A 265,598-nucleotide genomic window follows, 5' to 3' on the forward strand; every position below is an offset into this window, starting at 1 on the left:
GCGCTCCGACGAAATAAGACTAAAAAGCAAAAAGTCAAAGTTGTATCAAATCAAACCGTAATTACTCAGTGAACCAAACTCTAAGTGCGATAAGTCAGTAGACCAAAAAAGTTATTCTCGAAAAATTATCAATTAAAAGAGCAACCATTTTCAGTTCCAGCTCAAATTTAAGCATAACTTTGAAAGATTTGGGACACAGATCATTGTGAGATACCACTACTTTTTTTTTTTTACAGAGAAAATTTCAATGCTAAGTCATTGTATCTAACGAGAAATGTAAAGTTTCAAAAAAATATGAATCATGAAAAGTATGAACAAATATGCATCTACACTCAACAAGTCTCACATAACCAAATATATGATTATATCAATTATAACATCGAACATTTGCGACTCTACAAAAATTTATGTTAATGGTATCGATGAAATTAAAAAAAATTTAGATTATATACAGTAATCAAAGTATCACAAATTAATCGTTCTGGTATGATTATAGAGGCAAGTGTTGCTCTCGATAATAAAAATAATAACACTCACAGTCTTTAAAAAAATTAGAAATAATTATATTTAATATCATATTTATATAAACTATAATACGATAAAAAAATTGAAATTGAAAAAATATACCTTGACTATTTGCTGTGACTTGAAAATTAAGAATTTAATGTGATCATATTAATCCAAGTCAGTGCATGTCTTCTTTAAGAAACAAATTCAACTCAATATTAACAAGAAAATGATATATGTATAATGAAGATTATGAATAAGCTACAAAAATGTATTTAAAACGACAAAATTATCCTTGTATTTTATTCGAAAAACTCTTTCAAAAATACATTTAGGATGGTTTTGTCGTTTCAAATGAACTGTGTAACTCAATATATAACTCTCATCGTAACGTTGCATAGGAAATGACGACAACTTTTAACAAAAAATTCAATCAGATTAAATGTATTAGCATACATGACAATATTAAATTGAGTTCTTGAAAAGGTATTCAGCCATGGCCAACAGCCCACTTGCACCAGTGGTCAAATGCATACATACACACACACACACACACACACATATATATATATATATATATATATATATATATATATATATAAATGATCATTCGAATCAAATCATTTTTTCTCGAGTCGTACGAGGAGAAAACTTCCTATACGGTTCTTGTGGGTATTGTTCATCTACATCTATCTATCCCAATGAGCCGTCTATCGAATCGTTGCAATTAGTGTTCGATCCCGAAGATAGGGATTCCAATTTCGCGTCTTAAATGATTTATACCTATTGTTCTTGTGATACGGAGCGTTTTTATCTTTATAGATTGCTCATCCCAGAAGCGTAGGGACAGTATGGGCTGTGTGGGCTCAAGCTCAGCCAAGATTTTGGATTTTTATATATGTATATATAGCCATAAGATACAAAATAAAATAAAAGGAAAAAAAAGAAGACAAAATAAAAAGCTTCTCTCACAGCTTGCGCGTGGAAATTGAATTCATCTTTCAATTCTCCCAAGTCCCACCTTCGGTCACATCCCTCTTTGACCTTTATTCTCTTTTTTTCACAATTTTCTCCTTCTTTTCTATAATCTTTTTATCGATCACTTTATTCTATATACTTGTCAGGTATCTCTCAATAATTTAATTAATCTTTTTTAAGCATAATCTTTCTTGATTATTGTTAGGTTTCAAGTTTAGAATATTTGGGGTTGATTGGTTTATGTTTTCCCCAAAATTCTTGTAATTTCTAGTGTTTTTGAATCTAGATTTGGTCTATTCTAGGTTCAAGATTAAAAACTTGTAATAAATTAATTATATTCTTTTATGGAATCCTATCACAATGAATTATCTATTTAGTCTTTGATGATGTTGGGAAGCAACCAAAATCCCACATTAGAAGATCTAGAAAGATCATGTGTTAATAAAGATGGAATGATATCTCCATTGAGACGAGGCTTTTTGGGCGGTTTCAAAAGCAAAATCATGAGAGTTAAAACCTAAAGTGGACAATATCATACCATTGTGGAGATATCTGGATTCCACTGGTCCTAACAAGTGGTATCAGAGCCATGGTCTAGATCGAGCCGTGTGGGTAGAATCCTCGATACCTAAACGAAGGAGGTGAGGGCTCCCGGTAAAAATCCTTGATTAAACTCTCGAGGTGGTTTATGCTCCCAGAATTAATGTAAGATGGAATGATATTTCCATTGGGACGAGGCCTTTTAGGTAGTTCTAAAAGCAAAACCATGAGGGTTAAAACCCAAAGTGGACAATATCATACCAGTGTGGAGATATCCGGATTCCATTGATCCTAACAGATGATTATATTGTGAAAATCGTGGTTTGCACTTAATTTTTATTTCATGTGGAAATGTTGTATTGATTTCTAGATTAATTTTTTTTTTTACTTTCTAGCCCCCCATATTTTGAAATTCTGGCTACGCCCCTGGCTCATCCAAAGATTTTATTTTTATTTCTAAGTAATGAGAAAGGAGAGAAAGAACAAAATGATCGAAGAAGTCGGTGTGTAAATTTTACCGACCGACCAATCCTTCCGATCTCGCGAGTCAATATGATTGATTATAGGACGGCATGGCACTTCACGTAGAACACGATGAAATCAACATTAATATATTTCTTTAAAAATATACCAGCTACTTTATAAATTGAATTTTAATTATATTTTAAATAATAACGTAATAGATTATATATTATATACGCCACTCATGCAAATAACATATATAAAAATATGATATCTGATATAATTATGAACTCAATAATCTTACTTGCTGGCAGTGGCGGAATCAGAAATATAGCTCCGTCCGAGCTGGAATTTTAAACTTTAAAATATTTTAATATTTTAAATTGATCTATGACCGAAAAATTCGGTTGGGATTATTTCTAGCAAGTGGACTAGGTCGAGTTATAGTAAATGGACGAACAGTCCAAGTATCGATCTCATAGAGACTATTATTTAATTACTAAGATTCAATTATCTTATTTAATCTAGACAAACAATAACGAGCGATTTGATTATTATTTCAACTAAGTGAATTTTTAAACTAATTTATGCTAATTTAATGACTAAATCAAATATCAGAGATGTAATGCCTGAAGTAAATATCACAAGTTGTTGATTTAATAATGTGAGATTACTAAATAATTAATGAATTTTAAAGAATGAAATATGACATATCTTGATCATATGAAGTCCAAATGATTTGAAATTTGGATATACCGTATAAAACTCAAAGATATAGAAGTTTCATGTTTTGAGTTTTGATAAATTTGATCGTTTGACTGGTCCAAAGGTATATATCGGTATTAAATATGTTAAATATATTATATTATATTTTATATTATATTATTTTATTAATAATTAATATAATATAATATAATAATAATATTAAAAAAAACAAGATAAATGTGAAAATTTTGTACGGTGATGAATCTCATTTCACAGAGAGGAACAGAAACGTGTGGGGAGAAAGAGAAATAGAGTTTCGATTTTTCTTTTCGATCGTGCGACTCGGTTTATTCAATCGACGAATCGACTTCATTTCTGAAATCGTTGACACGAGGTCTTCGATTTGAGGTATAAATTTTATAGTTTTGATGATGTTTGAAATTCGTCGATATCTGTAATAAATCCGATAAATTGTTAAATCATACTGAAATTGAAGATTGTTGAATAGTGTATGATCTTAACGAAGTAGAGAAGATTATTGTGATGTTTTGAATTATTCCTAATTTATTATAATTAGGGATTTTTAATCCTTGAATTGAAATTGGTGAGTTGTTTATCAGTTGTTATTAATTCTGATTATATATTCGGAGTCTACGAAGTATAGGCTACACGTTGATATAAAGTTTTCGTAATTTGACGGATGTTGTAAAATAGCCTATTATTTGAAGTTAATTAATTATGGTGTATTTGATAGTAGTATTGTGAATTAAATACACCAGAATATTAAAATGTTGAGCGATAAGAATTTATAATCGAGTTTTATATTTTGTTGAATTAATTGTTGTTGGGCTATTTGATGTTGTATATTGAGGCTGTTATGATTGTGTTGATACGGTGACAATTATCTGATAATTGTTGTTGAATTATTTAGATACGTCACAAGCCTCGGGATCAAAGAAATAGCCAGATTTTATATATACTCGATTTTCAGGTACGTGTTGACGTACGAGCATATGTTGTTATTGTTTAGTATTGATGAATACTATTGCATTGAACGATGATAAATCGCCGGAATTGGGTGATTTGATATTATATTTGTTGTTGTTTATTATTGTTGATATTGTTGATTATCGTTGTTGGGAGACGTCTCGTTGATGTTGTCACGTTGATGTTGTTCGTTCAACGATATTGCTGTCGTCGGTGTTGGGGTGCGACGTATCGTTGATGTTGTTCGTTCAACGATATTGTTGTCGCCGGTGTTGGGGTGCGACGTATTGTTGATGTTGTTATTCGTTCGACGATATTGCTGTCGCCGGTGTTGGGGTGCGACGTATCGTCGATGTTGTTGTTCGTTCGACGATATTGCTGTCGTCGGTGTTGGGGTGCGACGTATCGTCGATGTTGTTGCATTGTGATGTTGTTGAGGTTGTTGGCTGATTGTCCAGAAACGGCAAAGGGGGTATTTCTATTATGATTTCAGTTATATTTTATGTTGTTAATATAACTGTTATGTATTACGATAATGATTGTTGTATATGCTCACCCTTTGAGGGCTGTTTCTGTTGGGCAGGTTACAGGACTATGCGTGAGACATGATAGTGGTGAAGGACTAGGTGTGTCTAGTCAAACAGTCTTGTAGTTGATAGTAGATAGAGACAGTATAGCTTATTGTCTTATTTGAGTTGTATGCGTGTATTTATTATACTGTTTCTGTTACACTGACATAGATAGTGTGGTGATTGCACTATTTTGTCGTATATGCATTATATTATTACGTCGTCGAAAAGAAATTTTTTATGCATATGACGTCACATGTTGTATGATTACGTGGCGAGGTTTGAGGCGCCACAAGAGAAGCGTTGGAACTTGGAGATTTTCAAATTCAAATAAAATGACCGGGAACACACGTTGGGAACAAACTCTGATTAAAATCATGCACTGGAATTAAATAATCACAGACTATTCGAAGTCACGATGCAATTCTCCAATTTAATTATAAATCTATTTCTAGAATTTATAATCCTATTTTCATTTAACAAACCCAGTTATTTCTAATTGAATTTAATTACACAAAAACGCATGTATCAACGATAGAATTACAGTTGTCGCCTAAAATCGCACACTGAAACCGAATACTATTTCTAGTCGGTTTAACTATGTGTTGATTAATATTTTTGAAGCTAATTCCAATCTATTCCCTTTCGAGTCAAGATCGAACAACAAACATGCAATTAATTGGCCAAATCAAAAGCATGAAATTTACACAAACATTAATCAATAACAAGAAATAATTTCATAGATCAAACAATCCAACGAATAACCAAAAATCAATTGTTTGTCCCTATCGTGGTCCCGATCACAAAAGAAACTACTCCATAAATTCAAAAGTCAAATCAGATTTAATGTTTGAATTCATGTCTGAAAAATATGAAATAAAAGAGAAGAGAAATTCTCAGTGATGGTGTGCGATTCTTGCGTGAGAAGTGTACGAATTTCTCGCGTTTTTCCCTTTGTCGTCCGTGTAAGGGTCTGTGTTTGGACTTCATGTTTTCTTCCTATTTTTTCGGGTATTTCTGACGTGGCATTGCGGAGTTTGACTTTTCTTTCATTTCTTTGGCTTTTCTCCTCTTTTGGTCAAACCTACAATTTGCCATAATAGTACGAATTAAGCGCAAAACTCGGAATAAAACATGCCGGATAAGCACGAATACGACAAAATAAGATCCCTAAAATGCTATATAATTCGTGCTTATCAATCTACCCGGGCTAATATCATATTATTCCAAAATTATACAAAATTTACATATATATTTAAAAAAAATTGGGCCACCCGAGCTTAAACAACCATGTGGATCCGCCTCTGACTACGGGTCATCTCCCTTTACCAGAACAAGTTAATCAAATAAGAATAATTGTAAATTTACTATTTTTCAGGCAAACAAACAGGAATAGACACATTTGTAGGCAATGAGCTTCAAAATTTTCTCATAATTTCAAGATTTTCCTATTCTAAGAATAGTAGGTCTCTTGTAAGACGGTCTCACGTGAAACATGTCAACTCTACCGATATTCACAATAAAAAATAATGTTCTTAGCATAAAAAGTAATATTTTTTCATTGATGATCCAAATAAGATATATGTATCACAAAATACGACCCGTGAGACCGTCTGACACAAGTTTTTGCCTTCTAAGAAACATGTTTTCCTCAGAAAATCCGAATTTCAGTCGGAACTTATATCGAAAAACATTGAAATCGAGTTCGAGATACAATTACAAACATGCGAGGGCCGGCATACCTATATTAGGAGTTGTGTTTAAGTGTTTAACATATGTTAAATAAGTAATATATTTAATCTAATAATAAGTCAACACATATAATATGGCTCATCATGTTCTACTTTGAATTCCATGTACAAACAAAGTTGAATACACGCAGGCCAGACTTCTAATGTTTGACATTTAGATTTATTTCCCCTTGCGACAGTTTTCGAAATGGTGGACATCATATTTTATATCAGCTAGCACTGTGTAATAATAGAATCGGGTCTTTTTTAAATATATATATATTATTGTATGGACATATGAAGTGCGACATTAATATGATATATAAGGGAAAATTAAGATTTTGATTATATAAGTTGTCTGTTTTAGAGTTTGATCTTGTAACTAGCTAGTCGAAATTTTGTTTTTATCTAGTAACTTGGACTTATTTTGTTTAAATCATTTTCTCGCCAAAGCAAGACGATTCTCTCTTACATAGTAGCTCATGTGGTGAAAATAAAGCTCATACTACACACATCAAAATCTATCTAAACAAACATGGAAGAAAAATATAAATCAGAACGTCACTCAATATTTTAAAATTGAAGGGAAAAAGCTTTTCATTTTGCTCGGGTAAATTTCAATATATGTAATATAGATTTTATTATCACCAAACTTCGACAAATTACAGAACTAAAATTCAAAACAGAACATCTTATCAAACCTTAATTTTCACACATACATATGCACATATGTGTGTGTGCTGTATTAGATCACCTCACTAAAAAAAATTCATATATGTACACATGTTTGACCAAGTAACTATTTTAAGAATGAAAATATCTATTTCTAGAAAAGACTAAAATTGATCATGTTATAAAATTATAATTGATTCAAAAATATAGAGCCCATGTGAAATTGAAATTTTTCCTTAAATAAGAATTGGCCGTGTATTTTAGATACGACACACATAGGTTTTCATTCATTTTTCACGTGTGTGGTAAATCCATTTTGAAAGGCATATCTTTAGTGCCTATAAATACCATAAAGACCGCGAGACAAAACACCACTCGAGCCAACAAAAATCATCAAAAAGATCCCCCTTCACTGACCAAGCTTCAAATGGCCACTTTCAGGCCTTTTTCTTCTGCAACTTACCTTGGAATAACCAGAGCTAGCATTCATACTCATCAAAGGCAACAAGAAACCGACATTTCGATATCTCATTACTCGAACAAAGATCAACCTTTTGTTGGTTTCGACAAACAAAAGAATCAAACACTCACGATCAAAACTAACCCTGAAAGAAAAGAATGTAGCCGTCCCAATTCAAGTTTGGTCGAAGAAATGTATGCGATTATGGATATCGTAGCAGATAGAGTTGAAATGCACAGAAACATTGGAGAACAAAGAAATAACTGGAACCATCTCCTGCTGACTTCGGTTAATAGTATGACTGCAACTGCTGCAATTATGGCTGGAATAGCAGCAGGGACAGCAGCTGGATCAGCTCTTCTTCCCCTTAAGTTGTCTTCTGCATTACTCTACCTAGGCGCGACTGGAATATTGATAATTATGAACAAGATTCAACCATCTCAGCTAGCCGAAGAACAGAGGAATGCTTCAAGGCTGTTCAAGCAGCTCCATGCAGAAATCGGTTCTAATATAGCTTTGAAAAGGACTAGTTCTAACGATGTTGAAAGAATAACGGACAAGGTATTGGCTTTAGATAAAGCATACCCCCTTGCTCTACTCGGAGTAATGCTCGATAAGTTTCCTGAACGTGTGGAACCAGCTGTATGGTGGCCACAGCACATGGATCAGTCTCACAACTCAGGGACTACAGTGACGGGAGCCGAGAATGGATGGAGCCAACGGCTTGAAGAAGAGATGAGGGAGATTTTATCGGTCCTGAGGAGGAAGGATGATGCGGAGTATATCAAACTAGGAAATACTGTTCTAAAAATTAACAAGATTCTAGCTGTCTGTGGACCTATGCTGACGGGTTTAGCTGCGACTGGTGTTGGATTCATTGGATCACCATTTCTTGGATCGATGCCTTCGTTATTCGGGGTTGTACTAGGAGCACTGGCAACAATCGTGAACACGATTGAACATGGGGGTCAAATGGGTATGGTGTTTGAGATGTACAGAAGCTCAGCCGGATTCTTTAAGCTCATGGAAGAAAACATCGAAACAACCTTGGAACAAAGGCAAGAGAGTAGAGAGAATGGGCAAGTGTTCGAAGAGAAAGTAGCTCTTGAACTGGGCAGAAATCTGTCGGAACTCAGAGATCTTGCAAGCGCTTCTTGTTCAAGAACTCCAAATTCACAAGAGTTCGCCAGCAAGCTATTCTGATGAAGTTATACCAGGACATTCGTTATGGGTCAGAGGACCATAGACAATAATCACTCAACCAACTTAATTTTACATGATTTCCATGTGAGAGAGGAGCATCAATTTGGTTTCCATTCAAAACGACCCTTTGGCAAGAACGTTCAATTTCAGTTGTCAAAGGAGATCCACTGATAACACACTTCCATGTAAGAGATATAATCGTCACAGAACACATATATTAAATTTTATCTTCTTTATTATTATGTTAATCAAAACTTCTAAAAAACAAGTGCAGCAAAGACGATAGTAACACACTTGCAAATATACAACAAAGTAAACCTTCCAAAAGATGTTCATTGAGCTTATTCTAACTTATAGAAAAACATATGCATATGAACAGGCTGAAATTTTCTGAGATAGGAAGCATACAGAGAAAAGATATATATTACAAGAGTTGCCTCAGATACAAATTAAATCAAAGTTTTTTGTCTATTGAAATGACACAACCTTAGGTCATCTAGCCTTCCTAAGGCCAAGCTAATCATATTCGAAATTCAATTCCAGAATTTAGCCAGTGAACTTTCACTGATGGAACAGAAACCTGCAATTCGTAGAAGGTGGAGAAATCAAACCGATACTTAAGTCAAAAGTTGATGTGAGTAGAAAGCTCACTGATTTCAGTTTGTTATTTCTAACTATAACAATGCTACAAAATTGGTTGCTTTTGCCTTCATAAATTATGCGGTGCATAGACCGATGTCGATGTCTTATAGAAAAATAAGTTAGAAGTGCATCCAATATCACGAATAAAAAATCAAACTATCGAAGAGGATGAGCCAACCAGTGCTTTAAATAGATACTGAATCATTTTGTTACCTCCTTTCGATGGAAAATACCAGCAGCTAGCGCAGCTGATGCATTTGTTCTGGAGGAAAACTTCTGAGAAGTGTTCAGGCGCACCAGCACCACTACTTGCGATTACAGGGATACTTACAGCGTAAGTTTTATTAAATCTATATCAAATCAATTCCCTTGACCTGAAAAGATATAATAAACCAAAAGATTAATTAGCTCCTAGCACATTGGATGAACATGGAAGAATTGTTCTTGCCAAGAAATTGGGATTCATCAAACCGTCAGCACTGGGCATGGACCCTGAAAGAAGCATGTTTGCAGGAGCGGAGGTGGTGGAGGCCATGGCCATGGCGGCTGGAGGTAGCGGGTGGTTGTGTGTTCCTTCATAGGTCGGGATCAAGATTGTTCGATCCTCGGCATATATCAAGTATTTTATCAAACACTTTATATGAAACATTTTGGTATTCTAAAGACATAATGTTTTGACATATAAAATGTTTCGACTTAAAACTTAAACATTCTCCGACAGAAACTCCTAGCACATTCTTTTCTTGTAGACCGCAACCTCACAATTCACATAACTTTTAGTGTATCTTATGCCAATACTATAAACATAATATTTCATGTATTTGTGTAAAGATTATCAATCTACTTAACTTTGAAGCTCAAATCTCATATTTATATGTGAGTGATTGTGTCTGAAGATTTAATTCATTACATTGTGTTTATCTCTCAATCGTATAATCACACTTTGAGTTTACTCTCATTCTAGCTATATTTCTTCAATTAAGTTGCTTATGCTTTGAATCCCTGTCAAAACCTCTGGTTTGATTTTCAAGGTATTGTATTTATAGCTTCCGATAATGATGTCAAGAATATGGCAATTTGAAAAAGTTATGTATTAAATATGACATTGAAATGGTCATATTTAATCATTCCATTCGATAATCGAGCTAAACATTATGGCCGAACTACCAAAATTGCTCATATCAAGTTGATTCGTGCTTTGAAAACTTTCAGCTTAATCTAGCAATCACCAGCTTACTTAGATAACATATCGTCAAAACAATTTAGCTCGCCAGATTTTTCAATTTGACTAAATTTGAGTTCTCATTTTCAATTTGAGCTACCAACTACACAATTGAGTGAATATGTTAGAAATATAATAATAAATTTTGTTTTCATCGAAATCAAGATTGCTAATGTTTCGACAACTCAACAAATAGGAACAAGTATTACTTAAAAATAAATAATAACAGAAAAAAATAAAATTCATTTGATTTATTGGTATGTTAACGAAATTACTATTGAAAAAGATTCAACAAAATTATTATGAAGCATCATAAAAAAAATTGCAACTATTATCCTTCTTAAATAATTATTTCACCCTTATTTTTTAACATTTTAATAGAATTTTCATATTTTACATAAAAATTGCATAAAATAAAATAGAAACGTATACATAAAAAAATAATTTTTAGTCATACTGAACAATGAAAAAAATATCCGTAAGCCAGAAATCAGCTTATTCAACAAATGCTGAGGCATAATTAAATAATAGAAACTGAATCGAACAAATAAATCAAAAATCAAACTAAACCGATGATCCGACATGGTTTTTAGTTAATCTCGATTTGGATCGGTTCGGTTCAAAATAAATAATAAAAAATCCGAAGCAAACCGATTTTGTAAATATGAACTTTGTTTAAAAATTTATTTTCTATGATTTTATTATCTTAAAAACGTAATTTTTTGTTCATAAATTTAAAATAGTAAATTATTCTAATTTAATAATCATTTAAATTAAAAATCTTGTAAAATCCACCCTTAAATATTGTTTATACAAAAAGTATTGTATATCTAGAAAACAATTTTCTGTATAAGATCGCTAATATTTATGGGCTCATGAACTCCATTGTACATTTCAAGATAGAGTGGGTCTCTTGTGAGATACTTTCACGAATTTTTATCTATAATACAGGTTAACTCTACCGATATTTTCAATAAAAAAATAATGCTCTTAGTATAAAAAGTAATAATTTTTCATAGATGACCCAAATAAATGATCTGTCTCACAAAATGAGCAAAAACTTGTGTAATACAGTCTCACATATCATATTTTGTGATACAGATCTTTTATTTGGGTCATCCATTAAAAATATTATTTTTATGTTAAGAGTATTATTTTTTATTGTGAATATCGGTAAAGTTGACTCGTCTTACATATAAAGATTCGTGAGACCGTCTCACAAGAGACCTACTCCACAAAATATGACTTGTGAGATCGTCTCACACAAGTTTTTGCCTTCAAGATAATATCTCTCTCTTCGCGCGCACACACACACACACACACACACACACACATATATATATATATATATATATATATATATATATACATATATATATATATATATATATGTGTGTGTGTGTGTGTGTGTGTGTGTGTGATGCACATAGATGACTAATAATGAAAAAAATAATCACGAGAATTAGATAATGTTTAAAGTCGTTTGAATAACATCATGTTTATAAATATTTATCAATCTAAAAAAATCAAAACACAATACATAAAAATACATCATGACAATAAATCATATATATTCACTTATTTATATGACATTTTTCAATACGCGACATAATACAGCTCTCTTAAATGATAAATCAGCAAAAATATTTTTCATTCCAATATCATTCAAAATGAAAAAAAAAACAATAAAAATAAAATTAACATAATAGTAAATTTTACCAAAATCAAACTAAAATTTACTTAACTAGAGTACACATAGACAAACGTCAAATAAAATTCTCTTAATTTACTAAATTATCATAATAATGTTAAGTAAATATCACTTTTAATTTTGCTAACTTTTAACACATTGCGGATTTTATTTAATTTCTATGTTTTTTTTAGAATGCATATTATAGATAATTAATTTTATATTAGAATCAATCATTTATAAATTAATATCGATGATTAATAATTTAAGAGAAATAAAATTTTAACATAATATCATTCAAATAAATATATATAGTACAAAACATATATAAATAAAATAAATTTAATACTCAGTAAAAAAATTTTACATGTAAAATTGTAATATATAAGAAATGATAATAAACTATCAATATATTCATATTTATTATAAGGATTATATTGATTAAATTTTTTTTAAAGATTATATCATAAATTTAGTTTACAATTTAGAAGAAAAAAAAAAGAAAAATGTGTATTAATGCCCAAATATATCTAAGATGGACAATGAATCACAAAAATTGACTAAGAAATACAAATAAATAAAGTTTTTACATAAAATTTAGAAAATAAAGAAGAATGTTAATTAATGTTCAAATCTATCTAAGATGAACAATAAATCAAAAAAAAAAACTCTTAAAAAGACATATTAATTTAATTTGCTAACTTAAATGAACAAGGAAATGTAAAAAAATAAAAATTTTGGAATAAAATTTAAGAAATAAAAAGGAATGTGTATTAGTGTCCAAATTAATTTAAGATGGACAATGAATTTTATATCAGAATCAATCATTTATAAATTAATATCGGTGATTAATAATTTAAGAGAAATAAAATTTTAACATAATATCATTCAAATAAATATATATAGTACAAAACATATATAAATAAAATAAATTTAATACTCAGTTAAAAAATTTTATATGTAAAATTGATAATAAACTATCAATATTCATATTTATTATAAGGATTATATTGATTAAATTTTTTTTAAAGATTATATCATAAATTTGTTTACAATTTAGAAGAAAAAAAAAAGAAAAATGTGTATTAATGTCCAAATATATCTAAGATGGACAATGAATCGCAAAAATTGACTAGGAAATGCAAATAAATAAAGTTTTTACATAAAATTTAGAAAATAAAGAAGAATGTTAATTAATGTTCAAATCTATCTAAGATGGACAATAAATCACAAAAAAAAACCCTTAAAAAGACATATTAATTTAATTTGCTAACTTAAATGAACAAGGAAATGTAAAAAAATAAAATTTTGGAATAAAATTTAAGAAATAAAAATGAATGTGTATTAATGTCCAAATTCATTTAAGATGGACAATGAATTTAAAAAAAAAAAAAAAAAAAACCTTACTACCAATATATTCATATTTATTATAAGGATTATATTGATTAAATTTTTTTCAAAGATTATATCATAAATTTAGTTTACAATTTAGAAGAAAAAAAAAAAGAAAAATGTGTATTAATGCCCAAATATATCTAAGATGGACAATGAATCACAAAAATTGACTAAGAAATACAAATAAATAAAGTTTTTACATAAAATTTAGAAAATAAAGAAGAATGTTAATTAATGTTCAAATCTATCTAAGATGAACAATAAATCAAAAAAAAAACTCTTAAAAAGACATATTAATTTAATTTGCTAACTTAAATGAACAAGGAAATGTAAAAAAATAAAAATTTTGGAATAAAATTTAAGAAATAAAAAGGAATGTGTATTAGTGTCCAAATTAATTTAAGATGGACAATGAATTTTATATCAGAATCAATCATTTATAAATTAATATCGGTGATTAATAATTTAAGAGAAATAAAATTTTAACATAATATCATTCAAATAAATATATATAGTACAAAATATATATAAATAAAATAAATTTAATACTCAGTTAAAAAATTTTATATGTAAAATTGATAATAAACTATCAATATTCATATTTATTATAAGGATTATATTGATTAAATTTTTTTTAAAGATTATATCATAAATTTGTTTACAATTTAGAAGAAAAAAAAAAGAAAAATGTGTATTAATGTCCAAATATATCTAAGATGGACAATGAATCGCAAAAATTGACTAAGAAATGCAAATAAATAAAGTTTTTACATAAAATTTAGAAAATAAAGAAGAATGTTAATTAATGTTCAAATCTATCTAAGATGGACAATAAATCACAAAAAAAAAACCCTTAAAAAGACATATTAATTTAATTTGCTAACTTAAATGAACAAGGAAATGTAAAAAAATAAAATTTTGGAATAAAATTTAAGAAATAAAAATGAATGTGTATTAATGTCCAAATTCATTTAAGATGGACAATGAATTAAAAAAAAAAACCCTTAAGATAACCTAATAATTTAATTGGCCAACTTAAATGAATAAGGATATATAAGGAAATTCACAATTGAAGTGGTATATATATATATAATTGAATCTTATTTTTTATTGTTTGTAAAAAATGGGTAAATAAATAAATAAATAAAATATACAATGTATAATCTCAATAAATTAATTAATTAAATAAGGGAAGTAAGCCTTAATTTTGGGATGAGATGGTTTATGTTGACTTAATTATTGGCCACACACGTCCAAAATACTAGGTCAACGTCCGAATTGCGATATTTTATGAATTCCCAGTAAAATTAGTGATTATTTATTTTATTTTATTTTATTTTGAATAATTGTATTTTATATTTTATAGTTAGAAAATATATTTTTTTACATTGATGCGGAAGAAAACGAAGCGAAAGTGTCAATATTTTTTTAAAAAAATAATAACCAAATATTAGCATAATATTAAAGTTAAAATACTTTTTAAAATGATTTTTGTTAGATATATTTTATGTGCTGTTTATTTTCGATTTAGACCTATAATTTATTGGATTCCAATAATTTTAAGAGGAGGTCTCTTATGAGACAGTCTTTATCTGTGAGACGGATCAACCTTACCAATATTCACAATAAAAAGTAATATTTTTAGCATAAAAATAATATTTTTTCAGAGATGACCCAAATAAGAGATCTGTCTTACAAAAACGACTCGTGAGACCGTCTCACATAAGTTTTTGTCTAATTTTAATTGGTGTCAGAAAGAAACTTTATAAATCTGATGCCGATGTGAGAAAGACTTCAAGACTTTTAAAGTATGAAAAATAAATCTTAATCAAGATTTCATGTAATCTACGATATATAATGCAATAGCTCTCTATATTAACTATATAAACTTATTTTGTAATTTTGAATTTTTTAAAACAACGTTTATCTTATCAAATTAATTACGTAGTTTTATTATATTATAATACTATTTTTAAATATTTTTATTTATCTCTTACTATTTCAATTTTAAAAATTTATAACTTTTATTTTATATTTAAGAAAATATATCGTCTCAAACTTACGAAACTTTTAAATTTGATGGAATTTAAGACATCGATAATTAATAAATTGGGAAAATAAAGTTTTGGTAAGATGGAGCTTTTGATGTATTGGCACAAAACAAGCGGGCAACTACTTTTGTCTTCTAAAATTGCGATATTGCCGTCGTTTAGGACAATAATTCGATATATATAATACTTAATTTTTTTATTTTTTTATAGCATATTAATTTTTAAATGCTATTTAAGGCAGAAAATTCGAATAATAATACAATAACTTGAGGTTTCTTGAATTAAAAACCAATCTGAAAACACGAGCCATCTAATGTATACTTATGTTAGATCAATGGTTTTGATTATCATTTTGAACCAAATAAATCTAAATGTCAATAAATAAATTCCTACTGGATAAAACTTATCATTTAAAGATCCGAGAAGGTGTCCGAGTTGGTGGAATAAGTGAACATTTGACCATCAATCGTGAGTTCGATTCCTCTTACTAACAGATTTCCAGGTCATGAGTATGTTGCATATGAATTATTGCTCAATGCAGTTGACTTGGTTAGCTTGATTTGCAAGCTACTTTACTGCATTAACTCGAGTATTTACTCAATGTTCATTGAATGATAACGGTTATAGTTTCTCACATCATAAATATATATATATATATATATATATATATATATAGATATATATATATATATATATAATTTGAATTAACCAAAATTTCTTATATGAATGAAAATCTTTTAATTCAAATTTCAGCTTATGCCTATCTCATAATTATTTTCACTCTCTTCAATTCACCAACAAGTTACTAGTCAATTTTTTTTTCATGTCCCATTATTTTCTTACTCTAGATCTGATATCTCTTATTAAGTCATTGACTCAACGCAATTTTTTTCATCACTGTTATATTATTTGTATTAGATATTATCGCGAAAGTTTAAGCGACACATGCAATTCTTTAATGTTTCTTCGATCATCTGGAAATCAAAATTTTCTTTGACGATGATTTATAATCCATATGATATCAACGTTCTACATTTTGGATAAAATCTTGAGTTTGTGATAATCCTATTATGCCTCTCAATTTTGAATTTGATATGTCCTTTTTTTCCACAAAATTTGTAAGTCTATTAGTCCTACCTAGAAGAAAAGCTACAAATGGTAATTGCAATTTGTTCATTTATTTATTTTTGCTTTTATCATTAGCGACAATTGAAAGACTAAAAAGGGAAAAAGTATACCAATATATTTATTTATAAAGTCAAGTTGGCGTGGTGTCCTTTCCACGATCGATAAATAAAACAAATAAATTATTGTAATTAAATTAATCACTAACCTTTGGCTTTTTAGGCTTCCACGTGCAATGTGATGTATTAATCCTAGCTAATCAGGTATCTAATTCCTCTCACCCTCTTCGCTAAATACAAGATTTTTTTTACATAGTTATATTTATTGGGAAAATTTCTCCATAAATTGTTATATTTGAATTTCTATCTCATATTTTTATAATATTAAATAAATTACAAAAGTTGACTGAAATATGGGACTGACCCACCTCGTTTTTTTGTGTGAAACGAGTCAATTTTATTCATAAATACGATAATAAGTAATATTTTTTATATATAAAATAATATTTTTTCATAAATAACTTTAATAAATATTAAAGTCACATCAGTTTTTGTGAAATTTTTTGAATGGTATATCCCTTGCTTGATAGTTTCATTTTGTCTTGAAGAAAAAGGAAAGACAAAAAATAAAAAGAAAGAAAAAAAGAATGTGATTAACCCACACCTCTGGATTTAGTGATTTACATACATTTTACGAATAAAATATTTTATATTGAACAAAGAAAAAAAATTATCATGAAACTAAATATAATAATTATTCTAAACAAACTTACAATTCATCATATCCCAATGTATGTGCACAAAGCCACGCATTTGTCTGAAATAAATTTCTTTATAGTAAGAAACTTAAAATCGATAAAATAAAAAAATAAAAAAATTTATATTTTGCTCACCGAAGATTTCGTAAAATCCTGGTTGATGTTCATCTTCTCACATCCAAATCAGTAACAAGACTAAATGCTTCGACAAGTGTCTGTTTAAACCTCGCAAGATCCAGCCTGACGTTCTGCATATCAAGATACACACTTCTTGCTGCCCTGTACCCACCTTTCCTAAACAAAGATGCCTGATCGGTGAACACCTCGTCGTCCCGGCTGTATACTCTCGCTAACGAGCTCTCTTCCGGCTCGATCTTGTAGCGTAAATAATGCACGCCCATTGCACGTGCTGTGTCGCCGTAGTATGTATTCGACGCCCACTCCGTGCCTAATAGTTCAACCTGAATCATCACTGCCCCGGTGGGCAAGAAAATCTCATTGGTCAAACCTGCACCATGTGCCCCAACCAGAACACTGCAAGAGTTTATCGTCTGAACGAATTGATTCATATTCGACACGGTTTTCGATCTTTTAACCAAGATCAGCTCGAATCCCAGTTCTTTAATCAGTTGGATCATTTCACCTTCATTCAAGAACCGCCTTGTATTGGTACGCGACAGTAGCATTAGTCTTGGTTTTGGTATCTGATCTACATGGCTGAATTTCAAACTGTAAGATTTTCTCAGGAAATCCCTGAAACTAGTCATTGAATACCCCCCTGGAATTTCGCTGGAGTTCAAAGCAAGATTGTCGTGGTATCGTAACCCGATCACGGAGCCTGGAAAACAATGCAAACTGCCGTTTATAGCCGGATTCAGCACCTGGTACCTCGTTAAACCTGACAAGACTTTACCATATTTACTCATGAATTTCGGATTATAATCCTCGAGTACTAGAACCACCCGAGATTCAAACTGTTTCGCTGTAATGAACAGAGGGATGATGATTTCATTCATCTCATGGAACACATTTCCGATGCCTCCGGAAGAAAAAATCACAGCAGGGGAATCGTGGACGAATTCGCAAACCGGTGGTGTGGAGTTGCCAATTTGAAGAACATGAACTGGTGTGATTCCTGGTGGGATACTTTCTTGTCTTGCATGCGGATGGATTACAGTTTCTTGAATCCGATTTGTGGCCGATTGTGTGTAGACAGTCATGTTTCTTGTGTCGATTTTTACGGGCTGATTCACTACACAGACTACAGAGTGATATGTTCTGTCACATGCAAAGCCTGTGGATTCAAGATTTCTTCTATCCTCACCTGCATCAATACATCGAGTGCTCTTTTTCAGCAAATCCCAGATCAAGAAAATCTGGTTTCTTTCAAAAATAAAAAATAAAAAAATGGAAAGAAGAAGAATCAGGGACCTCTTACTAGTCTTGATAAATGAAACCTCGTGAATTCTTGATCTTCAGCTGTTTCGTTGACAATCTTATTGCTGACGGAGCTTTGTTCTACACCAGAAAAGTATCGCATCCCTGATAGAATTTGTAAAAATTTCATCAAGTCGATAATGTTTTCAGACTTCAAGAATAAAAATAGAACCAAATTCAACGCAGAATTTTTGGCTTACACCGATCAAAAGGGATATTATTTCCCCAAAAGAAATCAATCCCAACACAAATTAGAGGAAGAGCAAGCAAAAAAATAATCGGAGTGGCACCAAAAATCATTCTTTTTGGCTCCTTCTCCATCTCTCGATGGGTTTGAAACCAGCTCCAAGATTTTATTTTCTGTTTTCTGTTCAAGGCAAGGTATTATCGGAACTAAGCAAACAATTATTGGTAAAGTTTTGCCTTAATCTAAAGGTTATTTTCATACTTTTTAATTAGGCCTAGCATCATTTTCCACTCCAATATTAAATATTCTATTGAATTATTCTACGTAGACTTTGAATCGTGGGAAAGCATCTCTTTGCTAGGATGATTTTCTGAAGATGGAAATTAATATATAAATTAGCAACATTGGTTTCTTAGCGTATTCTCTTTATTCTTTCTAGAATATATTTTATCTAACTAAAAACGTGTAACATTGGGTTAGAATAATTGCGCGCACACACACAAACATGAGCATCCACTATTCACATAGACAAAAACTTGTATAAGACAGTCTTACGAGTCGTATTTCATGTGACAGATCTTTTATTTGGGTTATCCATGAAAAAATACTATTTTTTATGCTAAGAGTATGACTTTTTATCGTGAATATCGATAGAGTCGACTCATCTCACAGATAAAAATTCGTGAGATAATCTCACAAGAGAACTACACATCCACAGAAACAGAGTCGATAGAAAATATTTATTTTTTATTTAATAAAAAATATTATACTATATCTCATCAACATTAATCCAATTTTTTTAAAAAATTACTAAGATAGTTTTATCGATATTTGGATTTTCAAATGATTATATCAATCATAATATTAAAATTATTATAAAAATTCATAAATTTTAAAAATAACAAAATTTTATCATATTATAATTATTACTTATTAAAAAATCTAACGAAAAATAATTTCTAACAGTTTTAATTTATTATAATATCTAGATTTCTTACATCGATATTATACTTAGCACAATTTTTTTTTTAAATATATATAAACGTATCACATGCAAATGTTACTATTTATTATTAAATAAGAGAAGTCTATAGTTATTATGGGTTTTTTAACCAACTGAAATTACTTTTTTTTTTTTGAGAAAACTATTTCCTTAACATCCTCATTTTCGCAATAAAACATAACATAAAAAAATGTAAAAACAAGATTTTAGACAGAAACTTTTTTTCCATAAAATTATATGAGTAGGTCTCTTATAAAGCAGTCTCACGAATCTTTATCTCTGATATGGGTCAACTCTATCGATATTCACAATAAAAATAATATACTTAGCATAAAAAATAATATTTTTTTATGGATAACCCAAATAAGAGATCCGTCTCACAAAATATGATCCGTGAGACCGTCTCACATAAGTTTTTGCCAAATTATATTTTCTATTAAATTTAATATATATTTATACATAATATGCCAAGTGCAATTAAATTGTAACTACTCTTTTTATCTTTGATATGACTCTTTGTTTACTATTTCAAAAAACTTCTATGAGATTGTTTTATAATTCAATTTTGTGAAATGAATCTATTATCCGACCGGATTCACAAAAAGTATTATTTTTTATGCATGAAGTATTATTTTTCACTATATTATGGACATGATCAATCTATTTCACTAATATAGATAAACTCTCTCATATAAAACTTACTCTTGCTTTATAGTATATAGTCCTCACTATGTTATGTTAACGCATTGATATCAATATAACAACATGAGCTGAACTAATAATTTCTCTCAACTAAGAATTTGATTTAAAAAATAATACTCAAATTTTAAATTGAGGGAAACAAGTATTACTGACAAAATTGGAATACAAAAGTAATAAAATGGAGATTTTAAAATTAATATCCAACTTGAGTGTAATATAAAATAACTCTTTTATATTATTATGATTTAGATATAATTTATTTTGAGAAAATTGTATTTTGATCTTATACAATTACGATTTTGATCTTTTATGTTCTCAAATATAAATTTCAGATCATTATCTTTGTTTTTTTTGGGCAACGTTAGCTTCTTTTTTTTACGTGATGTTAATGTAACAGATATGCATAGCTCATGTAAATTCGACGTGTGTATTGTCATATTAACACTTTTAATAAAAAAATGACTAAAATTGCCGAAAACTAATAAATACAAGATTAAAACTAGAATTTGATAATATAAGACATCAGAATATAAAGTGACAAACGTACAAAATCAAAATGCAATTTTCGTTTTTATTTTACATGACATGAAAAATATAGTATCATAAGTTGTTAGCTCAATTAATACTTGTTGATCAATTAAGTCCCAAACACTAATTTTCCGGTCCAAAAACTAGGCAAAAATTTGTATGAGACGGTCTCACGGGTCGTATTTTGTAAGACGGATCTCTTATTTGGGTCATCCATGAAAAAATATTACTTTTTATGCTAAGATTATTACTTTTTTATTGTGAATATTGATTCTTCTCACAGATAAAGATTCGTGAGACCGTCAAGAAACTTGCTCATCATAAAAATATTTTAACTTGACAGTTGACAATGGGAATTTTATTTACACATAAATAACTTCAAAGGTAAATAAATAACTAATTTTAAATAGTTGAAATATCGCGATCAAATTTCAGGGAAAAAAAACAAATTAGGGCACGATTGGCGTTATTCATGTCAACATTCACATGCTTCCTATATTAATTAATTCCCAAATTAGTTAATTACTTCTTTTTAAAGTATATCATGAAGTCGTTACAGCTGTAAGATTCCAGGTTCAAAGAGACTTTCATTAATTAAAATTAAATCAAACTAAATTATATATATGCCCGAAATTTAGGAATACTGTGATCCTTGTACTTATTGTGAACTTTAAGTAATTGTATTCTTACCATTCTTGGTCTAAATTAGTTGAATAATATTTTATTTCAATCGAGTAAACGTTGTGTTTACAAATACTTAAAAAAATTATTATAAAGTTTCCGCAAACATTACCTAATAAACTAAATATTAAATGGACCCAAGTCCATTTTTCTAAGAAGATTTGTTGGCTGCAATAATTGTTCATATTGGATGGAGCAATCGAAACGTGACGTTTGAACTATTGTACAGCTTAAAATATTTGAGTTGCTTCGTTATCACAAGCTATAACTTTTGATAAAATGACAATCGATCGGTCCTGTAATTGGTATCAAAACTAAACTCAAGAGTTCAATTCTCATTGATTACAAATAGTGCAATTATTGATAGTAAGATTGGTTGGTGTAATAATCGTCCTTGTTGGGTAGATCAATCGAAACGTGGTGATTGAGATGTTGTACGGTTTAAAACATTTGAATTGCACCGTTACCACCAGCTATAACTTCTGGTAAAACAACAAACGCTCTGTCTTACGTTATGATTCATTATTAAGCAGTAAAGATTCATTAAAAAAGTGATATTTCCTCACATTGTATACAAACTCGTCATCGATGCTTCTTCACACTTACTCATCATGTATCCCACTTGATTAAACTTTCAATGTCCATATTGTATCATATATAAAGATGAAAACGATTTTCATAAGCGTAATCGTGGAATAGTTTAAAGCATAATAAATAAAGATAATTATGAAATTCATGGAAGCTTAGCAAATAGAATTGAGTAGGTTTTTTGTGAGACGGTCTCACGAATCTTTATCTGTGAGACGGGTCAACCCTACTGATATTCACAATAAAAAGTAATACTCTTAGCATAAAAAATAATATTTTTTCATGGATGACCAAATAAGAGAATCGTCTCACAAATACAACTCGTGAGATCGTCTCACACAAGTTTTTGTCAATAGGATTTGCCGCGCTCAACATTTGAAATACTCCGAACAAGTTTGATATAAATATTTTGTTGGGGTGCAACCAAAGCCCCACATTGAAAGATCTAGAGAAATATAATAGGTTAATAAAGATGGAATGATATCTCCACTGGTATGAGGCCTTTTGGATTGTTCCAAAAGCAAAACCATGAGGGTTAAAACCCAAAGTGGACAATATCATACAAGTGTAGAGATATCCGGATTCCATTAGTCCTAACATATTTTATAATTTAAATTATAATATAATCTAAATATAATTACTAAGAAAAAAAACGTGAATATGCTTAAAATATCATATCTTTATTGTGGCTCGTGTCTGCCCGATTATCACTATGTTTTAAAATTTTATTACATCAATGGGGTGGTACAAGGGATTTCTTTTGTTTTCAGGTGGATTCAACTCATATAAAAGAAAAACTATAAAACTTATTTTGTTAATGAAATTTCGAACAAAAAAATTTAAATTAATATCGATTTACTCCTGACCACTCAATTATCTGTACCAATAATTTAATGAACTCAATTGACACGAATATTAATATATTATATATTCTACAACCAAAACGATACAAATAAAGAAAAACTAAAGAACACTGCCTTAAATATTATTCAATTTCAACTCATCCATAAAAACAATCTATATATTAATAGATTCATTTTACCCACTATATCACATAAAATTAATTCTTGGAATTTTACGAGAGATATAAGATATTATTTTTTACTATAAGAATAGACGATGTCGATCTTTCTGGTCTCATTAGAGACATACTATAAATATATATATATATATATATACTAGTATACCGACGCACGCGTTGCGTGCTTGTATAATATTTTTTATAATTCATTTTATTTATATTTAAATGAGGATCAAAATATAATTATAAGAAATAGTGAGGGACTACACTGTAATTTTGATATATAAAGTAAAAAATAAATTGAAAAATAATAAAAAATAAAAAAATTACCTCAGTAAGGATTGAACCCATGACCTAAACACCAAGTGACAATTATTCTATCCATTGAACTACATATAATTTACATTAAAATTTTAACATTTTATTTATATATATAATTAATAAAACAGACCATGACACCAAAGTTAGTTACTCTAAGTGCCTCAAACTTAATAAAGTAGTATAGATATATATATATATATATATATATATATATATATATATATATATATGTTATATTTGAGCCATAATATAGACAAAATAATATATTTGTGTAAATTTTATAATCCCTAAAATACCCATATTTCTTTTCTTAGCCCCCCTGCTTTAATTTTTTGCATGAAAAATTAAATTTATGTAGAAATTCTTAAAAATTTATTATAAATTATAAAATTTTAAATTTAGTTTTTTTAGAAAAATAAGATCACTTTCAAAAAAAATGTCTTGGATGTACCTATCTTTATTTTTTTAATCCTTATTTATTATTATTTTTTGCATGAAAAATCAAATTTATGTAAAAATAGCTAAAAATTTATTAAAAATCAGAAAATTTTAAATTTTATATTTTAACAAGAGTGCTTACATATTAAAAAAAAATCAACTGTAAATGCACGTAATTTTATAATGTATGTATGTAATCGCTCTCACCCTGTATGTATGTATGTATGTATTCCCTCTCACTCGTCGGCTCTCGTGGGCTTCGAACGTTATCATCTTTCTGGAGACCATTGTTCGGGCCTGCATGTGATCGAGGCAATTGGGTACGATCGTTGCATAAAAAATGTAAGCCCAATAATTACATAATTCCCTAATAAAGCTAAAATAATTCAACTTATTTCTAAAATTACCAAAATTAAATTTATTTGCTAAAAATCCAACTTAACAATTAATTGTCAAAACTTTGTCTCCATATTCTCAATAATTCGCCGATATGCATTTTAAATTTTTACAATACCCAAATCGTGAGGTAAATAAAAAATTCAACTGAAAATATCGAGTTATCCAATAAATCTTTTAAATTACGAACTTTCAAACAACACGAATTTATTCAACTAATTGTCACTCCAATAAATAACAACAACTCCAATAATTAATGTAATAACCACAATTCTCAAATAATTACAAAATTTAATACGATACGAATGTCTTAGATCAAAAGTTTATACCTCACAAGCATCCAACACTTGAACTTAATAACATAAACTCGATATATAAGTTAATATAACACAATTTAGTCGAAGAAAACAATTTAAATCGACTCGAATAAAAACACATACTCCGGCAGCTTACGTGCTCGACCTAAAACTGGAAATCAGACCCGGAAACCACAAAATCGAAGTTTAAACTAGTCGTTAGCGGTCCCGAAGTGGTGTGATTCACCGATGTACACTAGAGCTCGTTGGAAATAGATTGAACGTGGCTGAAAAATGCTGAAAAACGAGTTGACAACATATTAAGATTTAAATCCTCACCAAATGACCACTAATCAACCATGAAATCAAAGCGAATCGCTCGAGGAAAAAGATGGACAATCGAGCATAAAACAACTCACGAACAGAGCTCTGGGAGGGCTGACACAAACATCAAAAAATCGATTCATGTCTCAAATCGAAGCTACGGATGTGAGGAACAAAACCCTTCAAGAATTTTTGTGTTTCGACATCGGACGAAGAAGTTATGCCTATTCTTCGATCGCTGCTACAGTTGTGATGGGAAAAAGAGTCGAGGATGAGTTTTCTTCTTTCTTTAATTGGAATAAGAAATAGGAGTATATAAATGTGCGTTATATTTAGTTACTAATAATAGTAATGCGTATCAATTTATCCCATTTTATATTTATTTTATTATCGTATATTATTTTAATTCAATATATATTTTATATCATTAAATCTCTTAAATTCAAAAAATATATTTCTACCGTATTTATTGACATAAATAAAAATATTAATTAATCAACTCAATAATTATTATAATTATATCAAATTATCCAATAATTAATTACATATCTTACAAAATAGAAATAGATGATAGCGTGCCACCATTTTTTATACTATCTGTCGATGTGTATAATGATATGAGTAAGTCTTTTGTGAGATGAGACGGGTCAACTATATCGAAATTCACAATAAAAAGTAATATTCTTAGCATAAAAATTAATACTTTTTCATGGATGATCCAAATAAGAAATCTGTCTCATAAAATATGACACACAAATTTTTACCTATATATATATATATTTTTTTCTAATTACAATGTAAAGAATAATTGTTAATGTTCTCAATCTTCTTACATTATTCTTAATAAACACTCAGTGGAAGGGGCCCAAAGGGGACATTAAGCTTTACCGTAGACGGCAGGTACAAGAAACAGGCGGCGGATGCGAAATTAAAATAAAAAATTTCATAGTTGCCTGAAAATCACGGTGGTGAGCAGAAAAGAAAATAAATATGAGAGTGGATTTTATTATTAATTTTTTTTAAGAAAAACTGCTGTTTTGGGATTCTTTCAGTCAGAATATACGGCCTTAGCTTGATATTTTGAGTCTTTTTTAATGTGAAAAATCATGCAATACTGGGTGCCCATGTTCATGTAAACCATTGATTCATTGTGATACTCTTATCTCACGTTTATTAAAATTGAAAGTTAAAGAATGATTTAAAGTTTATATAATTGAGTTTTATAATAACTTGTGTTAACTATTTTCGTAAAACAGAGACGAATATGAAGTAGTTGATATAGAAGTTCATTGTGCGGTCGCGCAAGAGCGAGCCTGAGCTCGGACCGTGACATAATTATATTAGATTTGGTCGCCAACAGCAACAAACAACGTGAAATAAATGTTATACAGCAGGAATCTAGAGCTCTGGCCCTTTAGATTCATGATAGATTGAGGGGTTAAGCCTCGACAAAGACGCCGTGCTTTGAATGAGAGGTGATTGTGATACATTTGTTCCATATTGATTATAATGAAAGTTAAGAATGTTTTATAATGGCTTATAAAGAATTCATATCCTAACTTGAGTCGATTATTTTTATAAATCGAGAGTGAATATAAAGTAGATATCATAAAAATTCATTATACGGTCGAACAGACATGTGTTAGAGTAGATGCCCTGCAAGCCAACGGTTGGCTAGGGAATTTATTGACTCAAGTGTAATAAACAGTCTTTATTTTAATATAATTTATCTTTTAATGGTTTCGTAATACTTTATCTGTATACCCATGCAACCAGCATAGATAAAGTCCTTGATTATGCTTTAATACAAATGAATCGTAATTCGATGTTGAAACTCATTTGTAAACACTGCATATTCTAAATTCGTTCCTAGTCGATTCAGCCGCCTAAAACATGGATAAAGGTCGCTTGAGCTCGAGACTAGCATCTGTGATGTTGTGTACTGCGTTTCTTGGTAAGGGCATAGAGATGTCCAAACATACAGATGGGTAGTCATATGATGATTATACCGAACAACCCTCCCTCGGACTTTCCAAGTGGTTATCATTCATCGAGAGGATAAGTCTGTGGTTATGATTGTACACATTAGTCCTTACGACCCGGGACAACACTGAGGCTCTATATGCTAGGGCTGTGCTTTGACTCGTTTACCGGCTCCAGGAGAGTCATCAGGTGGCGAGGTTGGGTACAGTTGCGACACATATAGGAGCCAGTGCTTTGTAGTTGGGGATTCACCGCTCACCTACGGGTGTGGATATCCTGTGTGATCTAATGAAATAATAGTGCATGGAATCTCTGGCCAGAGTATGAGATGTACGTTAGAGAAGGAGTTCTCAAATAGTACACGCGATGCCACTATTATAGTTATCACATAGTTATCGAATTAATATGCAACCCTCGATGAACCAATGGTTGCAGATTCGATCGAGATATATGAGATGAAGGGACCGTACTGTACGTTAATCATAATCGACTGGTTCTTGCAGGCACTGATAGGACTCGTTTTTACGTGTTTTTAGTGTTGGTTTCGAGTCGCATTCATACATCATATTAGCTTGTTCTAGTTTATTCTTGCATTTTGTTTGCATTATTTAGCATATGACTGATGTCCTTGAACTGTGATAGGACTCGTTTTTACGTGTTTTTAGTGTTGGTTTCGAGTCGCATTCATACATCATATTAGCTTGTTCTAGTTTATTCTTGCATTTTGTTTGCATTATTTAGCATATGACTGATTTCGTGTGTTTTGTGGTATTTTGTAGGAATGGAACCAAATATAGCAGAAAATGGGCACAACAACGAAGAAGCCTCGCTAGGACGGTCAAAACTGACCGCCCCAGCGAGCATTCTAGTCTTACCGAGGATATCGAACAGAAGACCTCTCGCTAGGGCGGTTAAAACTGACCGCCCCAGCGAGACTGCTAGCCTGGACAAGAGAATTTAACAGAAGATCTCTCGCTCGGGCGGTCAAAAGTGGCCGCCCCAGCGAGACTAGAGAGAAGGCTCAAAGTTTTTATTCGAGAGTCACTCGCCCCAGCGGTCAAAACCTACCGCCCTAGCGAGTTACGCGATCCAGCAAGATTCTGCGAGATTTGTTTCTATTTTCATGGACTCTATCCAAGACCACTAACCTAATACACGAGATTGGGCGCCGTTTTTCAGACTTACACATCATATTTTCATCATTTTTTCTGGGAGAGAAGGCTAGGAGTAAGGAAGACTTTCGAAGAACTCGAGAATTCCAAGCGTCGCAGCCATCTTCCATCGTCATATTTAGTATTTTATTATTCAGTATTTTATTCTCTTGCATAGATTGTTGATTTTTAGTATGAATTTGGTTGGCTAAACTCTAAATTTGTTGGGATTTGAGGGGATCCTACCCATACTCGTTGTTTAACATTATTTCTTGACATTTTTACAAGTGATTTGTTTATGCTATTGTTATTTCTTGTTTCAAGCGAAGCCTAGCTATCTTCCTTTGATTATTGCATGTTGTTAACGATTTCGACTAGGGGTGGGAAAAATACCGAAATTACCGAAAAATAATCATACCGTACCGACATTTTTTTAGGTATACCACATTTTTTCGGTATATCGAATTTTTTTTCGGTATCATTATGGTATTGGTGTGAATTTTTTCCATAGTAAAATTTCGGAATTTCGGTATCGGTACCGGTATGAATTTTTTGATATCGATATTTTTGCCACGGTATACCGAAAATCCACCCCTAATTTCGACAGACTAATTAACAATAGGATCGCATAGTATAAACCACGGACTTACAATTTTAGTAGACATACGGAATTGGGTACGTGTCGATAGTAATAGTTCACCCGGATGAAAGCTAGTGGATTCCATAGAACGTAATGCAATCGTGAACTGTTAAATAATTGAGGACACTTGATTACTGCATGTTTATGATTAGTATTAATATAGCTCGAGTGGTAGGTGAACTGATAATTCCCAACAAATTCGTTTCTCATTTGATTTTCATCCAATTTAATCATTGATTTCTTGATTATTTGTTCTTGCATTTTAATCATTTTAGTATTAAATTCACTTTAGTTTAATCACCAACTCCATCTATCGTTGCTAGAGAAATTTAAGTGAAAATAAGAATATTGTAACGCAGTCCTTGTGGATCGATACTCGTATTCACGTACGTTTATTATAACTTGACTATCGTGCACTTGCGATATTTTTAAATCGAGCTTTCATTTATAAAACAAATTTTGGGACTATTCACTGTGCAAGTTTTGCTCGATCAAGTTTTTGGCGCCGTTGCCGGGGACTGTTGATTCACAATTTTTTTATTTTTCATTTAAATTCTTTAGTATTATTTATTTTATTGTTAGTTGATACTCCTATTCTGTTGCAGATTTTTCTTGTGGTGCATGCGAAGATCACTCGACGTGGAGCTTGAATTTGACCCTGAAATCGAAAGAACTTTCCGCAGACGAAGACAGCAACAAAGACTCAAAGAACAGATGGAAAGACACGAGCAAGAACGTGGAGAGGAACAGCGTGACAATAGACAAGTTGAGATACCACGTCGCATTCCGATGATGGATTATGCACAACCGTCTCTTGAGGGAGCACGTCCAAGCATCGTGAGACCAGTCATCCGAGCTAACCAGTTTGAGATCAAGCCAGCTATCATTCAGATGATTCAAAACACTGTTCAATTTGGGGGAAGTGCACTTGACGACCCTAATTCTCATATAGCTGATTTTCTTGAAATTTGCGATACTTTTAAGTTTAATGCTGTGTCTGATGATGCTGTTCGTTTGCGTTTATTTCCATTTTCACTAAGAGATAAAGCTAAGGCGTGGTTAAACTGTTTGCCTGTAGGGTCTATCACTACATGGGAGGATATGGCGAAGGCATTCCTGACCAAGTACTTTCCTCCGTCGAAGACTATGAAGCTGAGAGCCGACATTACTACTTTTGCTCAATATGAGCTTGAGTCACTTTACGAGGCGTGGGAGCGATACAAGGATTTATTGAGGAGATGTCCACACCATGAGCTACCTCTTGGGTTAGTTGTTCAAACTTTTTACTACGGTCTGCTTACTTCTAACCGTACCATGATAGATGCTGCTGCCTGTGGTAACTTGCTGAGAAAAACGGCTGAGGAAGGATATGAATTATTGGAGGAGATGGCTGCTAGCAGCTATCATCCTCATTCTGATAGGCAGAAACGAGGTGCGGGGGTTAATCAAGTTACTGATTTGTCTGCGGTGTCAGCACAGTTGGAGGCTTTGAACAGAAAGATTGATGGGATGAGTGCGAGTGGATCGGTTATGCGTCTGCAAGAGATTTTCTGTGATAAGTGTGGAGGTGAGCATGACGTGCAGGATTGCCAAGATGGCAATCCATTCTATGTGCCTGAGGGAGCAAAACACGTGGGATTCCAGAACCGTCCTAGAAATGACCCTTATTCAAACTCCTATAATCCGGGATGGAGGAATCACCCAAACTTTTCGTGGGGAGGTCAAAACAACCAAAACCGCCAACAAAGAGGGCCACCACATGGGATGCACCAAGGATTCAAGCCAGAACCGCCTAGGGAGGAGAAGTCAAATTTAGAGCAAATGATGACTAAATTTATTTCTGCAACCGAGACGAGATTTCAGAATCAGGATGCATCCATAAAAGGGTTAGAGAATCAAATTGGACAATTGGCTAAGTTAATTGCTAATAGGGAGCAAGGAACTTTGCCAAGCAACACGGAGACTAACCCGAGAGAGCATGTGAAAGCTGTGGAATTGCGCAGTGGAAAGGCACTTGAGTCTAAGGAGGAAAAGAACAAGCAAGGTGAGGATGAGGTGGAACAGCAAGGAGGTAAGTCTTCTAACTCTACTTTTACACCTATTGCACCGAGTAAAATTGTTATCCCCCCACCTTTTCCTGCAGCACTGAAAAAAGCTAAGTTAGATGCACAATTTGGTAAATTTCTTGAGATATTCAAAAAACTGCATATTAACATTCCTTTTGCTGATGCTTTACTGAATATGCCAAGTTATGCAAAATTCTTGAAAGATATCTTAGCAAACAAGCGGAAGCTAGAAGATCATATGACTGTGAACTTGACTGAAAATTGCTCCGCTTTAGTTCAAAACAGGATGCCTCCTAAGCAAAAAGATCCAGGGAGTTTCTCTATACCTTGCATTATTGGTGATATTAATTTTCATAAAGCTCTATGTGATCTTGGTGCGAGTATTAATTTGATGCCGTATTCTGTGTTTAGGAGACTGGGATTGGGTGAACCCAAGCCAACTAGGATGTCATTGCAGCTGGCTGACAGATCTGTCAAGTATCCACGTGGGATTATCGAAGATGTCTTGGTGAAAGTGGATAAGTTTATTTTTCCTGCAGATTTTGTAGTACTTGATATGGAGGAAGATTTGGAGATGCCTTTAATCCTAGGGAGACCATTTCTGGCTACAGGGAAAGCACTGATCGATGTTGACGAGGGAAATTTGAGACTGAGAGTTGGAGAAGAAGAAATTATTTTTGATGTCTTTAATACTCTCAAGCACACAATGCACGATGATAGTTGTTTTCGCGTTGATGTCTTAGATTCTCTTGTTTGTGATTTTGTGCAGGATGGATTGCAAGAGCCATTGGAGGCTACTCTCACTACTGAAAAACAGGAGGACGAGCTGGACAAGGAAAGGATGGAGATGGTAGCTCATTTGAATGCCATTCCACCTTGGAGAAAGCAAGTGAGGCTTCGACTAGAGGAATTGGGGGATAGAAAAGATTTAGTGCCTCAAAAGTCAAGCCTAGAGGAGCCACCCACTTTGGAGCTCAAACCACTACCTCCACATCTCAAGTACGTATATTTAGGAGAAAATAATAAACTGCCTGTTATTATTTCCTCTTCTTTGACAGACGATATGGAGAGTAAGCTCTTGGGAGTCCTTAAGGAGCATAGAGGAGCATTCGCTTGGAAAGTTTCGGACATCAAGGGGATAAGTCCTTCGATCTGCATGCACAAAATCCTAATGGAAGATAAGTACTCACCTCTAGCACAACCACAAAGGAGACTCAATCCAAAGATGCAAGAGGTAGTAAAAGCTGAAACGATCAAACTTCTGGACGCAGGTATTATCTATCCTATCTCTGATAGTGCGTGGGTAAGTCCTGTACAATGTGTGCCTAAAAAGGGTGGGATTACTGTTATTACCAATGAAAAAAATGAGTTGATTCCCACTAGAATCGTTACGGGTTGGCGTGTGTGCATGGATTATAGGAAATTAAATGATGCAACCCGTAAAGATCACTTCCCCTTGCCATTTATTGATCAAATGATTGAACGATTAGCCGGTCATGAATTTTACTGTTTTTTGGATGGATATTCGGGATACAACCAAATCACAATTGCACCCGAGGACCAAGAGAAAACTACTTTCACTTGCCCTTATGGTACTTTTGCGTTTAGGCGTATGCCCTTTGGTCTATGCAATGCACATGCTACATTTCAAAGATGCATGACCGCTATTTTTCATGACATGATTGAGAATTTTCTTGAAGTTTTTATGGATGATTTCTCTATTTTTGGCTCTTCATTTGATGAATGTTTAAAAAATTTGAATTTGGTGCTCATTAGATGTGAAGAGAGCAATTTGGTGTTAAATTGGGAGAAATGTCACTTCATGGTGCAAGAGGGGATTGTGTTAGGACACAAAGTATCGGAGAATGGAATCGAGGTCGACAAGGCCAAGGTGGAAGTGATCAAAAATCTACCACCACCTTCATCGATAAAGGGAGTTCGAAGTTTCCTAGGCCATGCGGGTTTTTATAGGCGTTTTATTAAGGATTTTTCTAAAATTGCTAAACCTTTATCCTCTTTGTTGATGAAAGATGTTGAGTTTAATTTTGATTCTACTTGTCTGCAGGCATTCGAAGTACTCAAGAAGAGCTTGGTGACAGCACCTGTGCTGACTGCCCCTGATTGGGAGTTACCGTTTGAGGTAATGTGCGATGCTAGTGATACAGCTGTTGGTGCGGTGCTGGGTCAAAGGAAGAACAAGGTATTTCATACCATCTACTATGCAAGTAAGACCTTAAATGATGCTCAATTGAATTATGCTACTACTGAAAAGGAACTACTTGCTATAGTATTTGCTTTTGAGAAATTTCATTCATACCTTGTTCTGTCTAAAGTGATTGTGTATACAGATCATTCTGCCCTAAAATACTTGCTTGCTAAGAAAGATGCGAAACCTAGGTTAATTAGGTGGATTTTACTATTGCAAGAATTTGATCTCGAGATTCGAGATAAAAAGGGTGTAGAAAATGTGGTTGCTGATCATCTGTCTAGGCTTGAGGATGTTAGAATTAATGGCTTTAACACTGATATAGATGACTGGTTCCCTGATGAGCAATTGTTTGAGGTAAATGCGTGCCCTTGGTATGCCAATTTCGCAAATTTTCTTGTCACTGGCACACCTCCCCCAAATTTATCGTTTCACCAAAGAAAGAAATTCTTTTCTGACGTGAAATATTATTTTTGGGAGGAACCGTTTTTGTTTAAAATCTGTGCAGATGCCATGATAAGGAGATGTGTAGCGGAGGAGGAAACCAGTCAAATTCTGAACCACTGCCATGACCGTGAGGTAGGTGGTCACTTTGGACCCATACGGACGGCATCTAAGGTACTCGAATGTGGCTTCTATTGGCCAACTCTTTTTAAGGATGCTCGTTTGTATGTTCTCAATTGTGATAGATGCCAACGCACAGGTAATATTTCTAACCGTCATGAGATGCCTTTGAATAACATTATTGAGTGTGAAATATTTGATGTGTGGGGGATTGATTTTATGGGTCCTTTTCCTGCGTCTTTTACAAAGAAATTTATTTTGGTGGCAGTAGAGTATGTATCTAAATGGGTGGAGGCGGAGGCTTGTGCCACGAATGATGCACAAGTGGTGTTAAAATTTTTGAAAAAACACATTTTTAATCGATTCGGTACACCACGTGCAATCATAAGTGATGGTGGCACCCATTTTTGCAACAAAATTTTTGATAAACTGATGGGCAAATATGGTGTCACCCACAAAGTTTCCACTCCATACCACCCTCAGACTAGTGGACAAGTTGAAGTGTCCAATCGAGAGATTAAGAGGATTTTAGAAAAGACGGTTAATGTGAATTGAAAGGACTGGTCCATTCGGTTAGATGATGCTTTGTGGGCTTATCGTACTGCGTTCAAAACACCTATAGGCACTACACCATATAGGTTACTTTTTGGTAAAGCATGTCATCTACCCGTAGAATTAGAGCATAGAGCATATTGGGCGACCAAGGCACTGAACTTTGATTTTGCTCTTGCAGGTGAAAAACGACTGTTGCAGTTGAGTCAGTTGGATGAGTTCCGAGGTACAGCGTATGATCTTGCCCTATCTTACAAGGAACGCACCAAAATAGCCCATGATAAACACATTGTAAGAAGAGAATTCAAAGTGGGTGAAGCGGTGTTGTTATACAACTCTCGCTTACGACTCTTTCCGGGCAAGCTGAAGTCAAGATGGTCAGGACCATTCGTTATAGCCGAGGTGTTCCCATCAGGTGCAGTGGTGTTGCATGACGGCAAGGAAGGGACGTTTACTGTGAACGCCCAAAGATTAAAGCACTATATTGGTGGCACGATTGAGCCACAAATTGGAGTCACTCGGCTCCAAGACAGTCGTTAAGGACATGGGTGAAAAGTCGAGCTCTAGACGATAAATTGAGAACTACTTCTACTCCTTATTTTATTCTTTTCGTTAGTTAATTAATTGCATCATTTGCATTTAGATAATTGCATGGCATTTGCATTAAATTTTTTTTTCAAAATGATTTCGAAAATACCTCGCTAGGGCGGTTCATTTTAACCGCCCCAGCGAGAGGTTGTAATTTGTAATGGATTTTTGGCCGAGCATGCATCGCTAGGGCGGACACTTTTGTCCGCCCCAGCGAGGAATCGAAATTTTCAAAAACATTTTTTCCCGAAAATCCCTCGCTAGGGCGGTCAAACTTGACCGCCCCCGCGAGTGTTACAACTTTTCAAAATAATTTTAGTCGAGGATGTCTCGCTCGGGCGGTCTAAACTGACCGCCCTAACGAACACTCGCGTCTTTTTAAAATTTTTAAAACCGAGGTTCTCCCGCTAGGGCGGACACTTTTGTCCGCCCCAGCGAGCACTCGTAATTTTCGGGCAGACAGACTCTCGCTAGGGCGGACACTTTTGACCGCCCTAGCGAGTCGCGAATGTTTAAAAGCTGCGCCCTCCCTTCTCTCTTCTCCCACTCGCAAAACCTACACTTTTCTCTCAAATTTTCGCCCCTCCACTCCAGATCTGAAGCGATTGACGTGGTTTCTTGCCAATTTACAGGTATATTTGTGAATCTCCATTGTTGCAAAGCCCAAGACGCGATTTTCCCGGCCAAATCTACACTCTCCGACCACCACCCACGCCGCCGCCTCTTCACGTTCCGGCGAGCTTCCAAATTTTTCGGCGACTTCATATTACTTGTGCACTCTACTCTTACCATGGCTTCCAAACGCTCGAAGGTTGCAGGACGAGGGTGGACGAATTTTTTAGCACAACCGAATGCGGCTGTGGTGCCGGTTGTACGTGAGTTTTACGCTAACGCCCCGGAAGGGACTGAAAATAAGGCTAGGGTGAGGGGACGTCAAGTCCCATATGATCCTAAAACGATAAATGATTTGTTGGGTTTACCGGCAGTGGATGATTCGGTATTCCAGGCTTGGGTGCTGAATCCGGATTACGATCTGATCATTCACACATTGTGTTATTCGGGCACTACGTGGAAGCAGCCGGGAACGTATACGGTGTTTCTTGAGAAATTTTTGAAGGTGGAGGCGGCACTTTGGTATGCCTTTCTATCGAAGAGATTGATGCCGGTAGGGCATACGAGTGATGTACAGCGGGATAGGGCGGTGGTTCTTTATGCGATCTATACCGGGATGCCTATTGATGTGGGCAAACTCATATTCGGGCAGCTGACTATCTGTATCAATTGCAACAATTTAGCCTTTTATTTCCCCACTATCGTGACTGAGCTATGTGCCCGCGCGGGTGTGATTTTCGCGCACGATGATGAGTGGCTACCGCCACTGAGAGCCATCGATGAGGCTCTGCATACCTCCAAGTACGCGAAGAGACGGGATGAGCTGCCCGCTGATGTATTTTACGGTCACGTGCAAGCCGCTCCACCACCGCCGGTCGTCGGACATCCACCACCACCGCAGCCACGCCGCCGTGCCATTCGAGACCGAGTCGACGAGTTGGGCGCTTGGGCCACCTACCAGACTCATTATCAGGCCATCGACCAAGCCCACACTCTGAACATCGAGTACTTGGTGCAGGGCATCTCGACTCACTTGGGCTTAGACACTTCCGGCCGGCCGCCTGTTCCAGCATACCCGCCACCTTTCCACTTCCAGTACACGTATCCTATGCCGCCTGCAGCTGACGAGGGCAGTCCACCACCTGAGCATGATGAGGAGGAGGAGTTTTGATCAGGGGAGTTCACTGTTTCCCCTTTCTTTTTCTTTTGCATTTTCTATTGTTGCATTTGAATTCATAAGTTGTTATTGTTTTTCGTGTCTGTTTCGTTTTGTGCGATGAGGGCATTGCACAACTCTAGTATGAGGGGGTCGGGTAGTTTGTTTTGTTTGTTTGTTCAGTTATTTAGTTTGTTAGTTGGGTTTTTAAGTCGGTGTATTTTCGTTGTTAGATTGTGAGTCGTTTATGGTGAGTTGACATGATTTATGAGCCGATGATGATGTTGCTTTGAGAAATATTGATTGGGTCAATGCATGAATGATACTCTGGATTGTTGAAACATGAGTTTTGGTGCAAATTTTGAACTTTTTGAGCACATATGTGTGGGGCCTAGAATTTTGTAGGAATAATGGTGAAATTTGAAATTCTTGTTGGTTAACTTGAAAGACATCACGTATGAATTGATTTAGCATGAAAACCCGTGGAAATAAGTCACTAATTGAGATCGTGCATGATAGCATTTGACTGACCTTGAACCGTACATATGCCCCCTTGTCAATACCCTGAATTCAAATACAGTACTCCTAACCAGCTGTAATCCAAAAAGATATATTCTTAGCCTAGGAAGTACATGTGTGAAAATTGTGCATCAAAATGTTGAAATAACAAAGTTCTTGTAAAAAGAACTTTGTGAAAAAAGGAGATGTAAGGTGAGGGGGAGCCGAAAATAAAAGGAATGAAATTCTATTCCTAGGCTAAAAGTTGGAGATGTAAGGAGTCGAGGAAGTCTGACACACAGTCTTGACAATTGCATAATGAAAATGATCGATGTACTCCCAACTTTTCGCCACTTGAGCTTATTTTCTTTCCTTTCGACACCCTTCTATGCACTAAAAAATTGACTAAAGTTCAAAATGATGGTTAGTGATGAATGGACACGGGGATGCATGCTAGTGAGATTTGTATTGAAGTGTTAATTGAGTGACTTGCATAACTTGACGATTGATCTATTTGACGTACGAATGACTAGACCCACCATGACACACACACGTTCGAATTAGTGCCAAGACTTATTTGTAGATGAAAAAGAGTATTTATTTGTGAAATGACTTGATTATGATGTGAAAAAATTTACTGAGGCACGAACATAAAATTGTTAACTCACCATTAACTTTTTCTGGTGTTGGTTATTTCGTTTTTTTTTATTTATTTTGTCTGTTTAGAATCTCGTGCTTTAACCTATTTTACTCGAGGGCGAGCAAAAGGTTAGTATGAGGGGGTTGATAGGACTCGTTTTTACGTGTTTTTAGTGTTGGTTTCGAGTCGCATTCATACATCATATTAGCTTGTTCTAGTTTATTCTTGCATTTTGTTTGCATTATTTAGCATATGACTGATTTCGTGTGTTTTGTGGTATTTTGTAGGAATGGAACCAAATATAGCAGAAAATGGGCACAACAACGAAGAAGCCTCGCTAGGGCGGTCAAAACTGACCGCCCCAGCGAGCATTCTAGTCTTACCGAGGATATCGAACAGAAGACCTCTCGCTAGGGCGGTTAAAACTGACCGCCCCAGCGAGACTGCTAGCCTGGACAAGAGAATTTAACAGAAGATCTCTCGCTCGGGCGGTCAAAAGTGGCCGCCCCAGCGAGACTAGAGAGAAGGCTCAAAGTTTTTATTCGAGAGTCACTCGCCCCAGCGGTCAAAACCTACCGCCCTAGCGAGTTACGCGATCCAGCAAGATTCTGCGAGATTTGTTTCTATTTTCATGGACTCTATCCAAGACCACTAACCTAATACACGAGATTGGGCGCCGTTTTTCAGACTTACACATCATATTTTCATCATTTTTTCTGGGAGAGAAGGCTAGGAGTAAGGAAGACTTTCGAAGAACTCGAGAATTCCAAGCGTCGCAGCCATCTTCCATCGTCATATTTAGTATTTTATTATTCAGTATTTTATTCTCTTGCATAGATTGTTGATTTTTAGTATGAATTTGGTTGGCTAAACTCTAAATTTGTTGGGATTTGAGGGGATCCTACCCATACTCGTTGTTTAACATTATTTCTTGACATTTTTACAAGTGATTTGTTTATGCTATTGTTATTTCTTGTTTCAAGCGAAGCCTAGCTATCTTCCTTTGATTATTGCATGTTGTTAACGATTTCGACTAGGGGTGGGAAAAATACCGAAATTACCGAAAAATAATCATACCGTACCGACATTTTTTTAGGTATACCACATTTTTTCGGTATATCGAATTTTTTTTCGGTATCATTATGGTATTGGTGTGAATTTTTTCCATAGTAAAATTTCGGAATTTCGGTATCGGTACCGGTATGAATTTTTTGATATCGATATTTTTGCCACGGTATACCGAAAATCCACCCCTAATTTCGACAGACTAATTAACAATAGGATCGCATAGTATAAACCACGGACTTACAATTTTAGTAGACATACGGAATTGGGTACGTGTCGATAGTAATAGTTCACCCGGATGAAAGCTAGTGGATTCCATAGAACGTAATGCAATCGTGAACTGTTAAATAATTGAGGACACTTGATTACTGCATGTTTATGATTAGTATTAATATAGCTCGACAGAGTATATTGATTAGTCTAGGGAATTCCGTCGAATGCACGAGTAAAAGTCGAGTCTAATTATCTGAACACGAGTGGTAGGTGAACTGATAATTCCCAACAAATTCGTTTCTCATTTGATTTTCATCCAATTTAATCATTGATTTCTTGATTATTTGTTCTTGCATTTTAATCATTTTAGTATTAAATTCACTTTAGTTTAATCACCAACTCCATCTATCGTTGCTAGAGAAATTTAAGTGAAAATAAGAATATTGTAACGCAGTCCTTGTGGATCGATACTCGTATTCACGTACGTTTATTATAACTTGACTATCGTGCACTTGCGATATTTTAAATCGAGCTTTCATTTATAAAACAAATTTTGGGACTATTCACTGTGCAAGTTTTGCTCGATCAGGCACTATCAGTGATACCTAGGGGATCATGGGACGATGCTACTAGACGCTCTTACCATGATCCGATGGGTGCTATCAGAAATGAGTTCTGACATTCTTGATCAAGGTGTTGATAGAAAGAATGGGGCTAACTAGGGTAAGCCCGAATAAAGGATTTTGTCCTAAATCACAAAGAGTTGTGAACCCACGGCTAGCTGTATTCCTGAACCATTGAGGGTCACACAAGCACTGGATCGTTTGTTCCCGTTGAGATAATAAATTCAAAGAGTTGAATTTATATTATGATATAGTAAATTCAAGGAGTTGAATTTATGATAGTAAAATTTTGAGAAAATAATTTCAAGGAGTTGAATTTATGAGATAGTAAATTCAAGAAGTTGAATTTATGAAATTTGGAGAGAATGAATTCAATGAGTTGAATTTATAAAATTTGATAATTTAATTTATTAAACTCAAAAGTTGGGTTTATTAAATATTAAATTTTGGAGGTGATAAATTCAAAGAGTTGAATTTATAATTTAAATAATAAATTCAAATGTTGAATTTATAATTAATTTAATTTATTAAGCTCAAACGTTGAGTTTATTAAATACTAAATTAAATATAATGAGAATTATGTTTAATGGGCTTGTAGGAGTACAAGTTCAACATACTAAATGATTAAAGTTTTTAATGGACTTTGATTAATAAATTAAACTAGTTGGACTAGCTCAATTAATTAATCAAGTTCATTAATGTTAATTATGTGTATTAGCTCATCACTTGATTAATATATGTAGTAGATGAGCTAAACCCTAGCCTCAATGAGACCACAAGTTTTCGAAACAATTTTGGTGATTTGGAAAAGAAAAGATTTGGTATGCAATAAGAATATTTCATTGACTTAATTAATTGAATTAATTAAGTAAATGAATTATTAGTATTAAAATAAGGATTTACCTATCCTTAAAACATGGCATACAATCGTGGGTTTTGATTTTTTAAAATCAACAATGATGCCACCCGGGTCGAACAGTGGAGTCGGGTCGGTAACTCTACCAGGTAAGCTATCAAGAATACGGGAAGAAATATGAGCTAAGACGGCGGACTGGGAAGAAGATTCTTCGTTGACCTTTGAAAGATCTGCCAATAAGAAAAACAACCACGTGAATGGGCGCCGGAGGGGGTCCCCGGCGTGGCCACTCCGATGCTTAAGTCAGCAGGGTACTCAAACAAGAAACCAATGTAGCCAAGTGATGGCTGTGATATTGGTGTGCAATAAATGAGTGTGTTAAATGTTCATTAATATCTGAATGAAGGAATAAATGCAAAACCTGGTATTTATAGTGGAGGAAATAATAATGACCTCGTTTTTTGGGACGTGCGCATTAAATATACTAGGGCGGCTGATTATACCCTATTGTTCTGACATGTCAAATCATGTATTGGTCATATCCCATCTGTCCAGTCACTCATTAATGTTAATAGGTCGGCCGCGTGTATTTCAACATCATTAAATGCCTCCCTCGCTTCGAGATGTCAGAAGAGAAGTCATACCAGAACTCTGGTGCTATGTCCTGAATCAACCACTCGAGAGATGGGCTGTCCTGACCCGGGCATCGCTCATGGGCCTGACCCATGACCCTAGCATTCCCGGGATCAACTGCCCGGGACATATTGGGGTATCATCACTCCTTCCTTAAATAGTCGGGCTAGAGTCTACTCGCTGTCCCGATTAGTCCCTTGTGCCCGGTCAGGAAAGCCATTTTGATACACCTTCTGGACTGAGCATAGCTACACAGACGTCGGTGTATGGTGAAGACTCGCGATGTACATCAATCAATCATACCTCCCACGTTTTTATGTTTTCGAGGATGATTTATCGCAATATTTCGATAGGCGTGTACGTCTTTTCAACTTTCTGGTGCAATTCCCAATGTCCGTCCTGACCGTCTATGTATGCAAAGATTCGACGGTTGTGATTAGCCCCTTGCTATTATAAATATAGCAACATCTTTTTTATTTTTTCCAAGTTACCATTAAATAGTTGGTCACAAGAGTCAAATGGCGAGCTCCAGTAATCCGTCGAATTCAGATATGGAAGAAGTCTCGTGGCGATTAGTTGAGAAGAAGAAAACCGAGATAGAAGATGAAGTGTTCCATAAGATTGTTCGTTACTGGGAGAAACTTCAGAAATTACAACTTCTCCACGAGACCGGAGAAGCTAATGCTTCTAGACTGGTGGTAAAGATGGAGAAGTATCGGGAACGTCTGAACGTGACTGAAGAGGTGAACATCTTCGAGGGTGATTACATCTACCAGCTGATGTTGCTTAAGGAGATGAAAATCCTCTCGGGCATTACAAGCACCGAGGGCTTCCTCAAGTCTTCCCCAAATGAGCTAAGGAAATGGAAAACCATGTGGATACTCTTTGTAGAAGAAGAATACTCCGCTGTAATTAGTAGAAATGCTAGCAAGTGAATAAAGTTATTCTTCTGTTTCATCCTTGCTTTGTATTTTTAAGATTTGGCATGAGTCTTTATTACTGAATACCTGCTGAACAAACCAAACAAAAGTATCCCCACGGTAATGGTTGATCACCGGCTTTGCTTTGAAACATTACGTTGGGCCCTGACAATCTCTTAGAGAGGATACGAAGCTCCAAGGTTTGTGATATCCGGGTATTCATAATGATGCATGCATTATCATTGAACATTATCTCGGGAAACCTTTCGTATTCGGGGTCGTTTTGATAACTGCATCCGCCTTTTGGTCTACCCCACGTAATTTTCGAGGCCCTTAATAATCGCCCACGTGCACTGGTCTTAACGGCTATGATACATTCTCCTTCCCAATAAATGACGGCATGCTTTAATTAACCTTAGGCTCTTCACATTCCCTCATCCCAAACGTATTTTCCTCCCTTTCCTATAAATAAATTGGTGGATAAGATGCACCCATACCAATCAGAACAATGTCGAGCTCCAGCGACTCCAGCACTTGCAGCAGTGCCATCTCTTCTGTTGGTGTGCAAAGTCAAATCCCAGCGGAGTTACGTCCCTATGTAGAGCTTTTCAAAAAGAATGTCGATGAGTACATTCTGGCCAAAGTCGTATGTACCTGGCATAAGCTTCAATTCATCGGCCTTCTTTATTTGAACGGCACAGTCCTCACTCGTTCTCAAAGGATGGTGATGAGGAAATACAGGCGGGAACTAGGGGTATCCCGCATTGAAGAGTTGCTGACTGACCAAAACCTGCTGCATGCCATGTTGTGGAAGGAATGGCGGCATCTAAATAAGGTCTCGAGCACTGATTCCTTTGTCAATCTTGGCATTCAAGAAGTTACGGACTGGATGGATGAGTGGAAAGGTCGAGTGGCCACTGAAATTTCTGTAATAAGACGCCGACCATTCCCTTAATGCAAATTTAGACAATTAATTCCTGCGTCTTCTTTTAATTCCTTGCAAATGTTTTAACACCAGCTAAACTAATCATCAATCCGAAAACCGAAAAAGGTAGGCCTAAACATATCCGAACGTCGGGTCCCATGCTGTCCGGGCCTTTTAGCCGGGTGATGGGATCCTCTGCTCCCGAGTTACCTCGTAAGAGGCCGGGACTTGGCATGTTTTCTTTCTTGATTGTGATAAAAGGATTCTATCGGGGCGTATTACCTCTTTACCTTTTTTACGCATGGATATAAAAGAATAGTCATATGATAAATCGGTAAGTCCCAATCTGAGTATAGTGGGTATTCCTTCGATAACTTTAGTTCTTCCGGGATCTGAATAAGGCCGAGATATGGCATTATCCCAATCCCTCTCTTCGCTTTTTCAGTCAATCATTGCGCAGTCATAATGATAGAATTCTGATGACGTGTTGTCAGAGCCCGTACGTATTCTCAGCTACCATGGCGCCTCGATTTGAGCAACTGTCTTTTCAATTTTCCCGCCGAATGATGCCGCTCAACTTCCAAGGCTAATCTAGCCCGTCCAATCTATGCTAGATCAACGGCATAAATTCCATCTCTCCCTTATATATAGCGATCCATCGCTTTTTCTAAAAATCACTTGCAAATTTATTCTTCGGCGAAGCCCTGCTTGTTTTCTTCCTCGGTCTTCTCTGTAGATTTCTCCGGCGATCTCTCCGACTATCAACCATCACCCTCAATTCCTCTCAGTAAGTCTCTCTTTTCTGTGTCTTATTTGCTTCTTTTCCATCATGTCCAATTCCACTTCTTCTACCTCTGGCAAAAATGCTAGGGGCCTATCGGAGGACAATTCTCCCACCCCTTCTGACCAGTCTGTTCAGATTCCGAGGGGTATTCCTACTATTCCCTCTCGATCTTTGTCCAAGAAGACTGCTAAAGCGTCTTCTTCCCGACCCCTGGGCTCCCCGAGTAGAGGGAAGGGTAAAATAACAGGGCCCTTCTGGTTTTCTACGGTGTCTTCCACTCTCCGTCCGGGTAGTTTAGGAGACATTCGGTCCCTGGGGGCTATTCCTTCTACTTATGACATTAGGATTCCCGGACCTACTGACCATCCTGATACTCCTCCCCTCGGATACCACGCTTTCTTCCTTGAGCAGCTTAGGAGCGGTCTCCGTTTCCCGGTTCATCATTTCTTTGAAGGAGTTGCTCGATTTTTTAACCTTCCTCTTAATCATCTTCATCCCAATGCTTTTCGTATTATGGCAGCTACTTTTGTTTTGTTCCGCATGAAACTTATTCCCATTAACTCCTCCGTCTTTCACTATTTTTATTCCTGTCGATTTAATGACGGGGTTTTTTCTTTTATGGCCCGGATGCACTATCGGTTTTTAACCGACATCCCTTCTTCTTTGAAGGGATGGAAAACAAAATTTTTCTTTCTTAAATTTCCGACTCTCCCCACCTGTGCTTTGGGGTTTCTTCCTTCCATGCCTAAACAACCTGAGCTTCCCCGAGATTTCAAACTTCTTCCTCCTTTTACCGATGCCTGGGATGCTTTAGGAAAGCAATCCTTCTTATCTTCAGTGCTGATTGGGTCGAACAATCTGGCCTATTACGGGATCGGGTCCCGGCCTGAAGACCCTGTAGATCAGATCATCGACGAGTTTGATCAACTCGGGTCGCAGGCGGGTAAATCGCTTTTCTTGGCTTTTTTTTTTTTTTTTTTTTTTCGCAACTTTACCTTGCTGACCCACTGTGTTCTTGATGTAGCCGAAGAAGACATGATCAAAGCAAGCTTTCTAGAGGCTGCTGCTCAGAGGAAAGCGGAGCAAAAGAGGATTAGAGCGGAGAAAAGGGCGAAGGAAGCCCAGGAACAGGAGGAGCGCCGGGCCAGGGAGGCGGCCGAAGCTGGTGAATTGGAAGCACGCCGTGCTAGGGAGGCAGCTGAAGCTCAAGAAACAGAAGAACACAGAGCCAGCGAGGCAGATTTGGCCCGGGAAGCAGAGAGTAATGCCCAAGCAGGGGCCAGTTCTCCCAGGGTGGGGCCTATCTCTTCGGGAGGGGAGGAAGACTCAACTTCCCTGAACCGTCGCAAGAGGAGAGCCACCACGGAGCCACGGGTGGAGACGGTAGTGGTGGAAGATGAGCCCGAGGGGATGACCCCTTCCCCTGCTTTGGCTGATCCTTCTACAGGCACTTCGGCGACGAGGCCTCTGGTTCTACCCAATATTTTTGGGGATACCATCAGTTCAGATCTACTAGGAGTGATCGGGAGCTTCCTCCGACCTGACGAGGTGGCACATCTTCAGGGAATGCACCCTAATATGCTCCTAAGCGAAGGAGCGGCCCGGACCTTCTCGGTAAGTTCATTTTTTTGGGTTCCCTCTCTCTTGCTTCTTCCTTTCTCCTGCAAATTTTCCTGACCTTTTCATTACCAGGGTTTACAAATGTTACTTCATGGGCATGAACGAGTGGCGAAGATAGCCAAGAGAGCTAATGCCCAAACCAAGGCCGCTCAGGGAGCGCATGGTCAGCTCCAAGAGGAAGTAAACCGGATCAGGGAAATTCATGAGAATGTCCTGGCCCGGGAGAAGGCCATTTGGCAACAGCAGATGGATCTGCTTCAGGCAAACTTATCTGTTGTTCGGGCGGAGGCGCAGTCGGCCAGGGCAGAAGCAGAATCCTCCCGGGCTCGTGCCGAGGATTTCGAGGCGATGGCTGCTGAGGCTAGAGAAGGGATGCTGGCTGCCAGAGAAGATGCAGAATACCACCGGGTCCGGGCTGAGGACTTTCAGGCGGCAGTGGCCCTTTTGAGGAAGACCCAGACAGAGCAGATGTCACACTTCCTGAAGTCTTCGGATTTTAAACGAATGCTGGCCAGAAAAGCTTTCCCGTACTTTGAACAAGGCTTTAACAAGTGTTTGGAGCAATTCGAGGAAGCTGGTCTGGTTCCAGCGGATATGGAAGATTTCCCAGATTTGGAGAAGGCTGTTGCATCTCTCCCAGATGATGACAAGGAAGATATGGATAAGCGGGACCCTCCTGCGGAATAAACAACTCTCTTTTTTTTTTTTTTTTTTTTTTTTGTAACCTCTTTCCTCTGATCTATGTATGCATGTTTCTTTTTTTCGATTTTGCTCCCTTTAGAAAAATTTCGTAATTTCGATTGCTAAATGGGATACGGTTTACCCGGGTTGGGTATAAGTCCTAAAAGATAATCCGGGGTACGGGTCCATCCGGCCAGGGTACGGGTCCCTGGGCTTAAAAGATTATCCGGGGTACGGGTCCACCGGGCCAGGGTACGGGTCCCTGGACTTAAAAGATTATCCGGGGTACGGGTCCACCGGGCCAGGGTACGGGTCCCTGGGCTTAAAAGATTATCCGGGGTACGGGTCCACCGGGCCAGGGTACGGGTCCCTGAACTTAAAAGATTATCCGGGGTACGGGTCCACCGGGCCAGGGTACGGGTCCCTGGACTTAAAAGATTATCCGGGGTACGGGTCCACCGGGCCAGGGTACGGGTCCCTGGACTTAAAAGAATTCTTTCGAGTAATTTCCTTCATTCAGTGTAGAAATAATAGATACAAATGTTTCTTAAGCATAATACTTCTTTAAATGAAAAGCATTCCATGGTCTTTTAAGAACACGTCCTTGAGGATCTTCGAGATAATAGGCCGTACCAGAACTGACTTTTCTGATTACTTTGAAAGGCCCTTCCCATTTGGCTTCTAGCTTCCCCACATCACCCACCGGTTTAACTTTTTTCATAACCAGATCTCCCACGTGAAAATCACTTCTTCGGACGTGCTTGTTATAGGATTTTATGATCCTGCTGCGATAAGCTTCCATCCGGATGACCGCCCGATCTCTTTTTTCTTCCACAAGGTCGAGCTCCAGGGCTCGAGATAAGTCATTGTTGCTCGAATAGGATTCCACTCGAGTGGAAGATTGCCCGATTTCTACTGGCAAGACTGCTTCAGATCCATAAACCAGACCATATGGGGTTTCCCGAGTAGATGTCCGAGGAGTAGTCCGATAAGCCCATAAGACGCTGGGTAATTCTTCTACCCAATCTTTTCCTTTCCCCTGCAACCGGGCTTTCAAAGCTTGCACGATGATCCTGTTGGTTACCTCTGTCTGGCCATTGGCTTGAGGGTAGGCTACTGAGGTAAAAGATTGCATAATCTTCATTTCCTGACACCAAGAGGTAATCTTTTTTCCTTGGAATTGTCTGCCATTGTCTGAAATCAATTTCCTGGGGATGCCATATCGGCAGACAATGTTTTTCCATAAGAATTTCATGATTTCATCCTCGGTGATTCTTGCCAACGGCTCGGCTTCTACCCATTTAGAAAAATAATCCACAGCTACCAGGAGGAACTTCTTCTGGGCGCGAACTGGCGGAAAGGGACCCACGATGTCCAATCCCCATTGGTCAAAAGGGCATGATGCGGAGATCGGTTGCATGTTAGCAGTTGGGCGGTGGGGGAAATTAGAGTGATGTTGACAACCTTGGCATTTCTGGACGAGCCGGGCAGCATCTTGGTTTACTTGGGGCCACCAAAATCCTGCTAAAATAACCTTCCGCGATAGAGCCGTTCCCCCGAGATGTTCCCCACAACATCCCTCATGTATTTCCCGAAGGACATACTCTGTCTCTTCCCCCGATAGGCACTTGAGTAAGGGGCCCTGAAAGGATCGCCTATATAAAACATCATTTAAAAGGGCAAATCGGGGTACCTGCTTCCTGATCTTTACAGCTTGGGTCCGGTCTTCTGGAAGTTTTCCCTCCTTTATATATTCTATGAGAGGAGTCACCCAAGAGTCTTCTCTCAGCGGGGGTGTTTCTTCTTCAAGCGAGGATACGAGCTTCGAACAATAGAGAATCTCCCGGGTGCTTACTTCTGTCAAGGAAGCCGCCAATTTAGCCAATGTGTCGGCTTCGGTGTTTTCTTCCCGGGGAATCTGTTCGATACTCCAGTCTGTGAAGGATGACGCTTGAGAAGTGATAAGATTCAAGTACTTGAGCATCTTTTCATTCTTAACTTCGTAAGCTCCCTTAATTTGTTGAGTAATCAGCTGGGAGTCGGAATAAATGATGATTCGGGATGCCCCAATCTCTCGGGCAGCACGCAACCCTGCCAAGACAGCTTCGTATTCTGCTTCATTATTCGTGACCCTAAAGTCAATCCTTAAAGCCAATTTAATCCTTTCTTCGAGTGGGGAGATCAAGACGACCCCCACTCCGCATCCTGCTATGTTTGAAGCGCCATCAACAAATACCCTCCACACTTTTTCTTCCTCGGGCTGGATCATTTCTGTTAAGAAATCTGATAGCGCTTGTGCTTTTATTGCAGCCCGGGGTTTATACTCAATATCGTATTCCCCGAGTTCTACAGTCCATTTGATCATCCTCCCCGAGACCTCTGCATGAGTCATAATTCTGCCGAGAGGAGAATTAGTGAGGACCACAATGGGATGTGATAGGAAATACGGTCTCAACTTTCGAGCAGTCATTACCAAAGCTAGAGCAATCTTTTCTAATTCACTGTATCTCATTTCGGCTCCGCGAAGGGCGTGACTGACATAGTAGACAGGCTTCTGATCGGTCCCTTCTTCCTTGACGAGCACGGAACTAACAGCAATTTCGGTGGCTGAGAGATAGACCCACAATTTTTCTCCGGGCTCGGGTTTTGCTAAGACAGGCAATTCAGCCAAGTGTTTTTTCAAATTTTGAAAGGCCTGCTCGCAGTTATCATCCCAGCCGAATTTCTGTGCTTTCCTCAGAACTTGAAAGAAAGGATAGCTACGGTGTGCAGATCGGGAAATGAAGCGTGATAAGGCTGCAATTTTCCCTGTCAGTTTTTGCACATCTCGAACCGACTGAGGAGAGGGCATATCCATGATGGCCCTGATTTTTTCTGGGTTGACTTCGATTCCTCGATCCGTGACCATGAACCCCAAGAATTTGCCACTCTTAACCCCAAACACACATTTGGCCGGGTTAAGTTTTATCCTATACTGCTTCAAAGTGGCGAAGGTTTCGATCAGATCATCGATGAAATGGGCGACTTCTCGGGTTTTAATCAAAATGTCATCCACATATACTTCAATATTTCGGCCTATCTGTTTTTGAAAGACAAGATTCATCAGTCGTTGATATGTAGCCCCTGTATTTTTTAGTCCAAAAGGCATTACAACATAGCAGAAAGTTCCCCCAGACGTGACGAAACTAGCTTTGTCTTGATCTTCTGTAGCTAAAGGGATCTGATGATATCCCTGATATGCATCCAAAAAACTCAAGATTTCACACCCAGAAGTGGAATCGACTAGCTGATCAATCCGAGGGAGGGGGTAACAATCCTTCGGGCAAGCTTTATTCAGATCTCTGAAATCTACGCACATTCTCCATTTCCCAGCAGACTTTGGGACGAGAACTACATTCGATAGCCAAGAAGGGAAATGGAATTCCCTAATTTGTCCAGCCCTCAGCAATGCTTCGACCTGTTTTTCAATTATTTTATCTTTCTCCGGGCCGAAATGTCGCTTTTTTTGCTTAATTGGCCGGGACCCTGGGAGGATATTTAGTCTATGCTCGGCCACTTGGGGCGAGATCCCGGTCAGTTCCTGCTGAGACCAAGCAAAGATATCGGCATTAGTTTTTAAACATTGCAAGAGTTTTACCCGGGTGGTGGCGCAGATGTCCCGAGCTATCCGGATAGTCTTTCCCGACTCGATCTCCACCGATTCTTGCTCTTCTTCCGTCACAAAGTGTACTTCCCCTTCTCGGGCTTCTTCCTGGTGTTCTTTCCCCTTCCCTTCCCTTCTTGCCTTCTTCTGATCAATTCGGACTGTTTCTCCATAACATCTTCGAGAAGAGGGCTGGTCGCCCTTGACTTCTCCGACCTGTCCTTTCACTGGGAATTTGATCTTTTGGTGGTACGTCGAGGCCACTGCTCTCATTTCATTCATGGCTGGTCTCCCTATGATGACATTATATGAAGATGGGGCGTCCACCACTGTGAAAGTAGTTATGACAGTTTTTCTCAAGTCTCCAGTGCCCAGAGTCAGGGGTAGAGCAATTTCCCCTTCTGGATACACGGCGTGCCCAGCGAACCCGAACAGGGCGGTTTCTACAGTTTCCAGCTGGTATTCATGCAGATCCATTTGGATGAGGGCATCTTTGAAAATAACATTGACAGAGCTCCCATTATCCACGAAAATTCTTAACACGTCATAGTTGGCGATGCGGGCCTGAATGACCAGCGCATCATTGTGAGGTAAACTCACTCCTTGGAGATCTTCTGGTCCAAAGCTTATAATCGGCTCGTCTCTTCTTTTATTATCAACTTCTAGACACTCCCTCCTACCCCTTGCCTTCCTTGCCCGATTAGAGTCGCCATCAGTAGCTCCCCCTGAAATCATTTTGATTACTCCTCGACTCGGAGAAGGATCCTCTCCTCCCACTGGCTTGATTCTCTCTTCCCGGGTACTCGTTTCTCCTCCTCGTCTTCCACTTGAAGTGCTCATCGTTCTTTGGGGAATATTCAGCGATGAACGTCTGGACAACCAGGGTGGTTGTTTAGATCGTTCTCGTGGTGGGTGAGGCGCGGACATGGGACGTCTATTAGCATTTCTTCCTAGGACTCGGCACTGATTAGTGTCGTGAGCACAATTTTTATGAAGGGTACAGTACCTTTTTTGTTCTGGCTTGGAGATTCTGACCTCTGAACGAGGAGGAAGGACTTCATTTGACCTGCACTCTTGAATCTCTCTGTCCCGAGCCATCTTTAAAGGCACATGGGGGAAATGACCCCCACCACTTTTCTTAGGAGCTCTTTCTTCAGTTTTGTAAGTCCGATCTCCTCTTGCTCTTTTCAAGGCCTCTCTTTTCTGGTTTTGCGCTTCTTCCATATTGATGTATTTCTCCGCTCGTGACAGGAGATCCTCAAAATTTTCAGGCAGTTTTTTGGTTAAGGATCGGAAGAAATCCCCTTCCCATAACCCTTGCATAAATGCGGTGGTTTTTGTCTCAGGTGCACAGGTCGGCACATCAAGGGCCACCCGATTGAATCTTTTGAGATAAGCCCTCAGGGTTTCATCTTGCCTTTGCTTTACTTCGAATAAACTGAAGGCGGTCTTTTTGTACTTTTTACTGCTGCTAAATTGATGCAAGAACACTTTTTGAAAATCTTCAAAGCAACAGATGCTTTGTGGCGCCAACCCTTCAAACCATCTCTGTGCAGAATCGACCAGAGTGGTAAGAAATACTTTACATTTGATTGGGTCTTCATAGCAGTGCAACATGGCCATATTTTCGAAACGCGCCAGGTGTTCCTCAGGGTCAGAGCTTCCATCATAATCTTTGATTTTTGCCGACTTGAAATGCCCGGGAAGTGGTTCTCGGACGATGATGTCAGAGAATGGGCAGCCTTTGATTACGAAAATACCGCCCTTGGAGACAGCCTGCCCTTCCAATGCTTTCACTTTTTTTCTTAATTCTTCCAATTCTCCAGCGATAGTGGGGGATTTAGAACCTGCGCTTTCCCTTTCTTCTTCCCTTCTCTCTTCCTCTTGTGCTTGCTTACGCTGCTGTTCATGCTGACTGGCCTGGTGAGAAGCAGCCTTTTTGGCGTTAGCCATGTTGACAGCATCGGTTATGATTTTCTTCAATTCTTCGGGAGTCAAATGAATGGTGGGTTGAGGATCATTAGGGGGGGGACCACCTGCGCCAGAGAGACGTGTATTGTTTTCCTCTGGGGCTCGAGAGGCGTCTTGGTTTGCCTTCCTAGTAGGAGCCATATCCACGTCTTAGGACTCAGATTTCCCACAGACGGCGCCAATGATGCCACCCGGGTCGAACAGTGGAGTCGGGTCGGTAACTCTACCAGGTAAGCTATCAAGAATACGGGAAGAAATATGAGCTAAGACGGCGGACTGGGAAGAAGATTCTTCGTTGACCTTTGAAAGATCTGCCAATAAGAAAAACAACCACGTGAATGGGCGCCGGAGGGGGTCCCCGGCGTGGCCACTCCGATGCTTAAGTCAGCAGGGTACTCAAACAAGAAACCAATGTAGCCAAGTGATGGCTGTGATATTGGTGTGCAATAAATGAGTGTGTTAAATGTTCATTAATATCTGAATGAAGGAATAAATGCAAAACCTGGTATTTATAGTGGAGGAAATAATAATGACCTCGTTTTTTGGGACGTGCGCATTAAATATACTAGGGCGGCTGATTATACCCTATTGTTCTGACATGTCAAATCATGTATTGGTCATATCCCATCTGTCCAGTCACTCATTAATGTTAATAGGTCGGCCGCGTGTATTTCAACATCATTAAATGCCTCCCTCGCTTCGAGATGTCAGAAGAGAAGTCATACCAGAACTCTGGTGCTATGTCCTGAATCAACCACTCGAGAGATGGGCTGTCCTGACCCGGGCATCGCTCATGGGCCTGACCCATGACCCTAGCATTCCCGGGATCAACTGCCCGGGACATATTGGGGTATCATCAAACAATAAAAGGTCTTTAGGCTATTCCCAAACTCTCTCAAGTGCTGCTCTCGATTTCACCCTCCTTTTGCAAGAAAAATTTGGCTTAATTTTTTAGTCGAATTTTTCGTGTTATATCTCTACGCAAAAGTTCTTCTAAATTTCTAGTGCAATTTGGAAGAGAAACAAATCTTCTAGTCGTGGACCTGATTCGGAGATCGAAGAACGTTCGTAGAGATTTACAACAAGAACTACGTCCGCTAATACCGGAGTAGTTGGAGTCAAGTGATTTATTCACCAAAGGTATAATTTTCTAAACATCCTATGAATGTTTTTTGTTAAAATCATACGAGCGTCCAAACACATCTTGAATGTCAAGATCTAAAATTTTTAAAACTTCCGCTGCGTTTGGACACGTAGAAAACCGAGATCCAACAACATGGACCTAAGCCCATCCATGGTCATCCTCATACTAGAGACCATGAGTAGCCTTGAAGCTATGCCCTCGAATACGGTTCTATCCACGCAAGTGCGCGTACATGTATATTTGCCAATACACAAGCCCAAACCGCATAAAATAACGTGAATAAGCAAGTATATTTAATCAATTTACTTGCTACAAAAATTGGGACGAGGGTAACATACAAATATAGTTAATAATTTATTAACATATATAAGTTAAATGGCTTTTGCTGGAAACCAAGATTTTTATTTTTATTACAACACATGTGGGGAGGAGAGATCGAACTTGGAGATGAAAGCTAGCTAATCTGACGAGGTAACAAGCCCAATCTCGTTGGGAACCAAGATTTTGAGACCTTTTTTTTATGAGAAAATAGTAGAATACATTCAAAAAAATATTAGTATATTATGAAAATTTCCTTAAGTGTTATTTTTCACCAAAAAATAAGTCAAAACTTTGTGTTAAACGGTCTTACGGATCGTATTTTGTGAGACGTATCTCTTATTTGGACAATCTATGAAAAAAGTATTACTTGTTAGCTAAAAGTATAATTTTTTATTGTGAATATTGGTAAGATTGACTCTTCTCACATATAAATATTTGATATACGCTAAAAAAATAATGGCGTCAAAAGATACCAAAATGAAAATGAAAACGAAAACGAAAACGTAGCTATCTAAGTGCGTGGATGAAATAAAAAGTTGGGAAATCCATCGATGCGAGTGCCAATGTAGACTTCTACGAGATGCAGCAATGGTGGGAAATTAAATTAAAATCAAATATAAAAATAATTCCTTTCCCCTTTCACACACGGTGGAGCGCGCGAATAAATTAGCTGATTATTATTGCAATCAGATCTCTCTTGTTTCTTTATGAGCTCTGTTTGATCTGTAGAAATCGATCATTTTTGTGGGTTTCCTTTCGTTTTGAGCCATGCCGAGAGGGAGGGTTGCTGCGAGGCAGGCGGCGGCGGATGGTGGACAAGCTAACGGATCTGGAGGATCTAAGGAGATCAGATTCCGTGGTGTTAGAAAGAGGCCTTGGGGAAGGTTTGCGGCGGAGATCAGGGACCCTTGGAAGAAGACCCGCGTGTGGCTTGGAACCTTTGATTCTGCAGAGGATGCCGCGCGGGCTTACGACGCCGCCGCGCTTTCTCTCCGCGGGGCGAAGGCGAGGACGAACTTCGGCCTGCCAGATAACGGCAATGGTTACCCTGATTTCAATCCTCAAAACCCTATTCTAGCTCGAATCGATGCGAACCCTAACGTTCCTTTCTCGAATTCGCGGTTCTACCCTCGGGAGCACCAGATAATTGCGCAGCAGAGGCCCACCTCCAGCGGGATGAGCAGCACCGTGGAGTCGTTCAGTGGGCCCCGCCAGCTGCCCCCGCCGCCGCCTCGGTTTGTACAGCGGAGAAGGAATCCTTCATTGCCGCCGATGGCTCCAGATGATTGTCATAGCGATTGTGATTCCTCGTCCTCGGTTGTTGATGACGCCGGATGTGACATAGTTTCCTCTTGTAAAAAGCCCCTGCCTTTCGACCTTAACATGCCGCCGCCCGTGGATGCCTCCGCAGCAGACCTCGACGAGGTCTATTGCACAGCTCTCCGGCTCTGAGCTATACCCGGCAACGAAGATCTTGTCTTGTGGAAGAAACCCATTGGGTTTAAATTAAATTACCGAATTTTCTTTTATTTTTTTCCTTTTTTTACTTGGGAAAAAACGAAAAAAGAAAGAGAAAATATGAGAGAAGAATGCTTGTAGAAAAGTGGTGAAGATCAAGATGTTACATTCTTTAGGTTTCGTCTTCTATGAGTATCTGTTGTTTGAAGTGAATTACATGTTTTAATCCTATAAACTTCAATTTTATGATCCATATGCATAGAAGATAGTACGGTGTGTTTTCATTGTTGTTCAATGATATTGTCAATTTTTTATGCTGTCTTATATATGGATAAAAATCCTTTGTATTTGAAGTTCAATTTTGTGAGCATATGACTCCGTGAAGAATCGAGTTTGATCTGTTCTCGTGCGGGCCTTGTGTCGTTTTTTTATATATTGGTGTAACAAGACTAGTTACCTATTTGTGAGGTAAAACTCCAGTCTATGCGGACACACATATCTGTCTAATCTGGTTTCATGTTGGATGTAATCGGGGTTCTAGAGTTTGCGTAATCATCTACATGTATGTGTCATATGCTCTGACTTTGCGATGGTGAGTTGAAATTTAGGTTATACAACCTTGCAAGCTCATTATCATTGTTCAAATCATCAATCTGCATTATTCATCTTGTTGTCTAGAACCTTATACGTTCCTTGAGACTATCTCAATCCAGTTTCAAGCGCAAGGATTGACGGCGATGAGTTGCATTTTTTTCCTTGCTTTTTATGCATCACACTTATGTTCTGATCACATCTTTTATTAGAATTGCAACGCCTTTTACGTTGTGTTTGTATCTATGTTAGCAAAGTATAACAAAAGAGGTTCCAACAGAATTGGTGCATCTATGTTCACTTGGTTTTTGTATCACTTTAACCGGCTGCTTTTTTTTTTTTTTGGGTCAATTATTATTCATCAATATGCTGTGACAACCTTATATTTGTTCATTAGATCTAGTGAACTACATGTGTGTATTAGGTGTCGCCTGAGATTAAATCGATCGATATAGTGACATTTTTGTAAATGATCGGCTATTGACGTCTTGCCATTGGTTTCTCATTTGTCGATAGTGGATCGGAAATCTAAATCAATGCATTTACCTTAAGTTCCCTTATGTTTACTTTTTCTTTCTTTCAAGGCATCAAATGGACTGTGAATCCATTTAATCAATGTGTTGGTTGCCGGAATGTCGGTTGTGAGGATGACAATTCCTTTAAGAAGAGAGAAGAAGATAGCTTACACTTTTTAAGTTTTGTGGCATGCTTAACTATTCATGGCGTTCTCTGATTCTTTCTAGTATTCGTGGGTACCACAGCACTCCCAAAACTACGCCAGTTGAGGGGGGGTTGGGTTGTGCAGAATGCTTGTTGCTGCAAGGCATATTGTACTTCACTTTAGTGTTTTCTATTTGTCAACAGCTTGCTCTTGATCTATGCTCCAAACAGCAAACCAAGACTTCCAAGATCTCACCTTGGCACGCGAAAACGATCGAGCTCATTTGTAAAGAACGATAGTCTCGTTAACTATCAGCTCTGTTTCCAGGTTTGTGGATCTTGTTTCTTCATGCAAGTTTGATACTTAAATCGGTTTAGCCGTTTCTCAACTGGTACAAATTGGCTTTGTTCTTATGCGTATACAATCGTTCTGGATCCATTTTTTCCGACAACTCGTTCCAATTTCGGTTTGTTATATAACCAAAAAAATAATCTTTGTTACGTCCTTACATGTTTCCAATCGATGAAAATTTTTATTTATTGTTTCCGACAATCCAATTTTTTTTTTATCACAAGCCTTACAAGAGTTCATTAACCTCGAGAAATGTTTTTCTGGTATTTGACGAATTTTTCAAATTTGAAGAAGTATCTATTCAAAAACATATGCTATATTTGACGTGGTCAGAGTTTGTTGCAAATGAGTTTCATTTCATATCTCGTCTTAAATTTGAGATTTTGGTGTCAACGAATTATAAGTTATTGATGGCCGATTACGATATTTTAATCAAATCTAATACGACAAGTCCATGTCTCTAAGTATGATATAGTATAATTAATACAAGGGTAATCCTAAAAAAATTTCAAAGTTCGAATTCTATTAATTTATTTACTGATTCAATAAGTGAGACAATTAAAAGATTTAATTTTGCAAATTGTATATGACTTTTATTATGTATTAAAGCTACACAATTGAATGACGATTCAGGGTTCTGAGAATTTGAATTATTTGCATTTCATTGGATCTTCGTATATTATAATTATAAAATATATAATTTAATTATCAAAGTGATACTACGGAGAACTCCGGCCTTGTAAAACTCGAGTGGCAAAGCAAACTCGTTCGTCAATAAAATCGAGCCAACTGTAAAATCTATTTGAGGGAAAAAAAGGTTAAAATTCGTCGAATGTCAAGATCAAATCAAGGAACGTCCAACAATTAGAGTAAGAGAGTGAGCGATTGTTTAAAAGTTTATGATTTCATATTCATATTAATTTTTTTTCCAATGAATGAGTAGTAGAAAGTTACTTAATGATTTAACTAACTTAGGGGTGTCAATTCAGGTGGTCGGGTCGGGTCGAACAATAGTATTATTCAAATATTGCTCAACCCGATCTTGAACCAACTCGAAAACTCTCAACCCGAACCTGAACCTAAATCAACCCGATCAACTCGTGTAACTTGATTTCGATTTTTTTTAATTTTTAAAAGAAAATTAAATAAAATTCAAAAAAAATTAATTTAAACACATAATAACAAGACAAAAACTTGTGTGAGACGGTCTTACGGGTCGTATTTGGGAGACGGATCTATTATTTGGGTCACCCATGAAAAAGTATTACTTTTTATGCTAAGAGTATTACTTTTTATTGTGAATATGGATAAGGTTGACCCGTCTCACAGATTATGATTCGTGAGACGGTCTCACGTGAGACACGCTCTAATAACAAATATATCTCCCATATATATGATTTAAATTTGAAGTCTAATTGTAAAAAGATAAAATATATTTACTAAATCAAATAAATAATTATTTAAAAAATAAAAAATATTCAAAATAAATACTAAATTATGAAAATTTATGATATAAAATATACAATAAATATTTTTCAGTAATACAATATATAAAAATGTAGCAATATTTATTAATTATTTTTTTAAAAAAAATTTAAATTTTCTAGTCAATCCGGGTTGACCCGAACCCAACACTACCCAACCCGATCGTGTTTTTCAGGTCAGCTATCGGGTCCAACCCGATCTGACCCGAATTCGAAAACCATAAACCTGATTTTTCCGGGTTGAATTATATCGAATTGGTAGGTCGTGTCTAATTTTGACATCTCTAAACTAGCTAGTGTAAGTTATAAACACGGTTTGAATATTTATTACTATAAAAAAAAAAGCTGTTACAGATTTCATTGTCATAAAAAAATCATTAATACTTGTAAGTCTTAATAATTAATAATAATAATTTGGAAATATATATGTATAAATATATATGTATGTATATAATGTTGAAATTTGCATAAATAATAGGTAATAATAATTTTGATTGAAAATAATAATAATAGAGCATATAGCTGGCTGGATGATAGGAGGACAAGGACATATGATTCTTGCCCCCGCGCTTCACTTTATATCTTGTTACCTCGGTCATCTGGTGTCAGTCTTCAACTCATTCCTTCCACTGGGACAAAAATAAAGTAAGCATACTCAGATCTCACTCGAAATCCGCATAAAGCCGACCCTTGTAGTACAATCCGGTAAGCATTGGTCTTCCTCGTTGTTTTTCCTTGAGTTTTAGCGGAGAAGTTGAGTAATGACGTGTGCTATTCAGGGTGCGATTTACTTTGATTTGAAAATCTCTTTTATTTCGTCAGAAATGGTTTATTATGGAGATCTGTGTGTTTTGAAGTTTCCCGTGACTTATTATTTTTTGTGGTGGAATGTAGATTGCGGTGTTTCTGAATTTATGCTTTTTTTTTTTGTCAACGTGGGGTTTTTGTGGTGTTGCTTGATCGAGAGTGGGTTTTTGTTTTAGTGTTTTTTTTGCTGAAATGTCGTTCCAAGTTGGATTGAATTGTGTTTAAGGCATTAATTTGGTTTCCTTCTATTTGTAGCTTTATCTCGATGAAGTAAAGATCAAATCACGTTTCTTGAGTTTTATGTTAAGTTGTGGGTTGAGTTGGAGCTTGAGTTTCTCTGGATTTCATTTCAGTGCGAGAATTATTTTTGTTCATATCGGGCGTGAGGCATTTCTTTTTATTATGGCTGTATTGTTCTTGTGTGTGTGCGATGAATCTTTTATGCAAAACAATGAGACTGATGATGCAGTATAATTCTTTATAATGTTTTCTTTTAGCCATAGTATAATGGCAGCAGTCGAAGCTGAAAATTACCTGCATGGACAAATTACTTGTGGATCTTTACTACAACAGTTGCAGGTAATGTATCTTCAAATTCTTGATAATGCAGTGTTAGTACTCTGTTTTCAGCAGTTTCTTACATCACTGAAATTGTCACCATGCTTACGGATACAGTACGTGTTTTTAATGTAGCAAATATGGGATGAAGTTGGTGAAGGCGATGAGGAACGAGACCAAATTCTCCTTCAGATAGATCAAGAGTGTTTGGATGTATACAAGAAAAAGGTAGATCAAGCCGTGAAATCTAGGGCACAACTTCTGCATTCGTTGGCAAATGCAAGAGTTGAACTCACTAACCTCCTATCAGCACTTGGAGAGGAAACTACTTACATTGGAATAGTAAGTATTTGCCGTTCAATTTTCGTGCATTCTAGAAGTGATAATTATGCAAAAACAGCTTGAATTCTTCATCGAAGCAGCATATAGGTATTGTGTACAGGCATCTTATCAGTTATTATTATAAAGGTTTTTAAATTTATTTCCTTCAAAGACATCAGTTATTATAATAATGCTTTTTATTTTTATTTTTTTGCAGCCTGAGAAGACATCAGGAAATATAAAAGAACAGCTTGCAGCTATACACCCTGCACTGGAAAAACTATTGAAACAGAAGGATGAGAGAAGAAAAGAGTTTGCTGATGTTCATTCTCAGATACAAAAGATATGTGCAGAAATTGATGGATCTGGTGACCAGGCGGAGAGTCCAGCAGTTGAAGAATCTGATCTTTCTGTGAAGAAACTAAATGAATTTCAAGTTCAGCTTCAAGATCTTCAGAAAGAAAAGGTGAAGTTATGAATTTTGGCAGATTATTTGTTAAGTATTTTTTTTGATTTAGCAATTCAAAGATTTCTTTTTGTTTAATCTTGCAGAGCGAGAGGTTACACAAGGTTCTTGAATTCGTGAGCACTATACATGATCTCTGTGTTGTCCTTGGCATGGACTTCCTTAGCACCGTCACTGAAGTTCACCCAAGCCTAAACGATGCTACAGGTGTGCAGTCAAAGAGCATAAGCAATGACACATTATCTAGGTTGGCCAAGACTGTCTTAGCACTGAAGGAAGATAAGAAGCAGAGATTAAAGAAGGTAATCAATCACAAGAGCTCCCAGCTGATTGCTGCGAGATAAATCCATACAAATGCTGGCTTTTCCAACACTGTTAGTTATATCTAATTGTGTTCAATTTCGCAAAGAATGGCACTGACTTGGAGGAGTTTTGAGGATTGCACTTACTGAGACCTGAAGAACTTGGAATTTTTCCAGGTTTTGTGTATAATATAACTAAAATAAAGTAAAATTAAATGAATAAAACATCATACAGAGTACATTATGATGCACACTAGAATGCAAACATCGGTAAGTTAAATCATATTTTCAATTTTCGCATACATTTTACTCTCTGAGTTGCATGCTTCTACTTCAAAAGGTGTTGCTCTATTGTGATATTTTGTTCCAGAGCAAAGAGCTAAACAATTTTTATTATAAGAATAATCTATATGCTACGTTATTTAACTCTGCCTGTCTTTTCACTTGCCCATCATTACAGCTTCAAGAATTAGCATCTCAACTAGTTGATCTTTGGAATTTGATGGACACAAACCAAGAAGAACGTGGCCTATTTGATCATGTTACTTACAATATTTCAGCATCAGTGGATGAAGTTACTATTCCTGGTGCTCTTGCTGTGGACCTCATTGATCAGGTACCTCGAGTATCCTGTGAAAAATTAATCTACATCATCTGGAAAAACTATTTTGTAATTTACTGATGTGGCTTTTATACTTTTAAAGGCTGAAGTGGAAGTTGAGAGGCTTGATCAGCTGAAAGCTAGCAGAATGAAGGAAATCGCATTCAAGAGGCAGGCCGAACTTGAGGATATCTTTTCTGGTGCTCATATAGAAATTGATGCTGAGGCTGCCCGTGATAAAATATTGGCACTCATTGAAGGTAACATCGAACCTGTCGAGTTATTGGCTGAGATGGATAATCAGATTGTTATAGCAAAAGAAGAAGCTCTGAGCAGAAAGGATATACTGGAAAAGGTTGAGAAATGGATGTCTTCTTGTGAAGAAGAAAGCTGGCTCGAAGATTACTATCGGGTAACTAGATTTATGTCTTTCCATCAAGAACTCGTGATGCTTGCGGCAATGTTTCACTAAGGTGTCTCTCAGGATCATTACATTGAGACAACACACACGTTACATATTTTGCAAATTTCCAATCACAAGTTTTCCTAATTCATTTTTCCAGATTATAAATTTTCTGAGCAACTTGTTTCTCCTCTTTTGCCAATTTTCAATCTCAATTTCTTTTTCTTTTTAATTTATTTGTGACTTTGAAGTGCTTCTATTTTCATGGTTGCACTTCGATTAATGGAAATCCATGATTTCAAATCCCTTGGACTTGTTTGGGTGCACATAATTAAAGTGAATTTAAGTTAAGCTACTTCAATAGTAGTTGTGGTGGATTTCAAATATATGTTGGGTGTGAATGTGTGATTTGAAATTCATTCTTCAAATCCTTCCCCAAATCAAATCCTTTTTTCCAAATCAGATTCATCAATCCAACTGCAACCTAGTTGAATTCTGTTTATTCAATTAATTGAATTCTGCATGCTGTGAAAATTCTGATAGAGATATTACCTCTTGTTTACTTGTGATTACAAGGGGACTAGTGTTCTAATGAACCACTGATATTGGTGAAACAGGATGAAAACAGATATAATTCCAGCAGAGGTTCACACTTAAATCTGAAAAGGGCTGAAAAGGCACGGATCTTGGTCAATAAAATTCCAGGTATATGCCTGAGTATGCACATGTGACTGGTGCATCATTTAACATTGTGATCCTTATTTTTAAAATTGATTCTCCATGAGGTTTCTGTCTATATTTATTTCTAGTAAAACGAGAATATAAAACCAGGTTACTGACTGTGGAGCGTGTCGAAATTATAGATTTCAGTAATATTGAACTTAAAATATCAATCCTGATGTCTAAGAAATAGAAACAAGTACCCCAGTCAGATAAAACATTTTACGATGTGGCATGGAGCAATAAAAACCTATCCCCACGGGCATATAAAAATACCTCGAGTGCCTTTATTCCATTGTTTGGCATGAGATTTTATTTCGCTATGTTGATCTTTCCCAGGAAGTTTTCAACTCTCTGTTTCAGATTGTTTAGAATTTGTAATTTAGTTGTGCAAAAAATAAATTTGTGAAGAATTATAACCATCTCATGGAATGTGGCGCACATACGCTACAAGCCACTTAATTCAAGAGATGAGACGTTATATAGGGCAGGGAATCTGGATTTCCTATTTAGATCAAGCAGGAAAAAGTGGGAGGAAACAACTATGTCAATGATACACATATTCCCAACTTCTCAATAGATCTAAAGCTGAGACGTTCTTAAAGTCATGATGATTGCCAATCCACAACGCAATATTAAGCTTAATTATGAGAGTGGTGTAATCTTAAGAGAATAAAAATCGTATATTTTATTGATCACCAACACTAAGCATTTATAGTACATTTGAGAATAGATAGAAACTAAAAACTAGCACAAAACTAGGAACAACCTCAACAACTAACAACCTCCTAACAATCATGGAGGAAATCAAGGAAACTAAAGATAATAAAATGATAAGATAGGGAGAGAAGATAAGGTAAGGAAACACAAGCAAAAAATCTAATAAGCTGCCTATCCTAACACTCCCCCTCAAGTTGGAGCATAAATGTCTATCATGCCCAACTTGCTTATACAATTTTCAAACATTGGTTTAAATAATCCCTTGGTGAAGATATCAGCAGCTTGCTCGGTTGATAGGACATATGGAGTACAAAACAGCCCATTATCTAACTTTTGTTTTATGAAGTGTCGATCCACTTCAATGTGTTTAGTCCGATCGTGCTGAACTGGATTATGAGCTATGCTAATTGCTGCCTTATTGTCACAATACAGTCTAATTGGAAGAGTAGTCTCAATTCTCAGGTCCTTTAACACTCTTTGAACCCAAATAGCCTCACATATCCCATTAGCCATAGCTCTAAACTCGGCCTCGGCACTGCTACGCGCTACAACATTCTGTTTCTTACTTCTCCATGTGACAAGGTTCCCCCACAGGAAAGTACAGTAGCCCGAAGTTGATTTTCTGTCAGAAATGGACCCAGCCCAATCAGCATCTGTATAGACTTCCAACTTCTTGCTCTCATTCTTCTTGAAACATAAGCCCTTTCCTGGACACCCCTTTAGGTACCTTAGGATTCTGTTAACGGCTTCAAGATGGTCTCTAGAGGGAGCGTGCATAAATTGACTCACTAGGCTCACAGCGAATGCTATGTCTGGTCGAGTGTGAGATAGGTAAATCAATTTACCTACGAGTCTCTGATACTGATGCACATCTGTGGCATTCTGAGTTGTGGTCTCCCCGAGTTTTTTATTTGCATCTATTGGAGTCTCAGCAGGTTTACAGTCACTCATGCCTGTCTCTTTTAGCAAATCCATTATGTATTTGCGCTGAGAAACAGCCAGCCCCTTGCTTGACCGAGCAAACTCCATAGCTAGAAAATACCGAAGCCCACCTAGATCTTTGATCTCGAATTCCCTTGATAGTTTTTCCTTCAACGAGCTCATCTCCTCAACATCATCACCTGTGAGAATAATGTCATCCACATAGACAATCAAAACCGAGACTTTTGATCCCGAGAACTTTGTGAACATAGTATGATCGGATTGCCCCTGCACATAACCTTGTTTCAACACAAATTGGGTAAATCTTCCAAACCAGGCTCTTGGAGACTGCTTGAGACCGTATAGGGCCTTCTTCAACCTACAAACTTTCTTACCACATGTATCTTCAAATCCGGGAGGAGGATCCATGAATACTTCTTCCTCTAACACTCCATTTAGGAAGGCGTTTTTCACGTCGAGCTGTTGAAGAGGCCAGTCCAAGTTTACCGCAATGGACAGCAGCACTTGGACAGTGTTCATCATCGCAACAGGCGCAAAGGTCTCTGAATAATCGATGCCGTATGTTTGAGTGAAGCCCTTGGCCACAAGGCGTGCCTTGTATCTTTCAAGTATCCCCTCTGCATTAAATTTCGGTGTAAACACCCATTTACACCCAACAGTAGACTTCCCCACAGGTAGCTTCTCAAGAACCCAAGTCTGATTTTTCTCAAGGGCACCACTAGTCCACTATGTAATCCTTCTTATCATATTATTAATAAAATATGTTTCTTATAAAAAAAAAATTTGTAAGTAAACTGGATGTCATTTTGTAGAAAGCGGTTATATTTTTTGCTTTATTCATTTTGAAATAACTTCCAGAAAAGTTTTAATACTATTCAGTAGTGACTTGTTTTGGTACTTGTCCAGCTCTCGTTGACAGCTTAGTTGCTAAAACTCGTGCATGGGAACAAGATCGCGGCATAACCTTTAATTACGATGGTGTTCCTCTCCTTGCGATGCTAGATGAGTATGTGTTGCTCAGACATGACAGAGAAGAGGAGAAGAAGAGGTTGAGGGTGAGTCCGTCTTCCATCCTTAGTACAATAATCCTTACACATGCCATTTTTTGAACAGTTTGAACTATCAGTGTTTATTCACATTCATACAGGATCAGAAAAAGTTCGGCAAACAACCTAACACGGAACAAGAAACTGTATTGGGTTCAACACCAACCCCAGCTCGACAGCTTACTACGAAGAAAGTTGTTGCTCCCCGAGTCAATGGTGCAACTGGCAGAAGGCTTTCTCTCAACACAAACCAAAATGGGTCACAATCTGTGAATAGAGATGGGAAGAGAGACACCAGGCCAATCGCACCTGTGAACTATGTCGCCATATCAAAAGAGGATGTTCCTGGAACCGAACACATACCCAGCACACCATAAGTGCCGAGGACGCAACATCCCATTAATCTGGGACACCAAACACCTTCCTAGCACTTGGAAAGTGTTCGAAACTCAAAGAATTGTTCATCCATGTATCTGTTGTGCAATACCTTGTTGTTCACTTGCTAGAGTAATGAAAAGTAGAGGATTCTTGTTGAATGAAGACTTTTGAGTGATGTGTCAAAGGTAGAGATCGGAAAAGATGTTACCCTTTTCATTGGAAATGTGTCTTTATCATCTTTTACAAATTTATTTTAAAAATATATATGTATTTTTTATATATTTATTTTCTTTGTATATGCATTTAAATTCGTTTAAATTATTTTAATATAATAAACATACCAATTTAACGTACTATTTGTTTTTTAAAAAAATTCTAATTTGATTTTCTAGGCTCATAAAAGGTAATAGATTTTTGGGATAATCCATAATTATATCTCAATATTTGCTCTTATTCTCAATTCTGTCTTTCAAATTTTGCGTGTACAAATTATATCACTTGAAGTTTTAGATCGTATATCGAATTCTTCCAACAATTAGTTCAACGTTAACAGTTGATGACTAAAAAAGTGAGTTTAATTTATGAGTGAAATTAGTAATTATGGATGTTGGTCATTAATTTGGGAGAAAATAATGAAGTTACGTGATCCTCATGTGCGATAACCAAACTTTAACATTGAGCTTCCTTGCAAAAACTCGTGTGAGATGATCTCACATGTCGTATTTTGTGAGACATATTTCTTATTTGAGTCATCAATGAAAAAATATTATTTTTTTATGCTAAGAGTATTATTTTTTATTGTGAATATCTGTAAGATTGACCTGTCTCACAGATAAAGTTCGTGAGACCGTTTCACAAAAGACCACTCTTTTAACAATCCATTTTGAATCATGATCTTTAGCAGTTATATTTGCTCTTATTACCTTTGGATTTTAGCTACGATCTGCATGAAGTTTGATATGTAAATAATTTGATCTCTCTGGAGATTCAAATCACCGGAGTTGATACTAATTTTCTTCACTACTTTTCCCCGAATGAATTCTGTAATTTACCACCTTAAAAACGATAGAGGACTGTCTCTTGTACAGTTATACCCTATTTCTCCAAAATTTGATAAATTTATTTTTTATATTTAATTATATAAATATAATCTCTAATTTACAATTTCGATTATTTTTTCTCGAAAAAATGCTGATAGAACATCGAACATGTCAACACATTAGCAGTGGTAGGTGTTATGCTAGAGTAAGTCACTCACTTCTCCCATAGGAAAATAGACAAATTATATAAATAGTATTGTTTGGTTCGTGACGTGAGACAAATAATATGAATATAAATACAATTTTTTAATAATAAAATATATAAAATTGATAGTTAATATAATGTTTGATTTGATTGATTAATTTAATTAAATTTGAGATAATATGATATTATCGTTTTGATTTTTTGAAAATATTAATAAAATATTTATAATATTATTTATTAAAAGTAATATTGTAATTTCAATGATTTGATTGATTTGAGATAAATGATTGATGATTTGATATATGAATGTTGAGTGTGTCTCATGTGAGACCGTCTCACGGATCATAATCTGTGAGACGGGTCAACCCTACCCATATTCACAATAAAAAGTAATATTCTTAGCATAAAAAGTAATACTTTTTCATGGGTGACCCAAATAAGATACCCGTCTCACAACTACGACCCGTGAGACCGTCTCACACAAGTTTTTGCCATGAATGTTTATAAAAAACTCTTGTGCGGGTGGTCCACTTTTTCAGATATATATTCTATTTTAGTCATTCATAAAATAATATTTTTTATGTATTAAAAAGGTTCGATAAATATAATTGACAATATCTTAATAAAATTATTTGATCATTATGTTATAAAAAATGTTTTTTAATGAGAAAATTACATTGATGATATTTCAATGAACTTTCACTCAATAGTTTATAAACCAGCAAATTCCATAAGAAATTTTGGATTCCTGAATTTCTCTCCCCAACTCAATAAAAAAAGTTCATAAACTAGTTTCTGAGATTTTTTATGGTGTATCTAATGAAATTTTTGGGAAGTAATGATATACTCTGTAATTCTTATTATGATGAAACCAGAAATTTGGCGTGGACAGGTGATTTAGCACTCTGAAAGATTAAATTTATTTATTAGTCAAAAAACTTAAATTTAAAATTTTAAAAAGATTTCATGTATGAATCTCGCTGAAGTGAAATCATACTAAAAGTAAAAAAAAAAAATTGTTTACGATACTCGTTATTTGTTAATGGATGTGCAAAAATGTTATTTCAGACGATGAAAATCTATTCTAAATGTCTACATAATCACAGAAACTACTGAAAGCCTTACAAATAAACACGGCCAATGCAATCTATTCTTCTAGCCAGCCAGCAGAATTCTGTGGAGGAAAGGGGAGACAAGGGCCTGAAGCAAAGCCTAATGGACGGACTCGAATTTGAGGCTTCGGTTCTTTAGAGCCATTTGTTAAGGATGCTTTCGACGGGATACTATCACTGCTCCTCGCGATTTTCCCATTTGGTGAAGAAGGGTCAGATATAGAATGACTGCTAGAGGAATTTGAACGATTCTCATCCGAGACCATATTACTTGGTGGTGTTTTCCTTTTCACTCCACTAAACATATTTGGATTCTCCCTCAGTAGATCATTCTCGCAGGCCAAGGCTCGGTTCTTCTCCCCAACACTGCCGCTGCTGTAGCTGATGCCATCTTCCTTTGTAGTCAACATGGTCTCTTGTTCCAGGGTTTGTTGTATATTATCTACGAAATTAACTTCACCAAAGTTCACAAGTGAATCATCAACATGCGCCAAGTCTTGCTTTTCGTTTGACTCTGGATTCGTTTGAGTTTCAGACAAGTGCCCATGCTGTTTAGCAATAGCTTTGTGTTTTTGGGTCCAATCCGGACTACTCCAAAGATGAAGTATAGGTGCATTCACATTCAAATCCTCAAGTTGTTCTCCACTCACATCGACAGATCCAGGTATATAAAATGACTGAAACACAAAGGCAAAGCACATCATGGATCGCCAGAGATGAAGTCTAGAGTGGGGTGCAGTGGAACTTCAAAACAAAGAAAAGAAGCACTTACATTGCCCATAAACATTTTATCATCCTCCCAAATCAAATCGTACGGAAAGTCCTTATTATCTAACCTAAAAGATGGAAAGGAAACAAAATTGGTCTTTGGTTAGTACTTCATTCTTTATTTGGTTTTTTGAAGAAACAGTGCAAATTTCAAAACGTACCGCTGTGTCCCCCGAGGAGCAATAAGGATCAGAAGCTTGGGCTTAAACTCGAGAGCTTTCTTAATAAATTTATCATCAAGGTCTCCATCAGTTCCAGAAGGCGGATGCAACCCCATGATCTATTGAAACAACAGAATCAGAAGTAAATAATTCGATCGAGACGTGAAATTGGTTGATGCAGAAAGAGAAGTTCTTACCAACCGTGACCCTTCTAGTATCACATCTGGTCTTACTTCCACCCAATCCTTTCTTTCAAAGTTGAAATCATTCTGTAAAACCAGGGAGAGAAACGGAAACATATCTCAATATCCTTTAATTGTATTCTGAAAGTAGTTTTCGATATCGTTTATAAAACAAGTATTATGAACTAGAAACCTGCAAAAAAAATTCATTTCCATTGGCTAGAGATACCTAAGACTACGAGTAATGAACTATGCAAGAAATCTAATAGTAAAAGCACTATGAAATCAATTCATTGGACTATATGTGCAGCATGTGAAGAAAGCGATCTCTGGATGATATTTAGTATTTGGCATTGTATATAGTGACGAAATATATATGTTTTGTTGACGTGTTGTATATAATGGATGTCCTACTATAGTTAATCAAAATGCCTTTGGGGCAAGGTGGTTTTCTTAGAAAGAAATAATGTTGTTCAAAAGAAAAAATCAACTAGTGATAGCAAGTTTTGGTCCTGAAGATAAGCAAGCACAATATTTATGACAAAAAGTTTTGCATCAAACACGCCAAATAGGCATATTCTGGGTCTTATTAACCAGATAAAGAAAAAGAGACACCCAGAAATTGTTTCTATGACTACACTTCTATTCTACAGTCGATTTAAAATACCAAAGAAATGGGATAGAGGTATTGACCTTAGCTTGTAAAATGTCATAGTTTTTAAATGAGCAGCTCTTTCCCACTTCATTCAGCTTCTTCTTCATAAAGCAGCTAAAGTCGTTTGACCCACAACAAAAATCAACAACCTAATCACATGAATAAAATAATTCAGCTGACGTACAACTTTTGAGAGTCTGAGACATTTGGTGGTATATAATCACATTTCCGTCTAAGAAAGTGTTTGACTAATCTTTTTTAAAATAGTTTATAAACTCTTACATCTTATAAGTTGTTTTAGGAGCTTATAAGTTGTAAAGTCTTATTTTATTTATAAATAAGTTGTTAAAATGTTTGGATAAACATATTTTAAACAATTGTTTGTATTTGATATTATAGGATCTTTTTATTATCGAAATTACAAAAAAAGATATAATACTATGAGTTAATGTAAGTAGTTATATACATATAGTTATGTATATATGAAAATAGTTTTATATTTAATATTTTAAAAAACAAATCTATTTTATCTTTATTATTAGAAAAATTCATGTTCTCCGTAGAAAATAAACTGATAAAACAAACAGAAGTTCAAATGACAACTTTTCACATAAAATATATCATGGTTCTAAAAACTCAAAACTCTAATCCAACCTGTGGCTGAAGGTTTAAGTCATGCTAAGCCGACCAAGAAAAGAACAAATAAAGAAATAACACGAATAAAGGATAGTGGAAGAAATAGAACAAGGAAACAAAAATAAATCCACCTAATGGCACAAGGTATAAATAATGATTTAGGTTTTTACCATGTCACCATCTTGAACATACCAATGAAGCTTATTAACTATCTGCAGGTTAAGCTCAGACCGTCAATATGTAGTAAAGAAACCAAAATAGGATGATCACAAATATTGTGCAATAAAAAATACATTAACACATCAGCTAACAAAAGCATAACATTAACCTATCCGTCATGGTGATCAGGTTGCAGGTGGATAAGACAGGGTAAAATGTTTAATACATAATAATGTCTTCTAGCCCCAAAAATCATATAAAAAAAAAATATCGCCCTGAAAGGCATACTCAAACTTTTGTCATGTTGAAATTATAGTTTTACTGAGAAAAAATAATGACGCTCAACTTTATATTGCATAACACGCAAGAATAAAACGTGGGTTGCCAAGAATAAGAGCAGAGAAACTACTAGCCTAAAAGCATGTAATCTCTAGAATGCTGAGAGTTATAGTACCCAGTACTAAGCTGAGTGCTACTACGAATACAATCAAGTGAGTTTTAATTATAAGTGCAAGGGAAGTATCTGAAAGAAGAAAGAATTATAGCTAGGCCATAAGAACTATTCCTATCACCACAAATTTATCTTCTCAAAATGGCTAAGGAAGATGGACTGACTTCTTTCAATTTTTCCATTTTGGTTAAATGGCGACCAAAGGATGTGTAGTTCATGCCATCTAGAAATGGAGCAAGATATATTTTCATCTTGTTCTGCAGAAAGAAAGTAGCTAAATCAGTAAAACACGAGGCCTATAGTACATAATCCGGTGTTCCCAGAATTAGACATGCCACTTCTATAACATGTGCCAGAAACTTTTGGCTGAGATAATTAGCATCAATGATATTTAGCCATCCAAGTCACAGCGTGATTTCGAAAATTGTCTGCCTTCTTTGATCTTTGGAAAGTATGGGCCCAAATGACAGAACATGCATTTATTGGCTATAAAGCTTAAGCAACCAAACAGTTGGATGATTTAAGTCCGGTAACAAATAGGTCAGCAATATTAGACCCTAAAAATTGTCCTGGCCACCATCATAAAATCTATTGGTTAGATCTCTTAACTGCATGTTATGTTGCCAGCAACTTGCTTTCTATTGCATCATTAATTCCAGTCATAGTAAATTGGAAATGTGGCAGGCGAGGGCCTTTCGTAAGAAACATGGTAATTGTTTGCACTCTAGATACCTTAACTATTTCATAAGAATGTTATTAACATAAGAAACCATATTCTGTCCTAATGGTGTGTTTGGTTGGGTGGATTAAATAAGGATAGATTAATAGTCCAATATTTATCGTTAAAATTTTAAGTTGTTTTAATAATCATTTTGACCCGGTTTAAGATCTAATTTTATGGATAACTATTTGATTAATAAAATTGGATCTTAAACCGGGTCAAAATGATTATTAAAACAGCTTAAAATTTTAACGATAAATATTGGACTATTAATCTATCCTTATTTAATCCACCCAACCAAACACACCCTAAGTAAACTGCATCTCAGCAGGGTTTGAGTCATAGTAGCATTTCTGTTTGCATGTGCAAATATTTATTCTCTATCGCACACAATCTCACAGATATTTAGTAGCCACAATTTTACCAACCTTTACCTACAAGCTAAACTTTATAAACCTTCACAAAAGCACAAGACTTTTTTCTTTCAAATTCAGGTATGGCTGAAAAGGAAAACAACATCCATCCACAAACTAGCCAAAAAAAAAAATATCCAAATTTTCCCGTCCAAGGATTCACATGCTCTCCAGGAATGAAGCAGTAATAAGACCCAATTCCCATGAATTTATATCTTTATTACTAGCACATCGATGGCTCAAATATTTTTCTCTCCATAATTTGGTTGATTAAGTATTTCACATCTTGGCAAGATACTCTCATCAGTAGGCTCTGGAAAAATCCAAAAGTGAGTAGCCACCCCCCCACCCCCCAAACACACACACACACACACACACCCCCCCACACCACCACCACCAAAAAACCCCAAGCTACCTCAATCTTCATCAAAGAAGCTAATACAAGTTTTAATTAATCAGAAACTGGAACTTTTCCTGAAATAAACGTTCCTGCCCTCTTTCCATTGCAAAAAAACAGCTTACTGAGTTTCCCTGAGTATAGCTTCTACTATTTTACATATCATCCAAATACACTGCAACTTCCTTGAATGATATCCTAATTCTACAAACACAGAGATTCATAATGTCAATCAAACATGACCCATTTTCAGAAAGTCCTATAGGAATTGGGGCAGCCCAGGAGTGAGAGCACAATAGTGGTTTGATTCATTAACTTAACATAAATCCACCAGATACAATCATACAAACAAGAGCATAAAGAAAACATGAAAAGGAAAGATCAAAGCAACAAGCTAGAAGCCTAAAACCGTAAAACAAATTACCTTCCAGTTCATAACTTGGAATAGAATATCAGTACCACAAAAAGTTTTGGCATCATGAACACTGCCTCCTCCCTCCAATTTTTGCAGCGCAGCACGTACAGCCTGCCAAGACATGAGTGTTCAACTTTAAATGAAATTGGAAAAAACAGAGGCTACCCAAAGAACTTGAGCACATACCTCAACAGAACACTCCACCTTCCCCGAGGTGAAGTCCACGGAAAATGGTGAGGATTGTGCTTTATGTTTTTCTATTAATTTTTCAAGTGTTGCTGAGGATGAAGCATTTTTCATCACAGTCAATATTCTGCATTAAGAGGGAAAAAGAACACTTTATGATATTGTGCACGAGAGTGATGCTGAATATTTGAAAACCCATGGGTGCTTCTGTATTTGAATCCCAAACTAAAGGAGCTATGGGAATGGGATGGTTTGTGAGAGAGGGAGAGAGGTAACCACAGGAAAGAAAAAGCACATCACCTTTTCTTTTTATCAGCATAGAGATTCAATGAATTGTCTGCCATCTTCACAATGGGCTCAAGCTCAACATTTCGAGTATTCTCCAATTCATCACCAATACTTTGTCCCCTTGCAGACTCCACTGGTTCAGATACTGGGAATTTTATGTGGTTTCTGACCGGTGTGGATGTTTTTAAGTCTATATCATGTTTTCTGATGGGAAGACACAATTTTTCGGAATAAAAAATCTTTCTATTAAAGCACATTAACTCAGCTAAGGCTTAGGGTACTCACAAACAGTAAATTAGTATTCGATTGTTAGGAATAAGCCCCTCCCAAGCCCTTTGAACAATGCCTTTGCTCAAATCCACATCCTTTTCAAACACAATTTTTCTAGTTGATGCATAAGAAACTTGAGCAATCAAACCATGATAACAGGATAAAAAATAATATCAACGAATTTGCTAAGAGAATAGGAGCACCTTGGCAAACATTTTCTGTGGTATGAGCGAGGGCAACGGCGACAAATGGCAAACCGCAAATCATCAACTGCACTCACTTCTAATTCCTTACACCTGTCACATATGTGTCGAGGGCATGCAAACTGTTTGCCCTCAGCTATCTTTTTCCTGTGCTCTTCTGCGGCAGCCTCATCTCCGGGATGAAGAAGTTTTGCAACACAATGTGGATGGTAAAAGTGACCACAAGCTCCATTAACACAACGAAAGACCTGTAAATGTCCAGCAAAACATCTAACTTATTTACTGATGCCAATCTATGGCAACAGGTGATAATCTAAGGTATAAAACAAACTTAGGGTGTGTTGGGATAGTAGGACAGAGAATTGCAAGTCATTATAAATTGATTGCACTTGTTTTGATATTATTGAGTTACCATTTTGAGCTTTTGTGAAGATAATTATAATGGATTATTAATTCACCGACACTGGAGTCCTCGCTATTTTGAGCTTTTGTGAAGATAATTATAATGGATTATTATATTCATCTAACTTCAATGTTGACAACTAAGGGTGTATCATTTGTAAGATTCCGATAAAGAGTCCAAGACTTATTTCCAAAAGGAGTCGGGCAGATATAAAATTGAGAAAGCCGCGAAGTAAGTTAGTCTCTAACTACACAAGTCACTAAAGTAAGATAGAGTTAACGGTGTTGGACAGGTACAGTTAATCAGAAGGTGTTCATCAAGCTTCATCAAAGTCCAAATACAGGCTATTTCCAAAACTCATAATTTGCTCTGTGCATATACTAAAAATATCCATTTTCACATAACCATAACAAATAACAAGATGCATCTTGTGAAAACCTGAAGCTCTATCAGTATAAAAGGAACACGAACCTCAGCTCCAGATAATTCATCGGAAGATCCCAAATTCCCACAGCCGAAGCACTGATGTTGCTTAAGCTCGCAATTTTTACAATAAAATTCAACTTTTTCAATCGCCTAAATAGAAAATACAGAGCTTTAAGACACACCAAAAAAAATTAAGGTAAATAAAAACTTAGAGAAGGAGCGGAAGGAGGTGGGAAACAAACAAGCAGAAATCGTACTTCATATTCTGCCTCAGAGTAACCTAGAGATGGACACGATGAATCAGCACCATCTTCCACAGTTGGATGGAATGACCTAAGGCACTTCCCTTCACAACTGATTAAAAAAAATAGAGAACAAGAAAGATTAAAAACAAGATAAAACAAATAGATTTCTAAAACAAAAAAAGAAGTAAAACACGGTGATAGTACAAAGGTCACGAGTAATAACATTTAACGAATAAAAGCCAATTAAAATGCAATCTAGGAGTGATTTCATCTTTATTTCATGTTATAAGAAGAAAATGATGAAAATAATTTGCTGAACGAGAAACATTTCTAATAAAAAAACTCTCTTTCCAGATAAACAACAGTTGGCAATATGCTGATGGGTGCATGCACACGATCCCCTCAAAAACTACCCAATTCAATCTCTAAGGTTAGCAGAAAATTTTACATTTTGCAGAAGGATTAACATTTTGCTGATGGTTTGTACATTTTATCATCTCAAAAACTAAAATAATAGTATACATTTCAATAATCAAACTCAAATAACTGGAAAAACCCATACAAAATGAGTGCATGTAATATTAAAAGTGCAAACCATGGCTACAGTAGTAAAATGTTACTACTTGTGAAAACAAAATATTAAAATAAAATACAAATTAAATTCGTCAATACATGCACATGTCCAGGAAGTCACCCCCACTCAGGATTTCATCTTGGGATCCACGGCAATAATGCATTCACATGCTATCATAATATCATTTACTTGCAATTAGCATTAAATGATTTTTCAAAAAAGGGGAAAGATGTATTCTTCCTGTAAATTACAGGCCCCACCCAGAAAGTCTTTCTTTCAGTTTGGTTTCTGAAAGTAATACTACTTGTTCAGAATTTCAGTTGGGGAGAAAGAGAATCCAAAACTATTTGGCCACCTTTTTTATGAAGTATAGACTAAAGAGTATTGCCATGTTATTTTTTTATTTAATCCCATTGGCCATCGCATATTTTCCGCTTTCCCATAAACCTGTTTCTCAAACAAACTATGCAGTTCTAGCTCTCCTCCATTTATGGCAGTATAAATAACTTAGATCACTAGATACAGACAAGTGTATAACAATGTCTGTAGCACAATGATGTCAGACCGAAGGCATACATGAGCAGTCTTCCACCATTATCACAAATTGCACAAACATCATCTTCCCCTGACTCATTGTCATCATTTTTAACAACCTCATCTTTAACAAGGCAAGCACGCTTTGGAGGAATGTGGGAACGCTGGAAAGCAAAGAATTTCTAGAAGTCAATAATTTTTATAAATCAAGTTGCGATTGGCATAGAGACAAGATGATAAGCAAAAGCACAACCTTTATAGAAGGTTTCATCTTCCTGGGCTTCTCCTTGAGAAATGCAACTAAATGCTGTTTGATTAAAACATTTACAATGGAAAAGGATTAGACCAGAAATGGAAAGTCAGTTTATCAACAAACAAACAATTCTGAACATCTTTACAGCAATCTTCCAGAACCAAAAAGATAGTGAATTGCCAATTTTAATTCCCAGTTTCACACACACACACACACACACACACACACACATATATATATATATAGAAAAATCCTAACATGAAGTCCACGAGATTGAGGAGATTAAGGGAGTAACTTTAACCTCAAAAACCTTCAAGATGACCACTAACTTACTCTCAACCCCATGCCACGATTAAATTTTTTTAAATTCTTGAAAAAAATGGGAACTTTAAATGATAACACAAGCCTTGGGTGATAATGCAACAGATTGGATCACTGAATATTTGCTTTCTATGATAAAGTCTAACCAGAGAACAAACCTCGCATTTTGCCAATGTTTCATCCCTCTTCACAGTTTCTGTAATTAAAGAGAAGTGATCTACCAGATCATCCACAGAAGGCTGACACATGGATATGCTAACATCGAATGAAAAGGTGAGAAAAGAGTTGAAAGGTACAAAGACATCAAACATGCAGCAATTTCCATGTTAAAAACCTGAGCACGTTTGATAAATGATCCCACAACGCCCTCCAAGATTTTTTTGGATTCCATTTCATAAAGTGCAGGGTATGCACAGTGATCAAGATTTTCCTGACGTACTTTGCATATGACTTCCTAGGTTTCAAAAGCTTGATCCAGCAACCTTGTTTAGAAAACACAGAGATCGTGGGTTTCTCAAATGAAATATCAAACCTCCAAGCTATAACCTGCTTATTGTAGATGTTTCGATTTCGACGATCAGTGGTCCCACGTAAAAAAAAATTCTTTTGGTTTCTGCTGGGAGTCTCAACATCATTCCAATAGAGAGGTAACTTATCAAATGAAATGGGAGCATCCTTATCAACAACAAATTCATAGTCTGACACACTGCATGGCACTGTTTTATCCGCTTCATCTGGAGGTGCCATCTACTTCTTCAAAATGCCCAAAAAAATCAATTTTTTAGACAACCCCAGTATATTTCCATGATAACATAGTAAAAACAACAAAAAACGACAATTAATTCTGAGCAGCCCAAAGGGATTAATAACTGTCGAGTCAATTTTGCAATGCCAGTAACTTCAGATATTGAATTGCTCGTAATTTTTTTCCCGAATGAATTCTTCATCTGGTGCTATCAGAATGTATTTTTTCCAGTTCTTTCAAACACCCCCTCCCCAAAGGACTAAAAAAAAAGCAGAACAAAAAAAACAAGAAGAAAACAGATTACTGATATAACGTATCCGCACATCTTTCTTCAACCTATCTATTCTTTAATTTCTCCATTCGAACCAAATAAAAAAATAGAAACCAGAGATTATTATCAAAAACCCACTCAAATTTTTTTAACCAATATCTGGTAGAATGTAACAGTCCCTTCAAGATTCCATCTTCACCAAATTTCCACGCAATTCACTGGAAAAATCACTGCGCCACACCCAGTTTGACGAACAATAAATCTAAACACAGAACATCGAATTATTACCGTATAAAGTAAACGATCACCAAAAATCGTCCAGGATATTAGGCAATTAAAGGAACCCAGTTTCTCCACAATCTGGCACTGTTTAAATACAAGCTTCCGAGACATAAATCTTGCAGGATTCTTCCAAGGGGAACATTGAGTTCGGTTCGTAAAGTTTAACTTTATTCGATCATCAATTTTTTATTATATTATAAAATAATTTTTTTATTTTATACCAAAATATCTAAATTATCTTTTTTATTCATATATTTTCCAAATTTATATCGATATGGCTAATTTGATTTTCAAAAAATTTACTTTGTGCTTTCGAACAAATAAGGTTGTTTCGATTCTATATGTGGGACATGTGGACACGGTCTTACATGGTTTGGATTGACAAAATTCATATATATATGTGATTTTAAAAAAATTAGTAGACCTCGTATATATGTGGTTAAATTTGAGTCTTTGATTCTATCATAAAGTAATGTCCTTACATATAAGATGAAATCGACCATATGAAATTGATTTTCCATAAATAATCAATGGTTTGATAAATATAAAATTAATAATATTATTTGATTTAATTGATAAATAATAGTTCGTTTGATTATTGATTAAATTTTAAATTATCATTTTGTTGAAGATTATATTTTATTTAAAATAGTGTAAAATTAATAATATTATTTGATTTAATTGATAAATAATATTTTAAATTATCATTTTGTTTTAATAATTTGATTATTGTGAGATAAATAATTAGTAGATATATAAATAATAGGACAAAATAAACATGACACACCGACTTATATATAAACCCTCAATCCGTTGCCAGATCGGCAACGCCGTGCCTTCATGGATTCTCCCCGGCTCATGAACGCTATCGAAAACCTAATCCTCTGCGGTAGAACTTTCAATCGGCAAATGTTGTAGATATCCGTTCGTTGGTTGAATCATTGTCGCCACCGTTGGATTGGATGCATCCCTGTGATGGATGCGGAGGTAATGAAACGTGCTAAGTACAAGTCTTCTGTCAAGGACCCCGGTGTTCCTGGCGTTCTCAAATTGGTGATGAACCCTTACTTTAATTTTCCATGTTTTATCTGATGCCTGGTTATAATAGTACTCGTATTTGATTTTGAGTTCTGCTGTTTTATCAAATCAATGGTCTGCATGTAATGGGTGACGAGTGACACGAACGACAGTTTCTCGCCACATTTCACGAAGCTTTCTTTCTTACCATTTGTTGCGAGTTACACGATGAAGATCAAGTAAATGCATTTGGTAGAATGAGTATACTTGGTTGGTATCGCGTGTTTAAACTATTGATATTCTTCTAAATGGGAGAAATTGATAGGCCCAACATTCGTCCTAAAATTAGTCCTTTCTTCATCATTATATCCCTTCTTTCAAATCTTCTTGAGGCTTTGTCTCCTCAAACTGTTGTGGCTTTTAATTCAAATTCTGACTTTAAATTTCCGGTCTCAACATATTAATTGGTAATAATCGGTGCTCACTGAGGAATTCACCAAATTAAATCTATAAGTTGGGCAAAAATTTCTTCAAAAAATTTAGTGAAATGAGCTAAATCAACAATTTGGATATGCTATCAGAAATTTGCAAATTGGGGAAAAATATTTGATGGAGGTTATTGATGTTCTATCTATTTTACTGTCTATGATTGCAATTAAACTCTTGGAAAAATTATGGTAACCAAACCAGATTCTATCCCGAAGTTTTCTAGAAACTATGGATGCTCATAACTATTCGAAAGTGGAACTTTCTAATGAAAGAGCGCAAATTGAAACTAAATGTTTTCTGCATTGTATTGCATCACCCAGCTTGCGCCACGCAGACTCATTAATTGGTCAAGTGCTATTTTAAGTTACATTTCAAGGTGAAACCATCACGTATAGCACTGTAGCTCTAGCACATCATAGAGGCCACAGTCAAGACCCCATCATAGCAAATTGGTGCAATCGTAGAATCCATGGAGGCAAAAACAACACTTTATGGTTGTGTTTGGTCAATTGTTGTCTGGATAGACAGATAGATAGATAGATAGATAGAGATAGACATAGAGAGATAGGGAGTGGTAGAGAGGGGGAGAGAGTGCACATGTGATGATAAATATCTTATTAAACAAAGCAGGAAATATTCTGAAACTTTGTCATCACTTATATAGCGAAAGAATTGTACCATCTCCTTCCGACCTTCAAGGTCGTTTTCAAGGGAGAAAAGATTGTCATTACGCAAAACTAAGATTTAACATAGGGAGAAAATTTCCCCAAATGTGGCTTGTATATTTGTGTTTCCCTTGTTCATGGCTTCCAAAGGCATCAAAAGTGCCTAAACATTTATTACAAATTCTTCAATTACTAAATTTGCAGTTGCAACACAATGGGTACTAACCTGTTCAAAACTACTTTTTATTCCCAATGGCTTTTATATAGCTATTGTCATATTTGAGCAGTTTTGATAATGCATCAAATTTTGAATCCTTATATAGTTCTTATGTCTTATGGTGTCAATATTCTTATTTTCTGTTTTTGTTTCCAGACTATGGAAAGGTTTATGTTTATGCCCAGTGATCCAAAATCATCTGTAAGGCTGAATGTGGAATTTGGAATGATTAAAGGTTCTTATATCTTATCAATTTCCTTTTCTGTTTGGACCCCGAGATAGTTTCTTCTGAATTATGGTTTTGAGTTTTGTTATAATGCTCTGGTAAACCATCCTCATGTAGTGGAAAAAATAATGAAGAATGAATAATCAAAGATCCTTATGTTTGGTTGAAAGATTTCTTATAGATTTGAGTTATTTGTTCCAGTCCATGGTATTGAAAATTTCAAATCTACAGATCGCGTTCCGTCCTTTTAAAAGAAAAACGCGAATCATCTTTAAACCATGTTAAAAAAACTAAAAAGTACAAATGGATTGAAAATCCGTTCTCTCCAACTTAATTGTGCATCCATTGTCTCGTTTTCCATTATTGAAGTGCAACAATGCCGCCTTTAATTATCTCCATTTGCAAGTTGCAGGACACAAATTTACCAAGGAGGGTGCTAAGCAGGCCCTACTGAATCTTACTCAGGACCAGGTTTGTTATAATTTAAATATCCGATTCAATTTGAGAATACTATTTAGTACCTTGGCAGACTGAATATTACCATCGACCTTGGTTTTTATCTAATTTACAAGCACACCATTTGTGTTGTTTCAGGGTGGAAATTATATTCTCGAGTTCGATAATTTTCCGGATCGTGATGTATGTCGGGACTTTGTCGGTGAGTTACAATCGTGGTTGAATATGTTAAAGGGACTTACATCTGAATTACTCTGTTAAGGAGTATGGGATTCATATATCCGATGATTGTCAAGCAAGCCTATGAACCTGACACATTGGTAACTGCTTACTTATATGCAGCCACTGCCATTGCATTTCACAGTGAAGCTGGAGGAGTGACCTCTGATAAGTCCACGGCATCAGTTGGTACTGAACAACTTAGCACATCAGAAATGGAGTGTCGAATTAAGCTACTTCAGGAAAACAGGTGACCACATTTTTAGAAAATTTAATTTAATAAGATCATTGGCATTGACATTATCTGACAAGAAAAACATTTTGGTTTATTTGGTTCTTAACATATATATCTTTGAGATCAAGCATGATTTCGTTTATATCCACTTATCTAAAAAAACCACCCATGGATGACTTGGCATCTAAAAGATATGATTGATTGAACTTTCAATTGGTTCCTCTGGGCAATATACTATAACTTTATCTCCTCTTCATACCAACAGAACTGATGAAGGTATAATGCTAATGAATTAAAGTGAATAGTCATATAGTAATAGTGCAGGGGGGTGGTTGACTGCATTCATTCAGATATATAGAGTCTGTTTTATTTGGTACATTTTGCCCCTGCACTGCTTTCTACCTGATTTTTTGTTTCATTCTTTTATACCTGAGTTGTATAAATATGATGTTGTATTTAGCTGGATGATTATAGTCTAAATAAAGACTTGTCTAAATACCTTCTTTTTTCACTTTGGAAACAGCTTTTTGCCCTTGTATATGGGAAGTTGTGGGCTTATAGATGCTTGCCCAATAAATAGTTGATTTATATTTCATTCCATCATATTCAAAATGTTAGCTTTGATGCTCATGAACCATTTGAAAATAATAACAGATATATTGTTTTTTGCAATTTTACAGCCATTTCATCATAATGTTTTCATATTTAAAGTAAATCTTAGGTTGGCATATTTGTGGTTATGATTTAACATAGGTTATTAGAGGTATCCTACAATTTTGGCCACACCTATTTATCATACAATGCGAACAAAAGAGGGTTGTTATCCTTGTTTATGACTTTTGCTGTTTATATTTGATAGTATGACCGGACCTATTTAATTTAAAACACTAACAAGTGTGAGTGGCAGCGAATTACAGAGACTTCACAAACAATTTGTTATTGGAGGTATCTTGACGGAAGCTGAATTCTGGGCGACGAGGAAGGTTCGCTACTGGAATTTGAAGTCATTTTTAATATTTATGAGAAATAAATAGAGATGAAAAGGAAAGGTGTAATTTTCCTTTGTTTTTATTTTCTTGTTGCCTGTTCTCAAAATCGCAAGGTGGTCAGACTTTTTTTCCCATTCTAAATTGGTTTTATGGAAGGTCACTTGTATTCTCTTGAAATAAGTTTGGTGGAAGTGATATTTAGCTGGTTTCGAGGAGCTATTGGTGGAACATCTATAATCAATATTTATTGTTTACCTGTTGAGAACAGAAATTGCTTGAGCAGAATGACAATAGACGGCCAAAGCAGTGGGTTGCTTTAAAAAATGAAATGTGGACTGTAAAACCATTATCTGATGGTCAGGTACTCTAGCTCCTTCACCACTCTTATGCTTATGTGCATGTTTGAGTATGCATTTTTATGCGTAAATAGGGTTGTCCATATCATGATGTACTTGTTTTATGTAATCAAAAGTGGATTTGCTGAGTCCAATTGAATCTTGTCATCCAAATGTTGGCCCTTAATATGATTGGATTGTGGGTTGTGCTGGTTGGTTCACACTCGATATTGTGGCCTTTTCAGCTCAACATGCATAAGCCATTTTAATGCTTTATCAATTATCACAGAGGATTGAGGTGACATGACCCATTCACATTTTTAAGCTTTTTTTATTTTTATTTTTAACGTTTTAGATTCATTCACACCCATATCCTTTCCCAGACAGAACCATCTTACTCCCTGAAAACCAGAAAAAATAAATGGAAAAAGAAAGGGATTTTGGCTGAAACTATAGAGCTATAGTTATGCATTTTACATTCTCAGGCCAATCATTTCTTCTTCCGGCATTGTTTGGTCTTCTTGATGGGCATTAGATGCTAATGTTAATGGAACATTGACATGGGAAGATTTGGTGGTCCATCATTTTCATGAGTAGAAAAGTGCTGGTGCTGGATGGCTGTGGGTGCTGGGGATATTGGTGAAATTGGAAGTTGAAAGTTGAAACTTTATTTGCTACGTATATGATATCACCCCATCGTGACAATTAATATTTGCTTTGATGGATCTGAGTTATTATAAGATAGAGTTGTTTTTGGATGATCAGTGACGGTATTTGTTTTGTTTTTGTCTGCAAAAATAAATATTGATGCAGCATATGAATTTGCGTGCGTGCGTGTGTATATATATTTTTTAAAGCTTGTTAGAACAGGCACAAGCTAATGGCTACTCAGTCTTTTTGAACCTAGGTTTTACTGCATGTGTTAAGCCATGTTCACAAGTTTCTGTAGTATTCCATTATTTCGATATGGAACTGTCAGTCTCAATTTTAATTGTTGTGTTTTCAGTCAAACAGAGTTACATTTAACCTGACACCAGAAATCATCCATCAGGTATGTTTCCTTCTTTCTTCCAGTTATTTTTTGGTTCGTTTAGCAGCAGTAAGTGAAAATATGCCTCATCCAGATTGTGTGCTCCAAGTTAAGTTCCTATACCATAGGCAACAACTGTAGTACCTTAATTCAACTCACTTGCTAGTGTTGAAATTTTTGAAGGAAAGACAATCTTAAATGGGCTATGATTGATATGGCCTTGTGTGATGCCATTATACTAAGGACAGGACTCAGGAGCGTAACTGAATGATAAAATCATGAAAACGATATCCTTTAAGAATCTTTATAATGAACATCAAGTGATAACTTTGTTTTTAAGTTTACGCCGCTCAGAAAATTCTTTCAATATTCAAATTTAAGCAACATTTTTCAGAAGAGACATGTCTAAGATATTGAATTTATATCGATCGTTTTTCTTTGGGATGATGATGATATGATTCAACAATTAGTTCATAAAATCTGACAAATCTATGAGGTTTACAGGATGCATACCCTTTCGGTTTTCTCATTTAATAAGCTTACTAATTCAGTAACCACCTTGTGTTGTCAACTCTACTTCGGTAATATAAAACTTTGGATTTTGAGTGAAATAGATGAAACAAGTCACTGACTGATGTGTAACAGGAGAAGACAAAAGTTGAAAATGTAGTTTTCTTTTATTTGCCTCTTTCTTTGTTTTGTTGTTTGTCACAAGTAAATTATAACTATGTTGAATGCTTGACATACTTTTCGCATACGCATCTGTGCTCTTTTTTAACATATGAATTCTGAATTTTTATTCAGATATTCGCCGAGAAACCAGCTGTTCGCCAAGCATATTTGAATTTTGTCCCGAGCAAGGTTAGAATACCTTGAAACTTCTGAAGATGTTTCTGTTTGCTAAATATTTTCTTGCGGTTCTTCTTAACTGACTTCTTCCTTGCACTTGTTGGTACACTAGTAAACTTTATGTTTGATGTGACGTTCTTTGCATGCCCTGTTGTAATTTTCAGTGGGTTTCCTGAACTTTTGTGCTTCATTCATGGTTCTTTTACCTGGATCTAGATGCCTTAAAATCCCATTCAACATTGTCATACGTTTTTTCAAAATCAATTTTCAAAACCCACCTTTTTTTATTTTTCTTCCTCCCATCTTCCACCAACTCATTTGCAATCAAACAACAATCCAATATATGTTTTCCCTCGGTAAATGCATTTTGAGTTTCTGACAATGTATGTGACAACACTTTTTTCATTCTTGTAGCCAACACTTTTGCTATTATTTTGTATAAGCTCGTTGTGAGGCTAATGGGAAAATGGTTGTGGAGGTTCAACGTTGAAAGTGATACGCTGTGGAAAAGAGTAATAAAGAGTAAGTATGGGTTACAATACAATGGATGGGATGCGGGGTTGGCTAAGAATGTGACTTTTAGATGTCCGTGGAAGTTCATTTCTACATCGTACCCGACTTATCACCGACTACTGAGACTAGTGGCTCAAGGGGGGACTAAAATCAGGTTTTGGGAGGATATTTGGTTGGGGGAATCATCTTTCCGGGATTTGTTCCCTTCTTTGTTTCAGCTATCTTTGGTTCGTAATTTGGCTATCTCCTATTTTGCTTCTTTTGATTCTTCGTCACATAACTTCTCTTGGGACTTGCATTTCCGTAGATCTCTCCATGAGGAGGAGATTAATCAGTTAAATTGGTCGAAGGGGTTGATGATTTTCGACAGTGGGAGGAGTATCCGTCCGGTAGGTTCACTGTCAAATCTTTTTTCAACTCATTCTTCACGAATAGTAATGGTCCACAAGATTTCAAATTTTTCAATATCATTTGGAAAATACCTATTCTGTCAAAGATTCAAATTTTTTCATGGACAGCAATCCTTGCAAAATTACTGACATCCGAGGTGATGCAAAAGAGATATCTTAATTGTTCTCTTTGTCCGAATTGGTGTGTGTTGTGTCGTAAGCATGGGGAAACACAAGATCATTTGTTTATTCATTGCAAGTTCACTCATGCGTTGTGGGCCAGGGCTTTGAAAGAGATGAGACTGGTTTGGGTTGTGCCGAAGACAACCCAAGATTTGTTTACTACGGATCTGGGATATATGCTTGGCAAAAGAGGTAAAAAATTTTGGAAAGTAGTGATCCATGGAATTAGTTGGGCGGTTTGGTTGGAGAGAAATGGAAGAATTTTTTAAGAATTAGAAAAAACAGCAGAAGAATGTTGGGGAAAAATCAAGTTCACAAAAGCGATAAAAACTTTCAGGGATTGTCTACATCAGATATTTTGAGAGATTGGTCATATGTGTATTGTTAAAAACTATTTAGTTTATGGCAGTGGATCACTAGTCCACTTCTTGTATTGTAAAATTCTCATATTAATAATATTATTATGTTTCTTATAAAAAAAAAGAAATATTTTGGACCCGGGTTTTATTTGTGTCTGTTCATACCAATAAACCGATTGTTTTCTTCATAGGGGAGCTGTCGGCCGGTACCAATTCGGTATCCTCTTGGGATATTAGATTTAGAAGAAACTTGAGTGAGTTGGAAATTGGGGAATTTATAGATCTTATGGGTATTCTTCAGTCAGTTAGAATTCAGCGAGGTGTTGGGGATTATAGGAGGTGGGTGGGGGAGTCTTCGGGTTTGTTTTCTGTTTGCTCTTTCTATAACTCTTTCTTCACACTTGCGAGGCCTTTGCCCTTTTCTTTTACTCGATATATCTGGGAAGTACCTGTTCCTTCAAAGGTACAAGTGTTTTCGTGGATAGTGGCGCTGGAAAAACTGCAAACTTGCGACTCGATGCAACGTAGATGGCCTGGCTGCTACCTGCGGCCGAATTGGTGCTGTCTTTGTAGGGATAATGAAGAGGAACAGGACCACCTACTTCTACACTGCTCATTCTCCCACAGTATATGGCTGCTTGTGATCAATGAACTGGGTTTCATGTGGTCATTTCCGCAGAAGGCAAAAGATATGTTCTACTACGAACCGGGTTGGAGTGCTGGGAGAAAACATTTGAATTCTGGTACATGATTGTTCATTGCGTTTTTTGGACAATTTGGAAGGAAAGAAACTCAAGAATTTTTGAAGAAAAATCGGAACAAATTCCTCAAGTGTGGGAAAAGATAAAATTCTCGGTTGCTACTTGGACGACTGTGCTCAAAGATTATAAAGACCTCCGAATAGCGGATTTGGTTAGGGATTGGAATTATGTATTGATGTCATAATTTTAAGTTTTGCTCTACTTTATTTAAGCTTGCGGATTGCTTATCCGTTATGTAATTTTTATTAAATTTTCAATAAAATTTTGTTTTCTCTCAAAAAAAAAAAGATTGTGATCTCTCTAGCTTTTTGACTTTAACGATCTTTATATTTCGTAGAACCTATAGAAAGAGGATTGAGCATCTACTGAGTTCAGGTTATTAAATAGTAATAATATTTAACATGTGCAATATCTGTTAATGCTTCAAAGTAATTTCATTTTTGGGTTGTGCTATTTAAGGTTCTTTCCAAAGAATCAGTTAATGACTTTGTGATATTTTATCTAGTTATATGGCATATGGACAGAAACTAAAAATTGTCATTGTTCTGAAAGTAATTTATGCGTCTGATATTTCGTGGTTAAAACACTACTATCCTCTTCAAAATGCTGCCTAGGGAAATGATAAGTGGTTTGAATAGTAAGAATCTATACTTTTCCTTTGGCAAAAGCCTTGAAGATATAATGTGGTTCAAGTGTTTGTATGTATTGCTATAACCACGAAAGTCACTAGAAAATGAATTTTACTATTTTATTCTAGATGACTGAGAAAGAGTTCTGGACCAAATATTCAAGAGCAGAATATTTTCACAGCACAAGAAATGTGGTTGCTGCTGCAGCAGAGGCTGCTTTAGATGAGGAGCTTGCTGTTTTTCTGAAGCAAGACAAGATGTTGGCCGATGAAGCTCGTAGAAAGGTCATTTTAATGAGTTAGTTTATTTTTTATTGTGCTTTAATAGACATTCTCATGCAGCATCTTGTTTCTTCGGTGATTATCTTTCGCTTATTTTGGTGACAATTTTACTCAATTTTCAGATCAGGCGTGTCGATCCAACTGTGGACATGGAAGCTGATAAAGGCGATGATTACATACATATCCCGGTACATTTGTGGCACCGATAATCTGCAATCTTATTCTTATTTCTTGAACTTGTCCATGGACATTTTTTCAAATAAAGGCTTTCTTTGACCCACTTTGCATTTAATATGTTGTTTCTGCTCTCAAGTTTATGAACAATATCTGATAACCAAAAAGATCAATACTTTTAAGAATAAGTTGTTTGTGTTATCGACATCAGGCATTTCCTTGATATTTAGTTTCCCTGTGTGTTTATTATTCTCTCTAAGCATTTTTTCCTGTGTAACTGCATGTTGGTATTCATGGCATGTTACAGTTTGATCGATGAATTCCTTATGCTCAATAAACGTACTCCATAAAAGTGTAGGATCGTGGTTTACTTAATGATGACACCAAGGATGTTTTTGATGCTCAATATGAGCCATATCGAAGATCTTTCTCACAAAATCTCAACCAACATGCAGCTGTTGTTCTTCAAGGAAGAGTTGTAGGTTGGTTTTCCAGAGCCTTCTAATGCTTATTTATCAATAAGTAAGGCTTTCGGCTTTGTGGAAGTGAAGATATTCGATGCAACTTGAAATTCTTAAATAATTTTCTGGTCCGTGAGAGTATGGCCTTATTTGTTGCTTTTGATACCTGTTAGGAGCTGAGGTTATTATTTTCAGCAGTCCGGAAATTTTAGAGAGTCTAGAGACATCATGACATGTTTTGTTTGTGCAGATCCCGTAGGTGTTGAACCTAATGCTTTAATAAGGGCTAGCTATATTTTATGAGATGTGGATGTTGTTTGTTGATGGCAAGACTATTGTTATTTATCCAAGTCTTACCCTTGGAGAATCTAGAGCTTTTTTGGTAGTGTTGGTGAATGGTGAGTGAATGTGTTTGTGTATACGGGAGCATGTGCTTGTGTTAGTCTGCTTTGCAGCATCTCATTGTCTGCTATAACTTATTTAATATGGTGCTTATTCATATAATTTAATCAAATTTTGTTTTATATCCATTAACAACTTCAGGCTTGGTTTTGTTGCAAATTCTGCTACTCATCTGTTGTTCATTCATTTTATATTGCAGCCACCGATATAAGAAGCCAAAGCAGTTTGTTTATTATCCAATAAAATTACTTCATCGTGTTTAGATCTTACTTTGTACCATTGCTGAAATATAGGACAGCCTGACTTTTTTCTTTTTTTTTTTGTTTGAACAATCTGATAATAGATGTTGGTCTAGGAGACGCAAGGTCTGTTGCTGAAGCCCTCATCAGGACAAAACAAGGTTGCTATTGCCAGGGTTTCTTGGTTTCCATTTTTATATGCGACAAGTATGTTTGTTGACTTGTAACTGTATTTGCAGTTGAATTGGCTAATGACTTATCTGATAGCAATTTGGATCGAGAACGCTCAGACAGGATTTCTCGAATGACTGAGATTGAGGATCTTTGGGGGCCTCAAGACCCTTCAGTTGCACCCCTATGCATAAAGGTTTGACCTTTTTTGGGATTTGCATTAGAAACTAATTATTTTCTAATTTCTTGATTTCTTTATGCAGGATCCTCGGGATTACTTTGAATTTCAACATGCTAATGCTCTAGAACCATTGGGAGATGCAAGTTCAGGTGCATATACAGTATTACGTAGTGTCCGGTCCAGTGAAGCCTATGATTCCTTAAGGGAACTCGTATCTAATGTTAGAGAGAGAGGTCTAAAAGAACCATTAATGAATCCAGAAGTCTCTTTCAAGGTATTTTTGTGCATGAACACTTTTTGACGTGGTTCATGAAGAGAGAGAGGCTTGCATACTTCACCGATGGCTGATGCTACAAAATTTTACTGCTCTGCGTTGTTGTTTATAGGTCCTTAATGTGTTGACCCAGAACATCTCTAGCACCAAGTTTAATATTGGAAAGAACCCTCATGAAAGTGTTTTGGATGGCTTGCCAAAAGTTCTTAAAGACGAACTTTTACATGTAAGCCCTGACCCAAACTTATACTTAAAAATTAAATGATTACATGCAAAATGTTTCAATTATGACATTAGTATATATATTTTTATATCAATTGAACAAAAACTTATTTTGTGGCAATTGGTGTATATCAATCCTTGGTGATGTCCGAGTAAAAGAATTTTTTTTTCAGCACTGGACGTCTATCCAGGAATTATTGAAGCACTTTTGATCGTCATACCCAGTAACAACGAAGTACCTTTATGTGAAGGTTAGTTCTCACGTTTGAAACCCTTGTATGTGCCGTTATTGAATTCTTTATAGCTAGTCTAACAAAGTATTGCAACATGTCCTGACACGAAAAATTTGTTATCGTAGCTACGATGAGCTTCTCCTTCTCTTTTCATCAGCTGGCTACCACATAATCAGCATAATGTTTTAGGCGAATAAGTTAGTGGTGCTAGGAACTTTTGGCTGAGGGAGTAGTATTTTGCCTGGGAAGAGGGGAGGGATTTCCCCTGGTTTTGTATGCTCCTGACTGTTGAAACCAAAAGAGAGTTATGACAGGTTGAGCCTCGGCGTGACTTTGAACCTCATGAAACTAAGGGTGTGCAATTAGGGATGTAAATGATCCAAACCAAACCAAACCAACAGTAGTAGGTTTGATCTTGGCTTGTTAAGATTATTCGAGCTCGATTCGAGCTTCTATTTTCAGGCTCGAGCTCGGTTTGTATTGAAATTACTAAGCTCGAGAAGAGCTCGGCTCGTTAAAAGTTTGTTTACCATGTTAATCAAACCTGACTCGATCTTGATTCATTAATAGCTCGTTTGTCATGTTTAACAAGCCCGACTTGTTTTCGAGCTTGTAAAGCATAGAATTGAGCTCGAGTTTGAGCTTTATTCGAGCTTGTTAAAAATTAAATCTATCTATGAACTAATTAAATCAGAAATAAAATATAAATTCATTCATAAATAACCAAAACGACAAAAATAACAACTAAAAAAACATAAACTCATTATATTATTGATCAATATAAATTCATTATATTCAATTTAATATAATATTTAGGATAATAATTTGTAAAGGTACTCAACGTGTATATGACTTGGTGATGTGAATTTTTTGGGGAAAAAAGAATAAGTTGGTGTATTTCTGTTAATTTATTATGTTTTAAAGAACATTTTAGTATAATGATATGCAAGATAAAAAAATGTAATTGTGACTGTGGTGTACATTCATCTTTTTTACAACTATGTTTTGTGTTTAATTCCTTCCATTGACATTAGTACTAATATTTTTATTTGTCAACTCAACAAATGAGCCAAGTTCGAGCTTTCGAGCCACATAAACAAGCCGAGCTCGTGCTCGAGAGCCTATTATCGAACATGTTTGCGAGCCTATTATCGAACGTGTTTGCGAGCTCACAAGTCGAATATCCTTAGGCTTGAGTATGGTTTGATTAAATTTTCGAGCTCGAAATCGAGCTTGAGCTTGGCTTTGTATGATTAACAAACGAACTTAAACAAGCTTTTTATCGAGCCGAGCTTCGAATAGCTCGCAAACGGTTTTGTTCATTTACATCTCTATGTGCAATATAGTTTTACAGTTGTTTCTTTGATCTCATTCCTTCAATTTAGATTTTGATGAAATTGTAGTGAAAAACGATGTTTGTTATTCCATTGTCATTCCTTCGTCAGGTAGCTAGATTGAAAGATGCAATGTCACAAGTGTATCCAAAGCTGCAGGTACCTTCAGTTATTTTAGATGTGTTGACTTTCCGATGCATTCTGCATTGCCTTTATGACTGCTAAAATTTCATCTGGTAGCAGGAAATTAAGGTATCTGTTCAATCGGATTTCAGGCATCAAGTTTCACTTCTCGTTCAGCCAATGCAACAGGTATAGTACTATCTCCCCAATGAGGTTTCATTAAGATTTTCGTGCATAGAGTACAACTTTTGCAAGAGTAGTGAGCTAATTGAAATAAGATGTACTGGGGGAACCAATCTCCAACTCCATTCTCTTTTATTTTTTGTATTCTGTGGTTGGATGTGGATAGATGAAGATCTGAGAATCTGGTTTAAAAACATGACATATCTGATGAACTTATAACTTGAGGATGCTATGAGCAGTTGATAAATGGGAAGAAGCCCTCCGATGTGTTTGTCACAGCAAAACTCAAACAAATTTAAAAACCACTAGTTATAAAGGAACTTGCAATAGGATTGTAACTTTTTTTCACTACATCTGGAGTAACCTTTATACCTTCATCTTTTCCCTCCTACTCAGATGATGATATATATATCTACGTGCTCAGTACTCTAGTTTAGAATCAGTAAATGCCATCATTTTTTCATTCAAGTTGTGACTATGAGTTCCATGCTATTATCCCTTGCATTAAAAACACTTGATACATGATAAGAGAGAAGATGAAAAACACATCCAAGGCTCTGTGTATCTGCTTCACTTGCAATTTCTGAAATGTCGTCCTAAGCATTTAATGCCTGCATTGCTGTGTCTCTCGGTTGAGTGCAATTTATGTGCAACTTGTTGGTTCAGGCTCTAGATGCTGCCTTGACACATTATGAAGCTGATGTTCAGAAGAGACTTGCTAGGAGCGGAGAAAGACCTAACGGGATCGTGTAGTAGCAATTTTAATCTGCCATTATCAGCATTGAGATTGCATACGTAAATTGTACATTCTACAAAATTTTGTTAACCGTGTTCCTGACCAGGAAGAGAGTATCTCCATCTTTTTTTCCCAATTTCTTCGGTATGCAAACGTTGGACATAAGTTTTTTTAAAGGTTGAACACCATATGTATTTATACATGTTTCCCTGCGTTGAATTGGGAAATATCAATTATCTGTGATGTAGTGTACTCTCTCCAGATTAAAGAAAGGACATCTTGGAGAACAAATGTTAGAAAAAAAATCATGAAATTTACTGTCATTGCACGGGTAATTTTCATTTTCCTACTCTGAAATAGGAAAAAAAAAAGCTTCAACTTTAAATTGAGGATCCATTTCGTATAAAATAATGTCACGGACTATATCTTAAACCAAGAGTTTTTTTGTAATAATTCTTACTTATTCATGAACATCACATCAATGATTAAAATATTTATAACTTCTACATAAATAAAAAGCTGTGCTGCAGCTACAATATAGAATAAAGATATAATGATAAGTAAATTTACCTTCAACTATTTTAAATTGTCCAAAATGTCTTCTTAATTGTAATCGTTGCGTCATAAAATTTAATTTACTTTGGCATTTTTCGAAAAATATACTTCTAATCTAACGTTAATGCTACTTAACTGTCGATATAGGAATACTATATAAATACATTTTCATTTGTATAATTTAAATTAAAAAAATTGGAAGCCAACAATATTTATTTAATTGAAGAACGCTTGTTTGCACTTACAAGTTTCGAATAACTAAAATATCAAAAAGGCATTTCTTAATGATAAATTTTTGTATAAAATTTACAATTTAACTATTCGATATTCACATACTTTATTTCGGTCCAAAACTTTCTGATTGTGTTATAATTTAAAAGAAAAAAGAAAAAATATCTCTGACAAATTTAGATTTGGTGTCTCAATAGTTTTGTTTTTACTTCTTTTGTGTTGGGGGGGGGGAGGGGAGGGGAGGGGAGGGGAGGGAAATTACGGCAAAAATTGTATGAGATGATTTCACGGGTTATATTTGTGAGACGAATCTCTTATTTGGGTCATCCATGAAAAATTAGTATTTTTTATGCTAATAGTATTACTTCTTATTATGAATATGAGTAGAGTTGACTCGTCTCACAGATTAAAATCCGTGAGACAGTCTCACATGAGACTTACTCAAAAAATAAAATCTTTGAAATACGAAAAGTCATTTTAATTAATCCTTTTTTTCCGGAATAGTAGTTATTCATCCTTATTTTAATGTACTCTACTAGGAAAATCTTCGAAATTTTCATAAAAATACATGAGACATTTTTTTCCTCTCAACGAACATCAAAAGAAAGACCCAAATTCACTCTTTTCCGACTTCTGAAAAAAATTTCGACGATTTGAAACTTCTGCATCTAAACTTGAACCTGAGAATCTGCCAAAACAACTTTTAACGCACAAAAGACTATTTTTGAAGGAATATACATAAAATTTATTATTATTATGGTACTCTACACATTCCTCGCTCGCAGTTTCTGGATGATGTACATTGGAAGATTCAAGCGCGTGTTCTTAGACTTTTGAAGTTTAGGAAGATTCAAGTGTGGGTTCTTAAACTTTAGAAATAATATGAATCTCCTGAGAATGCACGGTGAACTTGTACGGCGTTTTATATAGTGATAAAACACATTTACATATCCAAAAAATATTATAATATCACATACTAATTTAATTTTAATCGGGAAAAGGTTTAATCCAATATACTATTGAGGCTCGATACCATAAAAAGAAAGAAATGTACGACTCTATCACTAAACATAAATTACAGCTAATACAAATCAAAGGTAACCAAACACATTGCTACTCAGAACCATGACCAATGTCTATTTCTAGTGAAGAAACGAAGCAGCTGAAGGGGGATTGGGTTTTAGTTCACACCAGTTTTTCAGCCTTCACACTTCGGGTAGACGCCTTCTTCTCATCCTTCCCAGCATCACCACCTTCATCATCTTCTTCATCTTCCGGATCAGCTAGATTAGTAAGTTCCTCCTGAATCATGAGCTTTATTGATGATTTTCTTGGTGCCAGATCCTCACTGAATCTTTTGGCTGAAATGAACAGGAATTTATTAAGCAAAAAACTAGCTGAAGGTAAGGGAACCTAGTGAGACTTAAAAGCTAGATATGAAACATTACCAAGTAGCTTCAGAACATCGGTGAAAGTAGCCTGAAAAAATATACATATTCAATATCAAGTCAGTTGAAACAAAACAAAAAACAAAAAAAGAACACGACTCAGAAATACAAGTGTAAGAAGAACGAATTTTTTTGATATTTCACTATCTTGACCATGAATGAAGAGAAAAGCAAAGGCAAGACAAGATTAATTTTCTTTTAAAGAACTTCCGAGCCATCAACAGACATGGCACAAATATCATTCTTACCAAACATAATTTGGTACTTGATTAAAGTACAATTAGACGCAACAATTTCGACAAAAGGACTACAGAGGAAATAAGACCATGTCTCCAGCTACAACAGCATTAAACAAGCAGACACAAATCAAAAGTATGAAAATGTTCAATTTGTGTCGTTCCTCCCATCATCTACCATCGTACGAACCCAAAAACATTAGAGAAAAGGACTTCTAGTACTCACAGTATTGAAGTCAACCTCTTTTAGGAGTTCACAAATAGCATTCCTAAGCTCATCGTCACTTGGTGTCACTTTAGCTTCCTTGGGTTTCTCTTTACCTTTAAGAACTTTTTTCCCTTATTTAAACATAAGCAAACAAAATCAGAATAACAATCCAGTAGAAAGAGAGAAAGTTTTCATACAATAAATAAAACAAGAACTTGAATTTTTTATCTGCAAACAATTGATCATGCATTTCTTACCCATGCTCACGCTTGATGGAGACTTCTTTGGAGTTGATGTTTTCTCCTTGACTATTTCATCTTTCTTTTTACCAGAAGTACTCTTTGCACTCGTACCTTTATTGCTTTTAGAGCGACTGTGTGGTGATTTTATAGGTTCTCTCTCAGGCGGAGGATCGGCCTTCTTAGATATAGTAACTTTCTTGGTTTTGGCTTTTCCAGTGGACCCCTTCTTCACAGAAGACTTGGCAGATCCTTGCTTCTGCTTTACTTCGTCCTCATCAGCTTTTTCAGATTCACTATCTTTCTCTTTACTTTCAGCTCGTTCAGACATCTCATCCTCTGACTTCTCTAGAATGCCATTTACATCTTCATCTTCACGGGCTTCATCATTCTTGTCCTCTGATTCATCTTCTGAATAAGGTCTGCCCTCCTTTGTCTCCTTCCCCTTTCTAGATGTACTCTCAGTTTTCTTTGCACTCTGGATATAACAAAGATGAAAAGGGTTTAAATATAATCAGCAAGGATTTTTTTCATATGGCTTGAGACATCAAGTTAGTAACTTAGTATGATACTACTATTTTAGTTCATTCTAATTTCAGAGCCAAGCTTCCAATTATGGGGGGAAATCAATGGAACGCACATGCTCTCCCAGTAAGCTTCTTTATTTTTATTTTATTTGCTTTGATTAAGGAGTAAAGGAGTCTAATAGGAATTAAACTAACAGTTAAATATACTTTATCCTCAGATTCAGGTGTCAAATGTCATCCTCAACATCACCACACAGACTGCATTTCATAAGATCGAGAAGATCATAGAATGGCGGACATTTTTAGTGATAATATGATTGATTAAGAAATGATACAATAAGTCGTGTGAAAACAGAGAAAACAGTAAAATACATAGAGAAAAGAGAGAGACTACAGACACATCATCATTATATTATATGAATAAAAAGCTTATGTTCAACATGATAACAATTCTTAAATATGGTGACAGTTCAATTATTGAATAAAATGAAATCTTCAAACTTTGGTCTGAATTGACCCTTTGTTAATGCATCAGCAATATTTTGTTCAGAGGTGACAAATGACATACAGATGACTCTGGTGTCCAGCTTCTCTTAAATAAAATGTCTATCAACTTCAATATGCTTTGTTCAATCATGTTGTACGGGGTTATTCGCAATGCTGATTGCAGATTTATTATCACAGAACAGTTTCGTTGGAGTTTCAAAGTCCATCTTCAGCTCCTCAAGCACTAACTTGGGCCATAATATCTCACATACTCCGTCAGCCATAGCCCTAAGTTCAGCTTCAGCACTACTTAGGGCTACCACATTATGTTTCATGCTCCTCCAAGTGACCAGATTAGCCCAAAGAAAGGTGCAATATCCAGTAGTGGATCTCCGATCTACGAGTGAACCTACCCAATCTGGTCAGTAAAAGCTTCAATGTTTCTTCAATTGCCTTTTAGAATAAAAGACCTCTTCCCGAGGTATTTAAATATCGTAGAATCTCGTAAACGGCCTCCATGTGATCCTCGTAAGGTGAGTGCATGGCTTACTACACTCGAGGCAAAAGCAATATTGGGACTTGTATGTGAAAGATACATGGGTTTACTTATAAATACAAATATATAAAAATTTTAGGGACTTTATTTTGTTGTATTTGTTACTTATCTAATATTTTTATTCCGTATGTTGCGCTTATCTGGATTAATTAATATTATTGTCGATTTGACCAAATGCGGAAATAAAATTAATTTTGGTGATAAGATCAAATAATTCGATATCAAGTATGAAAGACCCCAAGAAATATGGAAGGAGAAAACACTGCAAAGAATCTCGATAATTAAGAAAATAATTGATGGAGAGTTTTGAACCATTTTCCAATGTGATTTTACAGTACTCCAAGGACAACAAAATAGCACAAGAAAGGAAATAATATAAAGTAAAGAATATCTTTAATTATTTCCTTAGGCCGTGAATGTGACACTTGAAATTTTGGAGGAATTTTGCAAACCTTGTCACATCCTCGTAGAGTCCACCTCACCTTGTGAGATAAAGGAGTTTTGGAATGGGCAAATCTCTTAGATATTCACGTGGAGGCTTCAAAAAAGAGTTTTGGACTTTTAAAATTGGCCAATTGATGAAAGGTAAAAAAAGGCACTTCCCGTACAAAAGAGAGGGGAGCAAGGGAAGCACTTCACGTACATGAACAGAGGAGAAAGTAGAAGATGGAACTTGGAGGACATATGGCAATCTTCTCGGGGAACTTGGAGGAGGAAGGAACTTTTTTTTTTTTTTTTTGATAGGAAACAATATTTTATTAATAATGATAAATCCATATTACATTAAGCGGACTAGAGGTCCACTAATCGTAACCTCTAAAACTTCTAACAATACACATAATACCAATCTCTCAAAATATCAGAAATAGACCATCCATGAAAATTTTTATCTAGTCTAATCCAATTTGCTGTATTGAATTTTATTTTCCCCCAACATTCTTCTGAAGTTTCGTCAAGATCTTGGAAAATTCTCCTGTTTCTCTCCAACCACACATGCCAAGTAATTCCATGAATCACCATTTTCCAGAAAATTTTCCCTTTTTTGCCAAGCATTCGGCCCAAATCAGTCTGAAACAAGTCTTGTGTTATCTTTGGTACAACCCAAACCAAATTCAATTCTTTTAAAGCCCTTGCCCACAAAGCATAAGTGAATTTGCAATGAACGAACAAATGATCTTGTGTTTCCTCATGATTACGGCACAACACACACCAGTTTGGTGAAAGTGACCAAGTAGTTAATCTCTTTTGCATTACCTCGGCTGTCGGTAACTTCGAAAGGATAGCTGTCCAAGAGAAAATCTGAATTTTTGAGGGAATACATGTTTTCCAAATGATATTGTAGAAATTGAAACGATCTGAGATAGTAGTATGTTTGAAAAAAGAATTGTAGAAAGATTTGACAGTGAAAATCCCAGAATTATCCCCTTCCCACTTTTTAAAATCATCAACTCCTACCACCAATCTCACACCCTCCAAAATGCCCAATAGCGAAGTTAATTGATTAATCTCGTCTTCGCGGAGAGATCTTCGAAAGTGAAAATCCCAAGATATTGAATTTGAAGAAGAATCAATTAAAGCAAAATGAGAGACTGATTAATTATGGCACAAAGATAACTGAAATAAAGAATGAAACAAAACTTTGAGAGATGACACCCCCAACCAAATATCCTCCCAAAACCTTATTCTATTCCCCCCTCGAACCACTAGTTTAGTAAGTCGGTGATAAGTCGGGTATGACGCTGAAATAAACTTCCACGGGCATCTAAAAGTCACATTCTTAGCCATCCCCGCATCCCACCCATTTTCTTGTAACCCATACTTACTCTTTATTATTTTTTTCCATAGCGTATCATTTTCCACATTGAATCTCCACCACCATTTCCCCATTAAAGACATGTTCCGCAAGCACAAATTCCCAATGCCCAATCCTCCTTTTTCCTTCGGTCGGCATACTCTTTCCCATCTCACCATATGACAATGTGAATCTCCCTCATTTCCATCCCACAAAAAATTTCTCATGACTTTCTCCATCTCCCCCGCCACTCCTTTGGGTATCTTAAAAAGAGACAACTAATATATCGGCAAAGCTGTCAAAACCGAAGCAATAAGAGTCAATCTACCTCCTTTTGACAAGAACGCCTTTTTCCAAGTAGACAATTTCCTAGAAACCTTAATCATAATAGGCTCCCAGAATGAAGACTTCATTGGATTACCCCCTAGAGGGACTCCCAAATATTTTATCGGCCAATTTTCCCTTCGGCACCCAATTTCAGTGGCTATATTTTCCTCATCCACAACCTCTTGGTTTAAACCCAATAAAGCACTCTTGTCCCAATTAATCCTCAAACCTGACATATCACAAAAAACTTTCAAAATCCTTACCAGAAACCTTAAGTGTTCCTCCGTCTTCACAAAGAACAAAGTATCATCCGCAAACTGTATGTGTGAGACCTCAACCTTCTCTCGGCCCACTTCATATCCTCTTATCAAGTTTCCTTCCTTTGCTTTGTCAACCAATCTTCCCAAAACATCGACAACCATGTTAAACAAAAAAGGTGATAACGGATCTCCCTATCTAAGTCCACGGTACGCTATAGCAATAAAGACGTCAACACACAGTAAAATTGACTAGGAATAGATTCGATGTCAATGTACGGTATTAGGTGAAAATTATTCCACAAGATTTAATTCATTTAGATCTAATTAAATTCAATTAAAAACTGGATGGTTAGATTTAAATATGTTTATTAACTCGATGAATCGTTTAATAAATAAGTTGGAGATATCATCGTGATTGTGCAAGATTTAAATAATTAATTGGATTTTAACACGTGTCAACATAATAAAGTTTGGTGTTGTTGTGTGTCTTAGTCTTTTATTTGATTTGAACTTCTCCTTGATCATTGAATCCGTCGTATTTAATTGAAATTGTGTTATTTAGTTAGTTTAGATCAATAATTTATCTCTCTATCATTTTATTTATTTTGTCCATCTTAAGTTAAATAATAAAAATTCTAGTAATTAAATATTAGTCTATGTGAGATCGTTCCTCGGACTCATTACCATTTACTATTACTTGACCTAATCCACTTGCTAAAATTTATTCTCTCCCGAAATTGTCGGTCACTTACAAACTACACATTGGTATCTCCTTTCGATGTTACATCCAGTTTTTGGTTTGGTTTCATGGGAGTATCACTTGGTCTACGGCCAGTCATCCTTGTTTCCTCGAGAAGATCCAAGTACTTCCTTTGTGAGAGAGATTTTTTTCCTTGTTTGGGTAAATCCATTCCCAAAAAATAACTTAAACGACCTAGATATTTAATTTAAAATTCTGATGCAAGACAACGTTTTAATCTAGACATTTCAACATCATCACTTTCAATAAAAATTATATCATCTACATAAATTAAAAGTATGTTTTACAAACATAGTTATCTCAAGATAGTTATCTCACCATAACCATAACCAATCAAGATAGTTATCTCACCATTTCCAGTATGTTTCACAAACATTGTATAATATGTCTGTCCTTTAGTATAACCCTTCTTCTTAACAAAACGAATTAAAAGTTTCTGTCTTTAAGTATAACCCTTCTTCATAAATCAATGGGACACAGAGAAGGTCTCATTTAAAACTGTCGAGGTTGTTTTAAAATTTAAAACTCTTGATGGCATCCTATTAACCAAATAGGTAGCGGTGAGAATTGCTTCTGCCCATAAGTATTTAAGCACTTGAGCAGTAAACATCAAAGACCTAAGTACTTCAAGGAGATGTCGATTTTTTATCTCAGTCACCCTGTTTTGTTGAGGAGTATCGGTACAAGAACTCTCATGTGTTATACCTTTTGTTGAAAAAATGATCCCAAACATTTATTAAAGTACACATTCCCATCATCACCACTAAATACTTGAACTTAACTTTAAATTGTGTTTGAACCAAATTACAAAAGTGTAATTTTTTTTAAAATGTTGGTGTTTTAAATGGCCCCCACACGACTATGAACAAGTGAAAACGGTTTTAACGCCCTATATCGGATAGCATGAAATGTAGCGCGATGATGTTTTGCAAATTGACAAATATCATCTCAGAACACGGATGTATCCTTTTTTCTAAACAATGTTGGAAACAAATGCCGCAAATATTGGGAACTAGGATGACCTAATCTGCGGTGCCATAACATTACTTCATCATCGCTAGAAGTGAAAGAGGAGATACGTTAATAGTCTTTTGAGCTTGTCCACACAAGTCGTTACCATTTTCAAAGTAACAAAGACCACAAATCTACTTAGAATTTCCAATCACCTTCCCCAAAGAAAGATCCTGAAACACACAAGAGTTTGAAGAGAAGTTCCCACAACACTTCAAATCTTGACTCAACTTGCTAACCGAAAGTAAATTACACGAGAGACTAGGGAGATTTTTTGAGATAGCAATTGACCCTTTACTAGCAATACATACAAAGAACCATAACCAAGTTTAATTTTTTGGTATGTTGCACATGGATGGTAAGAAAAAAACAATCTAGAAAACCCTGTTATATGGCCAGTTGCACCAGAGTCTATTATCCAAAGGTAGGAAGGGTAGGTCGACACGTTAAAGGCTGCATATTGTAAGAAACTACCTTTTTGGGCAAGGAACAAAATGAGGATGATAACTAGGAAAATTGTACAAATTGGAACAACTTATACAGGTGATCTAATTTCTCCTTGCAGAAAGACGACGTCCCTGGTATGACATCGTTATTTTCCAGCTCCTCGGCTCTAGAATGATACACCTCTGAGCCACTTTTGTTCTGCTTGAACAGTTTCCGTGTTCTAATTTCTCCTTGCAGAAAGACGACGTCCCTAGTATGACATTGGTATTTTCCAGCTCCTCTGCTCTAGAATGTGATACATCTCAGCCACTATTGTTCTGCTCGAACAGTTTCTGCTTCCCCCCAGGGCTTTTGTTGAACAACAATGGCCTTATTGTTGATGTTGAATGATGTTGATTTCATTCGAGGAAATCCATCTTTCTTCCGAAGATTCAATTTTCCAAGTAATCTTGAAGATTCATCCATGTCTGCTGGTTGCAAGCAGTAAAAAAGCCCAACATCTGGGTCACAACCTTCAAATCCAACCGTTTGTATGTGGGCTTGATTTTTTTTTCCAAGTTTTTTTCCTTTGTTAGGCCAGCCCCTTTTCTTCTGGACCAGCGTTAAAAGCTTTAATGGTAAATTGGGGTGGTCAATTTCTCTCTCGCTAGGGTTTTTCAGCGACACAACGAGATTTTCAGAGCCATGGCTGTGATATCATGAAAACAAAGAAAACAACAAAATATATAGAAGAAAAAGAGAGACTACAGACGCAACACCATTATATTATATTATATTATATTATATTATATTAATAAAAAGCATATGTACAAAGGCCTATATTTATACATTAGCAATTCTTAAATATGGTAAATGTTCAATTATTATTCCCTGATTTTTTTAGGAATAAAGTACTCTTGATTATATGAATTAAAATCTTTCTATATCTCTACAGCATTTTTTTGGTTGAGCGAATCAATTTAGATAATAGTTATTAAAGTTGTTTAAACGATTAATTAAAATTAAAAACTTTTAAACAACAAAATGTGTAAAACAATTAAAATTTGAATTTTAAAAACTAATTAAAGTAAACAGGTGTATTTGAGGTATTTGAAAAATCATACCACCACACATGAGTTTTGTCTAATTATGCCAAAGTTTTATAATATAGTATAGATAATTAAGATTTTTGAAGAATAAAGTATATATAGCATCAAACAGAGAATCTATAATCTACCAAATATCAACATTAGACAACTATTAATTGGTGCAAAAGCAAATAAGAATAACCGCTGCATTTGTATTAACAATGCCATTATTAAGGCGTTCACGTCGGTCACTGGAGAGTGATGTCTGCGCATGTAGGTTCTTTGCTCGCCATAACCCATATTAAGGAGGATATGGACAAGGAATAATTTCAATTTCAAATGCAACAGTCATTCACAACTATAAGTTTAAATAAATTTTAGGGTTCTCTTCTTTCCTCCATTGTATCCAATCAACACCCACTCAGTTACCAAATAGTCCTCCACTTGACACTTCCATTTCATTCCTGCATCATGACTGGCCCCACCCCCTTTCTCCACTTTTTTCTTTACCCAATTTCCTTCCATCTTCCTTGTTTCGATTGTTCCAAAGGCAAAACCACGAGATGTCATACTTCAAAACCATAAACAAAAATGTAGCAACCAAAATACTCTCCTTCCCTCAAGCTACTACAATGGAAATTTCGAAAAAGGTTTATTACCCAAAACTAAATTAAGTAATGCTTAACCCATCACCTCTGCGCTGCTACCAAAAAACTTCTTGTTCATGCCCCATATCCAACAATGGCAGCAGCTAGTGCAGTTGCTGCTGTCACCAACACTACAACCAGCGAGTTCCAAAGGCCACTACCACCTTTTACCTTTACTTCTCTCATGTTTCCTTTTTGTTTTTCTCTCATTTCTCTACGAACACCTTTGAGACACTTCTGCGGTGCCATTAGCTTGGTTGTGCAGTAACCCAGTTTGGAATTAAGATTCGGTTTTGGGATGAAAGTCATCGTCAGTAGTTTTTTAAATGGCGTTCTAGTCCAATGCCCAAAACTTTGGGAAACTTTGAAGATAATACCTAGGTTTATCTCTTCATTTTCAGATTCTATGGCCTTACGGTAAATTTAGGCTTCTTATGATGGAAAACACATTTCCCGGCAAGGACAAATCTGTCAACCAAATATGTAAACAATATGGCCTAATGCCAAGCTTAAGGATCACAAGATGTAAACCAAATGCATGATAAAAGCTTGATTATTATAAAAACCCGTAATTAACCCGAGACTACAATCAGCCATAGTAGATAAAAGACATTATAAAAATGACAATCAGATTTATGGTTTATATACTGTCCCCAAGTCATCAGTTAATAGTTACACGTAGTTTCCCAATCTTGAATACATAAAAAAGCAAGTAAGAATCTCAACCTAGTTCAATTTTAATCAAGAAAACTTACCTTGGCCGAGCCTTTTGAAGGAGTGCTACTCTCCAACGCTGACTTGCTGGCCCGCTTTCTCTTTTTGCCCTTGCTTGACTGGCCAACATTCATGACACTTAAAAAATGATTGAACCAAGTGGAGAAAAACTTAAAATTGAAGCAAAATTAAAAATATATAAACTTATTCACTTAAAATATGGAGGAAAAACCAAGAAAAATAAGCAGAGTGTCAAACCTGTTCTTTATCCACAAGCAATTCAGCAGTGGTTGCATGAGGGGCCATCAAAAACTCAATCAACTTTGAGATTATATCTTCCTGAATATGAGAGAGTGAAATTAATGATACACTTTGATAGGAAGTAAAACCTCAGATAAATAGTGAACTTGCTCTTGAAGTAGGAAGAATATCACAAACCTTTCTCGTATTAGCCTTGGAAACTGGTATATCAAAAAGATCACAGAACTCCACGAGCTTCTCTTTGACAATCTTGTCAAGTTTTTCTTTTATTTTTATGGTTTGCTTTTCCTGAGACAATGTTCATAAAGAAAAATTAAAGTCAAAACATTATAAAGAGCCATATAGATCATATACAATGGATTAGTAAGTTATTCTTCACCTCATCGTCATGCCAAACAAACCCAGAGAATCTTGACATGTTGTTCTTAAATTCAGCAGCCTGGAGTCACAAGCACAAGAAGTTTAACCAACTACAGACTACCAGTAACATATCAATGGTGGCAGATGGAGACACCAAGTTAATGTTCAGCTTCATACACTTTACGTGGAGGAAAACCAAGAAACCTACCAAAGGTTAGTTCAAGTGTGTAATATTTATGTAGTTGAGAGTGAAATATAGATCAAAGACACAAAACAGTTAATATCCCATGATGACCAAACCAAGGAGTTCAAAACGCACCACTGAAGATCGTTTTAGAGAATAATCATGCTCCCTTTAAACAATATGATATGATGCTTGACCTAAAATTTCCAAGATATTAAAAGCATTACCTTTCCTCTCCTGCCAAAAAGAATATTATGCAGCAATCTAAAGGTATCATCATTCTTCTTTCTTGACAACTTGTATGCCACTGTAACAAATAAGCGGTTGAAAACTACATGAGATTCATTCATACAACACATATTTGTAATAAATTTCATGAGCAGCAATTGCAAGAAGAATTACAAGTATTGTCACAGCTAAACCATAGAAAGATACGCAAGTTTTACACCCCACTGAATGAACATAATGATATGAATTTTACCAATCACAAACTTTTGTGTACAAATGTGCCTGCATGTGTTTGTTGGAAAAAGAAAATATTCCAGCATTTCGGTAAACAACATTCTTTTCTTTTTCCGAAAGATAAAAATAGCAACTCACATTCTGCATAACTGTGTACAGACCACAGTTAAAGAGATAGATGAGATGAAGCACTTTACTGAAAAATGTATAAGAAGTCGTATTTTACACTGCTAGCAAAACCTTATCAAAGTAAAGGAAATACACATTTTACTTCGGTAGTAAAAATTGAAAGATTTTAGCAAGACATAATTCCAATGATTTTAATTGATATACTGAACCTAATGCAAAGTAATATAAGTATATAACAACATGAAATCCCTGAATTGCTTATAGTAGCCTGAAGATATGGAATTTATGACATTCCTTATGTTTAATTATATACATGGCTTTCAAATGATAACTATAAATCCCAAATAAAAAGTAGAAATATGTTAATGCATTGTATGTGATCATGTGATCGAAAGTTTATCAAATCATCACTTGACAATATATAAGCAATATGATTGTAATGCTTATCATTTCATATTGGAAGTGTAATAAGAAGAGGCAATCCCAATCAACTTGAGACAAAAGGTCTGAATCGATGGAAAAGAGCATAGTAACACTTTTCCTTGTTAGCAAGACACTACCCATGGTTTCTTAACTCACAAACAAGAATTCAGCGATCAGTGGATAATATGTTTTTAAATTTTAACGTCATTATAAACTCTTGTGTTTTACGTTTAAAGAATAGAAATATAGTAATCAGTCATGTAGTACCATCACATAAAATATTTTTCAGTAAATAAACTCCTGCCCATGCCGATCCCACACCCCAGGAACAAAACAAAAGAAAGACAAGTAAACAAAACCAAGTTCCCACAATCCTAGGTATATTTTTTTTTTTGATTAGAAACATTATTTTATTTAATTATCAAAGTTCAAGTACAGTAGGAGCGGATGAGTGATCCGCAATCACAAAAGCATAGATTACAAAGACTACAAGCAGTACCGAGGCTATTTTGTCTTCTCCATATTCATATAAAGAAATTGTAAAGGAAAATCTTTGCTCCTTGAAACTGTACGAAGGAAAAGGTAACTTAATGTTTACATAATTTAATAAGCTAATACATATGGGATCTGCTCATGGCACTCCCTTGCCAAAAAAATAGTGACAATATATTGTTCCCGCCTATGTTGCATGGAAACGGGTACGAGTGTCGCATCGAATACGATACAGATATGGCAATACTGCAAATTTTGAAAATATAAAACACGATATGACTATTATACGACAATTATTAGAATATCTATAAATAATGTACAACTTCAGAAAAGTGATTTAATAATTTTTAAAAAAAAATCCATTTTTTTCGAATGTATCCAGAAATGTATCCCCGCTGTATCTATGGCGTATACTAACCGAGTCCAAGACGTATCTGGGTGGTCAAACCTACAAAAAGTCAACAACGCGGATTTTGCCATATCCAACACGAGACACGGATACTTCATGAAAAAAATTTAGGAGTATTCGTGCTTACATAGGTTCCAGCTTAGTTAGAGGTGATTAGAGTCTCCTGATTATGTTAGGAATATAGTCTAATATATTTCCTTATAAATCTAGGTATTTAATCGCATATAAGATAGCATCATTTATTATTTAAATGAGCATTCTACGTATATGCGACGAGTGCACAAACAAATAGCATATTCAACCAGCTAGTTAAAAGCAATTAAAGCTTTACATGACAAATTTTAGATTCTAGTCAAACAAATAGTGGTAGGGGCCAGGGGGGCTTATCAGAAAAAGTTCCCAGTAATTTCCAATTATCAACCTCACATAACAGCATCATTCCCAAATTTTTACGGTCAATTATATATTTTGTCTGTCGTCAAATTCTCGTTTTCAGAGTGGGCACCCTAACTAAAAAGGAGGAAGTAGAGCCGTCTCTACTTTGTTGGAGCATGCAAGAATGCTGGGAGTTGAGTGACTGGGGGTTTGGCTGTTAGAGAGCTCCCCAAATAGTATCCCTAGCTGGTATATTAAACGCAAAGATGACAAATCAAGATCTCCCATTTTACTATCTCCCAAAATCACAGCATCGCTGTTGAATAAGATATGGAAGGAATATGGTTTTCATCAAGTGCGGCCAAAAAAGTAACATACTCAAAAGGGAAAATTGTTAAATGTTTGAAACCTGCGGTTATATTTCCTTTTCTGATTCTAACGAAAGATGGAACCAGAAGCAAAACTGTTTGAATTGGTCCGACTGCTGCAGTTTCGGTTACAGTTTCGTTACAGTTTGAGTTTGAACCAATTCAAATTGATAACTATCCTTAAAAAGTTGAAGTCAAGAAAATAATACCAATACAACTCACATGGTAATCAAACTAATAAATGTTCATTATTTAGCATTTATATTACAAAATATTGTGAGGATTTAATTGTTTATTAAATTAAAATTAAATAAAAATAGGGATTAAATTTAATTCATATAAATTAAGTAGTTTAATCATGTAACTAAATTATCCATGTGTACCAGAAGATCATAAAACTTAATATTAATGAATGGTTTCGGCTATGGTTACACATAATTCTGGTTCAGTTTCTTATTTTTATGAACTTAAGATTGATTTACGGTTTCATCTACGGCTACACATGGTTCTAGTTTCAGTTTTTTATTTTTAAGAACCGTAACTGAAACTTAGGTCCTTGGTTCAGATTCTAGACTGCGGATTAATTGCTAATGAGCTGTTAGAAGAAGGGAGGAAAAAGAGGAAAAAAGGATGGGTGTTGAAATTGGATTTTGAGAAGGCATATGACAATGTGAGTTGGGAATTCTTGGACTTCGTTTTGCTGAAAAAAGGATTTGGAAGAAGATGGAGATCATGGATACAAGGCTGTATTTCGAATGTAACATTCTCGATCATGATTAATGGGCGGCCGAGAGGAAAAATAAGGGCTTCCAAGGGCATACGTCAAGGAGATCCTCTATCTCCTTTTCTTTTCAATTTGGTCGTCGATGTGTTAGCAAGGCTGATTGACAAAGCCAGAGAGTGTAATCTTGTAAGGGGAATAGAGGTTGGTACCGAAAGGATCGAGATCTCACACATCCAATTTGCTGATGACACACTATTCTTCGGAAAGGAAGATGATCACATAGAGTTCATGGTTCAAGTGGTTAATTCTTTTTGTGAAATGTCCGGACTAAAAATCAATTGGGAGAAAAGTGCGTTGTTAGGAATCAATCGTGACCAAAGAGAAGTTGAAAGATTGGCACAACACCTAGGGTGCAGTGAGGAAAATTGGCCAATTATTTACCTGGGAGTACCGTTGGGTGGAAATCCGTTGAGAGCATCGTTTTGGGAACCCGTTGTTGCTAAGATGAAAAACAAATTGAGTTCGTGGAAGAAAGCTTTTCTGTCAAAAGGGGGAAGATTGACATTGATTTTTGTCGGTTTTGAATTCCATTCCGATATACTATATGTCTTTATTTAAGATCCCCAAAAGTATAGCCGATTCAATGGATAAGATCTCGAGGAATTTTCTTTGGGATGGAGCGGATGGAGATGATCACATGCATTTAGTTTCATGGGAACAGGTCTGCCGACCGAAGGAGAAAGGGGGTTTGGGAGTGGGCAAAATTGGTTTAAAAAATAAGGCCTTGCTTGGGAAATGGTGGTGGAGATTTGTCCATGAAGAAGGAGCATTGTGGAGGAGAGTAATTGTTAGCAGATATGGGTTACAAGAGAATGGTTGGGATGCGGGGTTAGCAAGAAATGTGACTTTTAGATGCCCGTGGAAGTTTATTTCCAGATTATACCCGACTTTTAAACAGAAGGTCTCTATTAGAGTTAGAGGAGGGAATAAGGTGAGATTCTGGGAGGATAGATGGTGGGGGGATTCCTCGTTTAAAGATTGTTTTCCTGCTTTGTTTCAGCTTTCACAGATACACAATTTGCCAATTTCATATTTTACCATTTTCGATCCAATCTCATTAAATCATTCTTGGGATTTCCAGTTTAGAAGAGGGTTGAGAGATGTAGAGATTGATCAGATGTCGGAGCTATTAGGTATCTTAGAATCGGTGAGGTTAGTGGAAGGGGTAGATGATTCGATTGAGTGGTCTGGGGATTCTTCGGGTATTTTCTCTGTCAGTTCATTTTACGATTCTTTCTTTCCTCATACCTTATTTCCTACTTTCTCCCTGTATGATTCTATCTGGAAAACACCGGTCCCAATCAAGATTAAAATATTCTCTTGGACAGCTTCTTTGGGTAAGCTTCCGACCTCGGAGATGATTCAAAAAAGATGCCCAGGCATTGCACTTTGCCCCAGCCGCTGTGCCTTATGCAGAAATGAAGTAGAAACTCAAGACCACATCTTCATCCACTGCTCATTCACGACAAATTTATGGGCTCGAGCGTTACAAGAACTTCAATTGGTTTGGGTTATACCGAGGTCAACGAAGGATTTATTACAAATGGATTTGGGACGGCTTACTGGGACTAGAGGTAGAACTTTTTGGCAAGTCGCGGTTCTTTGTGTTTGCTGGACTGTTTGGTTGGAAAGAAACAGAAGAATCTTTGAAGACATTGAGGACAAGACCGACAGTTGTTGGGAGAAGATCAAGATTAACGTTGCCATGTGGATTGGAAACCATAAAGATTTCTCGAATGTATCAGCTTTAGATTTGATAAGACATTGGGAATATGTGTATCACTGAACTAGTTTACCATTTGTTGCAACTCTAAGACAGTGAACTTCTAGTCCACTGATGTACTGTTCAGCAAGTTATATTAAATAAAATAATATCGTTTCCTATAAAAAAAAAGATATATCTAGGTTGAAGAAGTTCACAGTCAATAAGAGTTTGGAGCTCAATGTATTACATGCATGGTGTTTGCATCTCTTTTCAAGTATTCATATAAGATTTTTAAAGCTGGTTTATATTCTTTGATTTGATAGTGAGAAAAAGAAATTTCAGTATTGTCGGCAAACTAATTATCCCATTGTAGTTAAATTTAATTTTACACTGCTATTTTTTAGATCTTAAATTGATTTATTTGCTTATGAATTGTTTGAAAATCAATTATTTACATTTACTAATTCCCACGTAAAAAGCAAAAAATAAAGAATTTACCGAGCATGGAAAGAATTTATTGCAAGTAAAAATGCTAATCCAACTAATTCATTTCTCTAAAACCCACAAAACTCCATAAATTCCAAAAAGCAGAAATATAAGAGACTCCAAGTAATTGCAAGCAGCAAATTTAACAAGGTCATGAGAGACTCGTGAGTCCAAGAATTTCATTATATTCGGACACAATAATGAGCGAGCTCACATAATCACAGCTAAAATTGCCGGAAAATAAACAACAATATAGAGTGAAGGTGCATATTCAGTTCTCTTCGCTGCATAGTCGCACACAACCAATACACATTTAAGGCCCACAACCAATACACATTTTAAGGCCCATAACCATTTGCATTGCTAATAAATGCTCTCAAATGATGATGCTCACGAAACTTTTGTCAGCTAATGTAGCGATCAACTAAAGAAGGAAGTACAGAAACAGGACAATAATCCAGTTGACACATGTATCAAGCTTGGTTTGCATAGGTGTATTTAAAAGAGTTAACAAAATTAGAAAAAAGTATACCGTTAGGAATATCTTTTAGTGCAGTTCCACGACCCTGCCACATATAGCAATACACAAAGGAGTAAATTTCAATTCAATGATAAGATATTGGCATTTCATAGATTGAAGGATTAGATTATTGCAGGGTCATGGAAAAACAACGAGCAAACAAAAGGTAAACCTTTTCGACATGGAATTCCTTGGCGGCATCCTTCTCAATGGTGGCCACCAACCTTTCCACAGATTTCCGTTCACGTACAGGCCGGTCAGTTGTGTAAGTCACTGGAGTTTTTGGGTCCTCCTTTTTCTCTGTTGATGTTTCATGTTCTTCGACCTTTTTTTCATTTGATGTTTTAGGCTTCTGCTTCTTGTCTACAGGTTCCTTTTTCTTAATCTTTTCCTTTTTGCCAGCATCATTCTTTGTTCTCGGACGCTTCTTCGTCAGACCTTTCTTTGGTTTAGGCTCTTCAGACCTTTCCTCATCTTCCACTCCAACTTCCTCCTCAACCTTATCTCCAGTTTCCTGGGTTTTCTCCATTACCTCATCCTTGGCTTCCACCTTCCCTTCTGCAACAATTGCTTGCTCATCTTCTTCTTTATTTTCTTCCTCTCCTTCATTATTCTTCCCTTCCTTCACTACCTCTCCATTTTTTACTGTTTCTTCAATTTCCTCGGTTTTATTTATCTCTTCATCCACATCCATATCATTAGCCTCGACCTTCCCATCATCCTTTTTATCTTCTTCCATTGCATTCATTTCGCCTTGATGCTCCTCTTTGTTATCCATCACAGCCCCCGGCTCTTCCTCCAACTCAGTATTCCCATTTTCCAGGGACTCAGGCTTATCAGGTACCATATCTCCCTCACCCATAACAATTCCCAGTACAAGTATTTGACCTCACCAAAACACGCTTTTGAGATTCAAAATAAACCGCACACATTCAAACACAGTATCCTAACTAATCAAAGTAACAACTAAATCAGAAGAAAAGAAAGATCTTGAAAAGGAAAAGGAAAAGGAAAAGGAATGATATCTCTACAAACTGAATGAAATAAGAAAAACCTACTCAGTAAACGCACAGTTGATGCAAATCCAAATGACAATTAGCTTAAACCTACACACAGGAAAATATCGCATGCAAAATTTAATTAGATATCCACACCGCAAACACATTACAAACAACTACACGCAAAATCCACAATTACACACGGAGATCTTACAATCACGAACAATTCACAGCCAACAATCGTCATATCATAAAGAAAGTTAAAACAAAGCTTCAGCTTCAGCCAAAAAAGTAGCAAAAAGCCAAATTTTTTTAAAAAAAAAAAAAAACCCTAACCCGAAGAGATACAAATTTGAAATCAAATCAACACAAAAAGACCAAAAATCAAACCCAAGTAGAAATACAGATATTTAAAGAAATCAACACATTAAATGAAGCTAAAATGATCAAAACAGCGCGTATTCGGAAGCTTACTCTCAAAATATTCGAAGCTCAGTGTCCGACTGTGGTGATTTTGTAATTATCATCCTCCTCGCTCGCCGAGTTCCCCGCATCTGCTATTTATAACTCGGACTTGAAACCCGGATTTTAAATCCAGTTTAATGCCATGTCAGATCGTAGGATATACACTAAACTAACGGCTAGCACATCTACCTCCAGTAATGGACGGTCCGGATTGCAAGTTCGTTAGACAGTCCTTTTGTTGCTGGACTTTAGCACATTTAAATGGGCCGCACGTCTTCAGCTTAGTTCCGTTAGTGGGCCTAATGGATTGACATGGGCCTTTTTACCCAGTTTTTAAGATTAGGTCTGAACATGGTTTTCTCATAGCTAATCACACAACGCAAATCATTTTAGTACACATGATAGGATAAATATGTGATATATAATATAAGGATAAGTTAAAGATAAATAAGATGTATGTGATATATAATATAAAGATAAGTTAACGATAAATAAGATGTATGATATTATATTTAATGTTTGGTATGATTTTAATAAGAGTGATTAAATTTATATATTAAATTGTAATGACAAAAATTAATCTTATCATAACAAATTTTATAATTTTAAAATTGTTGCTTGAGCTCATATTTACTTAATTTTATATATTATATAAATATAATAATTGAGCCCTTGATTTTGTGAGTCAAGTCAAATCTCAATTTTTAAAGTTAATCGAATGATACTAATAATTTTATTGAGATTTATAAAAATCATTTATATAATTATCTCGAGTTCATTTATATAATTATCATATTATATAATATATAAAAGTAAAAAAAATATATTTTTTTTATTTTAATTTTATATTAAGGTCGAAAAGTAAGGGCTTTTTACAAGAGGAAACTTTAAATATTTATAAAAATCGTTTATATAATTATTTGAGTTCAAAACACCATTATTTTGATAATATATAAAAATAAATAAAAATATTTGATATAGTTTAAGATTTTATATATTGAGGGCAATTAAATCATATGTGGTGTTTTTTATCATTAAATTAAAATTATCACATCTTATAAAAGGAGTATTTTATCCTTGTATAAAATTATTTATCATGGACAATATCACGAGCTTTCTAAAAAAATACCAAACGATTTATCAATCACTGACTTATTCAGTGTGCCAAACTATACCTCGTAAACTTCGTTCCTCGCTTCTTTTTTTTCAAGGAATCCCTCATATTTAGGTTATAAATTTTAATACCCAAGGCAAAAGATCCAAAATTATCATACGGAATATTCATCTGATTAATTGTGAAATGAACATTTTTATTTTCTAAAAATTAACAAGGCATTGTAAATTAAATTAAAATGATAAGAATTATAGTAAAAGAGTTAAAGTAATATCTCTAATAAACATATAAAAAAAGGAAATGAATATTAATCGCGTAAATATAAAATTAATTTTGATAACTCTATATCATTAATTAAAAAAAAATTAATTATTATAATGAAAAACGAAAATACTTTAGCTATAAGATAAAATCTTGAGAAAACGCCATATGAAACACGACCAAAATGGAAAAGCAAATAAATATCTACTCGATTAATTAGAAAAGCATAACCGATCATTTACTGAGAGCCTCAAAACCTATTCAAAAAAATCTCCATTCTCGTGTAAAAACCATCTCCCACAAAATAACAGTTTGCTCTTCATAGGAAGCAAGAAACGCAGAAAGGAGTTCTCTACAGAGTGAAAAGAAAAACAATTGTTAGCTACTCATCTTCCAATATTCTATATTTACCTTATACAGCAAAAATGAAACAAAAATAAAGACAACAAGCTCGTCGAGAACATTACAAATTTCTTTTGCCATATTAAGATCACCGCAATGGGGTAACAGAAATAGCTTTTGTTCAAAGTAGAACATGACTATACAACGGCTTTCATTTTCAGAATCCACCTGTTTCTTCAGGGGAACTTGGCTCCTTGATATCCATCTAACGTCTCCAGAAATTACTCTGCTGCTTTTGCTCTTGCATCCTCCTGAACATGAGGCAAATATACGTCGAAATATTTGCAGCAGTTCAATAGTCGTAAATATAACAAAGGTATGCAACAAAGATTTACCGCTGAGAAATAATTTTACAGTGTATACCAAATCTTTTACTCATTCGGACAAAAGAATTTTAGATCTCCCAGACATTCATAAAGAAAACATTTTTAAAAAAGGAGAGAATGTATGAATAATACGGAAAGCGAATAAGATCAAATAATTGAACAAGGCAACATTCTCCTCCTCACGAGTACCAAAAAAACAAACCTTTGATGCTCTTTGGAACGCTCCATGAACTCTTTGGCAATATCACGGCCTTCATATGAGGCTAGAACAGTTCGAATATCAACTGGTCTGTGTTTAGCAACATCTGCACTCAAACAATGCTCCCTGTTTATTTAAAGCAACGATTGGAACAAAACTCCCCAAAGATCATGTCAGTTTCGCTGTGAGAGGAATTCTTACATTCAAGGAATGGAATAAGATGTAAAAGGACAGTGTCGTCTGCTTCTCCTTCCCACTGTTTTATCGGAACACAGTTTTCACGCTGAAGACAACTCTCTAGGGCCTGACCACTAATATATAGAACTTTTGCAGGATCCCTGTTAAGCATTGAAAGATCCTGCAGCCCGAATTGCTTATAATTTTCAAAAAGAACAAAAATATAGCAAAGAAAAAGAAGCAAAAGTTTGAAAACAGAAACCAAAAACAATGGATAACAATATTCCCTAAATTCAAAGCGAATGTATCTACCCTAAAGTGTTTTCCATCTGTGTATCTCGTTGCATCCCTTGAAAGCCTATAACGAATACAGTGCTTTGGATCCAATCTTTCAACAACAGGATCAACATACTGAAATGACCAGATAGAAATATTAAAAATTTAGAGATACCAAGAAAATGACAAACAAAATGAGGAAAATGTTTCCATATCCAACATATCTTAAACATTAACGCTTACCATACTTAGCTCGTCAGAATATACTACAATTTCATAAAATTGAGCTAAATGCTCCAAAAAAGCATCTACTCCAGGTCTTTTGAATGTTCTCCACCCCCGGTCACGCTTCAGATGGAAAAAAGACAACACATCACAATGTCAACTTAATTACATCTAAACTTGAACAACGAAAAAGACAAAACTCATGAAATCAACCTTCATAGGAAGAGAAACCAAATGAGAGGGAAAATGCAGACTGCTAAGACTGAGTGTGAGGGCAGAAATCAAACATATTAAACACAAAAGAAAGACGCAAAAATAACACACCTTCCAATCAGAACAAATTAGTGTTTTATTCAGATCAAGAACAAGGGTAAAAACATGTTGCTCCAAAGGATGCAAATCTGGCAGGAGCTTGTCAGATGTTGGTTCAGTAAAACCCTGTAATGAAGCAATAAAAGGTGTTCCAAGGAGGAATAAATTATAAAAAGAACTGCCTTTTTTAAAATTGTGAAAATGCTATTAGTTGTTTACCCGAACGTGTTCTTCGGTTAACCGTCTGAGGTCCAGGTATGTGTCAACTAACTTGGCAGGCACTGCAACATGTAAACACAAATGAAGCGTCATGAAAAACAGACAAGATCATTAAAGCTCAATACAGAGATGAACTTGTACAGAAAACAAATAGCAACAAACAAATTTAATTTTTTTTCTTACCTGTCACTGCAGCGGCTCGTACATAAGATTGAAATTTCTGCACGAACCATTTGTAATTTGTTAACTGTAATTCTCTAGTGATTATAATTTCAAATACTACATCTGCAACACAAGTATAAGCCTCGAAAGATGAAACATATTAAGAAGGCTCACACAAGTAGACATATAGGTCAACTATCTTTTAGTAAAAGACAGCTCCTCACATCAATAAATATCTTTCCAACAAAAAAACTATTTCAAAATTAATCAGAAATAATAGGTAGCAATATAAACTTTTCTACATCATGGGAATGGAGTCAATGGACAGAAGCATAGAGTATAAGAGTACTGTTACACGCACGTCATAAGTAGATGCATCTTCCCCGACAATAATTGCCGAGTCACGAAAGGCCTTTGTCTTCTGATCAACCTCATCCAATGAGTATGCTGCATACAATGTCAACTTATATTTGACCAATAACTTAAACCAAAGTCAAACAAAGATATTCTATGACATAGCCCAGCAGTTCAAAAAAATTTCAAAAGCACTTGCCACTCCAAACCAAGACCATAATCGACACGTTTATGAAAATCCAATAACCAGACAAGGTGGTAACGAGCTTGACTAACAGTTTGCTTTTCATTTTATTATTTGTGATTCATAGGCAAACGTTAGGGAAAAAGGAAGGAAAGACAAGACAAGCTAGTAGCTTCATAGATGCAAAGAGGCAGTTAACCCAGGCATCTATTCTAACTTCATTTTGTCATTATTATGTATGAACCAAGAATATAACATAAGCAGCACATCTCAAAAAAAAAAAAAATTTGCGAGAAAATAATGCCAATTAATATTATGAGATGCACCAACAGAGCAGGAGCCAAAAAGATGTAAAATAATATAAATGAAAATACATATATATAAGCATCATATTGCACAACTATGCAATATATAAAAAAATATGAAAAACACAGTTGAAAGAAATAAAATTTAGGGTCGCAGCACCGTGAGTCAGTAAATTCAGAACAGGGCAGCGGGCCTATGCAACAGCCATCTGAATACTTCATAATTTTTATTCTCTAATTTACCAAAAATAAATGAATCAATTGAGAAATTCGGGATAATGCCCATTTTCGTCCTTTTCGTTAACCGCTTTTCCCGTTTCAGTCCCTCGTGATTTTTGACTGCTTAATTAATCCTTCATGTTTTCAAAATATTCCCGAATTGGTCCCTACCGTTATCCTGACGTTAAGGTTAACGTTGACTTGTGAAAAACGGTAAACATTAGCGACGGTTTTTCAAAAGCCGTCGCTAATTAGCGTCGCTACTATTTCCATAAAATAAATTTTAAGTTTTTTTTAAAAAAATTATTAAAATTAATTTTTTTTATTTTATGAAAATATTAAACCGTCGCTAATTAGCGACGGCGTTTTAAACACCGTCGCTATTAGCGACGGTCTGTTAAACACCGTCGCTAAATAGCGACGCTGTTTTAACGCAATTAGCGACGGTTTAATATTTCCATAAAATAAAAAAATTTAATTTTAATAATTTTTTAAAAAAACTTAGAATCGGACTATGCTAACAATATTAATGATCTTAACTAACACTTAAAAATTTACAAAAAATTAAAGCAAAAAAGTTTACCTTTTCAAATTAAACAATTTAACTTTTAAATAAGTAAATTTATAAACCCACATATATATACATGTAAGGATTAAATAATTTAACTTTTAAATAAGTAAATTTATTTATTAATATAAATATTAAAAATAATTTCAAATTGAATATGTTATATATGTCAATTAATTATTGGTTCAAAGAAATTAATAAAAAATCACATGTTATAGTTAAGTACAAAATTTATAAAATTCTATTAAAAAAAATCTACAAAAGTCTATAAAAGTCTTGCAAAAAAATCTACATAAATCCACATAAATCTGTTTATAAATCTGTGAGATTCCATAAAAGTCAATAAAAATTTATCAAATCCATAAAAGTCTATCATTTAAAAAAGTCATTAAAAGTCATCAAAACTCTGAATTGAATACACCCCACTTAAAATTTTTCTCTCTTACACGATTTTAGTTTCGACTTAGGTTAAACTTTTTCGCTTTAATTTTTTGTAAATTTTTAAGTGTTAGTTAAGATCATTAATATTGTTAGCATAGTCCGATTCTAAGTTTTTTTTTTTACATTATTAAATTTTTTTTTTATTTTATGAAAATATAAACCGTCGCTAATTAGCGACGAAGTTTTGAAAACCCATCGCCAATTAGCGACGGTTTTATAAAACCGTCGCTAATGTCAAGTCAAACCGTCGCTAATGTCAAGTCAACGTTAGCCTTAACGACAGGATAACGGTAGGGACCAATTCGAGAATATTTTGAAGACATGAAGGATTAATTAATCAGTCAAAAATCATGAGGGACTGAAATGGGAAAAGCGGTTAACGAAAAGGACGAAAATGGGTATTATCCCGAGAAATTCATTCATAGAGTGCACGAAAAAAAGGCACCATTTATCCACTTAAAAAGGTTTGATATCCGCACCCCCTATCCATCAAAACACGTGTGGATTCTAAATGAAATACGTAAGGGAGACACAAAGCCAACATATAGGCGAGTGTATATCCACTTAAAAACACGGATGAAAAATTCTAATGGTTCACATTCTCGATCTCAAGACGATATCATATCCACTTAAAAACACAGACGGAAAAAATGCTAATTGTTAACATGCTGAGGGAGTCATAAAGATTAAAAAAAAAGTGACGCTATCCATTTCTAATTTCCGCATTACCGACAAAAACAGTTTTCAAACATGCAGCAATGACACATTACAAATTTGAAATCACAACATTCCCATCCCAAATCGCGGGAAATCATAGTAGCACTATTAAAAAACATGATAATCACATTAATGTCAAAATAAAGCCTATAAGTGATTTCCTGAAAGAAACTAACCATAGGTGGCATAGCTAGCAGTGGCAACGCCACCAGTAACAGCGGCGATGAGGCCGTACTTGAGAAAGCTCCAAGAATTCTTCTTATCACCGGATACCGCAGGTAAAGTCGGGGCATCACTCGGCGGCGGAGGAGGCTGATTGCCAATAATCGAGGATGCGATTATTGGATCTTTGGGAGGTTCTGTGAAAACGGCCGAGGGTAATCGGCTATACTTCCTGGAAATGATCGTGGAGATACGCGATCGGTAAGGGTAGACGGCGTACATTATTGAAATTTATTGTAATCTAAATTAGTGTGTAAGAATGCAGAGACGTGTTTTAGGGTTTTGTGCCGGTTTTTTTGAGTTTATTTCATTTTATTCACGTGAGCATTGTCTTCATGATAACATAGATGATCAAGATTTGCTCATATATATATATAAGATTAATTTTTTAAAAAAAAATTGTATGTTGAAATAAAGTGAAAATAGTATCCATATAAATAGGATCTCATATGTGGTTTTTGAGACCGAAAGAAATAGGACTGGGGCGGGTGAGGGATTTTTGTGAGACGAACGTGCCCATGGGTGGTTTTACTTAGTTTTAGTATTTATTATTAATATAATTTATAAATAGAATATTTCAGATATAGTTTGAGTCGGGATATTTTTGTTAAATCAATTATAATTTTGTAACTATGTTTTGTGATCAGCTTTATTTATATATATAGTATCGCTTCTTTTCCTTCTTCATTCGAGATGTATTTTTGTTATAGGTTCGAGTTTTCAACCGTGAAATATGAATTTTGGGTTTATCTTGTGAGTTTTGTGATTCAAAATATTTATTACAATTTGGTATATGATAGCTTGAAACACTTTGGATGGTTTTGTAAATTATGTACTCCGGAAAATGAAAGTATGTGAAGCGTGGAGATATCTATACTATTTTATTAAATTTGAGACATTTAGAATAACTAATTTTGGTGTCATGGTCTGTTTTAATAATTATATATATTAATAAAATGTTAAATTTTAATGCAAGTTATATGTAGTTCACTAGATAGAATCATTATTTTTTGGGTTTAGGATATAGATTCAATTCTTACTGAAATCGATTTTTTATTCTTTTATTTTGCAATTTGTTTTTTATTTTATATATCAAAATTATAGTGTAGTCTCTCACTATTTCTTATAATAATATTTTGATCCTCATTTAAATATAAACCAAATGAATTATAAAAAAAATTATACAAGCACGCAACGTGTGCATCGGTATATTAGTTCTTATGATCAATCGGTAGCTGCTTCAGCTCCCAATCTCGGCACTCGAGGGCAAATTAAACTTCCCTGATTTTTGTTGTAGCATGTTTTTAATTCAAGCTTTGAAATGTTCTCTGTAAAGGCATTGTTTGGTACATGGGATAAAGGTGAGATTGATAAATAATCCCCCTTATCCCATGTTTGGTACCTTTTTAAAAAGCTCATGATATTGATAAATAAATTTTGAGAAAGATAAAATATCCTTTGTAAGAGGTGTGATAATTTTAATATAATGATAAAATACATTACAAATGACTTAATTACCCTCAATTTAAATGCATTTAAGTTAATGTTAAATATTTATTAAATACATACATATATACAAATATATAGATACATATATATATATATATATAGTTAATTTTATCCTTACAATTCAATATATAAATTTAATCATTCTTATTAAAATCATACCAAAAATTCAACATATTATCTTATCATTATATTTATCCTTGATTTATTCTTATTTTATATATAACTTACTTGTCATATCCTATATACCAAACTGCACTTTTACGAAGACATTTTACTTTAGTGGACTCAACGAACTAAAAGGTTGCTTCAAAACCCTTGATTTGTTTTCTCGTAGTATTTTTTTTTTCTGCTCAGCATCCAAATTATACCGATAGTTTCACATCATATGAAGTCATTGCATGTAGTACCTGCTCCTTAATTACGAGACACTACTTTATTTATCTTCTTTACTATAGGAACGGATCCAGACATATAGAGTGGCCGAGGCAGATAAACTGGGAATGAGGCATCCAGGTCGCCCAACTGTCAGGCCCGTGTATCATTGTAATCATAGGAGACTTACCTTCAAGATTGGAGATCCAGTAGATGGCTGGTGGAGTGATGGGTGGTGGAAGGGGCTCATATCCAATTTTTATGGAGTAGGTCTCTTGTGAGATGGTCTCACGAATCTTTATCTGTGAGACATGTCAACTCTACCGATATTCACAATAACAAGTAATACTCTTAGCATAAAAAATAATATTTTTTCATGGATGATTCAAATAAAAGATACTTTCACAAAATATGACCCGAGTCTCACACAAGTTTTTTTTTCACTCTTATGATAGTAAAAATGGGTGTTACCAAATGTACATTCCAGGTTTGTACACCCACCCACCCCTTTTTTTTTATGGATTCAGAATTTATTTATATCTTATGCATTTACAATAGAAACCCAGTCTGACATCAGGTGAAAGGTTGTATCTGAGCTTTGAGTTGAAAGACCTTAGAGTTTGAAGAGATTGGGTCGGTGGACGATGGGTCTATGTCAAGCCAAATCCTAACACTTTCAGCGTCATATCTTCAACCATTATGGACACCAAGCTTTCGAAATCGTCAGCTGTTTCTAAAGAAGCCAAATCCGACCATTATCCAACTTTCTGTTATGAAATTGTCACTGATCACAAACTCAGTGCCACTGAAGAGGAAATTCATGACTTTAGCAGACGTGAAATTGACAAATCTCCCTCTAAAAGACGTCACTGCAACAACGAGCAGCAGCAGCATGTACATGAAGTATTTGAAGCTGAAGAAAACGAGAAGTACACTGACCATGCCCATGAATAAGATTTGAAGAAAAACATGGATTATGCCTTGATTGATGCAGAAGTTCATGATAAAGAAAGTCCGCTGAATGTAACAGTAGAGATGATGCTAACGGTGGAATGAAAGACAATTTGGTGAAACTTGAAACTACTGAGCTTAAAAACGAGGGAGAAACGGTGATAATTCCGAATCCATTGCCCACATAAATCACCTCTTGTTCATTTTAATCGATATTATATGTTCCCATTGAGTTTTCCTTCGTAGTTAAATTAGTTGTACATGATAATAGATCATTCGAGGCATTTTAAAGTAGAGTATCAAACCGCACGGAAACAAGTCTAGAGTCATCTTTAAGTTTCGGTGCATCAAACCGCACAGGATATTCTTACAACACATCGAACTCTTCCTCTTTGTCCAAGAGAAAGTAGTGAGAGATTGACATCAATGAACACAAACAACCAGCAAAATCTCTAGTCACGGTTGACATCCATGTGATCAACACTCGATGGATGCTGCAAGATTTGAACCAGATGTTTCGACTTTCATCCCGAGAAAATAAGTTATGGGTAAGAGACCACATATGAAACAGAAATAATGCAAAATTATCCATCTATTTTCACATACAAATTCTGATTGAGACATAAATCCTTTCAGCAAAGTTATTTTCTGTCCCAACAAAATTTATTAGTTCTAATTCTCGGTTCCCATACCAGACACAGGATGTGGTATCTGATTTAAACATGCACAGAAACAAAATTAACAAAGATCGGGTTCTGAAGGGATATCACACACACTCGTCTGCTCCGAAGATGTGGCCCAACTTTCGTCAGAATCACCCATTTCTAGTACTCTATGACTCATATTCTGAAACAAAGGGCTTTCAGAAATACAGGATATCTGCTCTCCAAGTGAAGGGTCTGCTGAGAAATTAACAAGCGCCTCGACAGCATTGTCTATGAGCTCATTGGGCTCATCCTCTAACAATATATTGAGGAGAATCGGTATCACTCCAGAATTTGCAAGGGCAACTCGGTCAGCCTTGTTGCAGCTCAATTGTGCAATGGCTCCAGAAACTCTCTCTTTAACATTGGAGTTCTCGTCCTTCAAAAGCTCGACGAGAATTGGTATTGCACCAGCGTTTTCCACAACAGACATTGAGTGCTTGTAATTTGACATGTCCTGGATCACATCAACAGCACCAGGCTTCGCTCCATCTTTTTCTCCTCTGAGGAGTTCCACCAGATGGCCAGCAATTGTAATTGCGTTCTCTTCATTAACAGCTAAGATGCATAATACATCCACAGCGATTTCCTGACCAATGGGGTCGGAGCCTTGAAGTAGCTCGACATACAAAGGAATGACTCCAGCTTGAGCAACAAGATTAATATGATCGATGTGTGATGCGATAACACCTAGTGCATTACCAGCCACCAATTTCATGGAGGGATCCCCATGCTTAAGTAACTGTACAAGAACAGGTATAGCACCTGCATCCACAAGCGTAGGCCTTGCACTTTTAATCAATCCAAGTAAGCCGATTGCTTGAGCAGCTCTGGTTCTAGAGATCAAGCGGCCACAATTGGCTGCCTCAACGAGATGATATACATTCCTTGAATTCAGTATATGCCTTCTAACCTCTCGTGTTAGAGCCAATGCACTCAATATTTCATAAAGAATATCCTTTACATCAGAACTGGAATTTAACATACCAAGAACAATCTCCAGGCCATGGTTGCTAGCTACCGTTCTGCTATTTGAGTCCCAAAATGTTACAAGATTTCTCAAGCACTTTAACAAAGAAATTTGCAATCTACCTTCAGTGTTGGGCAGCATGTTTAGAAGAATAGGAATCGCGTCAGATTGACCGATAAGGTGGGCTAATCTGCCGTCCCCTTGTGAAGCAAGGCATTTCAAGCAGTAAGCAGATGCTTCAAGAATTGATGGATTCACTGGACTTTCAAGAAGACCAACGATCAATGGCACAGTAAGTGCCAAAATATTTTCTGGAGCATGTCTGGACATCTTAGCCAGCTTGATTGTGGCCTCAACTTTCAGAGCATCGTTCCCGCACGTAATAGCATTAGAGTATAGTTGGAATGCCTCATTCCAGTTCCTGCTATTGCTACTCTCTGCCAGTTTGCTCTCTGAACATTCAATTAACATCGGGGAAGGAAATGGGGAAGCCATCTTTGCGCTAATTAGCAAGATCCAACAACGTCAAGTACTTGTCATTTGTCCACAGAAAAACCATTTAGCAAGCTTTGGTCTTCACCTGATGGTATCATAAGCAGAAAAGCGAACGCTAAAACAAGTTAAACCAATGATATTATGCCAACCCTTAATTCCTTCAACTTCATATCGTCGCATGAACACAAAATTTACATACCCAAGTTTCTAAAATAAGAAATAAAAAAATCAAGCCTAATCTTTCGTTCAATATTCAAATGATAGAAAAAAGATCGATCGTGTAACATATCAATACCTGTGGAGGAATCGATGGAAGAAGAGAAATGGTAATATTTCTTTATGACTTTTCCAGAATCCCTTAACAACTGTATCGTTGATTGAGACATAAAATCCGTCCACTTATTTGGTATTTAGGATCCGGATTAACGCTCGGTTTGCCGGTTCAACCAGATAAAAGGCCACATATACATGATCAAAGACAAAATTGTCACGCAATTCCGAAACCCGTTGCAACAATAATAAAAAATCAGAATTAATTCGAAGAGAAGCAGAGGTAGGAGAAACGATCGAATTACCTCATCGGAAGAAGTTTTTAATTTTCCATTTCCAAGAAACTGAACAGGTTCCAGAATCTTTATACGAGGAACAAGTTTCAGTCAACGGGGCTTCGCTCTTCGGTCCAATGCAGAGTCGTTGTAAAATAATTACAAAATTTTGATTTAATTATATTTTTAACAAAATTCGGATTGAATTGTTGTTTTTTACATCTCATAAACTATAATAATAATGGATAAATGAACTAAAAAGTGACTTGTCAAGATATTATGAAATTACTAAAAAGTCTACAGAAAGCAATATATATCGACATAACCTAATGTTATTCTATGCTAAATAAATATTTTAATTTTTTTAAATAATAATAAAATCTACCATCGTTAATCTTCTATCTTAGTCAAACACTTATCTATTCTATCAACTTCAATACTCTTTCATATACGTAAATTTTCTATTCTTTGTTTTATTAAATCTAACTAATTTAATATTAAATCTATTTTTCACAAGATTTACAATGAGATTATCTCATAACTTCTATATTTTTTTATTTTATATTATATATTTGAGTTGCATCGTCACGCGACTCAAAACAAAACAGATTTTTCAATAGAAACCAATATGTTTTCATGTAATAGAAGGTAACTTGATTTAGGATAACTGGATAAGGTTGGTCCGACACGCTTGAACATTTTATTGTCATCTATTTTATCATATACTCTTTTATGTGTTTTTTTTTTTTGTATTTAATACACACATATATTTATATAATAATGGTACGTAGGATTTTAATATAAAAACATATATAAAATTTACTGACACAAAATGTATGTTTATTATTTTATTATTCATTAACAATTATCATCTAAAGTGATTGTTTTATCAAATCACTCAAAGCTAAAATACAGTATTTTTAAAATTATACTATCGTAATTATATGTTATAAAAAATTAGTATATCTAATTAGATTAAAATAAAATTTAATATATATTCACGAAACAAGAGAATATAATATATAAAGTATAATAAAACAACAAAAGAATTATAAAAATAAAAAAATTAATGATACAATAAATACTATTCGTCGACATGAGTAATAAATCAGAGTACGTCTCTTGTGAGACGGTTTCACGAATCTTTATCTGCGAGACATATCAACTCTACCGATATTCATAATAAAAAATAATACTCTTAGAATAAAAAGTAATATTTTTTCATAGATGACTTAAATAAGAGATTCGTCTCACAAAATACGACTTGTGAGACCATCTTACACAAATTTTTACCAATAAATTAATGATTTTAAATTTTAGATCGCAATATAGGCAAAATTTGTGTGAGACGATCTCACGGGTGGTATTTTGTGAGGCAGATCTTTATTTGGGTAATCCATTAAAAAGTATTACTTTTTATGCTAAAATTAATACTTTTTATTGTGAATATGGATAGAGTTGATCCGTCTCACAGATTGAGATCCGTGACACGGTCTCATATGATACCTACTCCGCAATATATTATCCATAACTAAAAATAATCATTTACCTGAAAAAGTATAAAATTGTGTTTGATGTAACGAAGTCAAGAATTGGAAATATAAGATCATGTTCTAAAATAATTATCATAAGCAACGCGTGTAGATAGACATTAATATGCAATAAAACAACATAATTTTTTAAAAAACTAAGAATGTGATGATAAAATATTATTCGTATTAATAAATTAAAGTTTTAAAATTTTAAAAGATAATATTTTATCCACAAGTGATAATTACAAGGCTTCCTCGTATCTGCATACTTATATATTTAAAAACCATTTTCCCCTCCTAATTGTCAAAAAGCCAACAATAAAAAATAAAATACTTTTTTTAATAATATTGAAAAAAAAAACTGCTTTTCCTCTATTTTCGTTGACATTATATATCCCCATTAGCTTGCCTTTTGAAACGGTCCTTTACCACCTGGATTTTCCCAAATTGCCCATTCTTTATTTTAAAATATTTAATTATTGATTAATTTAATTTAATATTCCTAATCAGTCGATTTATTTGAGTAGTCATTTCTCATTTGTTGGGACGGAAAATTGACATAACCCATTGTCTAGTTTTTCGGAATTGACATTGACACGATAAATTGGATATATTATATTATATTACATTTAAAATATATAATATATCTTTTATTTAGATCAATATTCCAGTTATCTAATCAACTTATCATACAAATTGCATTTCTTTTTAATTTCAGTTATCCATTTTGAACATAAAAATTCATGTTAGAGGATTTCACATGTCAATTTTGATATATATATATATATATATATATATATATTATGACAAAAACTTGTGTGAGACGGTTTCACTGGTCGAATTTGTGAGACGGATCTCTTATTTGAGTTATACATGAAAAAGTATAATTTTTTATGCTAAGAGTATTACTTTTTATTGTGAATATGAGTAGGGTTGACTCATCTCACAGATTAGTATCCGTGAGACATGAAATCCACTCATATTCTATTTAAATAGTTAATGAAAAAATTATTTTTTTATGTTAAAAGATTGATTCGTTTCATGAATAAATATATTGTGAGATATTTATTCTATGGAATTGCCACTAAATGATATTTTATGCATCCTAATCATCGATCTTATCATTTCCTAGTGTCAAACTTGTTTTATATTTTTTTAAGAATCTAAATCATAAATTATATATAATATCATATAAAATAATCTTGATGTATTGCCAACCATCAGATTGAATCACGAAAACAATCCAACGGCTGATAGCGATCTAAAGGAGGCAGAAGCGGACACAGTCGCCGCGAGTACACGTAGGTTGTACTTTGGCGACATTTGTGCTGCAACTTCCGCACATTGGAATTTCCGAAATTTGGAACTGTTTGATATAACAAAAAATGGTAAATTTGTGAACTCGACGAGGGTACTTTCGTAACACAAAATCAAGCTGTCATCAACCCACGTCGTAAATCTAGGAATTTCTTTTGTTTATTGATGTGATATATAAGATTTCAAATCATTTCCCTGCTGTACATGAAATGATAAGCATTCCCCGAATCTCTCTTCTTTTTTTTTTTCCAAGAAATACAAAATTTTGGAAATTCCAGTAGAATATAAGAAGTAATTTCACAGGCGAGAGCTTGTCAAAAACTCTAAAGCTCCTCTGTTCGTATACAGATAAATAGTGATGATGTATTTTTCTTTTCTGATCAGTTGAATAATAACTGAAGGTAAGGTTTCATCATCCATTCTTGTTTTGGAAATGTTTCGTATTTCCGAGAAAAGTTTGATTTTTGATTTGAAACTTGGTTCACTTGTTTGTTTCCTTGAAACTGTAAAATTCTGGGTTTTCTTTAAATTTGTCTATATATGTCTGTGTCTGTGTGTATAAGGCGCGTTTTGGGTTGATTGTTAAAAACATTTTACTATGTGGTTTCATGTGTTCTTTTCCATGTCCGGGTGATTTTATTTGCAAGATCTCTTTTTGGGTGCATGGGGCATTGTTGGCAACTTAATATTCGATTTATTACTGGTTTTGAATACTGTTTCGTTTCGGTGTTCTGTCACAATTCCAGCCTTTTTCAGCGCTGTTACGGATTATGTTTTTTTTAAAACTTTATAGTTATCCTTTCGACTTCTAGAATTGGGAAATTTTACGTGGGGAAATTTTTTTGGGAAGATTTTCAATTAGTTCATCTAATCCCCTACCGTGTTTAATTTATGTTATTCAGTTGAATTCCTTTGTTCATTTGTCTGCTTTTTTACTTGTTATGTTTTGGAATTGTGTTTAGAAGTTAACTTATGGTGTGTTTCCAGTGAATAGATGAAAAATGGATTCATTCCAAGCTGCTAAGGTTGTTCATGATAGAATCTTAAAATTGGAACCCGAACTCATTGGTCGGAAGATCGCAGGGTATGTCTTCTTAAAAGGTCTTCCTGATCAAGAAATGATTCGGTTGGCTATGGCGCCGGATACTGTAATCCACAACTTGATTCAAAATACCAAAGCTGCTCTTCATTTAGCCTCACCACCAGTCATTTCTCCCCCAATTTCGCCAAACTTGAATCCAAGCCCGTTATCGGGTCCTTCTATCCAGTTTCCACACTTTTCGCCATCTTCACCGCGCACCTTGTCGAGCCCGTTTCAAAGGGTGCCAATGCCTTATTGGAACTCTAAGCCTATGCTTAATAAGCCGATGACTTATTCTGATCCCATACCTGAAGAGTACGGTTTACATACTCAATTTAGTTTTGATGACCCGTTGGAGACGATGAGTTTAGGCCCAAATGATTACTATAGTCACGAAGCAGCATTTGACAATTTTGTCATTAGGGGTTGCCGGAATTCTCCCAACTTCATGGATTTTCCGGTTAAGACGTGTCACTATTTCAGTAGGGGGTTCTGTAAGCATGGCAGTAATTGTAGGTTTTTGCATGGGGAATCTTTTCCCGATGTCTATACCAATGATTTTGGTCCAAATTCATTTGAAGTTTGTGCCGATGATCAAGCCTTTTCACCAGGGTCCCTCGAGAAACTTGGGCAAGATATTGCAGAGTTAATAAAATCTCGAGGTGGTAGCCCGGTTTCAATTGCTTCTCTTCCTATGATATACTATGAGAGATACGGAAGAACTCTACAAGCAGAAGGGTACTTGACTGAAAGCCAGAGACATGGGAAAGCCGGTTACAGCTTGACGAGACTTCTTGAACGCCTTAAAAACAGCATTAAGCTAATTAGCAGGTGTGATTGATTCGGACCCTTTTTTTTTATTGGTTTTATCGGTTTATTCGAAGTGAAACTGAATCTTAAGTTGGTTCAATATGTGTGATTTAGGCCTCATGGACAGCATGCTGTGGTGCTGGTGGAAGATGCTTCAAAATATGTGGCAGATGTTCACAGTGACATAAACGACCCTGGTCCAGTCGTCAGTGGTTCACGTCAGATATATTTGACGTTCCCCGCAGAGAGTACCTTTACCGAGGAAGATGTTTCCAATCACTTTAGGTAACTTAATTTGATATTATTTCCCATTGCAAGTTACATGGTTTTTAAATTAATTTTGAAGGTGATTCATTTTTTTATGGTATTGTTTATAGTTCTTTCGGTCATGTTCAAGACGTAAGGATCCCATGCCAGCAGAAAAGGATGTTTGGTTTCGTAACCTTTGCAAGTGCGGACACTGTGAGGTTGATTCTGTCGAAGGGAAATCCGCATTATGTTTGTGGTGCACGCGTTCTTGTTAAACCTTACCGTGAAAAATCAAAGCTCATTGATAGGTATACTTCCGGCTTTACCTCTACCGCGACCTTAAGACTTGAATATGAGTCCATCAGTAATTCTGTGTATTTTTATGTAATTGTTATTCTTGCCATGTTTTTCTTCCTGTGTATCTGATGACTTCATTTTTTCTCGTCCTTCTATCTTGGTAATGGTCACGGTTTCTGAACAATTGAAGGGTGTTTTCTTTCCAATGCAGGAAGTATCAAGAACCGTACTACTATCACTCGCACCCAGTGGATTACGATACCGAGCTTCAAGCCAGTAAGACCCTTATTCATAAGTCCTGTCTCATGCTCTCCAATCATGGACCACAATCTTTTGCGGCAAATTATTTGTCCGAGCTTGTATACATTGATGCACGTATACAATTAAGAAATCCCAAGTCTTTTCCATCGACTCATTCTTTTTGTTGCAGCAGGATTGGAATCCTCTCGGCTGTTTCGACGGCAGCTAATGGAAGATCAAGAACGTGCCCTTAATCTCGAGGCAATGCGTCTCTCACAACTCCAATTATCTGGCAAAACTCTACCTACTCAGTCTTGCTTGGGCTATTCCGTGGATGATTTAAAATTCCCCAAAGGTCGTTTCAGGTTTTCTTGATTTTTACTGCATATATCCTTAAACCAGTTTGGTTTGAATTCTTCTGTCGGCCAACACTTTATTAAAGGTTTTGCGGACTACAACTTTCGCAGGTCGCATCAAATTCCCATCGAGCTACAACTATTTCCTCGATGTCATGAATACTGGCTCTACTAGTGACAAGCACACCACTAACAATTGCAGTGATCAGGAGAGGTTGGCAAAACTTATAGTATTCAAAATTTATAAATAAAATTTGAAATATTTTTCCACCACTGTATATTTCTCGCCTTCAAATACTTCGTGCAAGATTCAATTCATTCCTAAACTTTGGTACTTCTCTTTTTCAGTGCTCAAGGACTTAATCTACCCGACAGCCCATTCACCGTTGGTAGCAGCATTTCTGCAGTCATATAGGTTCCGCAGCCCTTCCAAAGGGAGACAAAGGATTTATTGAGTTAATAAAGTAGACGTTTTACAAGCGAATATCAATAGTTTGAACGTGACAGTTTGTTTTCTGCTATAACTTTTACTCATCTTGGTAACTAGCAGAAGCACACAAGGATTACATAGGATCGATAGAAACACATAGTCCTTGTTACTCGGTTAGCGACTTCTTGTTTCTTGGTTTTGCGTTGAAGGTTAGCGATTGAAAGCTGATAGAGATCTTAGGTTCTTGAAAAAGAATGATACATAGAAGTTAGGACTTAGTCGATAAAGCACAGTATGCTAAATAGTGTATCTACATACAGAGATTTCTGTTTTCTTAAGAAACTGACCAAAGGTGATATATGTCGACGGATGATAGTTTGAAGAACTTATTTCAAGACCGATTTCAGTGCTATCCTTTTACCTTTAAAGAACATCATTAACTCATTGTCTAGCCTAAAAATAGATATCTTATATTTAAGAACAATTTTTAGTTTTCTATGTTAGCTAAATTTCAGTTTCAACACATTATCTATGTGCCTAAAATTAAAAGTTTCCTTGCAATTTATTTGTACATTTTCTGTAAAGATATCCGATGATGTGTTATATTTCATTCCTAACAAATGAAGGCTGTCAGTGATGAACAAATAGCAAAGAATGTGGAAGGCAATGATTAATCAACTGAAAGCACTTAGCCATGGTGGTGAATATGAAGATACTAATGATACTCATACACTAATGAAAATACAGTTTACTTTACACACATTATCTTTATTTCAATTAATAAAATATTAATTTTTGTAAACATTATCTCTATACCCATTAATTAAAAAAATTGGCACCAAAACAGAGAGGATTTTAAGCTAAAATGTTTGACAAATTTTTATAAAAACATGTAAATTTAAATGACCTGGCCCCACCACTGATTCTGAACGTATTCCACTGTTGGCTTCTTGTGCAGTGAACAAGCACACTAGAATGGGAAGAATACAAGGGGAAAAATGAAACGAATATAGTGGACTATTATTAGACTACAGAAACTTGAAGCCCACTATTGCCTTTTATATTTCTTAGCAAAATATTTGAGCAGTGATCTCAGGCGAAAATCTAGATATTCATCTAAGCTAGTCCCTGCCCAGTGCTGGCAAAAGTATTCATCAGTTGGAACAAGTGAACTAAAAGGAAATGGCCCTTTCGGAGCTTTCTTCAACGAGACCAAAAATCGATGGCGGGGTCCGATTCTTTGGTCCAAAGACAAGCTAAGATACGTTGGATATTTGATCAGAGATTGGACCCTCATTTCGAAGTTCATTCATCGATTACATATATTCATGTTTCAGATTTCCTTCCAATGACAAAGAGAACACCTGTTCGAATAAAGAAGTATGTTAAAGCAATCCACTCGTGAGAAATTTATGAAACTAACTTATAGAAAAGTACATACCTGTGTAAGACTAGTTAACCCTTTCAAAATGTCTGAATTGTGCAGACCAATACTTCTCAAGAAATTGATTCTGGGGAATAAACCATCTTTAATGCGTGGTGAAGGATTTGAGGAAGTTTAGTGACCATCTTGACTATACTCAGTCTGGGTGCTTCCAACTCCTCCATTAGAAAACTGAGACGGGTATTCCAAGAAACATCTATCCGCTGAACCTGGATTTGAGGACTTATCCTCTAGCAAGTACTTCACTCTCGGTTTCAAGGAATTTTCTACTCTGTAAGATAACAGTGATGGTGACGCGATGAACTTGTGGGGGTGAAGGGCTGAGCCTTTTCGTACCAGTTTGTGTAGTCCTTTGTATGATCAGAGCAGTTTTCTTGGATGTGTTTGAGGAGAAATACAAAATGTCATCACTTCTACTATTAGAAGTGGCAGAATATTGTATGTTTGTCATTTAATTATCATGGTTGAATGTGTGAGTTCATTGTCATTATTACAATTTGTGCTGTTTGATTGTATTTTGTGTGTCCTAGAAACAGATTATTGTTATTTTTATTGTATTTAGATCATTTTAATTGGGGTCGTACCTGTTTTAAAATATTCCCAAAACAAAATTAAGATCCTTTATTTTAATTTATTGTTTTTACAAGTTAAATTATTCTCTAAAGGCTGCGTTTGGTTTGAAGGATAAAATAAACTAATGATTAGTAAGTAAATGATAAAAAAAATGATTGTTGTAGGAATGTAATATATGGTGTTATGTTTGGTAAGATTTTTAAGTGTAGGATAATTTTAAATTTTTTGATGAAAAGACAAAATTGCCCTTCCCCTTCTCGACGACGGCGGCGGTGGCGGCGGCCGGCCGGCCGAAAATGGTCGGCCGGAAACGGCCAGCGGGGGGCGGGCGGCGGCCGGAAATTTCTGCCGGCGGTCAGCCGGCGCCGGCCGGGGGGCGGCCGGAAATTTCTGCCGGCGGTCGGCCGGCGGCGGCCGGAATTTCTGCCGGCGACGGTCGTGGCGGCGGCGGCGGTTGGTGGCGGGAAGTGGTGGTGAGTTTGAATTTAGGAGAAGGGTAAAATTGGAAAAATAGGATGGATTAAGAGTAGGATAAATAATCCTAGGGGATGGGGAGGTATTATTTTAACCTACCTAATATAACCTAATCATTTATAGGAATGATTGACTTGGTTAAATAATCATTCGTACCAAACGCCGGATAAAGTGAGATAAAATAATCTATCCCACTTTATCATTCAAACCAAACGGACCCTAAATGATCAAAAATATCATTGTTTTTATAATTGGGCCAAATCTATGTTTGGGAAGTATTACCAATGGATTTTACTAATTCACTCTAAATATTTCAAAGAAAATTAGATAATCTATTTAAAGATTATTCAAAGTTAAGCTTTTTTATTATACACCTGATTGTGTTAAGTATTGTTGAAAGAGATCTACTTCATCAATCATCCATTGCGATCGTGTGGTTAAGTTGTGATGAACAGTCTGTAAAACACGACGGATACAATCCAATGTGATAGGTAATGTTCCTATTTAATTTTTGGTGATAGTCCAATTAGTATTTATATTAGTTGGCCCATTCAATGTTAAAGCCCAAATTGCTTGTAAAAGCCCAAGCCCACTAGGCACTCTCGAAATTCCTATAAATAGAGGATGTCTCTCATTATTCAAGGTATGCTCTCATTTTTCCTCTAAAGCTCTTAAATTCTCTGAGTTTTCTCTGAATTGTTTACTGACTTGAGCGTCGGAGTGCCTACGCCGGGAATCCTCCCGGCGCTTCCTGACGAGTGTTCGTGACGCAGGTGACACCCAGCAATTAACCGTGTATTGTCTACGTGGATCCGTTTACCAGCCAGGCGAGCTCGTTTACGGGCCAAGTGGGCAAGTTTATTTTAGCTACATCACAATGATATTCCGATCAAAGAGGTAAAAAGTTTAATTTATTATACATAAGCATGATACAATCCAATGACATTCCGAACAAAAGGTAAAAAGTTTAATTTATTATATGGATGCATGATGGACTATACACACATATATATAAAAACATATTTGGACAGACTCGATAGATATAACAATGTCACGTACCAAAAAAGAGTTCAACGATGATTTTGTAAAATCTTAAATAGAGTGAAGAGTTTAAACTAACTTTTGATAGATGATTGAGTAAATTATAATTTTAATTAGAAATTAGAGATTTATATTTATCTTAACTTGAAGAATTTTTTTTAAAAAAAAAAATAATATGGTGCAAACTAAGGTGAGTTCTTGGAAGACGTCGGCACCGCGTGAAACTTCACCCGGGACCCGTCAAACATATTAAAGTATCATCATCTCTCTCTTCTTGTTTCAATAATTAAACGAAGACTTGGGAAATTCACTTGATGTTCATGGTTAAGTCGATGCTATTTAAATAAGCACTGTCTCTACATGATTTGGATGCATAAGATTCACATACATATATGATTTTAAAAAAATTAATGGACCTCATCCCGTGTATATGTGACTATTGATTCTATCATGTGGGTAATGTCCCTACATGTAGGATGAAATCAACCGAAAATTTGAGTACCTTGGAGTCGCACCGTTGAAATTTAAAATATGAAACTTTTCGTAATTTAGTTAAGTTTTGTGGGGAAAAAAACTTAAAACTAAGCTTTTAGTGAGACGATAACACCGATAGATTTCTACAAAACGAGTAAATCCAATCCATATTTAGAATGAAAAGTAATTATTTAGAATATTTTTTTAATGTCATATCAGATATAAGATTTACCTCACATTCTGCATACACTTGCAGCTATTACTATTATTAAGAATATCTATGAGAGAGACAAATAAAAAATGATGTCTTGATCTGTTTTTTTATCTTCTAATTTTGTTCTTTGTTATATTAATATTACACTTTTGTTTTTATTTTTATTTTTAATTTCAACAAACATTTTTGTTTTTTTTTAATTACAACAATTAAAACAGAACTTTAGTCCTTCGATAATTTGTTAAATTTTAATTTAATCTCTCGATAATTATAAAAAAAATTATACACGCATGTGCAAAAGAGCTGATCCTCATTATTCAAGCTCCACTATCTCGAGCCATTACAAGAAACACTTCTCCTTTAATTGACTAAAAACCTTACAATTTACATCGAAATCAAATTCAAAAGTCGAAAAACAATAATTTCATAATACATCAAAATCAAATACAAAGGTCGTAAAAACAATAATAGAGCTACAAAATCATATCAATGTTAAATAAATTAATGACACAAATCAAAGTTGATCATCTACAACATAAAAATGGCAAAAATAATGGAAATAACCGTGAGTGAAAATCTAGCCCAGCGCCAGCCCCGATCCGGTGCACGGGACGTCAGCTTAATCCCTTCCCCTTTCTTGTTCACTTTCTGCCCTCCGCCGCCGACCGCTATATCTGCCGACACCGCCAGACGGTACCATTTAGTATACCAAAACATAATCTTGAACTTCACTCTGGTAGCCAACTGGACGCCGAAGTTCACCGTCGACACATTATTCGAAACCGCTGCGATCGCCTCCGACCACGGCACCCCAGTAGTCTGCACCAACTCTGCGCGGTGAGCTTTCTTCTTGTGACCCTGGTAGAACCCCTTCACCGTGTAATTAGCTATATTAATGGAACTCGGGCCCTTCCCTTCGTACAAGAACGTCAGGGTAATGTTGTTGTAGCGCACGCCTTTGTCTTTCATCCGATTAGCGAGCCGGAGGTCGAAGAAAATGGTGTGGTTGTCGGTGGAATTATCGAGGGCAGGGACGTAAAATTGCTCGATGGAGCAGGTGGGGTAGGAGGTGCGTAGGCTGAGCCACATGAAGAGAGCAGTGAGGCCGGAGGTGACTACGAAGCTGCAGCAGCACCGGCAACATCCGCCGGGGTCGTTCTTCGCCATGCCGGAGGTATGTTTGATTCGGGGGGAGGTGGAGAATTTGGCGCGGCGCTTCCTCTTTTTTTAAAGAAGATAATTGGGTGATTGATTGTTTTTATCTTTTATTTGTATCGTGAGGCAATGACATGATTGAACGAAATTGCTTTATTTAACTTTGTCGTGCGAACACAGATATAAATTATTCGACTATGATCTAAAAATTATTGGAAAAAATTTGTATGAGATAGTCTCATGGGTTGTATTTTGTGAGATGGGTCTCTAATCTGGGACATCTATGAAAAATATTTTTTTTTATGCTAAGAGTATTACTTTTTATTGTGAATATCTGTAGGATTGACTCGTCTCACATATAAATATTATGAGATCGTCTCACAAGATACCTAATCAAAATTAATTGATCTGTATTCGAAATTTTCGAATTAAAATTAAACTCAAATATTTTTGAACTGAACTCGAGTTTAAATTATTTAGTTAGATAATTCACGAACCGTTCGTGAGTTTTAATATTTTATTAATATAATAAATAACAAAATTTATATCATTTCGAGTACTTATTTTCGAGTAATAGTTCGAAATGTTCGTGAACATGTTTAAATCTTTCGAGTCAAATTTGAACTTAAGCTTTAATTTGAATCAAATTAGAGCCATATTTTTAAAATTTTCGAACTTCAAGTCGATCTCGAACTCGAATAAAACCAATTCGAGCGTTCAAATTTTCAACATATTCGATTCGTTTACACCTAGTATAATATATATCCCTTGCTTTTATTTTATTATTTTAAAAATTTATCAACGACGATAAACCCCTATATGAGTAAGAGGCCTCTTGATCCATGTGAGATGAAAAATCGAGGGATGTATACGAATATGTAAGGACCGAAAGAGAGTATAATAAACACCGATCCCTAGAGCTTAACTCATAATATTTCAGTGACAATATACTCTACACGATAATCAATCATGCGACGCCAAGAAATATTAGTTCATGTCAGCCTAAGTCTTACAAACTCGTCTACCTATGCCCTTAAGGTGTAGTATATATCACTTTGTTGTATTTTACTTGTGTTGTATAATTCCATCTAAATCTATTTTGAATATGAATAAAAAGGAGTTGAGTTATTCGTTACTGTGTATCAAGTGATCTGATCAAAATTCGACTCAGTTCCAATCGATTTTGAGTAGCTCGACTCTTCACTCAAGTCAAAATCGTGTTCTAATTATTTCTACTACATTACGAGCTACTCGAGTAAAAATATATATTATTATTAATTTAAAAAGATATATAATCTAAAGGGCATTTATATCCATACAAACACACAATTTATATTCTAAAATTATACTACAAATATTTTATAGCATAAGATCGAGTAAATTGTTATTTTTACGAGTCGAGCTCAAACTTGAAATTGTAGACTCGATTATGCTCGAGTCTATCTCGAGCTTACAAAATTTGAATAAAGTCGAGCTCGTGTGCACTCTTAAGCTTGACTCAAACCCGACTCATTGTTCCATTTAGAGAAAGAATGATTGCATATATTTTGAAATCAAGACATGGTCGAAATGTTGGCTGAGCGTAGACTAGAGAAAACATAAGTAAACGGGCCTCCGCTTGAGCCTCCAAAGATAAAGGTACATTAACACCCATTTGATCCCCATCAAAATCTGCATTGAATCCCTTACAAACTAATGGATGTGATAAGTATATCTACCATCATGATATAAGTATGCAGTTATTATTGTATCGGCCCCAAACCTCGCTAATTGATCTTTACGGTGCTTCCTCTACCAATTAAATCCTTTTTTTATCCATAGAAAAAAGAACTAGACATATCTATTTCTTCATATTTCGACTTCTATGAAGTTTCTTTCTTTGCACGCGGTTCCAAGTTAATACCAGATAAAAAAAATGAAAAATAACTAAATAAGAATCTATTTGAATTGATATATTTAATAGAAGAATGTTGTGAAATTTCTAAAGTTTTTTCAATATCGGGAGTCTATATGTCTTAATTTATGTGTTCAAGATATGTTAGAAATTCGAGAATCTCTGGTTGAACCCATTGGGAATTAACTTCTTACTTATGGTTAACTTACAATATCCCAATCCCCAATTTATGAAATAATTATGTGATCAAAATAAACGGTAACGTAGACTATCTCGAAAATATTGATTAATTACTCCTACTTTGGAAACTATGTTAAACTCGATATTTTACAAGAAATCTTGCTAATGTTTTATTGTGGGGTCTCGATCCTTTTCTATATTATTACGCCATCTAATAGCAAATATATTTCTTCCAAATATTCGTGATATCCCGTAATCCACATCATCAATCAAATATTTCAATGCTCAAATATACCACATTTCACAATAAGTAGTTATCTGTGAGACGGTATCACGAATCTTTATCTGTGAGAAGGATCAACCATAACGATATTCACAATAAAAAATAATATTAACATAAAAAGTAAAAAAATTTCATGGATGATCAAAATAAGAGAGACGTCTCACAAAATACAACTCGTGAGATCGTCTCACACAACTTTTTGCCTTTCACAATCAAATATCACATCAACCAAATATTTATTGATCACATGTCACTTTAATTAACAGTTTATTTTAAATAAAATAACTTACAATTTTATAAAAAAATCATTTAATCACTTTAATTAATTTCATCTATTATTTAGTATTTATTTTTTATTCAAATATAAAATTAGAAAATATATAACGATTATTTTTGAATAACTGATTTGTAAAAAATAAAAATTGGAAGATGTTAGACATTCGGACGAACTCGAGAATTTTCTCTACTTAAACTTTCGTCGATATTTGCAGAGTTTAAAAGATTCCTAAAAAAATTATTAGAATGTAATATTTTTTTGTGAAAGAAATATTTACGCAGGATGTTAGAAATACGAACTTTAATTTCTGAAGAACTAATGTATTTAGAGACAGTAGTGGGTGCCTTTGGTATTTATTTACCTTGTCCAAAATGCTGTAGCCAAGTATGTGGCAATGTCATACTGGTTAGATTTCTAATTGGTCAAAATTAATGGTCTAATATATAATTTACGAGAAATTGGTCTTCAATTCCAACCTTCGATTTTTTTTGTGTTCAGTCTCTAGATACTTTTTAAGTATCACATTTCCACATGAAATATACCACATTTTGTATGACATAATACCACAATTTTGTGGGTAGGGACTAGGGAGTGAATCCAAAAAAATATTTTAATTGGGGATTTTTCGGATAATATAATTAGTTTAAATATTTTCTTCAGTTTTTTTAAAAAAAATGAATTAAAGTTGAAATTTTCCTAGTCGTTGCCGTGTAGGTTCGGTGCACCACAGCTCACAATAGACACGCGTCGATATATAATTGGACACCTCTTCCCACTCCTCGCTATAAATACGGCCCTCTCCTTTCCCCATTTCTCATATCTGAGGCAAAGGCTCTCTTCGATACTCTCTATCTCGATTCTCGACCAATTGTTTAGCTTTCAATTTTAAGGTATTGCTTTAGTTTTTGTGATCGTCGTGTTTTTTTAATTGATGATTTTAGATATATCTGTTCTATGATATAATCTGTGTTGATTTGAAGGATGACATCTAGGGTTAGGCGGCGTTGAATATGTTTAAATTTGAGGTTTTATTGATTTTACCCGGTTGTGTTCTTGAACGGATCAAGATTTCTAATTTAATTTGTATCAATATTCGATTTTCTGTATCTGTCACACAATTAAGTCTTCTTTTCGTTGCAAATTACAAATGATTTACCTTTTATGATAATTCGATTGAGGTTTAAATCATGACGTTTCGGTAATTTTTCTCCTGATTTTAAGCCATTTTTTTAAAAAAATTATTTACAGATGCAGATCTTTGTGAAAACCCTCACCGGCAAGACAATCACCCTTGAGGTGGAAAGTTCCGACACCATCGACAACGTCAAAGCCAAGATCCAGGACAAGGAAGGAATCCCCCCAGACCAGCAAAGGTTGATCTTCGCTGGAAAACAGCTCGAGGATGGACGCACCCTCGCCGACTATAACATCCAGAAAGAGTCCACCCTTCACTTGGTGCTCCGACTCCGTGGTGGCATGCAAATCTTTGTCAAGACCCTCACCGGCAAGACCATAACTCTTGAGGTTGAGAGCTCCGACACCATTGACAATGTCAAAGCTAAAATTCAGGACAAGGAGGGAATCCCCCCAGATCAACAGAGGCTCATCTTCGCTGGAAAGCAGCTGGAGGACGGCCGAACATTGGCTGACTATAACATTCAGAAGGAATCTACCCTTCACTTGGTTCTAAGGCTTCGCGGTGGCATGCAGATTTTTGTAAAGACACTTACCGGGAAGACCATCACACTTGAGGTCGAGAGCTCCGACACCATCGACAATGTGAAGGCAAAAATTCAGGACAAAGAGGGGATCCCACCAGACCAGCAGAGGCTGATCTTCGCTGGTAAGCAGCTGGAAGATGGCCGTACTCTGGCAGATTACAACATCCAGAAGGAATCAACTTTGCACTTGGTTCTTAGGTTGAGGGGAGGGATGCAAATCTTTGTGAAGACTTTGACTGGAAAAACCATTACTTTGGAGGTGGAGAGCTCAGACACAATCGATAATGTGAAGGCGAAAATTCAAGACAAGGAGGGTATTCCACCAGACCAGCAAAGGTTGATTTTTGCTGGGAAGCAACTTGAGGATGGAAGGACTCTTGCCGACTACAACATTCAGAAGGAGTCCACCCTTCATCTTGTCCTCCGTCTCCGTGGTGGTTGCTAAGTGTTCCTACTTTATTGTTGTACTGATTCTGGAAAACATTGTATCCTGGGTTTTCGTTTTATTTTAAGAAGCTGTCTCCTATTGTGTTTGATGAACAATAATGTTTTTCATATGTTTCTGGCGTTTTGCTGAATGTTGAAACAATCACTTGGACTCGTTCCATTAATCAGTAAAACGTTGTGATTTTAGTGTCGGCATATGATGTTCCAACCCTTTTGTAACCTTGTGATGTTGATTTCCTGTGCTGATATGTTGAGTAATCGTGGGATTTTTGATACGTTATTCCCCTTCCTGAAAAGCACATCCATTGTGGGAAAAGGTTTGGAGCTTAATTAAGCAGGACCTTTGAGGGGGGTCTAGCGTACTTTCTTCTCTGTTGAGTTTTGAGCCATTTCTTATGAGCCTAAGCTGTAGGAATTTATCTAGATTAGATCACCGAATTTTAGCATCATATGACTGGTTAAAAAAGAACGATCGTTCAGTATTTGAATCTGAACTAGTTAAAAAAGAACGAGCGTTCAGTATAATTTGTTATACTTGTCAACGATGGTATGACTGGCTAAAGCCATTTCTCAACATGAATGGGGTAGAGTCCAAAGATGAGGGCAAGTTAATTCTGTAAATCTTACAGAAGTTAAAACATGGGCTCTGATGATTTGCCGCTCGAGGGGGTTGCAGCAGATCCCATCATCTTAGCCTGCAGGATGACATTACCAGCCGCTGGGGGTGGGGGTGAACAAGTAGAGGAACCATATCTTGCTCCGACCACGTTGATTGTATCATAGAAAGGTCCTGGATTTCCTTAAAATTGTTTTAAACAGAAGAAGTCCTGCGTACACAAGAGGGGGGCTGAATTGGAACACCCAGCCGAGCATGCTCTGCAAATATCAAAAGCCTACAACCCTTACCGTTTCCTGAAAACTTTGAAAATATAGAGGAAAAAATGGAAGAGAGCATGTAATCGTATTTTTCGTTGCCTAAACATGGTACTAGAGGCTTCCAATATTTTGTCAACAAGTTAACCATCGTTTGGTTGGTGAGATGAGACGATAAATGATTTGTAATTCAAGAATAACAAATTATATCCATCTAACTTGCTTTTCAACACATGTTATCGTTTACTATTTGAATCTGATAAAAGAACCTGGATCATTTTTGAATATATTTTTGTTATTTAGATAAGTGATACTATAAGCTTTAAATTCACCACTTATGTGGTTATATAATATTTCATGTTAAGCAAAAACTTGTGTGAAAACGGTCTCACGGGTTGTATTTTGTGAGACGAGTCTCTTATTTGGGTCTTCAATGAAAAATATTACTTTTTATGCCAAAAGTATTACTTTTTGTTATGAATATCGGTAGGGTTGATCCGTCTCACAGATAAAGATTCGTGAGACCGTCTCACAAAAGACCTACTCTTCACGTTAATTCTGATAAATTATAAATTCAACCAATAATAGTTGAGATTTGAATTCATTTTCTTTGTATTGTAAAAAATGAACCCGTATATTGAGATTTGAATTCATTTTCTTTGTATTGTAAAAAATTAATCCGTGGATTTAAATTTTGATTTATCTCATTATAAACAATAAAAATATAATTGAAATATAAAGATTTTAAATTCATCTCCGCTCCACACTAACATCCTTAAAATAATGAAAGTTGATATCCAATTATTTTTTTATCCATTAGCAGTCGAAATATATATGTTGCGTACAAAATTCTAACGATAAATTGGAAATATAAGATCCGTGGTTATTTTTTTTTTTGGAGATAATATAGTGAATACATTTTATATTTTAAAACTTTTTCCAAGTCGCAGTGTAAATCTAACCCGAAAATCGTGTCAAATAATTTGGAAAATGGCGTTAGCACAAAACGCTTTTTAATGATTTTGGTTTTTCATATTGTTTGTAAATAATAATTACCGCGGAAGCACTTACTTTTGTTCGTCGCTTCCATTCAGACTCGTCCGAATTCGAGGGTTCCGTGCTCAGCTGTCGATCATTAATCGAACCCTAGTTCTCGGATCGGGTACGATTTTTCGTTTCAATTTTGTTTCCAATCCAAGATATCGCATCAGATCTGTTCAAATCATCGTAATTCTTTGGTGATCCTTTTTTTTAAAATTTTATTTCCTCCACGTTTGTTTTTATCGAATTGATCAAACTGTTTTGTCTTATTGGATCTGTTGATTTGTTAAATACTTAAATACTCGTTCATATGAATTTGATTCGTTGTCTTGAGTTCTGTTGACATCTTTTGGTTCTCGAATTTTTTTCTTCTTCCCCGGTTGTTGCTTTCTTTTATTTTTGCACTTTTCTTTCATTGTATTGTAATTTATAATCTTGGCTGCTATTGGAATGTAGGATTTCTGATTCTTGATCATTATTGTTGGCTTGTGATGAATTGGGATCACTCTGTCTCTATGACTTAATTTTTTGCATTGATTGTCTAATTTTCCTTTTTCTACGAATAATAAATTTTTCACGTTTCCAACTTTTTGGTACATATGTTTTTTTTTTTTTGGCATTTTATACCAATCTAAAGTAATAGTTTAAAAGTGTTGTTAGTGGATCTGTGGCAACGCTGGATCGTTCTTTGAAGTCTGGAATCATATTAATCTCCAGGGCATGGTCTATTTCCAATTTTCGTGGTGTTCTTTTTATAAGAATTTCATGATATTGCCTGCTTTTGGTTTTTAACCTTCATAATTTAGTTAATGAACTAAGCGCCACATGTATACTGACAGAAAACCACTAATTGTTATCTTTTATTCTACATTTCTATGTTTTCCAGTCTACCAAGATTGTTCAAATTAACAAAGTTGTGCACCATCATAATTTCTAAACCCATATAAATTGGAATTTGGACGTGTTCTCACGTATTCAAACTCTTTTTTTTTTTTGGTTTACGGCAAACTAATCATTTTCTCAGAAGTTTAATTGTTTCCTCTTTGATTCCTATAGTCCTAGACATAATAAAATCTTGTGTTGTCATTTGGTTATATCTTCTTGTGGCTAATTTTATATTTTCTATGTTATTTAATCAGGTCTGAACACATAATTTTAGTCCAGGATTGTTTCATTTGTCACGTCAACCAAGTTCATGTCTGATCTTGACATCCAGATACCTACAACCTTCGGTATGTTGTTCGTTGCACATGTTTTTTGTGAAAACTGTTCTGTATTTTGTTGTTTAATCTTGCTTTCAAATGAACATGGAGAGCTAAATAAAATAGTTTATGTTGGGAATTGACTAAGGGGGCCGCTTTACTTGAATTCATTGACCTAATCTGTAGATGCTTTTGCTGATGCAAATGCTGAGAATTCTGGCGCTGGATCAAAGGACTACGTTCATATTCGTATACAACAACGTAATGGTCGTAAAAGCCTGACAACTGTTCAAGGATTGAAGAAAGAGTTCAGCTATAACAAAATCCTCAAGGATCTTAAGAAGGAGTTTTGCTGCAATGGAACTGTTGTTCAGGACCCTGAGCTAGGCCAGGTTTACACTTTAATCAAATTGGATGTAATCTTAATTTTTCCATTCCTTCGATTCTGAGTTGCCATCACGACTTTTTTTGTGAAGGTTATTCAGCTTCAAGGTGATCAACGGAAAAACGTTTCTTCCTTTCTTGTTCAGGTGATTGATTTCTCAGCTCTTTCCCTTACATCTCATTCATGGAACCAAAGTAACTTAACATAAACAAGCTTAATTTAAAGAATGACTGAAAATCTGCCTCATTTTGGTCCATTTATCGGAAACAGGCTGGAATTGTGAAGAAAGAGCACATCAAGATTCATGGTTTCTGAGCTGCTTCATCCATCTTTATATCCTGGGCCCTTGGCTGTTTGCTACCGTGTCTGTGCTGTAATACTATCTTCAGTCGCACATATTTCTCTTCTACATGTCGTGTGATGTTAACAAGATGCATTTGGTTGCAGTGGATTTGGAAAATAGTTACGCTTCTTATTCAAAGGTTTTTCTGCATTCCGTTTTACTACCTTTGTTTCCATGTCTTGTTATGTCCTTAGAACATAATTGGATGATCATGAAATTAAGGGCTGAGTAGGATATTTGCTCTCTGGTTTAGAATTTTAAAAACTATAATATTTAAATTTTTAAATTGAGTCAATATCAAAATTATCCAAAATTAACTTAAAAAATTTTCCAAAATTTTTTTGGCCCGTAATAGCCTGAGCTTGGAATTATCGTGAATGATTGATTTCGATGGCAACTTGATTTGGTGGTGAGTAAATGGCTGTTATCGATATCTGCCATATGTATGAGTATAAACTAATTTAATCGAGTCGAATTTGACAATTTTGAATGCTCGAATTAGTTCTATATATTCGAGTTTGAGCGAGCTCGAAGTTCAAAATGTTAAAAATTTTGGTTGGCATTCGGTTTGAATTAAAGCTTGAGTTCGTCCCAAATATTCGAATATGTTCGTGAACTATTTGAATTATTGTTTGAAAATTAAGTACTTGAACGGTTTGAAATTTATTGTTTAATATGTAATTATATTATAATACAATATTAAGGTTCACGAACTATCGAATAAAATAATTTGAGTTCGAATTCGTTCGAGTTCAGTTCGAACATATTCAAGTCAATAAGTTTGAATACAAAATCAAATATTTTTTTAGATAGCTACTCGGTTTGTTTGAACTCTATGGTTTCGTTTGGTAAATGTGATAGGATAAGTAAATGATTAATAATTATAGTGATTAAAAAATTAGATATATGAATTAATAGTATGGTGGGATAAATAACATAGTGTTTGGTATGATTTTAAAATGACGGATAAATTTTGTAAATTTTATTGTAATGATCAAAATGCATCAAATGCTAATTAAATATATATTCTTAAAATAATTGAATAGATAATTAAACATTTATAATTATAATTTATATTTATTAAAATTAATTTAAATTTATTTATTAGAAATAAGTTTGTAAATATGCATTTACTTTATTAATTTAAATAACAATAATATTTTAAATGTTAATGTTAAATAAAGTTTTAGTAATAATTAGATATTATTGTTTTTTCTTTAAAATAATTATAAATATTCTTAAAATAATTGGATAGATAATTAAATATTTATAATTAATAATTAAAATAGTAATAAAATTTTAAATATTAATTTTAATATTAAATAAAGTTTAGTAATATAATAATATTATTGTTTTTTTAAATAATTATAAATATTTTTAAAATAAATAAATAGATAATTAAATATTTATAATTATAATTTATGTTTATTAAAATTAATTTAAATATATTTGAAAATATTACGGTAATCATTAAACATAATAAATTAGAATTTGATAAATATTTATTTTCATAAGAGATAAGAGGATAAACATGTAATTTGTGTTATGTTGATAACTTATCCAACTTAATTTGTTAGATTAATAATAAAAAAAATTAGGTCTTAAACCGGGTTAAAATGATTATTAATATATCTTAAAATTTCAACCAGACAAAGTTTAGACAAAGTTTGTGATTATTCGTATATCTTTATTTAATCACATCAACCAAACACAACTTATGTGTATAGATTAATATTTCTCGTCAAACTTATTTGAACACATGCGGCATCATGTGACTTGACTGCGATCCAATTGTGCGCAACATTAAGTGACTTCTCTGCGATCTAAATGGTAAAAATCCCGCAACTTCAACTAGAAAAGTTGTTAGGCGCAGACTTGATTCCCTTTGGTGACTCATTTTAGAGATGTGGATCCAGTAATCTTGTGATGCTATCCATTCCAGATGGAGAATTTATATTATAAAAATAAAGTAGGTATCTCGTAAGACGGATCGATTCGATTTATGAAAAGTAATATTTTTGATATAAAAAAATATAATATTTGATAGATCAGATAGAGTCGGAGATCTATTTTACCAAATTAACTCGTGAGACAGTCTTATAAAGCTACACCACTTTTTGTGTTAAGAATATGTATATAATTTGAAGAATGTTCGTTGGACTCGTTCTCACATTCCGAAGAATTTTGAAGTGTTGATCAACCGAAATCGGCATAATTTTTTTCAAGAACTAATAGACCACCTACTTGAATTTGGTTTGAAAATTAGAAATCAAGTTGAAAACTAAGAAATTATTGTGGGCAGGGATGCCAATTTCTTCCGAATTCGTTGAAGGATTCAATGCCTAACGCAAATGAAAGAATGTATGAAGTGATTTTTTTGGACCCAATTATAATCGAGTATGATGATTTTCGGGTTCAGGATGAAGTCGGATCTAGTAGCATCATATTCATACACATATCTGACTCAAATACCATATTAAATTATAATATACATGTATATGCATAATTAATTTTTTTTATGTACATATTGATTTATTAATTCTATGTTTGTCAACGATGGTAGTTGAATTAAATAAAGAAAATTATTGATATAAAGATTATACTATTTTTGTAAGATAAACATATTGAGATAGTTTGTTTTCCTAATATTTTGTTATTTCTTTAATCTTATTCAGTTTGTTAATTTTACAAAATTTGAAAAAAATGCAATTATAGATGATAATAAGATATTTAGATAAAATATTGATACTCGATCCTCCAAATGTGTGAACGAGGATGAAAATTAAATTAATCAATATGAATGATAATATATATGATAAATGAGAATGAAAATGAAAGATATATAACGTTACCTGAATCCTACTCATTATGACATCGTCCTATTTACCTGGTACCAAAATTATGGTTATTGTTTGGTACGTGGTGTAACGATAGAAAATTATCGATAACTACAATTTTGAATTTTCTCTTTTTTAAATCTGAAAATTTTATGTATTTAACTTTAAATTTTATTAAATCTATATATTCTTGAAATAATTAAAATTATACTAAAAACTATTTTATTTTATGGAACATTGGTGAAAAATCCCCGATCAAAATATTTCATTGGATTCACTCTTTATCCACAAAATTGTGATACTATGTCATACACAATGTGGTACACTTCATGTGGAGATGTGATACTAAAAAAAGTACTCAGAGACTGAACACAAAAAAAATCGATGAATGGGGACCGAAGACCAATTTACTTATAAGAACTAATGCTTCGTTTCAACGATTTGACATCCTTTGCTGCCAAACCAAGTTCTCCCTTGATTCCACATCCACCAACCAACCCACGTCGAAAATCCCGGAAAAAAGTCGATTTTCTTTTGTTCGAAAGCATCGTTTCCCACGAGGATTCAATTTGACACACACACACACACACACACACACACACACACACACACACTCTCTCTCTCTATCTATATATAAAACCCTGCGCATATGATTTCTGGGTACTTGCAAAGTCCTATGTAAACTTTTGTACTATTCCATAACTAATCGGTGACATTCTTTTCCAAAGCAAAAACAACTAGGCGGTTGTATGTTTTGTTTGTTTTCTGGGGTTTTAGGCGCTACCCAAGTTTCAAAAGTTCTTGAAGTTTTCGCCTTCTGTTCCATTCTACCTAAATATTAACGAAACGGGAGTGCAGTAAGTTTCTTTGAAATCATCGAGTTTTTCCCGGGTCAAACCTGCCGTGATTTTCGCCGGGAGTTTCATACATTGTTTTTGTGATATTCTTCTGCATATATCACTATGATCTCTTCTTTCAAGCAGCCAACTTTATCGATTCATGGGTTAAATTTGGTCCAACATAGGACAAAATTTCTCGCCCGAAGGTCGCCGGGTTTCGCTTCTCCGCTGACGGAAACTACTCGCCGGAGCTTAAATATTTCTCTTTCTAAGCCGCTATACGTCTCAGAGTTTGATTCATTTTCTGTTCGTGACAAGAAGGAGAGATCTCTCATCAGGTGCGAGGCATATGAAGCCGATCGGTCGGAGTCCATGAGCAAATCTCCGGCGGAGGCGGCTAAGAAAGTGAAGATCGGAGTGTACTTCGCGACGTGGTGGGGTTTGAATGTGATCTTCAATATATATAACAAGAAAGTGTTGAATGCGTATCCTTTTCCATGGTTAACTTCAACGCTGTCCTTGGCCGCTGGCTCACTCATCATGCTCATCACTTGGGCTCTGAGGATTGCTGAGGCCCCAAAGACAGATCTTGAGTTTTGGAAGACCCTTTTCCCCGTGAGAATTCTGAGAACTTTTGCTTTGTTTTTCTATTCGAGTGTATTCTTGGATTTGGTGGTTTTTTGTGATTTCTGTTTGATATTATGAGTGCTTTGATTTCTGGGATGTTCTTGTTTTTTTAGTATTGTTTTCATATTGGATTTTTGTGCTTAGGTTGCTCTTGCACATACAATTGGACATGTGGCTGCGACTGTAAGTATGTCAAAGGTTGCAGTTTCATTCACTCACATAATAAAGAGTGGTGAGCCTGCTTTCAGCGTTTTGGTCTCAAGGTTTCTCTTGGGAGAAACATTCCCACCAGCCGTTTATTTCTCCCTTCTTCCCATCATCGGCGGCTGCTGCCTCTCCGCCCTCACCGAGCTCAACTTCAACATGACTGGTAATTTCTACAACTTGAATGAGCCTAACAAATTGAGCTTTTTGCCCAATTAGTCCTGTAAAAATGTCAAAGGTGAAGGTAGGAGTGTGTCACTGTCATTTTAACAAATATCATCTAACTTTAAGCGGTTAATGACTATTTCTTCCCAGAATCACGTGATTATTGCCCAGGTAGGTGGCTACAGAGCGAACTTGGTTATTAGAGGCATGCATATTGACATATAGTAGGTATCAGGCCCAACGCTCAAAGTAAATCACGTGCTTTATGGAAGTGAAGGGGACTAAGGCATAATATTCAAGAATTTAGATACTCCAAAAAAAAAGAAAAAGGAATTCCCTAATCATCTTCTATGAATTTCACAAACTATTGACCAACAACAAATGAATATTAATTAGTTTATACACATAAATCAATAGCTATTTTTGTAGCGTTTCACTTTGGATTCGTTGTTCATATGTTTTAAGTGTGCTTCCTTTAAAGCACACCAATACGTGTTCTTCACAGCCAAATCAAGTGTTTTTATAACCTTTCAAAAACCATGGAACAAAAAGTCCTTGTATTTCAGAACTTTACGCTGAATCACGAGTTTCTTGGATGTGAATTGACAGTATTTGCTTGTTTGCTGTCAAAATCAGGTTTTATGGGTGCCATGATATCGAATTTGGCGTTTGTCTTCCGGAATATATTTTCCAAAAGAGGCATGAAGGGCAAGTCTGTAAGCGGGATGAACTATTACGCCTGCTTATCGATGATGTCACTCTTGATACTTACCCCGTTTGCAATTGCTGTTGAGGGACCACAGTTGTGGGCTGCTGGATTTAAAGAATCCATGTCTCAAATTGGACCACAGATCATATGGTAATCACTTGATCATTTCATTTGTTTTCTTGTACACTAGTTAGTGCAGGGTGATGACCGGTTTCTCCTATGTTTAGTTTCGTATTCTAGCTCATAACAGATTCTGATAAATGGTTAGTAACAACCAACAAGAACTAGATTACATATGGATTGATTGTGTCTCTGATCCAACCTTGTGGCGCATCAGTTTCTAAGCTTAGTCTTTACGAGTACTTCATTAATCATTTTTTGGTTGTACATATGTAGGTGGATGGCGGCTCAGAGCATATTCTACCACCTCTACAATCAAGTATCATACATGTCACTGGATGAGATATCTCCATTGACGTTTAGTGTCGGAAACACGATGAAACGTATTTCTGTCATTGTTTCCTCTATCATTATCTTCCAAACGCCTATACGACCAGTCAATGCTCTCGGAGCTGCAATTGCTATTCTTGGAACCTTTATATACTCACAGGTACGTAGTTTGCCTATTCTTTCCTCATATTACATTGTGCAACGTTTTAGGATTAAGTTCAGATTCTTGTGTTTGTTGGCTGTTCGTTTGCGTCTTTTTTTCTTTCTACTTCTTTCAGTTGCTTTGTAATTACTGGCTAAGAACTGAGCAAATTGTATTAAAGAAAAGATTATTTATGTTTCTGGTCTGTCTGTACGTAACACTGAATTCCACTTATTACACAGTTCATTTTCATTGCTTTGGGTCATTTTTTGGCTTTTCCTTTTTTCTGCAGGCTAAGCAATGAAGGCATTCAAATTGGGAATCCAGTAATATTAACCAAAAACCAGAGAAGAGGGAAGTTGGCACAATGATTTTTGAGAATAAATTACCCAATCAACGAAGGACTTGCTCAACTTTTTACAAGGAAATAAGATTTGATTATTATTACTTTTTCAAAATATATTGTTAGTTTTATACAAGTTCAAAATAGACATATTCTCTCGGTTTTGATTCGTGTTTTTGAGGTAGAGAACGATCGATGAACTTGGAATTTTGTAAGGATTGAGATTTAAAATCATAGATTTCCAAGTTATGATTTGAAGCTATTTTACTCGTCTGGATGATGATGAATTTCACTTCCTCCAATCTATAAGCTTTGTATTAGAATTACACCCAAAATCAGTGATATTTATAAAAGTCGGAAATTTTGTTTCTTCCAATCCTAGCTCAGCTGGTACCAACATTTAGGAATATAGGTACTTAAGCCTGGAGGTCCCGAGTTTAAGTGTTAGGGAAGGTGAAAGGAACTATTTCCAAGAGTGGGATATTCTATGAGTGACGGTGCACCCATGCTGGACCATCCTAACGACCCATGACCAGTAGTGGTGCGTGGGTATGGGCCGAGGCCTTTGTTGATTCAGCTTAATGGCCCATGATCGTTACAAGTGCAACCTGAATTGTGTACATGATAATGAAGATATTCGACAAACAGCCAAATCTATTTTATTTGAAGTGCGCTGAATACCATATAAAGGAAAATACAAAAAAAAAGAAAAGAAAAGAAAAAGAAAAATATCACACTGTAATCTAAAGGCCATTTACAATTTTACCGAGACCATCGGCTTATACCATATACCAGAGAACTTCCTCCTTATTATGCTTATGTATATCAATCTAATATATGATGAACCTCACTTCCAACACTGTGATACATTATGTTAACTTTCGAAGCGGCGTATCAGGAGCAAACTACCACGCCAAACACGACAAGAGGACCTTATCTATGTTGCGAGGCTGCTTTTGCATTTTATTTATCATATGTTTGTTTCATTTTGAGAAAGGTACCTTCAAATATCTAAATGTTTAATGGCTGTGTGAACGTCCTTGTCTCCTCTGCCACTGCAGTTGAGCACAACCTTAGTTCCGTCTGGAAGTTCTGGGCAAAGCTTCTCTAAATAAGCCAGTGCATGTGACGTCTCCAGTGCTGGGATAATGCCTTCTAGCTTAGATAGTCTCTTAAATGCTGCATATATGGCTGGAACAAGTAAGACATACCAGAAATTGAATGTACACAAGGCTACACAAGCACAGACGCAAAACACTACCTTAAACTACAGACCTAATAAATAAAAGCAGCAACATGATATATTACCTTCTAAAGCTTCCTCGTCAGTGATGCTATAGTACTCTGCCCGCCCAACATCTTTCAGAAAGCTGTGCTCTGGTCCAACTCCAGGGTAATCCAGGCTATAAAAGCCAATACAAGATATATCTCAGCCATGAAAGTAGTTTTAGCTAAGTTGCCATTAAAAACTATACATAGATATGCTTTTACCCAGCACTTATAGAATGTGGCTCTAGTATTTGCCCGTCATCATCCTGCAACAAGTAGCTCATAGCTCCATGTAGAACTCCAATGTCTCCCTTTGTCAAAGTTGCAGCATGCTTACCAGTATCTAAACCAAAACCGGCAGCCTCCACGCCGATCAACCTTACATCTTCATCATCGACAAATTCATGAAAAAGCCCAATAGCATTTGAACCTCCACCAACACATGCGACAAGAACATCAGGTTTGCCACCCCATTTTTCCATTGATTGTTTCCTTGTTTCTTTACCAATCACAGCATGAAATTCTCTAACCATCATAGGATATGGATGTGGCCCAGCAACGGATCCAAGTATGTAATGGGTCGATTCCACATTAGTCACCCAGTCTCGTATAGCTTCGGATGTAGCATCCTTCAGCGTTGCTGTCCCAGAATTAACTGCTCTAACCTACAGGTTAAGTAACTTTGAACTCGAATGTGGAAAATACAAGAACAACTTAATGAGACGGATTGCCCATAAGATTCATAGATAGCAACTGCTATGGAAATGAGAAAGTTTGAACCAAAACAATACTATATTTTTTTCATTAGCAAGTGTAAGTTAGTAAACAAACAGACCAACAGGGAAAACTTTTCATCCCGCTTGCAACTCTTGAGCTTACTCTATTACCGAGTCGTCAATTTGACCATTGATTTCACGTGATACAAGCATCAAAGCCAACACGGTAAACAATGTCCGAGGGGCTTATTGCCACACAGAAACAAATTGAGTTGCTGATGAAAAGATGCCAAACAACTTCAAGCCAGTCACTCGATTTGATTGAATCATAATAATAAACAAACTCAGGTTACTCCATAATTACACGAAGATACCTAAAAGTGATTAGTCAACAGAAGAACAACAGGTTGGACATTCTAACTAAGACAGGTTGAATATTCAAAAGAGCATGGAAAACAGACTAGACATACTGACCTCAGCACCTAGAAGCCTCATTCTGAAGACATTGAGCGCTTGTCTCTCCATATCCTGAGCGCCCATATAAATAATACACTGCAAACCGAACCTAGCACAAACAGTAGCTGTTGCAACACCGTGCTGGCCAGCTCCAGTTTCAGCAATAATGCGAGTCTTTCCTAGGCGCTTGGCAAGCAAAGCTTGTGCAACGGCATTGTTGATTTTGTGGGCGCCAGTGTGATTAAGGTCTTCCCTTTTGAGATATATATGAGGCCCTTTTCCATCAGCACGATTGTAATGCTCACTAAGTCGTTCTGCAAAGTATAGTGGGCTTTCTCGTCCAACATAGTCCCTCAATATCCCATTTAGCCCTTTCTGAAAGGAATCCAAAAGACCAAAACATAATGAAAAATGTTAATATGGAATCAGAAGTAGAAATTTCATCAATACATAAAGTATATGCGGTGATGCTGGGAATGGCAGGAGGGACTACTTGCCATCGATATCCATCTCCAACCTACATCAACGATCCCTTGAATTTATACCACCACTACCCCACCCCCAAGATAGAAACGCACCAATCCGTTTTGACAAATGATTCTCCGAACATCAAACGTACAAAAAAATTAAACAAGATTCAATTATTCCTCGAAAGGATAAGTCATTTTGGCGAAAAAAAAATCAGAACCTGAAAATCATCGTCGGTGGCTAGGGACTTGAATGCGGCCTCGAGCTCCGTGAGGGCGTGCATCAAAGTCTCCGGCACGTACTTCCCGCCAAATTTTCCAAACCGGCCGAAGGAGTCTGGTCGCTGCCAAACCACCGGATCGACGGTCACCGCCGCTGATTGGTCTTTGGTACAAGTAAACGCTATGGAACAGCGACGACGTGGGTAAGGAAGCGAAATTTCATTGAATTTGAGTGGCAAATACGAATGCGAACCAGCAGCAAGGCAAACTGTGGCGGTGAATGAAGAAGAAGAAGACAAGGCCATGTTTGGTCGTAAGGACTGATTCTTTGTTTTTATTTATATTAGTATTTAACTCGTGCATCATGACATGATTAAAAATTAATTATTATAAAAAAATGAATATAAATTTAAATTACAAAAAATAATTTATTTATATTATATTTCATGGCCGATTTAGGACAATGAAATATGATTTTTAAAACTGTTAAAATATAATAAAAAAGGACACATAATCAGTAATTTACACGTGTCTTTTTATCTACAATTTGAATATTGATACGATCTGAATATTGATTGATTCGATCGTCGAAAAATAACAAAAAGACAAAAAAAAAATATTTGAAAACTATATATTTTAATTATAATTTTATTTTTATTTTTATTGTTAATGAAATTTATAATCATTAACATGAAACACTGGTATAAACGTACAAAAAGTTAATTCTACCTTCATTGTTTTGCTTAATCAAGCTACAAAAAATACATTCGAAATTTACTTACGATTTCGGTTGAGAATAAATATAGCAAACAGAATATGTCAAGTTATAATAAATGGATGATGAGTCTAAGTATTGATCTCACATAGACTGATATTTAATTACTAAATTTTTTATCACTTAACTTAAACTAGACAAAATAAATAAAAAGACGATATGTGAATTATTGATCCAAACTATTAAATAAAATAATTACAACTAAAAACAACGAATTCAACTATCAATACGGGATTTAAATTCAAATAAAGAGCTAAGACACACGACGGTACCAAACTCTAATATGTTGACACGTATTGAAATTCAATTAATTATTTAATTTTTGACCATCACGGTGAAATCTCAAAATTTATTTATTAAACGATTCTTTGAGTTAATAAACCTATTTAAATATAACAGTCCAATTATTTTTAATTGAATTTATTTAGAGCTAAAACATTAAATCTTCGTGAAATTTAAGTTTTCACCTAACACCGCACATTGAAAGCCAATACTATTTCTAGTCAGTTTAACCATGTGTTGATGACGTCTTTGTTGCTATAATTAACCAATCATCTTTTGATTCGTGATTAATCAACAGACACGTAAATAGTTGATCAGCTATTAACAAGAAATATTAAACTACCATCAATCGATAATTAAAATAAAGAAAAATAATATATTGAAAATAAATCAAATATCAAACAAACTTTGGCCCTATCGTGGTCTTAGCTTAAAGAAATTTATTTCATAAATTCAAAACAAAAGAGAAAAATCATATTTAATTTCATAGAAGAAAACAAAATAAAGAAGGAATAAAAAGAATTCTCAGTTTTTTTTTGTGTGTGTTGAGAAATTATTCATGCTTCTGCCTTCTGTCTTCCTCCCTTCAATTCTGCACTCCGGTCTTCTCTTCCTTCCTCTGCTTTCGCTTATGATACCCTCATTTCTTTACGTGACTATCTTCTGCATCATCTCTTCCTTTCTCTCATGTCTCTTCTGCCCTTCTCCTTACGTCTCTGTCTTCTTCTCTCTATGTTCTTCTCTCCTCCTTCCCCCTTCTGTGCTGGTTTTTTCTCTTTTTTGCACCACTTTTTGTAAGTTTCTTTCACGTCTCTTTTTATCTCTACTTCATTGACCTAATCCTCCAACTCCTTGAAGCCAATGTCAATCTATATATATATATATATATATAAATATACAGATTGAATTGTGAATTTACTTTATTGTCCTTATCTTTATTATTATCTATTAATTACAATTATGCATTTACTCTTTTGTCCTTATCCTTATTATTTATTTACTAATTACTAAACTTTTAAATTCAATCCTTATTATTAATTATTAATTACAATTATGCATTTACTCTTTTGTCTTTATCCTTATTATTTATTTACTAATTAATAAACTTTTAATCATTATCTTTATTATTTATTTACTAATTACTAAACTTTTAAATTCAATAGCCGAGATTAAAATTTGTTTTGTGAAAAAACCTTACAAATAATCTATATCTATCTATATCTATCTATACTAATCTATACTAATATAAATATATAAATGTGACCTTCATTTAATAATAATCATTAATATATATTTTTTTAAATCAATTTTCAATATATGATGCTAAATACATATTACTAAATGATATATTATCTATTATTAATCTATTAAGTATATGACTTTCATTTGTTAGCTTACTATGATATTATTTTTTTGTTTTACAATTTGTCATATTAATGATGTTATTTAATTCATTTTTTTTCTTAGTTTAATAAGATCATTAATAGTGTATTTAACTCAATCAAACTAATTATTATTTTAATTTACTTTAAATTTAATTTTAGTTACTTAAATTTATACATTGTCATTAAATAATAACAGGAAGACAAAGGGAAATGATTCGGATTGAATAAAAATAAATTATTTATAAATATTAATGCCATACAAAATTTCTTTCTCCCATTTAGAATAAAAATATTTTCAGACTCTTTAAGTGTCAATAAAGATATGTGATTGAGAGAAATATTTGTCTTTAAGTGATTTCAAACATTGTTTTTAAGTTATTTAGTTAATTTTTTTTATAAATTCTGCTAAATAAATATTACTAAATAATATGCTCAATTTGATCATTTTGTGTTCTTGCAATGAGAGGAGTTTTTTTTTACCCTAGCGTTAACATGTTTGATTGTTATATGTCTTTTGTATTGATCATGTAATTGTGTTTGCATTGTTTATGTGATTTGTTTGTTTGCACAAAGAAAAGAGAAAACAAAATCAAATATCCAACAAAAACGGTTATTTTTCAATTTTTTATTGTTGAGATATTTTGTTAATTTTTAAACACATAATGCATGTTTTCTGTTTGATTAGATTACTTAGTTTGAAGTGACTTAGAAAATAATAAAAAGATTGAAATATTTATTCGTTTTTACCTTATGTCTCATAATATCAAGAGATAACATTTTTTATTTATTGGGGCAAATGTATTTTCAAACTTCTGTCTATAAATCAATATTTAAATTTTTTACGACATTATTATATTCTCTAATCAATTTTTTTTACTTAAATTGATAGAAGGCATTTTAATTTGAGTTTTTATGTTCTTGCTTATATTATTTTTGTAATATTATTTATCATGAAAATAATAGGTGAACTATAAAATTTGGTAGGTCTAAGAGTCCTCTGGTGAACGACAAATATGGATAAATTATTAAAATATATAATATCTAGTAGATTTTTGACATGCGATTTTGCTCTAATTCAATGATTATGCATTATTATAAATTTTAATTATATCACAAGTTAACGCATGTTTTGTTGTTGCTAAATATATTTAGTCAATAGTCTAATATGTTTCTATGGTTTAAGAAAAATTGTGTGACTTTGTATTATATTATTACGGCTACTTTTCTAAATGGTTTTATTATGATTTCAAGGCACCATTTTTCACGTGTTTTTTTAAAGAAGTGAAATGAATATCTATAAAACGATGACATTAATAAGGCTTCTTCTCTTTATTTGAAAAAAATATTGGAAAATTTATACAAATTGTGAATAATATGAGTTAATATTTAATTTGAGAGTGATTTATGATTTTTATTGCTCGTATATACTTCATTTTTTTGTTATTGTACTAAATAAATTATTTTTAACCTTTGAGTTATAATTTTTTTTCTTATCGAGGTTGTTTGTGTTATGATTTTTTTATTCGTTTTGGTTAGTATTGTTGGCGGTAATTGATTTTTCTGATATTATATCATGTGTCTTGTTGTTTATATAAAAATAAATATGAGAGTGCATCAATCAAAGCCACGTATTTTGAGTCTTCTGTTCTACGAAGAGAATAGTAAATGGTTTCTGTGAATTATATAATTTCTTGGTTTTTCATACATATAATCTATGAAATGCGTCAAATTTTGAACAAAAAAGTTTTGACAAACATAGTTGATGAAAAAAAAGACATGTTAAATAAAAAAATAATGTTGTGTATTACTATGTTGGGTGCGATAATTGTCCCTGCTTGGTAGAGCGGTCGAACCGTGGTGCTTGAGCTGTTGTGCGGTTTAAAAGATTTGAGTTGCACAATTACTACTAGCTATAGTTTTTGGTAAAACGACAAGCGATCGGTCTTACAATTGGTATCAGAGGCAAGGTCACGGGTTCGATTCCCATTGATTGCAAGGAGTGCAATTATTGGGAGGAAGATTGTTGGATGCAATAATTGTCCCTGCTTGCTTGAGCGGCCGAACTGTGGTGCTTGAGCTGCTGCGCGATTTAAAAGATTTGAGTTGCACCATTACTACTAGCTATAGCTTTTGGTAAAGCGGCAAGCGTTCGGTCCTACGTACTATGTCCTAATTTCTGTATGATATAATTCAAGCACATTTTTTTATAGATATTTGAAATTAGGTCTAATTAAGTAACATGAAACATATACATATATATTAAATCATATTTAAAGCAAAATGTTAAGATCAAGAATGATTCAGATTTAAATTTCAACGAAACATAATGAATAAGGAATTGAAGAATTGTATGTGTACGTTAAGTGTTATATAATGATTATGTTGCTACTTCATGGTTGTGCGACATATGAATGTCATATAAAATGTCAATATTTCTCAATAAAATAGTTTTTTTCAAAAAGAAAAAAATTATTCATTTAGAAAAAGAAATACATGAAAAATAAATTGTGCATAATTCTCATTCTATTTATAATGGTATGAGAACAATTCTAAAACTTTGTTGACACAATATAACAGATCAATTCTGTGCATTTTATTGAGACATTGAGTTAGTTTCACTTTATTTTCTCCAATATTATCTCGATATATTTCGAGGTGATACGAGATTGTTTTTGTCTCTTTTTTTAGTCAAAGTGTCTAACTAGCTAATTTATAACATATATGATGGTAGCATAGAAAAATCCTCGTCAAATAAAACATGCTTCTGCCTTCTGTCTTCTTCCCTTCAATTCTGCACTCCGATCTTCTCTTCCTTCCTCTGCTTTCGCTTATGATACCCTCATTTCTTTACGTGACTATCTTCTGCATCATCTCTTCCTTTCTCTCATGTCTCTTCTGCCCTTCTCCTTACGTCTCTGTCTTCTTCTCTCTATGTTCTTCTCTCCTCCTTCCCCCTTCTGTGCTGGTTTTTTCTCTTTTTTGCACCACTTTTTGTAAGTTTCTTTCACGTCTCTTTTTATCTCTACTTCATGGACCTAATCCTCCAACTCCTTGAAGCCAATGTCAATTTCAAAAAATTGTAGAGATTTTATTTATCAAAATCTGCACAGATTTTCTTCCAAATTAGTTTTTTTTTCTATTTTTTATTCAAATCTACAAATATTATAAAATAATTTTGATAAACACATACTAGATATAATAATTACAGATAAACACAAATATTATAAAATAAAATCTCTATGAAATTTAGACTTTATCATTCATCAATCCAAATATTATCGAAAAGTATTTAAAAATATAATATCCAAATACATCCACATTCAAGACATGAAATATGTGTTGGATGCGACTTTTTAAGATATTTTTAGGGTGATTTTTTTTTTTTTTTTTGCTTGATGTCAGTCATAATTTTTTTTAAAAAAATATCGTTTGAAAGTTAGACATCCTATATTATCCTAGAACAGGACAAGACATCAATAAAAACACAATGTAAATGAGGTTAGAAGACCCATTTTCTCTCATAATATTTACAAAAGTCACTAATTTTTGTTACTATTTAATAGTCGATAATGGGTTCGCCGATTGTCAAATTCCTCTCAATGGTCCATGGCAAGTTAAAGAGCTTGGCCATGACGAACTTGAAGATCTTGTTGACGTTGATGTTATGTGTCGAGCTCGAAAAGAAAAGAGTCGCTTTTATCGCTTTCGCGTATGCTCTTGCCTGCATTCATCCATCAAAACTCGTTAATTAGCTGCCTCGAATTCGACCCTCGATCGATAAAGTTATTTTGCGAACTATCCGTTACCTGTCTAACGACTGTCCATTGAATATCCGGTGGCATTTGGACAAAATCATCAAATTTGGTTCCTATTAATATTGGAATTGCGGTCTGCAAATAAAAAATGTGAAGAAGAAAATATTAAATCCAAATCCATCTCCTTATAAGCAGGATACATCATCGTATCTTATCTTGTTTATAAAAATTTATTTCAAAGAAAATAAACTTTAAATTACATCTATAATTTATATATATATATATATATATATATATATATATATATATATATATATATAATTTCACGTCGATATCAATTCATATGACAACAATATTAATTTTTCTCTAATGTGAAATTTTCACAATATGCAAACATATTTTAATTCGAAATTATGGAATTTACTTTAATTTCCGACAGTTAACAGTGGGAAAAAAAAAGCAATAAAATGTCATCGAAGCTTCAACTTTATATATAGAAAAGTAACTTAAACTTAAAGTAATGTAATTCGGTACCTGATTCCATCTTCTTGCCTCACTGTACCATCCAATAATACTGCATCCAACCTCATATTATTATCAATATAATTAACTCAAAATAATAGTGAAAAGTTACTACATGCATACTACCAAATGTACGACATACTCGACTAAAAAAATGTTGATAAGAGAACTGAAGTCATGACTATCATATTAAACGTTCGTCTACTCTACTTGCTCGGACATATTTGAGTTTGACAAAAACTTGTGTGAGACGATCTTACAGGTCGTATTTTGTGAGACAGATATCTTATTTGGGTCATTCATGAAAAAGTACTACTTTTTATGTTAAGAGTATTGCTTTTTATTGTAAATATCAGTATAGTTGACATGTCTCACAGATAAAGATTCGTGAGAATATCTCACAAGAGACCTTCTTTTTGAGTTTTTTTGACGTATATATATATACCTGTTCAATGTGCACCGATTAGTAAGATCAAACATAAACAAAATGGCCACAGCATCTTTACAGGCAATTGGGACTTGATCCAACGATCTTTTATCACCTGCACAAATATATTTTCTTCACCAATTTTAAATACATTTATTAAAATTAAATAAATTAGGAATTATATTCCATGCAAAATAGACACGCCACCTAAAAATTGACCCATCAACACTAACTTTCGAATTAATGACTTCCTATTTTAGTATATAACTTTGCTTTTATTACAAGCCATGTAGATATTATGTGATTCACTCCAAGTGCCAATTGTAGGACTTGAATTTAGACCCCAAAAAAGGATATCAATAATGAGCATATGGATTGGCTGAAATTATTATCTACCAAAATGATAAAAATCTTGATAAATACTGATAAAATCCAAGAAGAAAATAAAATTGAAAAATTGAAGGATTCATAAAATAGCCAACAAGAAAGGTGAATTCAAATAATTATTAGTCTTTCGATTATATTAGCCAACATATTTCAACTGATTTGATACTACTCTGACTTGTTTGTTAGTATTTTTCGAGTCATTGTGATCAAGAAAATCATAAACCAAGAATCCTCATAGATTTTCAGACTCATAAGTTAGCCATCCACCACATATCATTGCCTAACCACACATATATAAGACAAGGCAAAAATTTGTTTATGACAAGAATCTCTTATTTGGGTTATCTATAAAAAAATATTATTTTTTATGCTAAAAGTATTACTTTTGATTGTGAATATCGGTAAAATTGACCCGTCTCACAGATAAAGATTCGTGAGACCGTCTCACAAAAAACTTACTCATAAAACAAATAAAAAACAGCAGTTCGCGACAAGCGTTGCCAATTTAGGGAATGTGTAAGACGGAGAAAATAGATATATAGTGTATATATATATATATATATATATACCTCCGACATCCCATATTTTGCAGGCGATCCTAGCTCCTCCAATGTCAAATGTCTTGTCCATCAAATTTAGACCTTTCATTTGCAGACTTTTCTGTTCTTGTAAATCTCCTACGTACCTTATCTGACAAAAAATGAAAGATCGGTATTTTTTTAAATCACATGCAAACCAAGAAATTTTACATATATTTATTTATTACGGTTGGTGAAGGAATTTAAAAAGGTACCAACAAGAATTATACTTTTTTTTAAAATTAATAAATAATTTAATTAATAATATTAAAAATCTTTACCGCAAAGCTTGTTTTTCCAATCCGACAATCGCCCAGCAGGCTGATCTTCAGGCAAACTAAGTCGGAATCACCGCCGCTACACGACGCCGTGCTGGGATCGCAACCGGGATACTCCAACGCAGCCACTGATGACGGGGAAGAGTTTCTTCTGGAAGACAACCTCGTGTAACGAGGAGAAGCAGGCGGCCTTGTCGAGCAGGAGAGGATTCTGTGCCATATGAACTTGAAGAAACGCCGGAAAACTGTCACCTTATCCGCTAGGCTCCATCGAAGGTTGACCTGCACTATTTTGCGGCAGAGCTGCGTCATCTTCCCGGTGGCCGGCTGGTGTTTCTGGGTAGCCCAGTCGTTGATTTTAAGGGCCGGGAGCTCTGTGGTGGATGGATCGATAAGGGGGAAGAGGCCAAGTTGCCGGCTTTCTTGAAATTTACCAAACTGCGTGGGAAAATTTTATACAAGAGTCAAGAGCTAGCTGAAAACCAGAGAATGAAATTCTACAATAAATATAAATAAATAATATATATATATATATATATATATATATATATATATATATTATATATATATCGTAGAAAAATAATAAGTATGGAGACTTGTCCAACTCTGGTATGGTCAATTTACTCGTCTTACAAGTCAGAAATGATTTTGTTTTTTTGTTTTTATCTCTTGTCTGTCACTAGGTGTGCTGTAATTGTCTTGTTGGGTACAACAAATGGAAAATATGTGTGTGAGTTGTCGAATTTAGCAAAATTACCATTGACAAGCGTCTCTCATCGTCTTGAAGGCCACCTCCTTAGGTTTTATTGAGGTCTATATTAGGGAGGTAAACAAACTAAATCGTTCGCGAGTTATTCGGAATTCGGTTCGATAAAAAGTTTGTTTGAGTTCGTTTGTTAATCATATCAAACCAAGCTCAAGCTCGATTTTAAGCTCGAGAACTTAATCAAACCAAACTCAAGCCTAAGCGTATTCGGCTCGTGAGCTCGCAAACATGTTCGTTAATAGGCTCGCGAGCTCGAACTCGGCTCGTTTAGGTGGCTTGTAAGCTCGAGTTTGACTCATTTGTTGAGTTGACAAATAAAAATATTAGTACTAATAAAAGTTAAACTTTTATGTCTAATATAAAATTAGTTAATAGATATATTTAATTTTAACAAGCTCGAATCAAGCTCAAGTTCGAGCTCAATTGTATGTTTTACGAGATCGAAAACGAGCCGAGCTCAAGGCAGGCTTGTTAAATATGATAAACGATCTATTAATAAACCAAGCTCGAGCCCGGATTGATTAACATGATAAACGAACTTTTAACGAGTCAAACTCGAGCTTTTCACAAGCTTAGTAATTTCAAGACAAGTCGAATTCTAGCCTGATGATAAAAGCTCGAATAAAGCTCGAGCTGGAGCTGGAGCTGGAGCTCTATCAATCTTAAACGAGCCAAACTCAAGGCAGATGATAAAAGCTCGAATCAAGCTCGAGCTCGAGCTTGCATTAATCTTAAACGAGCCAAGCTCCAGCCTGATACTGTTCGGCTTGGTTTGGATCATTTACATCTCTAGTCTACATACCCCAAAGGCAATTTAGCTGAATTGATGGTAGTCAAGGAGTGTGTTTTGACCGCTAAAGATCATGATTCAAAACGGATTGTTAAAATAGACGTCGTATCAGTGATTAAATCCATTAATGCTTGTTTGTTGTAGAAGGAAAATCAGCATCACACCTATTTTTGTATTTCAATGAAATTAAGCAGAAGTTAACAGCATAATTCAGATTTAAAAAACACACAAAATGATATTTTTTTTAATTTTAAAAGTCAGTAATCATTTTTAAGTAACCGTAAGTATTAGTTAAGCATTAATGACTCAGAAGATGAATTCTAGTTGTTATGTTGATATGTTTTATCTCATAATTTTGTAAGCTCTTGAAATCTTTAATATTGGTTGCAAACAATATCACTTTCGACTATTGAACTTTTATATTTATTTTATTAAATTAAATAAAAAAAAATTGTAACACATAGCAAAATAGATGATAAAATAATAAAGACAAACACTTGTGTGAGACGATCTCATGGATCGTATTTTTTGAGACATATCTTTTATTGGAGTTATACATGAAAAATATTATTTTTTATGCTAAGAGTATTAATTTTTAGAGTGGGTCTCATGTGAGACCGTCCCACGGATCTTAATCTGTGAGACGGTCTCATGGATAACCCAAATAAGAGATCCGTCTCACAAATACGACCCGTGAGACCATCTCACATAAGTTTTTGTCTAATTTTTATTGTGAACATCGATAGGATTGACCCATCTCACAGATAAAGATCCATGAGATCGTCTCACAAGATACCTACCTACTAAATAATAAAATATTATGAACCATTTACTGAATAAATGTTTTCAAAAACATGATTCATAAAGAATTATCATAAAGAAAAAGATGGAAATATCTTATTATTTTTCAATTTTTTTTATTAAATCCACTGAAATAAATATCATATTTTATCGACCCAAGTTTAATAATTAGATCAGATTTTTGGATTTCAGATGACTGCTATTCTCCCACCAAATCCCATTTGCAGTCGTTGAATGGTGCAGGTAGAAGGCAAAAAAGAAAAGAGGGGGTTTTAGGCCCCAACTCTTGAAAGTACTCAACTTCTCTCACCAAATCACAAATGAAACAAAAATCCAATCCAACTTTATCTAAAATATAATATAATATAAATGGGTTTTTTAGAATATGGAAAAATAATTTTGTTAGAAAATTTATGAAAACAAAAGTGATATTTCATGGAAAAGATTGGAGCTATGATTCTTTCATATTTTGAAGAATGAAAATATATTTCAAAAACATTAGCACATTTTGCCCCAATTTCCTTCCCTTGCATATTCATGCGGCACACTGCAACCAAAATAGGTCAGCTATGTGAATTGTGATGTGGAAGCAGTAGCATCGTAACATTTTCATAATTCCCCATAATAACCACCTACCAAAACTTAAGAGCAAGAGATATATAAAATAAAAAATAATAATAATTAAAAAATAAAAAGAAAAAGTGAATGCATTAGATGGGAGAAGACAAACAATTTAAATGGTTTTAAGTGAATGCACATGAATCCAGTGACCACATCACAACCAATGAAATTTCAAGACTACTTTTGATCAAGAATATAAGGTTAAGATTTGAACGAAACTGAAAAGAAACAAGATCTTCCAAATATGTCTCGAACTCCAAGCAAATCTACGAAAAATGCCTCTATTCAATCACCGGCATCCGCATTCCCCTTTAACATGCAGAAGAAAGAGTGTACATCTGACGGTGATGGCTCAAGGGTTACAAAGAAAATGGCTGCAACATCGAATGCAGCAGCTGTTGGGACCAGAGGTACGGTTGCATCCCTGATCATGCAAGAAATTAAGTACTTTACTCAGTTTGAGTTAGATGGTCCGAGCAGCTCCAACAAGACATCATCAGGTAAACTTGTGAACTTGGCATCCATATGTGAAGTCGCGGGACTCAATATAGGATCAGATGTCAATACATCAACTAAGAAAAAGAAAGGAAACAAATGGAACATGCCGAGGATGTGTTCTACAGCAGAAGTGGCGTATAGAAACCAGCTGAGTGGGTTGTCACGATTCACTTACCGGAATCTGAAAGCTGATCTTAAAAAGTCAGCAGCTTTAGACGACATTATCAGATAATTTTGAGAAGCCAAGTTTCTTAAGACGATTTGTAATAGGATTCACCCATGTCCTGTCGGAATTCCCACATTTCAAGTCCACTATTTCAACCATGTTCGATCCTTTCTTGATGGGTATTTTTCTTATAGGGGTTCCATCTATCGAAATATCACAAGATGTGAGCATTGGGATATGATGTGTACCTCCAGAGTTGAGCTTTGACCTCCTTACATTTTCAGGGCATTTACGATTTTTAGCAATGTTTGGGCCACTGCTACTTGCTTCATCTTTTGATGTTTTAGATTTTGGTTCTCTTGGAGTCGACTCCCCAGTCGGAGCAGAGACAGAAGCGCATGAATCCGACACCTTCGTAGCATATTTTGCAGAGTCTAATTCTCGGGACATAAGGGCACCAATCGTCCCAGTGGTTCCTATTTTAATGGATCCTCCCCCACCCCTGATAGCTTCTAATGTCTGTACCATAATGTTGCCACTAGTGCACAAAATTGATACAAAATTTATATTATAGAAGATGGTATTTTTCAGTTCGTTCTACTAGATATTGAATCAATCAATTGAAGATCCTGCATCAAAGCATATTTTTCAGTTATTTCTAGTAGATATTGAAACAATAAATTTAAGATCCTACATCAAAGCAGCGGGTCATACAACAACGGTTCCTAAACAATATCAACATTTCTCTAAATGCTATTGAAACAGCATAGGCGATTCTAAACTAAATACAGTTGCATAACACAAAACAACCTTGAACATAAGAACTCCAATTGTGATTATAAGTATGATGGTCCACATACATGATATTTCCATTGTTTCTTTAGAATAACTTCTACTATTTTCAACATTAACGAGAACATTTGACTCAACAAGCATTATCTTGATATTTAAAAAATAAACCTTTAGATCTAATCAGGGGCACACACAATTGGAGTCAGAGGGGGCGCACAAAAGAACAATACCCCGGTTCAATTACATAAACCATATTGAAATTTGATGATTCGTAAAATAAGAACCAAAATAAGTGATGAAAAAAAATTAAATCCCTTCATCGCCGAAAAAGGACTAGGTGAAAGCAGGATGATTAGCATCTGAGAAGCTTACTATAAAAAAGTTCGAATTTTCTTGCATTGGCACATAATGGTGGGATAATCATCTTTCATAAGTGACCTACTTAACAAAAATAGATGCTTCACTGCTTAAAATTCTAGGATAGGCCGGACTCACTAAGTCAGTGGCCAAATCAAAAGGCTAACTGTTCAAGCATTTGAGCTCCATTAAGACCCATAAATGAGCGGTCTTGGTTGCAGACTAATAAGTATTAACCAAAGGCCAAAACCAACCACCCCCAACTCTCAATCCAACACAATAAACACAGTCATTGAAGCAAGGAATAAGATGAAAGATTCATTTTTCGCATGGAAGAGGAGTCAGTGACAGATCCAACACCTTGTGTTAGAGCTTCAAGTTCATTTGCAGATATGTATAATTTAGGTCTATCATCATCCGGAAATGGCACGAGACACTTGCCACAAAATTAAGATCTTCCTTCTTTTCTAGAGGCATTGGCTCCTCGAAGTTGCCCAAATTCTTCACAATTTAATTCTTAACACTTTGCTAATCATACAACCGAAGCATCAACACCACCCAATCCAGGTATCACCAGAAACTGGGATGGGTGGCGATTAAAATAAAATAAAAAATTCAAATTTCAACTCTGGTTTCTCTAAAAAAATACGACTAATCAAATAACAAATGAACCAAGAACAATTTCAAAAATGAAGAAATCGATAACGATGAAGAATGGAAGTTTACCAACAAACTCAGTAATCAAGAACTTCCGAAGGACGATTGATGGGTTCGTATGAAATGAGTTTGGTTTATTAAATTATGCATAAAGCCGGAATCTTGGAGAGAAACAGCGACGTGGGTTGTACTATCTCCATTTAGAAATCAATCAACTCTTACCACAGTGGATGAGTTTGGAGAACTTTTATTCTTTCAAATTCAAGAAAGTGGAAACAAGATCCAACATGGTTTCTTGCGTTTCCAACACCTCTTGCTTAAGGGCCCACTTTTGGGTTTGCCTGTATTTCACACTCAAATTTCTAAATTCTTTTAGCTACAAAAATTTATCACTAAGAGGGTGTATTCAATCTAAACTTTTAATGACTTTAATGGAATTTTAAAATCTAGAGGTATTCAATCTAAACTTTTAATGACTCTATATATGTTTAGTAGTATTCAACATGGATTTTGGTAGAGTTTTAAAAAGTCATGTGTTATTCAAACTTGACTTTTTAAAACTCTACAAAAGTCAAGAGGTATCCAAAAATCCATAGATTTTCAAGGATTCTTATTTTATTATTCATGTACCAACCTTGAAGCCTTATGTACAGTTGCAGAAAATCTAAAATATTCTTCCACATATACCAAAGATTTTGATGGACTTTCTTTTTTGAAAAATACGCTATCTCTCTTCTATCTCAAGTCATCTCTAGGGTTCTTCTCTCTCTCAAAAAAATTTCTTCTATTCAAAGGTATGATTGATCAATCTTGAATTTATTATATTGCCAATATTTATGTGTAAAAATAGATGAATTGTTGTTTTTTTCTTGAATCATTATGATTATTGTATTTCATAAATTGTTCATTTTAATAAAATTTTATTATGAACTTATAAAAATATTGTTCATTAATATGTTGAATTGACATAAAGAATTGAAATTTTGATTTCAATAAATTGGATAGTTCATTTTTCGTTTTTCATAAATTAAATTTATTTAACTTTTAAATAAGTAAAATTTATTTACATTTTCATGAAATAAAAAAATTTAAAATTTAATAGGTTATACATGTCCAATAATTATTTAAAAAAATTAATAAAAAAATAAATCACAATTATAAAAGTTTACAAAAGTTTACAAAAGTCTACAAAAATCTTGAAAAAAAGTCTATAAAAGTCTATGAAATATGTTTTACAATTCCATGAGATTCTATAAAAGTCAATCTAAATCCATCAACTCCACAAAAGTCCACATTTTAAAAAAAGTCATTAAAAGTCATTAAAAGTTTAGATTGAATACACAAATATATCCTCCATCTACTGATAATTTTAAGTGAATTTCCAAATGATTTTGTTTATATCACATTGTGAGTAACACTTCTAGTGTAATATACACAAATTTATTTATCTGAATATCTGAAACGAAAACAGAAAAATGACGATGAACCCCACATAATTTGTTTCTGCGTGAGTTGTTGTAAAACTACGCAGAGAATATCACTCTCGAGACACATAGAAAAAATAGACAAGACTATATTGTAATAAAAGTATCAACTGACACTAAGGTCACATTTATTATCATCAATTGCGTCCATGGAAATCAAGTGAAAATACAAACAAAGTTTTAGGCGTTGTAATCTCTGGGGGTGGGCATAAAATCCAAAAACCGAAAAAATCGACCGAACAATAATTCGGTTTAAATGGTTCGGCTTTATTGGTTTTCGGTCGATTATGGTTTTAAAATTTATGAAATTCGATTTTTCGGTTCGTTCGGTTCGGTTCGGTTCGGTTCGTTTTTTGGTTTTAATCTCCAAAAAACCGAATAACCGAACCGACCATATTATTGTTAAGTATATGGTTTTTATGTATATTGGACCATATTATTTAAGTATAAGACTTTTTATGTATAATGAGCCTATTATGATTTAAGAACTTAGTATCATTGACCCTCAATTTTCAATTCGATCGTTTTTTTTTCTTTCTCACTACTCACGGGTCAACGTTTTCTTTTCTTTTCTGTATATATTTCTTTAATTTTTTCGTAAGATGATTGGTGTTCCATTCGAGCTGGTTGACACCTTGTTATCATTCCTATTACTAAATATTCCATTGGATTCATGTATTATTCGTGTTTACATGGTTAATTAGTTATATATTGTTATTATATTCATATGACATGTTTGTACACAACACAGTTTACACACATATATATTTGTATATATATAAAAGATTAAGTCCCATAAATTAAATGTTTGAAAAATACTATGGTTTAGATTTTAACTGCATAAAGTGACGTATAATTTTATTTCTTAACAAATTTTAGCTAACCGTATATAACCGGACGTATAAACCGAACCGAACAGTAATAAAATAGTTTGGTTTTGGACTAGAGATATTCAAAACCGAAAATCGAACCGTTGTAGAGTAAAACCGGACCAAACCGACCGTTGTCCACCCTAGTAATATCTCATTTTATTCTATTTATTAGATTTAAACTTCTTGATTACAAGATAAAAAATACATATAATAGACATTAAATGATATTAGTGACCAAAGTATATTTACCTAGTTACTAAGATTTTGACTTCCAATTCAACTCTCATTTTTTATTATCCATAGACTATGTCTAATAAAACCACAACAGAGATCACATCATAAAAAATCTAGATGGATCACACATCCTAACTAATTTGCTCATTAATTTCAGACAATTTTGGAAGAGTTGAACAACCAAGAACTAACCAAGAGTAATTACCAAATAATATGATCGAGATTTGATATATTGTTATAATTCAAGAAATATAAACTTGGATTCGTCCCCTTGAAAGGCATTTGGCAAACCAAAAGATTCATTTAATCTCATGTTTCATAGCAGCAAATAATTAAGGACGAATTTGCCCATTCATGCTTCTATGAAGATTAAAGAGTCGAGCAACATCCTATCTGTATACTCCGTGAACACCAAAAAAATCTTTTAAAATAAAATAAAAATTAACATGGTTCAAATACACAACCATGATTTGGTGTCGCACTCCCAATAGCATAAATTTAAGAAAACAAACGAAACGTTAATAACAATATAACAAGTAGTTTGAATTTGAGGTTGTGTGCACATTATCGCCGTTGGATCATGTGAATCTCACGTCTATGCTCTTCATAGCAAAGGATCCAAACTCTATAATAAGACACCTTGATCCAAATATTACATGACAACAAGAGTTGAAAAACAAAGTACCTTCGACGTTGGAAGGCGAACTCTTAACCCTTTTATTTATTTAATGAAATGAATGCTAAAATTTACTATCTTTTCATCATGTATAAATTAGAGTGTAATAGTGTTGGATCGATTTTATTATACGAGTTTATATGTGAATTATTATGTGTTATGATTTGTCTATTAGGTTAAACTCAAATTTAAAGTGAACGATTAAAGTTTTGATTATTAGACTTTAATATATCTGATTGGTCGTTGGTTTTTAATGTCTAAAAACAAAAATGTACTTTATGTTTTTACGATGAACAAAAACAGAAATATTAGAAGATGATGACATACATTATCTATATATTGGTCATAGTCCTTGGATCGTGCGTTATCGTGTTCTCTATTCTCTACTCTTATTATATAAAAAAGATTCGAAGAGAAAACAAATGACTCTCGCCACTCGTTCTCAAGGCATAAAGGATTATAACTTCAAATGCACTTCAGCTAAGGTTTTCGGCCTAATTATTTTAGCACTTCTTAGGTAAATCCAAAGAGGCAGCGTAGGTGTTTGCCATACCCTATCATACCCACTATTCCTTGGGGCCATTTCGACTAGGTTATTGTTTATACTCAAGTAAGACAAATTTGACACACTTTCTATATTTAATATTAATTTTCCGACCTCTTTTACCAATCTAAAAAAAATTGAGATTTTCTTGATTTTACATTAAACTTCTTCACTGGTAAACATACCTCAGGAGTTAGGAGTGGCAAGGTTCACCTCCAGAGGAATTATTACTTCAGTTGGTGTCAGCTTTGTTGGCATCATTTAGGAAATAGCGTTGCACATATAACTCCACATATATTATATATTCTCCTGGTTTAACTTTACAGAATAATGTACATTTAAATGCATCTCTACACTGTTTATCGGAGATCATTTATTTTCTTCTTCTGTTATTTCTGCTGGATTTTTGCCTGCTGAAAGATATTCTAGTGCAGTTACGACGTCGCTGATCAATGGTCGAATCGAGGCTTCTTCTTGGAGACACATTGCTGCGATTGCAAGAGCTTGGTGCAACCCCTTCTCGGGGTATGCCCCTTCAAGCAACGGATCTACCATCAAATGGAACTTTTTCTTGTCTCTGAACAAAGGTCGTGCCTGCAAAGATTTATGTTTACAAGATAATGTTGTGAATCGATATACAAATTGTAGCGGAATATAAAACGTGTCTGGATTTGGACAACAAGTGAAACTTTTACGTACCCAATCTATTAGATTTTGCTCCACGGTTGGTCTTGTAGTGTCGATGACTCTCCTGCCCGTGATTATCTCGAGAAACACGACACCGAAGCTGTATACATCCGACTTTGTAGTCAACTGGCCCGTGGATGCATACTCTGGTGCACAATAGCCGTAAGTTCCCATCACTCTGGTGGAAATATGGGTGTGCCCCCCGACCGGACCAAGCTTCGCGAGGCCGAAATCCGAGAGTTTTGGATTGAAGTTCTCATCTAAAAGAATGTTTGATGCCTTGAAATCTCGATAGATAACAGGTGGATTGGCGGTTTCATGCAAGTATTCGAGTCCCCTTGCTGCTCCTGCTGCAATCTTCATCCTTGCATGCCAGTCAAGAGGCTCTTCCCCTGGTCCTACATCTTCACACAACAATACATACAGTTGGCATATTTAATTTTCAAATTATATCATTTCAAAAACATTATACTAATTTAAATATTAATATATACGATAAACAAATAATATAGAAGAATAAATCAAACATACCGAGAAGGTGATCCTCCAAAGAACCATTGTGCATGTACTCATAAACCAAAATCCTCTGTTTACCATCAGCACAATATCCAACTAAATTAACAAGATTGGGATGGTGAAGCAGACTCAATATCAATACTTCCACAAGAAACTCTCTGTTCCCTTGGAATCCATTTCTATCAAGTTGCTTCACTGCAACATCCTGAGGGGGTACAAACAAGAAAACGAAACGAAATCAATTCGAATGACTCAAAAAACATGCTGCGATGGTTACAAAGGTGTGAAGGACAGCAGGATTACAATATTTTTGCTCTCGATGTGGCCTTTGTATACCCTCCCGAAACCGCCTTCTCCGATCAAAGTGTCGGGCTTGAAGTTACGAGTAGCAGCACAAAGGTCACGGAATGTGAAAATATCAGCAGATATATTACCCTTCCCTAGCTTTTCTATTTCTTCCGCTATATACCGTCTTCTGCTAGCATCTGCACATCATTGTTACAGATATAATAATTTTACTCAAATGAGCATCATATTTAATGTAGGAAACAAGAACGGATATGTACTCGCTGGCTATTCTTGATACATTTAGCCACAAAATCGTCATATATTTCTAAAAACTTCACGCAGAATTCGAATTTGTTTAAAATTCAAATGCCATTCTCATCATGCATTATCATTTTCACCAATATCCGAAAGCTTCATTTCGATATATAAGCTACCCCACCCTTGGTTACGTCTTCCTGGAAATGAAAGAAAGGGAAAAAAAGGCAATGGGATGAAGCATGAATAACTTTGTGTGTGAGTTACCAGATTTGAAGGATATATTATCAAAAGAGGCAAAATAATCTGCCTTCTTGTATCCTGGAGCGCCATTTTTAGATGACCTTTTCTGGGTTTTCTCTCCAGATAAGCAACAATGAGAAACGTCCCAACATTTTCTCTACGATCCTTCGCGTTTATTTCAACTCAAATTCACCATTCTACACAAAAACACAATCAATCCATTAATCCCACAAATATAGAATCGAGATAGGCAGGCTAGCTACAGAATGTTTTGTAAAATTCTTAAAAAAATCGATCTTTTTTTTTTTTGGCATATCAAGAAACCAACATAGGATTGTTTAGAGTCGTTTCCTCTCCCATATAAAACGATCCACGTGTTTTCCTACTTGTATTTGGCATCGTCGTCATCTTTTTCCCCTTCCAGATTTAGCAAATGGGATGGTGGCCACCAATTATGAATCAAAACTAAACTACAAAAATAAATAATATGTAAAGATATCCCAATACTCGAGTTAGCTCAACTAGCGATTTTGGAATTTGAGTTCGATCTGTAAGATTTTTTTTACTCGTTCGAGTTTCTTGAGCATCAATTGCGCTTCGTTTGTGAATTGGCAAATAAAGTTTCGTTCTGTTTTTTTTAATACTAATTGGTAAAACATATGGTTAATTTATAAAAATTAAGAATAATATATTAATTAAATCATATTTTAAATATCACAAAATTTTTGTTAGTCTGTCGAGTCAATTTTATGAGAAGGATTTCTTATTTGAATCACTTACAAAAAAATTAAATATTACTTATTATTGTAAATATGAATAGAATAAGAGACCGATTAAACAAATATTAAGATAATATATAAGATTAACTCAAAATAGTTAAAATGAAGGATCTTATATATTCCACGTCGTGGCAAGACCCTTCATCTGTAATTTCTTTGGGGTTTTTTTTTATGATGACCACCATTATTATTTGGTTCGGTAGGACTAACGTAATAATTTACAAATGATCAGGTAAATTACATTAGACAGACTCGCCTGAGAAAGAATCTTTTTTTTTCTAAATGACCTTGTTATACATTTTTATATAGAGAGAGACATAATTTGTAAAGTTCATAAATAAATTATCCCACATTCATTTTCAAAAACGAAATCAATTTCCCCAAAATAGGACTAAATTTAACCTATTGGTGTTTCAAATCAAACAATCATATTACTGGTTTTAAGCTACTAGTCTTACTTGCAGTTTCAGCAAAAGAAATCAGCTTTAGCATGTTTGATTTACTTTAGCTCATCCATCCCAAAATATTATTTTCGTCTGATATTTCATTTTTCAGAGTAAATGGCATATGAAATTAGTATATAAAAATAATGGTCGTACAAGTACAATACATCTCATCAATTTTTCATTGTCCAATGCAAAAATTCTAACATGTCTGTGTGGATGCAGCATACAGCATGAAATTGTATGGGACTAACTTAGCAGTAGAATTAGTCAGATTTCGAAGGGATGTGGTTGCCACCATTTGCAATCTTGTACAGATAAAATCCAGTCATGAGAAAACTGCAAATAAGAAACCAATGGTTAACAATTCTGCTAGTCTAGGTAAATCGAAATGTTATCTATTGTATACTAGTGGCAGATACATTGCAAAGCCAAACGGGAGATGGGAGGATTGACCCATCCTGCAGAATTAACGAGAAAACGTTGCAAATGGTATCGAGTGGAGGCGATACTTTAGCACAACATTCTAAAGGAACTGAGAGTAGGTTGTATTCCAAAAAGGTTTGAGAATTGAGTAGGGTCTAGTCCCAACAGTTCGGAAAAAGAAATTTCAATCCATAGTAATCGAGCAACTGTGCACTGTAAGTCGACAGGCAGCCACGACGGAAGAACTTGGCTGATATAACTTAGGAAACTTTTTAATGACGTGAGAACTTGGCTGATATAACTCGCAGCCTCTTCGAGCATGCTCATATATGAACTAGCTCAGATAAATCGTAGACGCTGTTTTATGAAACTCAATCACACAAACACAATGCACAAACATTTTCAAATCGATACAAGTTGCAAGTGCACGTTCGAGTTTACTTTACCTGATCCCAGCAACCATACCGGCTGGCATTATCTTTGAAGTCTGCAGATACCTCTGGGTCATAACCCAGGTTAGCAAGGCAGCAATAGCTGTTTCAAGAAACGCAGCACGAATGACTCGATAACATGTAATGCAAAACCAAAAGTACAATGATACAAAGATTGAACAGAAAAAAATGACAAAGATCAATTTGTATGCTTAATATATGAAGATATAAGTACAGTCATTTTAAAATGTGAACCGTTGCTTTATCATCAGATTTGGTAGAACAATGGAAAATGACTTTAGTTTATAGTCCACAAGTATTTTTCTCAATTTGAAATTAAAATCTGATAAATACATACCATAGTTAATTATCGGATTGGGATATATATATATATGGTTTATTATGATTTTGGTGCATAAAAGTACAATTATCAAATCGGTACATAAATAATTGAAATAGTAGAATAGATACATATATTAAATTTAATTTCATAGTGATATCTCGTTTTACAAATATGATACAGACATTTAAATTTTATTTACATGAATTTAAAACTAATCAAAGAGAATAAAATTTACTTAGTTTTAGTTCTTTTTATTAGAGTAGGTCTATTGATGTTGACCTAAATTTTTATCTGTGTGTACGAATAAACCACCGATATTTACAATAATAAATAATACCCTTAACATAATAAAAGTAATTTTTTTAATCGATCACCCAAATAAGAGATCCAGTCTCATAAAATACGACTGGTAAGACCGTCTTACACAAGTTTTTGTCTTCGAATCTACAATGAATCGTGATATTTTCCTAAAATATATTCATGGATTTCATCATAGATTCATCTCATGAAATTGAGTTTTTATCTACAACGTGTTAGTCTATACTGAGGTTTCTATTTTTATTCCAATTTTAATGAATATCATTAGACCAAGAGCGTTCTCATATTTTTTTTGGAACTTGGCAAGGGAAGAAATATTTCAGACCTTTCAATATTTCACTTAAATTCAATTCATATACTAATTTTATTTTGATCTCAAATTTAGAAAAATAAGCGTCGATTAAAAAGAAGCATACCAGTCTCCAGAATCAAGGCAAAGTAGGAATTTGTGCGCTTGTTGTAGGCTTGGAGGCTAAGATATCCGGCGAGGACGAGCAGCAACCCGGTGACGGCGCCACCAGCCAGCGACGCCGTGCTGCCTTTCCTCGAGTAGTCCAATTACGCCCCCCACCACCAAAAGCAGCCCATACGGGATCGTGAAGTAGAAATCCAGCATATTTTTGAACTGGGTTTTCTGAGAAATCTAGTTTTCAAATTTTGGGATCAAATTTAAAGGAGGAAGGAAATGAGAGAAGATTTTGGAAGTCAGTGGTGATGGCTTGTTCATTGAATCGGCCAATTTGTTCATGCTGCTGCCAACTCCGTTGACCGTGATACTTCATCTAGAAGGTTGATCCAAGGTAATAAGAGTAATTTTTTATATTTTTTATGTTCCTCTTGTGAGATTTTTTTATTTGAGTTTTTGTATATTAATAATATATATAAATTTATTTATTTATTTAATATTATATAATAATATTAAAGATCGATATCTACAATAAAAATTAATATTTTCGACATAAAAAATATATATTTAATGAAAATTAATATTTTCGACATAAAAATTAATATGTTTAATGAATCTAATCGGACATCCAACTTACAAAATTGATATATGATATGATATCATAAAAGTTTTTGGCAAAAACTTGCGTGAGACGGTCTCACGAGTCATATTTGGGAGACGGATCTCTTATTTGGGTTATCCATAAAAAAATATTATTTTTTATGTTAAGAGTATTACTTTTTATCGTGAATATTATCGTGAATATGAGTAGAGTTGACTCATCTCACAGATTAAGATCCGTGAGACAGTCTCACATGAGACCCACTCAAAGTTTTTTTTTATGCTTAGCATTTCATGTTAATTAGTTTGGTGGATCAATATGAACTATCGTATAATACTTGTTAAGTAACTTTAATTGTATGAGTTTATTAATAATTTTCTTGTCTGTCTTTTATTTTTTCTCTGGCTTTTTCCCTTTTATCTTGAAATTGAAATGTTTTACCGTACATGATAATGTGTAAAGAATCATAGAAGATAATAAATATTAGTTACATGAGAAAAAATGTGGCATGAAATATGACAAACTCATTAAAAAAAATATTATCATGCATACACATACAGCCTACAGTCAATTGCAAAAGAAATATATTCCGGTTTGGTCTAATATCCAAACCCTATTGCATAACGAACCAAACAAACAAATTATCAAACACAATCGAGTGAGGCGATCCGACACAATAATTCAGCGAGATGTTCAGCAAAAGTAGAGGGGCAAGCTAGAAATTTAATTACAAAATATTTTTAAAAAACAAAACAAAACAAAATTTATATTTTAAAGAATTAAACATAAACTTTGAATTTTTGAATTTTTTTTACTCAGCGTTCAAATGAATCTGCATGAGTGCTTGAGTGACAGAACAATCACAAAGCAAAGACATGCAACAAGAATATCAAGAAATGAAGCATGCCAAACAAGAAAACCGAAATGAGGAGAATCCAAAAACTGAATAATATTAAGACCCGGGTTTCAAGAAGGCAGTTTTTGTGCACCTATAATGGAAGTAAACATTAAATTACTTTTGACTCTAAATAAACAGAGCATGCTCCCAAACTCCTTCGCTAGAGAGAAGGCTTCCCACATGCTCGCCGATTGCCACTGCACTTGTTCAAACACATGTATGTTGCTGTACGATCAGAAAGATTTCTAATCATGGAATGATGCTTCGTTTTCCAAATTTGTTTCAGCCGCATAAGTTTCTGGAAACTCAACCTCGGGTACGGGAGTTGATTCTTCTGTGATGTGCACCTCATTCTCTTTCTTATTTTCCTGTACAGCCTAGAGCAAGTTATGTAATCAAAGAAAGACACAAGAAATCATGGCTTGGATTCTCTAAAACGAAGATATTTGCACTTTTGCATAAGTTGAGGCTTCTTCTTACCTTTAAAAGATCGGTCATTTTCCCAGTTCCATAATCGAAAAAAGATTCTGTGCCAGACTCAGATTGTAAGGGCTTGGATGAAAAGGGATCAATGGTATTTCCAAATTCTTGTGTTGAAATGCCTCCTAAATCTTCTGATAGGGATTTCAATGCTTCCTTGCTATTCTCCGTCTGAGTATCTGATGTTTGTGAAGAGCCTGATGTATCGGTATCTATTGATTTCATTGAGTGGTCACCTTTTTCCAGTCCACTGTCACAGGGACCTTCTTGAACAGAACTGGTGTTAACCTGCTCACTAACTACAGAAACTTGGTGGCTGTGATGGGGCTGTGTGGCCACAAACATCTGGCTAACTGGTATAGATCGATCAGGTGGAAACATGGCTAAAGGTTCAACCATATGCACATCATCGTCTCCGAATTCCAACACGTGACCAGAATGGGGTGCGCTTAAAGGTATTTGGTTCGAAGGCGATATCTCATTCAAAAAACTGCCAGGTTGAAGTACCATAGGAGCCACAGTGTCTGTCACATTGACGGGAGGAACAGAAGGAGCTATTTTTGGCGATGAATATTTGTGTTTTAAAGGAACTATAGCACCTGGTTGAATTGGAAGTTTCTCGCCACGTGACCAACCTCGTTTTTCTGTGGGCATGTGGACTTCATTTCTTCTAATCATTTTCATATGTGGGGCAACATCGTTAGCTGCTGTGACTGGAATAAAATGTCCGGGTTTGAAAACAACACCCCTTAAATTTGTATCTGAGTTACCAATTCGAACAGTAAGCAAATAACCAGCGTCAAATGTAGCCTCAACAACGCCAGTCACTGGCTGGCCAACCATTACATCGATTCCATTGTTTTGATCAGCTCTCTGAGAAAGGTATTCTTTCGTTCCTAAAAAACCAGGGGGTGTGCGAGCAGCTTTAGCATGCTTTAGGCTGGGATCTTTACGTGGACGACCACGTCTACGCTTCGCAGGAAGGAGCGAAGGGCCACCAGTGCTCTCCCCTTGATCAAGTTGATTCATTTTGAGAAATAGCTGCAAAGTTTATTTATTCCATAGTCAATTCGAATAAAAGAAAAATCTATAACTAATAACGATAGGTCAGAGTCCCCAAATGTATAGGACACTTGTTTGTAAGTAAGAAAATAAGAAACCCTGAATTCTTTCATGATTAATGATATGATAACAAGCAGCGATCATAACATAAATAATGGAAGAATATATTCATATGAACGGTGCTTAGGCACTTTGGGATCATGAAATTCATCAGTTAATCAATTATTGCGCAACTTCTTCAAGACATGAAAATTCTTATGCTCACTTTAAAGACTCGATGATGTGTAAACAAGGATTTCATCTCAATCTTTCTTCCACATATAATGGACCTAAAAACTTATTTTCAGTATGTTCTCTCTCGGCATTAATTTCATCCCAATTTTCTCTTCCTCTATAAAAGAAGGTCCTACAAACTCATTTTGGTCGGCTTTCTTTCCACTTTCATCCGTGTTGGAGAGAACAAAAATACTTCAGACAATTTGGATCTTTCAGCAGATTTCTAAATCAGAAATACTAATACCAAACAATGCGTACAAGGAGACTGTAGATACCAAACACATAAATCCCAATATCAGCTTGGTGAAAGTGATGGTGATCAAGAGTTGGTCCTATTAATAACTGCAATTACATGCACCCATGCGAACTAGTTTGTTTAATCTTCTTTTGTATGGGGGTTGACTTTACATGCTGGTTTTGGAGTAAACATTGAGATGAATAAGTTAATTATCAAACAAATAGCTGCACATAATAGAGTGAATTAATTAAAGGTTAAAAAACAAGAGTTTTATGACTTTATGAATAAGCGCTTTAAAATTAAGTGTTGCTACCAGCACACCGGAAAAATGAATCATCAAACTTTACATTCATTAAGTATTTTACAACTTGTGGTGGCAAGAAATGCAGCCAAATAAAGAATTGGGTCATTCAGTTAGCTTATTGTATTCAGAAGTTTGAAAAGCAAAATGTAAACTGCTACGAATTCCCCACGAGATAACCTCAACAATATTAAAATAATCAGTAATATGAGGTGTTGGAATTATATTTATTAGTCTTGGCTTGGGTTTAGAACTCACAACTTAGACATTCAAAATCCAACGTGCGTCTGTAATCTCTTTTGATATGGATCAGCTCCAATACAGTGCTTGAGAAGGACTGTCTTTCTTATAGAAAGATTATAAATATAAGCATATCCTCATTTCATAATGGAACAAAATCCCCCACATACTTTCCTAAAATTCTCTCAATGTAGTTTTGGAGAATCACCAAATGAAATGTATAGATCTAAGTGTAAGAAATGTAATAACTCCTATGTAAACTGATCGTGGACAGGCTGGATTCATATGTGGTGAGTGAAGCTAATATATGTATCGACCTAATATTCCTTAAATTCCAGCACGAGGGTTTGAGCAATTTAGTGTTTTGATTTATGTATTGCATAGTTATTTTCGTTTGAACATTTGTTCATATAGATTAATAAATTGAATAAGACCACACGATTAAAGATTTTTAATTTCCGAAAAACAACATCCAACAAAACCTCCGAAAAATCCATCTATGTGCCAGCACTGAGTGCCATTGTTCATGTCATAGCCTAACCACTGACTCAATTTTAATAAGATTCAATAAACCTGGGAAAAAGGGCATGCAAGATGAAGACAATGATGTGAAGAAGACCAATAACAAAAATTAAATTCCTGCATTCTCAACTTTCCTAAGGCTGGTTGAGAGCATCATGTCATCAACATTATTTTTACGATCTTTCTTGAGGTGAAGAAACTTAGAAAGATCATCAATATACGACAAATTCTATCGGAACCCATGCAAAAATTCAAAAAAGCAAAAAACCTCCATTGTCAAATCAATGGCATTTAAAACCCTGTATTTTTAAATAATCAGGTATAAAACCCCTTGCAAATAGGGTAAATATGCTTGCTTTTTACAAAACCACAGGGGTACAAAACGCTATTAATTTTAATATGGGGGGGTTATGCTTTTTTGGACTTTTATGAGGGTGGAAAATGCTATTTGCCCATAAATATAATCCTTTCTCCACAAGTATACATACTTCAATGTTCAAACTCAAAATTGCAAACTGAAAATTGTGACAATTTGATGTAAATGGCCTTTCTTAGTCCTTAGAAGTTGGTAGATTTTCGAAGTTGTTGCTAATTGTTCCTAGTAATGGCAAGGACATTTTACAGAACTTATAATTAAACAAATCAAGTAAATGAAAATAAAATAACAAGTAAATAAATATGGAAGAATGTACCTTGATTAGCGTCTATAAATATCTATCGGATAGAATAGAAAGTGAAATCACAGAAACTAATAGAAGAAAATTGGGGATCTGAAACAAGGCTTATGAAAATATCACCAAGAAGGCAAGAATAGAATGGCAAAACTCGCTGAGGGCACACATTTATAGCAGGAAGCGAGAGACTTTTGAATTATATTTGTGCACCAATTCGAGCAATAACGGATTCTTTTGACACTAGAAAACAGGTAATATTATGAGTAGGTTGAGAGAAAATTAATGTGATGACGTCTCATTTTACAGACGTCGAGTGCCGTTTCAAATTATTATCCCCGTAGAACTTATCGACTTGTTGAAAACTACAGATGCTCATTCTTGTGTTTTTTTAATTTCTTATCTAATTTTTTTTTGGTCGTGCATGCTAAATAGGCAATAAGTTTGTCATTGATCTATTTTTAAAGCAGGTAAACTAGCATAGTAGCGTTGAGAAAAGTAACGAAAATAATTAAGAATTAAACAAAATATAGTACAGAAAAATAAGACAGCAATAAAGTCGTCCTCAACAAGTAGACAGAAACTCAACAAACGCATCCGGTGATGGCTTTTTGTCAACAAATGACTACCAAACTTAAGCCGCTATGTATGTTTCCTAGAAACACTTGGGAAAATCTATATTATATTTGATAAAGTCTCAATTAGATTTTGTCAATTTGAGAATCCCACAATGGGTTTGAGATTATTCATCCAATATGGCAAGTAATAAAAAGTTGAAGTCTGGCAAAACTGGTAGGCGTAACTTCAACTTGTTAATATTGCAAATTTTATTTTTGAAGAGTACTGCACTTTCATTTCAACTTATAAGCGTTAATATAATATAATGTTAATAAGAGGAGAAAAACCAAAAGGGTAGTACACCAAAGCATATGATCAGCTTCCAGATTTCTAAAACTTGCATCAGAAGGGAAGAGACTCAAAGCAAACAATGTATGCAATCCCTGATGCGGCTATTGTAACGTACCAAACAATTCAGCCTGTTTCCAAAATTTTCACTTGTGCATTTCAAATAGCATATCAATCAATTATCTGAATGGTGAAGCAAATGATGATCCAAACTTAGATCCCGAGTTCGAGTCACACGGGATGCACATGTGGGTCATTGGGTGAATAAACTGGAATGTGCGAAGCAATAACACATCTTTACCTGATTTAATACCATTTTACTCTACTACAGTACCATGTAACAGACTATATATACTGAACTGTGTCATCAAACTTAACCTTCATAATTAAAAAATGTAAAGGTATATGAAGCACGGATTTGTTAAATCATATTTAAATTAATGACCACATTGCATCAACATTTGCACCTCATTGCAATAGATAAAGCCGAGAAAATATTAAAAAGAAATATAACTCATCAAACACATTAGATACTAAAAAAAGCATCATAAACCAAAGATTACACATGCATCTCTATAATAGGTATAACCACGAAAATCATCTCCTTCTATCTAACAAGTACATTCCACATAAAAAGCATACCAGAAAAATCTCAAAAGGCCATGCAACAACCAAAAAATTCGATAAGAAATAAACAAATTAAATTACCAATTTAATTAAACCAGCAACATCAATCACACCAGTTATAATTTTCTGAGAACAACAAACACTCACAGTTACTCGATTAAAACAAATAAACTGCATACAACTGGTAAAAAATTATCATGCAAAATCTCAAACAAAAAAACACAATTATAAACAAATAATTTACGTAAGCTGGTGAAATGGCAGTACCTTTTAGAAGCATTTGTAAATAACTTCTTCACACTAGTAAATCTGAAAACAGAGTATGGATTTCGCTCGTTAAACCCTAGCGAGGGATCGAATTCAGAGCTTTTGGGGCTTAGGGAAATTGTTGATTATAATTTGCGAGAAGATTATTTTTTTATTACGAGCGTAGTAATGAACTATGCTTTCTTCGGAGCTCGGTACATTAAATCACCAGTCTGTGACAGAAATATAACACGGACGTATTGTAGTGCGAAACGTGTCTTGTGGAGAATTAAAGTTGAATCGGGTCGGATCAAAATTTGGGCTGGAAGCCCTGGACCAACAATGTAATGGGCTTATAAAATATATCAGCAGTAGCCCAGTTGAAATTCAATAAAATAAATATTTAGATTATTATAATTTTGATTTCAGAGGAGTAAAATATATTCCAAAATCCTTAAACCTATTATTTATTTATTCTTACAATACAACTCATAAAAAATTGAATATTATAAAATCTAATGTTGGATTGATGAATTTCAAATTTATATATTTCATATATATTTAACTGTATTTTTGTAGTTTTAGATAAACAATAACATAAACTTCAAATCGAACATTGCATGTTTATATAGTGTTTTATATTAATTATGATGAATTACAAGTTCACTCAATAATATAAGCATTTGAAATTCATTTTATTTTGTGTAACTAATGTATGAGTAAGTAACATATGAATTTAAACTTTCATCGATCGTTTCGTCGTTAACAATAAAATTATAATCGAAATACATGGATTTCAAATTCATCTTTCCAAATACAACCTTAGTTATTTCTACTAAATATCTTTTAAAATGAATCTTCAAATCAAATTAAAACAACATTTTCTCTCGCATGTTTCTTCTTCTTTTAGAGAAGTGAAATATATTGCAAAAATCTTAAACTAATTTGGAGTAATTTATTTACAATTTTTGTTTGTGTTTTATGCTGTATTAATATTCAAATGGTTGCGCCACTTCCAACCATTTGATTTTTTTTTGTCTCTAAGGATCATTTCATGATTTACTTATTTTGATTCTACTCTATTAATATATGAATTGTTTTATTTTATTTTTATGAGATTGTATGTGTTAAACTATTTATTTCTTAGATTTCTCGGACATATTAGCAGACTCGGCAATTAAAGAAGATTAGTGCATCTGATAAAGATATTTCAACCTATATTATCTGGGAATTTTTCGAATTTAATTGTAGAATAATTCGAGTTTGGTACTACTTGTGATACCTTAGAATTGATAAATACAATTTTTAGAAATCAGTGTGCGAATCCCGGAAATAATTTGGAAAGTTCAGTTAGACTGAACCAAACTGACGAGGTACGTTGAAATCGATTATCTTAACAAGTACAGAACTAGTATGTATATTCATTGTTATTTATCTGCATTTTACACTCATTATGTTTTGGTAATTTTAAAGTTGAAGTACTGGTGTATTTCTCCATACTTGATGTTTCACTCTCAGGTACTGCCATTTGCAGAAATATCATTCTATTACTGCAGGCAGGCTGTCACTAGAGTTGAGCCTTTTATTTGCACCATGCCATTGAAATTGGACGAGGGATGGAATCAAATCCAGCTCAACCTTTCTGGTCGGATTCGGCGCCGAGCTTATGGAACCAACTATGTGGAGACACTGAGTCCATGTTCAAACAAATTGTCGCCTGAGAAGCAGATATTTTTCTGATCGCCTATATTCAGAGGAGGAACTCCCTCCAGAGTTTAAATTATCCAAGTTTTTTCAGATGATGTACAATTATCGTGTGAAGATTAGAGATATTCGCATTGTTGGCTTCTGAAATTCATTCTTTTGTCACGCAGAAAGCATGAAAGATGTAATAAGTTCAACACTACATGGGAATGAATACACATGACAACACAAATGTCGAACTCTTTTACAAAAATGTTCGCATAAAAGTAATATTTCATCAATAAAATTGATTTCAGAGTCTCAGAGAGTATTTTTATTCTCACAAAAATAACAATAAGATCATTTGAAGTTTGAAACAGTGACCCATTTGAAATGGGAAAAACGCTCAAACACAGAAAAAGGCTTCATTGCAACTACTTGACCGCTTGAATATCAAGAATTGATTGGATCGGGTTGCATAGCTTTGTGGACTAATTCAGTTTGCTCTTTCACGTGAACTTGGTAAAAGCCGGTAGCCGTTGCGGCAGATGGAGCACGGCCAACATACTTAATGTCATCAACAGTACCCCTACTCAGTGCTTTCATTGCAGTGCCTAGACGAGGGGCAACATAGCTGTATGCACCCATGTTCATGGGCTCTTCTTGGCACCATACGATCTCGGAATCTAAAACAATAACAAGGAAAAATTAAACCAGAAGCGAGTAGAATAGATCACAGACCGACACTTTTCATACACCTCGATGTCGTTTTTATGTAAATCATATAATCACTTTATCAAGTAAAGACCATCCTTAATGCTCCAGTTTTTGAATAGCATACTGATATGCTAGACATCTTTTCAAAAACATACTTGGATATCTCTTCAATTCTCGCTGGATGAGGTCATAAGGGAATGGACAAAGTTGCTCCACCCTACAAATTGCAATATCCTTTCCACCAACCTTTTTCCTCTCTTCATCGAGCTCATAGTAGACCTGCAAACAGACAGAAAAAAAATAGATTGAATAAATTAGAAAAAATATATAAATTTCCTAGCCATACTCTGGTAACTTCAAAATTAATTGAAGGGTACTATATCCTTTATTCAGAACCATTATCTGGACATCATAATCAATCATATTATCGCAAGACAAATCTAAATTATCATAAAACTTGGTGAATGCACGCCCTACCACCAACTCCTGAAAAATATAAAACAGAAAAATCGAAAAGTGTGAAAGCAAGAGCCAACAACGCATGTAGGAGAGATGAAAATTTCTCACCTTTCCTGAGCAGAGAACTAGCCGTCTAATACCCTCTTCAAGATCCGAGTGATCGTTCTGATCTTTTATAAGCCGTTTAAATCTGGTTCCTTGCTTGTCAAAACCAGGGTGACCTTGAACATCATCAAACTCAGACAAATTGGATTTGCAGTCCTTATGACGAAGCAAGTTCTTCGGTGACATGACAATAAGAGGTTTACGGAATTCCCTGTGTAACTGAAACATATAAAAGAAAAAGGTTATAGCATAAGGAGTGTAAGAGACTCGTGTAATTAATACAGCTTTATCTATCAAATTCACTTACTTGGCGCCGCAAAACATGGAAATAATTAGCAGGAGTGGTCACATTCACCACTTGAAAATTGCATTCTTGAATCTGTTTCCTAAGGGTTGAATCCATCTCAGGAATGACAAAAGGATTATCGTCACTCATCTGCAATACAAAAAAAAAGTTAATTCACTGTTCTTTGATGAAACAAAAGATACAAATGAGACTTTTCCGTCGAAGGTAGATGGCAAATAAGCGATCGTAGAAAAATTCTTAAGCTAGTATGCAGAGGAAACAACAAATTTGTAACATCGCAGAAAATACCAATTTCCATCATGCACCACAATATTGCTGAATTCGCCTCAATTCTGATAAAGCTAAGAATCCCAAAGATAAACACTTGAAGAAAAATAAAGAGTGATAAAGACAAGAATCCCAAAGATAAACACTTGAAGAAAAATAAAGAGTGATTTCTACGTCAAAATTCCTCAAGAATTCAAAATGCTTGGTTTGAAACAGTTTCACAGTGCCAAAAATATGCATTAGAAGATAGGAAGTATCATAAAGTTAGCGACCACAATATGATACAAAGTCACTTATTTAATTTGACATTAATCATATAACTTCTAGTTTCACAACCCCAAAGCCCTTAAACATAAAATCCAAGTAACACATAATCTAGTGAAACTCTCCCTAATTTTTTTTAAAAAAATAAAAAAAATAAGAACGGGGTATAGCTGCCAGAATATTTATTTAGACTGGCGGAAGACGCACAAGTGATGCGTGTGTAAAACAATGACCACGACACATGGGCACCAAATGACAGTGAATATAATTTCTTCAAGGTAAAATAATAGTAACTAAAAAAAACTGAAAAACACTTGTTTTACATTCAAAGGATACATGAAACATTGTAGAAAAAAATGCAATAAAAAAACAATTTAAAGTACTGATTCATGAAGGAAAAAATAATAGGTAAAAATGGAGATTGTCTCACCCGATACCGAGATGGAAGGAATATTTCAATAAATCGTCATGCTCTCAAGTTTTAACCTCTGTCATTGAAACATGATGATAGAGAAGAAAACAGAATATAGCAGCAACTGAGAAAAGCTCGGATGAGATGGAAAGAAATTTGGGAAATAGCCAAAATTTGAATTGCATCACAGAATTAAAATTTAAAATAATGGGAGGAAAATGATCAACGAGATTATTGGGCCAGTTACGATTAAGGTAATTGTTGGTTTCCACTTTTAAGAAGACGCGGGAGTAGTTAGAAACTTAGAATATTTACAAAATTACCAAAATCCCCACAAAATACGGATATACATATTTTGGTGTCCTTGCCACACAAATGCAGTTTGTATGATGTGCTCAACTTTTATAAAAAATATATAATTTAATATATAATAGATTTCATCAAGCAAGTCTTCAGCCAAAAAGTTGAGGACCTTCAAAGTCATCAGCATACAGTGGATCACTGATATTGGACATCAATCGTCCAGAGCATGAAACTACTGTCAGGTAAAGCATATGAACCTATTTCAGGAACCTCAGATAATCTTTTGGATAGCTGCACTTTGCCCCATGTACCAGGGAAAATATGAGGGTTTCAAGAGAACACCCAACAGGTTTTAAAGATTTTCTCTTCTATTCTATCTCAAGGTCAACAGACAAAGAGAATCAATCCATTCAGCCACCAAATAAGGAAAAATAGAAACACTTGAGGATACAACATGACAGTCCCCAAATCAAATAACAACATATACAAGAAGGGCTCCCAATAGGAAACATTTTTTTGTTAAAAAACAGGTTTATAAAAATCCAGTGTAATTTTTTTAAAAAATGGGATAAGCCGCAGGATGATGGAGAAAATAACAAGACCTGAAGGAAACGCTCCAAACGCGCACTTGAATGTTCAGGGCCCTGACCATCATATCCATGGGGTAGCAGGACAACCAATCCAGTTTGACGCAACCACTTGGACTCCCCACTGCTAACAAACTGGTCAAATATCACCTGAGCTCCATTGGCAAAATCACCAAACTGCGCTTCCCACAGCACAAGCGAATTGGGATTTTCCATCGAATAACCTACTTCAAATCCTAAAACTCCAAATTCTGAAAGAGAGCTGGAGAAAGCCCAACAGTAATTAATAAATAATAATTTTCATGGTAGCCACAAAATTGTTCATGTGATCAAACATATATCATGTAAACCACGAGAACTAATTGTGTAAGGTGATTAATACAATGTGACACAATGAAAACCATCTTAATTGGAAAATGAATCACATCAACAATGCAAAGGTTCAACCACTAGGTCAACACACAGCAAGACAATGGTTTTAGCTCATTCAAATGAGCATAAGATATCATCATCGTTCGAGTATACCACAATTCATATACAGATTTATGATTCAACTTCAGTGCAGTGATGGAAAATTTAGTCTGTTGGATACAATATTATTCCAACTTAGTTAGATTTAATTAGAATTCCTCTATTTATGATAAAGTTATGATATGGTTTGTTTGTCAGAAAATTGGGTATCTCAGTCTTTGAACTTACTGAGAGAACAAGGGGTTAAGGATTTAAGCTGTGTAAATTCTTGAAAGACAGACTAGTTTTCATTTTCTTTTCTTTTTTTTTCCATTTATGGCATAGGCAAGAATGAGATACAGGAAGCAATGTTAAGACATGCGTCCATGACTTGGTTTTTTATCAAAATCAAAGTTGTCAAAGAGTCAAAAATCCTTTGCTTTAGCACAGGGCCTGGCTATGAACCATTTAATTTTTTACTTCCTCAAGCATTAGTGCACAGTAAAGCAAATGGTTCTTTGGTGCTCTAGAACCACTTGAAATGCTATCGACAAATAAAACAAGCTTTCTCAAATTTCCATTCGATTAAATATTTTTGAAATGCAATAAATTTCGTAAAACTAAATTATTTTTATGTAATGTGAGAGTAAAAATAGTATGCTGAAATTTGCTCTTTTTTACCGCGTACACTAACTTTATCTGTCACTACGGCACATCATTAATGGATAAGGGAACAGAAGAGGCCAGTGTCAACCTTAGAAGAGGATGATTATGGGTTTACAGGTTCCATTATAATCACAATAAATGTGAGCAGAATTGTGCTGATGACGAAGACTAGAATAGCATTTGTATTCGTCACTTATTACTTCTTATTTCTGCTTTTAGTCTGTTCTGCCTCACAAACTAGAGCTATATTTCAATTCAACCTTTGATGCTTTAGATTTGGAATCAATGCTGCAGAAAATGATAGCATGGAAACTAAAACTGATGTTTAAACTAAGTTGTCTGCTTAATCATCTTCGATTTTTAATACTTGTGCTTAAGACTTTCCGCATGATAAGGCTTGATAAGATTAATGCGTGTACTTGTTTCATTTGGATAAGACGGCTATCTCATCTAAGGCCAAGAATAACATTCCCTCCTAGCTATCTTGATGCCCAGTGATTAGTCAAACCATTAACCTGGTTCCATAAAATCATAAACTTGAATCCATGAGACAAAAAAAAATTGGGATTTTTTGGGTTAGACTCAATTCAAGAGTCCAACAATTTCTAGATGAATAATCAAACGACCACAAGCCGTATTCTTTATCAAAAAGTTTACCCAACTCATCATTCCACGTTTCAAATCAACAATTCAAAGCATAATAATCACACAATCGTTATTTTTTTTTCCAAATCATTACATTCTTACTTTTTTCCGAATAAATTATAATAAATCTATTTTTACACAACATCAAAATATATATCCAATTTCAATATGATTTGCAAAACTTTGGAATTGAATTGAAAGCTCAACAAACGCTACCTCAATCTCTGTTTGAAACCAGGTATTTTCAAATATACAAGTCTTAAGCAGCTGAAAGCATATGAATTCAAATAGATGAATCCAAGAAAAATTCCGAGTATAAAATATAACAGGATATTTTGGTAGGATTTTCAGACACGGGCAACCATATAACACACAAAAGGTTCAGAAACAAACATATTTAATCAGATTTCTTCAAAAGTACGTCTCCTTTACTCAGTACAAGTAAATAGACATGTCTTGAATGAAAATCACTGCAATTTATCTATGTATAAACAAGAAGAATTCTCACATTGTTAATGATGATAAAGGGAAATAAAGTAATATCATTTAGAATGTTTTCCAGTTAAATATTTATTACTTACAGTAATTAAGATAAATACACTCCAGAAAATAATCCACACATAACTTGATATATAGAGCAGAGATAGTACCAGAACATACCTGTTGCTTACAGTAAACATCTCTTCATTTTGGTTTATCATGACATGGTCTAAAGGGCAGTATTGTTCCCCAGTTTCCTGATCATGTAGAACAGAGTGTCTGTGGCTGAAAGTACCTCGCTCAACATCCTGTCCGCTCAATCTAACATGGTTTCCTTCCACAAGCAATGTAGCGAAGGCGAGTGCTTCTCCCACCGCCCAGTCAATACCCTCCCCTGTCTCAATCATTTTGGCACGGTCCTCAAAAATTCTCTTCACTGCTCTATGAGGTTTAAAATTTTCAGGCAGAGTAGTAATTGCCTTGCCAACATTCTTCAAAATCTCAGGTTTCACTCTGAAAAATAGGATATGTTAAATACACAAAAAACTTTAAGCAGTAAAAGAACTGCATAACATGAATAACAAATATAGCATTACCCAGTGTTACGGATACGTGAAAGCTGTTCAGGAGACTTGAAACCGGTCCAGTAAGCTGAAAGCCAGTCCCTTCTTTGTGGGACATATTCTTTGCTGGCAGTAAATTCTTCATTGAGAATTGTTAGGACTTTGCTGCTTATCTTATCGATGTCTTCTTTTGTCACATGACCAGATTCTAGCAGTTTTTTTTGGTAAATCTCAAGTGCCGAAGGATGATTCCGTATAACCTATAAAAGGCATTGAAGTAAGAAATTAATAAGTTTCAATAACCAATACACAACTGAATACCAGGCATCAATAAGAATGAGCTTTTAAAAAGAATCCAAGAAATAAAAAGGTAAGGTAGAGATACCGGTAAATCAATAAAAGTTTAAACCATAAAAGGTAATATTCAGAAATGACCTTGTACATTTTAGGTTGAGTGAAGGATGGTTCGTCAATTTCATTGTGCCCAAATCGACGATAGCATACAATGTCAACCACAACATCAGTGTGGAACATCTGCCGCCACTCCGCGGCAAGTTCGCAAGCGTGAACAACTGCCTCTACGTCGTCACCATTGACATGGAAAATTGGTGCACTCAAAGCTTTGGCAACATCTGTACAATACTGTGAAGATCTTCCTGCTTTAGGGTCCGTAGTGAATGCTACTTGATTGTTCACTACAATGTGAATGGTCCCACCAGTGGTGTAATTTGGAAGAGCACTAAGATGCAAGGTTTCATATACAACACCTTGTCCAGCAAAACTACCATCACCGTGGATCAAGACACCCATGTTTTTTGTTCTGTCGATGTCATTAGAGTAATATTGTTTGGCTCTAGTTTTCCCTACCACAACAGGGTCCACTGCCTCTAAGTGACTCGGATTAGCAACCAAAGACAAGTGAATTCTCTTACCACCCCGAGTTGGCCTATCATAGGAAGTTCCCAAGTGATATTTAACATCCCCTGTTCCAGTGTAAAGCCCAACCTCATCCACAGGTTTTGTACCACCACTAAACTCACTAAATATTTGTCGCAGTGGTTTCCTGACAACATTTCCCAGAACATTCAGTCTTCCTCTGTGTGACATTCCGATAACTATGCTCTCCACCCCTAGATCAGCTGCCCTATCAAACATCTCCTTCATGCCGGGAATCAATGTCTCACAACCTTCAAGCCCGAACCTCTTGGCTGCCGTCCATTTGGCTGCTAAGAAATTCTCAAATTGAGTACTCCAAATAAGTCGGTCGAGGATCACCTCTCGCCTCTGACGACTATACTCCATTGGTATTGGAGTCTCAATTTTGTCTCTCAACCAGTTGCACATTTCACGATCAGTAATATGCATGTATTCATAGCCAATTTTTCCACAATAAGCCTGTTCTAATCTAGTCAATATAGCCCTTAAAGTTTGCACGGGACGATTCTCAGACAAGAAGCCATGCATTCTCCAAACACCAATGAAGAATTCTCTATCCAGATCAGCTTCTGACAAACCATAAAGGGCCGGGTCTAGATCATCAGGAATGGGCCTCTGTTCCAAGTCCAGTGGATCCAATGTAGCTTTCATGTGACCATAAACTTGGTAAGCTCTCACGAGCAACAAAAGCCGCATACTCTCTTGTATTGTTTGGCCAGAAATTCCAGGTGACGTACTCGCCTGACCAACAAAGTTCCTGAAGAAGTTGTCCCATGATTCATCAACGCTACTGGGATCTTGCTCCCATGCCCTCTGAAGCTCTTCAAGATAAACACTGCTGGTCCCATCCAGAAAGCTATCGGTCAACCTGGAGAGTGGCACAGGACGAGGGACAGGAGCTGATTGGGACTTTGACTTAAAAACTGTAGAATGAAAATATTGGTTCTGCACAGAAGAGACCCGAGTTCTCGCTAAGTATGAACCACTTTGTGATATAGTTCGCCTCACAGCAAGCTTTGCCACTTGAGACCCAGCTCTAAACCAAGCCATTACAATTCACCAAATCTTAGAAGAAGAATATATATATATATCCGACCTTCCACGCTTCTCTTGCTAAGAATAAGCACTTTGAACTGTCTTCCTACCCACAAATACCCTGCTCAATGAAAAAGGACACAAATTATCAATAAATACAAGTATTTTTAGCACAATTTGATCCACACAAGCACCAGCTACCCAAAAATCAAAATAACTATCAAATAAATTCAAATTTAATGAGACCTATTGGATATATTACAATCTTTGAGATTTTGTGCGTTTGATATACCATAATATAAGACTAGCCGCCGATGCACGTGTGTAGCGTGTGTAACGCAATATATGAGACATGTGCATTGGTTATGTGTGATATAATGCATGAATAAATCAATAACCTATATATTTAAGGTAAAGATGAAAAGAAATATAATTAAATCTAATAAAAAATTTGTAAGTACTGAATGCATGTTGAATATAAATTTACCAAATGATTGTAAAGATGAGTCGATCTACAAAAATTAGCAATATGCTATCTATCAGAGTAATTGTGACATAAAGAAAATATGTAAGTTGAAATGATCTGTTATATTTAAGTTTACAGTATGCGTACAGAAATTTCCAATAGTGGGATAATTAACAACTAAATTCTAAACGCATATTCATTAACTGAGTTGAGTAGAGCAAAACGACATATTTTGAAGCTATAAATTACAATTTGGTAAAACTGTTCACCTAAAATTTAATTTAAGATTTGTCGGATTTAAGAGAGCAATCCCGAGAGTCAAAGAAGATTATTTAAAAAATGTAATAGCCTCATTCGATGCAAAAACAAAGCGGTAGCCCAACTTTTTTTCTTTTTGAGGTAATGCAAGATTTGATAACCGGGTAAGAGATCTAAATCTGCATTTCATGTTAATGCTAAAATCCAATTTATCTATCACATCAAGAGACCTCAAGCAAGAAGATATCAAAAGTGTAGTACCTTCATCTAACGCAAACAGAAAGCAGATGCCTGGCTCTCTTTCTTCCTTTTGAGGCAATGCTTTATAGGATTGAACTTCTTTATTTGCATTTTCAACACATAAAAACAAACATTATCAAATTGAAGTTTGAAGCTGGATGAAGCAGTTTATATCGTATTAAGTGTATCTTACATTAAAAATTCTGTTTTCAATATTAACCCATTAACAATGATGAAAAAATTTAAAAAAATAAATTACTTCAACTTCATAACAAAAGATCAATTCAAAACATTCTCACAAATATGCACCATTTGCAACCATGCCAGCTGCTAATCAATCCACACAGACAAAACAAATGAAACAAAGAAAGTACACAATAGAATACAAAAAATCTGAGAAACTTCTGAATTTGTGGAAAAAGGTTGGAAACCTAGCAGAGAAACAGGAGTTGGGTTTGAAGATTACAGATAAGTTGCGTGTGTACTGAGCAAAAAAGTGTACTACACTGTTTCAAAAATAGTATAAAAATCAGTATGTAGATCTTGGAGTAAAAGAAATACAGTCGCTTGCTGACACGGAAAGGACATAACTATTATCACATACCTTCAGAACAAAAATGAGAGTTCTAACAAAAGTTCACACTGTCACCAACAATTAAGTCCACCAAACAATTGCAGAAAACAAAAACAAATATATATAATATGCCAGATGAAAAAGAGATCCATTAAATACAAAGAAAACTATCAGTCAATATTGTAAACGAAAAAGAGATCCATTAAATACAAAGAAAACTATCAGTCAATATTGTAAACAGACATATAGTAATAAAAAGGAATAAAGTTGTTTATATCATAGATTCATAATACTGATTAAGTATAAGATCCAATTCATATAAGATATTATCACCAAAAATTAAGTCCACCAAACAATTGCAGAAAACAAAAACTAATATATACAATATGCGAGATGAAAAAGAGATCCATTAGATACAAAGAAGACTATCAGTCAATATTGTAAACAGACGTATAGTAATAAAAAAAATAAAGTTGTTTATATCATAGATTCATAATACTAATGAAGTATAAGATCCAATTCATATAAGATATTAGACACCAACAATTAAGTCCACCAAACAATTGTAGAAAACAAAAAAACATATATACAATATGCCAGATGAAAAAGAGATCCATTAGATACAAAAAAGACTGGGTCAAGATTGTAAACAGACGTATAGTAATTAAAGGAATAAAGTTGTTTACATGATTATATCATAGATTCATAATACCATGGAAGTATAAGATCCAATTCATAATAAGAAATAATCCTCATGGAATAAGAAGGTCTCAGCACTAATTGTTCTACATATATTCCCAATTGGTGGTAAAATTCTACAATTTCATCATGTAAGTCAATTGAAATAAATTCAGAATTATGTAAGATACATATTTTATGTGTGAAACCAAGCACCTGGAAATTAGATATTCTGCAAGCCAAAGACAACATAAACCAGGAAAATAATGTCCAGCATAAACAAACAAAAGGATTTGAATATTCAGATCAAATCGCAATAGCAACTCTTGAGGAAGGGTCAGTGGGTTTATACGAGAAAGAAACTGGTAAACAGAATGAAACCAAAAAAAATCAAGGTAACACTTTTGCAAATATCATAGGTCAATTTAACATATGTTTTGAGGAGGGACAAACAATTACCCAAGGAAAAGTGTCAGAAAAAGGCATTCAAACATGAGAATCTATTATTTGTAAAGGGATCAGGCTACACACAATCAAATTGAACCAGCAACAGCAAAAAACCAACAACGTACCTCACTAAATAAATAAAAAATGGGAAAAAATATAGCATAGATTTGAGGGGTCATTGGGAACTCACTGAAGGTGTCGCCACTCACCCAGAAGCAACAGACGGCGAGATTTCAAATACTTCCCGTAATTATATTGAATTTTTGCTCGTTAAAACCTAGCGAGGGATCAAATTCAAAGGGCTTAGGGGAATGTCGACTATAATTTGCGAAGATTTTTCATATGGAATAATGAACGATTTCTTTATTTCTTCGGAGCTCCTGGCGTATTGTATCGTGGAACGTGGCTTGTGGAGAATTAAAGTTGAACCGGGTCGGGTCTGGATTTGGGCTTCAATCCCTGGGCCAACTATGGAATGGGCTTTCTCGAGATTGGAATAATATAGCAGCAGCAGCCCACTTGAAATTCAATAATTAAATACTTAGATTGTAATTTTAATTTTAGAGAAGTAAAATATATTCCAAAATTCTTACAAATATCAATTATCGATAAAATAATTATTATTTGGTAATTTTTTTGATTAAAATAAACCATTAAAAATAAAATATAATAAAATGGTTTTTCCTTGTCTAAAATTTTAGAATAACGAAAATTGGAAAATATAAATGGGTAGAACATAATTTTTTTTATCCTTGAATCAAATTAAAATAATATTTAAAAAATAAAAGGCATCCGTTACTATTAAAGTTAATTTCAATTATTATTAAAAATATGATTTATTTGTGATAGATTAATAAAAACTGAAAGAATAATAAATTGGAATATATTCTAAAAATTATATGGAACAAATATTTGAGACAAAAGTCATGATTATGTAATCTATGTTTCTTTTTTTTAAAAAAAGTCATGATTATGTAGAAAACAATTTTTCAGATAATACAATAATAATTAACTTGTGTTTTTTTTTAAAAAAAAAGGTAAAAAAAAATATCAGAAGTCCAATTTATAAATAATTAACTTGTGTTTTTTTTTAAAAAAAAAGGTAAAAAAATATCAGAAGTCCAATTTATATTTTTTACACATGTTTTCATTTTAAGAACCTTTTTTAAATAAAATTGTTTGAACATCAATGGTTTTTTCTAGAAGAAGCGTCTTTTATTAAATTAATTTGGTGAAGTATTTCTTCTATTTAGATGAATATATTGTCTTTTTAAAATAATTTAAAAATTAACTTTTTTATTATTTTGTGGAAAACGGAATTTTATGGATGTTCGGAGACTCAACCTCCGGTGTCACCCCTTCTTCTACTCAACTAAAAGATTTTGATTTTATCATGTTTGTGACAACCCAATTCAACATTTAAAGCTTATCTACTGTCCAACCTTTAAAGCTTATCTACCGTCGAAACTCTTAGTTAACTCAAACAGTTGAGACACAGAGTCTAACAACCAATACAACACAGATAAAGTGAAGTATAGGACAATTCTTCAAACATTCAAGACAGAAACGATCGATTGGTTTGATAGAAGCCCTTGATGATATTTGATTATTTGATAAATTATCTTTGATGCGGGGGGCTGATGAGCAGTAGTTGATATCAAAGTGATGAATCCTCATAAATCTTTTTGAGAGAATGTTTCAAGTGTCTAAAATCTTGTAGTTAATAAAGTTGCAATTGTTGAAACTCTTGTTGACATTCTTTATTTATATTATTTCTTGCATTTTCTCGTTCAACATTCGACTGTAGCTCAATAAATGGGCATTAATCAATAGAGAAAACACTAACTGATAGCAAAAAACAATTAGCTCTATGCGTATAGTTTTTTGAGTGTGTCTCATGTGAGACGGTCTCACGGATATTAATCTGTGAGACGGGTCAACCCTACTCATATTCACAATAAAAAGTAATACTCATGTGAGACGGTCTCACGGATATTAATCTCTGAGTCTTGAGATCAGACATCTGAGCATCTCGAATCCGAGCGAACAAAGCTGGCTCAGATAAAATGGTAGCAACACGAATGCTCTCCATACCTTTCCGATGTTTGAAATTAAATCCCAATGAACAACAATCCTGGATAGTACTAATCATAGCACTGGTCTGAAGTGCAGAGGCTCTCACCTTGCGACTAAGAGCATCGGCTGTGAGATTCGCAGAACCTGGATGGTACTTGATCTCGCAGTCATAATCTTTAAGTAGATCCATCCAACGACGTTGTCTCATGTTCAACTCAGCCTGAGTGAACAGATACTTCAGACTCTTATGATCAGTAAAAATTTCAAACTTAACCCCGTACAAATAATGACGCCAGATTTTTAGCGCAAACACAATAGCAGCTAATTCTAGATCATGAATAGGGTACTTCTCCTCGTGAGGTTTTAATTGCCTGGATGCGTAAGCGATCACATGATCATTCTGCGTCAACACACACCCTAAGCCTTGAAAAGAAGCATCGGTGTAAACACTGAAACCATCAGATCCTGACGGTAACGCCAAAACAGGTGCAGAAGTCAGAAGTCGACGAAGCTCTCTGAAACTATCTTCGCACTCAGATGACCACTCAAATGGAACATCCTTCCGAGTAAGTTGCGTCAATGGTCTAGCTACCTGAGAGAAATTCACAATGAAGCGACGATAATACCCTGCCAGACCTAGAAAACTACGGATCTCAGCCACCGTCGTCGGACGTGACCAATTCAGCACTGCCTCAATCTTGCTGGGATCCACAGAAATTCCTTCCTTGGAAATCACATGACCAAGGAATACTACACGATCAATCCAGAACTCGCACTTACTCAGCTTAGCATATAATTGCTTCTCGCGAAGAATCTGCAACACAATCCTCAAGTGCTGGATATGCTCTTCCACACTGTGAGAATAAATCAAGATATCATCGATGAAAACCACAACAAACTGATCCAGAAAATCACGAAAGACTCGGTTCATTAGATCCATGAACACCGCTGGCGCATTCGTCAATCTGAATGGCATAACTAGAAACTCGTAATGCCCATATCGAGTACGAAATGCAGTCTTGGAAATATCATCATCTCTGACTCTCATCTGATGATAACCCGATCGCAAGTCAATCTTGGAGTAAACAGAGGTACCCTGAAGCTGATCGAACAAGTCATCAATACGAGGTAATGGATACTTGTTTTTGATCGTCACACGATTCAGCTGGCGATAATCAATACACAATCGCATCGATCCATCCTTTTTCTTGACAAACAAGACTGGAGCTCCCCAAGGTGAAACACTCGGGCGAATATAACCTTTATCAAGAAGATCCTGCAATTGCTGCTTCAATTCTCTCATCTCTGACGGAGCAAGACGATAGGGGGCACGAGAAATCGGTGCAGTCCCTGGCATTAACTCAATGCCAAATTCCACCTCTCTAACCGGAGGAAAACCAGGAATCTCATCTGGAAAAACATCAGGAAATTCACAAACCACTGGAATATCATCTATACCAACACTACCTGTGGAGGAATCAATCGCATAGATGAGGTAGCCTTCCCCGCCCGCCTCTAAAGCACGACAGGCTTTCAGAGCAGATACCACTGGCATCGGAGGTCGCGCTCCCTCACCATAGAAAAACCAACTAGAGCTCTCAGTCGTACGAAACTGAACAAGCTTCTGGTAACAATCCACGGTAGCTCGGTAGGTAGTCAAAAGGTCTATACCTAGAATACAATCAAAATCTTCCATCTCCAGGATCATAAGATTCGCAATCAATTCGTTACCCTCAAAATCTAAGGGACAACCCATCACTAGACGCTTAGCTAACACCGAATGACCCATCGGAGTAGAAACGGAAAGAATGACGTCTAGAGAAACATACGGTAACTTATGACGCTTAACAAATCGTGCAGAAATGAATGAATGTGATGCTCCGGTATCAATAAGAACAAAAGAAGGAATACCGCATAAACGAAAAGTACCTGCTATGACTCTCTCTGTCTCATCTGCAGCCTGATCCTGGTTCAGCGCAAAAACCTGAACTTGGGCACGAGGTCGAAGATTTGAACTACCCACTGCCTGACCCTGCCTCCTCTGCTGAACAGTCGTCTGAGATCCGGAACCAGATCCTGCTCCACCTCGCAACTGAGGACAATTCTTCTTGATATGACCCATCTCTCCGCACTGAAAACAAGCTCCCGCGGCTGATCGGCATTGCTCCGATGGATGGTTCTTCCCACAATGCACACAAGAAACCTTCTTCTTACCAAAGCGAAAAACACCGCTAGACCGTGATCCAGATCCAGAAGAAGAAGAACCTGACTTCTTGAAAGACTGAGATCGAGGGCTCAAAGTACTCGGAGGTCTAGAAGAAAGAATAGCCCTACCATGCTGGAGACTGATCTCTGCCTGACGACACCGGTTCACTAACCCATCATAAGAAGTAGGATTATCACAGACAGTTACTCGATCAAAAATCTCCTGGTTAAAACCCTGAAGGAAATGGTCATACTTGGCCTCAGAACTGCCACTGATATGAGGGGCAAAGGGTAACAACTCGAAGAACTTCTGCTGATATTCATCAACAGACATACTCCCCTGCTTAAGATTCAGGAGCTCAATCGTCTTTGCCTGGCGAAGGGCTGGAGAAAATACAGCTGCATGAAAGCTGCACGGAAATCGGCCCAAGTCACCCTACCCTGAGACTGGACTATCGGCGCAGAAGTCGATCGCCACCCCTTGCGCGCACGGCCCTCGAGAAGAAAACTAAGGGTCTCTATTTTCTGCTCCTCGGTGCACTGGAATGCACGGAAACAGCTCTCCATGCGCTCTAACCAATCCTCAGCATCATCGGGAGTCTCACCGCCGACTAAAGGCTTAGGCCCCATCTGAATGAAACGGTGCAAATCAAAACGCCTAGGACCATCCCGACGATGACGATGTTCACGATGACGCCTACGATCGTCCTGGTCACCCCAACGACCTACACTTCCCTGACTACTCTCATCACCAAAGTGGTCAGCCATCGCTACAAGATAGAATGGGGAAAATGGTAAAATGGTCAACGAAAATCCCAAAACAGAAATCTATATCCCAAAATCGTAAGCATGCTCTGATACCATAAATGTAGTGACCCGTTCCAGAATCACCTACTAATCAAGAACTAAGCATGCGATTAACTTAATTAAAAACAATCAGAAATAAAGGCGGAAAACTGTCACCAAAAGATAGTTATACAACCCAATCGAAAATCCAGGACAACTCAACTAAAATGAAATATACGGTACAACCATATCGAATCAAAAAGATACCGAAGAACTAAACCAACCAGCTACTCAACGTCCTCCTCCTCCTCCTCCTGAGCTGTCCAACCTGAGGCCTGCCCCGTGGGAATGGGGTGTCCAAGATAAACAAAACCGAGGACATGAGCGATAAGAACGCCCAGTACAAAAGCATGAGTATACAAACCTATATGAAATGCACATGCTATGATATGATACCAGGGTAGTCAAGAAACAGGAGTAACAAAGGATCTCAATATGCTCAGTCTAGAGGCGCCAAGTGGATAGTGCCGCGCGGTACTCCTCTGGGTCACTGCATCCACTACAAGAACAGACGTGGACCTAAAATGTCCCGGATCACCGAAGCCCTCCGGACCCGTCGGCCACTGTGTACTCTCGGTGTCCATGCGTCCACAAGACAAGACAGGGCTGAGCGGCCCCACAAGATATAGCTTATCTCGAAAGAGATACAGCTCAACAGTAAAGGCTATCTCGAAGGAGATACGGCTCAACATGAAATGCAACATGCATCATACAGCGTGACATAATAGCATGCATCATATGACATATATCAATGCACCACATAATCATGCAACACATATAAGAATGTATACTCGACCAGGATATCTCGAATAGTACTTTCGTACCTCTATCACTGCAATCCTAATCCACCGGAAAACCAGACAAACAGGTCTATTCCAAGCCTATTCATCAAGTGAAAACCATCACTAAAACTTATCTACCAGACTTAACTAGATAATTCTGAAATAATAATAATACAATTCCAAACCTTCGTCCGTCGCTAGCCCGCTGATGCCGCTAGCTCCCAACTAGAGCACAGCTCCGCTACAAAGCCAGTAGCTCCCTGCTAGTGCCTGAACCTCGGGAAAGACTAGAAACCTCTCAGAAACGACTAAAACGCTCTGGAACGCTCTGAAATGGCGAGTAAGAAATGAAGCCTCGCGCCTCTATTTATAGCCAATGTTCGGACGATCCGATCCACTTCGGGAGCTCCGATCCGGTACACTTCGGACGATCCGAACCCACTTCGGACGATCCGAACCTTGCATGCGTTCTACGTGTCCAGCCACCTGTCTCGGACGATCCGAACCCTTGCTCGGACGATCCGAATTCTGCATGTCTGCCACGGGTCCAGCCACCTGGCTCGGACGATCCGACATCTGGCTCGGACGATCCGAACCATGATCGGACGATCCGAACCCGGTTCGGTCCTTCCGATCCCACCGAAAATAATTAATCCAATAATTAACTCAAATTAGGAATCGGGATACTACAGATATAATACAATAAATTATCGTTTGTTATCACTAAATCTAATAGATGTAACAATATTTGATAAATATACTCACATATTTGTTCTATATAATTTCCATATTCTATTCAATTTATTCTCCTTTTTATCACCAATAAATTATGTTTTTAATGTTTGAAAACAAATTTAATAGTAATATGTGTTTTTGTTTTTATTTTTATTTTGAAATTATTTCACTGCTGATTTGATAATAAATTATATTATATCTTACAAGTTCATATATATCTATTAGACTATTACTTATACTTTAGCCAATGAAAACCCATTTTTATCAAATAATTATTGTAATCATTTATTTTAATTGACTAAATCGTCCCTTTAATTTTGATATTTTGGAGAAACATAAAGATTTATGTTAAAAATATACAAGAATGCAAAGTGAATGTTTTAATATGATTTATGGTGTTGTTTGTCAAAAATATAATTTAATGGTGGAGTGTGACAAAATGATTATGGTGCAGCTTGCCAAATATCTTAAAATAATTTATAGTTTGACTAACTAAATTTATTGAATAAATTAACTAGATTTTACATCCATAATTTTTTTATTTTTATATTATACAGTTGGAATACAAAAAAAAAAATTGAATTACTTTTTGTAGTCACGGTTCTCGTTATTGTGTATTATTTTATTTTATTTTTTAATTGAAAACAATAAAATAAACTATAAAATTAAAACTCAAAACTGATCGCGTTTAAACTATTGAGTTAAACATGTATGAAGAGAGCAGAACTCAGCAGATTGATCTCATGAGAAGTTCTTGCACGTCAAGCCAGTGACGTTCCGTCACTTGATCTCGTTAATTAAATGACCCGTAAAAAAGTGACGTTAGATTTTAACGGAGAATATTGTCTCAGATGGAGACATGTCGACGATATAGATATGATAAGACATATATATAAAGAATATAAGATAACAACAGCAGATAAATATACAATTCACCGAACTCATTGACCTAACAATCCGACCTATTAGCACCCAAGTATTTGCACTATACATTACCACAAATATAAAGAAATAAAATTGTGTTGACTAACAGCTATAACTTTTGACATAGTGATAAACACTTGTTCTATATCTTGTCTTTGCGATCGAGAATCCGCACTGGTCGTTCCACGTAAGACAAATCCGAATTTAGTTGAACTTCAGAGGGATGCAAGATGTGAGACTCATCTGCTACGTATCGTCTCAACAAAGATACGTGGAATACATCATGAATACTTGATAGGTACGGCGGCAATGCAAGTCTGTAAGCCAAATCTCCCACGCTTTCCAATATTTCAAATGGACCAATAAATCTCGGAGACAGCTTACCCTTGAGACCAAATCTCAAAATCCTGCGAAAAGGCGAAACTCGGAGAAACACTTTCTCACCTGGCTGAAAATAAAGAGGTCGCCGCTTGGTGTTCGCATAACTAGCCTGTCGATCCTGAGCGATCTTAATCCGTTTCTTGATTACTGCAACCTTATCAATAGCCTGCTGGACTAACTCCGGTCCCTCAACATGTCGTTCCCCAACTTCGTCCCAGAATAATGGAGTACGACAACGTCGCCCATACAACGCCTCAAATGGTGCCATACCAATACTACGATGATAGCTGTTGTTGTACGCGAACTCAATCAAAGGCAAATGATCCTGCCAAGCGGGTCCGAAATCCATAACACAAGCTCGCATCATATCCTCAAGTGTACGGATAGTCCTCTCCGTCTGACCGTCGGTCTCTGGATGATAAGCTGTACTTAAACTTAGGGACGTACCCAATGCTGACTGGAAACTACCCCAAAATCGTGAGGTAAAACGAGGATCTCTGTCACTAACAATACTAACTGGCACCCCATGCAAACGTACAATCTCTTGAATGTACAAGCGAGCCATACGATCGAAAGTGAAATCACGGTTATATGGCAGAAAATGAGCAGACTTGGTGAGTCGATCCACCACTACCCAAATAGCATCACTATTCCTCGAAGACAATGGTAAGTGAGTAATGAAGTCCATCGTGATATGCTCCCACTTCCATTCAGGAATAGGTAAGTTCAGCAATAATCCTCCCGGTCGACGGTGCTCTGCCTTAACCTGCTGACAAACAAGACACTTGGAAACAAACTGATAAACGCTGCGCTTCATCCCTTTCCACCAAAATCGTGTCCTCAAATCTTTATACATCTTATTGCTTCCCGGATGAACACTCAACTTGCTTCGATGGGCCTGAGATAAGATCTCTTCCCTCAAAGTATCATCCTCTGGTACTACAACCCGATTAGACAAACACAGAAGACCATTAGACTGATAATGGAAATTACTATCTCCACCAGCCAACCGAGCTAATCTCTGAGTCTTGAGATCAGACATCTGAGCATCTCGAATCCGAGCGAACAAAGCTGGCTCAGATAAAATGGTAGCAACACGAATGCTCTCCATACCTTTCCGATGTTTGAAATTAAATCCCAATGAACAACAATCCTGGATAGTACTAATCATAGCACTGGTCTGAAGTGCAGAGGCTCTCACCTTGCGACTAAGAGCATCGGCTGTGAGATTCGCAGAACCTGGATGGTACTTGATCTCGCAGTCATAATCTTTAAGTAGATCCATCCAACGACGTTGTCTCATGTTCAACTCAGCCTGAGTGAACAGATACTTCAGACTCTTATGATCAGTAAAAATTTCAAACTTAACCCCGTACAAATAATGACGCCAGATTTTTAGCGCAAACACGATAGCAGCTAATTCTAGATCATGAATAGGGTACTTCTCCTCGTGAGGTTTTAATTGCCTGGATGCGTAAGCGATCACATGATCATTCTGCGTCAACACACACCCTAAGCCTTGAAAAGAAGCATCGGTGTAAACACTGAAACCATCAGATCCTGACGGTAACGCCAAAACAGGTGCAGAAGTCAGAAGTCGACGAAGCACTCTGAAACTATCTTCGCACTCAGATGACCACTCAAATGGAACATCCTTCCGAGTAAGTTGCGTCAATGGTCTAGCTACCTGAGAGAAATTCACAATGAAGCGACGATAATACCCTGCCAGACCTAGAAAACTACGGATCTCAGCCACCGTCGTCGGACGTGACCAATTCAGCACTGCCTCAATCTTGCTGGGATCCACAGAAATTCCTTCCTTGGAAATCACATGACCAAGGAATACTACACGATCAATCCAGAACTCGAACTTACTCAGCTTAGCATACAATTGCTTCTCGCGAAGAATCTGCAACACAATCCTCAAGTGCTGGATATGCTCTTCCACACTGTGAGAATAAATCAAGATATCATCGATGAAAACCACAACAAACTGATCCAGAAAATCACGAAAGACTCGGTTCATTAGATCCATGAACACCGCTGGCGCATTCGTCAATCTGAATGGCATAACTAGAAACTCGTAATGCCCATATCGAGTACGAAATGCAGTCTTGGAAATATCATCATCTCTGACTCTCATCTGATGATAACCCGATCGCAAGTCAATCTTGGAGTAAACAGAGGTACCCTGAAGCTGATCGAACAAGTCATCAATACGAGGTAATGGATACTTGTTTTTGATCGTCACACGATTCAGCTGGCGATAATCAATACACAATCGCATCGATCCATCCTTTTTCTTGACAAACAAGACTGGAGCTCCCCAAGGTGAAACACTCGGGCGAATATAACCTTTATCAAGAAGATCCTGCAATTGCTGCTTCAATTCTCTCATCTCTGACGGAGCAAGACGATAGGGGGCACGAGAAATCGGTGCAGTCCCTGGCATTAACTCAATGCCAAATTCCACCTCTCTAACCGGAGGAAAACCAGGAATCTCATCTGGAAAAACATCAGGAAATTCACAAACCACTGGAATATCATCTATACCAACACTACCTGTGGAGGAATCAATCGCATAGATGAGGTAGCCTTCCCCGCCCGCCTCTAAAGCACGACAGGCTTTCAGAGCAGATACCACTGGCATCGGAGGTCGCGCTCCCTCACCATAGAAAAACCAACTAGAGCTCTCAGTCGTACGAAACTGAACAAGCTTCTGGTAACAATCCACGGTAGCTCGGTAGGTAGTCAAAAGGTCTATACCTAGAATACAATCAAAATCTTCTATCGCCAGGATCATAAGATTCGCAATCAATTCGTTACCCTCAAAATCTAAGGGACAACCCATCACTAGACGCTTAGCTAACACCGAATGACCCATCGGAGTAGAAACGGAAAGAATGACGTCTAGAGAAACATACGGTAACTTATGACGCTTAACAAATCGTGCAGAAATGAATGAATGTGATGCTCCGGTATCAATAAGAACAAAAGAAGGAATACCGCATAAACGAAAAGTACCTGCTATGACTCTCTCTGTCTCATCTGCAGCCTGATCCTGGTTCAGCGCAAAAACCTGACCTTGGGCACGAGGTCGAAGATTTGAACTACCCACTGCCTGACCCTGCCTCCTCTGCTGAACAGTCGTCTGAGATCCGGAACCAGATCCTGCTCCACCTCGCAACTGAGGACAATTCTTCTTGATATGACCCATCTCTCCGCACTGAAAACAAGCTCCCGCGGCTGATCGGCATTGCTCCGATGGATGGTTCTTCCCACAATGCACACAAGAAACCTTCTTCTTACCAAAGCGAAAAACACCGCTAGACCGTGATCCAGATCCAGAAGAAGATAACCTGACTTCTTGAAAGACTGAGATCGAGGGCTCAAAGTACTCGGAGGTCTAGAAGAAAGAATAGCCCTACCACGCTGGAGACTGATCTCTGCCTGACGACACCGGTTCACTAACCCATCATAAGAAGTAGGATTATCACAGACAGTTACTCGATCAAAAATCTCCTGGTTAAAACCCTGAAGGAAATGGTCATACTTGGCCTCAGAACTGCCACTGATATGAGGGGCAAAGGGTAACAACTCGAAGAACTTCTGCTGATATTCATCAACAGACATACTCCCCTGCTTAAGATTCAGGAGCTCAATCGTCTTTGCCTGGCGAAGGGCTGGAGGAAAATACAGCTGCATAAAAACTGCACGGAAATCGGCCCAAGTCACCCTATCCTGAGACTGGACTATCGGCGCAGAAGTCGATCGCCACCCCTTGCGCGCACGGCCCTCGAGAAGAAAACTAAAGGTCTCTATTTTCTGCTCCTCGGTGCACTGGAATGCACGGAAACAGCTCTCCATGCGCTCTAACCAATCCTCAGCATCATCGGGAGTCTCACCGCCGACTAAAGGCTTAGGCCCCATCTGAATGAAACGGTGCAAATCAAAACGCCTAGGACCATCCCGACGATGACGATGTTCACGATGACGCCTACGATCGTCCTGGTCACCCCAACGACCTACACTTCCCTGACTACTCTCATCACCAAAGTGGTCAGCCATCGCTACAAGATAGAATGGGGAAAATGGTAAAATGGTCAACGAAAATCCCAAAACAGAAATCTATATCCCAAAATCGTAAGCATGCTCTGATACCATAAATGTAGTGACCCGTTCCAGAATCACCTACTAATCAAGAACTAAGCATGCGATTAACTTAATTAAAAACAATCAGAAATAAAGGCGGAAAACTGTCACCAAAAGATAGTTATACAACCCAATCGAAAATCCAGGACAACTCAACTAAAATGAAATATACGGTACAACCATATCGAATCAAAAAGATACCGAAGAACTAAACCAACCAGCTACTCAACGTCCTCCTCCTCCTCCTCCTGAGCTGTCCAACCTGAGGCCTGCCCCGTGGGAATGTGGTGTCCAAGATAAACAAAACCGAGGACATGAGCGATAAGAACGCCCAGTACAAAAGCATGAGTATACAAACCTATATGAAATGCACATGCTATGATATGATACCAGGGTAGTCAAGAAACAGGAGTAACAAAGGATCTCAATATGCTCAGTCTAGAGGCGCCAAGTGGATAGTGCCGCGCGGTACTCCTCTGGGTCACTGCATCCACTACAAGAACAGACGTGGACCTAAAATGTCCCGGATCACCGAAGCCCTCCGGACCCGTCGGCCACTGTGTACTCTCGGTGTCCATGCGTCCACAAGACAAGACAGGGCTGAGCGGCCCCACAAGATATAGCTTATCTCGAAAGAGATACAGCTCAACAGTAAAGGCTATCTCGAAGGAGATACGGCTCAACATGAAATGCAACATGCATCATACAGCGTGACATAATAGCATGCATCATATGACATATATCAATGCACCACATAATCATGCAACACATATAAGAATGTATACTCGACCAGGATATCTCGGATAGTACTTTCGTACCTCTATCACTGCAATCCTAATCCACCGGAAAACCAGACAAACAGGTCTATTCCAAGCCTATTCATCAAGTGAAAACCATCACTAAAACTTATCTACCAGACTTAACTAGATAATCCTGAAATAATAATAATACAATTCCAAACCTTCGTCCGTCGCTAGCCCGCTGATGCCGCTAGCTCCCAACTAGAGCACAGCTCCGCTACAAAGCCAGTAGCTCCCTGCTAGTGCCTGAACCTCGGGAAAGACTAGAAACCTCTCAGAAACGACTAAAACGCTCTGGAACGCTCTGAAATGGCGAGTAAGAAATGAAGCCTCGCGCCTCTATTTATAGCCAATGTTCGGACGATCCGATCCACTTCGGAAGCTCCGATCCGGTACACTTCGGACGATCCGAACCCACTTCGGACGATCCGAACCTTGCATGCGTTCTACGTGTCCAGCCACCTGTCTCGGACGATCCGAACCCTTGCTCGGACGATCCGAATTCTGCATGTCTGCCACGGGTCCAGCCACCTGGCTCGGACGATCCGACATCTGGCTCGGACGATCCGAACCATGATCGGACGATCCGAACCCGGTTCGGTCCTTCCGATCCCACCGAAAATAATTAATCCAATAATTAACTCAAATTAGGAATCGGGATACTACAGATATAATACAATAAATTATCGTTTGTTATCACTAAATCTAATAGATATAACAATATTTGATAAATATACTCACATATTTGTTCTATATAATTTCCATATTCTATTCAATTTATTCTCCTTTTTATCACCAATAAATTATGTTTTTAATGTTTGAAAACAAATTTAATAGTAATATGTGTTTTTGTTTTTATTTTTATTTTGAAATTATTTCACTGCTGATTTGATAATAAATTATATTATATCTTACAAGTTCATATATATCTATTAGACTATTACTTATATTTTAGCCAATGAAAACCCATTTTTATCAAATAATTATTGTAATCATTTATTTTAATTGACTAAATCGTCCCTTTAATTTTGATATTTTGGAGAAACATAAAGATTTATGTTAAAAATATACAAGAATGCAAAATGAATGTTTTAATATGATTTATGGTGTTGTTTGTCAAAAATATAATTTAATGGTGGAGTGTGACAAAATGATTATGGTGCAGCTTGCCAAATATCTTAAAATAATTTATAGTTTGACTAACTAAATTTATTGAATAAATTAACTAGATTTTACATCCATAATTTTTTTATTTTTATATTATACAGTTGGAATACAAAAAAAAAAAAATTGAATTACTTTTTGTAGTCACGGTTCTCGTTATTGTGTATTATTTTATTTTATTTTTTAATTGAAAACAATAAAATAAACTATAAAATTAAAACTCAAAACTGATCGCGTTTAAACTATTGAGTTAAACATGTATGAAGAGAGCAGAACTCAGCAGATTGATCTCATGAGAAGTTCTTGCACGTCAAGCCAGTGACGTTCCGTCACTTGATCTCGTTAATTAAATGACCCGTAAAAAAGTGACGTTAGATTTTAACGGAGAATATTGTCTCAGATGGAGACATGTCGACGATATAGATATGATAAGACATATATATAAAGAATATAAGATAACAACAGCAGATAAATATACAATTCACCGAACTCATTGACCTAACAATCCGACCTATTAGCACCCAAGTATTTGCACTATACATTACCACAAATATAAAGAAATAAAATTGTGTTGACTAACAGCTATAACTTTTGACATAGTGATAAACACTTGTTCTAACAATTGGTATCCGAGCGAGAGAATGAGTTCAAGTCTTCCAACAAGTATATTTCTATATTTATTGGGAGAATGTGGGGTTAAGATTCATAAGTGAGAGCATTAATGAGATGAGTGACATCTTGAAAAGTTCTCGTACGTCAAGCTGCTGACGTTGCGCTACTTGATCTGATTGGTCATGCATAAAATAGTGACGTCAGACCTTCACATGTAACATTATATATATATATATATATATATATATATATATATATATATATATAATGTACAATAAATTAATCTTATGCAGATTGATTTGATTTTAAATAAAATCGAGTTAGAAAATAGAACTTGTTATTAAGCCAGGATTCAACTTAAAGGCATTTAATTAATGGCCAAAAGAGTAAAATTTAATTTAATGCATGTGCCATGAAATGCTTGTACCACCATATCCTAAAATTCTTTGGATGCTCTGTTTTATAAATTTAAATAATGTATTTTTATTAATTAGTTTCTATATTTTATTTATTTAAATATTAGTTTTTATCCTCATTTCATTTATTATACTTATAGCTAATTTGAATCACTTGCAAAGTCAGATATGAAAGATTCTTTTAAGATTTGGACCATCGATTTTCTTATATATATTTTTTGCCATTGTATAATAAATTATTATATTGCAACTTAGGACTAATTTTAAATTAAAATTCACCAAATAATTTATAATCATCTAAAAAAATAAATTAATGAATAAAAAACTCAGAACTCCCACAATTACGAGAAAAATATTAACATTTTTTGTCGCTAAGTATTTTTTATTCAAAAAAAAAAATTAAGATTACAGAAAAATCGAGAACATTAGAGATATTTTTTCATAAGTTTTTTTTATAATTAATTAGAAGTAATTATTTAATTAGGATCTCTTGTTGTTTTTGAAAGTGCTTTATAATAATGTTTAAAAAAATTATGATGATAAAATCAGCATGATTCCTCTCGTCTATTATAAAATAATAATATAAATTTATTTTTATCGATATGTTACACAAATCATCTAGTTGATTCAGAAATAGTCTGCCTTGGATGCTTTTTTCTCCTCCATAAATAATCGAGAACTATTTATTTGTAAAAAAAATAAATATAAAAAACTTGAAATTATCAGATTTTTATTTTGGACAGACATAAAGTTTCGTACATTTTGTTATGTTATCTTATGATTGTACTACTTTATCGACACAATTTTTCGTTGTGAATTAAATAAATCTTTTTATTAATACAGTAACCTGCAAATCATACTAATCGGATAAATTTCACTGGACAAATCCTATACGACAGACACACCAATAAAATGTTGGTAGAGAAATCAAACTTACGATTATTGATCAAACACTCACATTTCATAATATGTTTTTAATATATGTATTTTCAAACTTTACAATATCTTATCGAAAATTTGATATATTATGTGATATCCCTAAACTAATATTTCTTAGTTGCAAAAACTAACTGAAGAAAGTAAATGAATTGAACATGAACATTGACGGCATTACTTCAACTATGATTATTAACAATTAAAGAAGTGCAAATCTATCTTTTGAAATAAATAATCAAATTTCAATTTTATGTTAGAAATTGTATGCATTTTCATATTATTTTTTGTTATGTATATTTATGGAAATATTTCCATATTTTTGTGGTAAAAAAAATAGTTATGGCGCATACTTTGTAAGTACAACATAGATTTTTTTTTTTTTGACGGTGAAAAATTCTTGTAATTTATTGAAAAAGAGTCAGATCCTTGATTACAAGATTAATCAGCCAAAAAGGAAAATCTCCACACTTCCAAACAAATGGGGAAGGGGAGGAACAGGCAAAAACAGCAATAGAATGTGCAACATGATTTGCAGTCCGACGAACATGCTTGAGAGAAGGGCTCCCTAGAAGAGACAGTAGACCACGGATTTCAGACGCTAGGGCCCCAGTGTAACTACGATTCTCTTCTACACCAATGACTGCTTGCACGGCGAGGAGAGAATCAGAGGTAATAAGATGAATCCCGATGTTATGATCCCTTGAGATGTTAACACCAACTAGAATAGCTAGTAGTTCAGCAAAAGTAATCGAGGAAGGCTTCTCAATCTTCTGACCAAAGACAAGAATCGGTTGTCCCTCATGGTTCCTGATTATCCCACCAAGAGCATATCTATTGGTGCCTTCATTAAAAGCTGCATCAACATCTAGGCGTAGGGTATTCACCAGGGGAGCATTCCAGGATCTGGGAGAGCAAATTGGATCATGTGAGGAGGCAAGCCTTAGGGCTTGGCGTGCCGATTGAAAGTCTGCCAGAAGGCTTGAGCTCCACTCCACATTGAAGACAAGGGGATCCACTTTCGAACTATGAGTAAGACGAAGCCTCTCACACCAAATAGCCCAAGATCGCATCACAAATATCTCGAACTCATTCTTGCTTAGCTTTTCCGACATCCAGAGTGATATGTCCTGGGCGTCCAAATGTTGAGTTTGTTTTAAGATCTGCCAGAAACCAGTACCTTTCCAGCAGTGCTTAATGGCCAAACATGAGAAAAGAGCATGTGCAGTCGAGTCACAAGAGGCATGGCATAAGGGACACGATCCAACAACTGGGACATGGTGAGCCCGCAAATTTTGCTGTGTGGGGATAATATTCTGTAGTACCCTCCACCAAAAAACCCGAACTTTCGGAGGAATATTGAGTGACCAAAGGAGCCGCCATTCATTAGCAGAATGTGGAGCCGAGGTGGAGGGGTGAGAATCAAAAAAACCAATCTCTGCCTTGTAGCCACTCCGAACTGAGTATTTGCCCTTAGGGTCAAGGGCCCAGAACCTAAAATCAGCTTTTTGAGTAGGAAATAGTGGGATCGTGAGTATATTCTTGACTAAGTGAGGTGGGAAGAGGTTATGGATAATATCCTCATTCCAAGTATCCCCGTCTAATAGAGAGCTCACGGAAGAGAAATTTTCAGAGTTAGCAAGGACAGGTGTCAGGCACGGCGACCCAGGAATCCAACGCTCCCCAAAGGTTGCAATCTTCGAACCGTCCCCCACTTTCCAGCAAAGACCCCTTTCCAAGAGCGGCCTGCTCCACACTAAAGATCGCCAGATATAGGACGGGTTATTTCCAAAAGGAGCTTTCATAATATCAAGATGCCGAAAGTATCTAGCTTTCAAGACTCGGGCAAGTAAGGATCCCGGGTCAGTAATTATCCGCCAAACATGTTTTGCTAATAAGGCTTTGTTAAACGACTCAAGATGGCGAAAACCCAACCCCCCCATGCACTTAGGTCTGCACAAAGTTCTCCAGGTTTTCCAGTGTAAGCTTCTCCTCCCTTTTTCCATACCCCACCAAAAGTTTGCGCATTCACGTTCAATCTCCTCACAGATCGATTTTGGGATACGGAAACACGACATAGATTTAATGATGGTTAAATAATGAAAAAAACTAAAACAAGATTATCCACTCATATTCAATTTATTAAATATTGAGAAACTAGTTGAAGATACATAGCAATATATTATAGAGTAGGTTTCTTGTGAGACGGTCTCACGAATCTTTATCTGTGAGACGGGTCAAACCTATCGATATTCACAATAAAAAATAATTCTCTTAGCATAAAAATTAATAATTTTTCATGGATGACTCAAATAAGAGATCTGTCTCACAAAATACGACCCGCGAGATGATCTCATACAAGTTTTTGCCTACATTTTATTAAAATTTTTAAGTAAATATCTTCTAATTTGACTTTCATATAAATAAAATGTCAAATATGGGAAAATTTCATTCTTCATATCGTGACTTGCATGTTTTTTCCTGACCTTATTATTAGTCCATTAATTCATAATTTTGTTCCAATGTTAATCCTTTTTCATTGGAGTTATAACATGATATTGGAAAATGATGATGTATCATGAAAATTTAATAAAGTTGAAATTGACAAACTTTAATTGATTATTTTATTTTTGTTAAAGTTAAATTCATTGGCAAAAACTTGTGTGATACGATCTCATGAGTCGTATTTTACGAGACGAATATCTTATTTGGGTCGTTTATGAAAAATATTATTTTTTATGCTAAGAGTATTACTTTTTATTGTGAATATCGGTAGGATTGACCAGTCTTACAGATAAAGATTCGTGAGACTGTCTCACAAGAGACCTACTTAAATTCATTTGTAGTTTCAATTTTTATTTTTGGTAAAATCAAGAGCATTAATTACTCATCGATATCACGAAATTTAAAATGCGCACACAACAAATATTTAAAACCAATGGTTATTTTTATTTTCATTTTTAATTTTGTTTTTCAAAATTTTTGAAAGAGTTTATATTTCGTATTTATAATTTTAAAATTTGTATTCTATATATTCTTGATTTTTTTTAATTATAACTCAAAACGTTAAAATTTTAAATTAATTACAATATTTCTTATAAAATAGATATAACTACTAAAAAATTTATTTTAGAGTAAAATATTATTTATAAAATTCATAGTTAATTATCTGTGGCAAAATTCTTCGAATTTTTTTTTAAAAAAGATAAAAATTAATTTTAATATTTATCTACATATTGTAATATAATATCATAAAATAGTTAACAAAATAATTATTTATTTAATATTACATTTGGATTATTAAATTGTTATTATTATTACCTTATTTATTGTCGAGTCCGACATCGTTAGTAAAACAAACGCAATCCAAGGTTTAGATTGATTTCGATGTCGCCATAGAGTTGAACGTTGACCGTACAAATCTACACTCAACTTCCTTTCTCGTCCCCCTTGTCCGACTGGAGATCTCCGGCCCCCCACAGAGTGAAATGGCGGAGCCTAGTCGACTAGAATTATGAAGATCACCGTAGAAAGAGCAAATACCCGAGAAACCCATCTCCCGGGACGATCTGCAGGCATCCCTCCGCCGTCAGATCTTTCTCACAAGCCCAGTTTTATGCGCAAGCCTCCTCGCCGGAAATCAAAGACTCCCCGCGTCGGCGTGTTGTTGAAGAGGGAGGTAGGGGTTTCATCGGTGAAACGGAGCAGCCACCCGGAGACCCCTTTGCTCAAATGGAAGGTCGATGTAGGGAATGAGAAGAGTGATTCGGCGGAGAATGAGAAGTCGTCAACTGAAGCTGGCCGGAGGTCTGGGGAGGTAGTGTCGGCGAGGAAGCTTGCCGCCGGGCTTTGGAGGCTGCGTTTGCCCGAGTTTCATATCAATGGCGGCCGAAGATCTGGGATTCAGGTAGTGTTCATCAGTAAAGATTGTATTTTTCATTTTTTTTTCCTTTAATTTAATTGAAGTGTCTCGAGTTCATGTTATTTCATATGAATGATTAGGTGGATCATGCTGAGGGCGATTTCCGTTGCTCACACTTATCTGAAAAAAGATTGAAATATTATATATAATTCTTAAAAAACAGTATTTCTACTCCCAAAATTTATCACGTTGCCCCTTGTTCCGTGCGGCCGTGCCATAGAGGCAACCAGGCTTTATAGTTCAGGAATGACAGAATGTATTTGGGATCTCATATTGCAGTTGATTTGTATGGGACCGTGGTTGCTGGTTATAATTCTTTTATGTTTGAAGTGTTATTTTTATGTCTTAACAGAAATAAAGAAGATCTGGATGTGTTTTTTAATCGAATTTCTCCCCTGCTGGAGAAGACCTAATGGAGGTTCTAGTTGTTTTTTGCGCCTCCGCCATTCATATAAAGCGTGTTGTATTAGCGAGCTTGGAATTACGAATGATTTCCGAAAGTATTAGCTTGTACATGGCCATAGATATTTGCTGCACCAACGACTTGCAATGTTTAATAATGCATTTTAAGCTATGGAATGCTAACAATTTTTCAGTGCTACGTGATGTGAGCACAAATGTGGAAGAAGATTACGAACCGTTTTCATGAGTTTGTTTCTTTGTAAATATTGTTATATAATCATTTGTTGATCCCAATTTTGCTATTTATTTCTTACCTGCAGTCAGGAGATGTTGAGTTTAAATCCACAAAACGCGATCATCGCCTTTCTAAAGAGCATGCATCTCCTCGAAAAGAGTTGGTGGATAGCCTGCATTCCGTATCTGGGCGAAAAAATGGAGTATCGCACAAGGTATACCATACTGTTTTTTCTATGCGTTTCTTTGCCACTGTTACTTTCACATGTGATTTACGGATCCAAAGCTTAGAAGTAATAGAGTGAAGATAAAATAGCTAATTTAACCAATTTCTCCTAAAGATCTAACTTTAGTTCACACAGTAAAGTTTCATCGCGAGATATATGGCTTTTCACATGATTTCATATCTTCTGCCATTCTTGGTACTATATTATGTGGCACATACCGAACCACCAATCAATGCAATTAACTAATAAAGAACTTTTCCAATGCACCACCATGGGATTCAAATTGTAAACTTTTTATCTTTTCATATTTTTCCTTTTCCTTTCCTTTTCGGTGTTGACTTACCTCTATTTCAATCCCCCTCTTTTTTTTAGTTGGAGCTTTCATGTCAATATTCCAACTCTGAAATGGAGGATGTTACAAAGTGGGATCCTATTGGTTCAAAAATGTCCAATCCATCAATGCAGATATTTGGCCAACCAAGGCACCACGACCAACAAGCAAGTGCCGCCCTCAAGACCGAACTTGAGCAAGCAAGATCCCGGATCAGTGAACTTGAAGCGGAGCGTCGATCTTCCAAAAAGAAAATTGAACAGTTTCTGCGTAAACTCAGTGAGGAAAGAGCTGCATGGCGAAGTAGAGAACATGAAAAAATTCGTGCTATTATAGAGGACATGAAAGCTGATTTAAGCATAGAGAAAAAAAATCGCCAGAGGTTGGAAATGGTCAATTCTAAGCTGGTCGATGGATTGTCGGATGCCAAGTTATTAGCAAAGAGATATAAGAATGCATATGAAAAAGAACAAAAGGCGAGGGAACTGATAGAGGAGGTATGCAATGAACTTGCTAAAGAAATTGGAGATGATAGGGCAGAAGTGGAAACGGTGAAAAGGGAGTCGATGAAACTCCAAGAGGAAGTTGAAGAAGAGAGGAAGATGTTGCAGATGGCTGAGGTTTGGCGCGAAGAACGAGTGCAAATGAAGTTGCTCGATGCAAAAGTTATGCTCGAAGAGAAGTATTCTTATATGAATGCTCTTGTCACAAATCTTGAGTTGTTTTTGAATTCGATAAGTACAACATTGGACGGGGAGGAGATGAAGAAGGCGGAGTTCCTCACACAGACGGCCAAATCTATCGATATACAAGATATCAGGGAATTGGCGTACGAGCCTGCGAATCCTGATGATTTTCTCTCAGTCTTTGAAGATCTTAATTTCAGCAAATCCGACAACAGGGAGGATGCTGAACCATATGTTGGATACAGTCCAGCCAGCCGTGCCTCCAAGATTCATACAGTGAGTCCCGAGGTCAAAATGCTTTATAAATATGGTGCACGAGAGCCTTCTGACATATCTATGGATCAGAACAGTGAACGTGAAGAAGACGCCAGTGAGTGGGAAACTGTAAGCCATGCCGAGGACCAGGGTTCAAGCTATTCACCTGGTGGAAGTGATCCTTCCGTGACCAAACACTTTCGGGCCAGCAATGTCTCAAGAAATGGAGGGGAGTGGGAAAGAGACGGAGGAGAGGAAACACCAAACATGGAAATAAACAAAGTTGGTCAGATGGCAACACAAAATTTGAAGAAGGTTTCATCTATTTCTAAGCTATGGAGATCATACCCAAGTAACGATGATAATTACCATATTGTGTCAGTTGATGGAACTAAGGGAAGGCTGTTGAATGGGGCTAATATTTCTCCCGATCATTCTGGAAAAAGTGGGATTTATCCCACGGATTTGACTGGACAATGCAGCTCGCCTGACTCGGGGATTCCACAGACAAATCGAGGGATGAAAGGATGCATTGAGTGGCCACGTGGCGCACAGAAGAGTAGTTTGAAGGCCCGACTCTTGGAAGCGAGGATGGAAAGCCAAAAGATCCAGTTGCGCCAGGTTTTGAAACAGAAGATTTAGAGGCAACAAGCACCCACTATGTTCTCCGTTTGCAGGCTGAATCATCTTGAAACTGATGGCAAATCTTGTAGATACACGCTTATAACCAGGCTAGGCAAGTGCATCATCCATAAAATACGTGGAGCCAAGATGCATATGGGGTTAAATCAATGTTGCAGCGACGGAGGAGCCCGGCAAAACGTGTAATATTTTGTGGTGAAGCATTTTGATTTCTTCAGACATTGTTTAGATTCGGCTGTATTTGTAATATGCATTTTAGAGAGAGCCACTTCAAATGAAACATTACTTCTCTTTATGTCCTGAATAACATTATTGCCTGCTATAATTAACAACCATGTTTGTAAAACTGTGAAGCCGGTACTAAACTAGATATTACTGTTAGTTGTCTCACATCGGTTAGATAAAATCCTTGATAGTTGCATATATAGACTTGGACAATCCTTCTCTTTTGAGCTAGCTTTTGGGGTTGAGTTAGGTCCAAGTTCCAATCTTAACATGGTATCACAGTTCAGGTTTCATCGTTATATGTTAGACTGGACTGCCTATATTAGGGTCATAATTAAGAAGGTTTTTTGGATAACTATTATATAAAAACTTTTTAATTCTCGTTTTTTATTCTAAAAACATTTAAAAACAAATCTCAATTGTTATTTAAAAATCATACTTGGAGAATACTTTTTTAAAAATGTTTTAATTTTTTTTTTTTTACAAAAATCTTAGCCAAACAAATATTTAATTTTTTTTTTAACTTATAAAAAGCTAAGAACATTTTTAACATACATATCTAAACGAGTCTTAATATCTTGTTAATTGTTTTACAAGTACAAGAGCTGTTCTCCGTTTGGTTTGGCTAGCAAATCATACGAGTGATAATCAAATATTCAGTTTTGCTGGTAAACCGAATCATGCAAAACTCTGTAAATATTGTAAATTAATCACTACACAAACCTCCAATATTCCTTTTTTTTTTCTTTTTGCTTTTTTTTACTTGGGTTGAAAAGGTATGCAAGAAGATGCTGGATCGGTATAATTGTTAATTAGTGATGATAATTTAGTCAACTAGGTCATATTTGGTTTGAATCATAGGATAAACGGAAGGATTTGTAATCAAATGATAAGTAATTACAATATAATGATAAATAATAGTGTGAAAAATTATAAGATGTATTTATTTTTTGTGATGACCGAAATACCCTTACCATCAATTTTATTTTATTTATTTTCCCCCTTTTTTCATTCAAAACTTACTTTTATAATTTGGATAGATTTCCAATTTATTTATCAAAAGCCCCAAAACACGAACCGAACATGTCATAAACACATGATTACTTAGCAATAACACTATTATCATGTGAACCAAACCAAACGAAATGGATGGATTATTTTCAGACATACATTGAATTAGTTTAATATATTTGACCAATTTAAATTAATGAACACATAAACAACTTACAATTCATATTGACATTATGAATTTGATCGTCACATTGACAAATATATCAAAGATCAACATCTCATTTAATGCACCAGATGTTAGCATAGATATTTTGTAAAATTTCTGTTGAAAACAAAATGTAAACAATAAGACTGTAAATCAACTTTGGAGAAATTCCACCATAGATGATCACAAGCTGCAGAAACAACATTCTCATCATAAAATCCCTTCACTCTCTAAGGAACATTGCTACTGCATAATGGGCAGAAATCCACTGCTTATCCTCCACTTAAAATTGCTGCTTACAACAAATATTTGCTACACTGCAAATACACGTTTTACATCTTCAACCTACTCTAGTGCAACACAATCAACAAGAAACTCCATTCTAGTCAAGAATCCACATAAAATGACAGATGCTCTTCATGTCACTTGGTGGTTAGTCTCCAAGTCCAGTGTCCAGATATACTTTCCCCAAATCGCATGGGGCTCCTACCCTGCGAGAGAATGGTATAGGAAACCTGTTACCAACTTACCATTTACTCAGGACCATGACTCTGGATTCCATTTCAAAAAATTTATCCAAGTTGGGAACCAAATTACTCAGAAAAATGTAAGCTGTGAAACAAATAAAACAGCCTTCTTTTGGAGTCAAATGTCAGATTCTCAGAGTTGCAAAGCCAAATCAGGCTGCTGAGGCTCAACCAGGCCACCTGAAGAGGGGTTTTTTCCGGGAGACCCTGGTGACTGAAAGCCAACGTTTAAATCAGGGGGGAGGGAATCCAACATCTGTTTTGAGTTAGGAGGAAAAGGTGGAAATGCCATCGGTTGGTTTTGAAAGTGCATATTGTTTCCAACTCTCATAGGTTGTGGGCAACCTTGAGATACAAAAACATTGAGTGGAGAATTGTTTCTATCTGGCCGATAGTGGATTACAGAAGCTGGGGACTCTTCGCGAAATCGTAATCCTTGAGAATGCATATCACGGGTAGAAATGTTGAGGAAATTTGCATGTTGGTTCTTGAAAAGATTCGTATTTTCACCAATAGGTCTAAATCCACAAGCTCCAACAGACCTCAGTGCATGAGAGACAGCTGTGATAGTGTTATTCAAATTATCTCTATTCGGATCTGGAGACAATACTCGATGAGCATCAGTGGAAGACTGATATACCCATTTTTGTTGGTTTTGAGCCTTCTCAGCAAGCATTCTCATCAGACATACAGGGTCACTAAGACCCTGTCCCTGTTCCTGGGGATAATACCCTACTTCTTTTGCCAAATTAGAGGATGAACATGCTACTGTATTGCTATTGATCCTATCACCAACAACTTTGCCATTAGACAATCCTACAACAGAAACTTCTTTAATATCAGGCTGCTTAACAGATCCAGAAGATGTAAAGTTGACATTTCTTGAAGTGAAGATTGACCTCGAGACTTCCACTTCCGAACCCTTTGAATTATGCCCTTGACCAATAAAATCAACTACATTTTTATTGAATATAGGCGGTCCATTCAATTCAACCTGTTTTAATCCCTGTTTCTCGGATTCAACAGCATTCTTGGATCCTGATTTTTCATCGTGGCGACTAAGATTAGCAGAACTACTAGGTTTACTACAAGGAGCTGAAAAGAAAGATACTTTCACTTCAGAAACATTCTCCCCATCTGGTTGTGCCTTCATTGGAAAAGTGACATGAGCAGAAGCTGGTCTGATTTTAGCAGGACCAACAGAATGTGGGTTCTTCTCTGAGACAGTCATAGTTCCCTGGATTTCCATGGAAGAAATTGTAAGAGAAGGTATCTTCTTTTCCACCTTCCTAGGATCATCAGGCAGTTTTTTCGAGAAAAATGGTGGTTCCATCACAGTGCGGTTTTCCAGCATTAATACAGGTGTTGAAAGTGGCTCATACTCTATCACCCAACCCCGTCCATAATTTACTTCTTGAGGCAGTGCTTGTTCAATTCTCTTGGAAGAAATTTTCCAGGCAACAGGTCCCAGAGCAGCAGCAAAACGAGCCAGGCTTCTAGCATAGTAATGCTCAGCGTAAGCCCCGACCTGAGGAAAACTGCAACCACTGAGAAAGATAATCCCAAATATGAAACAGCAAGATACATTCCAAAACTATGTACCGGAACCAGTTGCTTGCTTTCTCCCTCAAAAGTTGAGAATATAGATTCTGAGCTGGCCAAAGGATGAGTTAAAGAAATGTCATAAGTTGCACGACGGTTTTCCTCATGTGCTGACAATTTTCTACCAGGTTTACACAGTGAACTGTTTCCTGCAAAGAGAAGGCTGACAGGTTAAACGTACTAAATCCCCACTAAAAAATTCATTCTGCTTTTGGTGAAGCCGCAACAAACACATATGAAAGAAAAGAGTCTTTTTCCTCAAGAATTTAATATGAAAGAAAGGGTTTCCAACAGTACATTATTGAACCATAGAAAATCAGTTAGACACGCTATTTTAACCCCAAAAAAAATCAATTGGAAAACTGAAAGATATGTGAGTTTCGATTTAACCGGCCAAACTTTATCCTAACAGGAGGCAAGTCATACCTGGCAGAAGTGCTTCTCCCTTCTCAAAATTGTTGTCATTTAAGAATGAGTTTCTCTCGACAAGTCGATCAACACTGCAAGGTCTCGAAGATCCAACAGCTGAGAGTGCATTTGAGACATGGTGGATATCTACCACAGGCCCAAGACCGGCTCCATGTGAAAAATCAAAGCCGGCAGGGTCTTGCATGGTCTGGCTAACTGGGCTTTTTACTTGCCTATTTAGAATGGAGCTAGATGTTGTATTCTGCTCATGCTTTCTCTCCTTTTCTGAACTGCGACTATTCAAACTTAACTCATAAAATTTCCTTTTTGCCAGCTCGTGCATGCCACGTGCCTTTTCAAATGAATAAATAAATCAACAATTGCTCAAACAAATCAGAACGGCGAAGAAGGAAAATGTAGGCTTTTTACCTGCTTGTAGTATATGGTATCGGGTGCATTGTATTGCATTGCATTTGAGCATATGAGGCAAACATCACTCTGCACAACCACATGCAAGAAATTGCACGAGAAAAAAGGATATAATCAGTGGCTCTCCATGTCAACCAATTCACCATCAACAGGTTAAATATAAAAAATAGTATTTTCTAGTTCTTGCCAGTCATAATATTAGCTGACAGCATTCAAAATTACAGGTACAAAATTGCAGAAGAAGTGTTTTTAGTCAAATTGCACACTACAAAGAGAAGACAGTGAACATGTGCCAGCAGTAAAAAATTTATACTTCAAATTTCAACGTTGAAAATATATTAGCCAGCCACAACTGAATATCAGAAAGACTAAAATTGGAACCAGAACCGAGAGAGCTACAATTTTCTATGATGCTTCCTAGAATAACACGGTGAGACAAGTATTAAAAGAAATTGTACCAATTAAAGCAGTCAGAATACAGACTTTCTTTTCTAATATCAATAGTTCAGTGTCCAGCTAGGTGCTTCAGATATTAGATATTAAAGTGACTAACTCGTGTTGATCTTCAGATATGATGTTCGAAGAATTCAGTAAAACATGTGTTGTCTCCAAAGGCATTGGGTGATGACGTGATGTACAGAATGTACCACAGGCACAAGTTCAATACAATGACAAAGCTACTATAACATGTAAGTACCTTGAAATTATAAGCCACCTGTATTTTTCTGTACTTTTTTATCTGTACCAGGATATATAGTTACCATAAGCAGAAAAATGAAGATACTATTTGAAAATGTTGCCAATTTTTTAAGATAAAGCCTAAAACATTGCGAAGCTCGACCATGATTCCATAATAGATATCAGCATAACTATGCATGCAGACAAGATATCAAAACAAAAACATCTGAACGAAGATTCTGCAACAGTGGAAAAATTGAATACACAAACATGACAAAGTCAAGCATTAGTACGGGTAGAAGAAGTCAAACATTAGTAGGGGTAGAAGATACATTTTTCCAATGCAGCAAACCCCAAAAACTACTATGATATATAAGAAACTTAAACAAAGAATAAATATATTAAAAAAAAAAGGAACAAACAAATGTACTTCACCATACATCATATCTTGGACATAAAAAGGACCAAACCAACACTAAGAGAAACTAAACTCACCTCAATTTGTTCCAAAGTCGTATATAACCCATTACTCAGCTTGTTCCTCACAGTACCAAAGTCCATCGGATTCTTTATCACTCCATGATAATCGGGAAGCTATACAAAGCACCAACCAACCAGTTGAGAAATTTTAATCTTGACAGGCTTAATTTATTCCACACATTATCGCTATTACCTCTTCAGGATCAACAGGTTCTGCAAAGACACCATAAATATCTTTCCTGCTCGAGAAAGAAACAAAAGCACTTCAAAAAAATTATTTTTAAAAAGATCCATTCACATGCAATCTAATCAGTCAAATTATATATAACGTTTACCTTTGAATTATATTCAAAATCAACTCTAATGTCTTCTTATCAGGCAACGGTAGCCCTAATGGAGCAGCCCTTGTCTGTGGCCCTGAACCATAATAACCATTTAAATTCAACAAATATCCGACCTATATGGGAACTCATTAAAAAGCCATCACAAATAAAAAAACATGCCTGGAGCAAAGATTTTGGCTTTGAGTTCTGACTTTCTTTCTCGGACCTGTCAAAAAAAAAAACTCACTAAAACTTTCAAAAATTAAAAGAAACCCAAACCAAAAATAACGAGAGATTAAAATCGAAAACAAATTAATAAATGACTACTCCAATTACACAAACCCTCACTCCGTAATCTAGGAGAAACGAAAAGAGTCGGCGTTTATGTGGCATGCGTGTGTGCATGAGTGCACTACATCAAATTTGATGTGAGTGTTGCGTGACGCTGCAAGAAAGAAAGGTGTGTGAGAGAGAGAGAGAGATGGTCGCGTAATTAGATTCTGTGGGGATTAGTTTAACTTGACAGTTGACTCGACAGTTACACACACACATACATATATATATATACACGCAAAGAAAAACAACTACGCCCCTCCTCCACCGACAAACACGTAGCTACACATACACCCACACCTGAATCTACAGACCCTTTCCTCATAACAAGCTATTTATATAAGCCCATAAATATACTAAAGCACTTCCCAGTAGTTCAATAGATTAATATTCCTTTTACTTCATTACCATTTTCGCCAGTTTGCATTCAAGAATGAAGTGATGATCACCTCTATACGGTCGTCATTACGGTCATCCTCGTAGCTGGCGTCACCATTTTGATAATCAATGCCCTCGTTCATTTTCCGCTTCTTAGAAGGCAGTTCAACGTCGGAAGAGAACGACGACGACGACGGGCTCGCCGGGTGGTGCACGCGCCTCCCAGGGCGGCCCTGCTTAGGACCTGCTGACTCCTGTTGGCCGCCGCCGCCAGTGCCCTTGCTCTCCACCTTGAGCAATAGCTTGAGCTCCTTCTCTCTCTTCAGCTCGTCCTCGTCCTCCTCATCCTCGAATAGCCCTAATTCGTCGAAGTAATCGTCCAGCTCGAACATGTACTTCACACTCCGGCGGCGGTTGCTCCGCCTGGGCTCCCTCTCCGACGACGGCGTGCCACGTCCTCCGGAATCTACCTTAGCTGGCCTACCTTTCTTCTTCCTCACGATCTGACCCATCTCTTTCGGGATTTCTCTACACTGCACCAAGCCCTCACTTCCTCTCTCCTCCTTGGATGATATCTTGCTTGCTTCGGGTGCCTTTGAAAATTCTCCCTTCGGCTAACATCGTCCGTGCCTATGTCGATACCTGAGGCTTGGCTGTTCTTTTACGTCGGGGTCAGGTCCCGCTTATCATAAATTTTGTAAGGCTCGATTGTCAACCGTGGATCATGATGTTAAAAAAAGAAATTATATTTATATATATATATATAATATTATATATATAAATTTTGTAAGGCCAATAGTCATCACACAAAAAAAAATGACTAGAAACTATTTCTTAATATTAATATATTCGTCTACATCATTAAATATTTAAAAATAAATATAAAAAATATAATTAAATGTGAAGTTTTTTATTTCAATTTGAATTTGACGTCTCTTTGAAAATACGAAATACATTTAAGTGTATATATTGATTATATTATTTTATTTAGTTTCAATTATGATTTTACATTTTGTGTTACTTTTATATATTTAATATAATATTAAATAAAACATAATTTTTTTATATAATATTATGTTTTTCAATTTTTTAAAATAGTGTTTCGATATGTCTTAATTAGAATTTTAATACAAATATTTTTAACATGTTATCAAAAAAAATTTAAAATTTTTAATCAAATTTTATTCATTAAATGACAAAAATTTTGATTTCTTGAAAATTATTTATTTATTTAAAATTTTGATAAACAAAAGAATGTATGATTTTTAGACATATTTTTCTAAGTTTTTATTATTATTATTATTATTATTATTATTATTATTATTATTATTATTATTATTATTATTAACAACTTCTCCTAGGTTAAAATAAAAAAATCAATTTAATGGCAAAAGATTGAAAATAAGAAAATTATCATTTTCAACAGGAATAGTATATAAAAACAATAAAATATACTTTTATAATTTATCGTTTAAATATAATTTTCAGTTTAACATTAAATTTGTACCAAGCATTTTCCTATTTTATATATACACTCTTGTATATCCAAACATTAATGAGTTAAACTCTTATCTTTTATTACTCGATAAGTCTACCTTGTAGAAAATAAAATGATTCTAACCACTTGAATGGAGATATTAATAAATAAATTTATAAGGTTAAGCCAAAATCAAAGTTCTTGTTAGGAATACGAACAAAGCCTGACATTGGATTGGAAATACACACGGAAGACTATTAGTTTGTGAGTAAAAGGTATGTATCTTCACTATCTTTTATTGTACAATAAGTGATGTTAAAGTCATAGTCCAGATCGAGATATGTGAGTAAAATCATCGGATACATAAACGAATGATGTGAGAGCTCCCATTAAATCCGTGATGAGATCGAGGTTGACGGTGCTCCATTTATTTCACAAAAGACGTGTGCTCCGAATGCAATGGAGATGAGTGGAATCGGGATGGACATATACGATTGAGAGTTTGCTGGAACCTTGAGAAGAATGTTGGTCCTTCATTTGAAGAGATGATTGTTGTGAATGTAACCAAAATCCAATATTTGAAATACATAGGGAAAACTATGAGCTTATATATTGAACGATATCTTCATTAATATGAGATATTTTGATTAAAATCCAACAATAAATATATGAATACTTAGATGAAAAATATACAATATCATATAATTGTGGAGATATATGACTTCAACGGTATAATAGATCTATTATGGAGTTCCTGGAAATAATTAAACATTATAGTTTTGTTAAGAATATGATTAAATCTTGTGTACATATAACGTTTTAGTAATTCATGTTAATGATATATTGCTTGTCACGCTATTTCAATTGATTTCCTGTCTCCTCGAGTTTAGAATCCATAAGTGTAAGCTCATTTGTATGTTTTGAACTACAAAATTAATATATTTTTCATTAGTAATTGTCTCTTTGTTCTATATGATGAAGGCAAGGTGTATCTCCAAAGAAATGATTTGGCAGCCCATAAGCTAGTTCAATTAGCAAATCTGATTGATGTTTTTAATTCCTAATCATTATTACAATGCAATTTGAGTAGATTTAATTAATTACAACGTAAAACGAGTAAACAGTTTCTTTACAATGAGCCCAAAATGTGTCAACTATAATTATAATACTAAAAATAGTATATCATAAAGTCTCGTCTAAACATATCACATAATAAATAAGCTCACACATGACTGACATTAACTACATACAAACAACTCATATCCCCGGGATATACTCCGATATATAGATACATATATACACTGGAATAGATCACTCAACTTCAACTCATATGTGACTCGCTCGAAAAGTACCCTATCTGGTCTCTTGATAACCTGGATTATCTATCATTGTTCATACACAAGATAACAACATCCCCATTGGGGGTGAGCAAACGCTCTGTATGAAACAACCATAAATATACAACATGTATCTACACAATGATATATGATATGCAATGCATGCATGTCGTGAAGATATCAGGTCAAATGTTCATCCACCGAGCAAATATCGGAACCAATCGAATCGTTATAAAATCAATACTCGAGCTAACACACCGGCCTCAGTCAATATAAGAGAATATCCGTATGATAGCGCAGGCAAAGCGCTACCAAATCTTAAATCTCAACCAATCAATCATAGGTGTCACAAATGACTATGTTTTTAAGGGCCACATAATGACAAATATATCATCTTGCTCCAAACCCCAGAATCAAAATCCAATGGTATAAAGGTATCAAAGGATCACAGCTCAACGTGCATGTCATGTATCGATATATGTATAAAATAATGTGTGTTAACAAAATATTTATTTTATACACCGATCTACCAATCACGAACGTGGTTTATGTCACATCAACTCAACAAATATGTCATATAGACACATATTTTCAGTCAAATCAATCAAGCATATATCATATGACACATATACCTATCGTATGTTACTCGGTCGTAACATATCTTATTTTTATTTTGTCTGCTCAATATATTTCAGTTGAGTCAACCAATATTCTATGTTGTAATTCAATTTATATATTAATACTAACAATTCACCACTCATTTTTATTCGTTAATACTTAGTTTCAATAACTTTTAAGTTGAATCGTAATTTGTTTATTCATCCAAATTCAAAATAGAGCTTCACGGACATAACTAATAAATTATCTAATCCACTATTATTATTTATAAATAAAACAACAATTATTATTTTCCTCTTTTTTCTCTATTGTAGGAAATCACTTGATTAAAATCTTGACAATACATTACCTTAATCTCATTACAGGTGAGCTATCTTAATTAATTATTCAATTTTGTAACAATAAAACTGTTAAGAATTTATCCCAATTTCCAATCAACCAATTTAGTTAGTTAGTGAATGGATTCGATCAAAACACAATCAATGCAAATATATGCAAGAATTAGAATCTCAAATGCAATCTAGAACACGAAATTTATAGTGGTTCGGCAAAATGCCTACATCCACTTTGAACCAGGAGATATGGATTATATTCACGCTCAAGTAGAGTTACAGCAATGTCCAGAGTTTCACTTCTCGTCTATCTCTATTTCTTGGAGAGAAAGAACAACTTGCACAAGCAGAAAGAATAAAAGCTTCAAAGAATAATCACAGAGTTGCCTTATATATATATATCACAATTACCGAAATAATAACTGTGCTAACCAACTCTTAACTTCCTTTTATCCTTAAGCCACCTGACTCCATTGACTTCGTGAAAGACTTGAGCTGAGGATCTGATACATTAGATCTATCAACAAACCTCCACCTGAGCGATGTATCTATTCCAGTTACTCCCTCCTTGGTTCTATTGTTGCCACCTGCTGTCTAAGGCGGTCTACCAACTCTGAGCAACGCCAAGCAGTGTTGGAGTTTATTACCCGCCACCACTTTGGTTAACATATCCGCAAGGTTGTCTTCAGTAGCAATTTTCCGAACCACAACCTTTCCCTGAGTCACCACATCCCTTATGAAATGAAATCTCACATCGATGTGCTTGGTTCTCTCATGATGCACCGGGTTTTTGGCCAGTTGTATCGCTCCCTGACTGTCGCACCAAACTACAGCTTCAGTTGTCTCTTCCTCCAGCTCTTCAACCAAACCTTTGATCCATAGTGCTTCTTTAAACGCCTCAGTTGCCGCTATGTACTCTGACTCAGTGGTGGACAATGCCACAATCGGTTGAAGAGTTGATTTCCAACTGATTGTATTCCATACAACGTAAAACATATCCAGTTTGCGACCTCCTTTGATCTTTGTCTCCTGCAAAATCAGAGTCCACATATCCATATATCTTTTCTGATGTATTCCACGTGTTGCTGTAATTCAGGCCAACTTCACAAGCCCCTTTTAAGTATCTCATGACCCACTTAACAGCACGCAATGAAATTGTACATAAAACATACCGAACATTTCCTGTAGAATCAAATTTGTCACACTTTTCACAATAAAATTTATCACCCACCACAATCATCTTCTTGGGACATTTTTTACATGACAAATACCACCAACTTCCATGAGATTCAACAGATACAATTCTTGCATAAATCCAAAAACTCCCCACCTGGAAATGGAAAAAACAATTAAAGCAATTATCAATTGTCTAAATGAAATTTGTCTACGACAAAATTTAATGAAACTTTTATTAGTAAAAAGATTATAAAAAAATATACATCATTATTTTCTGAAACTTGTTCTATAGTCCTGAAAATGTCCTTTGCATTCGAAAGTTCTTCAATGACATCTGGGGCAGATTTCACTGAAATGGTGGTAATTGAATTTGTTGGGGTCTTGCAATCAGAATTCATCCTAAATTGAAAATTTAATAAAAATCAATAATGACAAAAGATAAATATTATTATAAACAAAAAGAAATAAATTTAAAATACCTGTTTCGATATTCAAGGAATTCAGCTGAGTCTCCATTTATAATCATTTTCGTGACAAAAAAAGTACTTTGAACTCGCACTTCACCTTTAAATCGTCTTGCACGACACATTTGAAGAATCACAACAACTGGTTCATCTCCCGTCGTGCCCAAATATGCCATGATTTCATCAACAAAGTTTCCCCACAAAGTACATGGTAATTTGTTGTTTCTAATAAACAATAAATATATGATTTGAAATGCCGAAAAATAGGATGTACATAAAATATGTAAATAAGATAAATTGTGGTTACTCTAAATCTTCAATGACCAAATCAAGGAGTTTCGTTGCACGTCCACTAATTTCTTTATTTTGAGGTGAGTCTCTTGCTATTATTTTTCCCATAACATCTAAAAATAAATAAAAAAAACATATAAGTATACAAAAAAATAATAAGAAAACTTGATAGATCAGTTAGTAAATAAATAAAAAAAACAGCTTACCAAAAAGTTCATTCTCATCAATGACATCTGCATTCTTCAAATCTCTAAATCTTTTGAATTCAAACATACTTGATGAAAAAGAGTCATCATAAATCTCGCAGATATTAGTTTTGTTCATAAACATGAGTTTGTATTTATGTGTTGTCGTCTTGTATTTCATACGATTGTCTGCAACAATTACGTTTTTGATTGCAAAAAGATGACCTTCTTTGAGAATCGATTTCATTTTCTGTATGAGGCTTTCTTTAATTGTTGCATGTATGCGCGAACCCTAAAAAAAATATAAAGAATCTATATAATATTTTTACATGTAAAGGAATTTCATATCAAATATAAGGAAATTTTGTTACCTCTTGATCTTGAAATATGCATTCAAAAGTAGGTCCACTGTTTTCATATGGAGGAAGATCGTAATAACGAATGAGTCGTAGTTTGAATGCCCACTGCCAGGTTGAAGGTTGGACTTGACGAACATAACTGAATAAAGGGGCCATTAGGGTATGAAAGATTTATTGGCTATAAAATAACTTTGTGTGATGGAACGTTTACTTACGTATTTATAGATTAAAAAATCATTAATTTTAACTGAAACGATTTAAAACAGAGAAAGATTTTGGGAACATGTGTCGAAATTCAGAATTTAATTGTAAATTTGGATTTGAATTTGGTTGTTAATTTCACTTTGTATTAGGTTTATAATTCCCAGAAGGGAATTGAATTTTTGTATTTGAAATTTGAAATGTAATTTATTTTTTTTTGTTAATCCGAGAAGATATTCAATTCTCAATTTGTATTATGTTATTATGTTTATAATCCCCAGAAAGGAATTAATTTTTTGTATTTGAAATTTCAAATTTAATTTAATTTTTGTTCTTTTTCCGAGAAGATATCCAATTTTCAAGATCATACATTCACGTACATTAATTTGAAGAATTAAATAATGAACCAAATAATTTAAACCATTTAAATCATTTCCATCATTTATAATAATAACATTACTCGATAGTTTCCTTTTTTAGAAAGTGAATTTAGGCGGGAAATTGCCAAAAATAGCAGACAACTCTGCTTTTATATATATATAGATTGTAAAAGATTTGAGTTGCACCATTACCACTATCTATAGCTTTTGATAAAACGGCAAGCGTCCCATCCTACAATTGGTATTAGAGCCAAGATCACGGATTCGATTCTATTGAGTGCAATTATTAGGAGAGAGATTGTTGAGTGCAATAATTGTCCCTGTTTGGTAGAGCGATCGAACCGTAGTGCTTGATCTGCTGTACATTTAAAAGATTTGAGTTGCACCATTACCACTACCTATAACTTTTGGTAAAACGATAATTGCTCGGTGCTACACACTTCATACATTTTAATCAACAATCATTCTAATTCATAATACTTACTATTTCATCTTCCATATTCTTTATAAAATCCAGTATTTTTATATTCCCTTTTTTCCTTCAATGCTTTTTTATCATTCAATTGTTTTAATTTTGTGTCCTTTTTGCGTTCCCAATGAATTTATGCATATTTTCGAATGTAAAATTTATATTTTCTATTAAATTTTGTTTTTGATTGCAGATTCTGTAAGCGTCGTTCTTCATATTTTTTATTTTTTTTATCAACAAACAGATGCTTATGGCCGTGTGTAGCTTGTGTTCGAACCTTATAACACATTATTTCTTGCTGTCGATTAATTGATGTCATTTTTTTAAATTTTGTTAGTTTAATATATTGTTGCATACACTGAACTAAGATATTGACTCTGCTCCTATCACTATGTTAGAAATAATGGAAATTTTAACATGGTCACTCTTAATTTTGTAGTAATGTATTTTGAACAAATATTTTTTTGTTACATTATATTAGGACTATTCTTTAAAATTAATCATTACAAAGTGTGGGTAAATATTAGATACTAAAATTTAGTTTTTAATAACATTATTCAAAAAATTCAATTTCGCTCCCCGAATTTTAAAAAAATCATTTCTCCGTCCCTGCATAAGCGTGTATTAAAAATTTCCACATAAATAGCTAGAGAACTGCTTTGAAGAGGAAATATATCTCGTATAACTTCTTTCAAATTAGAGAGTTTGATTTTCATGTGTGGGCGAATATGTATTTTGGAAAATACAAAGCCCTATTCTGCAATTTTAATATAAAAAATAGTCCCTATAAATTCGTTGCATCAGCATTGCGTTGTCCCATGTTATAACCTAGGTGTGCTCAACTGATTCCTCTCTGCACTGTTCGAAAATCCCAAAATCGAGGCGAAGAAGCTAAAAGGCCACAATAATTGATTGTAGAATCATAAATTATTTATTTACCTGGTATTTAATGTCTTATTGATACCAAATTTGCTACATTGAATTAATTTTTTTGTATATGAAGTCTAAGATCACGTTTCTTATCATGAATCTGATTATTATTCGCGAAAAAATATGTTTGTGTTGTGGTGTTTTTCAATCTTAATCGGATGATTTCTTTTGTTTTATTTTGATGGGTATTTTGAGTATTTTATTTGACGGTCGTAGAACTGCCAATGTAGCAATGGCGAAACTTGGATTTGTTGATGTTGTGATTTGGTTCTCTACTTCTAGTTCTAGTGGATCGTTTCTCTGTTACTGATTTGGTATATCGGATCTTTCTTCCTCTATATTTTCCCTCCTTTATGGATACCTGGGGAAGCTTTTTATAGTTATGTTGAGTGTTCAGTGGAAGGATGCTTCCAAATTTTTTGTTTGTATGAAAATACTTCTTCTTTTTTCCCCTTTTGTGGCTTCTTTGGCTGGGTTTACATTTTTTTATTGTGTTGGATCTGGTGCCGTTTCTTGATCTTATTATCCGTGGTTGGTAAAATATCTGCACCGTAGGAAATTTAGATTTTTGTATGGAGAAAAAAAACTAAGAATTGATGTGACAGTGAATCTTATCTTTTTGCTTGCGTAATAACATCTCTTATCTTGGAATATATCCCTTTTTGCAAAACCAAGAGATGCACGTTTGGCTTTGCTTTCTCTTATGAATGATGCACCAAGTTACCTCTTGAATCAAAGAAGATTTTTTCCGTAATCATGCTAATCCTATGATTTTTCAAGGCTCCATTTCCATAAATCTTCAGGTCAATGCTTTTTTTTTTTTTTTTTTTGCATTTCATATTCTTACTTGTGAGAGTTTGATAGTGCAGGGAAAGCTTGATAAATGGGTTCAAAGGCAATTGAAGATCTAATAGAAGCTTCATCCGGGGTCCACTTTTCTGGATTTCATTTAGAAAATGCAGATGCAAGTTCTTCAATTGTCGATCCACCCGTTACATCTTCTACTGAAGACGTCAAGCAACCATTTGTAATAGGTGTGTAAAATACATTCTATTTTCATGAATAATTAAAGGATTTTGTGGTTATCTTGGATTTGTAATCCGATGCAGGAGGGAAGACCAATACGGGTCTTGTCTTTCTAAGCTTTTGTTGTGTTAGTAAGATCCAAATAAATCACTTTAAGAAGATTTGGACAAGCACTAAGTGATACTTGGCCTCTTGATTTAGAAAAAAATTGATATCATCACCAAATATGCTAATTCAAAGGTTGCAAATTTCCATTTTGCATCCTGATTGCAGCAATGAAAATCACAAGTGTCAAGATTTTTCCACAGCATCGAATATCAATGCATGCCAAATATATTAGCTTTAAAAGGATTGATAGACAGCATGTGAAAACTTTGTAAAGTATCTTTTGCTCTGTCGGCTTCGCCATTACACACTACACTGGCCACAAAATTTGTGATACTTGGAATTGTATGAATTGAAGCCTTTTTTGGTTTGTGGTGAATTTGTTACATTGTTTGCAATACCACACATTATGACCGATTCAGCTAATGGTGGTCAGTGGGTCGATCAAGGCAGGTGTTCTACTTGTTTGCTATGTATAAATTGTCTACAGAATGTCAGAAATTTGCAATTTGCAAGCAGCAACTAAGTGGTATAATGAGGGTAGGAATAGTAGATGAATTGCAGGAACTAAATTGAAGAAGGGATCTCTATTGACGTAAAACATCCCCTGCCATGAATTGAATACGAAGTGTCTCAAATTTGTGTTTTTGATAAAACCCTGCATGTGGTGGATGGTTTGTTTTTTTTATGTGGTTAAGTACTGATATTGCTGATCTTAAAATTACATTTTAAACAGCTTATGCTTGTTTTGATTTCTTTTTTAAAGAAAACTGCCACATAACAGACGCTGACATCAGTTTCATCAGTTTCTGGTGAAATTGAAGTAGTTTCATATCTGTACCCCCAGTTTAAGTCCGCTGTAATATTTTTTCCTATGATCTCCTATATCTTTTCTTTTTTCCAAAGGCATCTTGTTGGTAATCTTGAATGTTTTGCTTCTCAGGAGTTGCTGGAGGTGCAGCATCTGGGAAGACTACTGTTTGTGATATGATTATTGAGCAGCTTCATGATCAGCGAGTCGTACTTGTCAACCAGGTATTACACTGTATTTGCATCTTCATGAGATTACAATATTCAGTTTCCTTTCTTTCCCTTTTAAAGTTTGCTGCAGTTTGAACCTACATTTGTGGTTCGTGCTTTATTTTCATTGACAACCTGCACAACAATTGGTTTCCTGGTTTCTTTTACAGAATCAAAGAGGTTAAGGCTAATTCTATAACCCACTAGTGTTTCTTATGCTTTTAACTTCTACTTTTCCTAATTTATTAAGTGAGATGTGTGATGACTTCGTAACTGTTGATGTATGGAAGAAAAATTATTACTGCTTTTGTTTTTAAGGATTCTAATTATTTTGTCAATATCTCCCGCATTCTAGTCTGAATTCGAAATGCCGTTGCATTCAATTTTTTCTCTAGCTTAAGTGGTGCACGCGCAATATATATATATATATATATATATATATATATATATATAGTATGTATGTATGTATGTATGTATATATATATGGATGTAATTTATTTGTTTTACCAGTATAGCATGCATTCTTTGTTGGGATTTCTTCTTATATAGACCCTTAGATGGTTTTAGATGTCTTGTTAATTGGTTTATGTTGCTTATTTATTCATCTGGATTTTTTCCTAGTATTCTATGATTAATTTAGGTGTTTTTATTTATTTCAGTGTTACATCTCTCCAGTTTGTTCAAGAGTTTGTGAAAAGAGTTCTGTTATATTCTTCCCAAATGTTTTTGGAAAATTAGTGACTTTTTGTTGGAATGCATTCTCGTTCATTTTTCCGCTATTGAATGCTGATAATGCTTCAGCTTGATTTGTTCAGATTGCTGCTTATGTTCTGGAATATCAGTCGTATCATGACGTGTGTGCAAATCTATTGAGAGTGTGCAATTAGTTTAACTTGTATAGTTGTATTTAAGTAATTTTTAACATTTTTGCTAATTTATTGTGAACTAGACAACTAGTTACATGGCTCACACACTAATGATAATATTGCAGGATTCTTTTTATCACAATTTGACACCTGATGAACTTCAAAGAGTTCATGAATACAACTTTGACCATCCTGGTTAGTTCTGTTTTAACTCGGAAGATTTGCATCCTTGAACCTTGACTTTCTTTGTTTCTTGGGTGACTTCTGCTTATTCCAAATAAGTATTATTTCTCATTTGGATTTTGGAAAGTCCATATGTGTTTTGAATATATCTAGATAGATGTAGCCAGAAATTCTTTGTAAATTATTTGCTGACAAAATGCATAGGACAATCAGATATAAGAGTGAAAAATCACCATAACTCTGTAGGAATGACAACTAACCCGAGATTTCAATCTTGCAATTCTCAGTTAATCAGATATGCCACCAAGTCAATTTCTAGTGCTATTGCACAAAGTTACAATGAAGTCTCTTTATGGCACACACGTGCAATTTGAAATTCTCTACTACGACCCATAATAACAAATACTTATGATGCATTTGAAAATCATATATTTCAAATGCATTATAATTGTAAGTATAAGTTTAATCAAGAGGATTTCAAATTCATCTCATTTTAGTTTAAGAGTAATTATAAAAAAATTCAAATTCATCCAACATTGGTAGTATTTGAAATCCACATTCAATTCATTCCTTAAATCAAATATCTTCTTTTAATCATCATCCAAACGCAATAAAAGCATTCTAATAAGGATCTTTTGGTGACTCATTTTGCAGTATTGGGCTATCAGCAAACTTATTCCTAAATTTATTTCGATGGCAATCTGAGTTAAATCATCAATACATGATGTATAATAAGATTATTAAAATGGTAGTAAGAATATATCACAATTAACTATTAAAATGATAATTTCATAAAATAAAATTTAAATGAAAGATAGCCAACAATTGGCTTATTCGGCATTTATGTTAAGTCTTCCTGCTATGTTTCAGCATGTGCCCTTAAAATCCTCTGGTTGAGACTTGTGCTTGGTTATATGAATAAACAACCAAGTGTATAATTTATTGTTTTTTAAACGTGAATGTTTTCCTTATGGATTGTCATTTACAATTTTGGGTTTGGTTAATCACAGGAATTTTGAGCTTCCTCTGATAGATTTATTTTGACAGATGCATTCAGCACAGAGCAATTATTGTGTGTAATGGAGAAATTAAAAATTGGTCAACCGGTGGATATTCCAAAATATGATTTCAAGAGTTATAAAAACGTCTTTCCTTCCCGGAGAGTAATTTTCTTGCACATTTTATTCAAGTTATCATTGTTTTTCGTTATATCTTTAAATCATACCCCTTTATTAATGTTTGACAGGTTAACCCCTCTGATGTCATTATTTTAGAAGGTATACTTATCTTTCACGATCCTCGTGTGCGGGATATGATGAATATGAAGATTTTTGTTGACACAGGTTCTCTTTCTACCTTTTCCATTTGTTTTTGCATGGTTATAAATGCCTTTAGCATGTCAACGATATTTTCTTATTTTTCATAACAAAGAGCTGTCATTGGGCTATCATCTTACAGCACTTGTATGGTAATTTTCACAATATCAAAGTCTCAGTGCAGATGCTGATGTGCGCCTTGCTAGAAGAATAAGGCGTGACACAGTAGAAAAGGGTAGAGACATTGGTATGGTACTTGATCAGGTAGAAACATACATCTTCCTTGTTTGTAAATAATTAACCAATTATTTTACTCTTACTTTGTATGTTCATTTTTAAGAGAAACGATTTAACTTTCATATATGGACTCACTGTTGTTTTGAAAAAGTTGCGTTAAATTTTTGTGTGGTTTTACATTTTTCTCTGACTTATTTTTGTTTACTTGAGAGTACGTTTTAAACTTCTATTAATATAATAATATATGGTTAACATCTATTAGCAATCTTATGTTTGAGATGCAGTCATTTTCCAAGTGTACTTTACTCCACTGGCTAAATTATCCCTATGTCTTTGTAGTTTGTATATCTATAATTTTTTTTTGATTTAAATTTCCTTTGTATGACATAGTCATGACTCATGAACTCATTTAATTTTCAATCTTCAAAATTTTTTGAGTTCCCCATTCTCAATTTCATTTACAGTTTTTTTTTTGGAGTGATAAATACATTGCTAATATCTGGTGTCACCTGTCTGCAGTATTCGAAATTTGTGAAGCCTGCTTTTGATGATTTTATACTTCCGACGAAGAAGTATGCAGACATCATTATTCCGCGAGGTGGAGACAATCATGTTGCTATTGATTTGATTGTCCAACATATTCGGACTAAACTTGGCCAACACGATCTTTGTAAAATATATCCTAATTTATATGTAATTCAATCAACGTTTCAGGTACAGTGGCATTCTTACTAATTTAATTTATCAGCTTACTACCTTTTGATATTTATCAATTATCTAGTCGATCATCCTTCGGTTCTACGAAATGAATACAATTTCTATACATAGTTGTGCTGTCACTTATTAATCTTTTTATTCACTATTGAGCATCTGAGATCCTTGTCTAATATAGATACGTGGCATGCACACACTGATACGTGATGCTGAAGCAACAAAACACGATTTTGTATTTTATTCTGACCGGCTGATTCGCTTGGTAGGCTTGTCTGTCTTGAGTTATTTGCTAATTTTGTTTTTAAATGTGGACTTACCTTTCTTCCACATATGTCATTTAGGTTGTTGAACATGGTCTTGGGCATCTGCCGTTCACAGAAAAGCCTGTAATTACTCCAACTGGTAAGCCAGCCCCCATCATGTATGATCAGTCAATCATCTTTCCTTGAAAATTCAAAATGAACGTACTCTTTGAAGGCACTGCCAGTCTGTTACTGAGTGTTCCTTGTAAAACTCAAACATAGATGTTGGTTGTTGATGAAAAAGCTTATTTTTCAATGCAAAATACCAAAAAATGATAAAAAAAATTGAAAAGATCCACGGAAGTATAATAATTTATACTAGGGAAGTTATGAAAATTTATGAGGTTAACTCATCTGAAACCTTTGAAATTTTATGAGGCTGTAAATTCTCTCAGTTTCTGCATTCATTGCTTCTATTATGTTCTCTTTTCCTGCTTCAACTTGTGCTCTGCTCTTCTGTTTTTTTGCTAATTTTTCTTTTTTGTTTGCTGGGTACCATATATAGTATCCTTTCAACTAGCATAAAATCACAATTCATAGAATTGAAATTCCTGATGTATTGTCTTGTACCTACATTTCCATCAATCACGTGGCTTATGAATTCTGATCACATCTCAACGACCCTTAAAGCTGACTTGCAAAGTGCTGTGCTGCTGTTGTACTGTGCATCTTTTTTGAAATGTCTGTTGGTTGCATTTGCTATCCATGTCATTTTTGTGTAATTTCTCAATAGTTCTGTATTCTGAACAATGCTACACAATATTTACATGAAGGGCTTTGCTTATGCAGGATCCATGTACACTGGAGTAGACTTTTGTAAGAGATTATGTGGTGTCTCTGTAATCAGAAGGTAGAATGACGATCCTTCTACTTTTTTAATTTTTTTTCCTGAGGATTTCTGGTATTGCCTACATTTTTTTTCCTTCCTCTTCAGTTCAGGTCTCTTTATATTGCCTACTTGATGGTTAATGGATTCCGTTCACGCCTCAAGTATTTATGGTTTTCGCTTTTGAAATAAGTTCAAACTTTTGCAGTGGGGAGAGCATGGAAAATGCTTTGCGAGCATGCTGCAAAGGGATCAAGATCGGCAAAATTCTGATTCATAGGGAAGGCGACAATGGTCAAGAAGTTAGTTTTTGCTTGAAGCCTGTGTTTTTGGTTAGATTGAATTTACTCTCTTTTTCATTCAAATGCTTGGCATTTTTGTGCAGCTGATCTATGAAAAACTACCAACAGATATTTCAGATAGACAAGTTTTGTTATTGGATCCTATATTAGGCACAGGTTAGCCCATTTGTGTTGTAAAATTCATGTAGTGTGCTCTTATATATGCTATCGTTTTGCATTTATCTCTAAGATCTATTTATTATCAGAAAAAACCTTACGGTTTTTGATGGTGCTCCTTACTCAAAATGGAAAATGTTAGCTCACATGCACAATTTTTCTACATATATGTTCTCTCGAAATGGCCTAAATATCCCACTTACGATATTCCCACATCCTCCAGTACTCGTTTTTCACTGTTTTTTTGTGTGATACGGTTTATGTTTATTCTCTTTATCATTGTGAATCATCATACATTTGCAGGAAACTCTGCTATTCAAGCTATTACTCTGCTTATTAAGAAGGGTGTACCGGAGTCCAACATCATATTCCTTAATCTTATATCCGTAAGTTCGGTGTCTCAAGTCAGTTTGAGCTTTCCCTCTCTCCCTTGTTTTTTCCCATTCCCTTTTCCTTTTTTTGCTCAGAAAAATTGTGTTTTTTTAATCCTGAGCTTGTAGAGCTATTTACTTGTTGGTTCATGCAAAGTACTGTTGTTAGACATGTCCGAGTCTTTAACCGATAAAGTCTCGACGAATTATCTTTCCAAATTATTTTGTATATGCAGGCACCTAAAGGAGTACACGAAGTCTGCAAACGCTTTCCTCGACTAAAGATAGTGACGTCCGAGATTGAACTCGGTTTGAATGAAGATTTCCGTGTTGTCCCTGGTATGGGTGAGTTTGGTGACCGGTATTTTGGCACTGACGATGAGTGAAACGACAGATTAATCGACTTGAATGAGATTGCAACAACATATTTCCTCCCGGCCAAAAATCTAATAAAACGATTCTCTTTTTAAAAAATTAATTTTTGACTCACATAATATGTTTCACCCATTTCGGCATCATTCGGTGATGGGATCCTCATTTTTCATATTATTTTTCCTCATTTTGTATTCTATTGTACGTTATCTAATTGATTCTCACAAATATATATTGCATGAGATTGTTGCCATCGACTCTCTAGTAATATCATTACTCTTTTAGTGCACAAAAACATGTCACCTTGGAAAAATATGTTAAATATAAATGTAAGTTTCAAACTATGCTACAATTTAGTGATAACACACTTGGATTGAAATGGGTCGACGTGATTTTCATAAAAATGTGAGATCTTTATCATTTAATAATGTTGGGATACGGGAAAATAACATGAAATGGAGAGTATAGACTTGTAATTCTCCATTTCATTCATTTTTGACAAAAATTTGTGTGAGATGATTTCACATGTTGTATTTTGTGAGACATATATTTTATTTGAGTCATTCATGAAAAAATATTACTTTTTATGTTAAGAGTATTACTTTTTATCGTGAATATCGGTAAGATTGGTTCGTCTTACAGATAAAGATTCGTGATATCGTTTCACAAAAGATCTATTTTTCATTCTTTATGGAAAAGAAGTCTAACAACTTCCAAAAGTTGATCGCACTAAAAATAAAATGAAAGTAAAAAAATTACGAGTTAATCACAACACAACTATCATATCATGATAGAACAAAACTTTTCTACGTGAAAATGGTGATAATTACCAATTATTAATATTTACCGGTAGTACAAGTAATAATGGTAATAAATGTTTTTACTACATATAATACAAAGAGTCAAAAACACCATATATTAACTAGGGTAAATTGTGTATGAGTACCTTTTGAAATAGAACTTTGGTTCTAGTACCTGGAAAGAGAAGAATTTTAAATATATACCAAAAATACCCTTTATCTCCTATTTGAGTTAATTGATCCTCGCGCTCCCGCAAATGGTATCAGAGCATGGTTAATTTATTTCAAACACGAAAATTTTATTATTAATAGTAACTAAATGTATGAGAAAGAGAATTTCGAAAAAATTATGAATCCGAACTTTAGTTCGAGAAGAATAATTTACAAGAACTATTCCAATATTTTGGAATATACACAAGTTCATCTAACTATTGTTAGATATCAGAAACAGGAGAACAAAGGTATGTTATAATGGTAACTATCAAGATATGGTACAAATCTGATGGAAACATCAGACATATGACAATATATGTCATGTATCAAGAAATGAAAGGATCCCGGTATCCCCGAAATCATTTCAATCTCTATTCCAGAAACATTAGTTTCCGAATAGATCTATTCAGATGTTCTATAAAGCATCTGAAACAACTCATTGAATCAGGAAATTTATCTCCTGATGAAAGACATCAGTGTTTGCAAAACCTTGCATACACAAAAGGTAGACTCTTACAGGCTGAAAAAACCAGATCTTCAATGATCTGTTAAAAATGCCAGGGACTACCATCCAGTTCGAAATTGAACTTATTTCTCTGGAAATAATTCAATTAGAACAAGAACTACAGCGAAGTACATGCTTCACTGAACTCAGAACGAAAGGTATGCGTTTACAAGGTTTAAAGAACCGTAAAAACATACTTCAAAATCTACTCAGAAGAAATTCTTCAGAGAACAATGATTCAGAATAATAAATTTCTGGAGATAGTACCAGACTCCTCTAAGCTCTCTCTGGATCTTAGAGAAATACAGAAAACGGTACAAAATTATGGCAATGTGCTATATTATGTACCTCAAAGGGTTGAAAAGGTCCTAGAGAAACAAGAAGAAATTCTTGAAATCTTAAAGGATATTCAAACAAGAATACAGAAACTAGAACAACAACCAAGTTCTAGTAGAAGAACTTCAGGAGGATGGCTACAACCGTCCTTTGGTACCGAACCTTTGTTACATCAACAAGGGAAGACCAGAGTGGTGTCAAAACCCTTAACTGAAGAAGAAAAGATGATCAATCTAATCAAGTCTGTCTCAGAAAAGAAATTGATCTGATGACAACTTTAGAAAGGATTGGTTTGGAGGATCTACAAGAGCTTGCGGAATCCTTCGCAAATCTCAAAGTAGTAGATCTAAAGATGAACACGGCAGTAGGTGAAACACCACCTGCAATAACCTGGTCATCTTCTGAGGAACCACCAAGGGAAAGTATGGGATCTCATGATGTAAATATGGGAGAATCTCAGACTGATTTCCATACTGGTGGAAGATCACACCCAGCAGGGACAAGGGCAAGGAGAACTCAAATTCTTTTGCACCAAACACCCTATGGGAAAACTGTTTTGGATCCTATACATCCTTACGGGGTTATGCTTAACCTTGATGTATTGGACTTCAAAAACAGAGAAGATCTCATAGACGATTGGACATCTGCTATGAGGATTGCAGCAGGAACACTTGATCTCAACAAAGAAGGATTCATTAAACTTTTAGAAATGAGTCTTATGGGATCAGTAAAAATTGCTTGGGACATGACTTCAGCAGACATGAAAGAGTCAGTCCTAGTTGGGGAATCTCTTAGTGAGATCGCTGGAAAGATGGCTACCCTATTCAAAGCACACTTTATAGGGGTAGACTATTTCAACAGTCAAGATACAGAGAAAAAGAAAAAATATACTCAAGCTCTGTATAGTCTTGAATTACATGATATATGTTTGGTAGATGAATACATTATGTTATTCACCAAATATAGATGGAATTCAGGAGTCGAAGAAGATATAGCTATGCAGCTTTTCTTCGCAAAAATGCCAAGTCTTTGGAGAGAAATGCTCATAAGGGAATACGTACCTGGTAATCCAGATACGTTGGCAAGAAGAGCCTCTTTCCTTAAAGGAAAATTGGCAGAATGGTGCCATATGACAGCATTACAAAAGAATTACAAACGCCTAAGGGGTATCAACAAAAGAACTCCTTTGTGTTGTAAGGAAAATGATCTTCCAACAATTATTGGAAGTAAACCACAGAAGCATAAAAGGAAACGTTTTAGGACTAATCCTTATGCACGAAGTGGAAGAAGTTCTTGGAAACCAAGAACCGTATGGTCTAGACAGAAAGCCAGATCTTATAAATCTGGACAAAGAAGCGGACCATCGAGAAGAAGGATATCATCCCAGGCATCGAGTTCATCTCGAAGCACAGGAAGAACACCTACAAAGAAAACTTTCAGAAGAGCTCATACTAGAGCCAACGAAAGTTTCAAGGATTGTAATTGCTGGACATGTGGAGCAAGAGGTCATATCTCGACCAACTGTCCAGAAAATGAGAAAAGAGGTATTAAACGCTTCGATCCTACTCCGGATATAGAAGATGCAGTTTATTACCAAGATCTCATTCAAGTATACCGATTTGAGGACATGGCCTCAGATGAGAGTATATATGAAGAAGAAGAAGTCTTAAGCCAGGAAGAATCTGATGGAACAGAATCGGAATCTGACTAAAGACGAGGTGTTTCGACACGAAACACATGAAGATTTGTCTGGGTTTTTTAGCCAGACAACAATATCTCATAACATGGTTCAAAGAATCATGAGAGAAAATCCAAGTCTACAGAGATACCAAGGTTTCTCTGCAGGACAGGTAGAAAAGTTCTTAGGAAGTCTTGGCCTAAGAAATAGAAAGCATCACCTAATCTATAAAGTTTCTAGGAGGGAAATGGCAATCCCGATGGAACTTACAGGAAATAAAATGGAGATGCAGTTAATTCCTTCCGAAGAAATTAAGGAGGAATTACAAAAACTCAAGATAGAAGTAGCAAGGACTATGTCCTGGATTCATATCGGAGCAATCCAAATTATGATAAAGGCTACTTTCAAAGAAGGGATAGATTCACCAATCGATATTGCTATATGCGATAAAAGAATGGGTAATCTACAAGATTCAGTACTGGGAACAATCTCAGGAAACCTTTGCGCAGGAAAAATTGTGGGAGTAATCTATCCAAGGATAGCCTACAATCTGGCAGATCGAGACTTCAGCCGAGCCTTGACATTGCATCAGAACTTCAAGGAAAAAAGGCTGATGAAAGAAGGTAATAGGCCATATTCTATTACCTATCAAATTTCATATGCTCTATCTAATACACATCATTCTGAATTGTTTATTAGAAACGAGTTTATTGAAATCCCTGAAATATTCGGAAAAGTTGCTCAGGCAATTTATCCAGAAAGAGTTGAGTTTCCATTAATACAGGAAACAGATATCCAGATCCAAGACAAACCAATTCTACAGAGAAACCAAAGTCTTAGATTGGAATCAAGAAGACTATCTTTTCAAGGAGATAGAATTACAAGTTACAGATGGGATAAAAGGCCCGTCATAGAAACCCAACAGGAGCTGAAAAGTTTTTCTACAATAGGAAAACTTAGATGCCCAGAAGGGTGGAAGGAAGTAGAAATAGTATTTGACATTACAAAGCAAAGGAATCAATTTCCTTGTAATTCAATATTGTTACGCCTTAAACGCATACAAATCTCGAGGATGAGATTAATGTTTTTAATGCTGTAACATATCCCAAAGTTTTTGTTTTGATGATACCAAAACTTGGATTAAAAATGTACTAATGTTTTATATTGAGGCATGCAGGAAATTAAGAACAGGTTACGTTCGGAAGATCCGACATTCGGTTCGGACGGTCCGAAATTGTGCAATTCAGAAGCAAAATAGAAGCTGTTCGGAAGCTGCGAGGAGAGCGTTCGGACGTTCCGAAGACGTGATCGGACGTTCCGAACACAAGCAATCAAATCACTTCAATGCGGAGACAAATTGATATGACTGATTGATCGAGTAAGATTTCGGACGCTACGAAGGACATTTCGGACGCTACGAAGTGTTGAAGATTTCAAATCTCCGGAAACGCGGGAATGTTCGGACGGTACGAACTGGAGTTCGGACCTTCCGAAGCTGTGCATAGACGGTCTGAAAGAACTGTTCGGAAGCAACGAAGTTTGATCGGTTCCTCCGAAGCATATGTTCGGACCCTACGAAGTCAAGAACGGACGATCCGAAGTCATCCCAAAATTACGGAAATTGATTTCAATCACATCGGACGTTCCGAAGCATAAACAGAAGATCCGAACCTTGGCGTCCAAGACTAGTATAAATAGGCCTTTGAGGATGCATTTTTAAAACAATCCACTCCACTCTCTCTTGTCTCTTACAAAGCTTTCTACTATCTCTTGTGTGCGTTGATTAAAAGAGTTGTAATATCAAAAGAGTTGTAGAAAAAGAGTGAAAGTAATACTCTCGAGTGGGTTGTAAAGTTCGTGGCTATCCTTGGAGCCCTCAAGGCCAAGTAGACGCATCGAGGCGTGGTTGTAAAAGCTAGCTTGGAGCTCCTAAAGCCAAGTCGATATAGTGATACCTCGATCCTCATCGAGAAGGGGAGACGTAGACGATTCTTCGTCGAACTTCCATAAACATCTCTATCCCTCTTTACTTTACGCATTTACTTTACTACGCATTTATTTTACGCACTTACTTTACGCATTCATTTGTGATTGTCCCTCAAGTCTTCCGCTTGCAATTTTTGCAAACTCGTTTTAAAAACGCTAAAGGGCCTAAAAGAACCTATTCACCCCCCCTTTAGGTTCTTCAAGTGGTATCAGAGCAAGGTTTTTCAAAATCTTTTAAATGGCCAATCTAGCAAGCGAGTATGCCCAAGGACAATCCACAAATCGTCCCCCTCTTTTCAATGGTACTAATTACGGATATTGGAAAAATAGAATATCTCTATACATCCAATCCGTCGATTACGACCTTTGGAAAATAACGGTGAAAGGTCCCTATATCCCCATGAAAACGGTGGATAATAAGGAAATTCCTAAGGGAATGGATGACTTCACCAAGGACGATATGAAACTTATCTCTCAAAATGCTAAAGCTATGAATATTCTTCATTGTTCTCTAGATATGAATGAATACAACCGAATCTCGGCTTGTACCTCCGCCAAAGAGATTTGGGACAAATTGGAAATTTGCCACGAGGGAACCAATCAAGTCAAAGAAACGAAAATAGACCTTCTCCAACTCAAGTACGAGACCTTTGAGATGGAACCCAAGGAGGATATCGATACCATGTTCCGGCGGCTCACCCAAATCATCAATGAGCTTGCCCAACTTGGTGAGAACTACCCAACTAAACAAGTGTGGAGGAGAGCCCTTCGAGCATTACCGGTGGAATGGGATGCAAAGCGCACGGCTATCATTGAATCCAACAAGGGAGATGCGGCATCCTACGACCTTGATCAACTTCATGGGACCCTAAAGACCCATGAACTTGAAGTATCTACCCGGAAGGAGACAAAGAAAGATGACGACAAAGTAAAGGCGAAAGGGATCGCCTTGACCAGTCAACTTGAAGATAGCGACGATGAAGAAATGGCACTCCTCACTAGAAAGTTCAAAAGATTCATGAGGAGTTCCAACTTCAACAAGAAAGACAAAAAGTTTGAGAAGGAAGTGACCTGCTACAACTGTCAACAAAAGGGTCACTATGCAAACGAGTGTCCCTCCAAGAAGAAGGCCGGCAAAGACAAGAAAAAGGCCCTTCTAGCCACGTGGAGCGACAGCGACAACGAAGAGGAGTCTACCCTATGCTTCATGGCGAAGGAAGATCATCTGACCGACTCGGATGACGACGAGGGACAAAGGGGAGACAAGTCATCGAGCACTTGGTATCTTGACAGTGGATGCTCTCGACACATGACGGGAGAAAAGAAGCTGCTACAATCCATTCGACCAAAAGAAAAGGGATCGGTGACCTTCGGAGACAACAGCAAAGGGATCATAGAAGGCATCGGCTCAATAGATATCCTTGGCGAAAAGTTGGAGTCCACAAGCCTAGATGATGTTCCTAAAGATCAAGAGGACGCACCTCTTCCGAAGGAGTGGACTACACACAAGGATCATCCCATGGACCTCATCATTGGAAGCCCATCGAAGGGAGTATCTACTCGCTCTTCTAATATGTGCAATTATCTTGCTTTTCTTTCTCACATAGAGCCTAAGAACATAGAAGAAGCTTTACTTGATGATTCTTGGATTATTGCTATGCAAGATGAACTAAATGAATTTAGAAGGAATAAAGTTTGGAATCTTGTACCTAGACCCACTGATAGACCTGTCATAGGAACTAAATGGGTATTTAGGAACAAGTTAGATGAGCATGGTACAATCACTAGAAATAAAGCTAGGCTAGTAGCTAAAGGATATAGTCAAGAAGAGGGAATTGATTATGATGAGACTTATGCCCCTGTTGCTAGACTAGAATCCATTCGCATGCTACTTGCTTTTGCTTGCTCTAGAGACTTTAAATTGTTTCAAATGGATGTTAAAAGTGCTTTTCTTAATGGTGATTTGAAAGAAGAAGTGTATGTTGAGCAACCTGTTGGTTTTGAAGATGTGCACTTATCTGATTATGTGTATAAACTTGATAAGGCTTTGTATGGTTTGAAACAAGCTCCTAGAGCTTGGTATGAGAAATTATCTACCTTTTTGTTATCTAATGGTTTTTGTAGGGGTAAAGTTGATATTACCTTATTTACCTTGACTAAAAATAATGATTTGCTGATAGTACAAATATATGTAGATGATATTATTTTTGGTGCTACTAATGAACACTTGTGTAGAGATTTTTCTAAGCTTATGCAGGATCACTTTGAGATGAGCATGATGGGCGAGCTCAACTACTTCCTTGGTCTCCAAATCAAGCAATGCAAGGATGGTTTCTTTGTCAACCAAGGGAAGTACATCAAGGATATGCTAAAAAAGTTTGGGATGGAGTCTTCCAAAGCCTCATCCACACCTATGAGCACGACAGTCAGACTCGACAAAGATGAGGGAGGTAAACCTGTTGACCAAAAGTTATTTCGTAGCATGATTGGCTCCCTACTCTATGCGACTGCTAGTAGACCTGACATTATGTTTAGTGTTTGCTTGTGTGCACGATTTCAATCATGTCCAAAGGAATCACACTTATTCGCCTTAAAACGCATTTTCAAATATCTTTCAAATACTCCAAATCTCGGATTATGGTATTCTAAGAACTCATTTTTCGATTTAAAAGCTTACTGTGATGCCGACTTTGGAGGATATAAGGTGGATAGAAAGAGCACTAGTGGAACTTGTTTCTTTCTGGGAAATTGCTTGGTGTCATGGTTTTCTAAAAAGCAAAACTGTGTTGCACTTTCAACGACCGAGGCCGAGTATATGGCTGCCGGTAGTTGTTGTGCACAAATTCTTTGGATGAAGTATCAATTACTCGACTATGGTGTTACTTTTTCAAAAATTCCAATCTTTTGTGATAATACAAGCACCATATGTCTAACAAAGAATCCAGTTCAACATTCTCGTACTAAACATATTGACATTCGAAATCATTTCATTCGTGATCACATTGAGCAAAATGATGTTGAACTTCACTATGTTGACACCAAGAATCAAATTGCTGATATTTTTACAAAACCACTAGATGAATCTACTTTTACTCGTTTGCGTGGTGAACTTGGCATGATTGAGTTGTAAACACTAGTCGAATACTCTCGTACATATTTGTTAAATTGAGGGGGAGTATTATTAATGTGAGCATTATAATGTCGGATAATACAAATTAATTGTATTTATCCATAATTATGGCTCAACATTCATTTATGTGCTAAATATTTTAAATTTTAGGTGTTCCTCATCTTGGCTACTTCGGAATCACCGCTCCTATTCGGATGCTCCGTTTCACCTCGGATCCACCGAACGTGTTCGGAACGTCCGAACCTGACCATAGGTTCCAGAACCTCCGATTCCCTCTTCGGACCATCCGAACAAACATCGGATCGTCCGAACTCCTTCCGATGTCATTTAATGTTCGCGCCTTCCCATGCCTGATTGTCAGACTTCGGACCCTCCGTTTACGCTTCGTAGCCTCCGTTGTATGATCGGATTGTCCGATTGTGAATCGGATCGTCCGAACTGATTGCCAGATAACCGTTCCGTTCAAATTCCGGACCTTCCGAACTCATGTTCGGACCGTCCGAACATGGCCTATAAATAGGCGTTCGGATCCTCTGATTTATTTGCTCATTCACTCCTTCTTTCTTTCCCCACACAAAACACTCACTACTCACTATGCCTCCGCGCCGTAACGCAGCTGGCCGAAATGTTCGCCCTCGTCACGGTGCCTTTCATCATGATCTTACCCAACCACCCAATCCTCGTCCTACCCCACCTGAATTCGAAACCCGTAACATTCTGCCTGGTCGTACCCTTCACACCGAATACCTCCGTGCAAATTTCTTTACGTTGATTACTCTTATTGAGTCTCAACGTTGGGGAAACTTCTTTCTACCTTCCGTACCCGATCTCATCTACCCCTCTCTCATACATCAGTTCTATGCGAACTTTTCCTTAGTTCTTGGTGGTGATGACACTCGTGTTGTTACCATTGTTCAGGGTCGGTTCATTTCTTTTTCTACCGCCGACCTCTCCACTTGGTTCGATCTTCCTCGAGACGGACCGAGTGAGTTCTTTTCTCAGTCTTGGACTGAGAATGACCCCACTTTTGATCGAGTCACTGCCTTGACCACCATCTTCGGTCGTCCGCCTACTCCTGCCGATGACCGTCCTCATGCGAAGGACCTTTCTCCTCAGCTTCAGCTTGTTCTGAAGCTCATCACTTCTTCTATTGTTCCTCGCAGTGGAGACCTCTCCACTTGCAAATATCTCGATCTGTACATTCTCTATTATTTAGTCTCCCAGCGTCCTTTTAACCTTCCCCGTTTTCTTATGTACGCCATGGAGTACGCGGCTTCTTCTACTCGCGTCTCTTTTCCATTTGGCCGGTTCATTAACCGGATTCTAGCCCATCTGGGCATTGACTTTACAGATGAAGAATCCTTATCTATTTCTCCTCGCGAGACTATCGACCATGATACTGTTGTTAAGATGGGACTCTCTTGGAATCCCGTCTTATCCTCTTGGGTCATCGACAAGGATCGCATCTTTGCGTCCTATCGTCCGACCGAACACTTTCATGTTCCCTTCGGTCTCCTTCCTCCTCACGTTCAGACGAGAGGATTTCCCGCTGGTCCCCCTACTACGGGTACCACTCCTACCCCTTCGTTTGATATTCCCTCTACATCCCATCAGCGTGTTCCCGACCCTATTAGCACTCCTTTGATGACCATGGATGACCTTCCTCATGGCTTCACTCCGCCTGCTCCCTCTGGACCCTACGATCGGATTTTCGAGTATCTCGAGCGATTGGAGACTCGTTTCGACACTCGTTTTTTCTCTTTTAGAGTCTACCTTAGAGCGCCATCATACCGAGACTTCTTCGCGTCTGGATTCCATCGAGGCTGAGATGAGGAGACATAGAGAGTCGCGGGATGCAGATTCTTAGCTTATGTTTTTGTTATTTTTTATTTTATCTTTATGCATCATTGTATAAAAGAATTGCATTTATTAGTGGATATTTTACCTGTTTATTTGTCTCTCTTTATGCTTATGTCTTTTTGCTTATCACAAAAAGGGGGAGAATTTATTTGGTTAAAATTGCTGTTAATTGGTTATTAAATAAATTCGCCTTAATTCAACCTCTTAGACTTGTTATTTGATTAAGGGGGAGTTATTTAATAACCAATTCGATTATGTTGATTATTGTTATCTCAATTTTTAACCAAGTTTTGTGATCATCAAAAAGGGGGAGATTGATACGCCTTAAACGCATACAAATCTCGAGGATGAGATTAATGTTTTTAATGCTGTAACATATCCCAAAGTTTTTGTTTTGATGATACCAAAACTTGGATTAAAAATGTACTAATGTTTTATATTGAGGCATGCAGGAAATTAAGAACAGGTTACGTTCGGAAGATCCGACATTCGGTTCGGACGGTCCGAAATTGTGCAATTCAGAAGCAAAATAGAAGCTGTTCGGAAGCTGCGAGGAGAGCGTTCGGACGTTCCGAAGACGTGATCGGACGTTCCGAACACAAGCAATCAAATCACTTCAATGCGGAGACAAATTGATATGACTGATTGATCGAGTAAGATTTCGGACGCTACGAAGGACATTTCGGACGCTACGAAGTGTTGAAGATTTCAAATCTCCGGAAACGCGGGAATGTTCGGACGGTACGAACTGGAGTTCGGACCTTCCGAAGCTGTGCATAGACGGTCTGAAAGAACTGTTCGGAAGCAACGAAGTTTGATCGGTTCCTCCGAAGCATATGTTCGGACCCTACGAAGTCAAGAACGGACGATCCGAAGTCATCCCAAAATTACGGAAATTGATTTCAATCACATCGGACGTTCCGAAGCATAAACAGAAGATCCGAACCTTGGCGTCCAAGACTAGTATAAATAGGCCTTTGAGGATGCATTTTTAAAACAATCCACTCCACTCTCTCTTGTCTCTTACAAAGCTTTCTACTATCTCTTGTGTGCGTTGATTAAAAGAGTTGTAATATCAAAAGAGTTGTAGAAAAAGAGTGAAAGTAATACTCTCGAGTGGGTTGTAAAGTTCGTGGCTATCCTTGGAGCCCTCAAGGCCAAGTAGACGCATCGAGGCGTGGTTGTAAAAGCTAGCTTGGAGCTCCTAAAGCCAAGTCGATATAGTGATACCTCGATCCTCATCGAGAAGGGGAGACGTAGACGATTCTTCGTCGAACTTCCATAAACATCTCTATCCCTCTTTACTTTACGCATTTACTTTACTACGCATTTATTTTACGCACTTACTTTACGCATTCATTTGTGATTGTCCCTCAAGTCTTCCGCTTGCAATTTTTGCAAACTCGTTTTAAAAACGCTAAAGGGCCTAAAAGAACCTATTCACCCCCCCTTTAGGTTCTTCAAATATACTATTTGGAACAACCGATGATAGGAACTTACCAAGGACTGATTAATATCGGAGAATTGGAGGTTCATATTCAAGGAATTTCAGGAAAAGAATCAGATCGACTGATTCTTGGACTAGAGTTTCTCGAGGAACATAAACCCTGGAAACGTCTAGAGTATGGAATGGAGTTTATGGCAGAAGATAAAATGTGGAAAATCCAATGACCACAAGTCCCTTCTCCATATACATTCCAGTAGGAATGTTGTATGAACAATATAAAGCAGAATACTTTGCTGCATATATTGATTCAGGTGCTGGAATATGTACAGCAAAACGAGGAATTTTTCCAAATAATTTGGAAGAAGAGTTACCCAAGATTGCTGGAAGAGATTTTTCCAGAAGAATCTTAATCTTATGTAAAGGGATTAAGATGACTGAAATCATGATTGGCGGTGCTGGACAAACACCTTGGTACAAGGTAAAGACACCACCAATTTATTTTCATGATACAGGAGCTGACATATTGTTAGGAAATAATTTCCTACAAATGTTCAAGTCCTATACACAAGAAAATGAGACTAGAAGATTAGTGTTCACAACACCATGTGCTCACAAAATCATAGTCCAGAGACTACGAGAGGCATTTTACAGAAAATTGCCAATCCAGTTTCGCAGCAAGCGTGGTGATTCAGGACAACTTCTGAACCCAAAAATGAAGGATTCAAGACGGTTTGGGGAAACAATGCTCCAGTTGAGAGCAGATAAAAAACTCCAACCAAAAGATATAGAATGCCTTAAGATAACTCTACAAACAAATGAAGTAGAGTTCGAGTCTAAGGTATCATTGGAAGATGTCAAGAAAAGGATCAAAGAAAACTACAATGAAGATCCCTTGGCATGGTGGGACAGAAACCAACTCAGAGCTTGCCTTAAGATCAAGGAAGGCAAAGAGTATGAATTTGTCCGTTGTAAACCCATCCCAATGAACATCATTGATCAAAGGGATATGCAGATTATAATCAAGGAACATTTGGATCTTGGTTTGATCAAAGCAGGTATATCACCATATAGCAGTCCAGGTTTTCTGGTAAGAAACCATGGTGAGATAAAACGAGGTAAACCCAGATTAGTTATTAATTATCAAGAAATTAATAAGATTCTGGAGTTTGATGGGTATTTTATACCTAGTAGAGAACACTTGATTAGTTGCATTCGCAACGCCAAGATATTCTCTAAATTTGATTGCAAGTCTGGATTCTATCAGATTCGGATGCAGGAAGAAAGCAAGAAATTCACAGCTTTCTCCACACCTCAAGGACATTATATTTGGGAAGTATTACCAATGGGATTGGCTAACTCACCCCAGATATTTCAAAGGAAGATGGATAATCTTTTCAAAGATTATTTCAAGTTTATGTTTGTTTACATCGACGATGTTTTAATAACATCCAAAGATATGAATGAACATGTTAAACATTTGGAGATTTTCTCTAATGTTTGCAAGAAAGAAGGACTGGTTTTATCTGAAAAGAAAGCAGTCATTGCTACAAGAAAGATTGAATTCCTCGGAATTGAAATCGATGAGTCAGGAATAATTCTGCAAAAACACATAGTAGAGAAGGTGCAGAATTTTCCAGAAAATCTCAAAGACAAAAAGCAACTTCAAAGTTTTCTAGGGGTTGTTAATTTTGCTGGGATGTTTATTAAAAACCTAGCAAAACACAGGAAGGTGTTCAGTCCATTATTAAAAAAGGATGCTAGATTTATATGGACAGACGAACACACAAAAGGACTTATCTATTTAAAGAAGGTTTGCAAAAATCTTCCAAAAATGGCTATTCCTCAAGACGAGGATGATCTGGTATTATATATCGATGCCAGCGATCATTGGTGGGCTGCAGTATTAACAAAGCTCACACCAGATGGAGAACAACCATGCAGATATTGTAGTGGGTTATTCTCAGATGCAGAAGCCATAAGATGGCATATCAACGAAAAGGAATTTTATGCAGTAAAGAGGGCTTTTGAAAAATGGCCGTTATTTTTACTTGCAAAGAAATTCACTTTGAAAGTTGATAACACTCAAGTTAAAGCCTTTTTAAGGAATAGAATTGAGTCTAAACCTGAGAAGGCTAGATTATTACGATGGCAAGCTCTATGTCAAAATTATATTTTTGATATTATGATAATAAAATCTCATGAAAATATTCTTGCAGATTTTTTAACAAGAGATGGACAGCATTGACATTGATGCTATTATCAAGATGCAGAGGCATTTGAGGGAACACCTTGAAATGTGTAGTGACCCGTTCCAGAATCACCTACTAGTTGAGAACTAAGCATGCAATTAACTTAATTAATAAAAATCAGAGATAACAGCGGAAATATGGTTAACAACAATAGTTTATACAACCCAATCGAAATCCAAAATACTCAACTAACTGAAAGTATCTGCTACAATCATATCCAATCAAATGGAAAACACTGAAAACTAAACCAACCAGCTACTCAATGTCCTCCTCCTGCTCCTCCTGAGCCATCCAACCTGAGGCCTGCCCCGAGGGAATGGGGTGTCCAAGATAAACAAAAACCGAGGACGTGAGCGATAAGAACGCCCAGTACAAAAGCATGAGTAGACAAACTTATATGAAATGCACATGCTATGATATGATACCAGGGTAGTCAAGAAACAGGAGTAACAAAGGATCTCAAAATGCTCAGTTTAGAGGCGCCAAGTGGATAGTGCCGCGCGGTCCTACCTCTGGGTCACTGCATCCACTGCAAGAACAGACGTGGACCTAAAATGTCCTGGATCACCGAAGCCCTCCCGACCCGTCGGCCACTGTGTACTCTCGGTGTCCATGCGTCCACAAGACAAGACAGGGCTGAGCGGCCCCACAAGATATAGCTTATCTCGAAAGAGATACAGCTCAACAGTAAAGGCTATCTCGAAGGAGATACGGCTCAACATGAAATGCAACGTGCAGTAATAAACGTGACATAATAGCATGCATCATATGACATATATCAATGCACCACATAATCATGCAACACATATAAGAATGTATACTCGACCAGGATATCTCGGATAGTACTTTCGTACCTCTATCACAGCAAGCCTAGCCTTACGCAACACCGCTAATCAGGTCTAGAACAAGCCTACGCATCAAAAGCACCCAATGAACAATACTACCATGCTCAACTAGCAAAACCAGTACTCCCTAGTACTACCAAAGGTTTAGGGTTTACCTTCGTCCGTCGACAGCCCTTTGATGTCGATTGCCTCGTAACTCAGGCGTCGCTACACTACCAATCCTGGCAGCTCTTGGCTATCGCTCGACCGACAACTAACCCTAGAAACCTTCCAAATCTCTCAAATATGAGACACAACTCAAGGATTGTTAATACAAAATGAGGAAATCCGAGCACTATTTATAGGCTATGTTCGGATCCACCGAACCCACTTCGGAACGTCCGAACTCCTACGTGTCCATCAGCTCTTGACACCTCACGATCGGATCCACCGAACCTACACTTCGGAACGTCCGAACTCCCACGTGTCCATCGGCTCTTGACACCTCACGATCGGATCCACCGAACCTACACTTCGGAACGTCCGAACTCCCACGTGTCCATCAGCTCTTGACACCTCATGATCGGATCCACCGAACTCACTTCGGATCGTCCGAACTCTTCGGTGCTACCGAACCATCTTCGGTCCGTCCGATCATGACCACGGTCAAAATTACACATTAAACCTTCTTAATCACCATTAATCCGTTAATTACCCAATTTGGAATTCGGGCTACTACATTCTCCCCCCCTTAAAAAGATTTCGTCCTCGAAATCAGGCTTAGAGGATGAACAAAACGAAATAACAACATCGTTACCCTCAAAATCTAAGGGACAACCCATCACTAGACGCTTCGCTAACACCGAATGACCCATCGGAGTAGAAACATAAAGAATGACGTCTAGAGAAACATACGGTAACTTATGACGCTTAACAAATCGTGCAGAAAAGAATGAATGCGATGCTCCGGTATCAATAAGAACAAAAGCAGGAATACCGCAATAACGAAAAGTACCTGCTATGACTCTCTCAGTCATCTGCAGCCTGATCCTGGTTCAGCGCAAATACCTGACCTTGGGCACGAGGTCGAAGATTCGAACTACCCACTGCCTGACCCTGCCTCCTCTGCTGAACAGTCGTCTGAGATCCGGAACCAGATCCTGCTCCACCTCGCAACTGAGGACAATACTTCTTAATATGCCCCATCTCTCCGCACTGAAAACAAGCTCCTGCGGCTGCTCGGCATTGCTCCGATGGATGGTTCTTCCCACAATGCGCACAAGATTCCTTATTCTTATCAAAGCGGAAAACACCGCTAGACCGTGATCCAGATCCAGAAGAAGAAGAACCAGATTTCTTGAAAGACTGAGATCGAGGGCTCAAAGTACTCGGAGGTCGAGAAGAAAGAATAGCCCTACCACGCTGGAGACTGATCTCTGCCTGGCGACACCGGTTCACTAACCCATCGTAAGAAGTAGGATTATCACAGACAGTGACTCGGTCAAAGATCTCCTGGTTAAGACCCTGGAGGAAATGGTCATACTTGGCCTCAGAACTGCCACTGATATGAGGCGCAAAGGGTAACAACTCGAAGAATTTCTGCTGATACTCATCAACAGACATACTACCCTGCTTAAGGTTCAGGAGCTCAATCGTCTTTGCCTGGCGAAGGGCTGGAGGAAAATACAGCTGCATGAAAGCTGCACGGAAATCGGCCCAAGTCACCCTACCCTGGGACTGGACTATCGGCGCAGAAGTCGATCGCCACCACTTGCGCGCACGGCCCTCGAGAAGAAAACTAAGGGTCTCTATCTTCTGCTCCTCGGTGCACTGGAATGCACGGAAACAACTCTCCATGCGCTCTAACCAATCCTCAGCATCATCGGGAGTCTCCCCGCCAACTAAAGGCTTAGGCCCCATCTGAATGAAACGGTGCAAATCAAAACGCCTAGGACCATCCCGACGATGACGATGATCACGATGACGCCTACGATCGTCCTGGTCACCCCAACGACCTACACTTCCCTGACTACTCTCATCACCAAAGTGGTCAGCCATCGCTACAAGATAGAATGGGGTAAAATGGTAAAATGGTCCACGAAAATCCCAAAACAGAAATCTATATCCCAAATTCGTAAGCATGCTCTGATACCATAAATGTAGTGACCCGTTCCAGAATCACCTACTAGTTGAGAACTAAGCATGCAATTAACTTAATTAATAAAAATCAGAGATAACAGCGGAAATATGGTTAACAACAATAGTTTATACAACCCAATCGAAATCCAAAATACTCAACTAACTGAAAGTATCTGCTACAATCATATCCAATCAAATGGAAAACACTGAAAACTAAACCAACCAGCTACTCAATGTCCTCCTCCTGCTCCTCCTGAGCCATCCAACCTGAGGCCTGCCCCGAGGGAATGGGGTGTCCAAGATAAACAAAAACCGAGGACGTGAGCGATAAGAACGCCCAGTACAAAAGCATGAGTATACAAACCTATATGAAATGCACATGCTATGATATGATACCAGGGTAGTCAAGAAACAGGAGTAACAAAGGATCTCAAAATGCTCAGTCTAGAGGCGCCAAGTGGATAGTGCCGCGCGGTCCTACCTCTGGGTCACTGCATCCACTGCAAGAACAGACGTGGACCTAAAATGTCCTGGATCACCGAAGCCCTCCCGACCCGTCGGCCACTGTGTACTCTCGGTGTCCATGCGTCCACAAGACAAGACAGGGCTGAGCGGCCCCACAAGATATAGCTTATCTCGAAAGAGATACAGCTCAACAGTAAAGGCTATCTCGAAGGAGATACGGCTCAACATGAAATGCAACGTGCAGTAATAAACGTGACATAATAGCATGCATCATATGACATATATCAATGCACCACATAATCATGCAACACATATAAGAATGTATACTCGACCAGGATATCTCGGATAGTACTTTCGTACCTCTATCACAGCAAGCCTAGCCTTACGCAACACCGCTAATCAGGTCTAGAACAAGCCTACGCATCAAAAGCACCCAATGAACAATACTACCATGCTCAACTAGCAAAACCAGTACTCCCTAGTACTACCAAAGGTTTAGGGTTTACCTTCGTCCGTCGACAGCCCTTTGATGTCGATTGCCTCGTAACTCAGGCGTCGCTACACTACCAATCCTGGCAGCTCTTGGCTATCGCTCGACCGACAAATAACCCTAGAAACCTTCCAAATCTCTCAAATATGAGACACAACTCAAGGATTGTTAATACAAAATGAGGAAATCCGAGCACTATTTATAGGCTATGTTCGGATCCACCGAACCCACTTCGGAACGTCCGAACTCCTACGTGTCCATCAGCTCTTGACACCTCACGATCGGATCCACCAAACCTACACTTCGGAACGTCCGAACTCCCACGTGTCCATCGGCTCTTGACACCTCACGATCGGATCCACCGAACCTACACTTCGGAACGTCCGAACTCCCACGTGTCCATCAGCTCTTGACACCTCATGATCGGATCCACCGAACTCACTTCGGATCGTCCGAACTCTTCGGTGCTACCGAACCATCTTCGGTCCGTCCGATCATGACCACGGTCAAAATTACACATTAAACCTTCTTAATCACCATTAATCCGTTAATTACCCAATTTGGAATTCGGGCTACTACAAAATGCTTCAAACCGAGTTCAACAAGTTAGCTGTTAACGCAGAAGTTGCGGGAAGGCTACAACAAGCTGATAAGATAATTGTCTCTGATCGAATTACAGGATGTTTACAGGCATATACTCAGTTATGGTCTGTAACGCAAAGGCCTATCCTCCAGGGCATTGAGAGACCACTGGTTTCTCAAATGGAGAGTTTTCGAGTACAGGACTCTATACCTGTAGCGGGGGATTCAAATACCCCTTGCACAAGTGTTAAGTCGGGATCATCACGAGATGAGTCGGCTGAAACAAAAATTGAGACTCCTGATCCTTATCTTGAGTCCTCAAGTCAACCCTCCACCTCGGGGATTGAAGAGGGAGAGATCAACCTTAGGCCTCGTATTGACAAAGGCAAAGCTAAGGTTGGTACTAATGAAGGTGTAATTTCTCCATTTCAGGTTTATCAGCAGAATTGGGAGAAATTAAAAACACGAATTGGCATTAACCCAGCTACAAACAGGGTTGATGTTTCAGGAAAATATCCAAGGGTATGGATGAAACAAAATTCATATCCAAAGGAAGTTAAAGCATGGTATGAATTTGGGGCTCTTGCCTCAGTTTATACTGCATCACCCAGCTTTCCAGAAATTTCAGGTCTACCAAAATGGATCCAGGAAGCTGTTCACGAGACTTGGGCAAACAATGATTATTTGTCCAGAGGAGATGTTTTGGAGCTATACTTCTTTAGTGCAGCACCAGAACCAGCAGGGAAAGGTTCTCACGAAGCCTTTCATTTCATCAAGCTAAGGAGGCCGGATACAAATGTCCAAAAATTTATCAAGGATCCTCCGACAGAAGAAACACCCCTGGTTGCTTCAATCACTGAAGAGGACATTTCTATCAGAAGAGCTTGGGGTTTATGGGTCTGTCTTACTGAGATGGACAAAGTCAAGTTTCCGTTCAAATTCTACAATCATTCAGTGAACGGATCATTCCTTTTGAATACCATGACAGGAAAAACAACAAGTTTCGCAGAAGATTTATTTGAAAAGAAAAGAAATCTCTTGTGGAACAGCAAGTTACCGGCAAGCAAAGAGACTCGCCGAAAGTTCTGTAATATGGCACACATAGGAAGATGGTCGGAGAACATCTGCTCTGAATGCCAAATACAGAAAGAACCAGAGTTCGGTAAAGGTTTCAAACCGAGATCTGATCGGAAACATTTTACCGAAGCAAGGACAAGTGGGGAAGGACCACATGTACATTTTCCTCGAGGATACAAAAAACCGAAGATTCCTCGACAAAATTAAAAGAGACATGTGACCCTCCATTACAAAAGCAGGACCACTACCATGTGAGTGGTAGAATCAAGACAACCACTAATTAGTGGTAAAAGACAAATGGACCACCAATAACAAATGGTGGATGACTCAGCAAGCATTGGATACCAATCTAAAAGGAATCCAATGAATAAAAAATTAACTGGTCCCGAAAAATTCATCCATAAATAAGGACAGAATGAAAACCAGTTAACATACCAGAATCAAAACTTAAGAATGTATCGAGTATATTTGAAAGTTTTGAAAAGACGGTTAACATACAAGAGAAAAGAGGCAGAAGCTCTTAAATGGTTAGTAAATCATTTCAAAGAGTATAAAAAAGATGAAATTACTGCCGATATCCTGGAAACTCATCGTCAATGGTATCTAAAAGAGATAAAGGAGGATGAGAAGTTGATGTCCAGATTAATAATCTAGACAGGGACCCTTCAACCACTACATGGTCCCCAAGCAAGCTGTAAAGGCTAATGAAGATTTGAAATCCGAGTTTCAAATCCGAAGAAGCCTTCTATAAATAAAGACGGAAGAAGGAAGTGAAGATCATCAAATATTTTCTCCATTTCTTTCATACAAGGTTGTAATATTTTCTTTTCAAATATATGAGTGTTAAGAGTTCAGCTACGATAAGTAGCTAAACAAGTTTCTCCTCCTCTACAGGAGGTTACTATGTAATAAATAAATGTTTGTGTTTGAATAAAAGAGATCTTTGCTCTCAGCCCCTCTCATGTATTATTTTCAAAATTTGATCTTTTGCTGTACGCTCTAAGGTAGGAAACGAATTAGAGCTGTGCTAAGTACTGCTGAAGGAATCTGCTTAGTAACCATCGGTTGCGATCGCGTGGTTGGACTGTGAGGAGCAGTTCGTAAAATACGGTGGATATAACCCGGTGGTATTTCGGTCAAAGAGGTAAAAGATTTAATTTATTTTACGGAAGCATGATGGGCCATTATTTTAAAAAGAAAAATCAATTAATTAAATATAAAGTTGAAGGGTAATTTTGGAAACTAGGTAGTAGAAACAAATTTTAAAAGATTCGGGTACTGAAACGTAAGTCACCCTATTAACTATATGTAATTTTGGATTTGCTTTCACTTTAAAAAACTAACTGTATTATTTTACTATATTATAATAATATTTTTCTTTATATTTTATTTTTTGTCCCGTCATTTCAACTTCAAATATTAATAATTTTAATTTTAAAATTTTTAAAAATACTACTTCACTTTTGATTTTTTATGGAACACGCATATCACGCATGCCACTATGTAGTAAAAAATTATAAGCTAATATTACTGATGAATCAAATAGTAATTTCATTGTTGTTTGTATTACAAATATTATACTTGATTATTTAATAAAAATTACCACAATATTTATATATTGTATATGAATAAATTTGATATATAACACAAAATTGCGTCTAAATTAAACATGAACTCACAATTATTATATACCGTAGATTTCAGCCCACTGTTCAATCTAGCAGGCTGACGTTTAGGCATCACATCCATAAAATTGGTCTGATTCCTTGTTCCATCACTTTTGATGTAATTAATTATTGGTGGCTATGCAAACATTGCATAGGAGAAGGATTAAAAGCGTTTGGAACTGTTTGATGAAATGGCTTGTTTAGGTCATCAACCTAGCTTCTACACATACGGAAGTCTATTGAAAGGATTGTGTAGATGAGGAAATGTCAGAGATATTGGTCTCATGTACGGTAATTTGAGATAATAAATATGAAAATAAAGAATAAATTGAACACCGAAATTCACGTGAAAAACCCATAAAAATTATTTATAGTATACAACTCACTCCCTGTGTTTCCAAAGAGAACACTGTTAATACAGGAGAACAAACACATCACAAATATTATAGAACTAAACACTGAAATGCTATAACATAAGAGAAAACTCGAAAAATGGATGATATCATAATGAAGGGAGAGAGCTCTATTTATAGAGCCTCTTGTCCTACGCGTCTTCCGTCTTTTGTTTGAATTAATAGTCAAATGTGTCAACCAACGTTTTATAAACGTTTTTGCCACCAACCCTAATAAGTATAGTCTGCCACCTATTGCGACAAGGCAAAAACTTGTGTGAGACGGTATTACGGATTGTATTTGTGAGACGGATCTCTTATTTGGGTCATCCATGAAAAAGTATTACTTTTTAAGCTCAGAGTATTACTTTTTACTGTGAATATGAGTATGGTTGACCCGTCTCACATATTAAGATCCGTGAGACGGTCTCACATGAGACCCACTCTTGCGACAAAAGAGGCATACAATTCTCAAGTAAACTTCGAAAAATTCCTTGTTCTGTGGACATTATTGCATACAAAACATTACTGGCTGAGATATGTAGGATTGATAAATTCAAACTAGCTTTAGTCCTTTTATCTGAGATGATTGAAAATAATGTACTTCCTGATTCCTGATAGCTATACATATGGTTGTCTTATTTCTGTAGAGCTGGAAGAGTTGTTAACTGAAAATCTTCTCTTGGAACGGGGACTAAAAGGAGTAAATGTATCCTCAAACCAGTTTTTTTATCCCTTGGAAACACATTAATGGTCTTGTTAAAATTGGCTTATTTGGAGATATGGTACTGGCAAGGGGTCTCGGTCCTGATATAATTACGTTCAATGCAGTTTTATATGCGTACTCGAAAGTGGGACTGGTAGCTCTGTTGCACAATGTCCTAATATGGTTGATGGCAGAGGTTTGTGGCCTAATTTGGCAACATACTTTATCCTCCTACATGGGCAATCAAAAGGCTGTAATGTTTCTAAGTGCTTTGCATTATACGAAGACGTAGTATTAAGAAACGGTTTTCTTCCTGATAAGTTCACATGCCACTCTTTAATATGGCCTGACTGATGCTTCGGTTTGTTACCTTATTGATGACAATCTTTGGTGCTTCGACTGCTTGATGACAACCTTTGACCGTTCGTATGGCTTCTCTCATTATGTCTAAATAAGAGATGTGCCAAGGCCAGAAGATGCACCGAAATCCACTTTTTCCTGCATCTCTATATTCTGCTCTTGTTTGTTGAGCTTCTGTTCCTCCAATCCTGCATTCTCCACTGATAAATTTCAGGTATTATCTCGTTCGTCAGCGTAGTGATTTGTGCAACATCATTGTGGGTCTGTCCGTTGTATCCTAGGAGACATATGTCTGTGGTAACCTCGAAGCACATACAAGAGGGGACGAATTTGTTTTAAGGAAACAATACATGACTACATGCTACAAGCCTCGGTTTAGATTTGTTTTTTTTACGTCATATTATAAACAGTACACTTGTTTCGGTTACTTTTTCGTCTTCACGAGTTTATTTCTACGTTATTATTATTAGCATTTTCGCTAACAATTACTGCGTTAGTTATGCAAAGATTCTAAACTTTCTGAGGCACTGAACATATAATATTTAATGGAACTTCATGGAGTAAAGCTCGATATTGTTGCTTACAATGTTCTTATAACAGGCCTCTCTAAAACCCACGGTACTTCTCACGCCTTTAAATTATATGATGA

At 35.6% G+C, this 265,598-nt stretch overlaps 23 protein-coding genes, 1 long non-coding RNA gene, 1 other non-coding gene and 1 pseudogene across 48 annotated transcripts; 11 read left to right on the forward strand and 15 right to left on the reverse strand.

The window, feature by feature from the left end:
* Positions 1-7,437: 7,437 nt before the first annotated feature.
* LOC140824513 (probable F-box protein At4g22030) lies at positions 7,438-10,049 on the forward strand. The gene has a single exon (XM_073186091.1). The coding sequence runs from the start codon at positions 7,578-7,580 to the stop codon at positions 8,811-8,813; it is 1,236 nt and encodes a 411-aa protein (XP_073042192.1). The 5' UTR covers positions 7,438-7,577; the 3' UTR covers positions 8,814-10,049.
* Positions 10,050-17,597: 7,548 nt separating this feature from the next.
* On the reverse strand, positions 17,598-19,654 carry LOC140824514 (xylan glycosyltransferase MUCI21-like). Of its 2 annotated transcripts, XM_073186093.1 has the most exons (4): positions 19,333-19,654; positions 19,127-19,237; positions 17,831-19,019; positions 17,598-17,754 (listed from the first exon to the last, which is right to left on the reverse strand). In XM_073186093.1, exons 1-3 carry the CDS (start codon positions 19,451-19,453, stop codon positions 17,860-17,862), a joined length of 1,392 nt encoding a protein of 463 aa, XP_073042194.1. In that variant the 5' UTR covers positions 19,454-19,654; the 3' UTR covers positions 17,598-17,754; positions 17,831-17,859. The 2 variants fall into 2 exon arrangements, with proteins under 2 accessions (XP_073042194.1, XP_073042193.1); XM_073186092.1 differs by lacking the exon at positions 17,598-17,754 and having other exon boundaries at positions 17,790-19,019.
* Positions 19,655-30,540: 10,886 nt separating this feature from the next.
* On the reverse strand, positions 30,541-30,647 carry LOC140824906 (small nucleolar RNA R71). Its single transcript, XR_012116522.1, has one exon. It is a non-coding gene; the product is annotated as a small nucleolar RNA R71 (small nucleolar RNA).
* Positions 30,648-54,185: 23,538 nt separating this feature from the next.
* On the forward strand, positions 54,186-55,383 carry LOC140822574 (ethylene-responsive transcription factor 3-like). Its single transcript, XM_073183355.1, has one exon. The coding sequence runs from the start codon at positions 54,441-54,443 to the stop codon at positions 55,122-55,124; it is 684 nt and encodes a 227-aa protein (XP_073039456.1). The 5' UTR covers positions 54,186-54,440; the 3' UTR covers positions 55,125-55,383.
* Positions 55,384-58,762: 3,379 nt separating this feature from the next.
* On the forward strand, positions 58,763-65,693 carry LOC140822583 (65-kDa microtubule-associated protein 1-like). Its single transcript, XM_073183365.1, has 10 exons — positions 58,763-58,922; positions 59,522-59,603; positions 59,718-59,924; positions 60,121-60,369; positions 60,456-60,671; positions 61,132-61,287; positions 61,376-61,684; positions 62,293-62,380; positions 64,964-65,112; positions 65,205-65,693. Exons 2-10 carry the CDS (start codon positions 59,532-59,534, stop codon positions 65,478-65,480), a joined length of 1,722 nt encoding a protein of 573 aa, XP_073039466.1. The 5' UTR covers positions 58,763-58,922; positions 59,522-59,531; the 3' UTR covers positions 65,481-65,693.
* A 2,023-nt stretch (positions 65,694-67,716) lies between these two features.
* On the reverse strand, positions 67,717-77,967 carry LOC140822592 (protein ENHANCED DOWNY MILDEW 2-like). Of its 4 annotated transcripts, none has more exons than XM_073183375.1 (19): positions 77,804-77,967; positions 76,834-77,246; positions 76,658-76,754; positions 76,179-76,232; positions 75,968-76,089; positions 74,830-74,926; positions 74,618-74,722; positions 73,744-73,991; positions 73,556-73,654; positions 73,283-73,474; positions 72,983-73,109; positions 72,806-72,907; positions 71,015-71,107; positions 70,411-70,452; positions 69,643-69,753; positions 68,965-69,036; positions 68,768-68,886; positions 68,611-68,674; positions 67,717-68,515 (listed from the first exon to the last, which is right to left on the reverse strand). In XM_073183375.1, the coding sequence occupies exons 1-19, from the start codon at positions 77,906-77,908 to the stop codon at positions 67,874-67,876; spliced, it is 2,904 nt and encodes a 967-aa protein (XP_073039476.1). In that variant the 5' UTR covers positions 77,909-77,967; the 3' UTR covers positions 67,717-67,873. The 4 variants fall into 4 exon arrangements, with proteins under 4 accessions (XP_073039476.1, XP_073039495.1, XP_073039481.1 ...); XM_073183394.1 differs by having other exon boundaries at positions 76,834-77,249; positions 77,804-77,944; XM_073183386.1 differs by having other exon boundaries at positions 67,718-68,515; positions 76,834-77,252; positions 77,804-77,944.
* A 633-nt stretch (positions 77,968-78,600) lies between these two features.
* LOC140822636 (general transcription and DNA repair factor IIH subunit TFB1-1-like) lies at positions 78,601-92,484 on the forward strand. 3 transcript variants are annotated; one of them, XR_012116012.1, is made up of 20 exons: positions 78,602-78,850; positions 80,342-80,420; positions 80,824-80,882; positions 81,006-81,069; positions 81,210-81,336; positions 82,229-82,304; positions 82,579-82,671; positions 83,652-83,696; positions 84,480-84,536; positions 87,487-87,642; positions 87,762-87,827; positions 88,172-88,295; positions 89,020-89,076; positions 89,155-89,282; positions 89,350-89,541; positions 89,654-89,767; positions 89,937-90,014; positions 91,442-91,489; positions 91,574-91,642; positions 92,303-92,484. XR_012116012.1 is itself a non-coding variant. In XM_073183456.1 (18 exons), the coding sequence occupies exons 1-17, from the start codon at positions 78,773-78,775 to the stop codon at positions 89,973-89,975; spliced, it is 1,554 nt and encodes a 517-aa protein (XP_073039557.1). In that variant the 5' UTR covers positions 78,601-78,772; the 3' UTR covers positions 89,976-90,014; positions 90,122-90,278. The 3 variants fall into 3 exon arrangements, 2 of the variants coding, with proteins under 2 accessions (XP_073039557.1, XP_073039548.1); XM_073183456.1 differs by lacking the exons at positions 91,442-91,489; positions 91,574-91,642; positions 92,303-92,484 and adding an exon at positions 90,122-90,278 and having other exon boundaries at positions 78,601-78,850; XM_073183447.1 differs by lacking the exons at positions 91,574-91,642; positions 92,303-92,484 and having other exon boundaries at positions 91,442-91,490.
* Positions 92,485-94,106: 1,622 nt separating this feature from the next.
* Positions 94,107-112,432, reverse strand: LOC140822613 (DEK domain-containing chromatin-associated protein 3-like). 5 transcript variants are annotated; one of them, XM_073183412.1, is made up of 13 exons: positions 112,314-112,420; positions 111,900-111,947; positions 111,014-111,791; positions 110,854-110,887; positions 104,916-104,995; positions 104,524-104,583; positions 104,322-104,432; positions 104,142-104,222; positions 103,925-104,002; positions 95,308-95,767; positions 95,069-95,181; positions 94,607-94,637; positions 94,107-94,519 (listed from the first exon to the last, which is right to left on the reverse strand). In XM_073183412.1, the coding sequence occupies exons 3-13, from the start codon at positions 111,701-111,703 to the stop codon at positions 94,344-94,346; spliced, it is 1,914 nt and encodes a 637-aa protein (XP_073039513.1). In that variant the 5' UTR covers positions 111,704-111,791; positions 111,900-111,947; positions 112,314-112,420; the 3' UTR covers positions 94,107-94,343. The 5 variants fall into 5 exon arrangements, with proteins under 5 accessions (XP_073039513.1, XP_073039539.1, XP_073039532.1 ...); XM_073183438.1 differs by having other exon boundaries at positions 111,014-111,729; positions 112,314-112,406; XM_073183431.1 differs by having other exon boundaries at positions 111,014-111,743; positions 112,314-112,404.
* A 1,607-nt stretch (positions 112,433-114,039) lies between these two features.
* LOC140822704 (mitochondrial import inner membrane translocase subunit TIM50-like) lies at positions 114,040-119,282 on the reverse strand. 3 transcript variants are annotated; one of them, XM_073183554.1, is made up of 10 exons: positions 118,942-119,282; positions 116,339-116,424; positions 115,999-116,035; positions 115,816-115,877; positions 115,609-115,722; positions 115,303-115,407; positions 115,096-115,194; positions 114,808-114,964; positions 114,610-114,712; positions 114,040-114,332 (listed from the first exon to the last, which is right to left on the reverse strand). In XM_073183554.1, exons 1-10 carry the CDS (start codon positions 119,207-119,209, stop codon positions 114,287-114,289), a joined length of 1,077 nt encoding a protein of 358 aa, XP_073039655.1. In that variant the 5' UTR covers positions 119,210-119,282; the 3' UTR covers positions 114,040-114,286. The 3 variants fall into 3 exon arrangements, with proteins under 3 accessions (XP_073039655.1, XP_073039654.1, XP_073039653.1); XM_073183553.1 differs by having other exon boundaries at positions 116,333-116,424; XM_073183552.1 differs by having other exon boundaries at positions 116,327-116,424.
* Positions 119,283-122,395: 3,113 nt separating this feature from the next.
* On the reverse strand, positions 122,396-124,677 carry LOC140822650 (uncharacterized). Of its 2 annotated transcripts, none has more exons than XM_073183469.1 (2): positions 124,564-124,677; positions 122,396-124,073 (listed from the first exon to the last, which is right to left on the reverse strand). In XM_073183469.1, exon 2 carries the CDS (start codon positions 123,986-123,988, stop codon positions 122,558-122,560), a length of 1,431 nt encoding a protein of 476 aa, XP_073039570.1. In that variant the 5' UTR covers positions 123,989-124,073; positions 124,564-124,677; the 3' UTR covers positions 122,396-122,557. The 2 variants fall into 2 exon arrangements, with proteins under 2 accessions (XP_073039570.1, XP_073039579.1); XM_073183478.1 differs by having other exon boundaries at positions 124,284-124,632.
* Positions 124,678-127,573: 2,896 nt separating this feature from the next.
* LOC140822660 (zinc finger CCCH domain-containing protein 18-like) lies at positions 127,574-131,257 on the forward strand. 2 transcript variants are annotated; one of them, XM_073183489.1, is made up of 8 exons: positions 127,574-127,783; positions 128,370-129,294; positions 129,388-129,558; positions 129,651-129,830; positions 130,031-130,095; positions 130,250-130,414; positions 130,527-130,629; positions 130,764-131,257. In XM_073183489.1, the coding sequence occupies exons 2-8, from the start codon at positions 128,384-128,386 to the stop codon at positions 130,828-130,830; spliced, it is 1,662 nt and encodes a 553-aa protein (XP_073039590.1). In that variant the 5' UTR covers positions 127,574-127,783; positions 128,370-128,383; the 3' UTR covers positions 130,831-131,257. The 2 variants fall into 2 exon arrangements, with proteins under 2 accessions (XP_073039590.1, XP_073039593.1); XM_073183492.1 differs by having other exon boundaries at positions 130,253-130,414.
* Positions 131,258-135,358: 4,101 nt separating this feature from the next.
* Positions 135,359-136,355, reverse strand: LOC140824516 (protein NDR1-like). Its single transcript, XM_073186094.1, has one exon. The coding sequence runs from the start codon at positions 136,230-136,232 to the stop codon at positions 135,594-135,596; it is 639 nt and encodes a 212-aa protein (XP_073042195.1). The 5' UTR covers positions 136,233-136,355; the 3' UTR covers positions 135,359-135,593.
* Positions 136,356-139,627: 3,272 nt separating this feature from the next.
* LOC140822690 (polyubiquitin) lies at positions 139,628-141,213 on the forward strand. Its single transcript, XM_073183527.1, has 2 exons — positions 139,628-139,744; positions 140,103-141,213. The coding sequence occupies exon 2, from the start codon at positions 140,103-140,105 to the stop codon at positions 141,018-141,020; it is 918 nt and encodes a 305-aa protein (XP_073039628.1). The 5' UTR covers positions 139,628-139,744; the 3' UTR covers positions 141,021-141,213.
* A 1,657-nt stretch (positions 141,214-142,870) lies between these two features.
* LOC140822671 (protein translation factor SUI1 homolog) lies at positions 142,871-145,026 on the forward strand. The gene is made up of 5 exons (XM_073183504.1): positions 142,871-143,057; positions 144,076-144,168; positions 144,325-144,530; positions 144,615-144,668; positions 144,794-145,026. Exons 2-5 carry the CDS (start codon positions 144,132-144,134, stop codon positions 144,836-144,838), a joined length of 342 nt encoding a protein of 113 aa, XP_073039605.1. The 5' UTR covers positions 142,871-143,057; positions 144,076-144,131; the 3' UTR covers positions 144,839-145,026.
* A 3,288-nt stretch (positions 145,027-148,314) lies between these two features.
* On the forward strand, positions 148,315-151,558 carry LOC140822682 (glucose-6-phosphate/phosphate translocator 1, chloroplastic). Its single transcript, XM_073183516.1, has 5 exons — positions 148,315-149,157; positions 149,314-149,539; positions 150,175-150,397; positions 150,644-150,857; positions 151,132-151,558. The coding sequence occupies exons 1-5, from the start codon at positions 148,666-148,668 to the stop codon at positions 151,141-151,143; spliced, it is 1,167 nt and encodes a 388-aa protein (XP_073039617.1). The 5' UTR covers positions 148,315-148,665; the 3' UTR covers positions 151,144-151,558.
* Positions 151,559-151,816: 258 nt separating this feature from the next.
* LOC140822695 (tryptophan synthase beta chain 1-like) lies at positions 151,817-154,644 on the reverse strand. The gene is made up of 5 exons (XM_073183536.1): positions 154,312-154,644; positions 153,642-153,998; positions 152,674-153,116; positions 152,491-152,585; positions 151,817-152,361 (listed from the first exon to the last, which is right to left on the reverse strand). Exons 1-5 carry the CDS (start codon positions 154,615-154,617, stop codon positions 152,186-152,188), a joined length of 1,377 nt encoding a protein of 458 aa, XP_073039637.1. The 5' UTR covers positions 154,618-154,644; the 3' UTR covers positions 151,817-152,185.
* A 5,587-nt stretch (positions 154,645-160,231) lies between these two features.
* On the reverse strand, positions 160,232-163,194 carry LOC140822699 (septum-promoting GTP-binding protein 1). Its single transcript, XM_073183540.1, has 6 exons — positions 162,705-163,194; positions 162,415-162,535; positions 161,477-161,573; positions 161,044-161,083; positions 160,561-160,644; positions 160,232-160,475 (listed from the first exon to the last, which is right to left on the reverse strand). Exons 1-6 carry the CDS (start codon positions 163,011-163,013, stop codon positions 160,311-160,313), a joined length of 816 nt encoding a protein of 271 aa, XP_073039641.1. The 5' UTR covers positions 163,014-163,194; the 3' UTR covers positions 160,232-160,310.
* A 2,562-nt stretch (positions 163,195-165,756) lies between these two features.
* On the reverse strand, positions 165,757-169,511 carry LOC140822701 (uncharacterized). 4 transcript variants are annotated; one of them, XM_073183546.1, is made up of 3 exons: positions 169,490-169,511; positions 168,219-168,541; positions 165,757-166,881 (listed from the first exon to the last, which is right to left on the reverse strand). In XM_073183546.1, exon 3 carries the CDS (start codon positions 166,869-166,871, stop codon positions 166,389-166,391), a length of 483 nt encoding a protein of 160 aa, XP_073039647.1. In that variant the 5' UTR covers positions 166,872-166,881; positions 168,219-168,541; positions 169,490-169,511; the 3' UTR covers positions 165,757-166,388. The 4 variants fall into 4 exon arrangements, with proteins under 4 accessions (XP_073039647.1, XP_073039646.1, XP_073039645.1 ...); XM_073183545.1 differs by having other exon boundaries at positions 165,758-166,972; positions 167,853-168,541; positions 169,490-169,506; XM_073183544.1 differs by having other exon boundaries at positions 165,758-166,972; positions 169,490-169,505.
* A 2,803-nt stretch (positions 169,512-172,314) lies between these two features.
* On the reverse strand, positions 172,315-174,531 carry LOC140822700 (probable serine/threonine-protein kinase PBL23). Of its 2 annotated transcripts, none has more exons than XM_073183542.1 (6): positions 174,335-174,531; positions 173,973-174,145; positions 173,466-173,647; positions 173,178-173,367; positions 172,659-173,050; positions 172,315-172,553 (listed from the first exon to the last, which is right to left on the reverse strand). In XM_073183542.1, exons 4-6 carry the CDS (start codon positions 173,209-173,211, stop codon positions 172,329-172,331), a joined length of 651 nt encoding a protein of 216 aa, XP_073039643.1. In that variant the 5' UTR covers positions 173,212-173,367; positions 173,466-173,647; positions 173,973-174,145; positions 174,335-174,531; the 3' UTR covers positions 172,315-172,328. The 2 variants fall into 2 exon arrangements, with proteins under 2 accessions (XP_073039643.1, XP_073039642.1); XM_073183541.1 differs by having other exon boundaries at positions 174,277-174,531.
* Positions 174,532-175,243: 712 nt separating this feature from the next.
* Positions 175,244-177,493, reverse strand: LOC140824517 (protein FATTY ACID EXPORT 5-like; annotated as a pseudogene).
* Positions 177,494-178,627: 1,134 nt separating this feature from the next.
* LOC140822698 (uncharacterized) lies at positions 178,628-184,371 on the reverse strand. Of its 2 annotated transcripts, none has more exons than XM_073183539.1 (3): positions 184,184-184,371; positions 179,074-180,114; positions 178,628-178,961 (listed from the first exon to the last, which is right to left on the reverse strand). In XM_073183539.1, the coding sequence occupies exons 2-3, from the start codon at positions 180,100-180,102 to the stop codon at positions 178,839-178,841; spliced, it is 1,152 nt and encodes a 383-aa protein (XP_073039640.1). In that variant the 5' UTR covers positions 180,103-180,114; positions 184,184-184,371; the 3' UTR covers positions 178,628-178,838. The 2 variants fall into 2 exon arrangements, with proteins under 2 accessions (XP_073039640.1, XP_073039639.1); XM_073183538.1 differs by having other exon boundaries at positions 178,628-178,970.
* A 1,750-nt stretch (positions 184,372-186,121) lies between these two features.
* Positions 186,122-197,085, reverse strand: LOC140822703 (uncharacterized). Of its 4 annotated transcripts, none has more exons than XM_073183549.1 (10): positions 196,914-197,085; positions 195,027-195,104; positions 192,506-194,162; positions 192,104-192,330; positions 191,688-192,020; positions 189,282-189,528; positions 187,434-187,562; positions 187,130-187,345; positions 186,718-186,841; positions 186,122-186,531 (listed from the first exon to the last, which is right to left on the reverse strand). In XM_073183549.1, the coding sequence occupies exons 3-10, from the start codon at positions 194,054-194,056 to the stop codon at positions 186,299-186,301; spliced, it is 3,060 nt and encodes a 1,019-aa protein (XP_073039650.1). In that variant the 5' UTR covers positions 194,057-194,162; positions 195,027-195,104; positions 196,914-197,085; the 3' UTR covers positions 186,122-186,298. The 4 variants fall into 4 exon arrangements, with proteins under 4 accessions (XP_073039650.1, XP_073039648.1, XP_073039651.1 ...); XM_073183547.1 differs by having other exon boundaries at positions 196,895-197,085; XM_073183550.1 differs by lacking the exon at positions 195,027-195,104.
* LOC140822705 (uncharacterized) lies at positions 187,569-188,763 on the forward strand. Its single transcript, XR_012116017.1, has 2 exons — positions 187,569-187,814; positions 187,863-188,763. It is a non-coding gene; the product is annotated as an uncharacterized lncRNA (long non-coding RNA).
* Positions 197,086-216,089: 19,004 nt separating the features above from the next.
* LOC140822706 (uncharacterized) lies at positions 216,090-219,724 on the forward strand. The gene is made up of 3 exons (XM_073183555.1): positions 216,090-216,637; positions 217,375-217,503; positions 217,888-219,724. Exons 1-3 carry the CDS (start codon positions 216,245-216,247, stop codon positions 219,427-219,429), a joined length of 2,064 nt encoding a protein of 687 aa, XP_073039656.1. The 5' UTR covers positions 216,090-216,244; the 3' UTR covers positions 219,430-219,724.
* Positions 219,725-221,059: 1,335 nt separating this feature from the next.
* Positions 221,060-226,724, reverse strand: LOC140822707 (uncharacterized). Of its 2 annotated transcripts, none has more exons than XM_073183556.1 (9): positions 226,100-226,724; positions 225,498-225,543; positions 225,330-225,411; positions 225,188-225,233; positions 225,010-225,108; positions 223,837-223,905; positions 223,426-223,759; positions 223,000-223,148; positions 221,060-222,925 (listed from the first exon to the last, which is right to left on the reverse strand). In XM_073183556.1, exons 1-9 carry the CDS (start codon positions 226,538-226,540, stop codon positions 221,531-221,533), a joined length of 2,661 nt encoding a protein of 886 aa, XP_073039657.1. In that variant the 5' UTR covers positions 226,541-226,724; the 3' UTR covers positions 221,060-221,530. The 2 variants fall into 2 exon arrangements, with proteins under 2 accessions (XP_073039657.1, XP_073039658.1); XM_073183557.1 differs by lacking the exon at positions 226,100-226,724 and adding an exon at positions 225,666-226,050.
* Positions 226,725-234,108: 7,384 nt separating this feature from the next.
* Positions 234,109-242,300, forward strand: LOC140822708 (uridine kinase-like protein 3). The gene is made up of 15 exons (XM_073183558.1): positions 234,109-234,259; positions 235,117-235,281; positions 236,322-236,413; positions 237,390-237,459; positions 238,495-238,610; positions 238,694-238,790; positions 238,948-239,027; positions 239,520-239,714; positions 239,893-239,976; positions 240,056-240,116; positions 240,806-240,866; positions 241,051-241,144; positions 241,228-241,300; positions 241,604-241,686; positions 241,908-242,300. Exons 2-15 carry the CDS (start codon positions 235,131-235,133, stop codon positions 242,055-242,057), a joined length of 1,407 nt encoding a protein of 468 aa, XP_073039659.1. The 5' UTR covers positions 234,109-234,259; positions 235,117-235,130; the 3' UTR covers positions 242,058-242,300.
* The last annotated feature ends 23,298 nt before the right edge of the window (positions 242,301-265,598 follow it).

The sequence above is a fragment of the Primulina eburnea genome, chromosome 2, assembly GCF_022965805.1.
Source record: "Primulina eburnea isolate SZY01 chromosome 2, ASM2296580v1, whole genome shotgun sequence".
NCBI classification, from domain to species: Eukaryota; Viridiplantae; Streptophyta; class Magnoliopsida; order Lamiales; family Gesneriaceae; genus Primulina; species Primulina eburnea.

Bases quoted from the DNA above. Each gene is read 5' to 3' on its own strand.
- LOC140824513 (XM_073186091.1), top strand. From the start codon at position 7,578: ATGGCCACTTTCAGGCCTTTTTCTTCTGCAACTTACCTTGGAATAACC.
- LOC140824514 (XM_073186093.1), bottom strand. From the start codon at position 19,453: ATGGAGAAGGAGCCAAAAAGAATGATTTTTGGTGCCACTCCGATTATT. The intron at 19,238-19,332 runs GTAAGCCAAAAA...AAATTCTATCAG, and splicing joins TAATATCCCTTTTGATCGGT to GGATGCGATACTTTTCTGGT. The intron at 19,020-19,126 runs GTCCCTGATTCT...GTATTGATGCAG, and splicing joins TTTATCAAGACTAGTAAGAG to GTGAGGATAGAAGAAATCTT.
- LOC140822574 (XM_073183355.1), top strand. From the start codon at position 54,441: ATGCCGAGAGGGAGGGTTGCTGCGAGGCAGGCGGCGGCGGATGGTGGA.
- LOC140822583 (XM_073183365.1), top strand. From the start codon at position 59,532: ATGGCAGCAGTCGAAGCTGAAAATTACCTGCATGGACAAATTACTTGT. The intron at 59,604-59,717 runs GTAATGTATCTT...TTTTTAATGTAG, and splicing joins CTTTACTACAACAGTTGCAG to CAAATATGGGATGAAGTTGG. The intron at 61,288-61,375 runs GTACCTCGAGTA...ATACTTTTAAAG, and splicing joins CTGTGGACCTCATTGATCAG to GCTGAAGTGGAAGTTGAGAG.
- LOC140822592 (XM_073183375.1), bottom strand. From the start codon at position 77,908: ATGTCTCGGAAGCTTGTATTTAAACAGTGCCAGATTGTGGAGAAACTG. The intron at 76,090-76,178 runs GTTGTGCTTTTG...TTTGCTTTCCAG, and splicing joins AGATGAAACCTTCTATAAAG to CGTTCCCACATTCCTCCAAA. The intron at 73,992-74,617 runs GTTCGTGTTCCT...GGACATTTACAG, and splicing joins ATGAATTATCTGGAGCTGAG to GTCTTTCGTTGTGTTAATGG.
- LOC140822636 (XM_073183456.1), top strand. From the start codon at position 78,773: ATGGATGCGGAGGTAATGAAACGTGCTAAGTACAAGTCTTCTGTCAAG. The intron at 81,337-82,228 runs GTGACCACATTT...TGTGAGTGGCAG, and splicing joins AAGCTACTTCAGGAAAACAG to CGAATTACAGAGACTTCACA. The intron at 89,768-89,936 runs GTAAGCCCTGAC...TTTTTTTTTCAG, and splicing joins TTAAAGACGAACTTTTACAT to CACTGGACGTCTATCCAGGA.
- LOC140822613 (XM_073183408.1), bottom strand. From the start codon at position 111,703: ATGGGTGAGGGAGATATGGTACCTGATAAGCCTGAGTCCCTGGAAAAT. The intron at 110,888-111,013 runs GTTTACCTTTTG...TATATGTGGCAG, and splicing joins AGGAATTCCATGTCGAAAAG to GGTCGTGGAACTGCACTAAA. The intron at 94,520-94,606 runs GTAATGTTTCAT...TGTTCATTTCAG, and splicing joins CGATGTTCTGAAGCTACTTG to CCAAAAGATTCAGTGAGGAT.
- LOC140822704 (XM_073183552.1), bottom strand. From the start codon at position 119,209: ATGTACGCCGTCTACCCTTACCGATCGCGTATCTCCACGATCATTTCC. The intron at 116,425-118,941 runs GTTAGTTTCTTT...CATTGTATGCAG, and splicing joins TGCTAGCTATGCCACCTATG to CATACTCATTGGATGAGGTT. The intron at 115,878-115,998 runs GTAAGAAAAAAA...TACATGTTGCAG, and splicing joins ACGAGCCGCTGCAGTGACAG to TGCCTGCCAAGTTAGTTGAC.
- LOC140822650 (XM_073183469.1), bottom strand. From the start codon at position 123,988: ATGGCTTCCCCATTTCCTTCCCCGATGTTAATTGAATGTTCAGAGAGC.
- LOC140822660 (XM_073183489.1), top strand. From the start codon at position 128,384: ATGGATTCATTCCAAGCTGCTAAGGTTGTTCATGATAGAATCTTAAAA. The intron at 129,831-130,030 runs GTATACTTCCGG...TTTCCAATGCAG, and splicing joins AAATCAAAGCTCATTGATAG to GAAGTATCAAGAACCGTACT. The intron at 130,630-130,763 runs GTTGGCAAAACT...TCTCTTTTTCAG, and splicing joins AATTGCAGTGATCAGGAGAG to TGCTCAAGGACTTAATCTAC.
- LOC140824516 (XM_073186094.1), bottom strand. From the start codon at position 136,232: ATGGCGAAGAACGACCCCGGCGGATGTTGCCGGTGCTGCTGCAGCTTC.
- LOC140822690 (XM_073183527.1), top strand. From the start codon at position 140,103: ATGCAGATCTTTGTGAAAACCCTCACCGGCAAGACAATCACCCTTGAG.
- LOC140822671 (XM_073183504.1), top strand. From the start codon at position 144,132: ATGTCTGATCTTGACATCCAGATACCTACAACCTTCG. The intron at 144,169-144,324 runs GTATGTTGTTCG...CCTAATCTGTAG, and splicing joins CCAGATACCTACAACCTTCG to ATGCTTTTGCTGATGCAAAT. The intron at 144,669-144,793 runs GTGATTGATTTC...TATCGGAAACAG, and splicing joins TTTCTTCCTTTCTTGTTCAG to GCTGGAATTGTGAAGAAAGA.
- LOC140822682 (XM_073183516.1), top strand. From the start codon at position 148,666: ATGATCTCTTCTTTCAAGCAGCCAACTTTATCGATTCATGGGTTAAAT. The intron at 149,158-149,313 runs GTGAGAATTCTG...TTTTGTGCTTAG, and splicing joins TTTGGAAGACCCTTTTCCCC to GTTGCTCTTGCACATACAAT. The intron at 150,398-150,643 runs GTAATCACTTGA...GTACATATGTAG, and splicing joins ATTGGACCACAGATCATATG to GTGGATGGCGGCTCAGAGCA.
- LOC140822695 (XM_073183536.1), bottom strand. From the start codon at position 154,617: ATGGCCTTGTCTTCTTCTTCTTCATTCACCGCCACAGTTTGCCTTGCT. The intron at 153,999-154,311 runs GTTCTGATTTTT...GATTCCTTTCAG, and splicing joins CCACCGACGATGATTTTCAG to AAAGGGCTAAATGGGATATT. The intron at 152,362-152,490 runs GTAATATATCAT...CCATATATGCAG, and splicing joins TGACGAGGAAGCTTTAGAAG to CATTTAAGAGACTATCTAAG.
- LOC140822699 (XM_073183540.1), bottom strand. From the start codon at position 163,013: ATGACGCAGCTCTGCCGCAAAATAGTGCAGGTCAACCTTCGATGGAGC. The intron at 162,536-162,704 runs GTAAAGATTTTT...ATTTTTTGTCAG, and splicing joins TTGGAAAAACAAGCTTTGCG to ATAAGGTACGTAGGAGATTT. The intron at 161,084-161,476 runs GTATATATATAT...GGTTGGATGCAG, and splicing joins AATCGGTGCACATTGAACAG to TATTATTGGATGGTACAGTG.
- LOC140822701 (XM_073183546.1), bottom strand. From the start codon at position 166,871: ATGGTACAGACATTAGAAGCTATCAGGGGTGGGGGAGGATCCATTAAA.
- LOC140822700 (XM_073183542.1), bottom strand. From the start codon at position 173,211: ATGCACAATGGTTCTTTGGAGGATCACCTTCTCG. The intron at 173,051-173,177 runs GTATGTTTGATT...TGTTGTGTGAAG, and splicing joins TTTGGAGGATCACCTTCTCG to ATGTAGGACCAGGGGAAGAG. The intron at 172,554-172,658 runs GTACGTAAAAGT...AAATCTTTGCAG, and splicing joins AGCAAAATCTAATAGATTGG to GCACGACCTTTGTTCAGAGA.
- LOC140822698 (XM_073183538.1), bottom strand. From the start codon at position 180,102: ATGAATCAACTTGATCAAGGGGAGAGCACTGGTGGCCCTTCGCTCCTT. The intron at 178,971-179,073 runs GTAAGAAGAAGC...AACTTGCTCTAG, and splicing joins AAATGACCGATCTTTTAAAG to GCTGTACAGGAAAATAAGAA.
- LOC140822703 (XM_073183550.1), bottom strand. From the start codon at position 194,056: ATGGCTTGGTTTAGAGCTGGGTCTCAAGTGGCAAAGCTTGCTGTGAGG. The intron at 192,331-192,505 runs GTCATTTCTGAA...TGCCTTTTATAG, and splicing joins CTCAACCTAAAATGTACAAG to GTTATACGGAATCATCCTTC. The intron at 186,842-187,129 runs GTGAGAAATTTT...GTCTGTTTGCAG, and splicing joins TAGTTCTCTGCTCAGGAAAG to GTCTACTATGAGCTCGATGA.
- LOC140822706 (XM_073183555.1), top strand. From the start codon at position 216,245: ATGAAGATCACCGTAGAAAGAGCAAATACCCGAGAAACCCATCTCCCG. The intron at 216,638-217,374 runs GTAGTGTTCATC...TCTTACCTGCAG, and splicing joins GCCGAAGATCTGGGATTCAG to TCAGGAGATGTTGAGTTTAA. The intron at 217,504-217,887 runs GTATACCATACT...TCTTTTTTTTAG, and splicing joins AAAATGGAGTATCGCACAAG to TTGGAGCTTTCATGTCAATA.
- LOC140822707 (XM_073183556.1), bottom strand. From the start codon at position 226,540: ATGGGTCAGATCGTGAGGAAGAAGAAAGGTAGGCCAGCTAAGGTAGAT. The intron at 225,109-225,187 runs GTAATAGCGATA...TGCTTTGTATAG, and splicing joins AACCTGTTGATCCTGAAGAG to CTTCCCGATTATCATGGAGT. The intron at 223,149-223,425 runs GTATGACTTGCC...TTCTCTTTGCAG, and splicing joins GGGAGAAGCACTTCTGCCAG to GAAACAGTTCACTGTGTAAA.
- LOC140822708 (XM_073183558.1), top strand. From the start codon at position 235,131: ATGGGTTCAAAGGCAATTGAAGATCTAATAGAAGCTTCATCCGGGGTC. The intron at 235,282-236,321 runs GTGTGTAAAATA...TTTGCTTCTCAG, and splicing joins CAAGCAACCATTTGTAATAG to GAGTTGCTGGAGGTGCAGCA. The intron at 240,867-241,050 runs GTAGAATGACGA...AAACTTTTGCAG, and splicing joins GGTGTCTCTGTAATCAGAAG to TGGGGAGAGCATGGAAAATG.